At 41.2% G+C, this 272,976-nt stretch overlaps 1 protein-coding gene across 1 annotated transcript; it reads left to right on the plus strand.

The window, feature by feature from the left end:
• Nucleotides 1–16,144: 16,144 nt before the first annotated feature.
• On the plus strand, nucleotides 16,145–201,853 carry LCLAT1 (lysocardiolipin acyltransferase 1). The gene is made up of 6 exons (XM_068982227.1): nucleotides 16,145–16,237; nucleotides 88,933–89,101; nucleotides 96,279–96,477; nucleotides 122,820–122,966; nucleotides 127,214–127,330; nucleotides 200,747–201,853. The coding sequence occupies exons 2-6, from the start codon at nucleotides 88,937–88,939 to the stop codon at nucleotides 201,244–201,246; spliced, it is 1,128 nt and encodes a 375-aa protein (XP_068838328.1). The 5' UTR covers nucleotides 16,145–16,237; nucleotides 88,933–88,936; the 3' UTR covers nucleotides 201,247–201,853.
• Nucleotides 201,854–272,976: the final 71,123 nt, after the last annotated feature.

The following is a 272,976-nucleotide window of genomic DNA, read 5'->3' on the forward strand; positions in this document are numbered from 1 at the left end:
GGGCTTCCACACGCTTGCCTCCTCTTGCTTGTTCATGAGCATCATCTCTCATCACCAGGCAAACAATTGCACCAGCTGAGAGACCCGAATAAAACACTTACGTCAGATCCTGTGTGTTGATTTGCATTGTAGAGTCTGAGATGTTTCTGGCTGAGGGAAGACCTATTTAGTAGCCTGTTAGCTCCATTTGGCATTTTTCTTAGATACCTTTCTCTCTCTCTCATGGAGAATATGGTGATTTTCAAGCTCTGCAGACTAGAATCTATTCCAGGATACTCAGAAATTTCTACTAAAAGGAGAAAGGGAAGGAACTGGCCATTTATGAAGCATCTAACCATGAACTCAACAGCCCTAAGGGGCAAGTATTATCATCCCAAATATGATAAGAGGATAAAGGAAAGGGCACTCTATCACAGGCATAGATTTTCAGCATCAGGTTAACTGACCTGGATGTATATCTTAGTTTCACTATCGCCTAGTTCTGTAAATTTTGCCAAAGTCCTTGAGCCTTAGGGATTTTTCTCATTTAATTTCTTTTTACAGCTTTATTGAGGTATAATTGACATACATCTTACTGCATGTATTTAAAGTTTGCAGTTTGTTCAGTTCAGTTCAGGCGCTCAGTCGTGTCTGACTCTTTGAGATCCCATGAACTGCAGCACATTGGGCCTCCCTGTCCATCACCAACTCCCAGAGTTCACACAAACTCATGTCCATCGAGTTGGTGATGCCATGCAGCCATCTCATCCTCTGTCGTCCCCTTCTCCTCCTGCCCCCAATCCCTCCCAACATCAGGGTCTTTTCCAATGAGTCAACTCTTCGCATGAGGTAGCCAAAGTATTGGAGTTTCAGCTTCAGCATCAGTCCTTCCAATGAACACCCAGGACTCATCTCCTTTAGGATGGACTGGTTGGATCTCCTTGCAGTCCAAGGGACTCTCAAGAGTCTTCTCCAACACCACAGTTCAAAAGCATCAATTCGTCAGCACTCAGCCTTCTTCACAGTCCAACTCTCACATCCATACATGACCACTGGAAAAACCATAGCCTTGACTAGACGGACCTTTGTAGGCAAAGCAATATCTCTGCTTTTTAATATGCTATCTAGGTTGGTCATAACTTTCCTTCCAAGGAGTAAGCATCTTTTAATTTCATGGCTTCAATCACCATCTGCAGTGATTTTGGAGCCCCCCAAAATAAAGTCTGACATGGTTTCCACTGTTTCCCCATCTGTTTGCCATGAAGTGATGGGACCAGATGCAGTGACCTTAGTTTTCTGAATGTTGAGCTTTAAGCCAACCTTTTCACTCTCGTCTTATTTGTTAAGTTTTGATATATGTGTGGTATATACATAAAACCATCATCTAGTCAAAATTATCACACCGATCACCCCCAAGAGTTTTCTCCTGCTGCTCTGCAGGCTCCTCTTCCTACTCCCCTCCACCCTGGTTCCCAGCAACCACTAGACTGCTTTCTGTCTGAGTGGAGTAGACAAAAATAACATTCCCCCTCCCAAAGATGTCCATGTCCTAATCCCCTGAAAGTGAGAATCTATTACATTAAAGGGAAAAGGGAGTTTGCAGGTGAGATTTTCCTGAGCCTAATATAATCACAGGGGAAAGAGGGAAGGAGGCATGAGGGTCAAAGAAGGAGATGTGATGATGGAAGCAGAGTTTGAGTCAGTGAGATATTTGAAGATGATACACGGCTGAGTGTGAAAGTGAAACTGGAAGTAAGAGCCACAGTCAAGGAATTCAGGTGGCCTTTAAAAGCTGGGGCTTCCCTGGTGGCTCAGAGGTTAAAGCGTCTGCTTGCAATGCAGGAGACCTGGGTTCGATCCCTGGGTCAGGAAGATCCCCTGGAGAAGGAAATGGCAACCCACTCCAGTACTCTTGCCTGGAGAATCCCATGGGTAGAGGAGCCTGGTGGGCTACAGTCCATGGGGTCGCAAAGAGTCAGACACAACTGAGTGACTTCACTTTCACTTAAAAACTTGGAAGAGGCAAGGAAATAGGTCCCCTCTTAGACTTTCTAGAAGAATGCAGCATTCAGGAATGCTGACACTACCCAGTGTGTTAGGCTGATTGGTGACCCTCAAAAAAATTCTTGTAACCTAAGAATGTTACCTTATATAGCAAAGGGACTTTGAAATTCTATTGGGAAAGGAATAAACACCTTTATTACGTGAGCTAAGATAGGAGGGAAGAGGATTTAAGATGTTACAGGAAAGCCCAAAGGAATTTTTTGGCCAACCCAATAACTGAATATTCATCGGAAGGACTGATGCTGAAGCTGAAACTCCAATACTTGGCCACCTGTTGTGAAGAGCCGACTCATTGGGAAAGACCCTGATGCTGGGAAAGATTAAAGGTAGGAGGAGACGAGGGAGACTGTTGATGAGATGGTATCACTAACTCAGTGGCATCACTGACTCAATGTTCATGAGTCTGAGCAAACTCCAGGAGATAGTGAAAGACAGGGGAGCCTGGAGTGCTGCAGCCCATGGGGTCACAAAGCGGTGGATACGCCTTAGCGACTGAACAACAACAATACATTAGATTGAGAATTTTGAGAGGAGATTATCCTGGATTATTTGGGTGGGCCGTAAATGTCATCACAAATGTCCTTAAAAGAGGAAGACAGCGGTTTTCTTTTATGGAAAAGAAGGTGATGAGATAGGAAGTAGAGATTGACACGATGTTTATGAAGGAAGGGGCACAAACTAAGAGAGTCACTAGAAGCTGAAAAAGGTAAGGAGATGGATTCTCCCCTCAGAGCCTCCAGAGGGAAACAGCATGGCCAGTAAAATGGATTTTGGTCTCCCGGCCTCTAGGAAGGGAATGAATTTGTGTTATTTGAGGCCACTGAGTTTGTGGAGATTTGCTACAGCAGCAATGGAAATGAATACACTGAGTCTTAGTTTCATATCTGTCAAGTGAGGACAATACCTCTTTTCTGGGGTTATAGTAAAGTTAAATAATTTAACTCCATAAAGATGGGATTCTAGTCCTCCTTTGCCTCTTATTCCTTTTCCCTCAACTCTGAGAGCGTGTGGTCTTTGATGTAAGTTATCCTAACAGAGGTGGCCTTTGTTGTAGGCACTATGGTAGGAAGACTAGGGGGCATATGAGCTGACCGTGGAGAAGGAGAGTAAGACCTGACCAGGTGGAGTCCAGGGGCAATCAATTCACAGAGTTGGCCCCTGAGTAGAGAAGGCAAATAGGTAGAAAACCACCAAAGGAAGTAGGTTATGGGGAAGGGTTTCGTTTTTAAAGGTGGGTTTTGTTATTATTCAGGACCAGCGAGACAACAGATCAGGGGATTGCCATTGAGAAAATAGGTTGTTACCGTTCCCAAGAGGAGGGGCGGCTACATGGGGAAGTACCTGATTCAGTCAGGAGTCGGAGTGGTGGAAGACAAGGTGGGCAAAAGCCCTTATTGTGGTTTCCTTGGGAAGGAATGGGGGAGATAGGATAAGTGGTTTAGGATTGGCTGGTTTGAATAATTTCAGCAGGCTCTGGGGGATTTGGGCTGTCTCAACTAGTCTGGTACCTGGTCTTGGGGGATTAGGGAAGGGAAAATTGCCTAGAGTTGGATGTAAGGGTGTGTGTGTGTGTATGTTTGTGTGTTGAGGCAGGTCAGAGTAAGCCCTGGATGGCTGGTTTACATATAAAAAGTATGTGCGTTCCCCATTCCTTGTGATTCTATGCACTGAAGCCCGCCAGGGTCTGCTGTCCATGGGATTCTCCAGGCAAGAATATTTAAATGGGTTGCCGTGCTCACCTCTAAAGGATCTTCCCAACTCAGGGACAGAACACACAACTTCTGCAATTCCTGCATTGCAGGGGGATCCTTTCCCACTGAGCCACCATGGAATCCCACATAGAAAGCACTCCCAGGCTAGCTGTTCGCTATCTCTAGGAATGAGGCCTCAGATGCCAGCACATCAGGAACGCAGAAGATAAGAAAATGTATTAAGTACAGTTTTCTGGGTGGCCTTCCCAAGCAGATTATGAGGACATCAGGGGTATAATTCAATGAAGGTCATAAATAGATGTTGAAAGAACTTGAATTGGGTCTTAAAGTTGGGTCTTAAACTATTTAGAGAAACAACAGACAAGAGGTAACAGGCATTTCTTTTTGGAAGATAGCATAAGTAATTTCTCAGAGAATGACACTGGGCTGAAAGTTTACCTGCAGCATAGGATGTGACAGACCCTTGGCTGGTTGCTCAATTTCTATTCCCAACCCCACCTTTCTTTTGACAGCTCCCCATACAAAGACTAGGGTGCCAGATACTTGCATACTTTCTTTGTAGAGGTGGCCATGTGACGAAGTTCTGGCTAGTGAGACAATTGGGGACATTTGTTATGAAATTTCTGGAAAGGAGATTTCTTCCAGGAGAAAAAGATAAAGACTCACAAGGAGAACACCTGCTCCTCTGTTTACTATTTCCTGCCCCTGGATGTGACTGTGATGCCTGGAGTTGTGGCAATCATCTTGTGGCTATGAGGCAGCAACCATGAAAATGTAAAGTCAACATACTTTACGCTGGCAAAGCAGAAAGATGGAAAGAACCTGGGTCCTTGCTGCCATCCTTGAGTTACAGAACAAATTAGGAGACTGCTTACCTCTATAGTTCAAATTAAGTAACAATAAATATCCTTGTGGCTTAAGCCATTGCAAATTGAATTTGATGATACTTTTGGCTGAAAGCATTCTCTACAGATATAGAGAGTTTGCTTTAAATAATAGAAAGGTGAGCTTCCCTGGTGGCTTGGTTGGTAAAGAATCCACCTGCAATGCGAGAGACCTGGGTTCAGTTCCTGGGTTTGGAAGATCCCCTGGAGAAGGACATGGCAACCTATTCCAATATTCTTACCTGGGAAATTCCGTGGACAGAGGAAACTGGCAGTGGGGGCGGGGGGGGGGGGTGGCTACAGTTCATGGGGTTACAAGAGTTGAACACAACTTAGTGACTAAACCACCCATCAGGAGAAAGTTCTGTGTTGGATGAGTGGCTAGATTTGCTTTCTTGCATTTTAATTTTTTTAGCCTAAGTGAGATTTCAGTTCATCAATATATCAGTTAGGGTTATAGCAAGAAACAGAAGGAATGACTGGAGAGAGTTAAAGGCATTACTACAAAGGTGTATATTGACTACGCCAAAGCCTTTGACTGTGTGGATCACAATAGACTATGGGAAATTCTGAAAGAGATGGGAATACCAGAACACCTGAGCTGCCTCTTGAGAAACCTGTATGCAGGTCAGGAAGCAACAGTTAGAACTGGACATGGAACAACAGACTGGTTCCAAATAGGAAAAGGAGTGTGTCAAGGCTGTATATTGTCACCCTGGTTATTTAACTTCTATGCAGAGTACATCATGAGAAACCCTGGGCTGGATGAAGCACAAGCTGGAATCAAGATTGTCAGGAGAAATATCAATAACTTCAGATGTGCAGATGACACCACCCTTATGGCAGAAAGTGAAGAGGAATTAAAAAGCCTCTTGATGAAAGTGAAAGAGGAGAGTGAGAAAGTTGGCTTAAAGCTCAACATTCAGAAAACGAAGATCATGGCATCTGGTCCCATCACTTCATGGCAGATAGATGGGGAAACAGTGTCAGACTTTATTTTTTTGGGCTCCAAAATCACTGCAGATGGTGACTGCAGCCATGAAATTAAAAGATGCTTAGTCCTTGGGAGGAAAGTTATGACCAACCTAGATAGCATATTCAAAAGCAGAGATATTACTTTGCCAAGGTCTGCCTAGTCAAGGCTATGGTTTTTCCAATGGTCATGTATGGATGTGAGAATTGGACTGTGAAGAAAGCTGAGTGCCGAAGAATTGATGCTTTTGAACTGTGGTGTTGGAGAAGACTCTTGAAAGTCTCTTGGACTGCAAGGAGATCCAACCAGTCCATCCTAAAGGAGATGAGTCCTGGGTGTTCATTGGAAGGACTGATGTTGAAGCTGAAACTCAATACTTTGGCCACCTCATGCGAAGAGTTGACTCATTGGAAAAGACCCTGATGCTGGGAGGGATTGGGGGCAGGAGGAGAAGGGGACGACAGAGGATGAGATGGCTGCATGGCATCACCAACTCGATGGACATGAATTTGAGTGAACTCCAGGAGTTGGTAATGGATAGGGATGCCTGGCATGCTGCAATTCATGGGGTTGCAAAGAATCAGACATGACTGAGCAACTGAACTGAACTGAACAAAGGTGTAATCAGCCAATGATGAAGCATCCTGGGGCTAGATACAATAAATTAGTTTGCCAAACAGTAAGCCTTGCTCTAGGGAAAAGGAGGGAGTGAGGCCCAGAACTCCTAAAAGCTGAGCTGTAGGAGAGAAGTGAAAATGAAAGTTGCTCAGTCCTGTTTGACTCTTTGCATGGAATTCTCTAGGCCAGAATACTGGAATGGGTAGCCTTTCCCTTCTCCAGGGGATATTCCCAGGGATCGAACCCAGGTCTCCCGCATTGGAGGTGGATTCTTTATCAGCTGAGCCACAGTGGAAGCAAAGGAGAAGAGAGGTGGCCTTCAGTTCAGTTCAGTTGCTCAGTCATGTCTGACTCTTTGCCACCCCATGGACTGTAGCACGCCAGGCCTTAAGTAGTGTATGAAGCCACCTCCACCGTCTAATCCCACAGGGAGGGAGGGAGGGAGTCAAGAGAGCAACTCTCTTCTCTTTCTCAGTCCACCCTGCAGACTCCTTCCAGCCTCACCTTGGCTTAACTCTGCCAGAGACAAAAGACCAGGGAGCCAGGAGATGTAAGCTGGATAAGTCCTTGGCATAATATGTGGGGGTGGGGATAGGGGAAGCAGTTAGAGGAGCAAAAAGAGAATAATCAGAATTCATTTCCACCACTGGTCTGTGTTAATGCAAAATTGTCACTTCTAAGGTACTCCTTTTAGCACCAAGGTTCCTCCCAAACTACCAAAGACTTGGCTGCCTTCTCAGGAAATCAAAACCTTGGATTTCAAATATCTTTTGAATTCCAGAAAATCACTGGGTAACACAGAGGATGCTAAGTCCCAGCCATAGGGAGACTGCGGGTAGAAGCTCTAAGCCTTCAGCTCAGTATCTGTGGCCTCTGCCAGCTCTGGGCTGCCTGTTCCCTCTACTCATTACCACTGAAGAGCCGTCCCAGTGTTATTGGCTGCAGCTCACTTGGCTCTTTTCTGAGGTCTGTTATTGAGCACATGTTTTGCACCTTATTGCTCTCACGTTTTGAAGAGGAGGAAGCCGTTACACAGGCATAGAGAGTACCCCAATAATAATAAAAAAGCAATAGAACGAGGAATTGGGATTCCTTGCTTGTCACAGGGCCTCTCTGAGCACTGCAGAGAGTGCCCTATTTAATCTGATTGTTAAGTCGATGGCTCATAAGGCTGAGAAATCCATCAGTTATGATACTCTGTTGCAGGAGTCAGGGAGGATTCAGAAACCTCTGGTGAAAATGACTTTTCTGGGCAGCAGAGAAGGTTAACCCCATCTCTTAAGCTCATAGGCACCTCAAAGGGGTTTTTCACTTTCTCCTTCCTTAAATTAAAATGGTAACACATACATCTGGCTAAAATGCTGTCCGTATGAAAGGAAATATCATGATGTGTCCATGTGCTGCGTCCAGTTTCTCTTCCCAGAGGCAACTACAGCTGTGGTTCTTGCAGAGCCTTCCCAGATATTCTGGGCATATTTGATCATAGATGTATTCTCTCTCTCTCTTTTTTTTGGCCTCTCCGCATGGCTTGTGGGATCTTAGTTGCCCATCCAGGGATGGAAACCACACTCCCTGCAGTGGCAGTGCTGTTTTAGCCTTTGGAGTGCCAGCGAAGCTCCGAAAAAACTCACATTTACTTAGTATTTATGTTGTATCTAGAGTGGATATTGTTGGTGCTCTACTCAGATGGGGCACTGGTCGCCCAGCTGCTGTGACCACTGGCAGCTGATGGCTCACAGCTGTCCCTGGGCTCCTTGCAGCCAAAACGGAGGTGCCTTACTCAGTTGGTTATGCACCCTACTCTCAGGTGCAGTTGATGCCTGGACCCCTATCTCAAAGTTGAATAACCCTGTGGTATAATTCACGCTCCAGAACTTCTATTAGATCAGGCTGAAGTTAGTCTCCTGGTGAGACTAGATTCTCAATTTTTTCTCCTGCTTCTATTACTCCCCTGCTCTTGAGAGCAATACTTCAAAGAATAATCTGTACAAGGGTACTTGCCTTAGGTCCTGCTTCTAGGAAGTCTTAAGAGAGCTGGTTCTAGAAAACAGACTCTAAAGATGGAATTCTGAAGATAAACCATTTGATGGCAGGGTGGTGATGAGGATCCATCAGTCACTGGTTATAGGTGGAATATTGATTGTTTCTGATGTGCTGTGGTATGGCACATTGCTTCTGGTGAGCCAGAAAAGGACGCAGGTGGAAAAGGATTCACTGGCTGGTGAAAAGTCCCTGGGGTTTGAGAGATATGGAGCAAATTAGTATCTACAAGGACTGTGGAAATGGGTGACTATTGCTAAGCAAGCAATGTGTATGAGTCTGAAGGCTTTTTTAAAAAAAAATTATTTATTTGGCTGTGTGGCATGTGGGATCTTAGTTTCCTAACCAAGGATCAAACCTGCATTCTGTCCATTGGAAGCATGGGATCTTAACCACTGGACAACCAGGGAAAGTTCCCCCAAGGCTTCTTACAGAAGCATTTAAAGAGATTCTCACCATCTACAGCCAGAGGACAGCCAGGGCTGAAGATCAGACATAGAGCGTAGCTGTAAGAGTGACAGAAGTTCAGAGAAGCCTGTCGTCTCTGCTTGGTAAATCACCAATGTCAAGGTCACCACCTTGACAGGAAACAAGTAGAACCCTGAGAAGACAAGAGATAAGTGCTGGCCAAGTTGTGAAGAAAGGGAGGCCTGGTGCCCTGTTGTGGGAATGTAAACTGATGCAGTTGTTATGGAGATTCAGTATGCAGTATGATATGGAGTATGGAGATTCCTCAAAAGATTAAGAATAGAATTACTACATGATCCAACAACCTACTTCTGGTTATACATCCAAAGGAAATGAAACCTCTGTTTCAAAGATATATCTATACCCCCATGTTCATTGCAGCATTATTTATAATAGCCCAGACATGGAAGCAACTTAAGGGTCCACTAACAGATGAATGGATAAAGAAACTGTTATATATATATAAAACATATATATATATATTTTATATATATACACACACACATTAAAAATATTATCTAGCCATAAAAAGAAGGGAATTCTGCCATTTGCAACAACATAAAAGAAGGCATTATGCTAAGTAAAAAAAAGTAAGATAGAGAAAGACAAATACTGTATGATTTCACTTATATGTGAAATCTAAAAATGACTGAACTCATAAAAACAGAGTAGATTGGTGACTGCCAGAGATCAGGGGAGGGATGTGCAGCAAGAGGTGAAGGTGGTAAAAGGGTATAATCTTCCAGTTATAAGATAAATAAGCTCTGGGGGGCTAATATACAGCCTGGTGACTATCATTCACAATACTGTACCTGTATACTTGAAAGTTGCTAAGAGGGTAGATTTTCAAAAAGTTCTTACCACACACACAAGATAACTATGTGAGGTGGGAGATGGGCCAGTTATTTCTGGTGGTCATCATTTCAGCAATATATGTGTATGGCAAACCATCACATTGTATACCTTAAATTGACATAGTGTTATATGTCAATTATATCTGAATAAAGCGAGGGAAAAACCTTGAAATCTGGGAATGGGATATCTGAGTAGATGTACTTGAGAATCCTAAAACTTCAGATTCTCTAAGCTGTCTGGGCCGGCAGAAGTAGGTCTCTCTGCCTTGTTGGAAGAAAGAGGCAACCCTTACTTAAAATGGGTCAGATCTCACCTTGGCCTCACCAGGCAAGTTCTGGAGCTATAAGGAAGAGAAAGGATTCTATGCCACAGGGGCTGTAGGTCCTGACCCACCAGACTACATTCTGCCTACGCATAGAAACTGAGGCGCTGGATTAAGGGCACAGAGCACATAAAGCTAGTTCAGAGGAATTTGCCAATGCGTCCTATTCCCATGACATAGCATTTAAGAACATGGTAGGAGCTCTAGGACTCAGTTCTCATATACTGCTGGCATGGTACTTGGAAGCTGGGAAAAGCAATGACCACATTAAATAAAGCAGAGTTGCCGGAACAGTCATAGCAGAATATGGATGTGGGAATCAAAAAATTCCAGGAAACAAGCATCCTAAAATGCATCTACCAAACAAGACCAGAAAGCTTTCAGTTGAGTCTCTTCTTCAGGAGGGCCTGGATAACTGTCCAGGTGATAGCAAATGCCCTGGAAAGGGGACCAGCATCATTGAGAAGCTCAGCTGTGTTTGTCCTCTGCAGCTCAGGGCTCATGCTTTTACAGAATAAGATCTAGCAGCAGTGGAGAGGACAGGATCCTAGCATAGTAGAGACAACTACGAGAAGCAGTGGTGACCTGATTACCATAGTGGACAGTAAGGATCAGCCTGATTGATGGCAATGTCTAGTAGAATGCAGTATTTCAAGGGACAAGATAGATGGGTAGACAGAAAGGATACTGATTGACACACAATCAGTTCAGTTCAGTCACTCAGTGGTGTCTAACTCTTTGTGACCCCATGGACTGCAGCACGCCAGGCCTCCCTGTCCATCACCAGCTCCTGGAGTTTACTCAAACTCATGTCCATCGAGTCGGTGATGTCATCCAACGATCTCATCCTCTGTCGTCCCCCTCTCCTCCTCCCCTCAATCTTTCCCAGCATCAGGGTCTTTTCAAATGAGTCAGTCCTTTGCATCAGGTGGCCAAAGTATTGGAGTTTCAGCTTCAGCATCAGTCCTTCTAATGAATATTCAGGACTGATTTCCTTAAGAATAGACTGGTAACACACAATAAGAAGAGATTAATAGTAGAAGGCTGGGGTCAACATTATTCCAATGAAAAGTTATAATAACTTGCATGATTTAAAGACCTGAGCCTGTACTCAAACCTAGAATGCATGAACCAAAGGAAAGACTACGTGTCTATGAGAAAGAACATGGAACACTAGGGCAAGTGTGTACAGATTTTTTTTCAGTTCTTCTCCAAAGTGATTTATGGTTATTTTCTTGGATGGGAAAGAGGACTAATCTAATATTTTGAGGGATGTTGGATACAGGGTCTAAGTTGATGAGGATACCCAGGAGTCCGAAGCACCAGTAGGCCCTCCTATTAGAGGAGGGGCATATTGGAATCAGATAATAAATGGAGACTTCACCCAGGTCTGTCTCAGAGTGGGCTCACTGGCTTCTTTTATCAAACTGGTGGTCATGTCCTTGATTCCCAAATGTATGATTGGAATGGATGCACTTAGAAGTTGCCAGGATCCTCACATCGGTACTTAGACCAACAGTCTGTAGAGTGAGAGCTACTGTAGTAGGAAAAGCCAAGTAAAGCCCCTGGAACTGTGTCACCTCTGCCCCAACCAAGTAGTAAACCACAACAACGTTCAGAGGAAGATAACATTCACGTGGGCAAGAACACAATTCTACTTTTATAGTCTTGCTCCAGGGCTATGTTTATTTTCCTGTTTTCTGTCAGAATACATTCCAAAGGGACCCAGGCCATCTGGCCATTCCACAGAACATCACATTAGTCCATCATAGCGAAATAGCATGTTGCTTGGGCCTGACAAGCAAGCAATGCAAGTAATCCGGAATAAGCCCCATAAAAATTCAGAAGCCTGCTACACTGATGAAAATTTTAAATGGCAATTATTACTTTTAACATTTTGAGATAATTTTAGATTGAGAGGAGAGATTGCAAGAAGAACACAGATTTCTGCAAGCATTTTACCCAGCTTGCCTTTATATTAACATCTAATATAAGCATAGAACATATATCAAAACTAAGAAAATAACCTTGTTGCTGGGCCGTGCTTCAGTCATTTCTCATTCTTTGCGATCCTATGGACTCTTGCCCACCAAGATCCTCTGTCCATGAAATTCTCCAGGCAAGAATACTGGAGTGGATTGCCATGCCCTCCAGGGGATCTTTCTGACCCAAGGATCAAACCCGCATCTCTTATATCTCCTGCATTGGCAGGTGGGTTCTTTACCACTAGCACCACTGGGGGAAGCCCAACCTTGGTACAATACTATTCTCTAGAGCACAGACTTTGTGTGGATGGTCAAGAGGTCCAATGGTCAAAGGCATGCCAGAGATTTTTCTCCACAGTAAAGGACAACTTACCTTCTACCACTAAGAAAGAGTGCTTGGTAGATCTCTTCAGGTTAAGGTGGAAGGTTTCTAGTTTTAAGAAGGGCTCAGATCCATAAAGGACTCAGTAGCAGGTCCAGCCTCATTACAAGCAGTCCTGTGATTTGTGCTCTATCACTTGGCACATCTCACGATACTAGAAGTATCTGTGGTAGAGAAAAGGCCAACTGGAGTCTCTGGCAAGACCCAAAAGAAGAGACACAGCGCAGCCCATTACAGTTCTGGAGAATGGCTGAACCAACTGGGGGAGAGAAACATACACATTTGAAAAGCATCTACACTGGTGGTCCAATGATTAGACTTGGTGCTGGATGGGCTGGGACTAGCGGGTGGGGGAGGGCAGAGACCTGTCCAAAGGCCTACTCCCCACTCTGACAATTAGGGGATAACAGTTTTATAGACAGGGAATTCCCTGAGCAGTGGGTAAAGAATCTGCCTGGGTCAGGAAGATCCCCTGGAGAAGAAAATGGCAACCCACTCCAGTATTCTTGCCTGGAAAACCCTAGAGACAGAGGAGCCTGGTGGGCTACAGCCCATGGGGTTGCAAGAGTTGGACATGATTTAGCGACTAAATCACCACCAGTTTTATAGACCTATAGAGAGGGGTGGGTGTGGGGGTGTACATGCAGAAACAGCATAGTCAGCTCTGACAGTTATTTGAACGCGATCACTGGTGGTCTGAAGCATCATCTTGATTAAGTACAATTAATCTTTCATTTCAGGGCTGGTTTGTTCCCATTTCCTTGAAGCCAGTTCTCAGAATTGTGGCAGCTTATGTCATGGCTACAGGCTGGTCACCAGGTAGTTAACTCCTTCCACCTGGTAGGGGTTTCAGTATCTATACAACAGCTCATAGGGTATGGCTCAGAATATTATCTATAGCCCTTAAGAAGGAAATAAACATCCTTGACTGCATAATGACTAGCCTATTATTATTTGGTCTTCTTCGGCTGTTTTTCTTTGTTTCTGCATTTTCCTCACTTTTCTGATTAAACTTATTATTTAAAGTTTTTCCTCAGACAAAAGGCAGGTGAAGGTTATGGTAGGGAAGGACTACAGAGTCCTGCTCCATTTCAAAGGGGTTTATGAGGGTCTTTTGGTATTTATAACAAGCTTCTCTGAGCCTGTGTTTAAGCTAATGAATTGACTCTGGGAGGAGGGAAGCTGATTGCCAGAGGAACAAACTCTGAGATTGGAGGCTTGAAACTTTCAACTCCACCCTTCAACCTCCCGGGCAGGGATTGAGTTAATCATTAGCGGTCAGTGATTTCATCAATTATGCCAAGATTGAAGGCAGGAGAAGGGGATGACAGAGGATGAGATGGTTGGATGGCATCACCGACTGAATGGATATGAATTTGAGAAAACTCCAGGAGTTGGTGATGGACAGGGAGGACTGGTGTGCTGCAGTCTATGGGGTAGCAAAGAGTCAGACACGACTGAGTGACTGAACTGAACTGAATGAAATCTCCATAAAAAAAAACACTGACAACAGTTTCTGAGAGCTTCCTGGTTCTTGTGAACACCGGAGTGCTGGGAGTGCGACACACCCAGAGGGGGAATGGAAGCTGAGTCCCCTTGCCACAGCCCAGACCTTGCCCTATGCCTCTCTTCCATTTGACTGTTCTGAGCTGTATCCTTTAGAATAAGCCAGTAGACAGAAGTAAAGCGTTCTCCTGAGTTCTGTGATCTGTTCTAGCAAACTGGACCCTGAGCAGGGTATTGTGGGATGTCCTGATTTACAGCCAGTTTGTCAGAAGTACCCAAGGTCTAGACTTCCCACTGGCATTTGAAGTAGGGAGCAGAGTTGCAGAACTAAGCCTTGAACCTCTGGGGTCTGCACTACTTTGGAGTTGTGAGTGTCAAAACTGAATTACCTTGCAGAACACTCAGTGCGTGTCCACAGAGCATTGGAGAATAGCTTGGTGTGGAAAAGCCACACACGTGGTAAACAAGAGCTAATGCCTTTGGTCTCTACAGTTTTGACCCTTTTCCTTCAGGTTCCACTGCTCCATTCCTCAAAAACTCCTAAGGCTAGGGAATTGAGATAGAGAAGAAGCCAGGATGATTCATCAAGTCAGTTAATGTTCTGACTTGATGTCAGAAGTCAGTTCTTCATCAGTTGGCACTGTTTATTCTAGGAGTTACAAAGATGCAAAGATAAACTATTATATAATTCCTTTTTTCAAAAATCCATCTCCAAGGCTTTCAGGATTTCCCCCCTGGCCTCTAATAACAACAAATTAAAAAACTTGTCGGGGTGAGCGGAGGAGGTAAGACTTTAGATAACTTTTTTTCCTAGCAATCTTATATTAAAGATTTTTTTAAAAATGAGGCTTAAGGTCACAGGGGTAATTGATAGAGCTGGCTTCTGTCTTGGTGTTTCCCTCTGTTGTTTAATCTTCATTTTCTAACACAATTTCAAATTTCAATATTTCTGAATAAAACTGGAGAGTTTGTGAAGCTGATTTTAGAAAAAGAACATGTAAACTTTTGATTCACAGAGAGTTTGGAGTATAATTTTTTGTTTGTTTGGTGGACCCTGTGGCTTGTGGGATCTTAGTTCTCTGATGAGGGATCAAACCCAGGCCTCAGCAGTGAGAGAACAAAGTCCTGACCACTGGTCCACCAGGGAACTCCAACGGAGTATAATTTAGCTATATTGGAGCTATGCATCCCACACCTAGATGTTCATTATTGTTACACTCCATATTTTGTGAGGACAGGAATTCTGTATTTTGAAAAAAAATTCTTTCCCCTCTGTACTCTGATGAATAAATGAACAAAGTCCATAAACATAGGTAAAGTGGCTAAGTGTGTGATGGGTAGTTAAATTTATTCCTATGCAGGAAATGAAAAAAGGCTTAACTGCAGTCCCCAACATCATGGAGCTTTAGAGTTTAGTAGGTTAAGGAACAGATGTCTCAGGACAGAAAGTGGCAGTGAAAGCCTTCTGTGAGGGATGCTCAAAGGAGGTAAAGTTTCCCTCTGACTGGGAAAACTTCATGCTAGGGAGAGCTTGGTGCTGCGCGTCACGAACCTGAATTCTAGAACTGGTTCTATTACTGATCTGCCTCTGTAGGTTAGGCTTTGTGGACAAACAGTACCACCAGCCATATCAGTAAAGACAGGATGTTGTGGCCATCAGCCACTGCCCACCACCCCCAACGCGCCCAGATAGTTAAGGCGCCTGTCGGAGGAACTATTTCAGTGAGCCCAGACTCTTGCGTCTTTCCATAAGTAGACAAGTGCTAACTTCATTAATTTAAGCTGTCTGGCTTTTAATTAACAGTAATTTTTTTTTTAAATATTCCGACTACCTAGTTTTTGTTGCAAATAAGTTCCTAAATATCCTGGCTCCTCGCTTTTCTCTTCTGAACAGCCCCTCAGAGCGATATGAAAGGCTGCCTCCTGGGCTTAAGTCCTCAGTATGTTCCTCCAGGAAAACTCAGTTCCCAATTTTTAGGTCATACATTTTCCCACAGTACACAGTTTAAGCTCCCCAGATTTCTATTGTCACTCTGAAACTCGAGGGGTTAGAGGGAAAATGACCTTCAGATTTCCTATTTCTTATTGCTAGTCGCCCCTACACCCCCTCGCTCTCTAAGTCTCTCTTCTGGAGGCCAGATGGAGAAATGAAGGTGGTCCCTTTAAGGGAGCCCTCAGTGTCTGGCCTCGGGAAGCCCCAGGCCGGGAGCAGGGGCGGGGCTCCGGGGACCCGGGCTTCCCACGCAGCCGGGGACGCCGCTGCGTCATGGCGCTCACAGCCAATCAGGATGAAGCCTGTCTGGACGCATTACTAGGGCGACGGGCCCGACGCCTCCTGCTTCGGGATGAATTAGCGGCGGGTTCTGCACCCAGGTTGTGACCTCCACGGATTCTGCAGCTCACCCACGCGCTCTCCACTGCGTCGCGCGTAGTCCTCTGCTGGCCACAGGTAAGAAGCTGGAGCCGTCAGGTGGGGGTTCCGGCGCCGGGAAAATGGCGGCGGCGGTCGGGGGATCCCCGGTTGGTGGAGGGGGAGCAGTCCCATGGCTCTTCCCTGGACCGCGGGCCTCCCCGGGATGCGACCGCCTGTAACGGTCACTTGACGGGGAATTGGGGTCCGGATGCGGGTGGCTGTGCCACCGGCTCAGGTGAGAGGAGGCGTGGGGAAGCGATTCCCGGAGGCTGGCGGAGGCGTCGAGGGCCACAGACCCGCTCGGCCGGCTCGATGGGCCGCTTTGCTCGGTGTTTACAGAAAGCGCACCAACACGTCCCTGCTACAGACCTGGGCGAGTCCAGGAGCTGCACCGTTGCGAACACAGTCCAGCCTTTCACTGTTAAATCGGATGTACAAAAGGTCCCAAGTGGCCGCCACGTGCGAGGCTTAGATGTGAACTGGAGAAGGCAGGGGCTGGAACTGGCTTATCTGTATCCTCCAGGCGCCTGCTTGTAGGTGACAGAGGGACAGTGCCACGAAAGGAAGGGTAGGCCCCAACGAGGAGCTGATGTCAAGTCCGATCATTAAGGCGAGTGTCTGAGCTCCTGCTTCTCCATTGGAAGAGAAGAAGTAAAAAGTTTGGGCGCTTAGGTGTTGGGGGAGACAGTCTTCCTCCTTGTACTTTCTGGGTTCAGGTGGGTTCCCCGGGGGCATTGCCCCTGCCTTCGAAGTTCTTTAGCTCTATTCCACGTGCACGTGGCTGCGTGTACAATTGAGGATTTGTTGCCAAAATCTTGGCACTCTGTGCACCAAAACCAGACAGAAATAGAGAGACAGAATTATGGAAGAGAAAGAAAGGGTTAGCTTTATTACTTTGCCAGGAGGCAAAGCAGGAGCTCAGTATAGCAGGAGAGGTTATGTAGTCAGACAGCAGTTTGTGATAAGGATCAAGGCGGTAACAGTCTTGTATTTACATCTTCTGAGAAGTTTCAAAACGGCGGGGGTTGCTAACAAGATGAGGGGTATGTACAGGGTCTCAGCAGGTCTATCTCCTAATCTTGATGAGCCTCTCTGTTCCCTTTAATCTTTGCCTCAGGTGGTTACCCTTGCTGTTCCTCCTGCCCTTTGGAACTCAGAGAAGGTCATGGGGGGCCGGAATCTTGCCTACAGGGAATGGGGAACAAAAGAGGTCTCCATGCCCAGGAGCCCAACAGGGCCCTGCTCAGTATCAGACTGACATTCAGTTTAAGCTCAGGAACGTAACGTGAAAGTGAAGTCGCTCAGTCATGTCCGACACTTTGCGACCCCATGGACTGCAGCCTACCAGGCTCCTCCGTCCATGGGATTCTCCAGGCAAGAACACTGGAGTGCGTTGCCATTTCCTTCTCCAGGGGATCTTCCCGACCCAGGGATTGAACCCAGGTCTCCTGCAATGCAGGCAGACGCTTTAACCTCTGCACCACCAGGGAAGCCCTTATAGAAGGGCTGTAAGGTCTGACAGAAATGAAATTTTGTCCATTTGTGTCAGTCCCTTATTTGAGCAAAGGCTTGTCATGATATATGAGGAAGCACAAATCAATAATTGAAGAAGGTTTTAAGTTTTTATTAAACTCTTCAAAAGAGTACTTTGCCAGATGACTTTTACAACATAATTTATGTTAGATGTTAAGATTTATTGCTTTGATGTATTTTTCTGGTTTCTGTTTATAGAAAAAAGGTAACATTGGTTCTTTCATTGAGCCTTGGTGGAACTGCCCAGCCAAGTCCTTGGGATATAAAGATTAATTGCTGATCCTGAGTGAGACAGAGAAGTTTGATTCACTAATGCAGGTGATAAGGACTCAAGTATAGTTGGGGTGGGTACAGAGAGCCGCAGGAATATGTAGCAGGTAACAGTCGCTGTACTGTGGTCCTGTCTTAGAAAGAAAGGGAGCTGATTGCAAAGTAAAGGGGGAAGGAGCTTTAGGCAAAGGAGAAGGCAGTGCCAAGTTAGGCTGGGTTAGTTTTTTTTAAAACACTGTCTTGATGAAAGTCCTTTTTGCAAAACTGTTGTATCGTTTGAGAATAAAAGAAAAAGATTCATTTAAATTTTTTTCCCCGTTTTAAAAAAGTTCCTATTGTACATTGCATGAAATGTACTTTCATGTGACAGAAAAGCAGGTTAAGTGATTTTTGTTTTCTGTAGCAGTTTTGATTTAGTGGAGTACCTTGTTCTGTTATTAAAAGAGAGCACAGTGGCCCTTTTCACTTGATATTTTTGGAGTGCCTGCTGTGAATCAGGCACTGTGAAAATGAGGTGTCTTCCTTGTTCTAATTTGAGCGAATGATGGTCCATTTCTTCCCCCCAGGTGCTTAGTCAGGCTGTTGCTGAGGGCCAAGGGTAAACAATGGGGAAAAACCCAAAAGAGACTTTCTTGCACACTGCATCTGTGGAGATTTGGTGTTGGGCTGGAGTTAGGTACAGTTTCTATTTCCTACTCTGCCACTGAAAATATCTTAGGGAAATCATTGTTTCTTTATTACCTTATCTTTGACATGGACAAAGCATTTCTCCTCCAAGCAATCTCACTGTTGTTGTGAGGAGAAAACAAAAGTATAGGTAAAAGGACTTTAAAAAGTTAAAAGCACTGTGATGACAGTTGACATTATAGACACTGTTCCAGGAGCCTTATACAGGCTCACTCACCCAGCAACATTGTGAAGTGAGAACTTTATCATCTTTGTTTTACCGATGAGGAAACTGAGACACATTGAACTTTTAAGTTACTTTCCCCAAATTGCGCTACTATGTCATGGTGCCAGGCTGTGTTCTTAGCTACTGGGCATACTATCTTCTGTAACATGCAGATGTTAATGTGTTAGGGGGATATATATGAACAGGCTTTCAATGAAGTAATTTTGTCTGTGGTCTTTTAGTTGTATAAATGATGAACGTGACTCATTCCATTGGCATCCAATAGTGATTTATATAGTGATGACTACAGTTACTTTGGTTAAGTGATATAGTCATCCCACCTTTAATGTCCATTATTTTTAAAAGTATTTTAAAACAGGGTTGTTACTGACTTCTAAGAGGAAGCACAAATCAATAATTGAAGAAGGTTTTAGTTTTTATTAAACTCTTCCAAAGAATACTTTGCCAGATGACTTTTACAACATAATTTGTGTTAGGTGTTAAGATTCATTGCTTTGATGTATTTTGCTCGTCTCTGTTTATTAAAAAAAGGCAACATGAATAAAAGTGGCTGGGACATTCATTCTTTCATTGAGCCTTCATGGAACTGCCCTGCCAAGCCCTTGAGATGTAAAGATTAATTGCTGATCCTGAGGGAGACAAAGAAGTTTAATTCACTAATGCAGGTGGTAAGAACTCAAGTATAGTTGGGGTGGGTATGAAGAGCTGCAGAAACGCATAGGAGGTAACAGTCGCTTCTGCTGTGGTCCTGTGCAAGAAAGAAAGGGAGCTGATTGCAAGGTAAAGGGGGAAGGAGCTTTAGGCAAAGGAGGAGGCCATGTCAGATTGGGTTGAGAGGGCATGAGTGCCCAGTAGTCAGGCCAGAGTTTTGCAAAAGTTGGTGAGAAAGAAGCCAGGAAAGGTCAGGGCCAGATTATGAATTCTCAGTTGAGAGAGTGATTTTATCCTGTGGGCAGTGGGACCTATAGAAGGATGAGTAACATGACCAACTTTGTGCTCTGTAACGGGAACTTTGATGATGGCAGGGTCAAAGACAGAATGTAAGGAAGAAACCAGTTAAGGGCAGGTTCCATACTCCAGACCAGAGATGGTGAGGGAGTGAGGCAGGGCATTCTCTGTGACAGCAAAGTTCAGAGTCCACCACGCACATTTTGAAGGCAGAATGGAAGATGGCTGGGTGTGAAGAATAGTGGGGTGGGGAGGGGAGCACCTGCTGAGGGAGTGCAGGTAAGACTAAGGTGTTATATTTGGGGTGTTTTGGTAACCATATGGTTAGAGATCAGAAATACTGTTAAAAATTTTAAGGAAAAGAATGGAGCAAGGTGTTCTTTGTTACTGGGTTTTGGGAAACCTGTAAACCCTCTGAGGTGCTGGGTTACATAAAGTGTAACAGAACCACGTTTAACAGAAGCCTCTAGGCTTCTGATTGCTGAGACTATAGAACTTTTAATTATATCCTTGAAGACAGTAGGGTCTAGTGTAAAGTGACCCATTGAAGGAAAGCCACTCAAAGGGAATGGGAAGACCAGGTGGTTGAAGTAAAATATTAGAATAACAAGTGTTACAGGGTGTTCCCCCCCCGCCTTTGTTAACATTATGTTTTAATATATTTGTACAGAAGTCATATTACGAATGTAGTCACAAATGAATTCTCTAGTTGTAAAACTGACCACTGCTCAAATTTCCATAATACTAGAGTTGTCTTATCACCAACAACATAACATGAATGCTTTTGAAATCAACCACATGATGAAATTGTAAACCTTGCAGAGATGCAGGAATTCATGAATTCAGAGCAAGGCCAGGAACTGTTCAAACCATAAGCAGAAATCAAAGGACTACTGAGTAGAGTAGGCATAGATTTCTTTAAAAAGAGTTAAGGCAGTGAGTGTAACAATGATTGACAAATTTGACTTCCGACTTCGTTAAAATTGAGAATTTTTCTCCATCTAAAGATAACATTAAGAGAATGAAGGGCAAAATACAGATTGGAAGAAGAAAATGGCAATTCATCCTGCAGATGTATGTATATTATGTAAACTTAGTAAGAAAAAAGTTTTATTTTAAAATGTACAACAGTTTTGAATAGGATCTCTGTATGGCCAGTATGCATATAGAGAAGTGTTCAACATCAGTCAATGGAGAAATGCAAATGAATTAATACAATAATGAAAAAACAACAGTGAGATACTACTGTCTGCCTTCTGGAATGGCTAAAATGAAAGAGTGTCAGTGACTTTCTTGGGAAGGATGTGGAGCCACAGGATCTCTTAAATGTTTTGGTAGGAATGTAAAATGGTACACTCATCTTGGAAAACTGGCTGTATCTAATCCTACCCATGACCCATCATTTTCATTCTTAAGTATATACCCAAGGGAAATAGATGTATATTCTACCCCTCCCCCCAAAAGTAAAAGGATGTTCATAGCACCTTTATTCATGATAACCAAAAATTAGGTGAAACCCAACTGGACATTGGCAATAGAATGGATGAATAAGTTGTGGTTTATTTATATAATGAAAACTTAAAGAAGCAGTGAAAGAGAAGGAGCTACTGCTGATGTACACATCAACACTGATGGGTCTCACGGACTGAATGAGCCAGATAATGCATTGAATGCTATGTGACTCCATTCAAATGAAGTTCAGAAACAGGTAACAGCTGTTTCCAGGTCAGAATAGCGGTTCCTCCAAGGGGTGGTGTTGGTAATGACTAGAAGAGGCATGAAAGAACCTTCTGGGATGTTGGAAATGGTCTGTATCCTGAGATGGCAGGGGTGTATGTATATGAAAAATTCAAGTTGCATACCTAAGATTTGTACAATTTCTCTTATCCTTTAATTTAAAAAGAGGCGCTAGTGAGAATTCGGCAGTGTTAGACTGGTTAACTTTTGATGAGGAAAACCAGCAGGAATGACAATGAGAAAGGTGCTTTAAAGGAATATGAAAGGAGTATGAGAGGCTCCAGGGAAATGATGAAATCAGGATTTTTTAAATTTTTTATTTTGCAAAAATGTCTTTTATATGATTGTCTTGTAAAAGGCAAATGTGAAATTAAGGCTGTTAGGTTGTTTTACAGTTTGGTCTCAAAGTTATGTTCCAAACTCTGTACCAATTGATTAGTTCCTTGTCCTAAGAATTAGTGCATAGTTTCAAGTGTAACCTAGGTTTTGGTAAATACAAGATATGTTATGGGAAATAAATTGATGTGCATTTTGTTTAGTTTTGAGGGGAAAAATTCTAATCAAATCTCTTCATCAATATGAAATGTGGTCCCTGTTTAAGGGAAGTCGCTGTGTGGCTTTTCCACATCCCTGCTGATTACTCTTGGAGAATGAGCCCTGAGTTGTGATTCCTTTGGCTGCAGGGTCTTGAATGTGGTGATGGAGCTAAGAAAAGCCTTTGGTGAGCTACCTGTTGCAGCGAGGTAAAGCTCAAAAAAGGCCTTTGTGAACTACCATCGGATTTGACAGTGTTCATCACACCTCTCCCTGGTGGTGGTGGTGGTTTAGAAGCTAAACCGTTTTCGGCCTTTGCCACCTCATGGAGTATAGCCTGCCAGGCTCCTCTGTCCCTGGGATTCTCCAGACAAGAATACTGGAGTGGATTGCCATTTCCTTCTCCAGGGGATCTTCCCAGCCCAGGGATCGAACCAGGATCTCCTGTATTGCCGATTGAGCTACACCTCTCCCTGGGTCTCTCTAACTGACAGTGGGGACGAGGGGTGGGTGGGGCCTACTGTGATGACCTGGGAGGCAGAAGCCTGAGGGGCAGCCACCAGTGGGAGCTGACTGGAAATGATTAACCACGTTATCAGCTATAACTCTGTTTCAGTTGAGGTTTCTGCACACATACAGTGCTCACTTCCTCCCAGGAAGGAGATTACTATTCTAGGGATGATAAGGAGCACTTATGCTATCCTTAGTTTTCCATCTCAATTGGAGATCACCTTTTTATGTTTGTAAGTGAAAGTTAACCCCCTCCGGAGACCTTGTGGAGCAGGGACATAGCTTATTTCTGTGGTGAACTAGTGTCTACTGGTGTCACAAAGCAAATGATGGATAAGAGACAGGAATAAAGATGCAATGAGGGAAGAGATGTGAGTGGTGGCAGCCATCCTTAGGCTCTATGTGGCCAGTAATGTGGACTGAAAGATTGTTGTTGTTTTTTCTTAACTCTGACAGTGATTCTTTCCACACATGAATGTTAAGTATCTTGGGGAAAACATCTTTGTCTGGGTTCTTATTATTTCTGCCTTCCTTTTCAAATACGAATACTTTTATTAGATTTATTTTTAAAATTATGTAGCCTTTAAATAATAATTTGCCTTTTGAGGGTTATGGAGAAGAATGATGGTAACCAGGAGTGACTTGAATACCGAAATGTTTATTTGTTTAATCTGAACATTTTTGAACCATTACTATGAGCTTGGTGATGGAGACAGAATTGAGTAGGTACAGTTTCTGCCACCTCCAGAGGCTCTAGGGGAGGCCCTGCTCCTGGCCTCTTCTAGCCTCTGGTGGCCGCCTGCATTCCTTGGCTTGTGGCCACATCACTCATTCCTTGTCTCTGTGGTCACTGCCTTCTCCTGTTCTGTCTGTGGTCAGATCTCCTTCTGCCTCTTTTTTGAAAGAATATATGTGATTGTATTTAGGGCCCACCATGATAGTCCAGCTTCCCAGGTGGTGCTAGTGGTAAAGAACTTGCCTGTCAGTGCAGGAGATATGAGACAAGGATTCAGGTTTGATCTCTGGGTCGGGAAGATCCCCCAGAGTCCAGCGTGGCAACCCGCTCCAGTATTCATGCCTGGAGAATTCCATGGATAGAGGAGCCTGGCAGGCTACAGTGTGTGGGGTTGCAAAGAGTCAGAGACGACTGAAGTGACTTAAACAGGCATGATATTCCAGGATAATCCCTCCATCTTAAAAGATTTAAGTTAATCATATCTACAAAGTTTTTTTTTTTTTTTTTTCCCTTTTCTGCTTAGGTAATGTTTACAGGTTCAAAGGATTAATACCTTATGTGGGTATCTTTTGAGAGGGTCATTATATAGCCAAGGTATTTGTTAATCTATGTATTGCACGTGAAGAGATTAATTACTTAAAGTCACAGAGTTAGGATTAACTTCTCTCTCTTTATATATATGTTTCCCATTTGTATGCCTTTTGGAAGAAAGTAATATTCTGTGTTTATGTGGATTTGTGTCAAGTTTAGGGATTCTTTTTTTTTTTTTTCTAAAAGACTTGTTATTTTGAGATAATTGTAGAATTACATGCAATTTTTAAGAAATAATACAAAAAATCCCCCATGTCCCCTTTATACAGTTTTCCCCAATGTACAGTATTACAAACAGAATATTGACATTGATACAGCCAAGATACTGAACAGCTTCCTCACACAGATTCCTTATATGGTCCTTTGATAGTTTCACATCCCCTTCTCTGCCCTCTGGCTATCACTAATGTGTTCTCAATTTCTATAATTCTGTCACTGCAAGAATGTTCAGTTCAGTTCAGTCGCTTAGTCGTGTCCGACTCTTTGCTACCCCATGAATTGCAGCACACCAGGTCTCCCTGTCCATCACCAACTCCCGGAGTTCACTCAGACTCAGTCCATTGAGTCCGTGATGCCATCCAGCCATCTCAACCTCGGTCGTCCCTTTCTCCTCCTGCCCCCAGTCCCTCCCAGCATCGTGGAATTATACAGTGGGTAACCTTTGGAGATTTATCATTTTTTCACATAGCATGCTTCCCTGGACATTCATCCAAGTTGTTTTATGTATCAGTAGTTTATTCTTTTTTCTTGCTTAGTATTTCTTTATAGTCTTCAGTATTTTTGGTATTGTGTGTGCGTGCTCAGTTGTATCTGTCTCTTTGTAACCCTGATGTGAAGAATTGACAGAGTGGAAAAGACCCTGATACTGGGAAGGACTGAAGGTGGGAGGCGGAGGGGACAACAGAGGATGAGATGGTTGGATGGCATCACCGACTCAATGGACTTGAGTTTGAGCAAGCTCCAGGAGTTGGTGATGGACAGGGAAGTCTGGCATGCTGCAGTCCTTGGGGTCGCAAAGAGTCAGACATGACTGAGCAACTGAACTGAACTGAGACTGTACCCCACCAGGCTCCTCTGTCCAGGGGATTTTCCTCCAGGGGATCTTCTGGACCCAGGGATGGAATCCGTGTCTCCTGTGTTGCCAGGCAGATTCTTTACCATAGAGCTACCTGGTAATGTAGCTGAAGGACATCTTGGTTTTTTTCTAGTTTTTGTCTATTTTCACTAAAGCTACAGTGAACATTCATGTACAGATTTTATATGAACATAAGTTTTTATTTCATTGGAATAAATGCCCAAGAATGCAGTTACTACACCGTATGGTAGTTGTATGGGTACATTGAACTCTAAATTCTCTTCCGTCCTGATGCTAATACCGAACTGTCTTAATTATCGTTGCTTTGTGGTAAGTTTTGAAAACGGGAAGTATGTCTCCTCTTTCTTTTTCAAAATTGTGTTGTTTTTTCTGGGTCCCTTGTAAGGCCTGACAAATGTTAGAATCAGCTTGTTGGTTTCAACAAAGACATCAGCTGTGGATCTGTTTGTCAGTAATTTTTAATACTGTTTTCATTGAGTTGTACAGCCATTACCACAATTCATTTTAGAACATTTTCTTCACCTCAGTGAGAAACCCTGTATCCATTAACAGGGACACCTCATCTTCTCTCATCCTTCTCTACCTTTGACCTAGGCAAATACTCATCTACTTTCTGCCTATCCTAGGCATTTCCTTTAAGTAGAACTACACAATATATGGCCTTTTGTAACTGGTTTCCTTCACTTCTTAGCATAATGTTTTAAAGGTTCATCCCTGTTGTAGCATATAACAACACTTAATTCCTTTTTATGTCTGAGTAATACTCCATTGTATGGATACACCACTTTTATTTATCCATTCATCAGTTGATGGACATTGATGTACAAGTTTTTCCATAATGTTTTTTGTGTAATTATGCTGTAATTTTTTGGGGGGGATATGTACCTAGGAGTTGAATTTCTGGGTCATAGAGTAGCTTATGTGTTTAATCTTTTCAGGACTTTTCCAGACTCTCCCATGTTACAATCCCCTTGCAGTGTGTGGGGGTTCCCGTATTTCTCCATCCTCCTCCAACACTTGCTATTATCTTTTTGATTATAACCATTCTAGACAAGTTGTAATAAAACATTCTCTTGTAATAAAACATCTCTTAAAGAATAAAAAAATCTTTTACAATAAAATACAATATTTAAAATATTATAGTTCATAATAATTCAGTCCTAAATTCTTCATCATATATCTTCCAAAAACAAGGTCATACATAACAAGAGTATAATACTACTACTCAACAATTTAATATAATACTGTTGTTTAATATACAATCCATATCTATGTTTCCTCAGTTGTCCTTTATAGATGTTTATTTCTGCAGTAAGAATCCAATCAAAGAAGTGTTTTCACATCTGTTTAGCTTCTTCAGTCTAGACTAGTTGTAAGAAAACATTCTCTTGGATGTGAGGTGATCTCTCATTGCAGCTTTGACTTGCATTTCCCTGATGACAAATGATGTCAGACATATTTTCATGCGGTTATTAGGCATTTGTATATTTTCTTTGGGGAAATATCTATTCGGATCCTTTGCCCACTTTTTCCTCTTTTATTTTTTTTTTAAATTATGAAAATATAATGCATTTGCAAGAGACTTGGAAAATACAGAGTGAATTTACATATAGTTCTACTCTATATTGCAATTTAAGTAGATAAATAAGATTTTTAGTTGGAGTTTCAATATCAAGCTCAAAAATTAATAGAATGACTATACATAGAAGTAGAAGGATATAGTAGACCTAAAAAGCACTGTGAACCAATTCAACATAATTAAGATTTATACAACTTTGCCTGTTTTTAATTGGGTTATTTGCCTTTTTACTACTGAGTTATACAAGTTCTTCATATATTCCAATTAGAAGCCCCTTATACAAGTTTTTCATATATTCCAGTTAGAAGCCCCTTATCCTATGTGTGATTTGTAGAAGTTTTCTTCTGTTCTGTAGGTTGTCTTTTCTGTTGAAATGCAGTTTGCAGTTGGTTTTCTTTCTTTTTTTCAGCTTATTTTTAATTGAAGGATAATTGCTGTAGAGTATTGTGTTGGTTTCTACCAAACATCAACATGAATCGGCCTTTTCTGGTATGTTTATCTTGTATCTGTAGCCTTACTGAATTCACACTTCAGGAGGTTCTACGACGTTTTGGGGCAGATTCTTTGGGATTGTGTATGTCAACCATCATGTCATCTGCAAATAGGGACAGGTTTATTTCTTCTTTCTGTATGGCTTTTATTTCCTTTTCTTGCCTTCTTGCATTGAGTAGAATTTCCAGCACTGTGTTGTACAAGAGTGGTGAGAGTGAGCATCCTTGTTCTCAATAATAGAGGCAATGAATGCAGTGTTCATTTTTTTCATTTATCATTATGTGTAGTAATGTTTGCTTTTTTTTTTAAGATAGATGCTCCTTATCTAGTTGAGGAAGTTCCTTGTATTCCCTTCTTTTTATGAGCGCTTTTCTCTTGAACAGGATTGACTTATTATTATTATAGCTGTTACCAAGTTTTCTGGTCTCTTTTTGTAACTTTTTATTTTATATTGGGGTATAATTGATTAACAGTGTTGTGATAGTTTCAGGTGTGCCGCAAAATGATTCAGTTATACATGTGTATATTCTTTTTCAAATTCTTTCCTATTTAGGTGATTACATAATATTCAGCAGAGTTTCTTGCGCTATATGGTAGGTCCTTGCTGGTTATTCATTTTGTTTGTTTATTACAAAAAAATTATTTTTTCCTTTGTACAGCCAACTCACTAAACTTTTATTTTAAATGAATTGGTGTTTATGGTATGTATGATGTCACAGACAGCGACCATAGAACAGTTTTATTTTTGGGAACAGGCACAGTTGAAAAGTGGCTGACTTGCTACCCGTATACACAGGAGTAGGTCAGTTAGGGAGTTAAAATAATAGTCAACATAAGGCTGTTGTTTTTTTTTTTACTTTTTCTTTTGTATTGGAGTATAGCTGATTAGCAAACAATGTTGTGATAGTTTCAGGTGAAGAACAGAGAAACTTAGCTATATACATATATGTATCCATTCTCCCCCAAACTCCCCTCCCATCCAGGCTGCCACATAACACTGAGCAGAATTCCATGTGCTCTAAGTAGGTCCTTGTTGGTTGTCCATTTTAAATATAGCAGTGTGTACATGTCAGTCCCAAACCCCTTAAGTATCCTTTACAACCAAAACAGGATTTTTATCAGATGATTTTTTTCTGTGTAGACTGGTATGATCGTGTAAATATGTGTTTTTTCAGTTTGTTAGTATGTGGGTTACATTGATTCTTGAATATTGAACTAAGGATTTTTGTGATTATATAAATGTATTGGTCTATAGTTTTTTTTGTAGTAATGTCTTTTCCTGGTTTTTGAGGGCTTTTTTTTTTTTTTTTGAGGGCTTCCCTTGTAGGTCAGTTGGTAAAGAATCTGCCTGCAGTACAGGAGACCCGGGTTTGATCCTTGGGATGGGAAGGTCTCCTGGAGATGGAAATGGTAACCCACTCCAGTATCCTTGCCTGGAAAATCTCATGGACACAGGAGCCTGGTGGGCTGCAGTCCATGGGGTCCCAAAGAGTTAGGTACGACTGAGCGACTACCACACTATACTTCCTGGTTTTTGCATTAGGGAGATACTAGATTCTTAAAGTGATCTTGTGTTTTCCAAAGAGATTGTGTTAATTCTTGAAACATTTGGTAGAATTCTGTAATGAAACGATCTGGGCCAGGAGATTTCTTTTTTGGGAGGTTTTTAATTATGAATTTAATTTCCTTAATAGTTATAGGGGTGTTCAGATTGTTTCATTTTGAGTGAGTTGTGTGTTTCGAGGAACTGGTCTGTTGACATACAGAGCAGGGCTCCTCACTGCTGCTGGGCAGAGGTGGGAGTTTCAGCTCCTCTCTAGGCCTTTACTGATAGACTGCCTTCTTGCTGTTCCCCACATGGCCTAAACTGACACCACTGGGAGGGGATGACCTTCTATGCCTGGAGATAGAGAAAGTCCTGACTCTCTACTAGGCTGTCTCATACTGTTCTGGTGGAGATGAGAAGGGGAGCCTCGTTACTGTCATAGGAGTAGAAGTACAGGCTCTCCAGGTGTTCTTCCTAGATGCTGTGTGGCAGGGGCCGGGGTCCTTAGCAAGGGAAGGAAGTTGGGGGTGGCCTCTTGTAATGCTGAGGCACAGCAGTATATAGCCTGGTGAGAGGGAAAGTTTAGGCTCCTTAATTGGCTTACCTTGCCACAGGGTGAGGGTGAGCGACAGTTTATTCTGTGGTTTTGGCTGGAGTGCCAGTGGTTATTGTCTACAAGTTTTCTGTTTTGCTCTGCTGCTCTTTTCTTGATTCTCTGAAAGAGCAGGGACTTTATTTGTCTGCCTCCATTGGCATTTCTGGATTACCGGCTGGTTCAGCTCTGTGCCCATTGCAGTATTTGAGGCAAAAGGAAAACCCAGAGAATTCACCACCATGTTGTTCCACAGATCCTAGGGTCCCTCCCGAACTAAAGTGCCTTCTCTCCACCTTCAGAGTCTTCTTTTGTTTGTTTCACATACAGTGTCCTGAATATTCATTGGAAGGACTGATGTTGAAGCTGAAGCTCCAATAATTTGGCCACCTGATGAGAAGAACTAGCTCATTAGAAAAGACCCTGATGCTGGGAAAGATTGAAGGCAGGAGAAAAAGGGAATGACAGAGGATAAGTTGGTTGGATGGCATCACTGACTCGATGGACATGAGTTTGAGCAAGTTCTGGAAGTTGGTGATAGACAGGGAAACTTGGCATGCTGCAGTCCGTAGGGTTGCAAAGAGTCGGACATGACTGAGTGAGTGAACCAGTAATGTCCAGGGTTTTTATTTGCTCTTAGCTGGAGCAGCAGGAGCAGTACATTTACTGGATTTTATGGAGCAGTAGTTGGACTGGGATTAATTTTTTTTTATGGAAGAAAACATAGGGTAGAAATTAAGATACATAATTGGCTAGTTAGACACTTAAGTTAGTTTTGGGTCAGTTACTTTGAAGTGACAGTTTAACTATGTCTTCTTTTCCCCTAGAGAGTAATTCTGTTTGTCATTGTTCAGTAAAACCAAACCCTCATTAGTTTAAGATCTCTTTTAAAGAAGCTTGAAAGTCCAATGAACTAATTTATTTCTGCATTTATATATTATAAATGCATTCGTAATTTTTGTCAGACCCACTCCCACAATTTACATTTTAGGATAACAGGGTTAGAGCTTAACAACAGGGAGATCCTGCCAGACCCACTCCCCTAATACATGTTCTAAGGTATCAGGATTAGTCAGGAAGGTTTTCAGGAAGGAGAAACTGCCCTCAGGCAGGATACATTATTGTTATATAATCCCTAGTACAGAGTTTAAACTGAGTTGTTTGTTGTGTGATCATCAGTTTAAAGGACTTAAAGGAAAATACTGTTCTACGTGACTAAGGCTAAGGAATGTAGAGGAAAAAAAAAAAGAAGTTTGTCCTTTCCTGTTCCTTGAGAATTCCAGATCCCTATCTCCTCCTTGAGAACCCCAGGCCCCCTCTCCTCGGGGACCCCCAAACTGCTTATAAACCTGCCTAGGAATTGACTTTCTGAGTAGTATCTCTTGAACCTCCAGAATCTGGATTGATGTCAGCTCAAAATAGTCTTCTCGCAAGAGGGACACATCTTGGGGACGGACGTTCTGAACCTTTCCATGAACAAGGAGTTTATACATTGATGGATGACCATAGTTATAACCGGCTTATACACTGATTCTGATTTAACAAAATTAAGTACTACTATACATGAAAGCAAGAGTCTGCTCAAACATATTTTAAAGTTTTATGCACAGTAAAATAGTCCCTGTAATTTGGCTTTAGACTTGGGGCCCCAGAAGTGGGAAGAGCGTTGTGTCTGCTTGCTTTCTTACAGAAGGTCTTAAGGTTCCTCTTGCCATCATTGGAACCTGAATATCCTGTGTTGGGTGTGGGGAGGGGAGCTGCTGCCTACCCCATTCCTTCTGGAGGTTGAGATCTGAGCTCAGGTTTTGCCTTCACTGTCCAAATTCTGGCTAAGGGTGTTGCGGTGAGGGGAAAGCTGAAGCTTCAAGGACCCGGCTGGTTTTAGCACTCCAGCCTTGGGCTTCCCAGGTGGCGCTAGTGGTGAAGAACCTGATGCAGGTTTGATCCCCAGGTTGGTAAGATCCCCTGGAGGAGGGCACTGCAACCCACTCCAGTATTCTTGCCTGGAGAATCCCGTGGACAGAGGAGCCTGGTGGGCTGCAGTCCCTGGCATTGCAAAGAGTCAGGCACAACTGAAGAGACTTTGCACTCAGCCACTCCAGGTCTTCTCTCTCTGGAGCCTGAGGGCACGGGAACACATATTGGGCTCTCAACTGCTCTCTGGCATTCCTAACACAAGCACAGTCCTGCAGGCTTTCTGAGTTAATAAGCCTGTTCTTCAATCTAGTCAGTACTTGAATGTCTCAGTTCCATGGCCCCTTAGCCCTTTTATACCAGGAACCATATGACTACCAGTGTACTGGCCCAAATTCCACTTTTCCTTTCGTCTCCCGCTTGTCACCTTCACTGGCTGAAAGGGTTGGGACTTTCTTCTGTTAGCAACAAAAGGCTAAGATGATGTGTAAGTTGTAGTGAAGAGTAAATTGTGATGCTTCAAAACGGTGGGCAATTAACAACACAGTTTCTAGTTATTGAATGTGCTTTCTAAAAGCTGGCAGTAAAAGCTCTGAATGTCTGTGTAATGGTTTCCATGCTTGAAATGTTCATCCTGCTTCATGTATCTTTACAGGAAGCTTTCCTAAATTGATCATAGTTGTCCTGTTTATGTTGTGTTGATGAAATGTTCTGTGGTTGTTCCATAAACTTTTCTTCGAAAAATAAACATTCCTGTTAGAGAGATGTAATGTAGGTTTCCTGTTGATAGAAAATAAAATGGTCCTTTTCTATCAAAGAACAAAACCCAGCATTTCTGTTTGGCATTTAATCCTGTGATTCTGTTTGAATCTTTATATTAAAAATGAGGTACACCCTTTTGTTTAGAGTTCAAAATATTAAACCAAATATGTCCTAGAATTCAGCCCTTACATTTTCTGCTGTATGTGGTAACTTGCCTTTTTTTTTTTTTTTTTTTTTGACTTAGATGGTTATGTAACACCATTAGCTGATATCCTCCTTTGAGTAGTGATGGCTTTTGTGTGTTATGTTGTGGGTGGGGGCAGATTTTATCTCCGAGGAAAACTCTGACAGCTGATTCTGGCTGTTATCTCCCCGATCACTGGGCTCACATTCTCCTTCTGTCTAGGTCCATTTGAAATCCCTGGTCATTGCCACCAGACTCAACTTGGCTAACACTAAATTCATTCTCAATCTCCTCTTTGTCTGCCTGGATATGCCTGTTTCTGTCTGTTTAGTCATCCAGGCTTGAATCAATTTGACACCCCCTCCTTTTCCCCCCCTAGTGTTTTGTCTATTGTAATGCTTCTGATTTTTTTCCTTCCTTATCTTTATGCTTATATTATTTTAATAGCCTACTACTTGGTTTCTAAAATAATAGCTTCCATTTATTGTGTATGTGAGATAATAAAGAATATATCTGGTCTCTGTCCCTGGTTCCAGACACAGACCTTCAAAAACCCTTGGAATTTCCTGAGTAATAGGAGTATCCTTTGTTCACAAGTCCTCTTTAACCATACCTGAGTTTATGCTAATAAAGTGACCCAGGATGGGCCCACACATAGTTCTAAGAGAGGGGCTGGTCATACCAGAAAGAGTTTGCTCTTTTTTAAATTTTTTGTGAGGTTGTCATTTTTATTTAATCTGTAACCTGAAGCTGATAATTGGTTTTTGTTTTGTTTCTCTTAAAGATTATACTCCATTTATAGTTCTTATAAAACATGGCTGTATTCCTTGTGTTGTACAGTGTATCCATGTTGCTTATTTTGTATGTAATAGTTTGTATCTCTTAATCACCTATGCCTATCTTGACCCTTTGCTCTCCCCACCGGTAACCACTAGTTTGTTCTCTATATTTGTGACTTTGTTCCTTTTTTATTATATTCACTAGTTCGTTTTACTCTTAGATTCTGCATATAAGGAATATCCTCCAGTATTTGTCTTTTTCTGACTTATTTTACTTACCTTCCAGTCGATCCATATTGCTGCAGGTGGCAAAATTTCATTTTTTTTTCATTGGCTGAGTATTCCATAATCCATTCATCTATTGATGGACATTTAGGTTGCTTCCATATCCTGGCAATTGTAAATAATGCTGCTGTGAACATTGAGGCGCATGTATCTTTTTGAATTAGTGATTTTTTTTTTTCACTTATATATCCAGGCATAGAATTGCTGTTCAGTACAGTTCAGTCACTCAGTTGTGTCTGACTCTTTGCAACCCCATGGACTACAGCACGCCAAACCTCCCCGTCCATCACCAGCTCCTGGAGTTTACTCAAACTCACGTCCATCGAGTTGGTGATGCCATCCAACCATCTCATCCTTTGTCGTCCCCTTCTCCTCCCGCCTTCAATCTTTCCCAGCATCAGGGTCTCTTCCAAAAGTCAGTTCTTTGCACCAGGTGGCCAAAGTATTGGAGTTTCAGCTTCAGCATCAGTCCTTCCAATAACTTTTCAAGACTGATTTCCTTTAGGATGGACTCGTTGGATCTCCTTGCTGTCCAAGGGACTTAAGAGTCTTCTTCAACACCACAGTTCAAAAGCATCAGTTCTTCAGTGTTCAGCTTTCTGAGTCTACTCTCACATCCATACGTGACTACTGGAAAAACCATAGCTTTGACTAGATGGACCTTTGTTGGCAAAGTAATGTCTCTGCTTTTTAATATGCTGTCTAGGTTGGTCATAACTTTTCTTCCAAGGAGTAAGTGTTAATTTCATGGCTGTAGTCACCATCTGCAGTGATTTTGGAGTCCAAGAAAACAGCCTATCACTATTTCCATTGTTTTCCTATCTATTTGCCATGAAGTGGTGGGACCAGATGCCATGATCTTAGTTTTCTGAATGTTGAGTTTTAAGCCATCCTTTTCACTCTTCTCTTTCACTTTCATCAAGAAGCTCTTTAGTTCCTCTTCACTTTCTGCTTTAAGTGTGGTGTCATGTGCATATCTGAGATTATTGATATTTCTCCTGGCAATCTTGATTCCAGCTTGTGCTTCATCCAGCCCAGCATTTCTCTTGATGTACTCTGCATATAAGTTAAATAAGCAGGGTGACAATATACAGCCTTGACGTACTCCTTTTCCTATTTGGAACCAGTCTGTTGTTCTATGTCCAGTTCTAACTGTTGCTTTCTGACCTGCATACAGATTTCTCAAGAGGCAGGTCAGTGGTCTGGTATTCCCATCTCTTTCAGAATTTTCCACAGTTTATTGTGATCCACACAGTCAAAGGCTTTGGCCTAGTTGATGAGGCAGAAGTAGATGTTTTTCTGAAACTCTCTTGCTTTTTGGATGATCCAATGAATGTTGGCAATTTGATCTCTGGTTTCCTCTGCCTTTTCTAAATCCAGCTTGAACATTTGAAAGTTCACATTTCATGTACTGTTGAAGCCTGGCTTGGAGAATTTTGAGCATTACTTTGCTAGCGTGTCAGATGAGGGCAATTGTGCGGTAGTTTGAGCATTCTTTGGCATTGCCTTTCTTTGGGATTGGAATGAAAACTGACCTTTTCCAGTCCTGTGGCCACTGCTGAGTTTTCCAAATTTGCTGGCATATTGAGTGCAGCACTTTCACAGCATCATCTTTCAGGATTTGAAACAGCTCAACTGGAATTCCATCACCTCCACTAGCATTGTTCCTAGTGATGCTTCATAAGACCCACTTGACTTCGCATTCTAGGTGAGTGATCACATCATTGTGATTATCTGGGTTGTGAATATCTTTTTTGTACAGTTTTTCTGTGTATTCTTGCCATCTCTTCTTAATATTATCTGTTTCTGTTAGGTCTCTACCATTTCTGTCCTTTATTGAGCCTATCTTTGCATGAAATGTTTCCTTGGTGTCTCTAATTTTTTGAAGAGATCTCTAGTCCTTCCCATTCTGTTGTTTTCCTCTATTTCTTTGCAGTCATCACTGAGGAAGGCTTTCTTATCTCTCCTTGCTCTTCTTTGGAACTCTGTGTTCAAATGGGTATATCTTTTCTCCTTTGCCTTTCACATCTCTTCTTTTTGCAGCTATTTGTAAGGCCTCCTCAGACTACCATTTTTGCCTTTTGCATTTCTTTTTCTTGGGGGTGGTCTTGATCACTGCCTCCTGTACAGTGTCACAAACCTCCACCCATAGTTCTTCAGGCACTCTTATCAGATCTAATCCCTTGAATCTGTTTGTCACTTCCACTGTATAATCATAAGGGATTTGATTAAGGTCATACCTGAATGGTCTAGTGGTTTTCCCTACTTTCTTAAATTTAAGTCTGAATTTGGCAATAAGGAGTTCATGATCTGAGCCACAGTCATCTCCTGGCCTTTTTTGCTGACTATAGAGCTTCTCCATGTTTGGCTGCAAATAATGTACTCAATCTAATTTCGGTATTGACCATCATCTGGTGATGTCCATGTGTAGAGTCTTCTCTTGTGTTGTTGGAAGAAGGTGTTTGCTATGACCAGTGCATTCTCCTTGGCAAAACTCTTTTAGCCTTTGCCCTGCTTCATTTTGTACTCCAAGGCCTGTTACTCCAGGTATTTCTTGACTTCCGACTTTTGCATTCCAGTCCCCTATACCGAAAAGGACATCTTTTTTGGGTGTTAGTTCTAGAAGGTCCTGTAGGTCTTCATAGAACTGTTCAACTTCAGCTTCTTCAGCGTTACTGGTTGGGGCAAAGATCTGGAATTGCTGGTCATGTCATAATTCTATTTTTTGTTTTTTGAGGAATCTCTGCTATTTTCCATAGTGGCTGCACAAGTTTGCATTCTCACCAGCAGCGTACTGTGTTTCCCTTTTCTCCACATCCTTGCCAACCTTTGTTATTTGTGTTCGTTTTGATGGTAGCTGTTCTGACAAGTGTAACGTGATATCTCCTTGTGGTTTTGATTTGGTGATTTCTGTGATGATTAGTGATTTTGAACATCTTTTCATGTCCCTGTTGGCCATCTTTGTGTCTTTTTTGGAAAAAAAAAGGTCTGTTCAGGTCTTCTGGCCATGTTTTAAATTGGGTTTTGTTGTTGTTGTTGTTGTTTGGAAAGATTTAGCTTTTGATTGGGGGGTGGGAAGTATCACCCCCTAATCTCTGAGCTGGGGAGAGGGACTAGAGATTAAGTCCAGTCACTTGGCCAATGATTTAGTTAACCATGCCTGTATAAGGAAGCCCTTCTTCATATAAACCCTGGGATACTGAAGTTTCTGGGTTGTTGAATGTGCTGGGCAGGTGACACTTATGTCTTAAAGAGAGGGCATGGCATCTCTGAATCTCTGCATCCTCTCTCCCTAGACCTTGCCCTGCACATGCCTTCCACTTGGCTGTTGCTGAGTTGTGTCCTTTGATTACAAACTATAATCATTTAAGTGTAGTTTTTGTTTGTGTTTTTGTTTTTTAGTGAGTTCTGTGACTCATTCTAGCAAATTATTGCACTTGAAGGAGGATCATGGGAGCCCCTAAATTTATAGCTAAGTTAGACATTGGTTCTGATAGCTTGGGGATGTCTGGAGCAAGGGCAGTCTTGTTGGGTGTCTTGCCCTTTCACCTGTGGGATCTGATGCTCACGCTTGGTAATAAGCACCAGAATTGCGTTGTGGGACACCCGGTTGGTGTCGGAGAATTGGTGTCCGAATGCAGTGTGCTTACTGCCTCATCAGGCATTGTGTTGTGTGTTATATTCTGTAATACTCCCTATGGCTAGGTAGGCTCTGGTTTTCTCATCCTTGTTTTATAGATAAGGAAAAGGAAGCCTTTAAGAAGCCATATTACTTGCCCAGAGCTAGAAGGGTTAGAGAACGCAGTGCTTTCTGACTTTAACCCTTTATGCAAAGCTGACTGCCTCCCTTGCTTTCGATGTTATGGCCTTTTCCAAATCTAGATGAAAGAGTGCTTTTTCTGAAATACACTTTTATTACATCATTTTTGAACTTAAGAACTTTATATTCTAGATCATTGCAGGATAAAACCCACACTTCTTAGGCCGCTATCCAAGGCTCACCACGGTCCATCAGGCCCAAACTAGTTAACTGTCGTGATCGCTATTTAGAAGCAAAGAAATCAAACAACTATTGTATTTCTTGGATGGGCCTCTCATCTTGTATTTCCAGTGAATTGCATTAGAGATGGAAGACATATCTTCCAGTTACTTATAAACTATAACTGGGAAGTCGGAATATATTTAAAGATTGTCAGTATAAAAATAGCACATGCTGATCAAGTACAGATACTGAAATGCTTCTGGAGTTCCAAAGAGCAGCAGCTTCATGGAGCAGATGTATTTGGAGCTCAGTCTTAAAGAGATGGTAGGATCATATCTGGGGAGAGGACCCTTGTAGGCAGGATGCTCATGAATGAAAAGGAATGGAGTGGCTTACTGGACATGTATGGAAAGGTGGTGTTGATGGCAGTGAATAAGCTTATCTGGAGGGAACCTTTTTCTGAAGACCAGGGTTCTAGTCCCTGTCTCAAAACATTATTTCAAAAACTGCAGCATAATATTTTAACTAACTGAATTTGTGCTCGGTCTCTGTTCTTTGAAACCAGAGTTGTTTGAAATGACCACAAAACTATTTTAGGACCTCTTTAGGTACAAAGGTGGAGTGATCTTACTGGTTAATTCAATTTTACTTAAAAATAAGGTACAAATATAATTGAGTACAAGTATAATTAAGGTACAGGTGTAATCAAGGTACAAGTATAATCTTTTTATATGTCACCTGAGCTGATCAAAGGACATTTCAAACTATAAAAGTTCGAAAATACTTTCAGTAATGCAACATCACAATAAATGTAGTACTTCAAGTAACCAGTCTGAAGGAGATAGCATTGTTTATATTGGGCAGGTTTTGGTAAATATGTATTTTAAAAGGTATTTTTTGTACCTGAAGTCATTGCATCATTTTATACTTAGTCTCCTATATTCCATAGGGTTTGAATCATTCCTGACTGAAAGAGTTTTTTGGGTTCCCATTTAAAAACAAAGCTATAATTTTTGTTTTGATTTTTTAAATAACATGCATTTTGGAAAATAAATGTATAAAGAACAGATCAAAATCACATTATTACTCAGAGGTAATCACTCACCCTTATTAATACTGCACTGTTTTTGCTTATGTAATTACATACGCAATTTTGTAATCTCTTCTTTTCATTTAATTTTATAAGGATTTTCCCATTTTATAAGATTTTTTTTGAAAATATGGCTTCTATTAATATTACAATATGTATAACTTTGTTATTTTGTTTTTCCCCTTAAGTAAAAACAGAATAATTTACTTATTATATTTCAATTGCTTTTTTCACTTAATGTATCATGGCTGGCTTTCTAAATGACAGCTTGTATTGTTGTGTTGCATTTTTTTACTGGCCACATTGTATTCCATTGTAGATATATGCCATCATTTAGCCATTTCTCCTTTGATGGGCATTTATAACATTTCTTTCACATGCAAATAGAATTTCAGTGAGCATATGCAATATTTATTTATTAAACTGAAGTACAGTTGATTTACAAATATAGTTTCAGATGTACAACATAGTGATTCAGTATTTTTATCGAGTATATGCCATTTAAAGTTATTTTAAAATATTTTCTGTATCCCCTCTGCTGTACAATATATCCTTGTAGCTTATTTATCTTATACACAATAGTTTGTCCCTTAATCCCCTACCCCTATCTTGCCCCACCTCCCTCCTCTGTCCCCACTGGTAATCGATTAGTAGTGTATTGTCTACATCGGGAAGTCTCTTTCTGTTTGGATATATTCTTTTGTTTCATTTTTTATATTCTACACGTAAGTGATAACATATAGTATTTTCTCCGACTTATTTCACTAAGCATAATGCTCTCCAGGAGGTCTGGCTGGGTAATTTTCCAGAGTAGAGAATATGGCTGAGTAGAGAACACACTACTGATTACAAAGGTACTTTTAATGAGTATTTTTGTAAGATAGAAGTTAGAAGTGGAATTTTGGGGTAGAAATCTATTTAACTTTTAAATCTTGCCAGCTATGCAGAACTGCCTTTTAAAAGGTCCCTATCAGTTTATTCAGTTAATACTCAGGTAATAATATGTTTAAGAGTCCCTGTGTCCCCACACCCTCACTTTTGCTAGGCATTATCGTTATCAAATATGGAAGGGTAATAGTTGGAAACATGACATCACATTGCTTTCATTTCTTTCTTTTTATTTTTTAGTGCTTCATGTATGACTATTTTTCTTGCTTATTTTTCTGTTGCTATATTCTAATTCTTAATGCTTTCATACTTTACATGTAACTCTTTAGTTCATCTGGAATTTATTTTGATTTTATGGAATGAAAACTGCTTGATTCTGGAAGAGATTCAAGGGCTAGTGGGCCTTGAAATTATGTATTGGAAAAATTTAGACAATAAAATTTTGGCTGTTTTTGGAAAGTAGTCCATTTCAAATTCATTTAAAAACTTAGTTTATTTTTACCCAATTCTGTAAAGTTTGTTGGAGAAATAAGAAAACCCTGCCAACAAATGGACCTCTCTTTACCAATGTAGAAGGGAGAAAAAATTTATATTATTTATGTAGAAAGTTTAGGAGAGTCTCTAAAATTTGAGTAGAATTTCATTCATTTTACAGTAAATAGAGATTTAATTTTTCTTTTGTATTTTCAAGAGACAAATGGATGTCTCCTGTGATGGTTTCTTATGCACCTGGTGATATATTGCAGAGAGTTCTGAGAATCAGAAGGTTTGTGACCTTGCATTGTAAAAACTGGAGACTTAAGATTACCTACTTCCTGACCAAAAGGTTGCCCTGTATTTTAAAGGAGACACACTGTGGTAGGCTGAAAATGGCTTTCCGAAAGAGTCAAGTGCCAATCTCTTGTAACACCATATGGCCAAAAAGAGTCTTTACAGATGTGATTAAATGGGGGGTCTTGAAGTGGTGCAGTTATCCTGCATTATCTGGTTGAGTCCTAAAGACAGTCACATATACCCTTCTAAGAGGGAGGCGGAAGGAGATTGTACACATACAGAAGAGGAGGAGCGAGATGACCCATCAAGGAGGCAGAGATCGGAGTGCTGAGGCCACAAGTTAGGGAATTCTGACGGCGGTCGGAAGCTGGAGGAAGCAGAGAGTGGATTCTCCCCTGAAGCCTCTGAAGGGAGTGTTGCCTTGAGACTTTGCTAAGTAACAGCCTACTAATAACTGATTTCAGACTTTTCGCTTATAAAACTGTGAAAGGATAACTTTGTGGCGTTCTAAGCCATCAAGTAATTTGTCACAGCAGCCATGGAAGGGAAATATGTCTCCTAAGGAGAGGAGTGCCTTAGCTCGCTCCCCTTTATTAAACTAAGAACATTTCACTTTATTTACCCTTTCATTAATTATTGGTAATAACACTTGGCTCTTGGCTTCCTCTTAGCTAATGAGCATTATATATTTATTTGTTCCTATGGACAGAGGAGCCTAGTGGGCTACAGTCCATGGAGTTGCAGAGAGTGGGACATGACTGAGCACACACACACACATTGTTGAATAACAGAGGTTAAAGTTAAATACGCTTCAAAGTGACTTTAAGATAAAAATGAAAATTTTAACTTCGATGGTATTTGTAAAGTTGATTGTGATAAAATTTGATAATTTTATATCATGAGGTTGTTGTTTTTTTTTTTTGCTTTTGAATTGAGAATAAAGTTTATTGCTCTTATTAGTGAAACTGAGTAATAGTTACTAGATACTTATTAACCAGTTAGAACGTTTGACATTTTTTTTTTTCTGCAGTGGAAAGACTTTAAAGTTCATAGAATTTTGTTAAGATTTTCCTGACTTTACAGGTTCTAATTTTTTTTTAACCAAGCAGCAGATTAGAGGGCTTCCCTGGTGGCTCAGGTGGTAAAGAATCCGCCTGCAATGTTGGAGACCTGGGTTCGATCTCCGGGTTGGGAAGAGCCCCCGGAAGAGGACATGGCATCCCACCCCAGTATTCTTGCCTGGAGAATCCCCATGGACAGAGGAACCTGGGGGGTTACAGTCCATGGGGGTTGCAAAGAGCAGGACATGACTGAGTAAGCACAGCACTGCACAGCAGATTGTAACTAATGTCATGATTGAACTTCTGACTTTTTCATTGACAAAGAATTTCTTATATTTTTGATGAACTAACCATGTAGAGATTTAGTTATTAAAAAGTCTATTTTCCAGAGTTTTCTGAAAAGTTATTTTCTTTATGTTTTATTTTTTTAAAAGATGATGATTAATTTCTCCCCAATTCTATATTTGTCTATTTGAGAATTTATTTTGTTAGAATTTTCAGGACTTTAACCAAACTCATTTTATTTTATTTTATTTTATTTTATTTTATTTTTAATTTTAAAATCTTTAATTCTTACATGTGTTCCCAAACATGAACCCCCCTCCCACCTCCCTCCCCATAACATCTCTGTGGGTCATCCCCATGCATCAGCCCCAAGCATGCTGTATCCTGCGTCAGACATAGACTGGCGATTCAATTCTTACATGATAGTATACATGATAGAATGTCATTCTCCCAAATCATCCCACCCTCTCCCTCTCCCTCTGAGTCCAAAAGTCCGTTATACACCGCTGTGTCTTTTTTCCTGTCTTGCATACAGGGTCGTCATTGCTATCTTTCTAAATTCCATATATATGTGCCAAACTCATTTTAAAGTTTTGCTTTTTTAGTTTCCTAGACATGTAATTTTAGTTTCATTTATGTTTGTTTTCTTTTATAATACCTTTATTTTAAAATTTTAAGTTGACTGCTTAGTTTATGTTCTCTTAAGTTCTATTATTTTAGACAGTATATATGAATACAGCTTTGTGTGAATTCCAAGCTTTTGATACGCAGTGTCTTTAGATTTTTTTCTTAATATTTTGTTATTGTTTTTAAACTTTGCTGGAGGGCTTATTAAAATATGGATGCTCTAACTCCACTCTTGACCTATTAAATGAGAATCTCTGGATGTAGGGCCTAAGCTTCTGTGTTTTAAACAAGCTCCCCAGATAATCTGAGTGTACACCAAAGTTTGAGAACTACATCTTACTTATTTTTTAATTAAAAAAAGTAATTCAGCATTATTTACAAGTTTAAAACTTTCCATTCATTAGGATTCTTTGTTTTGAATTTATTATTAATTCCTGGTTTTATTGTGTTATAATCGGAAAATAATGCCTTGTGAATTCATTAAGATTGCCGTTATGGCTTAAGAGATGACTGATTTTTTTTGTAAATAACCTCCACGATGGATACTTGATAAAGAGATTATGACATTTGGTTTCTACCTATTAATTTTAAAAAGCTGAGATGAAATTCAAAGATCATAAAATTAGCCTTTTTTAAGTGAATGAATCAGTGGTGTTTAGTATATTCACATTGTTGTGCCACTGCTGCCTGTCTGGTTCCATGACACTTCATTACTCCAAAAGGAAGTCTCATTTTTCCCTTTTCTCCTGAGTCCCTGGCAACCATCAGTCGGCTTTCTATCTCTGTGCGTTTACCTATTCTGGATATTTTATATAAATATTATAAATATGTGATCTTTTGTGTCTTGCTTCTTTTGCTTAGTATACTGTTATCAAGGTTCATCCATATTGTAGCATGTATCAGTACTTGATTCCTTTTTAAGGCTGAGTAATATTCCCTGTATGTATATACTGCAGTTTGTTTACCCATTCATCCATTGATGGGCCTTTGGGTTATTTATGCCTTTTGGCTGTGGGTAAATAGTGCTGTTATAAACATCTGTGAACCTGTATTTGAGTATCTAGTTCTAGTTCTTCTAGCTATGTACCGAGGAGTGAAATGCTGGATGATTAAGTAAATCTGTGTTTAACTTTTAGAGAACTGCCAGCTTCTTTTCCCACAGTAGCTGCACCATTTTACATTCTCATCAGCAGTGTATGGGGGCTTCCAGATTTTCTGCATTTTCACCAATACTTGTTATTTTCCATTTTAAAAATTATGGCCATCTTTATTGGGTCTGTAGTGGTACTTCATTGTGATTTTGATTTGTGTTTCCCTAACATTATCATTGAGCATTTTTAAAATGTGCTTATCAACCATCTGTGTATCTTCTTTGGAGAAAAGTCTAATTTAAGTCCTTTGCTCACTTAAAAAAGTTGTTGTTTTGTTGTTGAATTGTAAGAGCTCTTTAATATTCTGGATACTAGGCCTTGACTTGCAAAGGTTTTCCCCCGTTATGTGCATTGTCTTTTCACTTTCTTGATACTATTTTTTGATGCACAAATGTTTTAAATTTTTGATCAAGTCCAATTTTGTTTTCTGTCGCTCATAGTTTCAGTGTCATATCTAAGGATCCATTGCCAAATCTAAGGTTGTGCAGATTTACCCGTATGTTTTATCTAGGAGTTTCATAGTTTCAGCTCTTACATTTAGATTATTGATCCATTTTGAGTTAATTTTTGTCTGTGGTGTAATACCAAAGTCAGTTCATTCTTTTGCATATGGAACTCCAGGTGTTCTTGTATTATTTGCCACAGACTATTCTTTCCCCATTGAGTGGTCTTGGCACCCTTGACAGAAATGTTGGCCACAGACATATGGGTATATTTCTGGACTCTCACTTTTATCCCATTGATCTGCATGTCTTTTCTTATGCTACTACCATACTGTTTTCATTACTGTAAGCTTTGTGGTAAGTTTTGAAATTGAGAAGTGTGAGTCTTTCAACTTTGTTTTCTTTAAAATTACTGTTTGGCTAATTGGGACCCATTGCAATTCCATACGAATTTGAGGATCAGCTTTTCCTTTTCTGCAAAAAAGGCTGTCAGAATTTCAAAAGAGATTGCACTAAATCTGTAGTTTATTTCACTGTTAAGTATGTTAGCCATATTTTTCTTTTAAACCTTAAAATTTTTCGGAATGGAGTTAATTGTAAGACTTTACATAAGCTAATTTAAATATTTTTGCCAGTTTATGGGAAGTAGTCTCAAAATTGAGAACAGAATAAATTTTTGCGTGGTAATAATTTTTGGTTCATAAATGGTCAAGAATATACAAAAAGTATTTATGATAAAGGAGGGAAAAGGAGACAGGACCTTGAGAACTCACTGAATACAGAGTTTTACTCTCTAAACTACTGCCAGATTGAATCTTTTAAAATTAAACATGGGTCTAAAAACATTTTTTTTATCATTTGGCCATGCTGCATGGCATATGGAATCTTTGTTCCCAGACCAGGGATCAAACTGCGCGCATCCCCGACCCCTCCACCCCCCTGCCCAAACTGGCCTTATAGTCTTAAACACTGGACCCTCCCAGGGAAGTCCCGAAAAATGTTTTTTTAGTGTGTTAATTTCTTTGTTGATTTGTAATAAATGTTTGTAAATATCAGTAAGTTTCTTTTTCTGAGGCCTACACAAGAGGAAAGAACCATTGACCAGTAACTAATTGACCAATGACTATATCAGAAGTTGCTCAGAAAAATGGAAATTCATTTTCTTATTAAAATGGAGTGGCTGTAAGAGTCAGAATGCACATTGATCTTGCAAGATATTACTTGACGTCCTTATAGCTATTTTAGTGACATTTAGATAGGCTTTATGCAAAATATTTTTGATGGACAAGGTTTTAGAAATATATTTCAGAGAGATACGAGGTAACTACCTTTCATATTCAGTTATTTTCAGTTTTCCTAACCATTTTTAGGAAAAATAACCAAGAACTTTTTTTGGTATTTGGTATTACGGTATTTCAGCATACCCAATTTTGCTTCTTTGAATCTTGCCAGCCGTCCTCCTCCCAACCCTGCCCTTCGTCTTTTGTGCCGTGTTCAGCTAATGCATTCAAGTGAGACTTTTTAAGTCACAGAGGTAAAGAAGAGAAAAGATTAGCTTAGATCAGTGTGTTTCCAAAAACTTTTTGCATTAGACAAACCATAATTTACAGGTTTGTAAAATGTCCATAGAAGTTGGAATGTGATGAGGTGTAAGGGTGTGCTGTAAATAGTGTGCCTGGTTTTCCACGGTTTTCTCTCTGTGAGTGGGAGTTAGAAGATGTCCTAGGACGGTTCTCCTGGATCCTCTTAGGACCTGATAGACCTCTACAGTTGTACCATCACTCTGTTAATGAATGTGGACATGTTAAAATACTTTGGTTTTGGATCATATAAATAATTGGTAATACACAGATCCAAGTTTGAAGATTTTTTTATAGATGTTGGTAATTTTCTCTCTGGTACTGGGTCTTTTTCTGGAAAGCTGGTGATGGAATATGGCTGCAAGGAGCATTAATAAATCACCCGGTTTTGTATGCTTTTCTCTTATAAATACATAAATTTTGAAATTGCTTAAAATTTTTTGGAGGCCTTATTGTGGGGTTGAAAAGAGCCCAAGGTTTATAATAATCTGAATTACTTATACAAGGATATGTAAATTATGATTTTATAGTCTAACTTCCTTTTAATTCCTTCTGAACATTTTCATGTTTGTTTACACAGAATAATTTTTAAGTTAACATACATGTTTTACACAGTTGGGTGTAGTATTTCTCTATTAGCCAGAATAAATGTTGAGTGATTCTTTTCTTTTCATGGTCTTTTCTGATAGATGATTTTTCCTAATATTGTGATGCCATCTAGTGAATTCAGCCTTTCAGATAAGAAGTTATGAGAGGAAGTAATGAGTACAATGAAATCTTCAAAGGGAACATTCTAGCAATTAGAACTGTTTTTATATGTCTTGTTGAGAAGGCAAGTTTCTGTTCCAGGAAGTGTTTAAGCAAAGATTTGATAATCTCCCACAAGTCTTACTGTTAAGTGAAACTGTTCCAGATGACCTCTAAAATCTCCTTCAGTTTCCAAGTTCTAGATTTCATATGAATTGCTGGTCTTCAGTCATAAATACTGAGCATCCAAAGTGTTTGGCACTGTCCTGAGAGTTGTGCAGATTTCAAAGGTATTGTTATGGCACTAATGTGACTTCAAGTAACTTTTTTCTGCATCAGTTTGGAGAAAACAATAGTGTCTATCCTTTATTGAACACTTACTCTGTTCCTGAAGCTGCTCAGAATAATTTACCTTATGTCACTTAATCCACACAATAATCATGAGGTAGTAACCTCTTTCAGTTCAGTTCAGTCGCTCAGTCGTGTCTGACTCTTCACAACCCCATGAATCGCAGCACGCCAAGCCTCCCTGTCCATCACCAACTCCCGGAGTTCACTCAGACTCACATCCATCAGGTCAGTGATGCCATCCAGCCATCTCATCCTCTGTCGTCCCCTCTTCCTCCTGCCCCCAATCCCTCCCAGCATCAGAGTCTTTTCCAATGAGTCAACTCTTCACGTGAGGAGGCCAAAGTACTGGAGTTTCAGCTTTAGCATCATTCCTTCCAAAGAAATCCCAGGGCTGATCTCCTTCAGAATGGACTGGTTGGATCTCCTTGCAGTCCAGGGGACTCTCAAGAGTCTTCTCCAACACCACAGTTCAAAAGCATCAATTCTTTGGCGCTAAGCCTTCTTCACAGTCCAACTCTCACATCCATACATGACCACAGGAAAAACCATAGCCTTGACTAGACGGACCTTAGTCGGCAAAGTAATGTCTCTGCTTTTGAATATACTGTCTAGGTTGGTCATAACTTTTCTTCCAAGGAGTAAGCGTCTTTTAATTTCATGGCTGCAGTCACCATCCGCAGTGATTTTTGAGCCCCCAAAAATAAAGTCTGACACTGTTTCCACTGTTTCCCCATCTATTTCCCATGAAGTGATGGGACCAGATGCCATGATCTTCGTTTTCTGAATGTTGAGCTTTAGGCCAACTTTTTCACTCTCCACTTTCACTTTCATCAAGAGGCTTTTTAGCTCCTCTTCACTTTCTGCCATAAGGGTGCTGTCATCTGCATATCTGAGGTTACTGATATTTCTCTCGGCAATCTTGATTCCAGCTTGTGTTTCTTCCAGTCCAGCATTTCTCATGATGTACTCTGCATAGAAGTTAAATAAGCAGGGTGACAATATACAGCCTTGACATACTCCTTTTCCTATTTGGAACCAGTCTGTTGTTCCATGTCCAGTTCTACCTGTTGCTTCCTGACCTGCATACAGATTTCTCAAGAGGCAGGTCAGGTGGTCTGGTATTCCCATCTCTTTCAGAATTTTCCACAGTTTATTGTGATCCACACAGTCAAAGGCTTTGGCATAGTCAATAAAGCAGAAATAGATGTTTTTCTGGAACTCTCTCGCTTTTTCCATGATCCAGCGGATGTTGGCAATTTGATCTCTGGTTCCTCTGCCTTTTCTAAAACCAGCTTGAACATCAGGAAGTTCACGGTTCACGTATTGCTGAAGCCTGGCTTGGAGAATTTTGAGCATTACTTTACTAGCATGTGAGATGAGTGCAATTGTGTGGTAGTTTGAGCATTCTTTGGCAGTGCTTTTCTTTGGGATTGGAATGAAAACTGACTTTTTCCAGTCCTGTGGCCACTGCTGAGTTTTCCAAATTTGCTGGCATATTGAGTGCAGCACTTTCACAGCATCATCTTTCAGGATTTGAAATAGCTCAACTGGAATTGCATCACCTCCACTAGCTTTGCTCGTAGCGATGCTTTCTAAGGCCCACTTGACTTCACGATCCAGGATGTTTGGCTCTAGATTAGTGATCACACCATCATGATTATCTGGGTCGTGAAGATCTTTTTTGTATAGTTCTTCTGTGTATTCTTGCCACCTCTTCTTAATATCTTCTGCTTCTGTTAGGTCCAGACCATTTCTGTCCTTTATCAAGCCCATCTTTGCATGAAGTGTTCCCTTGGTATCTCTAATTTTCTTGAAGAGATCTCTAGTCTGTCCCATTCTGTTGTTTTCCTCTATTTCTTTGCATTGATCACTGAAGAAGGCTTTCTTATCTCTTCTTGCTATTCTCTGGAACTCTGCATTCAGATGCTTATATCTTTCCTTTTCTCCTTTGCTTTTCACCTCTCTTCTTTTCACAGCTATTTGTAAGGCCTCCCCAGACCTATTTTAATAGTGCAGAAATCAAGACTCAGAGAGATTAAATAATCTATCCAACTCATACAGTAAGTGATAGAACCAGGATCATCTTATGTAAAGTAATAGTGAATAGGTTAAGGTGATTTTTAATTGTTTATAGGTTTCAGTTCAGTTCAGTCACTCACTCGTGTCTGACTCTTTGCGACCCCATGAACTGCAGCACGCCAGGCCTCCCTGTCTATCACCAACTCCCGGAGTCCACCCAGACCCATGTCCAGTGAGTCGGTGATGCCATTCAACCATCTCATCCTCTGTCGTCCTGTTTTCCTCCTGTGCTCAATCTTTCCCAGCATCAGGGTTTATAGGTTGGTAGCTCTCTGATTGGGTGGTTAGTTCTCTATTTCAAGCTAGTTCAGATTACTTTTGGATACATTATCTTTACATTGCTAAGTATGGTTTCTTATTTCATACAAGAAGTGGTAGTTTAGTGATTTGTATCTAAATTTTTTAGTCTATCGATAATTTTTGGTCCTTTAGATACCTATTTCAAAGACTTATTTGACAGGATGATACAGTCTTACTTTACTAGTTTGCTTTCTGAAAATATCTGTTCTTTAAAGTTTGGAGAATCTACTGCTTATTCCTATGCTTCAGAGTTCTTTGAGGGCATTTATGACTTTTGGCTTTCAGAGTCATTTATCATCTTATTTGAATCTTAAGGCCAGTGTAGCTCTCTCCATTTGGTTTTCATTATTTAGACCAAGTAGAAATTGATTTCTCCATTTGTTGGTAAGTTAATTTCATCAGATCGAGAGTGTTGGCTTTTTGATACCCTGGGTTTTACCTATGCAAAGAGTTGACTCATTGGAAAAGACTCTGATGCTGGGAGGGATTGGGGGCAGTAGGAGAAGGGGACGACCGAGGATGGGATGGCTGGATGGCATCACAGACTCGATGGACATGAGTCTGAGTGAACTCCGGGAGATGGTGATGGACAGGGAGGCCTAGCGTGCTCCAATTCATGGGGTCGCAAAGAGTCGGACACGACTGAGTGACTGAACTGAACTGAGCTGAACTGAACTGAACTGTGGTATACTGTGGTCAGTGTTAGTCATACAGAAACAGTATAGCATTCATTTTTGGTATAATTATTGGAAAGAGAACGTGTGCCCTAGAACAAAAGAATATTGAATTGTGATATATAAGGTAGATTTTTCTTATTTCTGAAAACTTATTTGGTGTTCATTTATGAAACTGTGTCTTTGCTCCAAATCACTTGTGTACAGTTCCTAATTTGTATTTAATAATTTACATTAATTTTGACCTTAAAGGCCTGACTATAATCTCCATTTCTCTCTATTTCAGTTCTGTGTTTATACCTAAAGCCTTGTTGTCAGTGTGCCCTTTTTATTTTTCCATTTAGGGTCTCAGTAAGAAATGAGAGAGAATGTGAGAAGGAACAAAATAGCAGCTTTCTTAATGGAACAGAGATACTCAAAGTGCCCAGCCTAGGATTTTTAAAAGTAGGAGCTTAGAAAAATTGCATGCAACTCCATGTGCCCTTTGGCACGTTTTAAATTTCTTAAGATTTTGTGATCCTGCTTTATTTGTTTTTCCTATTTCTCTTTGTCCTTCTCCCAAAAGTTTTTTATAGCAGTGAAAAATCTTAAGAGTTATTTCAGAGATGAGAATTATTGGATAAGTTGTGGTCTTGAATTCTATGGCCCAGGATCTGGGAAAATAAAATGGAGAGTTTTGGTAAGAATAGGTATAAGCTGGCCACGTTAAAGAGAAAAGACAGAGATAGGAGTGAGGGAAAGGAAAGAATGAAAGATGACTCCTCGGTTTCTTGGTGGAGAATCTGAGTGGTTGCTGATACCATTTACAGAGATGGGGAAGGACAAAGGCTGGTGAGGGAATGGGGGAATGGCATTTATTCTGGATATGTTCTGGATATGCTGTTGGCTTCCCAGGTAGCTCAAATGGTGAATAATCTGCCTGCAATGAAGGAGACCTGGGTTCGATCCCTGGGTTGGGAAGAACTCCTGGAGAAGGGAATGGCAACCCATTCCAGTATTGCCTGGAGAATTCCATGGACAGAGGAGTCTGGCAGGCTCAGTCCATGGGGTCACAAAGAATCGGACACAACTGAACAACTAACACTTTCACTTTCACGCTCAGTTTAATAGAACTGTTAGACCCCCAAGTGTCAGGTAATCAGCGGAATCTGCCAGTCGAGCTTGGAGGAGAGGATCGTGTTGGAGATATATTTTGGAAGGGTCACAATGAGGAGAGTAGAGAAGGAGGGAAGGAGGAAAAGGGCAGAGAGAAGACAATGTCCCAGTGATAGGAAGCCCCAGAATTGAGAGGTCCAGTAGAGGAGGAGGAGCCACAGGAGATCCTGAGAGAGGGAGCAGTGAGGTCACAAGAAACCCGGGAAAGTGGTGTTGCAGAAGCAAAGAGAGGCGAGCCTGTCAGGGAGGAAGTGGCCATTCATGTGGAGTAAAATGAGGACAGAGAAGGGGCCATTGGATTTAACAAGGTGAAAGTGGGCTTTTTTGCTGACGTGGTTACAGTAGACTGGTAGAAGCAACAAGTCAGACTAGTTGATTGAAGAGGGAGTGGAAAGTGTCATCGCGATGCATTCCTCTATGGGCAGACATAAACTGAGGGTACATGAAGAGTCTTCCAAACCCATTCAGTAAGCCTGGAGGTTTGCATCATCCTCAGATGACTGTAGGAAGTTAGCAGTGACCTTTGTCTCCCAGTAATTTTCTTTGGTTAGCAGTTGACTGTTAATTTATAAGGTTCTAAATTTCATAGGTGGCTTCCATTTTAGAGTAAAATCAAATGTTCAATCTGTGTTAACTTCTAGAGTTAATATTATATTAACTTAAAATTTAGAGTATTTACCTTTTCAGGAAGGTAATTACAAGCCTTGAAAGTTACGCCAGGACTGTTTCATCTTGCAACACTTAGAAATTCATTTTGGTTTTTTGTAATTACAGTGTTTTAGTTAGCGACATCTAAACAGGGATTGAGTTTGGCAGTTATGTACATGTTCTAAACTAAGCACTGTTTCTGTGGTTTAGATTTTTCCTTTATAAATAGAATTTTAATCAGTATAGCTTAAATTTTTTTCCAAGCATGTTATAATTAGCATTGGCAACAACTTAATCCTAAATGTGCATAATAAATTTAATAGTATTTTGTAAGTACTGCTATTAAATGAAAGTAAATAGGACTTACGAATATTTAGAAACGTCTCTGGTTTGTATTTTTCTGTTATAGTGTGGGAAGAAAATATGGCTACTTAAAAAGAAGTGGTATTACCTGCTTGGTCATATCACTGGGAATGATGTTATACTTACATTTTGGAGTCAGATTTTATATTAGAGTGACATGGTCTTAAATACCATGACAGCTCATTCATATATTCTTCTGAATATACTATGTATTAATGTAGTTACTGGCAAAAAAAACCCCTATTTATTGTAGGATCTGCTTTCCAAGTGTGATTGATCTGCCAAGTTCAGGCCCACTGCACTGACCAACACATAGGACTTTTAAAAATTCTAAGGACAAGAAATTTGATGTATAGGAAATTGTTTTGCAGAGTTGTTTTTCTGTAAATTTAAACCTGTTCTAAAATAAAAGTTTATTTCGGGGAAAAAAAGAACACGTGGGATAGGAGATATTTTTGTAGCTATTGTTGGGAAATACAATCTGCCATACTTCTTTACTCTGGTTATGTAAGCTTTGTGGATCTGAGTTTCCTTATCTTTAAAATGGAGATATAATGTGCCTTCCTAGTAGAGCTGTTTTGAGGGTTAAATGAGGAAATATAAGTGCCTAGCATACTGTCTCAGAGAAGGCAATGGCATCCCACTCCAGTACTCTTGCCTGGAAAATCCCATGGACGGAGGAGCCTGGTAGGCTGCAGTCCATGGGGTCGCGAAGAGTCGGACACGACTGAGCGACTTTGATTTCACTTTTCACTTTCATGCATTGGAGAAGGCAATGGCAACCCACTCCAGTACTCTTGCCTGGAAAATCCCGAGGAGGGAGGAGCCTGGTGGGCTGCATGTGAGTCGGACATGACTGAAGCGACTTAGCAGCAGCAGCATACTGTCTGGTGTTGTAAATGTTCAATAAATGCTATTAAGCAGTAATGATGCCAACTCATTAAATTTTATTTTTAAAGTCTGCATAAGAAACAAAGCATAGTCATACATTTTGACTGAGCTGTGAGAAGTGTGGCCTTCCCATGCTGGCCCTAGTTTAGGGCCTAACCTCACTGAACCTCTGTCCTTCAGTTGACTTTCTGTAGTCCCTGTCTCCTTTTTCTAGCAGTTAGAATCAACATCTCTAAAATTGCATTTCAAAATCACATTGCATATTATTAGAGAATTTGGGGGATTCTCAGTTGCCTTAACTTTAAAACAAAAACCCTTAATGAATTTTAAAGGCAATTCTACTTTCCTCTTCTCAAGCCTTGAAAACCATAGGCAATATAGTGTATAGGAAAGAATACTGAACAGGAATTAGGAGACTTGATGTTTAGTTCCTAGTTTGGTTGTAAGTATTGATAGTTAGGTGATTTGGGGTAATTTCAAATTCAGTTTTCTTAGAAGTTTCTTAGAAATTCTGTTTTCTTGTTGATAAAAGAGTTGGAATGAATGTCAGTTGTAAAAGTTGATTCACATTGACATCTAAGTGAAAAATGTGCTTGGAACAGGCACTTTGGGATACTTTACTTTTCCAGGGTTGTCTCACAAAAGAAAATTGTCATTGCCTTATTTTATTTCTCTCCCTCTCTCTCTTTTTTTTGGCTGCGCTGCACAGCATGAGAGATCCTTGCAGTGGAAGTGCAGAGTCTTTAACCACTGGACCACCAGGGAATTCCCATACATCTCATTTTGGACCAAAAATATATTACTCTGCTGATGATCTCTATAGCAAACCTGTGTGACTCCTTCATGTTCTCTGTAGCAAACCTGTGTGACTCCTTCATTGGTTTAAAAACTCAAATATGCTAAGTTGGAAGATTCATCAAGGGTACTTAGTAAAATGTGCTAAACGTTCTGCAAAGATTTCCCAAAAATGAATTGTAAAAAAAAATACTATAAGCATCAGCAGCATGTTGGAGTAAGTATTATAGCTTCCTAAGCCAGTTTTTTTTTTTTGTTTAAGCCAGTGTTTTTTGAAGCATACACATCTTGTTTGGAAATAATGACTCTGGTATTTCTTTATAAGTTGATTTGCTTTATGGGACTTACTTCCCATTGGTCTCTGTGACCCTAGATTTGAGACTCTTATTTTAAACTCTTATTTCTAATGATATTTCAATGTCATGTAACTCTTAGCTTTCCCATTGACCAGTATTATTGTAGTGCTGGAGGAGAATTGTAGGCAAGAGCTATGTTGTATAGAATAAAATCCCTAACACAGATCTGGTGTCTGTTTCTTTCCCCCTCGCTTAGGGGGCACTACAGCTTGTCCATACATGTAATAAATCTTAGCTATCAGATTTTAATATTACTAAAACTAGTATAATCAGTGTGTATAACTGTTTGTCCAGGTGTGTAGCATTTAGTAACATATCTGCCAGACATTTTTTAAAAAGTGATTTCATTTTAAAATAATGAAAAATTGAACAGTTTATCAGATACTATTTCATTTTGCCAAGTATGTGGTAAGTTGAGTTTTAGTAAACTGAAACTCTTTTTATTTGTATAAATAACTTTTCAGATTTTTTATCATGGTAATGGTATGTGAGTGTTAAGTTTTTAAAAAGCAGTAACTTAGGGCTTCTCTGGTGTCTCAGAGGTAAAGAATCTGCCTGCCAATGCAGGAGACAAGAGTTTGATCCCTGGTCCCAGAAGATGAAGGAAATGGCAACTGACTCCAGTATTCTTGCTTGGGAAATCCCATGGACAGGGGAGCCTGGTGGGCTGCAGTTCATAGCATTGCGAAAGAATCAGATACGACTTAGCAACTACACAACAGCAAAAGCTCTTCGAAAATTCTTTAGAACCGAACTAAATGATCCAAGCTCTAACAGACTGCTCTGTGGTAGTGCTACGTGCTGTGTGATGAAAGTGAAAGAGGAGAGTGAAAAAGTTTGCTTAAAACTCAACATTCCGAAAACTAAGATCATGGCATATGGCCCTGTCACTTTGTGGCAAATAGATGGGGAAACAATGGAAACAGTGACAGACTTTATTTTTTGGGGGCTCCAAAATCACTGCAGATGGTGACTGCAGCCATGAAATTAAAAGACACTTGCTTCTTGGAAGAAAAGCTATGACAAACCTAGACAGCATGTTAAAAAGCAGAGACATTACTTTGCCAACAAAGGTCCATCTAGTCAAAGCTATGGTTTTTCCAATAGTCATGTATGGATGTGAGAATTGGACCATAAAGAAAGCTGAACAACCACAAAGTTGATGCTTTTGAGCTGTGGTGTTGGAGAAGACTCTTGAGAGTCCATCCCTTGGACTGCAAGGAGATCCAACTAGTCCATCCTAAAGGAAATCAGTCCTGAATATTCATTGGAAGGACTGATGCTAAAGCTGAAATGCCAATACTTTGGCCACCTGATGCGAAGAGCTGACTCATTGGAAAAGACCCTGATGCTGGGAAATATTGAAGGCAGGAGGAGAAGGGGTCGACAGAGGATGAGATGGTTGGATGGCATCACTGACTCAATGGTCATGAGTTTGAGCAAGCTCCGGGAGTTGGTGATGGACAAGGAAGCCTGGGTACTGCAGTCCATGGAGTTGCAAAGAATCGAACACGACTGAGCAACTGAACTGAACTGAACTGATGTGGCAGAAATGGTTTTCGATGATTCCACTTAGACTTATCTTTCACCAGTGAATATTTGAACATTTTTCATGGAAAGCAAGTTCTAAACTGCATAGAAAGATGTGTGACTAACATTTGCATGATGTTTGGAACTTACTGAAGCGTTCTCCAGGCTTCCAATAAGTAGAATTTGCATCGGTTCTACTTCTCTTGAAATAGAGCTTTTTTCTCTCCATTTTAAAGAAAGCATGCTGTGCAGTGTCGTCATTTCAAGCCTTGCCATTAGTGGTATATAGGATAAAAGGTAGAAAAAGTGGTGTTTATGGGCTTTGTTCTTTAAGAGGCTTGGAATTAGCTTTCTGTCTTTGATAAGCACATACTTCCATTGATGATAAGGACTTTCTAAGTGTTCACTTTCTTTAATGTTTAAATTTAAAACTCCTTTATTCCAAATAAAATTCTTATTATTATGTCAGGAGTTGAATGATGACGCTTGAATTTCTCTAGCGAAAAGAGCATTTCACCTGCAGTTTTATTTTGGTTTTTCTAAATAGACAGTCACTTCTGTAAACAATAGGATTATTGTTTCAGCCCCAGTCCCTCATTCTTTACAACTTTTTGGTCTCACGTATTGGCTAGAACTGTCACTGTTGTTTAGTTGCTAAGTCATGTCTGACCCCCATCAGACTTATCTGTCCATGGGATTTCCCAGGCAAGAATACTGGAATGGGTTGCCGTTTCCTTCAGTTCACCATTCCTCCCTTCCCCCCGTTCTTTCATACTTACTGCAGAGAGTTATGTGTCATCAGTCATATCTGACCCTTTGTGACCCCACCAAGGCTATATAGCACACCAGGCCTCTCTGTCCATGGACTTTTCCAGGCAAGATGAGTGGAGTGGATTGCCCTGCATTGGCAAGCAAGTTTTTTACCAGCTAAGTCACTGGGGAAACCTTTTGTTACTTATTAGGTATTTGCTAGTCTTTATAATGGAGAAGGCACTGGCACCCCATTCCCTGGATTATCTGCAATGATGCTAAATTTAGTTAACTTCATTTAATTTTCTCTGGTTACACTTTCATTCTAAAGGAGAAAAATACTAAAAATCCTTTTAATAAAGTAGAACAAAGATCTCACAAGCTAGTAAAATTTGTAATAGTGAAGTCACTTCCTTTTATCTCTTCTCCCTCCCCCTTTCCTTCTACACATGTGAAACATTTACAGCAGGGTCCTGTTCAGGCCCTAGGGGTACAGCAGAAAATAGACAAAAATTGTTCCCCTTTTTGGAGTTTGAAAGTTAAAGTCACTCAGTTGTGTTCAACTCTTTGCAACCCCATGGACCACACTCCATGGAATTCTCCAGGCTAGAATACTGGAGTGGGTAGCCTTTCCCTTCTCCAGGAGATCTTCCCAACCCAGGGATCGAACCCCAGTCTCCCACATTACAGGTGGATTCTTTACCAGCTGAGCCACAAGGGAAGCCCAAGCATACTGGAGTGGGTAGCCTATCCCTTCTCCAGCAGATCTTCCGGACCCAGGAATCGAACCATGGTCTCCTGCGTTGCAGGCAGGTTCTTTATCAACTGAGCTATCAAGGAAGCCCTCATGGAGTATACGGACAGTCAACATTAGAATGCTAGATGTTTTCAATATCTGGGGAAAAAGGAAGTGTATGCATGGGGTAAGGGCAGGGGGAGGCAGGTGATATGACGCTTGATGTGTGTGCTGCATGGGTGGCGTTACAGGTGTTAATTGGGTGGTCAGGGAAGGCCTCTCTGAGAAAGTGACCTTTGGGCTATGACCTGAGCCAGGTGAATAGAAACCATGTGGCTAACTGGAAAAAGAGCTATTAAATAGAGGAGATCACAAGTGCTCTTCAGTCTGAGGTGAGAATAATGAAAATGTTCTAAAATTGATTGTGGTGCTTCCATCTCACTACTCTGTGAATATACTAAAAACCACTGAAAAGTACACTTTAAATGCATGGATTTTCATGTGAATTATATCTCAGTAAAGCTATTAAAAAGAAAACCATCAAGCTTTAGAGATTTTCAGCTTAGACCCAGGGAAAATCCTTCTCTTCCTTACTTCTCGTTAGAAATGGTAGGGTGTGTAGTAGTAGTCATTGCAGTGAATCACACAAATTATGTTCCAGTTAGACCAGATACTGGGAAGCATGATAATCATTATGAATTATTAGTGAATCCATGTCAGCTTACATGGGCTGTTTTAAGTTTTTTAAAATTTCAACACTGAAATCTGGTCATGTATATGCAGTCTTCATAGCTTGCTGCTAAAGTCACAGTAGATGATTATCCATTTTTTATATAACTTGGGAGGAAAAGGTACTGTTGGCTTATGCTCAGTAATGACTGATTTGGGATGGAGACTCGACTAAGTTTGCAGTCGCATCCCTTACCGACATGGCACTCGCCCAAGAGCGTTGCCGGTAGACTCAGGCTTGCTTTTTGTTTCCTTTTAATGATTTATATTCAAAACATCTTGGCTGTCTTAGCTCCTTTAGAAAGATGGTAACAATAACCCTATATGTGAGACACCAAAAGAGATACAGATGGATAGGACAGTCTTTTGGACCCTGTGGGAGAGGGCGAGGGTGGGATGATTTGGGAGAATGACATTGAAACATGTATATTATCATATATGAAAAAAAAATAGCTACACCAAAAAAAAAATAGTTTAGAGCTAGAAGGTGTCTAGTGTTCAGAGTTACATAGTCACTGCAAAGCTTGTATTAGATTCTCAATAATCTTGAATTCCGTCTTCAGTGTCTTTTTCCAGTTCCATCACTGTACTTCCATACGAATAAATAATACTTATAAAGGTAGGTTCCCGTCGACCCTAAGGAGATTATTTAGATTCTGTTACAATGTCTAACGGAGAAGGCAGTGGCAACCCACTCCAGTACTCTTGCCTGGAAAATCCCATGGGCGGAGAAGCCTGGTAGGCTGCAGTCCATGGGGTCACAAAGAGTCGGACACGACTGAGCAACTTTACTTTCACTTTTCACTTTCATGCCTTGGAGAAGGTAATGGCAACCCACTCCAGTGTTCTTGCCTGGAGAATCCCAGAGACAGGGGTGTCTGGTGGGCTGCCGTCTATGGGGTTGCACAGAGTCGGACACGACTGAAGCCACTTAGCAGCAGCAGCTCCGTGTCTAAAAGTACTGATTCCAAATATCTTATATAAAGCATCAGATCATTTTGTCTCAGTCTGTAGTTACTCTTTGTCACAGGACTACTTTCCTCTTGTAGGTAAGGGGAGGCAGGTAGGTGGTCTGTTATTCCCATCTCTTTAAGAATTTTTCACATTTTGTTGTGATCCACACAGTAGAAATCTGTACGCAGGTCAAAAAGCAACAGTTAGAACCCGACATGGAACAGACTGGTTCCAAATTGGGAAAGGAGTACATCAAGGCTGTTTATTGTCACCCTGCCTATTTAACTTATATGCAGAGTACATCATGCGAAATGCCAGGCTGGATGAAGCACAAGCTGGAATAAAGATTGCCAGGAGAAATATCAATAACCTCAGATACACAGATGACACCACCCTTATGGCAGAAGGTGAAGAAGAACCAAAGAGCCTCTTGATGAAAGTGAAAAAGGAGAGTGAAAAAGTTGGCTTAAAACTCAACATTCAGAAAACTAAGATCATGGCATCTGGTCCCATCACTTCATGGCAAATAGATGGGGAAACAATGAAAACAGTGACAGGCTGTTTTCTTGGGCTCCAAAATCACTGCAGATGGTGACTGCAGCCATGAAATTAAAAGACCCTTGCACCTTGGAAGAAAAGCTATGATAAACCTAGACAGCATATTAAAAAGCAGAGACATTACTTTGCCAACAAAGGTCCATCTAGTCAAAGCTATGGTTTTTTCAGTAGTCATGTATGGATGTGAGAGTTGGACCATAAAGCTGAGTGCCGAAGAATTGATGCTTTCGAGCTGTGGTGTTGGAGAAGACTCTTGAGAGTCCCTTGGATGGCAAGGAGATCCAACCAGTCCATCCTAAAGGAAATCAGTCCTGAATATTCATTGGAAGGACTGATGCTAAAGCTGAAACGCCAATACTTTGGCCACCTGATGCGAAGAACTGACTCATTTGAAAAGACCCTGATGCTGGGAAATATTGAAGGCAGGAGGATAAGTGGATGACAGAGGATGAGATGGTTGGATGGCATCATTGACTCGATGGATATGAGTTTGAGCAAGCTCTGGGAGTTGGTGCTGGACAGGGAATCCTGGCATAGTGCAGTCCATGAGGTCATAAAGAGTTGGAAATGACTGAGCAACTTAACTGAGTTTCCTCTTGTACTGATTAAGTTATCAAATGATTTTTATTGCAGTTTGAACTGTTTACCTCCACAATGATTCTAGGCCTGGCTCTGCCACTGACTTACTCTATGACTTTGTCAAGTAGTTTTCTGATTAAAGACAAATTTTGTATTTTAGAGGTAGGTTTTATAAGCAGGATTTCCCCACCCCGACTCCCCACCAAGAGAATGGATTTTATGTTGATATTACAGCTGAAAAGGTATAAGAGAAAAGCAAATGTAACATAAGTTTAGTAGACCTCCGGAAGGAAAGGAAGGGATTTTTCACTCTATAAAGAGCTTCACAGCTTATTCTTTTTTTTTTTTGCATGGAAGTGATTATTATTATTAATTTATTTATTGTAATTGGAGGCTAATTATTTTACAATATTGTGGTGGTTTTTGCCATACATTCACACGCATCAGCCATGGGTGTACATGTGTTCCCCATCCTGAATCTCCCTCCCACCTCCCTCCCCATCCCATCCCTCCCCTCAGGGTCATCCCAGTGAACCAGCCCTGAGGACCCTGTCTCATGCATCGAACTTGGACTGGCGATCTATTTCACTTATGATAATATACATGTTTGAATGCTATTCTCTCAAATCATCCCACCCTCACCTTCTCCCACAGAGTCCAAAAGTCTGTTCTTTACATCTGTGTCTCTTTCACTGTCTTGCATATAGGGTCATCATTACCGTCTTTCTAAATTCCATATATGTGCATTAATATACTGTATTGGTGTTTTTCTTTCTGACTTACTTTGCTCTGTATAATAGGCTCCAGTTTCATCCACCTCATTAGAACTGATTCAAATGCATTCTTATTAACAGCTGAGTAATACTCCATTGTGTATATGTTCCACAGCTTTCTTATCCATTCATCTGCTGATGGACATCTAGGTTGCTTCCATGTCCTGGCTATTATAAACAGTGCTGCGATGAACATTGGGGTACATGTGTCTCTTGCAATTCTGCTTTCCTTGATGTTTATGCCCAGCAGTGGCATTGCTGGGTTGTATGGCAGTTCTATTTCCAGTTGTTTAAGGAATCTCCACACTTTTCTCCTTAGTGGCTGTACTACTTTGCATTCCCACCAACAGTGTAAGAGGGTTCCTTTTTCTCTGCACCATCTCCAGCATTTATTGTTTGTAGACTTTTTGATAGCAGCCATGCTTCACAGCTTCTTACCACACAGGCAAGATGCAGTGGGGAAGGAACCCAGCTCTCTGTCATGTGGTCAAGGAAGAAGGGCTAATTTCACCTGTAGGGCTTTGTAAGACAGGAGTTGGGGAGTGCGCTGTGGATTTGGCCTGGCCCAAGAGAGCTCTTAACTTTCATATGAAGCATTTGTATCTTGATTCAAACAAGAACATCTTAATCTAGAGCCTGCTGTTAGTAACAATGATAAAAACAAATATTTACTCAGTATGTACTATGCACCAATTGCTGCTCCAACCGCTTTCCATGTATTAACTCATCAGATTTTTCACAACTCTATCTGCTATTGACCTGACTTGGTACTGCTATTACCCCTATTTTTGAAATTGAGGAAGTTACAAGTTGGCAGTTCACAATTAAGTGGTGGAGCTGGGATTTAAACCCACAGCCTGTCTGACCACAGGTTTTGGTTTAAATAGGGACAAGCCTGCTATCAAGGACGAGTGAGTTTCATTGTAGAGGCCTAGGACTCCCTGAGAGCCTCTACTCATAGCACTGAATTATTTCTCTGAGTTTGTCTCTAAAATAGTTTTAAGAAATTAGGCCTTCAAAGTGCTTGCTGTTGGAGAAGTCTTAGGATTTTGAATCCACAGATAAAATGCCTAAGTACCTCTTTTCAATAAATTTGAAGCATGAAGATTTTATCATAATCTTACCTATAGTCATCAGTATGCAGTATATACTACATGCGTTGCCCTGTGTCTAGTTGCAATGTGCCATAGGGTTAAAATACGGAGCAGATTTTACAAACTTATTGTGAAAAAATGAATGTAGAGTATCTTATTAGTAATCTGTTTAAATTTGATCGTGTTTTGAGGTGATATTTATTTATATTAGGTTAACTGTTAAAATTAATTATATCTTATTTTTCTTTATTTCTTAATGTGTTTGCCAGAAGATTTCAAATGACAAATGTGGCTCACCGTGTATTTCTGTTGGACAGTACTATTAAACGGAGTCTTAAGTGAGAGAAAGAAGGTATTTTTCCTATGGGTAGGAAACTAGTGAAGTAGACGGAAAAAATATGCATATCTGGTAAATCTGAGTGCATCAATGTTGTCTCCTACTTGGGTGAATAATATATGTTATAATAACTTGAAAATGTTTGAAGAAATAAATTAGTTGAAAGAATAGATATATTTATGCCATATATAAGTCAGTAGTATATTTATTGAACTGTTACTATATACCAGGCACTCGTCTAAGCACTTTACATATATTAACTCTCTTAATACTAATGGTAACACTGTTAGGTGTAGGTACTGAAGAGGGTGCAGTAAGGTTAAGCTAAGGCCTCTTAGTATAGTGAGTAACAAGAGTTACTTCAGGTCTATACAGTTTAGCTTCAGAGTCAATACTCTTAACCATTCTTTTTATTACCTCTTCAAACCGTTAGGTTCCCCAAAAAGTTTGTTTGGGTTTTTCCATAAGATGGAGTGAAAGTCCCGAATGAACTTCTTGGCCAGCCCAGTACTTGACCTTGTGATTTGTTGTGTTTTTGAATCTTATGATTTAGTATGGTAATATGTGCGTGAGTATAACCCGTAGAATTTTTTATTAAGTTTGGCAGTAATATTTTGTTTATAAATTTAAAGTTCCTAAGAGTGAATAATTTTTGTTTAGCTTCCTCTTAAAAGGCTGGTTGTTAAAGCTGAAACTCCAGTACTTTGGCCACCTCATGCGAAGAGTTGACTCATTGGAAAAGACTCTGATGCTGGGAGGGATTGGGGGCAGGAGGAGAAGGGGATGACAGAGGATGAGATGGCTGGATGGCATCACGGACTCGATGGACGTGAGTCTGAGTGAACGCCGGGATAGACGTGATGGATGGACAGGGACGTGGTGATGGACAGGGAGGCCTGGCGTGCTGCGATTCATGGGGTTGCAAAGAGTCAGACACGACTGAGCAACTGAACTGAACTGAACTGAATGCCTTAATTTTAGCCTATTAACTGTATTTGTGATAATATTCCGTAAATTTTGTATATTATAAAAGTTCTACCTCGACTTTCAGGGAGAAATGTATATGACTAAATGATAATCAATAACCTTTTTATAATTTAAATGAGTGGGATCAAAAGAAAATACAGGAATTTTGCCTTGGGTTTTCTCTTTCTGAGAGCTACCATTTAGGCATTAGCCTTAGTAAAGATAATACATGTTTTAAATGTGTTTATGCTGAAGGGGAAACAATAATACTTTGTCTAGGTGGAGCGTACATTAGATACTTATACCACATGTATTACATAAATATTTAAGTACAATTCTAAATTAGTTGTTACCTAAAATTAAAAATATTTTTCTGCCTACCAAAAGGTGTGATATGCTGTAGATGATACAAGAATAGATGTCACAGATCCCTGTCCTATAGAATTAAGACACACAGGAAAAAATGAAATACCAGTTCAGTTCAGTAACACTGTGTACATCATGAAGGGACAAATAGGTGTTATAGGAATTCTGAGAAAAGGAGGAAGCTTTTGAACTAGTAGCTTGGGAAGGGTTGTAGAAGAGGAAAGAATTGAGCTGGTCTTAGAGGACATGTTGGATTTCCTTACGTGGAGTAAGAGGGCATGTGAACAAAACTTTAGACACAGGGAGGGACATGTAGAGCTTAAGAAACAGGAAGAATTCAGCCATGGTTAAAATAGAGTGTTAGGAAGATAAAGGCTTGGGCCAGACTTGTAGAAGACCTTAAATTCCAGTAGTGGGAATTTGGATTCCTTAAGAAGTTTGGAGTTGAGGGGAGGAAAAAAAGCTTTGGATATATGATACTTTATCCTTGATTTACTGCTTGTGTGATGGACATCACCTAATAAGTTATATTCTTGACCTAAAATGCTAGATATCTTTAGTTGTTGGTAACAAGAAACACTGAAGGGCTTGTTTTCTTGATTTCTAGTTAAGTCTAATGCTTAAAATTAGCTTTTGTTAGCATTATCTTACTTCCTGATTGGAAGAATTTTATATCGCTAGCAAATACTTGACTGTTTTTAGAGATGACAAATCAGTATTTTGCACTTATGGTTAATTTTGTTTATAAATTTCTACATTTGTATTATAAATTTCCACAGTTAATGTATACCCTTATTACCAGGCAAATGAAAACTTGCACATATTTTAAAGCTCTGGCTTATCTTGGCCCTGCTGTCTCATTAATCCAGCAACTGTGGGCTGCATTGTTTAACCTGCTGAACTCCATGTTCTTTCTTTGTAAAACTGGAGAATTATCTCTCTCCCATCGGTGGGAGATTGTTTAATGAGATAAGACTGTTTGAAAGAGAATGCAGTAATGATGTTTGGCCCATTTTGGAAGTATATATTGAGTAAATTTTCTCTCCTTCCTTTCTGACTTTGAAATGGTTGTGAGACTAATTATTTCTTAATTTAAATAGACTCACGTAACAGAACTTAAAAGAAATTTGGAAGTCAGTTACTTTTGCAAAGTCTGACTTTGTTGTATAATAACTTGAATTTTTAAAATGTCGATATGCTGAGAGAACTTATCGACAGTTAAAGATAAATTTGCAGTGGTTTAATTAGAATCTCCGTAAAAACATCTGAACTGTTAAAGGACTAAAGTGTTTCTACCAGGTTATTTCATGAGCTGAAAGCAAAATTGGGCCGTGGCTTTGAAAGGAAATGAAATCCAGGAGATATATTCTGTATCAGCCATTTTCTATATCATGTTGTTACGGAAATGCATTTAAACTTTTTTCTAAATGGATTTTTTTTTTTTTTTTTTTGGTGTTCATCTATCACTGTTAATGTATGTGTGGATTTGTGTAACTCCCACCATAGTCGGGAGCAGAATAGTTCCACCAGCCCCAAAAGTCCTGTGTGCTATCTGTCCCTTGTACTCAACACCCTCACCTGGCTATCACTAGTCTGTTTTTTATTTCTTCCTTTATGGATATATTAATGAAGGCTCTCAAATGATAAATATCTTATCAAATATGACAAAATATGAGGAATATCAAGTAAGAACGTATACAAAAGTGCTTGGCACATGTAAGACTTAATGAAAATTAGTTTCATATATAATATTAGGTCAATAGGTGAAGCTTAACTGTACTCTTCTTTTAGGGTCAACTTTGCATAATGTCTAACAGCTCTCTTCTCCTTGCTCAGAGGCTTTTAGGCATATTTTGGAAAGACTTTTTGTTCTACATGGCCTCGACTGTTGGAAGTCTCTGTGTTAAATGTCTTTTAACTTCCTGTCCCCTGGAGAAGGAAATGGTAACCCATTCCAGTTTTCTTGCCTGGGAAATCCCATGGACAGAGGAGCCTAGTGGGCTCTAGTCCATGGGACTGCAAAGAATTGGACATGACTGAGCAACCTCATGTTCCTCATAAGAAAGAGTTGAAAATAGTGTCTACCTTGAGAGTTGTTACAGTAATTAAATGTGATGATATATACATATAAAAGCATACATATATTTGAAAAAATGAATCTATGAATATAAATACATGTTTACACATAGACACAGGTGTGTATGTTCACATCTGTGTAAGTGCCCTGACCCATAGTAGGCATTCTACCAATTAAAAAAAATCGTAAATAATACAGTTTACAGTAACTTTGGAATAGCTTGTTAAAAGAATATCATGTCCTCTTGTTATCTGGGTTCTCACCCACCCCTCCATCCTTCCAAAAGCTTCTGGAATGGGAAGGTTGATCCTCAAAATACCAACTTTCTGTTTTAATAATTTTTTCAGAAGTTTTTTTTTTCCCAGAAATTTTATCACCAATAAATTTCTGTTTTGGGTTGGAGGGGAGAATACCAAGTCTGTTTAACTTTAGCTTAATATTTCAGAGTTCATATCATAGTATACCCATTTCACAAAAGGTGATTTTTTTTTGAAAATTGATGATTCGGACATATGGGCTGAATTTTTGCCAACCTCATGGCTGCCTTTTGAACATGTATCCCTAAGCTTCTACTTATAATAATGACTTTTCTGGCCATTTAAAACTTTTCCTTAAAAGTAAAGCACACAGTATTCTGATACATAACACTAGGCAGTGGGATATGATTGTTTTTCAACAAATTTAATTATTTAATCAAGTACAGAAGCAGATTTAGAGTTTTTTTCCTTACCCACAGATCATCTACATTCTTTATCAGTGTGTTTTGTCACATTATTAGCATTGGACATAGTGATAGAATCAGTAAATTACAAGACTAGAAAGAACCTTTGAAATCTTCTAGTCAAATACTCTTAATTCTGTCTAACCCAAACCCCCTTTTTATAATAAATATTTTGCAGTACTCTTTAGTGTCCAGAAGTGAATTTCAGTTAATGAAAAATTTTAACCACTTAATTAAAATAAATCAATTTAATTCTTTAAGTGTAATATAAAGGAAAAATAAAAGGAAAATTATTGGAAATATAATATGAGGTATGCTGAAGAAGGAAATGGAAAACCACTCCAGTATTCTTGCCTGGAGAATCTCATGGACAGAGGAGCCTGGTGGGCTACAGTCCATGGGGTCACAAGAGTCGGACATGACTTGGCAACTAAATCGCCACCACCACCATGCTAGAAAACAAAACCTCAAAAGACAAAGAGCAACCCAACAGATTTCTAAAATGCTCCTTGTGGGGTGGGCTGCTCCATAGAGAACATGAGTTTTCTCATTTCATAGGTAAAGAAAGTAAGGGGTGGGTGTAAGAGAGCAGAAGGGGGGTATTGGATGGGCCTTGGTATCCTTCTCAGAATTACACAAGTGGTATTAGCAGTAGAGCTTGGATAGGAACTCTGGGTTTGAGGATCTGCCTTGCTGCCCTTGTTATTTAGTGCTTCTGAAGCTGCCCTGGCTTTGGATGGAATCCAGTGGGCCACAAGTCCAGGGTGCCACTTAGGTAGTCAGTAGGTGCCAGACTTTGCTTCCTGGTTTTTCTGAATACCTACCTTTAGGATGTCACACCTTTTGTCCTCTCCCCAGCAACTATCTTCACCAGCTCAGTCCTCACCTCCTCCTCTTCCATCCTTCAGTAAGCACACAAACAAAACACTTTAAGCAAAATTTTTCTCTTTTAGCTCCACTACTTGTATGTCAGGGAAGCCTTCTAGAAGAACACAGAGCCTTTGGTTAGATGCTTGCAGAGCTTTTTTTTACATTATCACTCTTTACTGATTTGAATTTTTATTTCCTTGCTCAATTGTAGGTTCCATGATAATTTTCTAGTCTACCCTATGTGCTTGTGTTGAAGGTAAAAGCATTATTTCCAAAATATTGACTCTCAGCAGAGAAGTGCTCTGTTTATATTCCAGTCTCAATCCTGTGTGATACTCTGGTGTTTCCAGAAGTGCTTGGAGTAGAGCCCAATATAAAGCACCACCAGCACACAAGTTTGGGTTCCTTTTTATTTTCATCCCATTTATTTTTTTATTTTTTTTTTCTCTTTTTTTTTTTTTATTAAATTTTAAAATCTTTAATTCTTACATGTGTTCCCAAACATGAAACCCCCTCCCATTTTCATCCCATTTAATTTCTTGGAGGAAGCATCATCCCCTATTACTTTCAGACTGTTGCTCCTGAATTTTACCAGTTATGCAGAATTCTCTTGTAGCTTAATTTTGATACTTTTGACGTTAGCCTTATACATTGAATTTTTTAATAAAATAGATTCCAAGTAATCAGGATCAGAGATCAGTTAATGAAGAACTAATACCTTTGTGGTATTCTATTAAACATCTGAAAGACATTTTACTCTTTTGTAAATAGTTTTGTTTTAGGTAGACTGTAACTTACTGTTCTACAGTAGCTATCTGACTTTGTATTTTAGACTTCATGTTTTTTTCCTCTTGTATTTTGGAATATCTTCATGTTTTTGCTTAAGTACAGTAATTTCACTTCTCATTGTTGATTTACTGAGTAGGCGTTGGTGATGCTTTCTTTACATTCCTAGCAGCTATGCCTCATTAATTTAAACCTGGCTTTGCTTTGTCTTACTGTGTTGTCAGCTATACTTCTCACAACCCCATTTCAGTGCTGCTAACTTAGGGTGTTCATGTCAGTAAATACCTTGATACTATTTTGGAGACTCTCTGGATGTTTTTCCTGGCTTGGACCATGGATTCCTCTTTCTTTTCTTCTGGCATTTGTGCTTTACAGCTGTAACACAGTTCATTGGAAAGAGCACAGGCTTATGAGTTAAATGGATGCAAGTTTAAATCCTAGGTTTGTGACCTGTCAACTATATAGTCTGAGAATATTTGGATGCTTTTGAGGTCACTTTCTCCAACTGTAGAATGGGTATACTTGTACCCATTTTTCAGAGTTGTGAGATAAGGAATATAAAGTAAAGTACTTTGTCTTTTTCTCTCTTCCATGTCTGTTAACTGTCTCTGAAAGAGAAGCAGAGTAGACTTGAGGGGGATACACTGAGAGTGGAAGTCCTGGATAGCCCTACCCTTCTGTCTCAGAAATTACGTGTGTTTGTGACTGACCCAGAATTCTGTATTTATGAATAAAAGCAGTTAATGGACTTCAGTCAGAAAAACCTCAAATTAAAAAATATTTGATTTTATTCATCTTATGAGGTATTAAATAATAGCGATATTTCAGATATTTTTAAGACAAGGCTTACTGCAAATAAATACAAATAAGTGATCTGTATTATTTCTACCCTTTCCACCACACTTTGTTGGTTTTTTGACTTCTTAATGAGAATAGTGGCTATATATGATTTATCCTTGGTTCTGTTTCCTTTTCCAGATACTTGTGTCTCATGGAAGAAAATTACATAGCATACTTTCTTGAGAGTTAATGTCTCCAGAATTCCTGGTAACAGGAGACCATTTTAGGCTGTGGTTCAAGTATTTCCCTAAAGCAGTAGAGCCCTGAACACATTCTGTGAAATACCTATAGGTAGACTACCCTTTGCTCTATGGAGAATAGATTGTGAATATTTTCTTCATTTCCTTTTATCTATTAAAAGAAAAAAAAATATTATCAATGATTTTTTTGTTGTTGTTTAGTCATTAAGTGATGTCTGACTCTTTGGTGACCCCGTGGACAGTAGCCCACCAGGGTTCTCTGTCCATGGGATTTTTCCTTGCAAAAATACTGGAGAGTGGCTTGCCATTTCCTTCTCCAGGGGATCTTCCTGACCCAGGGATCAAACCCACATTTCCTGCATTACAGGTGGATTCTTTACCAGCTGAGCCATTGGAGAAGCCCCACATCCATAACTTTGAAGTCTTTTATTAAAGCTATATAACTACAGCTTTTAGAAATAATGTGATCAACTTGTTTTGTAATAATAAATAGGAAGAAAAACATTTTATTGCTTGTCCAGTCAAATCACTTGTTAGACGTTTCCCTGTAACAGTGGTATTTTATGACTTCCAGTGAATACCAGTAATTGGGGGGTGGGGAACTGTTGATATCAGAATATCAGCTCTGTCATGTATGGAGAACAGGGGGCCAGTGTCTTTAATATCGGATGGTTCACACTTTATATCTCTTGGTGGTTAACTCTACCCTCAGTATTTTCTTTGTGATGCACCTTGTCCAGTCTCTTAATGTAAGAGATTCTGGCACTTGCTTTTTCCCTTTGAAATAAATGTTGTTGAGACTTTCAAAAAGTTCTTTAAAAATAATACTGTTTGTCCCACAATTTGGGAAAAAAATCAAGCATAGTTTCACTCTACAGGGACAGTCCTTGTTAACATTTTGATGTCTTTCTGTGGTCTTTTTTCTGTTCTGTGATTTCATTCTGTCCATGTTTTGGTCCCCTTTGTTCTCTGGCTCCATTTGTATATGCTTGTTTCTAATTTCTTTTTTTGTCTGCTTGATAGGTAAGAAGTAGATTTGTTTAGAGAGAAACACACTCCACAGACCAAGTGTGAGTCATTTCAGAAGGCAAGAGCATCCTTTTGTTTCTAATTTCTGAGATGTCAGTTATCATATCTCTTTTCCTTCACCATTCATGATTTCCAGGGTAGAGTTGATTATAGAGTTATTCATGTCTTGGTGATCTCCCAGCTAATTAACTTTTATTTTGAGATATAATTCACCTGCCATACAATTCAGCCATTTAAAATATACAAGCAGCAGCTTTTAGACCACCACTATTTGATGTTAGAAGACTGTTTTTTTACCCTCAAACAAACTTTATACTCATTAGTAGTCACCTCTTAGTCCACTTGCCTTGAGCCCTAGTCACTAGTGCTAAGTTGCATCAGTTGTGTCCAACTCTGTGATCCTGTGGACCATAGTCCACCAGGTTCCTTTTTCATGGAATTCTTCAAGCAAGAATCCTGGAGTGGGTTGCCATTTCCTTCTTCAAGATATCTTCCCGACTCAGGGATCGAACCTGCATCCCTAGAGAACCACTAATCTCCTTTCTGTCTCTGTAGATCTGCCTATTCTGGATATACATAAATGAAATCATAGAATATGTGGACTTCTGTGACTGGCTTCTTTCACCTAGCATGACTTTTCAAAGTCCATCTGCGTTGTAGCATGTATCAAGTACTTTGTTCCTTTTTTTGTTGAATGATAGCTGATATCTATACCAGTAATCAAATGAAGAAGTTTGGCTTGTTTCTACTCTGACTATTATGAATTGTCCTGCTATGAGCATTCCTGTATATGTTTTTGTCTGGACATAGAATTGCTGGGATATATAGTACCCTATAGTTAACATTTTGAGAATTATGTAAGTAATTTCAACGGGGAGAAAACTCTTATGAATAACAGATAAGAAATATAATAGCGTTATACCAACCTGTCTTTCATGATTTTATCTAGTAATGTTCCACTTAGTGTGGGGGTGTGTGGTTTAAACTTTTACATCTTAAAAGGAAACCTCGTGTAATAACAGGAAATTGTTAAAATATAGTGAGTGTGCATGCCATTTACGCAGAAAAAAATTGGTGACATTTTCATTAAAAAAAAAAAAACAAACTTGTTCTTAATAATTCATATTGTTTGAAACAATTTCAAAGAAACAAAACCCAACAGAAATCCTGAGACTTTGGAAAAACTTCCTTATGACTAAGTAGCCCCCGTGCAGTGTGCATCATAAAGAATAATGTCAAGAAGTTGGCCTCTTGCCGAGCTTTTGTGTCCTAGCTTGACAGGGTACTGTTCTTCCTCCAGGCCCAGGCCTTGTTTGCATCCTGATTCATTCAGCATGTTTTAGTTGATTGCCTTAGACCTTAAGGATCCCTTTCCAAGAAAAGCACCCTGAGCTGCTGACTGGAGATGGGAGGTCTTCACCTAGTTCCATCATCACTGGTTTTGCCGTTGTGAGCACAGTCAGGTCCCTAAACGTTTCTGCTTTTCACTTTCTTCATTGGTGTGATTAGAGAATCATCTGTGAAACCAAAAGAGGTTTGAAGCTTGGTGATCTTTGTTTTTTTTAATCTACCATTTTCTTTTTTGGCCATCCCATGTGGCTTGTGGGAGCTTAGCTCCCTGACCAGGGACTGAACCTGGGTCCATGGCAGTGAAAGGACCAAGTCCTAATCACTGGACTACCAGGGAGCTCCGAAACCTCGGTGGTCTTAATTCTAGTTCTGGACTTCTAAATCTTACACACTGATTGTCACACATACTGGTTTTTCATGAATTTGGCATTTAATATATACTTTGTTGTGTTGCCGTCTTCCCATCTTTTTCAGATTTGTTCCTCCCTCACCACCTAGATGATCTGCCCTAGAAGGGCAAAGAGTTTTGTTAGCAGTAACAAAAATAGTCTTTAATACCTTGCCTGAGGCGGGTTAGTGTTTGATAGTGCAAGTATCATGAGTTTTCAGTGACTGTAGAATGACTCTAATTGGTCATATTCTCTGTGTAAATGAAATGATGGAAAATAACTTGATAAATTTAGATAGATATTTTAACTTTTTCCTGTTTTCTTTTGAAGAGTATGCTTTGACTACAGTAGACATGGTATAGTCAGAAATGAACATTCTGTTTTTGATAACTTCTTTAAATTAATTGATTTATTTTAATTAGAGGCTAATTACTTTACAGTAGTTAAAGACTCGCAGAGTCAGACACGACTGAGTGACTGAACTGAACCTTACCGTATTGTGGTGGTTTTAGCCACACACTGACATGAATCAGCCACAGGCATACATGTCTCCCCACATCCTGAGCCCCCCAAACCCCCTCTCACCTCCCTCCCCACCCCATCCCTCTGGGTTGTCCAGAGCACCAGCTTTGAGTGCCCCGCTTCACGCATGGAACTTGCACTGGTCATCTGTTTTGCATATGATAATTTACATGTTTTAGTGCTATCCTCTCAAATTGTCCCACCCTCGCCTTCTCTCACATAGTCCAAAAGTCTGTTCTTTACGTCTGTGTCTCTTTTGCATATAGGGCCGTTGTTTTCCGGGTTTCTAAATTCTATATATATGCGTTAGTATACTATATTGATGTTTCTCTTCATGACTGACTTTAGTCTGTATATTTAGGCTCCAGTTTCATCCACTTCATTAGAACTGACTCAAATGCATTCCTTTTTTTATAGCTGAGTAATATGCCAATACTTCGGCCACCTCATGTGAAGAGTTGACTTATTGGAAAAGACCCTGATGCTGGGAGGGATTGGGGACAGGAAGAGAAGGGGACAACAGAGGATGAGATGGCTGGATGGCATAACTGACTTGATGGACATGAGTCTGAGTGAACTCCAGGAGTTGGTGATGGATAAGGAGGCCTGGCGTGCTGCGATTCACGGGGTCGCAAAGAGTTGGACACGACTGAGTGACTGAACTGAATATTCCATTGTGTATATGTACCACAACTTCCTTATCCATTCCTCTGCTGATGGACATCTAGGTTGCTTCCATGTCCTGGCTATTGTAAACAGTGCTGCAGTGAACATTGGGGTACATATGTCTCTCACATCTGGTTTCCTCAGTGTGTATGCCCAGCAGTGGGATTGCTGGATTGTATGACAGTTCTCTTTCCATTTTTTAAAGGAAGCCACACTGTTCTCCATAGTGGCTGTACTAGTTTGCATTCCCACCAACAGTGTAAGAGGGTTCCCTTTTCTCCACACCCTCTCCAGCATTTATTGTTTGTAGACTTTTTGATGGCAGCCATTCTGACTGGCTTGAGAGCACTTCATTGTGGTTTTGATTTGCATTTCTCTGATGAGTGATGTTGAGCATCTTTTCATGTATTTGTTAGCCATCTGTATGTCTTCTTTGGAGAAATGTCTGTTTAGTTCTTTGGTCCACTGTTTGACTGGGTCGTTTATTTTTCTGGTATTGAGCTGCATGAGCTGCTTGTATATTTTGGATTAATTCTTTGTCAGTTGCTTCGTCTGCTATTATTTTCTCCCATTCTGAAGGCTACCTTTTCACCTTGCTTATAGTTTTCTTCGTTATACAAGTTTTTAGTTTAATTTGGTCCCATTTGTTTATTTTTAATTTCCATTCCATTCTGTTTTTGGTAACTTTAATAACTGTTTTCTGCTAGAACTTTATCCTTATGACACTCATATGTGTATATATTCATGGGCTTATATTTTGTGTATAAGAAAAGATTCAGTTAACTTGCTTGCTTTCTGACAGTCTGTGTACCTCCATTACTTAGTACTTTAATTATATATTTTACTGGCTAGCTCTGTGGCCCATGAGGAAAGAAGCAAAACATGAGTTTAAACTTCAGGTTGATGGAAATCTAGTGCTATAAAGTAAACTGAATGATGGTTTTGAGTGACCTTTGTTACGACAAGGATCCTTGAGGGTGCCCATGTAGTTTTAGTTTACCTAGGATGCTTTAATCGTTCGTGTCTCAGTGTATGTTTTGAGTGGTTTTTAATTTGTCTGTAAAAATTAAAGTTTGGCAAATAGTAATTTGTCTAAGAGGTATGGGTTATTTCTTCCTCCTGATTTTTACTTTGATTATGGCATCACGGAAAAACTGGCATTACCAGCAAGCTGATTTTTTTTTGACTGTGCCTAAGCTGCTGCTTTTTTCCTTTCTCTTTTCCTCCCTCCCTTTGTTCCTTCCTTTTTTCCCTTTTACTATGTAAGTGGAAATGTTCTCTTTTTAAAACATTATAGAAAGCTCTATTCCTTTTTGACCACCCTTAGTCACAACCTCATCCATCTCCACCAAAGCAACCACGGTGACATTGGCATGTATCCTTCTGAACTGATTTATATGTATTTACATTTATTTATATAAGCCAGATAGCATAGAGTTTTGTGTGGGTGAGGGGAGGAAATGTGGTTCCCCCCTTCCAAAAATGGTACCATATTCTTTTCCACTTAGCAATACCTCTTGGAGAGCTGTTTATCTTAGAAAAGACAGCTTACCCTCTGTTTCTTTACAGCCGCTGGTAGCATTTCATGTACCACAGTTTATTTAGCCCTTCTCTCATCAGTGGGCAGTTATATTTCCAGTTTTTACTGTTGTTATAGAAAATGCTACAATGAAAATCTTTGTACCTAAAACTAAAGTATTTCTCAAGGGTAGATACTGAGAAAGCATTATGATGGTAGGCACTCAAAATTCTAATAACTGCTTATCTATTTTCCCTCTAAAGTTTATATTCCTCTCCAACTGTGAGGGCAAAGATCCTACCAAATGAGTTTCAGAATATCGAAGTTAAGACATAGACATTTTTATCAATCTTTGAGAAGGAATGGTGTTTCTTATTTTAACTTTTGCATTTTCTAAAAATAGGATGAACTTTGTTAACTTGACCATTTGTATTTTTTTTCCTATAAATTGCATATGTTGAATTGGATTCATTTCAGTTCAGTCACTCAGTTGTGTCTGACTCTTTGCGACCCCATGGACTGCAGCACGCCAGGCCTCCCTGTCCATCGCCAATTCCTAGAGTTTACTCAAATTCATTATCCAGTTTAAATGATAACTTTGAGGGTAAGTATTATTAAAATATACATAAAGAAAGGTGTATAAACCACAAGTATATAGCTCAGTGAATTTTCAGAAAGTAAATACACTATGTGTAACCAGCACCCAAATAAGAAACAGCATTGCCAAAGCCCTTGAAGCCTCCTGGTGCCCCTTTCCGTAATTAACCCTGCTCTGCACTTCCAGGATAACTGCTATCCTTACTTTTAATATTATAAGTTAGTTTCTATGCTTTTCATTGTCAGGTAAATAGAATCATACAGTATATACTCTTTGCTTCTTTCTTAGTATTAGCTTTTGAATATATTTTTAGTAAAAAATTGTATCAGTGTAGAGCTCTTTGTACAGATAATTTCTTCTCTCACTAAACTTCAAGAGATAACTTGTGTCATTTTATATAACCCCCAATGTCCTTGCACAGGTGTAAGAACTCAAGAGTGGACTCCCCTAACCAGGGTGTTAACAGACTTGTTTACTCAACTCCAGTTGATAGCTGAAAGTTCTTGCTTCGTTTTGGCTTAGTTATGGTTTGATCCTATTCTGCTCATTAGCTGTCTTTTTGTGTTTTGTCAGAATTTGCAAACCAGTTTTATTTCTTCTTAGTGCTCTGTAACGAGACTGCTGCTTAACCTTTTATCTTCTTTTTATATCTGGGAAAGTATTATTCTCTTGTGCTGCTTCAGGAAGAATGAAACTATAGTTTGTTCCTTTCCTGTTATCATTGTTTTCCCAAACAGGTGAAGGGACCTGCTGCAACTTCAAACATTATCCTTTCCAGCTTCCCCTGGTTGCCTTATAAGCATTTAATTGATAAGCAACGGTTTTAACTTCTTTTAACTAGTAAAATATGTAAAACTGAGTAAGGTTCTTTATAGGTGACACTGTTTAAATTTATTTTTAATTGATAGTCTGCTTCCTAAAAGAATTTAAAGTGATTTACAGTAAAAGACACATGAAGTAATGCCAATAAGAATAAAAATATAAGATTGTAAGAGGAGAAAAAGATAATAATTACCATAATTTTTGCTTCCAGAATTGGGTGTTAAATTTAGCTTTGAGCCTCTGTCTTTTGAGACTTGAAAACAAATATAATTATCACTTGGGAATAAGGAAGCTCATTATTTCATCAGGCAAGGCAGATGTGTTTGTTACTAAATTCCAAAAAATGAATAAATGCTGCTTAGAATCAGGTCATGCAATGTATCTAGGGATTTTAGCACGTATCTAGGGATTTTAAAACGTATTGATGGGTTTAAAAGAAATCAGTCAGCTCATAAACATTTCACTTAACGTTTGTGAAAAAACTGTCAGTGTGATGGTATTTGGTTGTGAAGTATTCATCTAGCTTACAGGAGTAGAGCATAAAGAGGATGTGCTTAAATTATTTAAATAATGAACAGTGTTAACTTCTTTCAGGTTGTGGGATAATTTCAATCATCAGGCTATGATTGTTGTAGTTGTCTGTTAAAACTATTTTCATTGCAAAGTGATCATAACTCTTATTGTATATTGTATATATGCAGTGATTGATATTAGTGTTTATGCCCTCACTTTATGTATTTGATTTTGTCATGTGAATCAGGATCGGCATGTTGCTTATTTATTTTGGAGTAGTCTTAAAAAAATTATAAACACTTTTATAATTAAAATATCTTTAACTGTAAATTGATATGTTTATTCTTTATAAAATTAGAGTAATATAGAAATACATGAATAAACTAGTGAAAGCTGTGTTCTTTCCTTGTTTCCACCAAAGATGGTAGTCACTAAAAGTTTTTGTTACTCTTGCTAATGTACTGTACAATTAGAATACTATATGATATATGGAGTGTGTGCAGACTGGCAAAAATTGCCCTTGATACTATATTCTAAAAGTCATTGTTGGTGGACATATAAATAGCCACCATACTTAAGAAAGCTATTATCCTTTTCTGTTAGTTGTTCTTTTACTTTAAAAGTTTACCTGAGTTTGTATCCCTGGAGTGTGTATATATATATATATATTTTTTTTTTTTTTTCTTTTTTTGAGAATTTGAGAGGTCGGCATAATCTGTTGAACACTGCCATCAAACACTGCCACAGTTAGATGAAGGCTTCTAGAGGTACAGAGTCACTGGGTGATAGTCAGACCTCAGCTTCCCAGAAGGCTCAACAGATAGATCCTTTTTAAGGGGAAGACAGTAGGCAAGTTCCTGCATAAATAAGTCCTAGAAAACTACAGTGGGAGGGCTCACCACAGTCAGGACTCTGCAAGTGTTAACTATCCGGCGGGAATATATTTTGTGCTTCTAAATTCACCATGCCCTCCCTCCATCTCTCAGGAGTAGATCAGAGCAGAGTACTTATGATAGATAAAATGAATATCATCAGCTGATCTGGCAGAGAACAGGAATTTTACCAGCACCTGTTCAAGAAGCCAAGTACAGATTAGAACCTGTGCTGGGTTTACCTGGGCATTCTGTTCTGTTTCGCAGCAAGGATTTTGGTGATACAGCATTCAAAGTCTTTTTCTTGAGTCACCCCCACCACCCCTGGTTTGTTTAGATTGGATATCTTCTCTGTCTTCTGCATGACTGTTATCCTGGGATCTCCCTTCATGATTCTCTTAGAAGTTCTCACCTAAGTTGGATCTCATTTCCTGTGCTTCAGGTCTTCCTCAGTCTTGTTTACTCTCTTGTTTTAGCAGAGCCCATTTTTCCAATAGCTTCTTGAAAAAAAGATTTTATGGGAGGTAACTTTGAGACCTTGTGGTAGTGTTTTTACTGTCCTTATACTTGATTGATAGAGAGACTGAATGGAAAAATTTTGTTGAGAATTTTGTAGGGGTGGTTCTGTTTTCATCTTGCTTTTGGTATTGCTGCTGAGTCCAAAGCCAATCTAATTTTTGATCCTTTTTGACCTGTTTTCATCCCCTCCAGAGATTTTGTAGAATGTCCATTGTCTCCTCTAATCTGAAAGCTGCAGCCATGTGCGGAAGCGAGCGTTTGTTCTCTTCCATAATCCTAGCTTTCAGTAGGCTCTGTGGAATGTCATGCTGTCCCGTTCTGGGGAGGTTTTTGTTACTTTGTTGCTGATTTTCCTCCAATTTCTCACTGCTTGCTTTTTGGAGTTTATATAATTTGCCTATGGCCCTTGTCTTGGTCCTCTAATATTCTTTCTACTTTCCATTTCTCTGTCGTCTGCTTGACTTTTGGGAGGATTTCTTCAGGTTTATTTTCTAACTCTTCTGTTGAGTTTTCATTTTTGCTGATGTTTTTACTAAACATTTGCCATGTTTTAAACTTCCAATTGCTCTATTTTCTGACTGTTTCTCTTTTTCATTTTACATAAATTCTTTCCCCACAAGAACATATTATTGTTGTCTACCGGACACAGTATTTCTTGTCTTTTTGAAAATGTTAAAGATTGTTTTTTTTTCCTTCCTAAATAGTTTGTTTCTTTCAAGTATACTTTATTCTTGTTTTCGTATCTAATGTCATGTTAAAGTCTTTCCCCAGATGTCTCATAATCTACTCAGAATAAAAACTAAGGGACTTACAAAGCCAACTAGAAGCTTGCACATCGGTGTGGGTTATCTGAACTTTGGGCTTCACAGTGGAGTTAATAGGTCAACTTTTTTTTAGGGAACCACCAGTGTTTCTATAGTTTCATCTTGCCTCGTGGTCTGGTAAGATTCCTCAGAGAAGTTTGTTCCTGTAAGTCTGCATAGAGCTGTGAGACTCATAGTCAATACAGTAGCCACATGTGCCTGTTTAAATGTAAATACCATTGAATTAATAATTCAATTTCCCTATTGTTCAGTTCAATCGCTCAGTCATGTCCAACTCTTTGTGACCCCATGAACCGCAGCACGCCAGGCCTCCCTGTCCATCACCAACTCCTGGAGTCCACCCAAACCCATGTCCATGGAGTCAGTGATGCCATCCAAACATCTCATCATCTGTTGTCCCCTTCTCCTCCTGCCCTCAGTCTTTCCCAGCATCAGGGTCTTTTCCAGTGAGTCAGCTCTTCGCATCAGGTGGCCAAAGTATTGGAGTTTCAGCTTCAACATCAGTCCTCTACCAATGAACACCCAGGACTGATCTCCTTTAGGATGGACTGGTTGGATCTCCTTGCAGTCCAAGGGACTCTCAAGAGTCTTCTCCAACACCACAGTTCAAAAGCATCAATTCTTCGGTGCTCAGCTTTCTTACATAGTCCAACTCTCACATCCATACATGACCACTGGAAAAAACCATAGCCTTGACTAGACGGACCTTTGTTTCCCTTTTGAGCTAATCACGTTTCAAGTACTCAGTAGCCACATATAGCTAATGGCTGCCATGTTGGACAGCACAGCTACTGAACACTTCCATCACTGCAGAAAGTTTATTGGAGTGCACTGGACTAGAACTAAAATCTTGTTGCAGTCATCTGAGAGCTCAGTGAGGGAAGACTCTGTGGGGTCTCAATATTCGCAATTCAGTAGGTATATGGTTACCTAATCCCACTGTTCTTAGAGCAGTGACTGCCCTTAGCTATGTATCCCCCAGCCCAGAAACTCTTGTTTTATCTTCTCCAGAGAAGACAAAGGCTTAAACAATATGCCTAACTCTTCATTTTACTTTAAATACTCAGTATGTACCTTTTGGCCTTGCAATCCTACTGGTCCCTGTTCTGAATTCTCCACTACATTTTGCAGGTATGCCCCTGGTAATAGATCCTCTCTCAGTATAAATAGTGTTAGGGACTTTTCATTAAGAGAACAAAGTCTCATATTTCTTCCCCTGTAAATAACCACTGATATAAATAATATCTTGTTTTGAAGTATTTGAATTGGATGAGAATGTTTTGTAAACTGCCTATTTCAGGACACATTGGGCATTATCAAGTTTTATAGCAAAGTCTTTGTAAGTGAAAGTGAAAGTGGCCCAGTCGTGTCCGACTCTTTGTGACCCCATGGACTGCAGTACACTAGGCCTCCCTGTCCATCGCCAACTCCTGGAGTTTACTCAAACTCATGTCCATTGAGTCGGTGATGCCATCCAACCATCTCATCCTTTGTTGTCCCCTTCTCCTCCTGCCTTCAATCCCTCCCTGCATCAGGGTCTTTTCCAATGAGTCAGTTCTGGCATCAGGTGGCCAGAGTATCAGAGTTTCAGCTTCAGCATCAGTCCTTCCAGTTAATGTTCAGGACTGATTTTTAGGATGGACTGGTTGGATCTCCTTGCGATCCAAGGGACTCTCAAGAGTGTTCTCCAGCACCACAGTTCAAAAGCATCAATTCTTCCATGCTCAGCTTTCTTTATAGTCCAACTCTTACTTCCATACATAACTACTGGAAAATCCATAGCTTTGACTAGATGGACCTTTGTTGGCAAAGTAATGTCTCTGCTTTTTAATATGCTGTCTAGGTTTGTCATAACTTTTCTTCCAGGGAGCTAGTGTCTTTTAATTTTATGGCTGCAGTCACCAACTGCAGTGATTTTGGAGCCCAAGAAAATAAAGTCTGCCACTGTTTCCTCTGTTTTTCCATCTATTTGCCATGAAGTGATGGGACTAGATGCCATGATCTTAGTTTTCTGAATGTTGAACTTTAAGCCAACTTTTCACTTTCCTTTCTCACTTTCATCAAAAGGCTCTTTAGTTCTTCACTTTCTGCCATAAGAGTGGTGTCATCTGCATATCTGAGGTTATTGATATTTCTCCTGGCAATCTTGATTCCAGCTTATGCTTCATCCAGCCCAGCATTTCACATGATGTACTCTGCATAGAAGTTAAATAAGCAGGGTAACAATATACAGCCTTGACATACTCCTTTCCCTACTTTGAACCAGTCTGTTGTTCCATGTCCAGTTATAACTGTTGCTTCCTGACCTGCATACCGATTTCTCAAGAGGCAGGTCAGGTGGTCTGGTATTCCCATCTCTTTCAGAATTTTCCACAGTTTGTTGTGGTCCACACAGTCAAAGGCTTTGGCATAGTCAATAAAGCAGAAGTAGATATTTTTCTGGAACTCTCTTGCTATTTTGATGATCCAACGAATGTTGGCAATTTGATCTCTGGTTCCTCTGCCTTTTCTAAATCCAGATTAAACATGAAAGCTCATGGTTCATGAACTGTTGAAGCCAGGCTTGGAAAATTTTGAGCATTACTTTACTGGCGTGTGAGATGAGTGCAATTGTGCGGTAGTTTGAGCCTTCTTTGGCATTGCCTTTCTTTGGGAATGGAATGAAAACTTACCTTTTTCAGTCCTTCCTGGTTTAGTAGGTGGTCATGATTATCAGGCTGTTGAGAGGTGGAACTGGATCAGGTGCTCCTGGCTCACATACCTCTCTGTTACCACCATCTATGAATGCTGCATTTTCGCTGTCAGTCCCATGCACTGTTTTAGAGAGCAGAGAAGCCCTTTGCTCTTAATAACTTTTAATCAGAGTGGAAATTAATTTTATTTATTGAGTCCAGGCTTACCTGCTCCATGTCACTTTTAATATTTATCCTAAAACACACCTTAGGTTTTTTTCCCCACCCACAGTGACATGCTCAGGGTGGTATTCTTGGCTGTTCGGGCCTGGTTTTGTGCCCTTTGTTTCTAGGAACTATGTTTTCTTGATTTCTTGCAACTCTCCAATGTATACGCTGTATCTCATTGATATCTAATGAGTTACAGTTCCTTATTTAGGGCATGCTGTTTCAAATTTCTGTGACTCTACATGTTCTGTTTTACACTGTGAAATAATCTCTCCCCTCCCCAAGTCTCTCGTCCTCTAAGAGCCTAATGCATTCTTTAACCCCTTTTAGCAGAGTTCATGTTTCCTTACTTTGATCTAGCCGTAACACCCATTGCATATCTCACACCAAACTGTAATCATTTCTTAACACACATAGTTTCCCTCCTAGACTGTGAAAGCAATGCTTGTTAATCCTTGAATTGTTAATGGGAATTTAAAAACTAAACAAATTTCATGAAGTAAAGCATCTTTCTTTCCTGAGTAAGGAAGTATAAGTATCCCTAATAGAGTCCACTAATCCTTGTCAGGGAGTGTCCTTCCACATCATCATACTCCAGGAATAATATATGTAACCAAATAAGAAGTCCAGGTGGGCTGTGTTTTGGTTCCTGCCTTTGCTTGGCATTGCAGTCATTGGAACCACAAATGATTAGACAAGGACAAGGATTAAAATTAGTTTATGAGCTACGAAGTTAGTGGAGTAAGAGATCTTATTAACTCTTGAAAGGACAGTGGTCTTAAGGGGAAAAGCTTCTGGATTACACTAATGTGTGGGCATAGCTTTTCTAGACGATCTTCAGTTTAGTTCTGTATATCTATATTTGGCAATAAAATGGGTATGCCATTTTAAAACTATGATTATTTCTTTTCCAAATGGCTTTTTGAGATATGATAGCATTTTGAGAATGCTATCAGTATTATACAAAGAATGCACAGAAAAACAGTAAATTATGGTGTTTGTGGTGGCTTTTCAGTAATGTGGGCTTTATTTTGAAGGATTTTAAAAGATTAGGTGATTCATTTATCAGTTAAAAACCAGATTTTCTTCCAGCAGAAGCTGGCAACACCCATATTCAACTCTCCCCAAGTTCTTGTATGCTATATGTTAAGTACTAGGGAATGTTAAAGTAAGAAAGGCATTAAATTTTGTTGACTAAGTTCCTGTTAATTTCTCTAACTTTCAGAATAATTTTTGCATGATACATTAAAAATTTGGTTTAGATTTGTGACATCTTGATTTTATATACAGAATAAAGTCTGTGTGTGTTAAATTACAAAAGTAGTATCTGCTTGAAAAGAGCAACGTGTTTATTAGGCTGAGCATGGACTCTGACCCCAAATTACCCAGATTCAAATCCCAGCTCTGCCATTTACTAGTTGTATAATCTTGAGCATGTTATTTAACCACTCTGTGCCTCAGTATAATATGTAAAGTGTGGGGTAATGAAAATATCTATACCATGGGATCACTATATTAAATAGGTTCACACATTTGAAATACATGAAACAATGCCTGGCATATTCTAAAAGCTTGGCATAGTTCAGATGTGATTATAATTGAAATAATCCAAACATATAGAATTCTCTAGATCATAAAAGCTTAATGAATATTCTATCAGATTTTATTTTACATAGTACATTCCTTTTAACTTAGTTTTTATTCTTTTTAACTTAGTTCTTACTCTACATACAATAAAGATCAGTAAAAATATGTTCTGTGAGCTTATGTAGTCTTGTAACCATCACTGCAGTCAGGAAATAGAAGTTTCCTCAACCCCTAAAAATTCCCTTGTGCTGTGCCTTCACAAACTCACTCCCTATCCCTGACCTTGACCACCATTGATCTGTTTCCTTGCTTATAGTTTTGCCTTTTCCAGAGTATCCTATAAATGAAATCATATAGTTAAAAACAAGTCATTCCTTTTGAGCCTGGCTTCCTTCACTCAACATAATGCGTTTGAGGTTAACCCCAGATGTTGCATGTATCAGTCTTATCATTGCTGAGTAGTATTCTTTTCTATGGATGTATTAAGTGTGTGCATCCACATATTCCCAGGCTGACATGAGGGTTGTGTCTGCCTCTGCTGCTGCTAAGTCACTTCAGCCGTGTCCAACTCTGTGTGACCCCATAGACGGCAGCCCACAAGGCTCCGCCATCCCTGGTATTCTCCAGGCAAGAACACTGGAGTGGGTCGCCGTTTCCTTCTCCAATGCATGAAAGTGAAAAGTAAAAGTGAAGTCGCTCAGTCGTGTCCGACTCTTCACGACCCCATGGACTGCAGCCTACCAGGCTCCTCTGTCCAGGGTTGTATCTGGTCTTCTGCAATTATGAAGAATGCTGTTATAAAAAACTGTGTACAGGTTTGTGTATCAATGAGTTTTCAGTCTGTCCTGTATATTCAGTAGTGGGATTGCTGGGCTATATGGTAAATGTACATTTAATATTTTAAGAAACTGAGCTATTTTCCACTCTGGAAAATAGCTTCTCATGCCATTTTGCATTCCCACCTGCAATGTGAGTTCTGATTGCTCTGCATCCTTACTAGCACTTGGTTTTGCCAAAAAAAAAAACCCCAAATTTAGTTGCTTTAAATAGATGTGTAGCTAGCATAATTCTTAACCAAGTTTTCTAGCAGAGCCTTGAGACTTGGAAAAAGAGATAAAATAGGGCTTGATCAAATGCAGGTATCATAAGGAGGAGTTGGAAAGACTGTTCGATTTGTGAGAGCTTGGTTTATCTGTGGTGTTCACTGTTGTATCCCCAAATGACTGATACAGTGCCTGACACACTGTAGGAATCTCTTTGCATGTTTATCCAATCATTGAACAAATGATTGAGAGGTTAGGGAAGAAGCAGAGGTTAGGAGTAGAATGGAAAAGTAAATTTAGGTTAGACTTGGTCTGACTAATAGTCATATTGACACATCTCTTAACTCTTCTGGTCCTCAACTTCATTGCTGTACATTGAAAAGATTCTCTTAGATGATATCTAAGCTCTTTTAATGAATTTTTTTTCTTTTTATGACATCAAATGAAAAATAATTCAGTAAGTGAAGAAGAAGCATGTCAGATCCTTTGATGTGGACGTGTGGATGTAATGGGAAGTATAACCCTTCAGGGAGTTTAGGGGGTGAGTGTCTGAACAGAAGCTAGCTAGCTAATGGCAGAAACAGATTAAAAAGTAGTTACAAGAGACTTTTCAAATCAAGTAGCAACATTGCAGTGATATATTTGGGACAGGGGCTATGAAAGGAAGTAGGGGTTGAAAGTAACTGAATTTAGAAGCTCATTTTTATTGATACTATTAGTTTTAAATGCTTTAAGTTAGACTAGAGAAAAGCAGCCTATGGTTAATGCAAAGAGGAGGAGCTGAGCCACAGTAAAAGCAAATCCAAGGGTGTGTAGGACTTTTCAGAGCATCCTGGGCCCTGTGTGAGCAAATGTTTGGCTGCTGTTTTCCAGTGTTCTTTTTCTCTGCCCTCATTCCCTAAGCCTTGTTCTTAGAAGTTCTGATCTGGAATTTAGCAGAAAGCCAGTTCTTAGCAGATATTTGTTTTATTTGTACTTTGAAGGATTTTGTGTATAACACTGTCAGGTATTGGTAGAGATTTTTAAAATATACCAAGTATACAGAAGGCTTCCCTGGTGGCTCAGAGGTTAAAGTGTCTGCCTGCAATGCGGGAGACCCGGGTTCGATCCCTGGGTCGGGAAGATCCTCGGGAGAAGGAAATGGCAGCCCACTCCAGTATTTTTGCCTGGAGAATCCCATGGATGGAGGAGCCTGGTAGGCTACAGTCCATGGGGTCACGAAAAGTCGGACACGACTGAGCGACTTCACTTTCAAGTATACAGATAAACTTGATTCTGTATTAAGGGATTTGACCTGTTTTGTCTGATTGCCATTTTTTAAAGCATCATGACATTTGAAAATTTTTTTCCTGTTGCAGTTCTTTTCAAATATTCAAAGGTCTTGATTGCTGAAATAGTTTTTTTAATGTATAGATTTTAAGGCCATTATTGTTTTCATGGGTTTAATATTTCCAACAGTTTTATTATTCTGAAGCAAACCATATTTTTGCTCAACAGAGTTTAGGTCGTAAAATCAAACGTTTGATTATTCATTTTAGATTGCTTGCAACACTTCATTTTAAAACATCAATATTATATTCATCTGGTTATGAGGACCCTCAAAAGTAATCCTCTGGCAAATAATTGAGGCAAGTGATTGAGGAATCTGACTTCTACCTAACCTTTCAGCTCATAAAGACCAATTGCCCAAAGATACTACTTTTAGGTTCTAATGTAAAGAATTAATATTTCTAGACTAAAAAAAAAATTCAGTGCACTCTGTAAAACTGCCATCACTTTTAAGCATAGTCACCCTTAGGAAGCTGTTCTGCAGTTCTTAGTCCATGAAGTGTACTTTTTATAATAAGGGATTAAGAAAAAAAAAAAAAACCTGTGGAATATTTTAAGATTTAGTGTTGGATAACATCTTGGAAAAGAAAATAATGTAGTTTTATTTTAAGACTAATAGCCGGGGGGGTGGGGGAACCTAAGACTTTTAAAACAGCTTTTTTAGGTGGGGGGAGTGGTGGCAGTCAGACATTTACTCTTTAAGCATATCTATTTCCTTTTTTAATCAAAGTATAGTTGATACACAATGTTGTGTTAGTTTCTGCTGTACAACAAAGTGATTCAGTTATGCACACATATATATATACACACATACACCTTTTTCCATAGTCTTTTCCTTTATTGCCGGGAGCCAGCGTGAGAAATTCCACCCATGACAAGGTCATACGGCAGAGCTCTGATGGCAAGGCTAATCAGACCTCAGGTTTTCCCCCTGGAATTTCCTGAGCATCCACTCCCCCCAAAATAAGAATCTGCCTGCTTTTCCACTCTTCTAATATTCTCTGGAAAAAGTCAAATCAGGGCTTTAGCCTTCTGCATTTGAAAGGGATGTTTCAGTTAAACCCCCTCTGATAACTCTCTAGCTTGCCTAACAGGTTCCCCCGATCTTTTACAGCTTGTGAATTGCTTACAGCCCCCCAACTGCGAGAGGCACAAAGCTTAAAAGCATCTTAAAGATACAGAGCCTTTTCTAAAGAGTTAAAAATTATATTGGTAGAGGGTTTTCACTGTTGACTCAATGACTGCTGCCAGGCCTCCATATTCTTTATCTTTTAGGCACCTGGGAGGATGTTAATCAATGTAAATGGAATATGGAAAAAGATATATAGTAGTTTTGATGTTAGCAACACTAGACTTTTGAGTTAATTATTTCTTTTGTTATATATCACTGCACTCCTCTTGTGTCCTTGCTATGTAAGAATGTAACTTTATTTAGTGCTTCCTGAGAGTGGCACCAGACTTTGGGAAGATCAACACAAATAAGTCTTCTGGTTGACAAACCCTTATCAGAAAAGAGGCTGTAAAATGTTAATTGGCCCTTTTGGCCGGAAGATGATGTAAATCACCTAAGACTTGTGTATACAATTAGGTATGCAGAGAGAAAAGCCTGGTTTTGATAAGAGTCTGGACTGCTAACACTGCATAATTTTGTATTACCCATTGATCTCCATGTTTTATCAGAAGTATAAAAGGCCTTCTGAACAATAGCAGATGGGGCCAGTCACTGGACTGGTTTCCCCTGTGTCTCCTCTTTACTCTAATTTCTGGCTGAATTCCCATCTGGAGCGGGGCGGCTCACCATGTCTACTTACTTGTCCCGGCTTTTAAGATCCACGTGAGGGGGAGCCCAAGGCGGGGCACCCCCCGATATTCAAGTGGGTGCCGGTGGCCCACCGTAGATGGTGCAAGCTGCTTGTCTGGAACTTTATTGGCCTTCCCCGTAAGCCAAGTTATTCAGCCTTCTTTCTCCACTTAATTTTCCTGCTACACTATTTCTTCCTAATCTAATCTTATATTTCTATATTAATAAATAAGTTCTCCTCGCCGACGCCGTCCCCGCTTCGAATTCCCTGGATCCACTGGGGCCGGACCCTGGCACTTTATGGCTTATATAGAATATAAACAGGATGGAATGTAATTCCCTGTGCTCTACAGTTGGTCTTCGCTGATAGCTCAGTTGGTCAAGGATCCACTGGACTCTGTTATTTACCTTGTGGCACTGCTGACCTCAAACTCCTACCATTTCCCTCCTTCACCTCCTTTCCCCTTTGGTAACCATGTTTGTTTTCTATGACTTAAGTCTGTTTCTGTTTCAAAGTTCATTTGTATCATATTTTAGATCCCATATGCAAGTGATAGCTCACCAGTGTTTGTCTTTCTCTTTCTGATTTACTTAGTATTATAATCTCTGCTGCTGCTGCTGCTGCTAAGTTGCTTCAGTCGTGTCCGACTCGGTGCGACTCCATAGACGGCAGCCCACCAGGCTCCCCCGTGCCTGGGATTTGCCAGGCAAGAGTACTGGAGTGGGGTGCCATTTCCTTCTCCAATGCATGAAAGTAAAAAGTGAAAGTGAAGTCGCTCAGTTGTCTCTGACTCCTAGCGACCCCATGGACTGCAGCCTACCAGGCTCCTCTATCCATGGGATTTGCCAGGCAAGAGTACTGGAGTGGGGCGCCATTGCCTTCTCCAGAATTACAATCTCTAGTTGCATCCATTTTGCTGCAAATGGCCTTTTCGTTTTTTCAGAGCCGAATAGCAGTCCATTGTGTATATATAGCACATCTTTTATCTATCAGTGGACATTTAAGTTGCTTCCGTGTCTTGGCTATTGCTAATAGCCACTAATAGTGTCTTTTTGGACTATGGATATATGCCCAAGAGTGGGATTCCTGGATCATATGGTAGTGCTTTTGTTTTTTAAGGAACTGCCAGGGACTTCCTTGGTGGTCCAGTAGTCAAGACTCTGCTCACAGTGTTGATCTTTGGTTGGGCGCTAAGATCCCATATACTGAGCAGTGCGACCTGACAGAAAAGGGCGCAGGGGGGCTTCATACTGTTTTCTATAATACCTGCACCAATTTACATTCCCACCAACTCTGTAGGAAGGTTCCCTTTCCTCTATACCCTCTCCAGCATCTGTTACTTGTAGACGTTTTGATGATGGCCATTCTGACTGGTGTGAGGCAGTTCCTCATTGTAGTTTTGATTTGTGTTTCTCTAATAATTAGCAGTGCTGAGTATCTTTTCATGTGCCTTTTGAGCATCTGAAAGTCTTCTTTGAAGAAATGTTTATTTAAGTCTTCAGCCCAATTTTTAAATTGGGTTGTGTTTTTGTTACTGAGTTGTATGAGCTGTTTGTCCAATTTGGTAATGAAGGCTTTGTTGGTCACATTGTTGGCAAATATTTTCTCCCATTTCATAGGTTTTTTCCACTTTGTTTGTGCTTTCCTTTGTGGTGCAAAAACTTGTGAGTTTGATTGGTTCCTATTGCTTTTGCCATGGGCGATTGATTGACCTAAGAAAACATTGCTAAGTCATCAAATGTATTGCCTGTGTTCTCTTTTAGGAGTTTTATGGTCTCATGTCTTAATATGTAAGTCATTTTGAGTTTATTTTTGTGTATGGTGTTGAGGGTATGTTCTAAATTCATCAGTTAACATGTGGCTGTCTAGTTCTCACGATACTGCTTGCTGAAGAGACTGGCTTTTCTCCATTATATATACCCTCGCCTCCTTTGTCAAAGGCTTTTTTTTGTTTCCCGCTTTGGCCTTGCCACACAGTATGCGGGATCTTTGTTCTCCAACTAGGGACCCACCTGTGCCCCTGAAGTAGAGGTATGGCGTTCTAACCACTGGAGCACTAGGGAATTCCTACAAAAGATTAATTGGCCGTAGGTGTGTGGGTTTATTTCTGCTCTTTATTCATTGACCCATAGGTCTGTTTTTCTGGAGTGCATCCATTCCTAATGTACTGACAACTTGTTAGACCTGTAGGACAGGTAAGAGGGCGTTCAAACTCATATTCTTTGTCAGAGCCTATTCTTTAGCCCTATAAATTAAAGATCATTAAATGTATCATTCTGAAATTGAATTTGGGCAGTTGCAGTAATAAAATATATTGATTTTTTTTTGTGTGTCTTTCAGAATCATGGTGTCATGGAAAGGGATATACTTTATACTCACTCTGTTTTGGGGAAGCTTTTTTGGAAGCATTTTCATGATTGGTCCCTTTTTACCTTTAATGTTTATAAGCCCATCTTGGTATCGCTGGATCAACAACCGGATTGTGGCAACCTGGCTCACGCTACCTGTGGTAAGTTAGACACACAACAGAGAAAGAGATCGTACCAAAGTAGCCTATCCTATTGATTTGTATTTTGTGAGTCAGATTTAGTCAGATATTATGAAAAACATATTCCTATTACATAAGAGGCACATTAGTTTTTGTATATTCATCTTTAAATGATAGGGAATGAAATAATTAATGTGTTTGAAATAGAATATTTTATCTATTTAATAGAATATCTTCCATATTCCTCATGAATTTATTTTCCTTTAGTGAGGTATGCTTTAGTAAAATGCACAAATCTAAAGATGCAGACTGAAGAATTTTTACATTGTTAGTTTTATGTTGCATTTTAGTTTTTATTTCTCTTGTTTGTCTTATTTATTATACATACATGTATCCTTTTTCAAATTTTTTTTCCCATTTAAGTTATTACAGAATATTGAACAGAGTTCCCTGTGCTATACAGTGGGTCCTTATTGGTTATCTGTTTTAAATATAGTAATGTGTATCTGTCAATCCAAAACTCCCATTTTATCCATCCCCTCAACTTCCCCCTTTAGTAATGACAAGTTTGTTTTCTAGTTGGTGAGTGTGTTTCTGGGTAAGTTCATTTGTATCTTTTTTTTTTTTAAAGATTCTGCATATAAGCAATGTCATACGATCTATGTCTGACTTTCTTCACATAGTATGGTGATTTCCAGGTCCATCTGTGTTGTTGCAGATGGCGTTGTTTTATCACTTGTGATCGGTCAGTTCGTATTTTCTTTTTCTTACTGTTTCAGTTTTGGGAGATGGGAGAATTTGTCCATTTTATTGGCATATAGTTGCTTATAGCAGTCTCTTATGATGCTTTGATTTCTGTGGTGTCCATTGTAACTTCTTTTTCATTTCTGATTTTAGTGGTTTAAATTCTCTCCTCCATTCTTCTTCATGGACTGGCTAAAGGTTTATCAGTTTTGCTTATCTTTTCAAAGAACCAGTTTTTAGTTTCATTGATCTGTTTTCTTCATCTCTATTTCATTTATTTTTGCTCTGCTCTTTATGATTCCTTTCCTTCCGCTGATTTTTCTTTGTTCTCCTTTCTCTAGTTGCTTCAGGTGTGACATTAGGTTGGGATTTTTCTTTCCTGAGGTGAGATTGTACTGCTGTAAACGTCCCTCATAAACCTGCTTTTGCTGCATCCCATAGGTCTTAGATCATCATGGTTGTTTCATTGGTCAGTCTTTTTGATTTGCTCTTTGATTTCTTCCATAACCCATTTGTTGTTGAGTTAGCCTATTGTTAGGTCTCTACATCTTTGTGTTTTTTACAGTTTTTTTTTTCCCCTTATAGTTGATTTCTATTCTTATAGTGTTGTGGTTGGAAAGATGTTTAATATGATTTCAGTTTTCTTAAATTTACTGAGGCTTGTTAGGGACCAAACAACGGGCTCTAGGACCTGAGTCATGTTTACCAAAAAGAGACAGGACATGCGCTCATCCTGCCTGGCCAATCATGTAACGCCAGCTACTCCTGTAACTGAGACAAAGAACTGCCTGTATATAAGCCGCCATACTCCTTTGTTCAGGGCTCTTGTTGGATTCCGCTGTGCCGCATGAGACTTGGGCCCTAGCACGCTAGAAATAAACTCCCTTCTTGCCTTTGCATTACTGTGGTGGACTTGCTCTCTCTTGGTCGGTTCGGAGATACGGGCTCGGTGCATAACAAGGCTCACTTTGTGGCCCAGCATGTGATCAGTCCTGGAGAACATTCCATGTATACTTAAGAAGAATGTATATTCTGCTATTTTTGGATGGAATGTTCAAGAAATATCAGTTGAGTCCATTTCATTTAATGTGTCATCTAAGGCCTGTGATTCCTTATTGAGTATAAAGCAAACATTTAGAGGTAATTTTTTTAAAACATCATATGTTGCCACTATACTTCATTTTCTTTAATGTCATAAATTTTCCATAGTGTATGATCTTTTGATTGTAAATCACATGTTTTTGGCTGAATCTCTCTACCAAAACCTTAAGAGTTCAAAGATTTCCATAAGTTAATACATCGGTAACTCATTATAACTGTTATGCTTCCCAGTGTCTGATCAATCTAATTTCTTTGGAGAGCTAATGTAGGCAGAGTGCTTATTCAGATATTAGAGACAGACAGTTGGTTTCACTATTGGCCTTCCCACTTCCTAGTAGTTCGAACTTGGCTATTTGGTGTCTCTAAATTTCTCTTCTATCATCAGTTAAGGACAGTTAATAGCACCTATCACAGAGTGTTATTGTGATGACTAGATGAGATACTCAATATAGGCTTTGCAAAGTAAGCAGTGAATGTTTTCTGCTTTACCAGCTTTAGGGGATAGGCTAAACTGCATTATCAAGGAGAATTCAGAGTTGCTCGAATAAGGCAAAACCTTTACCTTCAAGTCCTGGGTGCCAGGTTAGCTCTGCTCCCTGATATTATGCAAGGACTCAGATTCCTTCCACCCAGCCTGGCATAGCATCTTCTTCTGTATGGTTAAGACTGTTCACTACCCCTTCTTTGCCCTACTCAGCAGGAAGTGAGGAGGGAAGGAAGTCCAGAGCAATAGCTTTGCATTTATACCTGTGAATTACAAGTTGTATATAATCTCTCTTGCTCACCACATATGTAAGAACAGCTAAAAGCTCTTATAGAATCTGGGAAGTGTTGGAAATGTAGTGTTTTGTTTTCTGGATGGCCATGTACACAATTAAAATCTATTACTTTGGAAGAAATGCTGGATTTTATTGGACAAATTAATGGACAGATTTTGCCATAGCTGCTACTACTGCTATTACAACCAATAGCAACCAATACTGTTACAGCAGAATTATGTCATATCTATTTATCTTTGACAACTTCAATTCTGTACCCTAGAATGGATGAGGGGAGAGATAAAAGTAAATGAATGAAATCGGAGTGGTCTGGTGCTAAATATGATTCTTGTGTTTAAAACCGCATGCAAATCAATAGTTTCATCTGATGGTGGGTTGGAGAAATCTGGTCCAACATTTAGAAAAACTGGCTAAGCTGTTCTTACTGATGTGTGCTAGTCTCTTGTAGGTACATTTGTTTGAAATTTTCAAGGGTAATTTCAGCTATTCCTGACTGTTGCCTTATTACCTGTCTTGAGAACTTATCATAGAGACAAGATTCAACCACCATTGTAGTGTCAAATTGGTATATATTTGTAAAAACTTCTGTTACCCAACTCTTTCACTCACTGACTTGCTTGCTGGTAATGATATATCGAGCAGAGTCTTTCAGTTAGAAATCTATAGAAGTTGAATCCGTTGTAGCCAGGTTACAGGAAATCATGTTCTGATTTTGAGAAAGTGAATGTCTCTGTTAAAAAGAAATGAAGAAAAACTGTCATGGTGTCTTGATGATTTTTTATTTCATACTTTTGCAAAGTGCTAATGGAATTTCTCCTTTGAAGCAAATAGTACAATAGATCACTTTTTATTCAGAAGGAATTTTAGTTTTGTCTCCCCTATAGGTATACTTTATTTGAAATACTCTCAGTTAAAAATCATTTTTCACCAAAACTAGGGTAAATGCATTCAGACTAATTATTGCTTCATAGAAATAATCACAAATTATTCTTTTGTATAATCTTTTGTAAGTTTTGCTTGTTCATTAAAATGATTTCATTGGCAAGATTTTTCTTATCTTACTATTTTTAACTGGTACATTTTCTGTTAAATGAGGTTCCACAGTAAAATTGTCTAGAATTTTAGAATTAGATGAGACCTAGAGGTCACCTAGTCTAACTTACCTGTGTGTCCAAGAATCCTTTCCCAAAGTCTGCAAAGTACTTGTAGTCTGCAAAGTAACCATTCATTCTCCTTTGAAACGTTTTTGTAATGAGAAGTACATGTCTTTGTTCATTTCATTTTTGGATGCTTCTGTTCAACATAATCAATACTGTCAGGTCAAACTTTGTTTGTGCCCAGAGAAATTTTTGCTTCTCAAAATTCTGAGTCTTTCCAACTGTCTGATTGTTAGCTAATTAATTACCAAGATTATGAGAACTACTTGGAGTTCTGTCCTTTCACCATAAATCATGTCCTAGGAATTTAGTGGTCATTTTCTAATTTGCCATCTAGGACACATCTCTTCCTATAGCTTGCTGATTCCATTTGCGTTGTAGAACACAACAAGTATTCAACAAACATAGATGACTGAATATAATTTTTGTCTAGACTGCTGCTCTTAAAAAAGAGGGTCTTGGTCTTTGAGTGACTTGGGATTGTGCATCCTTCAATACCTAAGGATTTGAGGACCTGGGTCTACAGAGCCAAGGCAGACTTGATGATGAGGAATGTCACAGATCTTTCTTACATCAGACTAAGTAAAGATCCACTGGAATGATAAATAGGAGCATGGGCATCATGGCAAAACTGATTCTCTTTGATCACGAGGGTAATCTTTGTTTTCGTATACAGTGGAACACTTGGAGGTAGTAAACAGTGGTATATAAAAGATTCTCAGAAATTCCTCATATATTTCTAATTCTAGGTGAGATCTTTGATCAATTAAATGAAAGTCCTGAGAATTATTACCACTCTTGGTTCAGACACAAAGCATTATAAAATTTTATAAGATTAGTTTCTTACTGCTGAAACTTATCTTCTATACTAGAAAGAGAACAGATATAAGAAGAACAGTGTCTTTTTTTTTTAACAGTTTTTGATCTGTATTAGTTGAATTCTGAAATTCTTTATAAGCATTAGAACTTTGTCTCTGTACAGTGTATTTGTTAGTCTGCTTTTGCAGGAGCTGTAAATAATGTTGACTAGATATGTCTTTTCTGGCATTAAAAATGATTAATGTGAACTAGAGCTCTAGGTTGTCCAGAAGGTTATGTATTATAACTCTCAAGCACATTCTGATAGAGTTCTGGATGGCAGGAAAGAGAATACTTTATGATATGCTCCTCAACAAACAGTCTGGGATTTTTTACTTTTGACATTTACTATAATGAAAAGCTAAAGATTGTTTTGGGATCCATAGGAAACACATATTAGAAATTTTACATGTAAGGCTAGAGTTGATGTTTGGGATTTATAGACTTAAGATTTTCATCTCTTTTCTATAGTACAACATGGGCTGTCCCAGGTGGCACAGCTGTAAAGAATCCGCCTGCCTATGTGAAAAACGTGGATTCTCCATGGGGGTCCCAAAGAGTTGGGCATGACTGAGTGACTGAGCATACAAACTACACAATTAGTAATCACCTTCCTCTTTTGACTCTTAAAGGAAGTGTTCCTGTAGTTTAGTTATCTGCACACTCTGAAAATTATATATTGTATTTGGAATGCAGAGTGGAGCCAATCCAAATTAACCTTGGATGGTGACTTCATACACATCACCTGGGCCAAGACATATAATTCAGTGATTTCATTTTGGTAGTTGACAGCCCTTTACGCCTGTAAGTGGAACATGGATATTTCTTGCTGTGGGTCCAAGTCTAGAGGACTCCTCCCTGATCTTCTCCATCCTGAAGTCTCTTCTACATTGGAATTTAGCTTTCCAAACTTTTGGGGGAGGGGTTATAATTATTTGAGTGGTTATGGACGCTTTAGAAAATTTAACAAGAAACACAGGCATTTTTTAGCTACTTTAGCCTAAATGATCATGTTTTACATCTTAACACTCTGACTCTGTAATACTTTGGATATAATAACAAACGTATCTAATCTTTTAGTTTTTAGCTTATATTCCTTTTAACCTGTTTTTTTTCTTGGTCCTATTTGAAGTCCTATTGTTCTTTTGTATGTTTTTTAAAAAGCTCTTTTTGGAAATATAATGAAAAATTAATAAAACATGAAAGCACTTTAATTATTTTATTAAAGTATAAATATCAACCGGGTCAGGAAATAGAAAATTGTCAGCAAACCACCTAGCTTCTCAGTCACAAAACCCTTTTCAACAGAGGGAATATCCTGACTTTTAGTTATTTCGTTGCTCTTCTTTTTAATTTTGCCACCTGTATATTTACCCCTGGGCTTCCCTGGTGGCTCAGTGGTAAAGAATCTGCCTACCATTGCAGCAGACACGGGTTCAATCCCTGGGTCAGGAAGATCCCCTAGAGAAGGAAATGACAGCCGCACTCCAGTATCTTGCCTGGAAAATCCCAGGGACAGAGAAGCCCGGTGGGCTGCGGTCCATGGGGTCACAAAGAGCTGGATGCAACTGAGCATGAACTGAGCACGCAAGCATATTTACCCCTGGAATTTTGTTTTAGAAAGTTTTACGTATGGACAATTATTATGTTCTTGTTTTGTTTCTCAATATTATGCTTGTGTGTTGTCCATGTTGCTACTGATACCCATAGTTCATTTATTTTCACTGTTGTATTATATCCCGTTGTATGACTATACCATAGTTTGCTTATTTGCTACATTTTGATCAAAGTTTTCTTAATATTGCCAAAGAAAACTTTTTATTTTCTTTTATCTGCCATGGACCAGTTTTCTTTCCCTAAGTTTATTCTTGGAAATTATTCAGAAATTTAAATGGGCATTGCAGTCAGTAATCAGGGCTTCTTAATATCTGTTATTGTTCTTTCAAGAACCTCAGTTTATAACTTATTCTAAATATTTCATATATAATTTATGTCTCTCCATCAGTAAAGTAAATTCAGCAAATATTTGAGCATCTCCTGTGTGTCAAGCACTGTGGCTGCAGTACTTTAGTAAACATACATTGCTTATATATTTAAAAAATAAACAAATACATGTATTTGTTTAAAAGAAACCATAATACAAAGAGGTATAAAATGAAAAATTTGACTGTTCCCTCAGTCATACATCCAGCATTGAATTTCTTGACTATTCTTTTATTTAAAAATGTAATAATCTTATATATCTGTAGACTTAAAAAATTACACAGTGGAGATCTTGTTGTATGCCTTTTGTACTTTTCATCTGAATAATTTATCTTGAAGATTTCATTGAAAGTTAGTATTTTTAAGTTAGGGAACTGCTGGAAGCTTAAATTAATAGAACTGAAAATACAAACAGTACTTTGTTCCAGATTAATTTATTATAGAAGCAAGAATAATGGGGGGAAATATGCTTTTGACTTAATAGAAATCAGATTTATTTATAGGACATGATAAACTTTTACCTATGGGAAATCATAACTTTAAATTGTTAAATATCTATGTGGTTTTTTTCTGTAGGCGTTGCTGGAGACCATGCTTGGTGTGAAAGTGGTTATAACAGGTGATGCATTTGTTCCTGGAGAAAGAAGTGTCATTATCATGAATCATCGGACAAGAATGGACTGGATGTTCCTATGGAATTGTCTGATGAGATATAGCTACCTCAGATTACAGAAAATTTGTCTCAAAGCCAGTCTCAAAAGTGTTCCTGGATTTGGTAGGTTTACATAAATTCTTTTAAGTTGTTCATTTATTTTATATGTGATGTACTCAAAAACTACAGAATAACTTACTAAATTCCACTTAAGTACTAAAGCCATTTCCATTTTTTTCCCCTCCCTAGCCAAAAACAGATCACCAGTTTTTCTTTTTCCTTAGGGGATAATAGATTGTTTTCATCTCTTTTTTTGAAAAGTCTTATGTTGAAAGAGAATAAACTATTCTTAAGGAAGTATATATGGTCCCAGAAGGACAAAAATTTGAAGGATATGAATTAATAGTTCAGTAACTTATTTCATGCCATACTTATGGTAATTTAGACCAGAAACTGGTCTGTGCTGATAAGATACTTGAAAGGACCTGATTCCCTCACATTAATCTAATATAATAGTAATGAATACCCTTTGGTTCCAAGAAGCATACCAGGTGCCATTGTTTTCTGAACTTACCTAATCTATCATTTTTAAATTCCTAGAAATGTTTACTTTCCATAGTAAGAAATGCAATGTGTTCATTGAGTAGTGGATAAGTATGGATTTTTCAGCATTGCTTAATTGCCCTTCTCTCCTTAATGTGAAGAAGGGGTAAGGAACAGACGAAAATGTATTCAAACCTATTGTTCACATATGAGTGAATGAAGCACCCACTAAATTCCCTGACAGCCTCATCCATTACATCTGTACTTCTTTGGTTTTCTATGTAATATTTCTTATTTGAATTCTTTGCTCTCTAAACCATGTCCCTATCAATAGTGTACTGAAACTGTGTAGGATTTTGACAGCAAAGGGCAGGCATTGTCCTCGGGACAGACTGGTAAGAAATATTGCCTGTTTGTGTTTTACTTGTCTTCATGCTTATAGTTTTGTCTTTGTCACATAACAGTATTATAGTGTCAGTATAGTCAGACTATTTAACTCATTATTGACCCAGGAGATTTTCACAGAAACTAAATGCCCATGGCTGGCAATTTGTTACGTAAATAAATATTGAAACATCTCCAATCAATAACATTCGGTAACAAAAGACATATTAATACATCTCTGTTCAATAATACATTAAATGTCAACTTTCCCTCGAGCAAAGATCTCCATAGAACCAGCAGAAAGCTGCAACATTTTACAACATAGCGCCAAAATTCGTATAACAGCCTATCCATAGTACCTTACTGGTGGAAGCTGTCACTGTTCTTAAAGAGACTAGGGGAGGAAGCATACACATCACCTCTTGATGGCAGAAATGTCAAAGATTTTTCAGTGTTTTAAAAACTGCCACATTCATCAAGAATGATAATGTCTTGTTTATCATTCCTTATTCTACATAAATATATTAACAGAATATTAATATTACGTGAATGAGCTTGAAAATGTATGTGAAATTAACAAGTGACATTGAGAAAAATACAAATGACAAAGAAAAAATTAAAACAGCTTTGTGTTTAATAGATTGAATCCATAATAAAAAGCATTCCCAGAATAGTTTTTGGAGGACAGTAGCAGCTGCCTGAATTTCCTTATCCTTAAAAAAAAAAAAAAATTCATCCAGTCAACAAACAGGAAATACAACCACATATCACTCATCTCTTCAGCATGATCAGGAGACAAAGAAGGCATTTAGAAGGTATGGTATTAAGTAGAGAAATAAAAAGTCTAATAGGAGTTCTCCCATCCATCACTGCAAACCTTTGGGTTCTAAGAGTGAAGAAAGGCTTAAGAGTAAAGGCATTGACAACTTAGAAGAAGCACAGACAAAACCATCCCCAGAAAGATTCCAGTCTAATGCTGAATGCCCAAATACCAACTGAACACAGGTCAGGACATAGTAGCTCATAGCACAAAATATAGGAAAGTGATTAGAAGGAGAGTGAGACCTGAAGATGCCTCAGAGAAGCATTGCTTCTGAGGGGGAATCAGATATATAGAGATGGGGTAAACTTCCCTTGGAAGTGTGGCAGTGAAGGAAAAGGAAATTGAAGATCTGGCAGGAATAAAAAAAAAAACATGAAATAAAAACCTTTGCTCACCCCATGCAAATTATGCACCCAAACTCCATAACCATAAAAAAAAGTAGAGGGGAGACCTGAAAAACCAAAAAGTCAAAAAATGTACACCATAACACAGCACTCTAAATTGAATGAATTATTAAATAAGCATTTGACGATTTTGGTTTTTTTTTAAAATTTTTGAGAAATACAATGAATAGTAATGGACAAGAAAATTAGAAATATGTCAACTGAATTCAAGCAAAAAGAAAAAATTAAAAAGCAAAATCAGAAATAGTGAATTATGAAATACCCAAGAGGAAACAGAGTAAAATGACTCAGTGGTGAAAAGCTGGAAGCATGTCCTCTAAGATCAGGAACAAAACAAGGATGTCCACTCTCACCTCTTTCTTTTGGCCATGCCAGGCAGCTTGCGGGATCTTGATTCCCTGTCCAGGGATTTGAACCTGGCAGTGAAAATGCTGAATCCTAACCACTGGACCTCCATGGAATTCCCATACTCTTGCCACTTCTATTCAACATAGTTTTGAACGTCCTAGCCATGACAGTCAAACAAGTAAATAAAAGGAGTCAGAACTGGAAAAGAAGTAGTAAAACTGTCACTCTTTGCAGATGATATGATACTACATAAAGAAAAAAATCCTAAAGATGCTACCAGAAAACCACTAGAGCTCATCAGTGAATTTGGTAAGGTTGCAGGTTACAAAGTTAATACACAGAAGTCTCTTGAATTTCTACATATAACAACAAAAGATCAGAAAGAAAAATTAACGAAACAATTCCATTTATCATCATATGAGAATACTCAGTACCTAGAGGTAAGCCTATTTAATGAGGCAAAGGATTTGTACTCTGAAAAGCGCAAGATGCTGATGAAAGGAAGCAAAGATGACACAAACAGATGGAAAGATTCGTCCATGTTCTTGAACTGGAAGAATCAATATTGTCAAAATGACTGTTCTACCCAAGGTAATCTACAGATTCAATGCAGTTACAATGGCATTTACCGCAGAACTAGAACAAAAAAGTTTTATATTTGTATGGACATACACAGGACCTCAAACAGCCAAAGCAGTCTGAGGAAGAAAAACAGATGGAGGAGTCAGGCTCCCTTACCTCAGAATATACCGCAAAGCTACAAAAACAGAAGTATAGATCAGTGGAACAGGATAGAAAGCCTAGAAATAATCCCACACAGCTATGGTCAATTAATCAATGGCAGAGGAGATAAGACTACACAATGAAGAAAAGACAGTCTCTTTAATAATCAGTGCTGAGGAAACTGAACAGCTACATGTAAAAGAATGAAATTAGAACATTCTCTTAACACCATACACAAAACTAAACAAGATGGATCGAAGACCTAAATGTAAGGCCAGACACTAAAATTCTTATAGGAAAATATAGAAAGAACACTCTTTGACATAACTTGCAGCAGTATCTTTTTCAGTCCATCTCCTATTACTGAAAATTTTAAAAGCTAAATGAAACCTCATTAAACTTTTTTTGCATAGCAAAGAAACCCATAAACAAAAAGACAGCCCATAGAATGGGAGAGAATATTTGCAAAGGAAGACACCAACAAGATTAACCTCAAAAATATACAGTTTATGTAGCTCCATGTCAAAATAAAACAACCCAATCAAAAAAAAAAGGCAGAAGATCTAAACAGACATTTCTCCAAAGAAGACATGTAGATGGTGAAGAGGCACATGAAAAGATGTTCAACATCACTAGTTATTAGAGAAATGCAAATCAAAACTGCAATGAGGTATTACTTGACACCTGTCAAAATGGCCATCATCAAAAACTCTACAAACAATAAATGCTGAAGAGACTAGAGAAAAGGGAACCCTTCTATACTGTTGGTGGGAATGTGAATTGGTACAACCACTATGGAGAACAGTATAGAGGTGCTTAAAGAACTTAAAATAGAACTTCTATGTGATCCAGCAGTTCCACTCTTTGGCATGTATCTAGAGAAGACCATAATCCAAAAAGATACATGCACCCCACTGTTCAATGCAGCACTATATGTAATAGCTAAGACATGGAAGCAACTTAAGTGTCCATCAACAGAAGAATGAATGAAGAAGTGGTGCATATATAAAATGGAGTATTACTCAGACATAAAAAATAATGAAATAATGCCATTTGCAGCAACATGGGTGGACCCAGAGATTATCATACTCTGAATTACTTCAGAGAAATACAAATATCATATCACTTATATGTGGAATCTAATATTTTTTTAAAAGATAAAATGAACTTATTTACATAACAGAAACAGACTTACAGATATCAAAAACAAACTTATGGTTACCAAAGGGGAAATGTGGGAGGCAGGGCAGAATAAATCAGGAGCTTTGGATTAACATATCCAAACTATATAAGACAACCACAAGGACCTCCTTTAGCACAGAGAACTCTGTTTAATATTTTGTGATAACCTACATGAGACAAGAATCTGAAAAAGAATGAACGTGGATATAACTGAATCACTTTGCTGCACACCTGAAACTAATAACAACATTGTAAATAAACTATACTACAACAAAATTTTTTAAAAAGAATGAAAAGGAGGAATAAGAAAAATGTCAGAGGAAGTAGTTGAAATGAAAGATAGTCATAGTTATTCTAACATCTATTTAACTGGAGCCTCTAAAGAGCCAATCAAAACAGTGTAACTTAAGTATTACAAAGGTTATATTTAAAAGTATTACCAAGAGAAATCTTGGGCATAAAAGATGATTGGAGAGGCACTTCCAGCATGACAGTGTGAGGAGCTCTCCATACCCACTTCCCAGTGAAACTGGAAAATCTAAAGTAGCAGTCATTTAAAGTCTCTGGAAATGGTCTGAAAGGCATACAGAAAATGAAAATACATTTATTCAAGAAAATTTAAACCACGATTTGTCAAGAACAACGAGAATCTGTGTTTTTTAAAACAAGACACACTCATTTTCTCCCACCTCCCAGTTCAGCCTGACAGAAACTCTGTCCCATACTGGTGCAGCCAAGAACACAGGGTGACCCACAATCAGGAGAAATCAGAGCTTCTCCCTCAGGAGTATAGGATTTGAACCTCACATTTAGCTCCCCAATTTTAACACTGACACCTGAGAGAGGAGTCTTCAAAACATCTAACTTTGAAAACCAATAGTTTTACATCTGTGAGTCTCATATAGGATAAATAGGAAACTAAACCTATATAAAATAGGATAGTGAAATAATTTTTAAAGGGCTCTTGCATACTTGTGTTCCTGTACTCCCGGATCCAGTGCAAAGGCAGCTGAATAGAAAGCACCCAGTCTTGCTGTGAAAGAGGGCCTATCTGTGAAAGATTTGCTTGTCTTCCTTGCTGTAGCCAGAGGGGCAGGGTTCTAATAAAACACACATCTAAGGGCACTGTAATCCTCTCCAGAGACCTTGGAGGGTGGTCACCAGTGTCTCTGAGAAGGGAGCTTATATACTTGTCTGGCACTCTGACTTTATGGCTGTTACCCAGAGAATACATCCCTTGGGAGTCTGGCTCTTGTAACCAGAGGTTTGTGTTCAGGGGTGGGGGTGGGGACAATGGGATGGTAGCAACCAAAGAAGAAACAATTCTTAGCTAACCATTGCTCTAGGGCTCAGTGTGGAGGGAACAGGCAGAAAAGCCCATCTCCAAGTCTTCTTCTAAAAGAAGAGAAGTATATTTGCATAATTTTAAAGCTGCTGTCTGAGGGTGTGACTTCCAGTTGGCCTGAATCAAGGTGTTGACATCCTCTCTATTGGCACATCTGTCCTCAACTACTGGGAGCCACTAAGAATAGAGTAGGTAGGCTGCTTGGACAATCACAGAAGGTGAGACAACCAAGACCTAGAGTATGGTTGAATGGTTCATCTCCTACACGAGGACCCTCCTTCAAGACTGAGAGGGGTAGGTGTTTTATCTAATGCATAAAAATGAACACAGTCAAGGAAAATGAAGAGACAGAGGAATATATTCCAAATGACAGAACAAAATAAAACCTTAGAAAAAGACCTAAATGAACTGGAGAGGAGTGATTTACCTGGTGGTAAAAAGTTCAAAACAGTAGTCCTAGAGATGCTCACTGAGCTCAGGAGAACAATACATGAGAAGTTTAACAGAGATAGAAGACATAAGAAAGAACTCACAGTGCTGGAGAACTCAATAACTGAACTGAAAACATAGGAGTGTAACAGTTTAGATAAAGCAGTAGAAAAGGTCAGTGAACTTGAAGATGGAGCCATACAATTTTCCAATCAAGGCAGCAAACAGAAAAAATGAAAGAGTGAAGATAACTTAAGGGAACTATCCCTGGAGATTCCCATGGACAGCCCTAGCAGGCTACAGTTCATGCAGTTGCAAAGAGTCAAGACACAACTGAGCAACCAACACTACTGCTTCTACTAAGGGAATTATGGGAAATATCAAGAGGCCTTGCATTTGCAATACAGGGGCCCCAGAAGGAGAAGAGAAAAGGGAAAGGGCAGAAAACTTATTTGAAGAAACAGTGGCTAAAAACTGCCCCAACCTGGGGAAGGAAACAGTTCTAAAGAAGATGAACTTAACGTCAAGAAGATGACTCATGTCAAGACACATAATTAAAGTGTTGAAATCCAAAGACATGGAGAGAATTTTAAAAGCATCAAGTGCAAAACATGTTATGTACAAGGGAATTCCCATAAGATCTTCAGCTTATTTTTCAGAAGCACCTTGGCACACCAGAAGGGAGTGACATGCTATATTCAAAGTGCTGAAATTTTAAAACTGCCAAACAAGAAGACTGTATCTGACAAAGTATCTCCTTCAGAATTGAAGGAGAGATACAGATAAGCAAAAGCTCAAGGAGTCCGTCACCTCTAGACTGGCCTTACAAAGAAATGTTAAAGTGACTTCTTTAGGCTGAAAAGAAAAGGTGCTAATTAGTACTGGGAAACAATAAATATCCTTGGTAAATACAAATATATAGTAAAATTTAGAATAATCTAATGTTGTAAGGTTTGTGAGTTAACTACTTCTAAAGCTAAAATAAATTTTAAGACAGAAGTATTAACAATAATTGTAACTATAGTAATTAAGGGATACAGAAGATAAAATGATGTAAATTGTGACCTCAAACAAAATATGGAGTAGTAAAAATGTATAGCCTTAGAATGTGTTCCAAATTAAGTTGTTATTAACTTAAAACAATATTATTTTATGTCTCATAGTAACCATAAAGCAAAAATCTATAGTGGATGCACAAATGATCAAGAATAAGGAATCTAAGCCCACCACTACTGAAAATCACAAAGGAATAAAGCAAGAGGGAGGTGGGAGTGGGGTTCAGAATGGGGAACATGTATACACCTGTGGCGGATTCATGTTGATGTATGGCAAAACCAATACAATATTGTAAAGTAATTAGCCTCCAATTTAAATAAATAAATTTAAATTTTAAAAAAAAAGGAATGAAGCAAGAGAGAAAGAAAGGAACAAAAGAATTCTAAAACAGCCACAAAGCAACCAAATGGCAGTAAGAACATAGCTATCAGTAATTAAAAGATAATCCATGCAGCAGAAATAAAAAGAAAGCTGAGTTAGCTGTATTTCATATCAGACAAAACAGACTTTAAGACAGTCTTTGATAAAAGACAGGGTCATTACATAATGATGAAGGGGTCAGTCCAACGACAGGATGTAACATATGTAAATATTTATGGATCCAACATAGGAACACCTAAATGTATAAAAAAAATAACAGACCTAAGTGAGAAATAGCAGTAATTAATAGTAGATGACTTTCATCAATGGGTGGTCATCCAGACAGAAAATTAATAAGGAAACATTGGCCGTAAGTCCAGTTGGTCTAATATAGTTTATAATAGACATATAAAACATTCCAAATTCCATGGACTGTGCAGTCCATGGGTTACAAAGAGTCGGACACGACTGAGCGACTTTCACACACACACACACCATTCAAAAGCAATAAAATACACACTTCTCTCATTTTCCCATGGAATATTCTCCACAATAGATCATATGTTAGGCTGCAAAACAAGTTTTATTACATTGAAGAAGATTGAAATCACGTCAAAACAAGTTTTATTACATTGAAGAAGATTGAAATCATGTCAAGGAAACTCTTTCAATCATAGTGTTATGAAACTAGAAATAAATTACTTGAATTTTTCCAGTTATTTTCTTATATGTGGAAATTAAATAACGTGCTGCTGAATAACCTATGGGTCAAAGAAGAAATCAAAAGAGAAATTTAAAAATACCTTGAAACAAATGGAAATACAACACACCAAAACTTATGGGATGCATTAAAAAGTAACTCTAAGAGGGGAATTCAATAAACAACCTATCTTTACACCTCAGGGGATTAGGAAAAAAAGAAAGACCAAATGAAGCCCAAAGTTAGAAGGAAGGAAATAAGTTAGAAGGCAGGAAAGAAAGAAATGGAAGAAGGACTAAAAAGACAACAAAAAAGATCAGTAAAATTAAGTTGGTCTTTTGAAAAGACAAAATTGACAAAGCTTTAGCTAGACTCACCAAGAAAAAGAGGACACAAATAAATCAGAAATGAAAGTGAATAGGTACACCTGATACCACAGAAATACAAGAAATCATGAGAGACTGCTATAAATAATTATTATATGTCAATAAGTTGGACAAGCTAAAAGAAATGGATGAACTCCTAGAAACATATGACTTAGTGAGACTGAATCAAAGAAACAGAAAGACTGAACAGAGACACTACTAGTAAGGAGATTGAATCAGTGATCATAAACCCCCCAACAAACAGAAGTCTAAATGACTTCAGTGGTGAATTCCTACCTAATATTTTTTAAAAAATAATGCTAATCCTTCTCAATCTCTTCCAAAAAATTAGAAGAGAAGGGAACACGTCTAAAGTTATTTTATGAGGCCAGCGTTACCTCAATACCAAAACCAAAGATGCCACAAAAGAAAATTATAGGCCAGTATCCCCAATGAACATAGATGTAAAATTCCTGGACAAAATATTAGCAAACAAAATTCAGCAATACACTAAAAGGATAATGCATTATGATCAAGTGAAATTTATCCTAGGGATGCAAAAATGATTTGACATCTGTAAATCAGTCAGTGAGATATACCACACTGGCAAAAGGAAGGATAAAAATTATCTTATCATCTCAATACATGCAGTAGAGGCAATAACAAGAAAAATATTTGTCAAAATTTAACATACATCAGTGACTAAAACTCCCAATATGACGGGTATAGAAGAAATGTATTTCAGTGTATTAAAGGCCATCGATGACAAGCCCATAGTTAACATCAGACTTAGTAGTAATGAAAACTTCTAAGTTCAGGAATAAGACAAGGATGCCCATACTATCCATTTTTATTCAACATTATATCGGAAGTTCTAGCCAGAGCAATTAGGCAAAATTAGCATCCAGAATGGAAAAAAGTAAAACCATCACTATTTGCAAATATCATATTACATATAGAAAACTCTTAAGACTCCCACAAAAACTGTTAGGATATGTGAATTCAGTGGGGTTGCACAATACAGAATTAATACACAAAAATCTGTTACATCGCTATGTGCTAATAAGCTAATCAGAAAGAGAAACTAAGAATATAACCCCATTTACAATTCCATCAAAGGGTAAAGTAGGAATAAATTTAACCAAGAAGGTGAAATACTGAAAATTATACAATATTGATGGAAGAAGTTGAAGAAGACAAATGAGTGTAAGGATATTTTATGCTGTGGATTGAAAGCATGGTTTTCAATTTGAAATTGTTTCAAAAACAGTTTCATAGTTTTCATAGCTGGCATTTTTTGACAGAAATATAACAGTCCTAAAGTTTGTATGAAACTGCAAAGGCTCAGAATAGCCAAAGCAATCTTGAGAAAGAAGAACAAAGCTACAGGTATAATACTCCCTGATTTTAGGCTATACTATAGAACTAGAGGAATCAGAACAGTATGGCATTGGCATATAAACAGACAGATAGATCAATACAACAGAATACTGCCCAGAAATAAACCCACACATATATGGTCAATTAATTTATGACAGAAGAACCAAGAGTATACAGTAAAGAAGGGATAGTCTTTTCAATAAAAAGTATTGTGAAAACTGGACTACTATCTACACCATATACAAAAACTAACTCAAAATGGAATAAAGACTTGAACATAAGGCCTGAAACCTTAAAGGTCCTGGAATAAAAAATAGGTGGCAAGCTCCTAGACATTAGTCTTGGTGATGATTTTTTGGATTTGGTACCAAAAGCAAAGAAACAAAAGCAAAAATAAGTTGTACTACCTCAGACTGAAAATCTTCAGCACAAGAAAGGAAACCGTCAACAAAATAAATAGGCAGCCTCTGGAATGGGAGAAAAATATTTGCAAATCATATCACCTGACAAAGGGTCAATATTCAAAATATATGAAGAACTCACAGAACTCAATAACAAAATAACAGTTCAGTTAAGAAATGGGCACAGAACATAAATGGACATTTTCCCAAAGAGATGTACAGATGGCCAACAGGTACATGAAAATGTGTTCAACAGCACTAATCATCTGGGAGATGCAAATCAAAAGCCATGAGATACCACATCACACCTGTTACAAGGGCTGCAGTCGAAAAACAGAAATAAGAAGTGTTGGGAGGATGTAGAGAAAAAGGAACCCTGGTGCACTGTGGATAGGAATGTACATTGACACATACATGGTGGAAAACCATACAGATTAAAAATGGCACTACCATATAATCCAGCAATTCTACTTCTGGATATTTATTGGAAGAAATCAAACACACTAACTTGAAAAGATATCTGCATCCCATGATTATTGCAATGTTATTTACAATAACCAAGAGACGGAAACAACTTGTGTCCATTGGTAGATGAATGGATAAAGAAAATGGTAAATATAGACAGTGGCATATATTATTCAGATATAAAAAAGGATATTCTGTAATTTGTATCACCTGGATAGACTTTGAGGGCATCATGCTAAGTACAAAGTAAGATAGAAGAGAATTCCATGTGATCTCACTTACATGTGCAGTCCCCCCAAATAAAACAACGCAAACCCAAAAGAACCTGAACTGAATATAGAGAATGGATGGTGGTTGTTAGAGGCTAGGATTTGGGGATGGGCAAAATGGGTGAGCTTGGTAAGAAGGCACAAACTTCCAGTCATAACATAAATAAGTTATGAGGATGTAATGTATAGCATGGTGACTGTAGTTAATAATATTCTACTGTATGTTTGAAAGTTTCTGAGAATAGATGTTAAAAATTCTGGTCTTAAGAAAAAAATCTGTAACTACATGCGGTTATAGATATTAACTTAGACCTACTGTGTCATCATTCTGTGAGTATACGTATATGGAATCATTTTGTTGAACACCTAAAACTGCCTTATGCCTAATGTTATTTGTCTCTTATATCTCAGTTTAACAAAGAAGTAATACAGCTTTATTGGGTGATTGTAAATATTAAATTAAATGGCAGTACAGTATTGCTGCTGCCTTTTATTTCTGTAGTTCCTTTTGGGACATCTACACTCTCACCTTTTGCATTACAGAGATCTATATCAGACCTCTGATTTTTCCAGTGTCTCACAGACCCACATTCTCTTTTCCTGACCACCTAATTTTTACTTCCTCCTGCTCTACAGTGGTATAGTCATTTTTAACATTGTTAAACTGTCTCTTCTCATTTTGAGCTCTTATGTATTTTGTTCTTAGCTGTCCCATTTTCTTATCCCCAAAGTTACAAGCTTCTTATAGAGTGTCTTTCATATTGTGGGCCCATAAAGTGTATGTAGACTTGATAGGATTTCCTGAAAAGGCAAACCATTAATGAGAACAGATTTTGGATTGAAGAAAACCCAATTTTAGAATCTTTAAAGTGAATAAGTGCAAAGTAAATTAAGCAAGGCAAAAGTGTAAGCAGGAAAAATAAAACAGAGTGTGTCTGCAAATGGAGTATGAAGGTTGGACTTTGCAGGAGAAAATGAAAAAAAAGAAAAAGAATGGATGTGTCTTACTGGTGAGCTCCATCCTGCTTCAGACTTTGCTAGACTTAGCTTGTTGACAATTGCCATGACCTTAGAGTGTATTTAATGTTGCTATTTATAATCATTTCTAAATAAATGTTTGCTTACCAGAGTTTGGAATATAATGATCTGGTTCTTTTAGTTCATTTACAAATGACTAAAGGGAAGTGAAAATATCTGTAGTATCCATTTGGAGAAGGGATGAGAATTTAGAATTTGGAAATTTTTTCTTAAAGTATGTAAGTAACAGACGTTATGTAAGAAATCATTAAGACTGTTTAGATTCCAGTTCAAGTAGTGAAGAGTTTTGGTAAGCTAAGTAAACAGTTTAGAGTCTCCTAACTTACGTGAAATTAGATTTCGAAGAAAAATGTCAGATAGTTAGATTTCAACTGTCTGTAATGGTGATTTAGACCTAGATTTTCACTTTTAGATAACTTCATAACTACTTAGTAACAGTGAGGGAAATACTAAACCCAAAGGTGTCATAAAAAGTCCATTTGCCTGGTGTTTTTGTACCAAGAAATTCATGTGCCTTTTGGCCCACCTAGCTCACGGCTCCTTGGGTTTTTCTGGATTGCTTACTAATCACACTTGACTGGCAAAGAGAGTTTGGGGCTTTTAGAAAGCACAAAAAGAGGAGTAACATTAAAGAGATAGTGATTTAAAAAGTGTCCAGGTCATGGATTCAACTAAAAATCTACCTCACATACCTCATGGTTTCAACGTAGATTGTCATAGAATCCTGCTGTTGTCAAACTGCAACATAAGAATTGTGGCAAAAACTTGGAACCACCACAAATTGTGAAATTTATCTAGATTGTTCAGGATGAGACCAAGAAGAAGTGAGAAGTAACCACATGGCTTCTGATGAATGCTTTTATCCATTCTCAGGGTGTTCAAGGCATGCAAAGTCTGAATGAAGCCTCAGAGGCTCCTGTGGGTCCTGCTTTAGCAAGACATTTGAAACTGGGTCAGACACCACTTCTCCTAAGTCTGACCTCCCTGAATATAACCTGTCTGACAAAATATTAAGCATTTTTTGGTCAAATCTGATTTACAAAAATAACTGGAATTTTTAAAAATTGCCCTTGGTGTTATATATGCATTCTCCTTTTTTCAAAGATCATGAATAGAAACTACTTGGTTAAAAGCTGTTGTCCACCTTGCCCCAAACACTGGCGAAACAGTGATTATAGTGCACACTGCTGTTGCACATGAACATGCAACAAAACAGGGATCATACATGAGTTGGGAAGGTAATCCATTTTATGGTGTCAAGTTTTCAGTTTTCACTGTATTTCATTAACTATTTTTGTTAGGTATAAATTCACTTAAAGATGTTTTTCACACATTACTGAAGTCACCTAAATTTTATTATCTGTTGTATATTAACACCTAGGGCTTCCCAGGTGATGCTAGTGGTGAAGAACCTCCCTGCCAGTGTAGGAGATTTGAATGAGATGTGGGTTTGATCCCTGGTAAAATCCCCTGAAGGAGGAAATGGCAGCTCACTCCAATATTCTTGCCTGGAGAATCCCATGGACAGAGGAGCCTGTGGGCTACAGTCCATAGGGTCACAAAGAATTGGATACAACTGAAGCGACTTAGCATGCATGTATATTAAGTACAAAGAATGGATAATTTTCTATTTGAAATATTGTGTTTATAATACTGGGCACCAAACTTAACTCCAGGGAGAAGGGAAACTCTCCACTTCCTACCCAGCTTCGTCCTGATTAAAATGGACATTCACAAAGACTAGAACCATCTTTAAGCCATAAATATCTTTGATATCATCCAAATTGGTGGACGCCCCTAAGATGGGGATATTATATTATCCCCCTGGAGGAGGAAATGGCAACCTACTCCAGTGTTCTTGTCTGAAAAATCCCATGAACAGAGGGGCCTGGCAGGCTACAGTCCATGGAGTCACAGAGAATCGGACACAACCGTGTGAATGAGCACACATATCATTTTTACTACAGGTGGTTTTTTTTAGCACACTGTCAATGTTATAAACAGGCTATATATCATGCATCTCATACTTATATAAATTCAGTAGTTTGACATGAATTGACAGAGTTCTCTATCAACTGACCAACTCCCTGTCATTCATGTTTTGGCTGAAATGTCTCAGCCTTTTATGTCATCCACAGCACTAATAAGCTCCCACCCCTCAGTACCAGGTTAATATCTGAAGTTTTCAGTAACCCTCCATTTTCTTTTTTCTGCTATCAATAGAAAGTGTCACTTTTTATAAACTTCAAGATTAATTCAACTCATCTTAAAAACGCATTGATTGCCTCTGACCCCTTCACTGTTTCACTTTGTTATGTTTCCCAGGATCAAAGAGAATACACAGCTTGCTGGGCACATTAACATAAGTTTCAGAGGCAACTATTAGAGCAAATAAAACATTTTTATGCAATTCTTTCTCAAAATTTCCTCCCAATTATGAAAAACAACACACCCGAATCCTCTTTTCAAATTATAGAAAGACATAAACATAGAATTACCCACCAGGACCGCTGTTCTTGGTATAGTGTGGACCCTTTCTAAATTTAACATTTCATGCCTTTCTTCTGTTTTACAACTCAAGAGAAAAGATGAATACATTCCTAGATTGAAGACTCTCCACAAGAGTCAATAACAGCCCACTCCTGCCAGTTTCTTTGGTACACCTGAGACATCAGTTTTATTACCTTCGTTAAGTGAGCCTAGTCCCCCTGAGTTAACAGCTGCTGAGGATCTCTACAGCAAATATATTTGAAGCTCCCTCTGTGACCCTTTTTTCAAAGGGCACTTCTAGTCAAGGATTCCTGAACATTTAATGACTAAACGGTAGATTGATTATCTTATTGCTTCCTACTGTATCTAAATCATGGAAGGTCTCATAGCAGCTTTCTTTCCTGTGTTGTTGCATCTATTACAAAATATCTAAGGCCAGAGAAGATGTTTCACTGTTTTTAACAATGTATTTCTATGATAAGCACATCCCATGAAAGCACATGAAAATACCCCATATTGCCTTTCTCAGCCTTCTATCAGCCAGTTCCACCAAAGGCATGTAATAGGGAGACTTCTTGTTAGGAGGCCCTGGGAAGGATTTTCTTCCTTAATAAAATAGGTTCATGAAGGGACAATGCCATTCCTTTCCTACTTTGGGACATTATTGTGAGAACACATCATACTTGGAGCTGCTGCAACCATCTTGCATACAAGAGGATGGCCAAATAGAAATGTGAGACTAGTTTCTGAACCAGCCTTGGGGCCAGACTTTACTTTATGTGAGACACATACACCTAGGGTGTAAGATTTCTGTTGGTATTCTGTTATTTAACATAGCCCGGAGCATCCTGATACAACTTCTTTCCCACATTTCACCAATGTATACAGAAAAGTATCCAACAATTGATTTACTCATTCAGTAAATTTTATAAAGAGGTTATAATGAATTAAAATTTATATGAAAACTGTCGGAAGAAATAGGTATATTAAAATATTTTACTTCTATGGCTGGATATCATATACAACTGTATTTTCAGATACATAACACAGACCCCTTTCATCTTAGCTGTTCTACTACTAGTTGAAAAATAAGTTTTTGTAGTTTCAGTTGCCAGACTTCCTTGGCTGAGACTGAGTTTTGATGTGGGTTTTTTTTTTTTTTCCCCCTGTCAAAGAGGCAGGGAAACCCACTTGTAACAAAGGTTTAATAAATTTAGTTAAGTCATCTGCCAGGCAGTATACCAGGATTATACTTTTTTCTAGAATTACATTGAGAACTAAGTAATTTTTTTAGGGTTGCCTTGAGATGCGTGCATGCATGTGTGTGTGTATTTGTGGCCCCGTGGGTTGCAGCCCACCAGGCTTCTCTGTCAATGATATTATCCGGACAAGAATACTGTAGTGGGGTGTCATTTCTTACTCCAGGGGATCTTCATAGCCCAGGAATCGAACACCATGCAGGTCACTTGAGTCTCCTGCATTGGCAGGGAGATTCTTAACCACTCACACCACCTGGGAAGTTAAATGAAGCTCTTGTTTTGACTGTGTTCACTGACTTCTTAATAAAGCTCAAGCTCTGAGCTGTGTGGAAGTTGACAGATTCTTTGGTTGGGAGAAATGGTTTGGGGCTTTTAAGATTATTCAGTCAGTCACTTACTGGTGTTACTATGGTAAAAGTGCAAGAAAAAGTAAAAGTTGCTCAGTTGTGTCTGACTCTTTGTGACCCCATGGACTACACAGCCCGTGAAATTCTCCAGGCCAGAATACTGGAGTAGGTAGCCTTTCCCTTCTCCAGGGGATCTTTCCAACCCAGGGTTCGAACCCAGGTCTCCCGCATTGCAGGCGGATTCTTTACCAGCTGAGCCACAAGGGAAGCCCTTACTACAGTTCAGTTCAGTCGCTCAGTCGTGTCCGACTCTTTGCGACCCCATGAATCACAGCATGCCAGGTCTCCCTGTCCATCACCAACTCCCCAAGTCCACCCAAACCCATGTCCATCGAGTCAGTGATGCCATCCAGCCATCTCATCCTCTGTCATCCCTTTCTCCTGCCCCCAATCCCTCCCAGCATCAGGGTCTTTTCCAGTGAGTCAACTCTTTGCATGAGGTGCCCCAAGTATTGGAGTTTCAGCCTCAGCATCAGTCTTTTCAATGAACACCCAGGGCTGATCTCCTTTAGGATGGACTGGTTGGATCTCCTTGCAATCCAGGGGACTCTCAAGAGTCTTCTCCAACACCACAGTTCAAAAGCATCAATTCTTCGGCGCTCAGCTTTCTTATATAGTCCAACTCTCACATCCATACATGACTACTGGAAAGACCATAGCCTTGACTAGACGGACCTTTGTTGGCAAAGTAATGTCTCTGCTTTTGAATATGCTATCTAGGTTGGTCATAACTTTCCTTCCAAGGAGTAAGCGTCTTTTAATTTCATGGCTGCAATCACCATCTGCAGTGATTTTGGAGCCCCCAAAAATAAAGTCTGACACTGTTTCCACTGTTTCCCCATTTATTTCCCATGAAGTGATGGGACCAGATGCCATGATCTTTGTTTTCTGAATGTTGAGCTTTAAGCCAACTTTTTCACTGTCCTCCTTCACTTCCATTGAGAGGCTTTTTAGTTTCTCTTCACTTTCTGCCATAAGGGTGGTGTCATATGCATATCTGAGGTTATTGATATTTCTCCCGGCAATCTTGATTCCAGCTTGTGCTTCTTCCAGCCCAGCGTTTCTCATGATGTACTCTGCACAGAAGTTAAATAAGCAGGGTGATGCACTCCTTTTCCTATTTGGAACCAGTCTGTTGTTCCATGTCCAGTTGTAACTTGCTTCCTGACCTGCATACAGGTTTCTCAAGAGACAGGTCAGATGGTCTGGTATTCCCATCTCTTTCAGAATTTTCCACAGTTTGCTGTGATCCACACAGTCAAAGGCTTTGGCATAGTCAATAGAGCAGAAACAGTTACTACAGTTGGTCACCTACATTGGCTTGCCCATTAATGGGTACCTTCTCTAACACCTGAGTCACCTGCATTGCTTCAGAATGCAAGGTTTCCCACAGGCAAGGTATGAAGCATATTTTGACTGTAGGCCTTTCCATGCCCTTAGTTCTACTGAAAAGTGAGGATTTTTTTTTTTTTTTGGCCTAAATTAATAAGCAGTTCTAAAAACTGTCCAAAATGCATAGTATTTTAACAGGACAATTTTAGGAGAAAGCAGTAAGAGTTTGGGGGAGGAGCTTTGCAGTTTTTTGTCTGCTTTGCACTTAGTAGAGGAGCACAAATAAAGTTAATCTTACGATGACCGAGTTGAACCAACTTTGAAAAGGGTGTTTTACAATAATAGTAAAAAGATAGGAGAGACGCACTCAGTGTGCTTTATATATAGTTTGTTTGTCAACCTTAATTTCAGTAGGTAATGGGATTCCAGTGCCTTGACTGGTCCTTTCAGTTGTGACTAAGTAAGGATCTATAAACTGTAGTGGTAGTTTTAAAGAGAAAGGTAATACTGGGGATCAAGTGAATTAGCTGTTGTTCACATATGTCTTTGATAGGGGGGTTTACAAAAGCCGATGTGGCTTTTTATTTCCTTTTTATTTTTCTAAATCTTACGGCAAATACTCAAGTCTGATGTTTCTGAGAGTTATACCATTGTGTAATGACTACCAGGCAGGGACCTATCATGTGACCAAGATTCAACATGTCCTTCCACAATAAAAGGCCTGAACTGTATCTTAGTATTGTTGGTACTGATAATCTTCAACTATTAAAGTCAGTTAAATGAATCCCAACTAAGAACACTTAGGTATTTAATTTTACACTGCAAACTAGCTGTTATTCATGTATTTAATTAAACAGAAGTTTGCATTAATGTTACATATTCTTAAGTTCCTTTTTATGCAGAATAATTTTAGATTTATTGAACATTTGCAAAGAAAATAGAGAAAAATTTCCTATTTTTACCCATTTTCCCCTGATGTTAACCTCCTACACAACTGTGTGACATTTGTCAAAACAAAGAGATTAACATGGGTATAATACTGCTGATATTAACTAAAGCACAAACTTTATTCAGATTTCACCAGTGTTTTCCCAGTGTCCTTTTTTTTGTTCTGGGATCCAATAGAGGATCTTGGTTTTTTGTTTTTAAATTTATTTATTTTTTTAATTGAAGGATAATTCCTTTACAGAAGCAATTGTTGCTTCTGTTGTTTTTTATTTTCTGTCTAACCTCAACAATTGTTGAGGTTAACCAAAACAATTGTTGTTTTCTGTCTAACCTCAACATGAATCAGCCATAGGATCCTGTAATTTTTTTTTTTCATCACCATATTCCCTTAGTCTTCCTCCATTCTGTGGCATTCCTTTATTTTAGTGCTTTTGAAGAGAACTGGTTGGATATTTTGTAGAATGTCTCTTGTTTTGAATTTGTTTTGCATTTGCTTTCTCATGACATTTTCTCAGGATTAGTTGAGGGTTATGGGTTTTGGGGGAAAAGCCTCACAAATGTGAACTGACTCATTTCATGGGGAAGGTTCTTTATATCAACCTAGCTTATCACAGTGATATTAATTATAATCATATGATTAAGGTGGTGTCTGCCAGGATTCTGCACCACAAAATTAATGTTTTCTCCTCTATTTTATTCAGTAAGAGCAGTCTACATACAAGTGCTGGTTGTGGATAGCGGAATTAAACTTCACCTCCTAGAGTGGGGAGTATCCTTTGTAATAGTGTGAAGGAGATTTGTCCCTTCTCCTCAGTTGTTTAATTATCCAGTATGAACTTATCAATATTTTATTCTTTGGGTTATAATCTAATAGTACTGTTATTTATTTTGTAAATTCTGAGAAATAGAACTTACTTGTCCTGGATTTATTTGTATAACCATTGTTATGCACATCCACAGTCAGTAAATATAGTATTTGCTCATGATTGTTGTGATATGAGTTGATATAAAATTTGCATCTGTTCATATTATCACTCATTCTTATTTAAGAGAGGCCTGTGGGTAACATTTCCTTGGTGCATCCACACCCTGTATTCAGGATTAAAAATTTGTGGAAGAGAACAGTTTGTCGTCTCTCTTGCACATTGCTTTTTTGTTTCTGGCATTGCATTCATGGTCTCATGATTCAGTACAGTAGATACTATAATGAATTAAAAACTTGGACGATAGTGATAAATTAATCTATCTTTGAAGTTCAGTTTTTAGCACATTATGTGAGTAGTATAGATATTTCTGTGGTTCTCGTAACTATAATTAATCCTTGAACACCACTGGTTTGAACTGCATGTGGATTTAATCCACTTAAGGTATTTTTTTTCCTAATAAATATGTACTGTAGTACTATACAATGTGTGGTTGTTTGAATCCATGGATGTGTAACTGTGGATATGGAGGGAATAACAGTAATGTTATAAGTGGATTTTTGACTGTGCTTGAGGGCAGGAACCCCTAACCCCCAGGCTGATCAAGGGTTAACTGTATATTTATCTGCACTAGAAAGGAAAAATAAAATGCTGTGGAGGGCTTACTTTTTATGGAAAAAGAATGCATAATGTTAAAAATACACTCAAATAGTTTTTTTTTCCCCCTAGCCAACTCTAAAACTTGATTAAAGAAAATTTAAGCCAAGGAAAACCAGGTTCTAAACTTATGGAATATCTTTAGACTATAGAGTATGCTCAGAGATTATGCCTGTCTGTTTTGAGAAGGCAGTGCTAATAATGTATATGGGGTTTTTGAAAAAAAGATGGTGGTAGCAGTGCCATGCCAGCACCCACAGGATCTATCTTTATACAACCTGCTAGACCCTCCATCTTTGTCTGAGAAATTCAGGTGATAAGACAAAATGTCCTCCAATGGAAAAAGTATGAAACAGGCAGGTTATATAGACTAATTCCAAATTACATGATCAGTTGCACTGTTATTTATCAGTCCATAAAATTAGAAATAAATATATGATGACCTCAAGACTATTAAGAAAACTGTTAAGAAAAATCTGGATATTGCTTTTTAAGAAAAATAGGGATATTGCTTTAAATATGAATAACATGTAGCATTGGCAATGAAATGGGGAGAAAAAGACTCACAAGGCTTTGTGATTTTTATGAAAGAGAGAAGAACATTTAAGTTGAAGAGAATAGAAAAGATTGAAAAGCATTAGTGATGTATAAATGGAACATGAGAAGGCAAAGCACAAGAATCATCATATCTTCAGAGGAGAGTTCTAAGAAGCTGACGATGCAGTCATTTTCCTTGCCTTTCTGGGATTTCTGAAACATATATAAAATATTAGAAAGTTTTATGACAATTTCATGGGTCTTCCTATTGCTCCCTTCCCCCAAGGGAGCAACAGCTGTCTCACTTGGAATGGAGAAGTACACTCAACCTGTCAGTGTGTTCAGTCCAGAACAACTGTGCAGACAATGCAAAATTCACATTTGAGGAAAGTATACAGCTTTAAAGAAAGTCTAAGAAGAGACTCTGAAGAACAGGTATTTCTCTGAGGAGAACATCAACTGTGTTTAAGTAATACCCTTAGAGAGATTCAAGTACATATTGCAAACAGGCTGTTAAGTACAGTGGTTAAAAACATCAGCTTTGGAGCCCGACTGCTTGCATTTGAAACCTGGTTTTACCACATACTAGTTCTTTGAGTCTCAGTGTACCTTAGTTTCCTCATCCATAAAATCAGAATAATTTTACCTAATTTAAATAGTTGTCTTGATAATTAAATGAATTAACTAATGAAAAATGCCTCAAAGAGTACTAGGCACATAGTAACCATTCAGTCAACATTTTTATTAAAACTACTCCTGTCTGTATGTGTCATAGCTTATTATAGTTTTTGCTCTTTGTCCGTAAAAAATTGGCTTCTGTGATAAAGAACCAGTTGTGAAGTTTGAAAATTAAAGAGTTGCTTGCTGAAATGATCAATTAGTAAACCAGACACCACAGAAGAACAAATTAATGAGTCAAATGACCAAGCTAAAAGATTTTCCTTAAACAAATGATAGGAGATAAAAATTATGAGAGGAAAAATCCAGAAGTTTTAACACCTAAGAGACGTTCCAAATAGAAAGTCTGAAGGAATGAAGAAGAGAAAAAAAATAGTATTTTCTTAAATAAGGGAAGGAATATTCCTAGTTTTAAAGAAATTCATATTAGAAGAGTATCCTCACTGCTGAGCCGAATTAGTGAAAAAGTTGCATACCTATATTCATACTAGTAAAGTTTCACAAAACCAGGGATACAGAGAAAGTCAATAAAGCTTTCAGAGGGGGAAAATTAGGTTATCTACAGAAATCAGATTGATATCAGACTTCTTATTAGCTATATCAAGTTACAGAAGACTAGTGGGCAAAACAGCTTTGAAATTTTGAGGGGAAAATTACTTGGAAGTCTCAAGTTCTGTTTTAAGCAAAACTAGCCTCCAAAATTGAGAACAACAACAACAAAAATTACATTTCAGAGATATGAAGACTCAAACAGTTTTTTGAGAGAAATTCCTTGAGGAGGACTACCAGAAGGATGTGGGATATAAGAAACAAATGATACAAGAAGCCAAGACAGGCTTACCGAGTCAAGTCTAAATATTCAGAAATATTTCTGTGACATGTAAGGAATAGGAGTAGTAATAATGATGGCAGTTTGGGAGAACTGTTGGATGATTTGTTCACATCTTGGAAGAGGGACAAGAGGAAAGCATAATTCTTTGTTTAGGGGAAGATTGTTTATTAACTCAACGTTGACAGTTATTTAAATGTTTGTTAGAAATAGAAAAGTGAAGTTATTTAAATCTTTGTTAGAAATAAAAAAGTAAAGTAAAACATGACCTTTAAAATAATAGAGTTTATAATTTCCAAGTTACTAGAAGCGGGGTGAGCAATTGTGAATGGGAAATTTTTTGTTACATTTTTATGTTCCTTGACACAATATCCTTGGTATTATTGTAACTTAATCATAATAATGATAATAGTGATTACTTATTGAATACTTTGTGCTAAATAATCTTATTTATTTCTTACAATTCCTATCAGGTAAAATGCTATTGTGGCATAAGGCTTATTATTACATTTGGGATCGATGAGGGACAATGGCTTAAGGCTGACCAGCTGGTTTGTGGTGGCTCCCTGATTCTGACCCACACAGTCTCACTCCAGAGTTACACAAAGCCTACAGACTGCACTGTGGGTGTGCGTGTCCTCAGGTGAAAGAGGAGAGATGTAGGTGTCTATCAGGTGGCTCTCACTGACAATACATACAGTGGGTGGGCAGCAGTTGAACACGTGACCTTATTTATATTTGTAGAATATAGTATTCTGGTTTGAACTTGCTTGTGCTTAGTCACTCAGTCATGTCCAACTCTTTGAGACCCCATGGAATGGAGCCCACCAGGGTCCTCTGTGCATGGGGATTCTCCAGGCAAGAAAACTAGAGTTGGTTGCCATGCCCTCCTCCAGGGGATCTTCCCAACCCAGGGATCCCACATTGCAGGTAGATTCTTTACCATCTGAGACACCAGAGGAAGCCTAAGAATACTGGAGTTGGTAGTCTATCCCCTCTCTGAGGGAACTTCCTGACCCAGGAATCAAACTGGGTTCTCCTGCATTGCAAGCAATTCTTTACCAGCTGAGCTACCAGGGAAGTCCCAGTTTGTACTTACTCAAACCAAATAATATGGTCAAAATCCTTCAAGCTAGGCTTTAGCAGTATGTGAACCAAGAACTTCCGAATATACAAGCTGGATTTAGACAAGATAGAGGAACCAGAGATCAAATGGCCAACATTCGTTGGATCATAAGAAAAGCAGGAGAGTTCCAGAAAAACATCTGCTTCTGCTTCATTGACTACAGTAATGCCTTTGACTGTGTGGATCACAGCAAACTGTAGAAAATTCTTGAGGACACCACCATACCTGTCTCCTGAGAAACCTGTATGCAGGTCAAGAAGCAACAGTTGGAACCAGACATGGAACAGGAGACTGGTTCCAAGTTGGGAAAGGCGTATGTATGCTGTCCCTCTGCATATTTAAGTCATATGCAGAGTGCATCATGTGAAATGTGGGGCTGGATGACTCACAAGCTGAAAATTAAGAAATATCTTCAACTTCAGATATACAGATGGTGCCATTCTAATGGCAGAAAGTAAAGAGGAACTTATGAGCCTCTTGATGAGGGTGAAAGAGGAGAGTGAAAAAGCTGGCTTAAAACTTAACATTCAAAAAACTAAGATCATGACGTCTGGCCCCATCACTTCACAGCAAATAGATGGGGAAACAATGGAAACAGTGACAGAGTTTATTTCCTTGGGCTCCAAAATCACTGTGGACAGTGACTTCAGCCATGAAATAACCAAAAAAAAAAAAGTCCAAATAAAGTCCTACAACTTTACTAAATAACCAAGTAAAGTAAAAAAAAAAAACAACCCTACAGTCTTTAAAATCATTGATTAAATGATGTAATGATAGTTCTATATATTTTCAGGGTCCTATAGTATCTACCTAATGACAGTAACTATTGTTTTAGTTGTGTTTGATTGCAAGAAACTACCACTCATCCCCTCTAGCCGAAATAAGAAAAGCATATTGTAAAGATACACATGGCAGTAAGGGAGATGGAGTCTTGTGGATATTCAAGAGGTGAAACCAAGGACTGACCAGCCCTTTTGGAGAACTGCCTGCTCTGGATCGCAGTCAGCTTTAGGGGCCTCAATAGCAGAAGTTGTTTAGGCCTTCACTACAGTGGGCCCACTTTATTTTGCCCCGGGTACTACTGTCTCTATTATCTGCTTTCTTGTCCTCCGTTTGTCTTATATACCAACTTGCTTTCTCCATGGTCCCAGGTAAAATTTCTGAGAGAAAACATTTGATTGGCCAGATAGTTACTGTGCATGGCCCGGGGTTTTTTTGCTTCATGGACTGTCGGATAAGACTATTGATTATCTGCCTTAAGTCAGGTATATTTACCACAGTTCAGTACAGTTCAGTCACTCAGTTGTGTCCGACTCTTTGCAACCCCATGGACTACACCACGCCAGGCTTCCCTGTCCATCACCAACTCCTGGAGTTTACCCAAACTCAATGTCCATTGAGTCGGTGATGCCATCCAGCCATCTCATCCTCTGTCATCCACTTTTCCTCCTGACCTCAATCCTTCCCAGCATCAGGGTCTTTTCAAATGAGTCAGCCCTTCGCAAAAGGTGGCCTAAGTATTGGAGTTTCAACTTCAACACCAGTCCTTCCAATGAATATTCAGAACTGATTTCCTTTAGATTGGGCTGGTTGGATCTCCTTGCAGTCCAAGGGACTCTCAAAAGAGTCTTCTCCAGCACTACACACAGTTCAAAAGTGCTCATAAATTCTTCAGTGCTCAGCTTTCTTTATAGTCCAGCTCTCACGTCCGTACATGACTACTGGAAAAACCATAGCCTTGATTAGATGGACCTTTGTTGGCAAAGTAATATCTCTGCTTTCTAATATGCTGTCTAAGTTGGTCATAACTTTCCTTCCAAGGAGTAAGCGTCTTTTAATTTCATGGCTGCAATCACCATCTGCAGTGATTTTGGAGCCCCAAAAAATAGTCTGACACTGTTTCCCCATTTATTTCCCATAAAGTGATGGGACCAGATGCCATGATCTTAGTTTTCTGAATGTTGAGTTTTAGGCCAGCTTTTTCACTCTCCTCTTTCACTTTCATCAAGAGGCTCTTTAGTTCCTCGCTTTCTGCCATAAGGGTGGTGTCATCTGCATATCTGAGGTTATTGATATTTCTCCCAGCAATCTTGATTCCAGCTTGTGCTTCATCCAGCCCAGCGTTTCTCATGATGTGCTTTCCATATAAGTTAAATAAGCAGGGTGACAATATACAGCCTTGACGTACTCCTTTCCCTACTTGGAACCAGTATGTTGTTCCATGTCCAGTTTTAATTGTTGCTTCCTGACCTGTATACAGATTTCTCAAGAGGCAGGTCAGGTGGTATGGTATTCCCATTTCTTTCATAATTTTCCACAGTTTGTTGCTTCCTGACCTGCATACAGATTTCTCAAGAGGCAGGTCAGGTGCTCTGGTATTCCCATTTCTTTCATAATTTTCCGCAGTTTGTTGTGATCCACACGGTCAAAGGCTTTGGCATTTACCATTGTAATTCTAGTCATTTCTGACCAAGGAGGGATTCCAGCTGGGAAAAACCTGGCTTGTCTAGGACTGCCTCTTCAGTAACAACGTTGAATTTGCCTTAGAGAAAGGGAATGTAAGCAATGTGTTTAGTGGCCATTGCATTTTTACAAAACAGAAGTCACACTGAAAATAGCAGTGAGATTTAGAGATTGAGTAGTACAGAAAGGGAAATACTAAAGACTTTGTACACATGGCCTGAGAACAGATCCTTTGCTTACTGCTTTTGTAAGCCTGATAACACATAGTAACTTGGTTAAAATTTCTGTTTAATTTGGGATTTTAACTTTGGATGAGTTACTAATATATATTAAGGCAGTTTTTCTTTGTATTTCAATAGCTAGGTTTGGCTTGAAAAGAGGCTTTGGAGAATTTTGAAAATCTTAGAATTTAGCTAACTCCTTTAAGAATATCCTCTGGTGTAACCGTTATTTAATCCAAGGTCAGTGCTGAATTTAAGGTATGTCATGAGATGCTCATTATGAAAGTAATTTATAGTAAAACCCCAAAACTCCAGAATATATATTTTAAATGTGGATATTGGTTAAAATTATATGTAAATACTTGTTAAATTGATTCTAGGTTGGGCTATGCAGGCTGCTGCCTATATCTTCATTCATAGGAAATGGAAGGATGACAAGAGCCATTTTGAAGACATGATTGATTATTTTTGTGATATCCATGAACCACTTCAACTCCTCCTATTCCCTGAGGGGACTGATCTCACAGGTAAGGTGGCCTGGGCTTGGATCACAGGACTTCATAACATGAAAGGAAAGGAAAGTGAAGTCCGACTCTGCAAACCCATGGACTGTAGCCTACCAGGCTCCTCTGTCCATGGGATTTTCCAGGCAGTAGTACTGGAGTGGATTGCCATTTCCTTCTCCAACATGAAGGCACTCTGAAATCAGCTATCTAGTGTAAACTTCTCAGTCCTCAGGCAACTGAACACTAGTGACATTAATGGCCCATCCCTGGAGTCATTCAGTTAATCAGTGGCACATCAGAACCCAGAACTCCTGATGTTCAGCCCATAGAATTTATAATTGGCAACTCCAAGAAATAGTGTTTTTATATATTAGTGTTATATACTAAATTATATACTTAGTATGTTTATATAACTAATATATATTATATCTTTATATTATATAACTAATTATATATTAGTATGTTTGATTTTTATAGTTAAAATTCTAGTAGTAGTTAGATCACAGAGGGTAATACTGAGCATAATATTGGCTGCATATTGTTTAACCTTGAAATTATATTGTAAGTTGTAAGTTTATTGATTCCCAGAGCTGAATTATCATTGGGAAATTTTAATGGGCAGACTGTCATATTTACATTTTTTAATATTTAGAATGTGTAATAGTTAAATTTGGGTATTGAAATCAGCTGTGTTAGAGTATAGAACGTCATTTTCGGAAGTGATAGATTTATATTTGTGAATGCCAAAATGTACACCAAAGAGTGGCAACTTTGGAAATTATTTAGTTATTAAAAGATAATTGGATAAAAGCTCATGGGTTGCTGTTACTTTGGTATATCAGTATAAAAATGTTCATACATTAGATATTCAGAAGTTATAAGGTATTTTAAACTTTTTTCACTCTATTTTTTCTCAAGTATCGTTTTTAAGTGATGAAGTTAACATCTATTTGAGTATTTTCAGGGTCCAGAATACTCATTATTCCATGATGTAGTTGCATGTTTTTAAACTTAAAACAGTATTTGCCAGATTGAGGAAACAGACTGATCTTAAAGCTTAAAAAAATAAAATTCAAACAGTATTTTACAAATAGTTTTGACTTGGGATATGATTTTTTTTTTTTTCTAAGTGAGCTAGCAAATTACCTTTGGTGTGAAAAAATAGTTGTTAAAGGTGTTTTTTACCTTCCATGATTAACTTTAAACTTGGGTTTTTAAGCCCAAAGAGAATGTTATATGAGCCTCCTTTAGGTTCTGAATCCAAATTGTTTGCACATTTTTAAATTAGTTCATTTAAATGTAACTTTAAATATATTCTATTTTCATATGTTATCATTGTTTATAAACCTTTTTTTTTTTTGCTTATGCAAGTAATATACACAATACTCCACAAGTTAATTTGGAGAAATTTATACCTTTTGTACTTAATGTTATATTGTAATATCACACTTTGTTAGTCATGGTTCTTCAGAAAAATAGAACCACCTCTGTGTATGTGTGTAGAAAGAGAGGGAAAGAGAGAGAAGGGGTAGGTCAAATTAGGAATTGGCTCACATGATTGTGGAGGGTGGTAAATTAAAAATAGATAGGGTATGTCCACAGGTGGAGACTAGGGGAGAGTTACAGTTTGAGTCCAAAGGCAGTCTGCTGGCAGAACTCTTTTTTTGGTTTGAGGAGTGAAAGTGAAAGCTGCTGAGTCGTGTCTGACTCTTTGTGACCCCACAGACTATACATTTTCTCCAGGCCAGAATAAGTGAGTAGCTGTTCTCCTCTCTAGGGGGATCTTCCCAACCCAGGGATCAAACCCAGGTCTCCCATATTTCAGACGGATTCTTTACCAGCTGAGCCGCCCAAGAATACTGAAGTTGGTAGCCTTTCCCTCCTCCAGTGGGTCTTCCCAATCCAGGAGTTGAACTAGGGTCTCCTGCATTGCAGGCAGATTTTTTACCCAGCTGAGTTTCCAGGGAAGCCCTTGTTTAAGGAGATTAGTCCTTTTCTCTTAGGGCCTTCAACTGATTGGATGAAGCCCACTCACATAATGCAAAGTCTATTGGTTTAAATATTAATCTCATAAAAAACACCTTCACAGACACAGCTCAAATAATGTTTGACCAATATCTGGGTACTTTGTCCTAGCCGATTTGCCACACAAAATTAACCATCACAGTTGGTATACTATGATTTTGTGTTTTGTTTTCCTGATTTGGAAAGGAAAGCTTTTCTTGGTATTTAACAACTATAATATTACATGCAATTCAACACCCTTGTATATTTAGTAAACTTCTCATTTAATAAATATATGAGTGCCTAGAGCCTCATATTCCAAAAAATCTCTACTTTCATGAAACTTACATTCTAAGAGGAAAGACAGATAAAAAAATAATAAAAATATGCCAGGTATTCATGCATGCCTTACAGGAAAAGCAAGATAAGGAGAGAGTAATAAAAGATGGGGGCGTAGGGTGCTGTTTAAGTAAGGTGGCTTGAGAGGGCCCCTTGAGTGATAGTTTCTCAGTCATGCCTGACTCTTTGCAACCTCATGGACTGTAGCCTGCTGGGCCCCTCTGTCCATGAAATTCTCCAGGCAAGATTACTGGAATGGGTTGTCATTTCCTTCTCCAGAAAAGACCCCTTAACTTTTCATTTAAGTAGAGACTAAATGAACAAAGTAGAAGATCATGCAGATGTCTGAGTAGAAGGCATTCTGGTGAGAAGGAAGAATCTGAGGTGGAACATGACTGGCTGGTTTGAGAACATCTGAGCAGCCAGTATCACTGGAGTGGCAGGCATGCTGGTGATAGAGTGTTAGAGGGAGCCAGCTAACGAGACAGGAGGCTGTGGTGAGAAAGTGAGATGCTAGTCCATTAGTCCTAATAATCACAGAGTCTGGGGGTAGGCAGATGAAGTGGGCAAGGAGGAGAAAATCTGCATCTCTGATCTGTGTCTGATTATTTCTGTCTTCCCACATCGTGCCCATGCTTTTTAGAACTACTTCCACCTGTATTCACATTCTACATCAGAGTTCAGTTTTGGTCTTCAGATCCCCCAAGTCTGCGACCAGCTAGCTGCAAGAGAGAACTGAAGAGTAGTTACCTACTCATCTTTGTGGTGACTCTGGGATTCCCCATCCCATGTGAGATCCTGCCAGCTGTCTATAAAATACTGTTCTGTAGTCCCATGCCCAGAATACCCCCAGAATGAGAGAGAAGCTTATTCCTTTTCTTGTTTAGGGCTTTTACTTTTGACCTGCTAGAGATCTGTTTAATCTTTTGACTCAGTTTACAGGAGTGTTCTTTTAGTGTTATAGTGTTGTGGAATCCATCTATACTTTTTTGAGATTTTGAGAACTCCATGGTCTTAAATTTACTCCTCAGAAATTAGTATTTATTTTTATAGTTTTTTTTTTTCACCCCCTGGTGATTTGGAATGGTCTAAATTTCAGGGATGCAGCTGAGAATTGCAGGTTCTAACATCTGTTGTCATCAGAAAGTATTTCATGATCTCCACCAGCAGCTGAGGCCAAATTTCTAAACACTTTACTTTTTCCAAATATAATTGCCGAATAATGGGCTTGGTTCTTCTTGGAACTTATAAAGTTACCTCATGGAATGGAAAAAGTTTTTGCCAACAGTTGGAACATACACTTGACTCCGTAACTATATCCAGCCAAACCATGTTCAGATGTTTGCGCATGATGTGCTAATCATGTGCCCGTTCTGTTGTGGAGTGGTTTTAGTTAGTGGTATTAGGGTGCTGTGTGCCTGGGCAACGCAGATACTTCACTTTGCACTGAAGCCCTAAATTACTGGGTTAAAACAGTGTTGATCTATTCGGCAAACTGTTGGTAATTTCTTCTGGATATCCAGATCCTTATGTTTTATTACTATTTTAGTTTTATTTCATCTTTATATTCTAGTATTTCAGTTTTTTATTATGTTATGAAAATTTTAGTTATAAATAAATATTTTATTTATATTTCAGTTTTCATTGTGTATTGACTATTTTATAAAATCTCTTAGAGAATTTTAAGGATTTGAATATGTTATAAAACATCTTTAATACCTTATTATAAGAATTTTCAAAATTCCAGTAAGTAGGTAACTCTAGGATTATTGTTAGGGATTTAATAAAGTGTTTCTGTCGTTTGATTCAGCATGTTAGATTGAATAATTACAGAAAAGTTAATTGCCATTTTTATTAAAAATTCTGTACCATTTCCTTTCTTTACTTATCATTCTTTATTTTATGACTTCTGTTGTTTTGTTTAGAAAATAGCATGACTCGAAGTAATGAATTTGCTGAAAATAATGGACTTCAGAAATACAAATATGTCTTACATCCAAGAACTACAGGCTTTACTTTTGTAGTTGACCGTCTAAGAAAAGGTAAGCACCCGTCTCAAAATGCCCTTTTTTTATGTAAGTGGCAAAAATTGGTGAACTTCACATATAGCTCTTTTGAATTCACAAAGCACTTTTTTATACTTTATTTCAAGAAATAAGAATAGTACTGTATTTTTATACTGACTTGACTCCATGCACTAAAATGTTTTAAAACAATCAAAAGCTTTTTTTTTTCTTTTTTTGGAATAGAAAATAATAAAATAATACATACAGTTAGACTATCATTCCATTTTTAAATGTTTCTTAAAAGTCATAAAACTGTCTTGAGAGTATCTTATCACCTATAGTTATTTATAGCTTTAAAAATATTTTTATATTCATTATTCCACTAAGTACAACAGATGATTCTGGTTGGTAGAAAGGAAATACTGCTACCTCCATCTTATTGTTAAATAGAAGTGGCATCCAAGGTGGTTAGTAAATTTCCATAGACCATGGATAGAACCTCATTCTTATGCTTCCTACTCTGTGGCTCATACTACCCTCTGCCCCTCATGTCTTCTAGAACCATGTCTATCAAAGGGCATCTAGAGATGAGTTTGATTCCATTGACCATGTCACACTCATTTAAATGTTTACATTTTGATATTTTTATGGGAAAAAAACAACTGTACATTTTGTTCTAGCTGCATATTTAAGTATTTATATCTTCATACACACATGTACATACAAATAATAGACACATATGGATATATATGAAAAAGGAACTATCCAGAATCACCCTAATTGGCATCACTGTTGTTCCTTTAGGGTTTAATGTACTTTAAGATGTGGCTCAGACAGTTAAGCATCTGTCTACAATGCGGGAGACCCCAGTTCAATCCCTGGGTTGGGAAGATCCCCTGGAGAAGGTAATGGCAATCCACTCCAGTACTGTTGCCTGGAAAATCCCATGGACAGAGGAGCCTGGTAGGCTACATGTGGTCCATGGGGTCACAAAGAGTCAGACACGACTGAGCGACTTCACCTCACTTCAAGATGTAATGTATAACCTCATTTAGTGAACCCTGTCAAAAGAAGTATCTTTTACAACTAAGTACTCATGAGTTAAAAGAAATGTATAAAAAGTCCAAAATCACATTGGTATAGTAAACTAAAGATGTTGTCCCTATTAGTTTGGCTTGCTTTTGGAATTCAGTGGTTATAACTAAAATGAAATGGAAACATGGGCTTGATGGTCATATTGTATATGACCATCACCCATAGTAACTCATGGAGAACACAGTTCTTTATGCCCATGGAATAGGACAGGGAGCCCCAAGACATTAAAGCAATGATTCTGCTATTTTTTTTTTTCTTCCCCAAAACATGGTACCACTTACTGTGGCATTCAGTTTAGGCTCACCCTTCTCATTCCATAATATGTTTTTTATTTTCTAATTGTCTGCTATTTTATAGTATTTAATGATTACTTTTAAAGTATTTCTGACATCATGGAACATTCTGTTGGAACACATCTTTTGCTAATAAAGACCTTTTTAATTGTAGGCAGGATAATGGAGAAATTATTTTACAGTGGATAAGGATATATCTGTAGAACTATCTGTTCTGAAATCTGGAAAATATTTTAGTAGCAAACTGATTTATAACTTTGGGGAACATGTATTACCTAGTCATCACTCAGAGTACTAGTTAACAACCACAGTATATAATTTTTCCTGCCCAAACTGGCAACTGATCTTCCCCCTTCAATATACCAGTCCAGAAAAAAAAAAAAAGGTAATACAGATGGCTCCATTTGCTTCAGTTAAAAAATGTTGATGAGTCTCTTCAGTTAGAAAAGTAGAATGGTCTACTAATAATAGAAATAAGAAATGTGATGGCTGTAATTATAATAGTACTCTAACTAGAACAGTAGCTAACATTTATTGAACATTTACTAAGTACCAGGCAGTATGCTAAGTGCTTTGTATGCATAAAGTCAGTTAACCCTCACAATAACCAATATTTAACTTGTAGAGCAGAAATTTGGCACCCCACTCCAGTACTCTTGCCTGGAAAATCCCATGGACAGAAGAGCCTGGGGGGCTGCAGTCCATGGAGTCGCTATGAGTCGGACACAACTGAGTGACTTCACTTTCACTTTTTACTTTCCTGCATTGGAGAAGGAAATGGCAACCCACTCCAGTGTTCTTGCCTGGAGAATCCCAGGGACGGGGGAGCCTGGTGGGCTGCTGTCCCTGGGATCGCACAGAGTCGGATACGACTGAAGTGACTTAGCAGCAGAGCAGAAATGGAGGCGAAGAATCAGTTCGGAGTTATTGGAATATAGTTTGTCTGACTGAGTAGGCTGCGCTCCTTCCACTGTAACATGGTGCCTCTTGTATTTATAGTGTGATTTCAGTTAAAGCACCTCTGTAATAATAGTGAGCTGGCTGGTTTCTTCAAGGAAAGCATTTAAAAGAAAAAAGAGGCTAAATGGCCAGATAATGGAGGGATGGTAGTTAGAAGTTGAAGTGGTTATGATGCTGCCTGAGATGACAAGGGGAGCAGGCACAGTCTGGTGGGGGTGAGGAGGTGTCAAGTGAACAGAAAGAGAATAGGTTTCATCAAGAATCAGAGGTAAAGTGGTTCTTAGACCACCATCTAGTCAGAGTGTCCTTTTAGGAAAGCAGTCTACTACTCAAAAAGGGCCCAACACAACTGTCTTATCTTTTTGAGATATGCTTTTAGTAGTCAATTAAGTGAAAAAGCAGCTTGTGTTAAACAAATGACCATCATAAATAAATATTGCAGTGGAAGCCCGGAGACCACATATTAAAACCAATTACTGAAGAAATCTGTGAAGACAAGATGGCAGAGAAGAAGGACTCAAACTTACCTCCTCTCACTAAAACACCAAAATCACAACTGCTGAATAACCATCAACAAAAGACTCAAACCTACCAAAAAAGATAATATACCCACAAAGAGAAAGCAGAAGCCACAGAAAGTTGGTAGGAGGAGCACTTTCATGATATGATGAAATCCCATCCCTCTGAGTGGGCGACCCACAAACTAGAAAACAATTATATTACAGAGGTTCTCGCACAGGACTGTGAACTGAGAGCCCTATGTCAGACTCCCCAGCCTGCAGGTCTGGCATCAGGAGGAGGAGCCCCCAGAGCAATTTGGCTTTGAAGGCCAGTGGAGCTTGAGTAGAGGGGCTCCACAGGACTGGGGGAAACAGATTCCACTCTAGGAGGACACAAACAAGGTTTCATGTGCACAGGGACCAAGGGCAGAGCAATGACTCCATAAGAACGTGGGCCAGACCTACCTGTGGGTCTTGGAGGGCCTCCTGAGGGAGACAGAGGTAGTCTGTGGCTCACTCTGGGGACAAGGACACTGATGGTTGACACCCAGGGGATTCTCTTCAGTGTGAGCTTTCCTGGAGGTTGCCATTTTGGCACCAAGAGCTTGCCCCACCCAACAGCCTGCAGGTTCCAGTGATGGAACACTTCAGGCCAAACAACCAACAGGGTGAGAACACAGCCCCACCAGTCATGGAACAGGCTGCCTAAAGTTGTCCTGAGCCAACAGCCGTCTATAAACCCACCGTTTGACACAGCCCTGCCCTCCAGAGGGATGGAACCCAGCTCTACCCACCAGAAAGCATGCACAAGCCTCATTGGGCCAGCCTTACTTACTGGGGGACAGAAACCAGAACCAAGAAGAATTATAATCCTACAGCCTAAGAAACAGAGACCATGAACATAGAAAGTTAGGCAAAATGAGATAGCAGAAAAATATGTTCCAGAGAAAGGAATGAGATAAAGCTCCAGAAGAACAGGGAAGCAAACTAGAGATAGGTAATGTATCTGACAAAGAATTCAGAGTTTTGATGGTAAAGATGATCTAAGATCTCAGAAAAAGAATGGAGGCGTAGACCTAAAGGATACAAAAATGTTTAATAAAGAGCTGGAAGCTCTGAAGAACAAACCGATGAACAATACATTAACTGAAAAAGTACACTGGACAGAATCAATATCAGAATAAACGAGGCAGAAGAATGAGTGAGCTGGAAGACAGATTGGTGGAAACCTCTGCTGCAGTACGGAATAAAGAATAAAAGAATGAAAAGAAATGAGGATAGTATCAGTGACCTCTGGGACAACATTAAACACACCTTGCATTCCAGGGGTCCCAGAAGAGAGAAAGGGCCTGGAAAAATATTTGAAGAGATATTAACTGAAAAATTCCCTAACCTGGGAAAGGAAACAGTCACCTGAGTTGAGAAATACAGAGAGTCCCATACAGGAGAAACCTAATGATGAACACACCAAGACAAACACTAATCAAATTGACCAAAATTAAAGACAAAGAGGAAATATTAAAAGCAACAAGGCAAAAGCAACAAATCGCATAAAGGGAACTCCCATAAGGTTATCAGGTGATTGCTGAGCAGAAACTCTGAAGGCCAGAAAGGAGTGGCATGATATATTAAAGTGATGGAAGGGCAAAAGCTACAACCAAGAATGCTATAACCCGGAAGACTCTTATTCAGGTTCAGAATAAGAGAAAGATCAAAAGATCTTTTTTTGAAAGATCAAAAGCTTTACAGACCAGCAAAATCTGAGAATTCAGCACCACCAAAACAGCTTCACAGCAAATGCTAAAGGAACTCCTCTAGATGGAAAAGAAAAGGCCACAACTACAAACAAAATTACGAATGAGAAAACTTTGCCAGTAAAGGCAAACACACAGTAAAGCTAGGAAGTCATCCACTCACAAATGCAGTATCAAAATGAGCAACTCTGACAAGAGGAAATTACAAATGAAAGATGTTGGAAATGCATTTGAAATTAAGAGTCCAGCAGCTTAATTTGTGTGTGGATACATGCACACACACATATGTATAGACTGCTATATCAAGTCCTCAAGGCAACAGCAAACCAAAATTCTACAGTAGACACAAACACACAATAAGCAACACAAAACACTAAAGATAGCCGTCAAATCACATGAGAGGAAAACAAAACAGGAAGGGAAGAAAAACAACCCCCCAAAAAGCAAAAAACACACCCCAAACAATGAACAGGATGGCAATAAGAACATAAATATTGATAATTATTTTAAATGTCAACCAAAAGACACAGACTGGGTGAACTGACACAGAAATCAAACCTGTATGTATGCTGTCCACAAGAGACCCACTAAATCTAGGACATATACAGACTGAAAGTAAAGGAAGGGAAAAGGTATTCCATGCAAGTGGCATTCAGAAGAAAGCTGGAGTAGTAGTCCTCATATTAGAAAAAATAGACATCAAAAAAGACTACTACAAGACACAAAGTAGGATGCTACATAATGAGCAAGTGATCGAGAAGATAAAACAACCATTAATATATATGCACCCAACATAAGGGCACCTCAGTATATAAGGCAAAGACTAACAGCCATAGAAGGAGAAACTGACACGGTAATAGTGGGGGACTTCCAACACCACACTTAGACCAATGGACAGAATCATCTGGAAAGAAAATCAATCAGGAAACATTGGCCTTAAATGGCAAATTACATCAGAGTTAATCGATACAAATTAACTTATTTACAAAATAGAAATAAAACTGAGACTCTGAAAACAAACTTACAATTACCAAAGGGCAAATGTGGGAGGAGGGATAAATTATGAGTTTGGCAGTAATATCTACATACTACTGTATATAAAATAGGTAATCAACAAGGACCTAACGTATAGCATAGGGGACCCTACTGAGTAATCTGTAACAACCTATAGAGGAGAAGAATGGATATATGTATAACTAAATTATTTTGCTGTACACCTGAAGTTAACACAACATTGTAAATCAACTTTACTCCACATGAAATAAAAATTAAATTAAAAGAACAATTATCATGAGGTAGCATATTAAAAAGCAGAGACATTACTTTGCCAAAAAAGGTCCGTCTAGTCAAGGCTATGGTTTTTCCAGTGGTCATGTATAGATGTGAGAGTTGGACTGTGAAGAAAGCTGAGCATCGAAGAATTGATGCTTTTGAACTGTGGTGTTGGAGAAGACTCTTGAGAGTCCCTTGGACTGCAAGGAGATCCAACCAGTCTATTCTAAAGGAGTTCAGTCCTGGTTGTTCATTGGAAGGACTGATGCTAAAGCTGAAACTCCAGTACTTTGGCCACCTCATGCGAAGAGTTGACTCGTTGGAAAAGACTCTGATGCTGGGAGGGATTGGGGGCAAGAGGAGAAGGGAGCAACAGAGGATGAGCTGGCTGGATGGCATCACCGACGTGATGGACATGAGTTTGTGTGAACTCCGGGAGTTGGTGATGGACAGGGAGGCCTGGCGTGCTGCAATTCATGGGGCTGCAAAGAGTTGGACACGACTGAGTGACTGAACTGAACTGAACATCTTTACTGCTAACTCACGCATGTAACTGAATTCAGTTTCTGACACCTAATAGCTAACACAAGGCAGGTGAGAAGTTTAAGACATAAAGAAGTTATGGTTAAGAAGTCTTAGCAGGAAATACTGAAGAAGAGAAAATGCATAACAAAGAAAGTTGTTTCTGAGCCTGTGTTTACAATATACTTCACCAAGACTATTTAGAAATACACACTTAACCTGAATACAGCACCCATTATATAACATGATACAGATGTGTTGTTCTTGTAATAATAATGGTGAAAAGTTTTTCCTGAGTACCTTGATCTCCATCATTTTTGTACTTGATTTTATATTTTTACTAGATTATAACCTTCTTAAGGATATGTATTGTCTTTCACATAATAAAGGCTAAATCAGTATTAGATGAGTTGAATGTTTTCTTTTGTCTGAATAGATAAGCACAGTATACTACCATCTTAGCGCTATGTGTGTTACACTGATCAGTATCTATCACGGATAATTTATTTTATATGTACCTCTAATCACAGGACAGTTCAGTAAGTGATTATGTAACTCTTTTTGGTACTAGATTAACCCAGATCCAAAAGAAGTTGCTCACTTAGAAAAGAGCTTTTCCACGAGAAAGTTTTTGGTTTTGATTTTCAGTTACACACTTAATAAATTTATCACACAATTTAAAAATGTTAATGCACCAAAATATAGTTATATTTACTAGTCTCACTGCTGCTATATTATTTTTAACAACAGTAGCTTTATTCTTTGATTTTAAACAATTAAGGATTTCCTCCAACCTTTGGTTTTGTTACGTGTTTGGAAGCTGTCACTGAGTTTTAACCATGCAGTAATTGTCTTCATCATTAGGTGGCACAGGTGTGCACATTTGAGGCAACTTAAAATCAAGTTAAAGTAGTTGGGAGTGAGAAGTCAAACACTCCATTGAACAAAACCCTGCCTTCAAGAAGTTTATAATCTTCCTGGATAGATAAGAATAGAGTTCATGGAAATACAAAAAAAAATAGTATGACTGTTTAATTATGTGTTGGGTTGTGTGGTATATAGTATAAACTATTATGCTGAATTACACAATCACTTCATGGCAAATAGTTGGGGAAACAATAGAAACAGTGACAGACGTTATTTTCTTGGGCTCCAAAATCACTTCAGATGGTGACTGTAGCCATGAAATTAAAAGACACTTGCTCCTTGGAAGAAAAGCTGTGACCAACCTAGACAGCATTTTAAAAAAGCAGAGACATTACTTTGCCAACAAGGGTCCATCTAGTCAAAGCTATGGTTTTCCTGTAGTCATGTATGGATGTGAGAGGTGGACTATAAAGAAAGCTGAGCACCAAAGAATTGATGCTTTTGAGCTGTGACGTTGCAGAAGACTCTTGAGAATCCCTTGGACAGCAAGGAGATCCAACCAGTCAATCCTAAAAGAAATCAGTCTTGAATACTCAGTGGAAGGACTGATGCTGAAGCTGAAACTCCAATTCTTTGGCCACCAGATGTGAAGAACTGACTCACTGGAAAAGACCCTGATGCTGGGAAAGATTGAAGGCAGGAGGAGATGGGGACGACAGAGGATGAAATGGTTGGATGGCATCGCTAACTCAATGGACATGAGTTTGAACAAGCTCCAGGAGTTGATGATGGACAGGGAAGCCTGGTGTGCTGCAGTTCATGGGGTCACAAAGAATGGGACACGACTGAGCGACTGGACTGACTGACTGACTGACACAATTACAGATGTGTTCAGTGAAGAGAGCTCATGTTGAAATACTCAGGAAAGGCTTGTTCAAGAAGCTGCATTTCCCTTGGAGCTTAGAGACCTTATGTAATTAGGATAGGCATAAAAAAAATAAGGATGGCTGAGGACAGGAAAGGGAGAGTACAAGAACGGGCACTGAGTTTGGGCCAGGTGGAGCTGAGTGGTCAGCTAGGGGAAAACCAATCTGATTGAATTGAAGACCTGTGCCGTAAACTAACAGATGGTACTTAAGAAGGTTATGTGGAGCCATTATTGTTGAAAAACTTAATTCCTGCTCCCAAAGAGTCATGTTTTTATTTTTTTCCATTTCTAGATCAAGTCACTCAAGCAAACAGCTCATGTGTTAAGATGCTAAAACATATGGATATATTTTAAGTTTCAGATGTGAAATGTTTTTTAAGTCAAAGTAAAACAATCCGTATTTTAGTTCGTATTTAGTTCATATGCCTAAATTCTGAATATGAAGAAATGAAGAATCCTGTCTTGCCACTAATCTAGGGGATATACACTTGACGGGTAAAGATTAAGTAAATTCCCACTAGGCGTTTTGGATCAGCACACCTGACCAAAATTCCTCAGTTTATATTCAGGGAGAGAGAAGCATTAACTGAACACCCAGATTACACTTAAGAGTATCTGATAGTCCTGTGTTGGGCTCCCTCATTTTGGTCTTTATTTGTTCTGAGAAAGCTGGTGGTTTTCTAGGAACTAATACCAGTATATTGATCATAGAGAGCTCAGTCTTCAGTGGCCTTTTTAGACCACTTTTATGTCTTGGGCTTTTTGCTACCTAGTGATAACCCAGTCGTTTCTTGTCCGTAGTGGCTGTGCAAATGGGGGACGAACAGTGGCCAGCAGGAGTTATAACACTGCATTTATCTTAATTGGTGACCCTCCCCCAGGACTGCATTTCGATGACCCTTCCTACCAAACTGCGTGTTTGAGGAGCCCAGGAAGAAAAGGCAGACAAACTATTGGAATATTCTGTGCATTAAGTGTCATTGCACTCTGACTTGTTTATGTGACATTTTATTGCTGGAAACTATTTATAAAATACAATAAGACCTTTCCCTTATGTTAAAAAAAAATGTGGAAGTAGATCTCTGAGATTTATTATAATATTTCCTGAGACCTAAATTTTCATCTTTCCCCAAATTTGTAGATATCTTTGTAGACTCTCATTTGAGGCCATGTTTTAAAGAACAAAGCTTTTATCTATGGTGATGAATAAAATAGAACAAAACCTAGAGGAAATTTGGATGTTGATCAGTGGGAAGTCACACAGATCAACTAAGTAACTTGGTCTTAATACATCATGAAGCAGAAATGATCCACAGTCGCCTGGGCAAAATTATATATGACCATATGTTAAAGACCTTTGGAGTCACTCATTTCAAATCTTTGAATGCCATGGTACTGCTTTAGATCATAAATGGCATTTCTATTGTTCATTTTCATTTTTTCTCTCTTTGTCATAGCAAAACATCTGAGATGCTCACTTCAGAGAGAACTTGCCATTGTGTTCAGTGAAGAAAGTCATGACAGTCTTAATTTAAAATGATAGAAACCCTATTAGGTCCATAAAAACAACCAGGTCACATTTATCAAGTACTTGCCAGGTTCCATGCACTGAACTGTTCACATGTTGCTGTCATGCAGTAGAACTGCCCAGGGAGCTTTCTAAAACATACATGCTTGGGTTTAGGCTCAGATCTGCTGAGTCAGAGTCTGGTGGTACACTCCTGGGCTCAGCTACCTCACTAGCTGCTTTCTTACGGATCACTTAGTTTTCAAAACTGTGCTTCCTGGTGGTTGGCCTCGTGCTACACCAAAGGAGATGGGCTCAGTTAGCAGCGTGCCTACGTCTCAATGGCTGCTGAGTGGAGTGCCATGAACTCAGGTCTCTTTGATGGCAAAGCCTATGTTTCTTCCTACTATGTAATAAGTTAACAGTTTTTCTATTCCAGACGCTACAAAAACACCATCATCATTGTGTAGAGGTTTTTTCTCTGTTACCCAGATTGCGCTCTGATATCCTTGGCTATACTGAGTTTTGTTTAAATGGAAAAATACATCAAGGATTTCCTTTTTGTAAGCACTTTTTTTTTCTGGTTCCTTTATTTGCCAGCTCTTCCTTTATTTTTCTGATCCTTAAAGCTTAAACTATCTTTCCTTTCAAATTGTGGTTCTTTTTCTTTTTGCCACCAACTCTCAAATAGCTTGATGAGTTGATAATATTAGCTCTTTACATATATATGTGTGTGTACACACACACACACACACACATACACACACACATAAGATGTGTATGTGTGTGCTAAGTTGCTTTAGTCATGTCCAACTCTTTGCGACCTTATGGACCATAGTCCACAGGCTTCTCTGTCCATGGGATTCTCCCAGGCAAGAATATTGGAGTGGGTTGCCATTTCCTTCTCCAGGGGATTTTCCCAAACCAGGGATCCAACCACCATCTCTTATGTTTCCCGCATTGGCAGAAGGGTTCTTTACCACTAGTGCCACCTGGGAAGCTCCATATATAATGATATGTATCTTTTTATTTATTGTAAAAAAAAAAAAAAGTAGTTGGAAAATTAATTCCGAAAAAGAAAATGGCACCCATAGTCTTGGCAGGCACTTCTCAGAAACATCCAGTGCCTTATGACATACAGTCTTCTTGTGTTTCTCCACGTTTTATTTTTTAAATCTGGGTATATTCTATTTTGTTTGTAAAGTTTTTTCTTTTTTTATTTACTATAATGTGCACATTTTCACCATTCTTACATAATTTTTTATAAGTATGCTATGTTAATATATGCATGGGGCTTCATCAGATAGAAGTACCATTTTATTTAATGAGGCCTCTATTATTCAGTTAAATGGTTTCCAGTTTTCCACTCGTATAGATAATGCCACAGTGTGTGTACATCTCTAATTATTAGGGTATATTTCCAAATCTAATTACTGAGTCCAGGGTATGTTTTTTTTAAGTTAAAAAAATATATTTGTCTTATGTTCTGCTCCATTTCATTCAGTCACCACATTCTATGATATTGCCTTGGAAGCATCTCTTAGAGAAACCTCCTACATTTCCAACAGTGGCCCCATTCAGTGGGTTCCTATTACCTCTTTTCACTCTTCCTGGCTTTCTCACTGGTCTACCTCTGGTATCTTCTTTGCTAATCCATATTGCACACAGCTAACACTTGGTCTTCATAAAGTACCACTCTAATGTAATTGTGTGTGTTTTCGTTTGTTCAGAAAATATTTCTTGGGCACATATGTTACATGAGTTGCTGAGATACCAAGACATCAGGTTAGGAAACATTAAAATGCATTATCATTCAAGAGCTATGAATAAAAAGTAACTTAAGCACATACAGAAAAGTTAGTCTTTTTTGATATGGAATAGGTGGCATGTGAGCCGAGAAAGAATAATGAGGCATTTTCCAGGGAGAAAAAACATTTAAATATTTGCATTACTTCCATATTCCTTAGTCAGGACTTTTTATAATGTGGTTCCAATCTTTTTTTTAATTTTATGCAGTGTGAGCCAACCTATTTGAATTAATGGACTATTCCTGACTGTGCCTTATGCTTTGTGACTTTTGCCTCTGGTTATATCTGTCCAGGCTAAGACCTTCCCGGTTTTGCTCTTATCTTTAACCTCCAAATGCTATTCTTCCTTTAATGATCTTCACCTAAGGGTCCATTCTCATTTCCCCTGCCTGGCAGACATCTGGACTGAATATCCTTTTCCTCTCTAATAGGACTTAGCACTTCCCTTAATAGCCACTTTAATACATTTTACCTCTTACCTTCCTAAAAGGAAAGCAACGGCCATGTCACCTAAACCATTAAGGGCAAAGATTTTATTTCTAAATCTAATGAATACCTTCATGCTTTTATATTACTTTCCTCTTAGCAGCATTTGGCACTGTTAATTCTTCTTGATATATGCTCTCCCTTTGGCTTTTCATTTTTTCTCCTACTTCTCTGGCCTCCTCTCAAGACTTTTGCATGTTCTTCATTCCTTTCTGTGTTCCTCATAAGGGTCTCCCAGACCCCTTTGTTCTATGCCACACATTCTCCCTGGGACGTGTCATTCAAGGTGGTGGCTCAGATAATCATCCATGTGCTCGTGACTCCTAATTCTGAATCTTTAGTTCAGAACCACTCTTAGTTCAGAGCCATATGTGTGACCTTTGCCACATGGAGTTTCTGCAGGCGTTTCAATATGCTCATAATTGAGTTTATCATTCACCCTAAACTGCATTTCCTCCTCTAGTCCTCACCCTGTGGAATCATCATCATCATTGTCAATCAGGCCACTTCTAGATGAAGGTGACAGCACACTGCATTAGGCACTTGGGGCCTAGAGTCAAAAGACCTGGCTTCGAATCCTGGTTTCCTTGGGACTAGGAAGTATGTGACTGGTCAGATCGGTTTCTCTCATTAAGCTTCATTTTCATCTTCTGTAACATAGGTTTAATAACAGTGCTAGCTTTCTGTGATTTTATAGGACTCTTGAGGGTTCAGTAAAGTCAGGCATGTAAAGCATTTAGCCTGCGCATGTGTTTGTGTGTGTGCACTTAGTTGCTCAGTTGTGTTTGACTCTGCAAACCCATGGACTGCAGCCCACCAGGCTCCTCTGTCCATGGGATTCTCCAGGCAATAATACTGGGCCTGGGTTGCTCTTTCCTCCTCTAGGGGATCCTCCAAACCCAAAAATCGAACCCACGTCTCTTGCATTGGTAAGTGGATTCTTTACAACAGTGCCACCTGAAGCAGCCAAGAGCACTTAGCACAGTGCCTGAAAAATAGCAAGCACTCAATAAATGTTACAGTGCAAATTGGATTCTGTCAGCTCCCTGTAAATGGTTTTGGGTTTCACCGTGTTCCCAGGTTAAATCTACTCCTTTGACTGATTCCAGGCCCCATGTGACCTAGTCCTTGCTTGCCTTTCCGGCCAACTGCCATCTCTGATTGTCCCACTGTCCTAGCCATGCTGACCTCCTCTCCTCCCCCAGGGTGCACAACACTCTGAGCCTTCCCCTAGAGCAGAGCTGCTCCTCCTCAGCCTGGAGGTTGCAGCCTAGATGACAGTTCATTTGGGAAGCCTTCCCAGCTATTGTAAGACTTCTTTGTTCTCTATGTGAATGCTTTTCCTACTATATTTGCCCTATATAAACCTTTTTTTCCTGTGATATTGTCACTTATTTAATTATCCATTTTATCCATTAACTCTCAGTTTCCTGACCGTAAGGATCAGGTCAGGTCCCTTGACAGCTTTTATCCTAGACTTCAGCACAGGCCTGGCGTATTAAAGGTGCTCTTCAGATTTTTTGAACCAATCGCTATTTGGTTGAGGTAATTTATACCCTACCATGGTTCAATACTGATTTAAAGTGGCAACATAAATATGTGTATTATGATAACAGCAGCAGCACAACATAAAAATATTTAAGGTAAAGGGACAATAAAGGTATGAATTTAATAGACAAAGTATTTCTTACAAGGTTATTGTATATGTAAGATATATTATAAGCTCTGTATTCCTATAAAATATGGGTCTATAAATTGGCCCTGTGCTTTCTGGCATCTTCTATAAATAAAGGAACGGAATGGTATCATTGACAAGGGGCCATAAGATTACAGCAAACCATATGCCTCAGAAGCAGAAAGACACGTAGAGAGAAGATGGTAGGGTAGCAAAGGCCAAGAAACAGCAGAGGTCATGAGCTGGTAGAAGACATAATTAAAAGCTGTAGAGGAACCAGAAGATATTAGAAGGCAGAAGTCATTAAAGAAGGAAAAGGAACTTCTCTGCTGGGAAGGAGTGGTTGGGAGTCTGTCTGCCTGTTCAGGGGGACATGAGTTCGGTCCCTGGTCCAGGAGGATCCCACATCCTATGAAGCAGCTAAGCCCATGTGCCACGACAACTAGGACTGCACTTGGAACCCACAAGCCACAACTACTGAAGCCTGTGTGCCCCAGAGCCTATGCTCTGCAAAAAGAGGAAGCCACCACAATGACAAACCTGTGCATCGCAGTAAAGAGTGGCTCCTGCTCGTCATCACATCTAGAGAAAGCCCGCACCCAGCAACAAAGACTTAGTGTAGCCAATAAACAAACAAATAAAAAAAGTAAACCTATTTTAAAAAAGAAGAAAAAGGAGGACACGGTGGTGGTGGGGAGGAAGAAGAGAAGATGACGAGAACAAGAACTAAAAGGACCCTTGAGTAAAAGAAGCTAAAGGATATTAACATTGAAGAGGAAGATGATTGTTTGGAGGATAAATATCAAAGAGCTGAGCCCCTCCAGTTGCAGAGGACCTCAGTTGGGACTGTCAGCTCCAGCGGCTTGGGGGATGTCCAGGTGACCCAGCCATTGGACCCCAATGATCTCCTTGTTCACCAACCCTGTTCCTTCCTCTCCTTCTGAGGCCTGAGTGAGCAACTATTCCTGAGTTCCCATGAGGCTTGGCCTTGGGGCTAATGGTCCATTCTACTTATGCCCAAGGGTATCCTCATGATAAATCTTTTTTTTTTGGAAAAAATAAAGCAAACCACGTGCTCAGAAAAAGCATGCCCATTTATGAAACTAAAGCTCTTTGGTTCCTCACCAAGGACGTTGTGCACTGTGGTGACCAGCAGCCTCACAGCATCTTTATGTTCAGTGTTTCACATAGCCTCAGAGTGCTTGCCCACATTGGCTAATGGCAAAATGAGAAGGAGCAGTTCAGTAAAAGGTGTTGACCTCGTAAGAGATCAAGACATTGTTTTAACTAAAGGTATGGAGAGGCTGCATGTCCTTTAAACCCTTCTCCACAATTGGTATTTCACTCATGAGCTTTGGATGAGAATTGCTTTGTACAGATTTGGGTGACTTTTCATAAGGCATATTTTGTATCATAAGTTAAGTACTAGTCCAAAGGCTTTAGTTGTAGGTGGAGCTGGAAGTAGGCTTCTCTACTGAGGTTTTACGCAGAACTGAAGGTGGCCAGTGTGGTCTGCAGAAAACAATTGCGATTTATGTGATATTGCTGGCAATGTTTAACAGAATGGTGCCTTGCCCAGAGAGAAGACCATTGCCCAAAGCTCAGTCCCTGTCTGTGTGGCCTTTCTGGTCTTGTTTCTTGCTCTAACAGCATGCCCTGTCTTCATTTCAGACAGGTGGAACATGCTTTTCTCATGCTACTCCTTTTCCTGAACTGTTCCCAGTGATCTGGGTAGCTCTCCTTGGTCCTTCAAAACAGTTCAAACGTCTTTTCCATTTCAGACTCTCCTGATCGGGTTCTCTCCTCTTAACTCTCATCATACTCTATGCATTTGTCTTAATCATTTTTTTTATCAGTGATTTTTTTTTTTTTAATCTCTCTTGGGCCGTCTATAGGGTCGCACAGAGTCGTTCATGACTGAAGCAACTTAGCAGCAGCAGTGGCAGCTTGGACCCTGAGCTCCTTTAGGGTAGATGCTGTCTTGTTGTTTTTATATCTGAGGTCCTAGTGTCATGAATATTACCGGTACTCAGTATAGATTTGTACAGCCTCTTGTAGATACTGTTTTCAGCATCTCACAGATACACAAATGCACCTCACATGCTTGTTAATGCACTTGCAATTAGTAATGCCTTCTACCACATTCAGTCTAGAGATCAGACACTCCACATAGACCCCTTCATTTTAGCGGAGATGAGGTTTATGGCAGTGCTACATGGCCACATAAGGCAGGTGCACTGTTGATTTTTTTTTTTTAAGCCATCTTAAGACAGTTGCCTGCTTTGTTTTGTTTTGTTTTAAACTAGTGCAGGATACATATAAGGCTGATTTTTTCCAGATTATTTATACTATTAGAAGGGACATACAGAAGATTATTATTTGTAACTTAGATGACCAGCTCTTTGCATTTGATCATGTAAAAATCAGTATAGAATTGTAGTTCTTAAATGTTTCCCTGGATTATTAGTATTTCTACTCAACCACTTTCAGCTTCTGAGATAGCCCTCACAAGACAGTCACTGCAGACTTTTGCCTCTCTGTACCACTTGAATTCAGTAGGAGAGAAATCTTTTTCTTGAGTTATGTACTATTTCTCTAACACTGGCCAGCTATGATAAATGTCAAGGTAGTTATTTATCATAGTGTGAAAGGTAGGCCTGGGTGATGAGTTCATGTCTTATGACACCATTATTTAAAATTTTCAAAATACATATTTTCCTGTTGGTTAGATGATTATCATTTGCATAAATGAGTGAAAATTATATGCAAGTATTGGTACTCTGTGTAATGTTTATTATCTTAAAAGTAGTACACTGAAAATTGCTGATAACTGACACTTATAAAATATGTTTATTTTAAAATTTAGAATTGTGGAAGAAGCTTTGTAAGTAAAATTTGTGGAACTTCCTTTGAGTGATAATTTTCTGTAGGCTGTATCTGATTGTAAAAAATACTGTTACATACATTAAAATCTTTCAGTTTTTCACTCTGAACGTGTTACGGAGAGAGATGAATCAAGAGCAGAGAATGCTGGCAGCTCTGCCCTCACGGTGTTATCTCACCGACTGGCAGCTAAACACTCAATCTTCATGTCCTTATAATGAAGCAAAACAAGAGTTTCAGTGCATATGCACAATGTATGTAACAATATAATTTATCTTCCTGTTCATCTGAAAATCAAAGTTAATTCTCAACGTGGAGTTGTTGGCCTGAATCTAACTGCTGTAGACCTTTTCATACAGAAATTGTTTTGAACAGGAAATTATGTCTGCCTTTTGGTTTTATATAGTGTATAATTTCATTGTGGATGTATGATTTTTCTTTTCTGGGCCTGTCCTTTTTTCTGAGCACATGTCCATTTCAGTACTTTTAAAGGTACCTTTCTCTTTTAGCTTTGTAGATTTGCTTTATAAGTTTTTTCCTTCCTTATTTAAAATAATTAAATATAATTAAAAATAATTTTTTTCTATATTTTGTAGTTGCTAGGACCTCTTCTCATTTTGTTTTTTTTTTGTTTTTAAATGAACTGATGCTCGTTTTGAGTGTTGCAAAGTTATTTTTAAAATAATACTGACCTTTGTTGGTGTGTGTGTGTGTGTGTGTGTGTGTGCACATGTAAGCCAAGTTCATGTGCCTCCACTTTTTAAACATAGATTCCAACCAGAACTCAGTTCCACGAGAACATGAAACTAAGTATAGAAATTATTTGCTTATTAATGTTGAAAATTACCTGAATGGCTTTCTAAATGAAAGAATTATTTTTTCCATTTTATTTCACATAATTATATTCCATACAAAATAAAATTATTACATTTATATGTGCTATTATATGTTTTACTGTATAGGCATCCCTCTGCTTATCATCTGATTGCTAAGAGCACCTAAATGCACTTTGTCGTAGATAGACTGGGCAAAACAAGTCCTGGTGCAGTTATCCCAAGCTGGCCCTTCTGCACTTATGAAATGTAAGATGTGAAAAGTGTGTTTGTAACTTTCTAATTCACCTGCTTTCTCATAATAGAGTTATATAGGAGGGGAAAGCACATGTGTCTCAATGGCTTGAATTATTAAGAAAACTAATATTGGAACCAACATATTAATGATATTTTTACAAATAAGAGAGTATATTATTAATAGTTTCTTTAACAAAAATTAATTCATTAACTATTTGGAAACTTTGTTTAGATTACTGATATGAACCTATTGTCGTTGTTAAATGTCGTTAAAATTCTGTTCTGGATGAAAGCAACTAAGTCTTCTGACCCAGAAAAGCATGTTCAAAGTATAATTTCCATGTACTCACACCAATAGTGCGAAGTCCCTCTCCTGACTAGAAGCATATCAGGGCCAAATGGTAGATCTTTTATAATAATGACATCTAAGTGCAGTCTGCAAAAACAGGAATAATTTGTTGTTCGGCTTTGAGGAGTGCTAGTTAACCAAATTCAGTCAGGTCTGCTCCCTAAGAGCAGTGGTAACTGTGCCCAGAAAAGACACTGACTGACACTTCCTTCTCTGCTATAAGCTAGCTCATCACCATTGTAAATCACCAAAAGCTTAATGCAGTGAGCAGAATCTAGGAAGACTATGCCTTGCCTTCTGAGAAGGTCATTGTTAAGGTTTATGTTTGACTAGAGCAGTTTTTCTTAGCTTGGATAATAATATGCCTTTCCTGCAAGCCCTGTGCACACACATATTTTAATACCTGACTTTGGCACTGTGAGCCATGTTTTTCTTATTTTATCTTCTGTTAAAGGCCATTTTAAATCTATGGGGAGATGGGGAAGATGTAAATCATAGATAAACTATGAATACAGGATTTTAAAACTTTCGTACCACAGTCTCAAAAGTTCTATCAAAGTCTCCCACGTGGAACCCCAAACTGTGTTCTTTAAAAGACATAATCCCATAATCCCATATGATCAAGGCATGCTGCTGACAGCATGAGAATAAAAATTTATGATGAGCGTCTTCCTGTGCTCACTTTCGGAAAGTTAGTGTATGATCAGCTACCATGGAGACATACACCAGGCAGAAGAGAAGGGCCGATAAGAACTGGCAGATCAAGGGGAGAGTTTAGGGAACCAGACTTTGACTTAGATCCTGAGGAACAATTTGCATTTGATTTGGTAAAGATACTGGGAGAGTACAGTCCGGGTTGGAGATCCAGTCATGGAGAATGGCCTAACTGGAATCCAGAGTTCATCTTTTTAAGTGATAAGAGTTAGAGAGATAGTCTTAGTTGTTGTGAAATCTCACTTTAACAAAGTGAAAAACAAAAGGAGTCAGAAATGGTGGAAGTTGTGAAGGTAGTTTTTGTTATTTTGTAAAAATTCTCTGCTTTTTGAGAAATTGTTCCCTTCTTAGTATTCTTAGAGTTGATTATCTTCCTAAGCAATTTACTACTTGTTCTCAGATAAAATAAGATCTCTTGGCTTTCCATCATCATAGTCATCCCAAAATAGTCTTTTATTTTGAGATTTCTGCCTTAATTATGTTCAGCCTAAAGGAAGACTCAGTAAAAGTGATTGCATCTCATGTTTTTTGTTTGTTTTTTTTTAAAAAAACATCTTTTTTGATCTATGAGAGAGGTATTTGCAGACTGCATGATGGCATATAGTAGGGAAAAAAGCATGATTCATCCTAATTACGAAACTATTCCCTAAGAAAGAATCATTGGAGAAATGTCTTGTGTTTTTACAAATAGTTTTGAGACTTACAGAAAATTTTTTTGGCTTTTTCTGTATATGGCTGTAAATGGCCATGATTTTATATTGCAATTTTTTTTGTGTGTGGGACCATTTACTTAGTGACTGCCACTCTAGTGACCTACAGAGTTAGCCATAAAACCTAATCCCTACCCCTTAATACCCCAATTCATACTTTTTAATAACTATGCCTTAAAGTGGGTTTTTGAAGTTGGAAACCCAGATAGGGAGTCCCGTAATAAATATCAGTAAATATTGATTTCATCTAAATCAATCTTCTTCAGCAATAGTTGGCTGATTCACAAGGCTCAATATTCATTGACTTTGAGGGATTCATTTTCTAAAATATTATCAGCTTATCTGAAATTCTAGATAGAATTTTTGAATGTAAAGTCAAAGAAGAACCCTTTGGGTGCAGCATTAAAATGCATTTGTTGACCTTAGAGTAGTTTCATGGGAGTTGGGGCTGCCAGAAACCAGATGTATGTAGAGTGAGTCAAGACAGCAAGCTTAGGTGCTTCCTACAGGGAGTTTGCTGGAGTAATCAGCAGAAGAGGAAGCCATATCAAGTATTACTGATGGAGTTGAGTGTTTTTAAAGGCTGAGGAAATTTAATAGTGGAAATGCTGAAAGAGAAATAGATTGATGATGGAGCAAGTTTTCTGAGAAATCAGGAGTGATCAGGAACAGAAAATTAAAGGGATTCCTCATTTTCTAAGACAGGAAGCATGGCCGAGCTTGAATATATATTTTGGTTTGGGGAGTAAGGGGTAAGAGAGGTGCTTTGATGAAAGACTGTTCTGTCAGGTCAAGGGTCAGGTGGTAACCTGATGCTTATGATGGAGAGAAATGGGGGCAGAGGTGAATGATGAGAGTTTGAAATAGTTGCTGTAGAAAATGAGAAAAGGAAGCTGATAAAAACAAGTAAAAGCATTGTTGAGCTCTCTGATCTCATGCTCCAGGCCCAGTCTGGCTTCCCACAATAACTGAGGTAAGGTAAAGTCGCCCAGTCGTGTCCGACTCTTTGTGACCCCATGGGCTGTAGCCTACCAGGCTCCTCTGTCCATGGGATTTTCCAGGCAGTAGTACTGGAGTGGATTGCCATTTCCTTCTCCAGGGGATCTTCCCAACCCAGGGATCGAACCCTGGTCTCCCACATTGTAGACAGACGCTTAACCGTCTGAGCCACCAGGGAAGTCCTGAGCTTCAGCCAAAGTGGAGACTCACTTTGCCTGCACCGGTCTCTCTCCTTCCTTCCCGTCACCTTTTACAACTGTCTTGTCTCTTCAGCCTTTCTTCAAAACTACTGTTCTTTTTCACCCCACTCAGGTAGATCATTTCTTGAATTCTTCAGCTGGCACCCTGTAGTCTTCTACAGTAGCTGAACCACTCTTAAGAATCATGTAATTTGCAAGTATGTTTTATCTTCTTTCCTAGATTGTAGGGTTTGGGGGGGTTAAGAATCACAGGTTTGCCAGTTGTCTTTGTTTCCATTTCTCTGCCTACGGCAGTGCTCTTCTATCAGTCAGTAAAAGTGAATGAATAAATTAGTGAATGAAGCAGATCCACCAAATTGTGTGAGAGTGGTGGATGTATCTCTTTATGAACCAGTTAATTTCATTTTGTACTTTAATTAGCTCCTCTTGAGGAGGGGGGTGTTTTTAAAGTGTTGGCATACACAAATTTAAGATATAGCTAAGATAGCTAAGAGATACAACTAGTCATTTATTGGGTATCAATTCAGAGGATATTATTGTGGCTTATTGATAAAATAAAACTGGGTTTAGATCTTAATTTGCATTACAGAATTTCACTTGGCATTATTCATTTGAGGAGCTAAAACAGAAGTTTCTCAGATGCTTCTAATTGCCTCTTTTGCCATATGGACATAGAGGTACAAATAGCAATCATAATTCAACTCCAAGATCATAGGCTTCATTATTTTCATTGAAATGCAGTAAAATGTTGACTTCTGCATCACCATAGCAATAGAATTGTTCCCCATCACCATTACCCATACCCAAAGCCCAGAGAATATACGCTTGATTTTTTTCCTTATTTCCGTGATACTGGTCCATCCATTTGTATCCAGGTTTTCCCATCTCAACCCCACCACAGTATCTGGTAAGATACTGTTAAAATGTTGTACTCTCACCTTGAGAATAAATGGTCACAACAGATAAAACCCTCAAATTCTAGGTCTGTCTGCTGACACTTCCAGAGTAGGCCAGTGTGAAGTGAATAAAATGCAGGGGAAAGAAGAAAAGAAATTTTGCCAAAACTGCCATCAATTCTATGCTAGTTTCTGCCTATAATGTTAAATTTCCACTCATTGGATTTTTCAGGTTCCTATGTATTGGTGTGTGTATCGTATAGGGTATTTTCTTTGGATAGTCACTCAGTATTTTAGCTTTGTTTTTCCTGCTGAAATTATTAAATAGAGATACTTGATATGGTCAAGAAACAAGCTAAAGAGGATCATTATTAGTTGTGGCCACCTCATCCATGCACCTTCCAGATTCTATCACCTAGAAGTAATCTTTTTTCCCTAAATTTCTATAGCCATTTAACTGTATTCATATTGAGACCAACTCAGTTTTAACCAGATATGGATACAGTCTATTAGCAGATGAGTGGATAAATATGTAGTATATATAAATATATATACACATACACATTTATACACACAGTGGAATATTACTCAGCCAGAAAATGAATTTTTGCTATTTGGATATCTATACAAAAAGATATGTGAATCACCATGTTCACAGCAGCACCATTCACAATAGCAAAGACATGAAACAACCTAAATATCCATTGACAGATGCAAAGATAAAGAAGATGTGTATATATATACAGTGGAATGCTGCTCAGTCATTTAAAAGCAGAGACATCACTTTGCCAATAAATGTCTATATGGTCACAGCTATGGTTTTTCCAGTAGTCATGTATGGATATGAGAGTTGGACCATAAAGAAGAATGAGTGCCAAAAAATTGATGCTTTCAAATTGTGGTGCAGATGACTCTTGAGAGTCTCTTGGACAGCAGGGAGGTAAACCAGTCAATTCTAAAGGAAATCAACCCTGAATAGTAATTGGAAGGACTGATGCTGAAGCTCCAGTACTTTGGCCACCTGATGCAAAGAGCTGACTCACTGAAAAAGACCCTGATGCTGGGAAAAATTGGGGGCAAGAGAAGGGGGCCACAGAGGATGAGATGGTTGGATGGAATCACTGACTGAGTAGACATGAGTTTGAGCAAACTCTTGGAGATAGTGAAGGACAGGGAAGCCTGGTTTGCTGCAGTTCCTGGGGTCTCAAACAGTCAGACATGACTTAGCAACTGAGTAACAGCAACAACTACTCATTCATATAAAAGAATGAAATAATGGCATTTGCGGCAACATGAGTGCAACTAGAGATTATCATACTAAGTCAGAGAAAGATGAATACATATGATATTCATCTACATATGATACCACTTATATGCAGAATCTAAAGTATGACACAAATGATACAGAAACAAAAACAGAATCTCAGATATAGAGAACAGACTGGTGGTTGCCCAGGGGGAGAGGGTTGGAGGAGGGATAGAGGAGAGGTTGGGGTTAGCAGATGTAAGCTTTTATATATAAAATAGATATATACAAGGTCCTACTGTATAGCACAGGGAACTATAGGCAATATCCTATGAGAAACCATAATGGGAAAGAGTATATAAAAAGTGTATATGCATGTATAAGTAAATCAGTTTGCTATATAGCAGTAATTTACACAAAAGTCAGACAAAGAAAGACAAATACTGTGTGTTTTCACTTATATGTAGAACCTAAAAAATAAAATGAATGAATATAACAAAACAGAAACAGACTCATAGATACAGAGAAGAAACTAGTGGTTACCTGTGGGGAATGGGTAGAGGAAGGGAATGATAGAGGAAGGTGATTAAGAGACGTAACATAGGTATAAAATAAGTAAGATAACATGGTGCACAATACAGGGAATATGGCCAAAATTCTATAATAATTTTAAATGAGTAAATCCATAAAAAGTATTGAATAACTATGTTGTATACCTGAAACTAATGTAACGTTGTAAATCAACTATACTTAAAAATTTTTTTTAATTTTTAAAAAAGACACCAAGTTTGTGTTGTAGTTGCATGCATGAACCTCACTTTTCTACACTACTAACCTGTTGATTACCCTGCTCTTGCTCCGTTTTTGCAGTCCTCAATACATATAGCCAAGAATAGCTTCATTGTTTCAGTTGGGTTTTTTTTTTTTATTGTTAATTATTCTGGTGATCTGATTCATGTCTAGAATGGCTTTAGTTTTCACCAGGGCGAGGGGGGCGCTTCTTGGTGACTTGAATGAATACATTCAAGATATGTTTTGTAGGTACAGATGCCAGTCTTAAAGAAGGTTAAAGAAGATCATTGTTTTGTATAGTGTAGAGATTGATGGCATATGGCCACACTCTGACAGTATTCTGGAAGGTTCTTTGGATGTCTTCTTATAATTATCTAAAATTGATCACAGTTGATGATGCAGCTTATAGAAAAAAATCTTTCTGTGATGACAATTAGTGTGACTTCTTTTCTACTTTTAGGTTACTAGACTTCCTCAATGATTAGAATCCATAAGAACTGGCTAAGCTATTCTAGACTGATATAAATTCTTAGGTCTTCAGTGATGTCCTTTGCTGCTCAAGCACACCATAAAGTATTAATGATCTTTCTTTCCAATGATGTTCTTTGATGCCCATGGAAAAAGGAGAGCAAGTCAATAAGCTACCAATATCACTGTGTTTAAAAACTCTAGGCTTCCTTAAAGGACATGAATAAAGGTAAAGTGTCAGATATTAGAGTGGCTTTGTACTAGCCAAGTCACAGTCTCTGTAAGAGAAATAGGAGGTAGATAAGAAAAATTCTCTCAGTCAGCAGCAGGGTAGGTACTTTCCTGTTGTCCTTTCAAGGGAAAACTAGTCATTGTCACACCTTACTACCTTATGATTTTAATTCAACTCTAATGTAATGCACCTTGGAGTTTAAAAAAAAAAAAGCTTGACTCTTTTCTGAGCCTTCTATGTCCAAATATGGCAACTTTTACCCTTCTCAGATATCAGTCAAACCCCTCCATCCTCTGCCTCAGCCCTCATTTCACTGGAGAGAAGAAACTTAGCACCTCTCTTAGCCTTCCACTCCACCCTGGTGCAGACATCCTCATACTTCATCTACACAATAACACCTTTAGCTCAGTTTCTTCCTTCCATACACAAGCTTCTTAGAAGAGCTGTGGACACTGTCGCCAGATCCTTACCCCTAGCAGCTTTACAAGCTTTGCAGTCAGTCTCCCACCCCCAAATTCAACTGAACCGGGACAGTCTCCCCAGTTTCATAAAACCGCGACCTTGTCCCTTCTTGCCCTCCCCACCAACACTTGACTGTGGTAGATATTCCCTTTTAGAAACAGCCCCTGCCCTGAGAACTAGGGGAGAGGATAAAATAGAACTAGAAGACGTCTGCGATCTCTCCCAGCTCTCAGTAAGGCTTGATGATTTTCTGAGATTTCAAGAATCTTCAGCTCTTTTTGTTTATAAAAATTCTCAGCAATTTTTGGCTATTTAAACATGGTAGTGCTTAAAAAAAATAATGTTGAGACTACAGAATGCAGCATCTTTCTCATGCAGTTACTGTAATTTCAAAGAGATTATTTTTAGTAACTGAATTTGTTATTATACAATTTCTCAGAAATAGAAAACACATTAGGGGAACTTTAAATAGAAACTGACTGTACTGAATTTAAAATTATGTGATTCAGAGATACAGATTTTGATGCATCAACTTATCGTCTGAAGTTCTGAAGCCTGAAAAGTTCTCTTGTAATATAAGGTTTTTACATCTATTAGAATAGGCTTTTTATCTAATTTATTTTTTTCAGAGAGTAGGATGACAAATAATCTAAGAGAAAATGAAAACTAAATGGTATAAAAGAGTTAAGACTGAATAGTTTATAATTTCCTCCCTTTCCTAACAATATCTATAGTATGAAGAACTCAGTTGTTTAAGGCAAATTTTTTGAACAGTTCTCCCTTTAGACAAATAATTTGTCTCTATTAGAAGAGAAGCAACTTGATTAAAAAAAAAATATTATTTATTTATTTGGCTGTGTCGGTTCTTAGTTGCTGCATGTGGGATCTAGTTCCCTGACCAGGGATTGAACTCAGGCCTCCTGCATTGGGATCTCAGAGTCTTAGCCACTGGACCACCAGGGAAATCTCTGACTTTTTTTTTTTCTTTAAGCAACAGAAATTTATTTTCTCCTAGAAATCTAAAATCAGGGTGTTAACAGAGCTGTGGAGCAACTTGGTTTTAATTCAAGAACAATGTTTAAAAAGTATGTCGCCAAGTCTTCCTGGCCTAAAGGTGCAGATGAGCTTGGACTAATGTCAGAAAGTCCTATGTTGGAGCCCCCTCCAACCTGGCTGCTGAACCTTGTCATTTCTCTCCAAGTGTCCATCAAGAATTTCCAAGTATTGCGGTCTCATGGGCTCTGACCTGCTGGGAGAAGTCTGCTCTGCAGTCCCCGCAGGGAAGACACTGTGACCAGGTCATCCCATGGCTGGCATGAGCGTGAGACGCTGTCGCTGCCTAAGGCATGGCTCCGTGTCTCTGCCGGGGCCAGGCAGCCCTGTGTTCCCTCATCCTGGCAGAAGTCCCTCCGGGAAAGAGCTCCTTGAGCTTTTAGTCAGAATTTTCTCTTTCCCCAGGACTCAGTCCTTGGGGAAGAGCACCTTGCCTCCTTTTCACCAGTTTCTGCCCTGTGTCTAGGCCCCAGACATCCTCTTCAGAGGGTCTCTTTTCTCTGTCAGACCATACATTCACATAAGTGGCGGTAGAGAGGGGGCAGAAGAGTGGAAGCAAAGTCCCATCAGAGAGGCCGGCACAGCCGCTGGAACCAAAGACCCACGATCCTGAGGCTTCAGACTCTCCCCTTACCTTTCAGTCTCTGCCCCTTCCCTCCCAGTTTTGTCCAGCTGTAGCAAATTAATAAGATAGCCAATGAGAGCCAATCAAAACCTCAGAAGTCGTCAAAAGTTAAAAAAAAAAGTTTTTTCCTTTCCAATTTGAATTGCTACAAACTGGGTAGTTTAACAAGATTTTGGTAAAGAGTACATTTTGTAAATTCTACAAATTGGTTATTTGGCAAATCAAACCTCTAGCAAATTGGCCTGCTTTCCAGTTCATCAGATAGTAAATCTCAGGTTCCCTTGAGACTTTCTACTGCCATAGCTCTTTCATGACAGTGTGCTTCAGAACATTTAAATATTATGCCTTCAAATTCCACATTTAGTTTTATTGAGAACAAAATGTTGTCATCTCTCTGGGGTTTTTGCGTGCAGCACAATAACACGAGTTCTAGGATATCATGTTAGAGTCCTCTGCAACAGAACTGGATAGTGACCTTGCTTCTATTTATTTTTAATTGGTTGAATTTAGGAAGGAGTGGTACTGGAATGTGTGTTTATTCTGAGCCTGGAGAAGTACTACGAGGGGTGCCATGTTGAGAAAAAAGCAGAGAAAGGGGATAGTGTATTGCCATCTACTAAAGACTTAAATTAGACATACAGCTGAGTAAGAATGTGTTTTTCTCCTATTCCCCTAATTCCAAAATTATGAAACTATTGAAATTGGATGTTCCTTAAGCACTAGTATTATCAGAGTGAATCGAGTTTATATATTACACTAGAAATCAAAGCAGCAACACAAACCCAAGGTTTGTATACCTGTAGATAGATAAAACTCTAAATAAAAGCTATTTTATACTTGCTGTATCAGAGTATCCTGCTATAAAGGGATGAACTTTCACCCACTAGATTTGTATCAATAGTGCCCTTTGGGTCTTCTGTTGCTCTTACAAGCGTCTGTGGCTCTTCTGCTGTCTGACGAATATTTAGCAACAGGGTAGGATTCTTTCTTGCTGTTTGTCCAGCATTTGAGAAAGATCCCTTGTAACCAGCTTCTCTAATATATGGCATTTTCAACTTTATCTTATTGAATTGTTTGTTTTGAAACAGGGGTGATATTAAATATGCTACCTCATGGTTGAGAGTTCAAGGACATCTGCCTTCAGCTCTGCCCTTCAGGTGTATTTGATTTCACTCATAGAATCATTCAATTCGTAGACAGATAGCTAGACAAGATTTCTTGGAACCTCCTGTGTAAGTTCTGGATCCTTCTGCTTGAAAAGGGCTTTCCTCCAAACTGCTCCTAATTCTAGAATATTTATGGGTAAAGATGTGGCTTAAAACACCACTTAAAATAGTTTTTGTCAGATATTCACTTTGAACCTCTCCCACTGATCTTAAAATACTCAAGGGGGCTTTTGAGAGACTGCCTTTTAGAGAAGAAAAAAGGCAGTTGCTTAGCTATCCATTAGCTGAAACAGCTTTATAGGGGGCAAGGAAATCACTTGATTTTTTTAAGAAGTGAAGAATGCATTAGAAAGGAGATTTGATTTGTTCTATCACGAGGTAATACGCCCATTTGTTAGCCACTCTTAATGTGATGGTGGGTCCTCATATATATTCTGGGAGTGATGAAGCATGGCTCCCGCATAGCAGAGAGAAATTAATAGGCAAATTACAAACTTGGAATGGAAACTTGACATTAAAACAGATCATCGTATGTGTTCACTGCTTGAAACTCAGGAAGAGTTTCAAGAACTGATTATCTAGCAGCAGGTAGTAACATGGAAATAATATTAAACATACATAAAACACTCAGATCCTTGAGCATGCAAAAGGGTCAGGTCAATTTATTTTTACATAAATAAGTTTAAGGTTGCCAAAATCATATTAAAGCCAGAAAAAACAGTAAGGACCTGTAAACCAGCAAGAATATGCCTAGCCAAGGCTAATTAATGTGCCAGACATTACTTGTCCAGATACCAATAATGAAATATACTAATGTAACATCAAAGCATGCTGTGATGATACAGGTTTAATGTTCTAAATGTTCCCTTCTTTTCAGTCCTTTAACTTAGAGGCAAAATTGGGTAGCTGATATTCAGTTTTCTTTGCATTTGTCCATTAGCAGGTAAAAGAGTGCTATTTCCACAGATTAGTGCATTGTACAAATAATTTGAATATCTAAAATGTATATATTACAACTACAGAAGAAAAAAAAGTTACTTTCCACCTGCTAAACTACCCTCATCAGATCTGTAAAATGAGATACTCACCTTTTAGGATTATTGTTGGGAACATAAATGACAGTCTGTGTAAAGAATTTAGCTCATTACCTGGGCCACACTGAAGTGTTCCATAAACACATCGTAAGTATTACTAGTTAACTGTTCAGGTACAGATTGTAGCACCTGAGCTTTGAGTTTAGCATTGAATTAAGAACTAGAATATTTATACTGGACCCTTTAAGGGCAAAAAATGAAAGTCCTTTTGGCACTATTTTTATTGCATTAAATAAAATAATATATTTAGTTTTTAAATGTAGGTTATCAGTGTGTACAACTGTTAAAAACAAGTATATTATATTCTTGTGTTATTTTTGAAGTGTTATGGTAACAGAGGAAATAATCCTGCAAAAGTTTTAAAGAAATAGAGTAAGTATTTACCTGCCTCACCCCTTCCATTATACTTCTTTCTTTCTTTGAATGTCTCTGTATCTATTACATTCTTATACTGGTAGTATCAGTTCAGTCCAGTCACTCAGTCGTGTCCGACTCTTTGCGACCCCATGAACTGAACCGCAGCACGCCAGGCGTCCCTGTCCATCACCAACTCCCGGAATCCACCCAAACCCATATCCATCGAGTCGGTGATGCCATCCAACCATCTCATCCTCTGTTGTTCCCTTCTCCTCCTGCCCTCAGTCTTTCCCAGCATCAGGGTCTTTTCCAATGAGTCAGCTCTTCGCATCAGGTGGCCAAAGTATTGGAGTTCCAGCTTCAACATCAGTCCTACCAAGGAACATCCAGGATTGATCTCCTTTAGGGTGGACTGGTTGGATCTCCTTGCAGTCCAGGTGACTCTCAAGAGTCTTCTCTAACACCACAGTTCAAAAGCATCAGTTCTTCGGCACTCAGGTTTCTTTATATAGTGATGTGTTTATTTACATGCCTGTCTCTCCTACCAGACTGTTAATATCATAAGAGTTATCGTTCATCGTTGTGATTTCAGCTCTCAGCACAGGGCTTAGCACCTACCAAGCACTCCATACATGTGGATGGATGGATACTGTCTACTCTTCCCTCTCCAATCCCTTTCTCATTTTCTATCACGCACCTTGAAAAGAAGTGATGGAGCATCTCAGAAATGAACCAGAACTCTTTAATAGAAGGGAATATTAAATATTTTGACAGATAAGAAAACATTTTTCCTAGCTTAATCATTAGTCATGTATAGTGAAACTTTATGAATGTGACTTTCTCAATTCAGAATGAATTATATTGTTTATAGAACAGGACTGAATACATCATTTCATGTATAAGGAAGGGGGTTGCAAAGCAGAAAACGGTATGAATAAAACTGCTGGAGGATTGTTTAATCTGTTTCAGTTTAATAGCACCCATTTACATCCATTCAGTTACTGGACTGATTACAAATGTTAACAATAGTCACTTATTTATTAAGGTATGTCCATTAGGAACTGTTATTTGCCAAAGTGCTACTGGTTATTTCCTTTTACAAAATATACGTAAAACAATCAAAAGGCCATTCTTAAAGCAATCTGAACTGGGAAATAGCTCTTCCCAGTTAATTCAAATTAAAGAGCTCCTGAATTCCCTATCCTCAATGTTGAAAGACTGGACAATAAAGGCTTAGTTGAAAAACTTTTATAATTTCAAATCAAATCCAATAGATAAGTGTATTGTGGCATATGGATCATACTAATAATCACTGTTTATGACAGAGCATTCACTGGTGGTTAATTTTAATCAAGGATTTTAGTAGATGTATCTCAAAGCAGTTATTCAAAAATTGTTCTCAGCACTTGAAAATCCACTTTTTGTGAAATGAAATGATCTAAACCTAAGACTCCAATAGGAAAAAGAATTATATTTATTACTTAGGCTGATTTTTGTTTCAGTGTTGCCCTGACTTGACCCTTTTATGATTCTGTACAACAAAAGTAAATATTGTAGGATAATGTTCTAGTTCTTTGTTTCTTGTCAACCATATTTGTTATTTGAAAACTAAGGCATTTAGTTTTACATTTATATTAAAATGAAATTTGTTTTGTATGACCAAGTTGGACTTAGACAAAAACTTAATAGAGCTGGAATTGATTTTGTATCTCCTGGACTTCCATGAGTGTTATTTAACTGCGTAGCAGTCTACCTGCCTGCCCCTCACCTCTGCATTCACCTTTATATCTTTTCGATTTTCAGTTCATGTAAGTTAACACTCAAGAAATCCAATGCTATTTTCAGTTATCCAGTTACTTAAGGCAAAATGAAATAAGTCCTAAACTTAAAAAATTATTGAGACTATTATACTTAAATAATACAATTCAATATTAAACATCAGCAAAGTATCAGATTGATTATATTTTGTCTTTCCAAAGAAAGTCATATTCAAGAAAATACTTTTTCTGTGTTTGGTAAATTGTTCATTTAAATTATTGTTGAGATTATTTAATTAGAATTTATCATCGCCTTTAAAAAATAGTATCACTAGCCAGTTAATCTGGCTGGTCGATTAAATCTTAATATGTCTGCAAGCTCCATATGAAAATATTAAAAGTCTGGCAGATGGCATATTTCCCTTATAGATTTTACCTGAGATTGATCCTAGGATCTGTCTAGTTAGAGACTAATACAAAGTTTTTTCTGAATCACTTTTCAAGGAAGTATAATCCAGTCCTCTCATATAATATTTACTCAGGCTGGGGTTTTAATCAATGGATTGGACGATGATACACATTTTCAGGTCTCAGTGATTATTATTTTGTTTTCTTAGTCAGCTAAGCTTTCTCCTTTTTCTCTTGCCTCAAAGCACCACTAAGAAACTGCTGCTGTACTAGGCTCCCTGTGTTTTAGAAAACAACTTCCTTATCATTCCATGACTGTCCATTTTATTCCCCCCACACATTCAAAGATATGGTAGGGGCGTGCCATTTTTCATCATAAGCCTTATTGTGCTTATTTGAATTTTTACTCTATGTGTCTGTGTTATTCTAAAATTAAGTAAAAATAATCAAAAGTTTCAGAAACTCGTTTATGCCAGAATACATGTTTTCTCTGTATTCAAAGAGTCCTGTCAATTCACCTAGTTGGTTTTTATACAATATTTCTTTATGAAAAGTTTAAAATATACAGCACAATTCAAAGGAATTAACAGTGAACACCCATGTACCCACCATCTAGATTCTGCCCCCAAAATTTTACTCTATTTGATCAAAAATCTGTTAGATAACTGATTGTTAGGTAATCTTAGACTGCTGTTGCTGCTAAGTCGCTTCAGTCATGTCTGACTCTGTGCGACCCCATAGATAGCAGCCCACCAGGGATTCTCCAGGCAAGAGTACTGGAGTGGGTGGCCATTGCCTTCTCCAAATCTTAGACTAGAGCTCTTTTATGAATTCCTTTTTTGGCTTACTAGTTTTATTAATTGGCATCAAGTTGTACTGCTATTTCATTTAGCCTCATTTACTGAGATTCCTTTAATAACGTGTGTGAGGATCTGTATACATTTTCAAAATCACAATTTCCAGGTATTTATACCAAAGTGGCCAGTTTTTTTCTATTGTATTAACTATTATTTGGGAAGGTCTCTTTGCATAATGTGTAAGATTTTGATCTCCCATCTTTCTACGCTTGTCTCAGGAATTCCATTTTAATTGAAATGTAACAGTACATAATTAATACTTCTCTAGGAATAAACAATGAAAAAAGTATTGGACATTTTTAAAGGTATCTACAACGTTCATGCCATACTGGAATCTTGTTATCTAATCCTCTTATTTTAATGAAACATAAAATGAGCATTATATACACATATATTTCCCCCATAAATCATGAACTTAAAGGCTATCTCCTTGATTATGCTAGTTTTCAGAAATGCTGCCTGTAAATTTTATTGGTTTGTCTTTGACCTTTTTTCCTTCTCTTTGTGTTCTCTAAAGATCAGTTTTAATCCTAGCTTTTTTGTGAATAAGTTTCTTATGTATCTTTTATTCTCTGAAACTTAAAGAGAATCAGTTTTCACTTTTCTGGTATACACCCATTTCTTAGTATGGAATTTCTCCCATCTTATATCTGTTTTCTTTCTAGGTGCTGTTCTATGATAAATTATTAACCAGGGTACAGCAGCTCCTGACTTATTTCCTTCTTACTTGGTTTCCCATTCCTTGTCTCTTTCTCTTCCTGATTTTTATAGGAGACCTAGAAGCTTTCTTAAGTTTTCATCTTTCATTCCAGTCACTAATGAACTGAGTACAGTTATGTGCAAGCTCTAACTTGAACTATCCTGATACCTCCACCTTATCTTCATTCTGCTAAAGTGGAATTCTCACTGCTTCCTGAACACACTGTGCTCATTCTCAACTGGAATATTTGACCTTGTTGGCCAGCGCTGTTCTCATCCATCCATCAAGACTCAGCTATGCTGAGCTTTTGCTGACCTTAATTAGGTATATTTTAAAATAATACCTTAAAAGGCTTATTCATATCAAGGTATATTTATACCAAGGCCTTCAAATAATAGGTCTGCATAGTTTTGCAGGAGAGAGCCTGAATTTTGGGATTCTAAGTCTGAATATGGTATGCTATCACTTTTCAAATATTTTTGCTACATGCCAAGAACTGTTGTCATATTTCTGGGCGATTTTTCAACACTAAAGTTCCTCTGTGAGTGAAGATAATTATTCAAGTGGTAAAACAACCAACGCAGAACACTTACTTTACTTTAGTATATTTATTATTTATTTTGGTTAAAGACCAATAAGACCAAGATTGTGGGTTTAATTGCATCTGGGCTGTTAACTTCCCACCCCAAAATATTTTTCATTATTCACATGCATATGACTGGTTTAGCACAAACCCATTTATCATGGTCAGTGGTGCAAACTTCATATTCCAAAGTTAACAGATGCAGAAAATAATACATTTTAATGAAAGCATTTAAGTTATTTGGCAAGGTTTTTGTTTGTGTTTTATTTCCAGTGCAGTGCCAGAGACATACCAACAAAGTGACATAGATATTGCATGTAATTTCTTTGTAAATAGTATAATTTGGTTGGTGTAGCATATAAATATCTTTCCTTTTCTCCTTTGCCTTTTGCTTTCAGCTATTTGTAAGCCCTCCTCAGACAACCATTTTGCCTTTTTGCATTTCTTTTTCTTGGGGATGGTTTTGATCACAGCCTCCTGTACAATGGTAACGAACCTCCATCCATAGTTCTTCAGGCACTCTATCATATCTAGTCTCTTGAATCTATTTGTAACTTCCACTGTATAATCCTAAGGGATTTGATTTAGGTCATACCTGAATGGTCTAGTGGTTTTCTCTACTTTCTTCAATTTAAGTCTGAATTGGGCAATAAGGAGTTCATGATCTGAGCCACAGTCAGCTCCTGGTCTTGTTTTTGCGGACTGTATAGAACTTCTCCATCTTTGGCTGCAAAGAATATAATCAATCTGATTTCGGTATTGACCATCTGGTGATGTCCATGTGTAAAGTCTTCTCTTGTGTTGTTGGAAGATGGTGTTTACTATGACCAGTGTGTTCTTAGAAAAACTGGTAGCCTTTGCCCTGCTTCATTTTGTTCTCCAAGGCTAAACTTGCCTGTGATTTCAGGTATCTCTTGACATCCTACTTTTGCATTCCAGTCCCCTATGATGAAAAGGACATCTCTTTTTCGGTGTTAGTGCTAGAAGGTCGTGTAGATCTTCATAGAACCAACTGTTCAACTTCTTCGGCATTACTCGTGGGGCATAGACTTGAATTACTGTGATATTGAATGGTTTGCCTTGGAAACAGAGATCATTCTGTCATTCTTGAGACTGCACCCAAGTACTGCGTTTTGGACTCTTGTTGACTGTGAGGGCTACTCCAATTCTTCTAAGGGATTCTTGCCCATAGTAGTAGATATAAATGGTCATCTGAATTAAATTCACCCATTCTAGTCCATTTTAGTTCACTGATTCCTGAAATGTCCATGTTCAATCTTGCCATCTCCTGTTTGACCACCTCCAGTTTGCCTTGATTCATGGACCTAAAATTCCAGGTTCCTATGCAGTATTGTTCTTTACAGCATCAGACTTTACTTCCATCACCAGTCACATCCACAACTGGGTGCTGTTTTTGCTTTGGCTCAGCCTCTTCATTCTTTTGGGAGCTATTTCTTCACTCTTCTCCAGTAGCGTTTTGGGCATCTACCAAGTTGGGGACTCTCATATCTTTTGCCTTTTCATACTGTTCATGGGGTTCTCAAGGCAAGAATACTGAAGTGGTTTGCCATTCCCTTCTTGAGTGGACCACGTTTTGTCAGAACTCTCCGCCATGACCCATCCATCTTGGGTAGCCCTACAAGGCACGGGTCATAGTTTCACTGAGTTAGACAAGGCTGTGATCCATGTGATCAGTTTGGTTAGTTTTCTGTGATTGTGGTTTTCAGTCTGTCTGCCATTACTTTGCCGACAAAGATCCATCCAGTCAAAGCTATGGGTTTTCCAGTAGTCATATATGGATGTGAAAATTGAACCATAACCAAAGCTGAGTGCCAAAGAATTGAAGCTTTTGAACTGTGGTGTTGGAAAAGACTCGTGAGAGTCACTTGGACTCCAAGGAGATCAAACCAGTCAATCCTAAAGAAAATCAGTCCTGAATATTCATTGGAAGGACTGATGCTGAAGCTCCAATACTTTGGGCACCTGATGCGAAGAACTGACTCATTGGAAAAGGCCCTGATGCTGGGAAAGATTGAAGGTGGGAGGAGAAGGGGACGACAGAGGATGAGAGGGTTGGATGTCAATGGAAATGAGTTTGAGCAAGCTCCGGGAGAGGGTGACGGACAGGGAAGCTTGGTGTGCTGCAGTTCACACAGCTTGGGGCCACAAAGAGTCGGACACAACTGAGCAACTGAACTAAACTGATCATATAAATAAAAAACTAAAAATACAAAAGAAAGGAATAGCATACATTTGGGAACAAGAGAGATTTGGGGCCAACTCCAACAGTAGTCTATTAGTGCGAAAACTCTATTAGGGGACTGGTTGGTTGCTACCCAGTTTCTTTCTCAAAAGGATTTCCAGCCTTAGGCTACAGTAGTTTTAGTCAGATAGAGAAATAGAAAACTCACTGGGTTTTTACCAGGAAATAATGGGCTGATAAATGTGTGTGAGAGATTATCCTTGCAGCTGTGTTAACAGTACAGCAGTGTAGATTACTGAGCTTTTAAAATCACAGACACTTTCTACTATGGTGGATCTTATTGAATCTTACTAGCAGCTTGGAAAATGCCCCCTCCAGAAGAGTGTTTATTTCATTCCTTCTGCACTATACAACCAGGTCAAGTATTTGAACCCCAAGAGTTAGAGAGCCTTTGGAAGTTCTTTCATGAAGCCAGTCTTTAGTAAAATGGTTAAAGAGATAAGGTTTGTGTTAGAGGTAACTTGTTATCCTTTCTGTACTCCTCATCCTGGACTGAGATTCTGCTCATCTTTGGCCATCTTAGGTTTCTACTTGGACACACATGCACTGGGGATTGTTCTAAACTCTGAACTTGTCCAAAATCGTTGGTTCTGTGTCTGATTTAAGAGACTGGTTTGACAACCAGTTAATCTAATCATTTCTCCCGAATGCCTTTCTCTTTCTTCCTTTCTATGTATTATACACATGTAGTAACCAAAAGCTTTTGCTTTAATGCTCTGAAATACAGGAGTGATCCTAAGCAAGCACCTTGGCCATCTACTTGGAAGGCTTTGCCCATACATCGATCCCTGAATGGTGTGCTCCTTCAATCGACTGAGCCCCTGTTCCCACCACTTGTCTTTAGATGAAGCACATATAAATCTAGAGAAAGATGACATCTCTAGAAATGGAGACTGTACAGCTTTTCTTTCAGAGACAGTAAAACAATAACTTACAAGATTTCAACTAGGAAAGGGAATCTCCAGCACGATGATGAGAGAGATCCAGGATGGCAGCTGCACGTTCAGGACTTGGGACCATAGTCCTGATCAGAGCAAGAGCATGGAGAGTTCCACAAGGAACTTCTCCAAGGGGATGAACCTGATAGACTGTCTGGTGTGTGTGACTGTACTGGAAGGAGATTTGTACTTCTGGCCAAGTTGGGAGATGAACTAGTGGCAGGTTTCTAGAAAATGAAGCAAACAAAAACAAGACCATTATTAACTCCAGGGAAAATGATTAGTACCACAAGAAAAAGGTGTAATAGCTACTAGAAAACTACACTGTGAATAGCTGCCTTGTTTTTTAATGTAAACACTATAAGTGTTAACTTTACCAAGATTATGATACAGCTTTATTTAGGGCCATGGAGGAAGGAAGGAACTGGAATAAATGTTACAAAATCCTCATTTTTCATAGTAGAAAATAGATAACAGGAAGAGTGCAAAAAAAAAAAAGGGAAATATCAGCATAGGCATTTTACATAGCTGCATGGAGGTAAACATGAGAATAAACAGCTTAAAGTCTTGGAAATGGTTATCTTTGGGGAGTGACAGTACAGGTTAGGGAGGAATTGGGCAGGTGATTACTTTGTATATTGATTAGAAGCCATGGTGGTTACTAATGCTCATCCATATTGGTCTTCTCTTATTCCTGAGGGAACAGAAACATACGTGCCCAAATACCCTTCCAGCTAGTCTGAACCATAGGACTAGCTCTGGCCCACACAGAGGTGAAGGGATGTGTGTCATTTATGGACTACAACTGTGTGACCCTTCAACTCCTTCTTCCCAGACCTCCGCAACCTGCAAGGGACAAGGACAGACTGGAATCCATCCAGTAGTGTGGAAATCTTTCCTGCCTTCTTTGGAACTCTGACTTCTTAGAGAGGACTTTTCTGGAGAGGTCCAGATAGTAAATATTCTCGGCTCTGCAGGCCATATGGTTTCTTTCGCAACTACTTGACTCTGCTATTGTGGTGCAAGTGAATAAGGGTCTGTGTTCCATTAAAACTTTATTTATGGACACTGCAATTTGAATTTCATGACTTTCACATGTCATAAAATATACTCTTTTAATTTTTTTTTTCCCAGCCATTTAAAAAAGGAGGGAAAAAATTTTTTTTTTAGCTCATAGGCTGCACAAATAGAGGTGGAACTGGCCTGCAGTTGGCCTACCCCTGCCCTAAATATTCAAAAAATCTTTACACACAAAAGCTAATAGCATCATACGTTTGCTTTTAGAGAATAAAACTAGAACAAAGGAGTGAGAGTCCCAAGGGGATCAATTTCAGCCTCAAATTTCCTCCCATAATGAGAGCATTACTATAAAATAAAAGCTGCCTGCAATGAAAAAGACTGCCCCAAGGTGTCCCTGTGCTTGAAACGTTCACCCTAAGGTGGGAGGGGGCACTTGGTGTCCAGGTGCCCCTTTTATCCGTACATTTCATGGCCCTGTAACATGATTAAGATGAATCATTCTGATGAAGCTGTTTATTGTTTTTCAAAGTACAGTCATTTCCCCACTGGTTTTAGGACAGTGCTTAGAAAAAGTTAGGCTAGAATGTGTGCTTGAGGGCTGAGGGTGAGGAGAGGCATAAATGCTTTCTATTAAGCATTTATGGTGCCAAGGTTTACAAAGACCACTTGCTAGCTTAAACATGTTTGCACACAGCAGTATCTTCTAATTTAAATTCAGTCATAATCTCCAAACAGCCCTAGCCTAGACTAGCTGAAGATATAAACTTCATTTTCATCTCATTAGGCCACCTGGAAGCTGCAATCAGTGAGTAGTCCTGACGTCAATAGTCTGTCTGCTTCATTAAAATGTTAATTTCATGGCTTTAATTCTCTTTGTAAAATGTACCAGTGAGGGACACTATATGCAGATTTATTCTAAAGCAGACCAATTTGCATGTCGCATTTTAGTATATTTATTTCTCCAGATTTCTCTATGTGTTGCTTTTCTTAGGAATTGCTTTCATGTTTAAAGAAGTGTTTAAATATCTAATATATTTAGATATTTAAAGCAATTTTAGCCTTGCAAAATTAGTGACATTAGTGACATACATAAATCCCCCTTCTTAGAGTGAAATACACATGGTTTTTTCCCCTGTAGCACTGAATCTTCACCTTAAAGAAAGATTGAGTAACCGTTTTCATGAACAATCAGAATGAATCTAGATAGTGCCAGGTAGAAAAATGGATGAGCAAAATCTTTTGTCATATGAAGTCCTCTAAATTATCGTTTATGTTTTGAAAGTATCCGTTTAAATTCCAAGTTCATATTTTTACTCTTAAAAATCTTGAGTTTTGACTGATTTCCCACAAGGAAACATTAATCAGGAGATAACCAAGAGGCTGCTGCTACACTGACAAAACTAAGATTCCCTCCCAGTCTGTGCCTCAAACTGGTAATCAGAATGACTGCACTACACAAATGCAGGTGCCAGTGCTTAGGGCCTACTAGATCCTCGTTGGTATCTTGGACTCTTCCTTATACTCTTGTACCAGGACCTTTGCATCTTGCCGATTTTCCCCACGATTATTTTCTCCTTTTAGGTGTCCTTTGCTGGCTTCCTTTCCTCCTTTCTGATCTCCAGCAGAAAGACCATTCCCCAGAGTTCTGTCCTCTGCTACTGGCTCATTTCTCAGTATAGTCTCTCCTTTGGAATATGCCTCCATTCTGTGACTACCACTGCCATCTGTTTGCTAATAATTCTCAAATGTATGCTTCAAACTAACCTGTGTCCTGAGGTCTGACCTACCGGGATCTCCAATAAGTAGAGACATTTTATTTATAGATATGTCTCTATCACCCCAAATATAATATTTCTAATACCAAAGTACTTACTTTCTTCTCAACTTCTCCATTCTGTTCATCAGTGCCACCATTTCTATATATTCATCAAGCTAGGAGTATTCTGGGAGGAGGCCCACAAAGATTTAATGTAGAAAATCAAAGAATAGTTCACCTCTTCCTTTTCATGAACGCTCAAAATTTATCTTGCGCTAGACCCACTGCATAGAGTCAAGTCCTTCTTCGCCCAGGCGTACACATGAGAGCCCCATCCCGTTAATGACCTAGTGAGATCATGGTTCTCCCTCATTCGTGTGCCTTCAGTTTCCACCATACAGATGGCCACCATACAGAGATTTATATTATTCCTTCTTAGGAATGGAGGATGGGGGTTTAACTTTATCAACAGTTTCAAATCATCTGAAGTTTTTATTGAACGTATTTCCCAGTCAGTCCTAAAATTACTCTGTTCTCAAGCTTCATGAGTGAAAGGTAGCTCAAGGTACCACCCTAGGGCTACGGGTTGCTTATGGGCTATAAATGTAGACCTGCCTTAGTGACATTCTAAAATAGTTTAGCAAGTGGCATTCCACTCTGTGTTTCTTGGATGAGTAGCTCATGCAGCTTTTTTTCAGCTTCATCACTAAGGATCAGAGACAGCTGGGTTTCAGATCCAATAAGAAAAGCAAGCACCCAATTTTCTGGCCAGTGTGATACCATTATCATTAATTATCCCAGGCAACTGGGTATATGAGTCATGAGTTTAGAGTTTAGCCACATAAGTCACTGTTTTAATCATTGATTAAAGGATTAAATAATCATTTTATCTTAAAGTGTCTCTTATTGTTACTTTAATGGAAATGATTGTTAGCAAGGCTAAGGCATTCTTATTAAGCCAGTTACAATAGTTATAACTCACAGCAGATATTTATTCAATGTCCTTAGTGAGACTGCATCAAACTGTAAGTGCTATATGACATACAAAGACACTGCAATACTCAGACATTACTCTTGAGGAACCTGTACAATCTAGTATAATTTCTGACTGAGTTGGTGAGTTACAAACAAAGCAATTACAAAAACTATAAGATTAAAAGCATTCTGTTTCCATATGAGTTGATGAATTTCTAAGGTCAGTTTTGGGACGTCTAAGTATTAATGCTTATGTAGGTATTCAGAGGGCTCTAGACCTGATCCTATGACTCCTTTAAACCATTCTAGACACGAGTAGGATCAAGAATGATGGGGGCACTCTAAGCCCCCTTCTCCATGTCTCCCACAAGCAAGGACAGCTTAGTTTGACTTTGAAACCAACTTTGACCTTGGAACTTGGGGCAGGATAACACACACACATACACACAAAAGTGATCTCAAAAGAAGCTGCATCGAGGAGAATATGAGAAAATGAGAAAAACAGAGGTCAGTCAGTCTTAGAATGACTGAGCTTTTTTCCTAGATGGAAAGATGCACCAAAATGTAAATTCAGCTTTCATTTTAACTGAGCAAGCTGCTGTCTCCGAGTGAGTCTTATTGAATGTATGTTACTATCAATTTGCCTTTCCTAACTTTCTCCATGTAGGCAATAGTTTTGTTGCCTATGGTTAAGAAAGGTGGTTTTGGGACCTTTCTTAACCATAGACTTACAGAGAGTCATGTCAGACTCAAAGTAATGCTATAACTCCAGCTGAGCCAGGTAGAACAGAGTGTTTGTTTCTTTAGAGAGAAAGGGAAATATTGCCCCAAGAGTCATTGATGGGTTTTCATGAAAATGATGGATAGTAGCAGCACCATAGAGATAAAACTGTAGACAGAGATGAATGAACCACGGGAGAATATTCATTTATATGGTCATCCTGCTTACTTAGTAATGTTTAGTTTTCTGTCAGGCTGGATATAATAGATACTTTACTAAAATGAGGTGTATTCATATTAAGTAGCAAATTTACTCTAAAACAGTGTTCATTCACTGGAATAAAAAATAACCTAGTTTGCCCTAGAAGGGTGATACCATTTCTCACTTTATTACAGGTCAATTAAAGACCATTTAAAAGTTCACATGTGAGCTGCTGATTCTTTCGGGTAGAATTAGGTATTCATAATCGTACCTAGAAGAGTAATGGAAAACTTTTCAATTTCAGAAAAACATGCAAGAAAATATACCATAGCCCAGGCCTTTTCCACTGGACACGTTCTCAATTAAAATAGTGTGGTTCTTCTGCTGTGGGTAAATGTTGATTAATTGATGTTTTGTTTGTAATGTTTCAGAAACAGAAAGAATTTCACTTACATTTGCAGTGAAGTAAAATTAAGATATTAAGTCGTCTAAAAGGGTTTTGGTGCCAAACTTAACTTTTTGAGAGACTTTTTAAAAGATAACGTGAAGACCAGTTATATTCTTCTAGATCTTAACTTTTAAAAATTGTGCTTATTGACAATACTAAAGTACAGTTTAGGGGCCTGCACTCCAGTCCTTTTACGCAATGGAAAGCACTAACTAGAGCTGGGAGGCAGGAAACCGGACTTCTAAATTTAGTTCTTTTAATTCAGCTAACTCTAAGCCTCTTTGAAAAATTACTTAATCTCTCTGATCTTCAGTTTACCAAACTGAAAATGAGAAATCCTGAACTGTCTCCCTGCATTGAATTCTTGATCCTATCCCCAGGGCTTTAGAATCAGATTGCCCTAGGTTAAAATCATCACCTTGTCCCTTACTGGCTTTGTAACCTTGCATAAATTACTTAACCTGGGATTCAGTACCCACTTCATAGGTTTATTTTGAATATCGAATAAAAATAGTGTGAGGAAGTACATAGCATACTGTTTGGTTTAGTGTGTTTCTTTTTTCTTCGTCTTCATAATACAGAGGAATCATTTCTCTAACAGGTTTTGTATAAGTAGTATGTCCAAAGCAATGTAGAGAATATGAAGAGAAAGACATGCAACCTGCCCTTGAATATATAATCTAATCCAAGAAATATAAGTGACAAAAACTCCTGGTATAAACTAGAAAAATGTTAAGTGCTGTAAGAGAAGTTCACAGAAAGAGCTATAGAATTTAGAGAAGTGATAATATATATATATTATCATTGAATCCCAGAGTTCAGATAACTGGGAAAAAACATAACCTTTGAATGTTATCATCATTTTCATAAACCACAGCAATGTGTACATTGAAAGTGAATGTTGCCCATCCACGTTGCATCAGTTTGTATTAAAAGTCAAAATGGCTGTCATCAAAAAACTCCACAAACAATAAATACTGGAGAGGGTGTGGAGAGAAGGGAACCCTCCTACACTGTTGGTGGGAATGTAAATTGGTACAGCCATTATGGAGAACAGTATGGAGGTTCCTTGAAAAACTAAAAACAGAGCTGCCATATGACCCTGCAATCCCACTCCTAAGCATGTACCCAGAGAAAAACAAGATCTGAAAGGATACATGCACCCATACAGTCACTGCAGCACTGTTTACAATAGCCAAGACATGGAAGCAGCCTCGATGTCAATTGACAGAGGAATGGATAAAGCAGATGTGGTGCATATATACAATGGAATATTACTCAGCCCTTAAAAGAGTGCAGTAATGCCATTTGCAGCAACATGGATGGACCTAGAGATTGTCGCACTGAGTGAAGCAAGTCAGACAGTAGGGGAAATATTGTATGACATCTCTTATATGCATAATCTAAAAAGAAATTATACAAATGAACTTATTTACAAAAAAGAGACGGAGAATGAAAGAATGGGGAGAAGGGATAGTTAGGGAGTTTGGGATCAAAATGTACACACTGCTGTATTTAAATGTGTAACCAGCAAGGCCCTGCTGTATAGCATATGGAACTTGCTCACTGTTATGTGGCAGCCTGGAGAGAGGATACATGTATATGTATGGCTACATCCCTTTGCTGTCCACCTGAAACTGTCACACATTGTTAATTGGCTATACTGCAACATAATATAAAAAGTTTTTAAAGAGAAAGATAGTGGATGGTGATATGCCTCACTGAGAAGGGTGCATCATCACTTCTAAAGTTTTCATGCCAAAATGCATAACTTGGATTTAATCATAAGGAAACATCAGACAAACGAAATTGAGAGAAAATAATTGTCAACATTGGTTCCTGGATTGGATCCTGAATCAGAAAAAAGGATAATAGTGGAACAAATCAGCAAAGTTTGGGTAAAATTTGATCAATAGTAAAATCTACTATTAGCTAATATAGTAAAGTGTCAATGTTAATCTCTTGGTTTTATTTAACTGTATTATAGTTGTATAATATGTTAATCTTTGGGGATGGTAGGTGAAGTTCACTCTGAGTCATTTTAGTACTTACTTTGCAACATTTTATAAACCTGAAATCATTTTTAAAGTAGAATTTAAAATAAAAAGAATAGATCCTCATATAAATCCTTTGCAGATGAAGATAGTTCAAGTAAAGATCTGTCTTAGATTCACATGTGAGAATTAAAGGGGACTGAGCTGAGCAGTCACAGCAAAGCTGTTTCTAAATTTAAAAATATTTTGACAGGTTTCATTTGACTCACAACCCAAAACTAAAATGTTGCACATTAAAACCAGATATCTAAATAATCTCATCCTCAGAATTTGTAGTACTCCAGTTTAGAATAGGTTCTACTGGCCAAGACAAACCTCCCCCATCCCATGATGTGTATTAAAATTATAGTGTTCCATGGCAGTGGGGATTGAGCTTTAAATCTTGCTTCAAAAATTTTGCTAAATCTTCCCTTCTAAACATGTTATTTATTTAACATGTATCTTTTTGCTTCTATCGTTCCTATAAAATTTTTGTTTCGTATTCCTGTATTTTTAAGTTTACACAAATCAGACACCTAGATATCTATTTCTTGCATTTTCACTTGGCCTTTTGCTTTTGAAATATCAATACATTTGTGTTTGTTAACCAAAATTTTAGACTTGATTGAAATAAGGTGTTTATGTGGGGTTTATTAGGACAGCACCCAGGAGCTACAGATTCAAGAAGTGCTTAAATTGTGTTCCACTAGACCACGAAATTGGGAAGGTTTATAAAGGCAAAAACCACAAGGTTAGGGGTACATGAGCTGTTTGTCAAGAATTATAATTGGAGCTGGCAAGCAGTAAGTTAAGAGTGCTCCTTAAATAAGGATTGGTTGGGGTCCGAAATGGTTGCATAGTAACAGGGAGAGACCTTGAGACCATAATGGTGCAGGTGTCATTCTGAATGTGCTGATGGGTCTCGTACAGTTCAAAGAAAGTTCAGGTTCTCAGTAGTGCAGAGACATGTCTGAGACCAGATCCTTAATGGCTGCCCAATTCCATTTTTTTACATGCCTCAACTATGATTACTCCATTATAGTTTCAGCTTGTCATCATACTGTTTTCCATGTGTCGCTAATCTTTGGCTTCTGACTACTGTCTTCTGCATCTCAGAAGAGATGCCCTCCCTTCCCCATCTCAAGTTATTGAGGGCCCCAAAGACAGACATACAGGATAGCTTCTAACTCTCCCCAGCACAAAAGCACTGCAGTTAATATTTTTTGGTATCTCCTGTACACATGTGAAATTTTCTCTAGGATATATATCTAAGAGTTCAGTTCAGTTCAGTCCCTCTGTCGTGTCCGGCTCTTTGTGACCCCATGGACTGCAGCACCCCAGGCTTCCCTGTCCATCACCAACTCCCAGAGCTTGCTCAAACTCATGTCCATAGAGCTGGTGATCCCATCCAACCATCTCATCCTCTGTTGTCCCTTTCTCCTCCTGCCTTCAGTCTTTCCCAGCATCAGGGTCTTTTCCAGTGAGACAGTTCTTCACATCAGGTGGCTGAAGTATTAGAGTTTCAGCTTCAGCATCAGTCCTTCCAATGAATATTCAGGACTGATTTCCTTTAGGATGAACTGGTTGGATCTCCTTGCAGTCCAAGGGACTCTCAAGAGTCCTCTCCACCACAGTTCAAAAGCATCCATTATTTGGCGCTCAGCTTTGTTTATAGTCCAACTCTCACATCTCATGGCTGTGTTAAGTAAAAGACCAGGACACCAAAAGAGTATCTAACAGGTTTTTTTTAATGGCGAAGCGCTCCCGGGCGGGGTTCCCCGGACCCGAACGAGGCAGGTGGAGGAAGTCCGTGCCCAGACCATGTTGGGGGTGGTTTTTGTATGTTCGTTGCGAGGGATGGTCAGGCTAGATGGACTGGGGGTTCGGATAGGTCGCCAGGCCGAGGCGTCGCGGGCTGACAGGTCCTTCTACGTGGCTGGGGTGGGGCGGCTTTAGCTGGTGAAGTGTGCTGTCATTGGTCCCTGGGATCTGGGAGGCGCCTTCCGTTAGGGACTTCCCCCGCCGGCGGGATGGAGAGGAGGGGCAGCCTGTCAATGGCTCCGGGGTCCAGCCTTACAGGCAGCAGTCACCATCTGCAGTGATTTTGGAGTCCAAAAAAATAGACTCTCACTGTTTCCCCAGCCATGAAACAGTGGGACCAGATGCCATGATCTTAATTTTCTTAATGTTGAGCTTTAAGCCAACTTTTTCACACTTCTCTTTCATCAAGAGGGTCTTTAGTTCTTCTTTGCTTTCTGCCATAAGGTGGTGTCATCTCCATATCTGAGGTTATTGATATTTCTCCCGCCAATCTTTTTGATTCCAGCTTGTGCTTCATCCAGCCCCGGCGTTTCTCATGATGTACGCTGCATGTAAGTTAAATAAGCAGGGTGACAATATACAGCCTTGACGTACTCCTTTTCCTTTTTGGAACCAGTCTGTTGTTCCATGTCCAGTTCTAACTTGCTTCTTGACCTGCATACAGGTTTCTCAGGAGGCAGGTCAGGTGATCTGGTATTCCCATCTCTTGAAGTATTTTCGAGTTTGTTGTGTTCCACATAGTCAAAGGCTTTGGCGTAGCCAATAAAGCAGAAGTGGATGTTTTTCTGGAACTGTCTTGCTTTTTTGATGATCCAACAGATGTTGGCAATTTGATCTCTGACTCCTCTGGCTTTTCTAAATCCAGCTTGAACATCTGGAAGTTCACGGCTCACGAACTGTTGAAGCCTGGCTTGGAGAATTGTGAGCATTACTTTGCTAGCGTGTCAGATGAGTGCAATTGTGCGGTAGTTTGAGAATTCTTTGGCATTGCCTTTCTTTGGGATTGGAATGAAAACTGACCTTTTCCAGTTCTGTGGCCACTGCTGAGTTTTCCAAATTTGCTGGCATATTGAGTGCAGCACTTTTACAGCAAGGCCTAAGAGAGAACTGCTGAAACACTGCAGGCCTGCCTTGGAGATACTGCAGGTTTGGTTCCAGACCACAGCAATAAAGCAAATATTTAACAACAACAAAAAGTAGAAGTCAGGAGGATTAATTGGGTAGTCCCAATTTGACTAGCTCCCAGTTGCTCTCCAAAATGATTACTCCCCTCTTAATTCCCTCTGGCAGTGCATCACCCTCTCACTGCCACCAGCATTTGGCATTATCCAGCATTCTACTTTGTATAAAGAAGTTCCTTATTGGTATTTGTTTGCTGTTGTCTGATTTCAAAGGATTTTCATCTGCCAGTTAGGTTTCTGCATTTCTTTTTCTATATCTTCTATTTTTCTCTTGAGATTACTTTAGTGACATTGATTTGTACTGGTTCTTTTTGCGTTATAGATTTTAATCCCTTGTTCATTTTAGATATTGCAAATATTTTATTCTATGACATAATAGACTGAACAGAAATGTTCAATATAATCATTAAGATTTATGCTTTTAAAAATATTGTAATAAAACCTTTCTTGCTACTTGATTAGAAAAATAGTCTTCTGTTAAGTGTATAACTGCATCTTACATTTAAATTTTTATCATCTCAAGTCCGCCTTTAAATATGTTGTTGGTGAGAAGATGCAGTTTTATTTTTCTCCAAGACTATATATTACACAACTGTCATTCCCCTGTTGATCTGTGATGTTATCTTTGTTGTACATTAAATTCCCATGTATCCATGAGAATGGCTTTGAACTCTATTCTCTATTAGTCATTTTTTTTTTGAGACATCTGATTTTGTTTTTTATAACTACTTAATTCTTTTAGACTGTATTTTCCATATTGAAAATGCTATTTCTTCTAAATCTCAAGGAACTAGTTCTTGCATGTGTTAAACCGGAATATCCTTCTTGTTTTTAGAACTGTTTAGGCCTTTCAGCCCCGCGATCTTGTCCTTCTCTGAACTCACCCATAGTATTTATTTCCCATTGCACTTAGTTCTTTTAAAAGTTTGTGTTAACTTTGATTTCCCTTGTTACTCCTTTTCACATGATTTTATCTTGTATTTCCATGACTTTGAGTCTACCATAGTAGCTGTAGCTAGCACGGGATCTGCAATTGTCATTGTAGCCATGATTTACTAGACTTTCTGGGGATTCCCAGGTGGTGCTAGTGGTAAAGAACCTGTCTGCCAGTGCAGGAAATGTGGGTTCAATCCCTGGGTCAGGGAGGTCCTCTGGAGCGGGGGACAGCAACCCACTCCAATATTCTTGCCTAGAGAATCCCATGGACAGAGGAGCCGGGTGTGGGGCTACAGTTCATAGGGCAGCAAAGAGCCAAACACAACTGAAACAGCTTCGCACTCATGCACGAGACTTTACATCAGTGCCTTTGATTTGATGGATGTATGTCGTCTTAACTGAATTGTAAGCACATAAGGGCAATGACTAACTTAAAGCAGTGGTCTCCAGCCTTTTTGTCACCAGGGACCGGTTTCATGGAAGACTGTTTTTCCATGGACCAGAATTGGGTAGGGAGGAATGGTTTCACGATGGTTCAAGTGCCTTACATTTATTGTACACTTTATTTCTGTTATCACATTTTTAGCTCCACCTCAGATCATCAGGGGTCAGATCCCTGATCATTAAAGAATGTTGGACAGACATCCAGTTTCTAGATATAGTAACTGAACACAGCTCTGTCTAATGCAGCAGGACTTCCCCCGACCCTCACATCATTAAACTTTTTGTTACATCTGAATTTCTTCATACTTAAAAAACAAAGTTTTAATTTACCTATTTTTCGCTCCCTTTTTATTTTTAGTAATTGCATTTTACTTAGTTTTCTTCAGGGAACCAAGTGAAAAGCAGTTGTAAATAAATCATGTGCAGGGGAAAGCAATATATTATAATTAGGATTCATTATCATTTAATTAGGCCTTCCATTATTGAATTGGTATCTCTGGTTTCCCCTGGTCTCTGACTAATCTTGAAAAAAATTCTTCTCTGTGGACAAATATTAGCCTGTAATAATTAAGAGGATTCATCTATGCCAAGGCTTTTCATTAAATCTCTTTCTGATTAAGTACAGGCTGATTTAATTTAATATGATTTATCCACTTGTATATCAAGGTCTGGTGGAAATTGTTTTTAACACCAGAGTATTAGGAATATTAAGATCATCTTTACAGTCACAGATCTCTCAGGTTTTTAAGACCTTGCTGTTTGAATCGTTCTGTACACCTAGGTGTGATGTCACTGTTAAATTCAGGAGTGTGACATGTACTGAAATAGCCCATCATTGAAAACAGAAGACTCATTCTGTTTTATATTAAAATACTGACCTTAAAGTTACATATTCTTATGTTCCTTTGGTTTGGGAGTCAGTTTTCATCCCAATTAGTTGGTTCACCACATTTAAATATGCCTTTTCAGTTTTACCAGAAGTTCAGTTTTAATAGAAACAAGCTTTATAGATGGATATTCTGAAATGGGGGCCTCCGTGGACATGAGTGTAACTGTTTGTTTAACTCCTTGAATTTGACCATTACTGCTTCCTCACCCTTTACCTTCCTTCTGTTTTCCCTGTTTTTCATTGATGGACCTTTAATAGATATTGAATTTAATTGTTTGGTGTCTTTTTCTTCTTCCTTAATCATCATTCCCCAACATTCCTCCTAGTTTATCCAAGTCTGGCCCCACCACTTGCTCTTATAACTTTTCCTAACCCTTTTGTCCAGTTTTTCATTTTTTGGTTCTTTTAGCCCCACTTTGTGTGCAAGAGAAAGTTTACATTGCTCTCTGCATGTGAATTGATTAAAGCTACATCAGTTAACTATATGAAGCCAAAACATATTCTAATTTGCTGCAGCCAAGAAAAAAAAACCCTGAAAATATGTTTTTGTGTGTGTGTGATACCCATGAAGCCTATTATGAAGCCAACTAAATGATGCCTTCTGATCACAATTTAGCTCTAGTTTCAGGAAACTCCGGGGAGGGGAGAGGTGAATGTGTTTGTGCCCACGCATGGTCTCAGCGGAGCCCTCGGCCGAGGGCAGGCGGGCCATGGGGCAGGAAGGAAAGGCAGTCCAGCATCCCGAGCTGCCATCTGCTGCCAGGCCCTCTGCTTCCACCTTCCTGAGAGTGGCTGACTGCCTCCTCTGCCCGCATGTGAACTACTTCTCGTGTGGAAGCTGATTTGGTAGGGGCCTGAGTCAGTAGGGTGAAAGCTAAATAGAAGGTGCTTTGGAGTCCAAACTAGCAGCAGAGGAATCTCAGACCAGGTCAGGCTGAGATCCCTCACAGGTCTGGGGTGGATTGAGGAGGCTCTGAGCGGCTTGTCTGGTCAGCAGGGGAGGTGGTTGATGAACCCATTAGCAGGCCACGTGAAATAACAGCATGGAATACTGTGGTCATTTGCAGAAGAGACCCCTTTGGGCAGCGGTCAGAGTAGACATGGCATGTCATGTAAGGCAGCAATTACTGGTTTCAGAGTAATGGAAATGCCAGCTCTGCGAGAATTTTTTTCAAGCTAGTGAGAACCCTGTGTCTCTCATGGATAGCAAGAAAAAAATAGCGCGGTAGAGAAATTACAAGGCTTTGAGGAGATTGGTGATTCTCTTTAAAGACATATTTTTGGAATTGATTAGGAAACAAATGCCTCTGCTGTAATACGTCAATTAATGAAGGGGCAACATACCAGTCAGGCTTAATGATGTACTTTTTGTTGTTGGAGAGTAATGATACAGAAAGCTCTCAGTATTCCATTCCAGAATTTCAGGAACGAATTTTACTTTAAAAATAGCGTAAAGTATTTAACGTTGTCGAATATGCCATAAGCTAGAAAATATTCATCTGGGGATTTGAAGGGAGTGAGGGGGAATGTCAGCCTCACTCAGCTCTCTACACCTGGAAGAGGCGCCTATGCAAAAGCTCCCTGGCCTTCTGACAGCCTGGAGATGTCCTCACGTTCCTAGGTCTGCATCCTCGACCTACTGCCCCATGCACATGATCTTGATGCCCAGTATATCACTGAAATCTATTATTATCTCAAGTTGCCCAGTAACCTGTGAAGAATACCGGTGCTTTCAAAAATATATATAGCACTGTTTGCACAAATGGAGATGGAGAACAGCCGAAGCACAGTGTGTCTGGGACTTAGCAAGGAGTGTCTGATGCTCACAGCACAGAATCATAAATCTCCGTCTGCCTTCTCTCCTCTGGTCTGGAGGATCATTCATCACAGTTACTGTCCAGCAGCAAGCCCCAGCCACCACCTCCTCCCTCCCCGTGCCGTGCCCCTTCCTCCTGCAGGCTGTTAGCAAAGGCTCTATTCCTGGGTGCTCTTCCTGCCAGAAGTGCTCCAGAGAGGGAAGCTTTGCTCAGTTTCCCTCTTCTGCTCACTCAGCATATTCACTAAATAGCTATTTTACCGAGCATATTGAAGAAGCACTGGGGATAAGCCAGTGAGTAAAAGCGACAAAAATACTACTCTCTGGTGCTTTCATTTTAGCAGCAGAAAAACAGGCAATAAACAAGTAAAAAATATATATAGGTCGTCCAATAGTAAGCCTACAGAGGAAAAATAAATCCGAGAAGAGGAAAGCCTGCCATCTTAAGTAGGGTCCTTGGGGCCCCCTGAAAAGGTGAATTTGGGGGAAGAACATCTCAGGTAGAGGAACAGCTCGGGTCCCGGAATGGGACTGTGACTGGTGTGTTCAAAGGAGAGCACAGAGCTCAGTGTGGCGGGAGCAGTGAGTCTGGTGGGCAGCAGAATAAAACGAGTGCCAAAGAGTAACGGGCTGTTGGGTGAGTGTAGGCTTTGGGCGTTTTCTCTGAGTGAAACAGGGTGAGGAAACCAAGGTGGGTTCTAATGATTAACATTCTGAAAGGATGACTCTGATTGCTGTGCTGCAAAGAATCTGTAGGAGGGAAGGTGGTCAAACAGAGAAACCAATTAGGTGTTTGCAGTAATCGGGTGGGAGGTGGTAGCTTGAGAGAAGGTTTGGGGAGGTGGCCAGAATTGGCTGGACTCTGGATTTATTTTAGGTGGAGCCAATAGGACCTTATGATGGAACGCCTGTGGAGTATGAGAGAGGAAGCAAGGATGACTCATGGTTCTTCCTCCTGGAGGCAGAAATGGTGGGAAGCAAGACTGTGTTAAACTTGACATTCTAATTAGGCATCCAAAGAGAGATGTGAAGTTAGTAGTCAGATACGTGAGTCTGAAGGGAGAGAGGCAGGCTGGAGGTACAGATTTGGGGGGCATCAGCACATAAGCTTTAAGACTGAAAGAGATCGCCTAGGGAATGAGTGCCGATAAGCTAAAATAAGACTTGGCGCTGGTCAGTGAGTCTGGAAAAGCAGCGAGAGAGCCATAAGGGCAGGGAACAAGGTGAAATAGTTTTTCAGGGAGGGAGGGAATCACTGGAGTTGGTTTTGTTGAAGGTCACTGATGACTCTGGAGAGCCGTTTTGGCAAAGCTTAATGGGCACGGGTTCAAGAGAAAGATGAGAAGACTGAAGATGGTGAGTGTAGACAACTCAAGACGTTTAGCTGCATGGGTGAGGACAGAAGTGAACGGTAGCCAGAGGACGTGTGTTAATAAAGGATGATGGGAAGAATTACATGCATGTTGATCTGCAAGACAGGAGTGATTGATTATCGCTGGAGAAATGTCATCAGAATCACTAGATTAGACAGGATGATAGAGCACACAGGTGGAGGGACAGGCCCTAAGTAGGAGTGTCGGCAGGTCATCTGTATAAAGAAGAGAAAGCAAAGCATATGTATGGACTTACCTGCAAGTAAGTGGGTAGATGCGGTGGTAAGAGCTTGTAGAAGATTCTCAGGAGTCATTTTCTTAGAGAAACGGATGAGACTGAGGGATGACGAAGTGTAGTGGAGGTTTGAAAGAAAGAGGCATGGAATACTCAAATCCGGGTGGCTGGGACACAGAACAGACCACAGAAACCTGTGGGGTTACCGAGCAGTGCTGAGGGCCAACTCTCAGCTAATCATCATGAATTTACCAAGGACCCCCACTAGCCTCCAATCCCAGTAAACAAACAAAAATCAAATACTCCTGTCAAAGCAGGTACCCATCCAACAGGCTCAAGTGAGTGTCTGGGCAAGGAGGAGGGAGCAGACAAAAAACCTCCTGCAGGCAGAGGGTTATGTAAACGAGTGAAGTGAAAGGAGGTTTAAAATCTTAGGAACCGAGCCCACAGATTCCATTTCACTTATTTGCTTTATGAAGCTATGGAGGAAAAGGAAAACGTAAGTCATATACATCAGGAGGACTAAATCAGATTTCTTCCTGGTTTTATGTCTCAAAACTGGTTGAATGGTTAAGAAATCTATTCATATCATATAATCAGTCAATAGGTCAGCCTGTGTAAAGTGCTGTAATGAGACCCTTCCCCATTGAGTAAAGGTGGGGAGGGCACTAGATCCCAGGGCAGGAGCCTCTGGACACAGAGTGACCACCTCCCCATCAGCCTGGCCTGGCCCTGTCAGTGGCCACCGTGCGTCAATGTCCACTGTGTCCACCATGTGTGAATAATTCAGAGCTAAGCAAAGTAATCTTGATGCCAAGGTCACATATTCTGTGGCACTGACAGAGTGCTGCTGTTGAGTTGCTGTGGTATGTGAGGAGATTGGTGCTCCGTTTTGGATGGTGGTAGAGCAAGTATTTGGCGGAGAGCCATGGGGGTGGCTGTAGGGAGAGGGAGGTTACAATGCGTATGTTAAACCAGTTCTATGTCATAATGTTGGTTAAAAGCAGAAATATATCCTCCAAATCTGAACTATTAGAATAGATGATATACTGTCTCAGTATTGAAGGGTGCAGTGGGGTGTGTGTGTGTGTGTGTGTACATGTGCGCACACAAGCTTTGTTTGATAATCCTGAAGCCCTGCCCTGCTACCACTGTGGTTATCTAATTAGAGAGCTCTGCTTCTAAAATATTGATCACAAGACACATTGTCTCCCACTTTATTGTTATCTTTATTCTTTGTCAGTCTTAATTGAATCATTTGCAACTGCTTCAAAAGTATGTTGATTCAATCCTTTTCCTTTCTACATGGTTAAGCAAGAAAACATTTGGGCATTATTTGTGACCCTGAAAGAAATTAGGGTGGTAGAAGTTTTAAAATGTCATGTTGCACTTAGCATAATTTTTTAATTTGGTAATTATATTAGCCAAGAAAGGAAAAACTTGTGCAAAACAATAATGCAAAACTTATGGATATGTCAGTGTTTATTTGAGTGAATAGGAAAATGTTCTGTTTCCAATAAAATGCTAAAACCAAAAAAAATCATTAAAAATTAGTGCATGTGAATAAATTTTGGACTTGTTTCAAACTTTATATTCTGTTTTCTGACATTTTAGTTTGATGAGAATCCAACCAGTGTAAATAATGTTATGTTTGTATTATACCAGATACTACAAATTTTTTATTTTGTGTCTCTTAAATATTAGAGTACATATTTGAGAAGCTTTCAAAAATAACAACTTTTAGAGGAACAATTTACTTGCTTTAAAGTGCAAATACATTTTAAATGTACGGTTAGATGCATTTTGAGAAATGCAGTCGTATAACTACTGCTATAGTCAAAATACAGAGTATTTCATTATACCTAAAAGTTCTCTTAGGACCCCCATTTGCCATGAAACCTCTTCCTTGAACCCACAGCCTCTACAAACTGCTGATCTGCTTTCTGTCACTGTAACTTTGCCTTTTGTAGATTTTTATATAAATGGAATTAAGCAGTATGTAGTTGACTTTACCTCGCTTCTTTCACTTAGCATAAGGCTTTTTAAATTTCATCCATATTGTTTTACATTATCAGTTTATCCTTTTTTATGGCTGAGTGGTTTTCTGCTGTGTGGAATATGACACAGTTTTCCTGTTCATGTACTGATAGCTGTTTGGGTTGCTTACTGTTTAAGAATATTATGTATAACATTGCCATGAACATTTCCATACAGGGATTGACATAAGCTAATGTTTTCCTGGGTAAATACCTAAAAGTGTGATTGCTGGGCCATTGCCAAACTATCTTTTCCAGAGTGGCTGTACTAAGTTATATTCCCATCATCAGTGCTGGAGAATTGTTAGGCATCATCATCAAGACTTGTTATTGTCAGCTTTTTCAATTCTAGCCATTCTGTTAGGTATGCAGTGGTAACTTACTGTCCTTTCAGTTTGTATTCCCCTAATAACAAAGACGTTAAGCATCTTTTCCTGGATTTACTCGCCTTTCATATACGTTCTTTGGTGATGCCAATTCCATTCTTTTACGTATTCTTGAAAACCGGGCCGTCTTTTTATTACAGAGTTTTAAGAGTTCTTAATATTGGGTTGGCCAAAACGTTCGTGAGGTTGTAAGTAATTTTTTTTTTCATTTTCATCAAGAATTTTATTGAACAATCTTATTCACTAATGAAATCAACTTTTGGCCAGCCCAATATATTAGATTCAAGTCCTTTATCATATATATGGTTTGCAGTTATTTTCTTCCAATCTGTAGCTTGCCTTTTCATTTTCTTAAAATTGTTTTATGGAGAGTCAAGGTGTTTAATTTTGATGAAGTACAATTTCTCCACTGTTTCCTTTCTTATTTTTGCTCTCTGTGACCTAAGAAATTATTGCCTGATCAGGGTCACAAAGATTTTCTCCTGTGTTTCACTATAGAAATGTTACAGTTTTAGCATTTACATTTACTCCTCTGCTTAGAGTCATCCTTACGTTTTCCAAAGTGTGGCCCTCCAACCCTCTACATCAGATCAGAATCTCCTGCAGTGCCTATTAAATCATGGATTCCTTGATTTCACCCATACATATTAAATGAGCATCTTGGGAATGAGGTCCAGGACTTCTCATATTCAGCTAGTTTCCCAGGTGACTTAGGCCACTGAAGGCTGATAACCACTGGCACAGCCTCTCCTTCTCAACTAAGGAACAAGTCTCAGCAGTTTGTAGGAATTGCCATAAAATGGTAGCTCTGCATTCTCCATCAGAACCTGTAGCTACTTTCCTCAGATAAATTTAGGAAACAAAGTGTTCATTTTCCATACAGCTGTCTTTGACAGTTAGATGACCTGGCTCTTTATTCTCAAAATGCCACTTTATAACTCGAAAGTACAATAAATCTCTAGAAGAATTGTCCTTCCCCAAAATAAAGCCTCAAAAAAGAAGCAATCCTTGACATTCAATATTGCTTAATATGTATTGTGTCAGTTTCCTAGGCTGCCATTAAAAAAATCACTACATATTTGATGCCTTAAAAATAAAAGGAAATCTAGGTACTGGCAGGGGCCATACCCTCGCCCGAAGCTCTAAGGGAGCATCTTTCCTAGCCTGTGCTAGCTTGTTGGTTCCTGGCATTCCTTAGCTTGGCTACGTAACTTTAGTCCTCCCAGCATCTTTACACAATCCCCTGTTCTGTCTTAAAAGGACATCTTTTAAGGTGCATTTAAAGTCCACCTTAATCCACTGTGATCTCATCTCAGTCCTTAACCTCAGTTACATCTGTGAGAACCTATTTCCAAATAAAGTCATATTCTGAAGTTTTGCTGGACAGTAAATTTTGGGGGAGAGAAAACTCAACCCACTGTGCTTGTGTTTAGTTGCTCAGTGGTGTCCGACTCTTTGAGATCCCATGGACTGTAGCCTGCCTGGCTTCTCTGCCCACAGGGTTTCTCCAGGCAAGAATACTAGAGTGGGTAGCCTATCCCTTCTCCAGGGGAGCTTCCTGACCCAGGAATTGAACAGGGGTCTCCTGAATTGCTGGCATATTGTTTACTAGCTGAGCTACCAGAGAAAGACCATTCAACCCACTACATACACTGATTTACTTCCCTAATTTTTTGTTATTCTTACAGCTCAAGTTTCATAGTAGCTATTCATCCAGATGTTAACTCTCCTTACATTTCTGAATTTAAACAGAAAGTCCAGTTATTACCCAAATGACTTTTTATGCCGATTCATAGGAGTTGATCCCTGGATGGAAACACTTTTTGCTACTTCCTGTCTTCTAATGAATATCTTCAAAGAAAGCATCTGCTCTTTAATGCTTTACTCACTGCAGTGTTCCCATCCTGATTCCCCCTCTCTGGCTCACATGAAGCAGCTGTTGAGTCAACAGTTGGGCTAGATCATCAGCACTGACCTCTGCTGGAGGCCTGACTGAGGAAACTTGACAGAGTTAACTAGAAGGTGAATTTGCCTTAATATCTTCCCCCACCACCCAGTCTCCATTGATGCTTTGGGGAGTATTGTTTTGAGGAGTCTGTCAGCACTGAGGAATTTCTGGTTGATGGTTGAGAAATGTTTAGAAGAATCCTTGATCCTGTCTCATCTTAGGAATAAAATATGCTGAAAAAAACAAGTGTTATACAGAACATTCCCTCCCCTGTATCAGCAGCAGTTGACTCCTCAGGATGCAAGAAAATGAGTTTTCTGCCTGGAAGAAGATACAGCAGGCCACAGCTATTGAAAACTAGGGATTTTAAGTCTATAAATGTAGATAACTACCTGTATGGATTCTGCTCATTTACAAAGATATAGAGTACTTGTATTCATTTTCAGTTTGGTGTAATGTTGGCATGTGTCTTTGAACTTTATCCACAAGAAAAAAGAAAGAGAGGGAGGGAAGGTACAAAAAGGAAAAAAAAGTACTAAAAGAAAAAGAGGAAACTGTCACCTCTTTTGGTCAGAAGTATCAAAATTGTATATGATATTATCGATATGTCTGCTCTGTTCTTTGAAACACATCTTTCTGAGCTGCACAAAGTCCATTTTCTTTTTCTCATTTTAAACTTCAGAAGATACTCTATAAATGCTGTAAGAACAGAGTCTATTTTTCCTTTGTCACATTGGAAGAACCTGAGACTTTTGTCCTTCAGTTGGGCTGCACACTGTCTGGTTCTTTATCATGTTATTGGAAAAGAAGTCCCAGTCCCATTAAATGGTCCTTTCTTCCCAGTAGTGGCACCTTTTGCATAAGTGACTTCACCATTTGAAAGTTTGGATATTTCCTGTGTTGACCTATTTCTTTACTACCACCACTGCACTTTACAGGCTCATTAAAACAAAGTAAAAAGAATGAATGAATGATGACTATTCCTACTAAAAGAGTACAAAAGCCATAATGTACGTTCCCTAGTAGAGTATTGAATTTAGTCATTTAGGAGAACAGAATATTAGTGGGTTGTGAGGAGGGAAGAAGTGGGAAACCTAGCCTTCAGAATAACCTTGTTCAGAAATATCACCTCACACACACACACCTTCCATCAACCAAAAGGACTCAGGGATTACTAAGCCCTGCTCTAGAAGGTGGGCAGCCATGGTTGGATCTGTCCTGGTTGATGGGAAACAAAAACAAAATAACAGCAAAACCATGTAGTAAGATCCTCAATCCCCAGTCAGGCAGAGGTCAAGTTTACTGATTGGGAATTTTGGTTTCCGAGTGACTGAAAGCAGGTAACTTAATTTTGGGTCATCTAAGTAGAAGACTAGGCAGGAAATGTAGCATAAACCCAACCTTGGGACCGATCAGTGTGGCTTCCAATGCAGAACTCAGGGCCACAGAAAGGATGAAATGTGTCACCTGCAATCAGAGACCTTCACTTCTGCTCTACCTTCTACCTATTTTTGAAGAAACCAACTTGGTCTCTACCCATTAATAAGATTACATCCCCAACCAAATTAACTTTCCCTCTCAAAGGAGAAAAGGGTGAGACTGCACCAGACTCTGTGTTATATTCAAAATCACATACATATTAAAGCTATAGAGAGAGCACTGGGGTTAGGCTTTGATTTGGGGCCGTACTTTTTACTAGTTTAAACTATATTGTTACTATTAATTTTTTAGATTTATAAGGTTATAATTTACACACTCCACTGTGGTTTAGGTAACTGCTACAAAGTGGATGGTAGGGTCTAGTTTGTGGTTTGGTGAACCAGTCAATTAAGTTTCTCCTACAGTGGCACCCCACTCCAGTACTCTTGCCTGGAAAATCCCATGGACGGAGGAGCCTGGTAGGCTGTAGTCCATGGGGTCACCAAGAGTTGGACACTTACTGAGCAACTTCACTTTCAGTTCTCACTTTCATGCATTGGAGAAGGAAATGGCAACCCACTCCAGTGTTCTTGCCTGAAGAATCCCAGGATGGTGGAGCCTGGTGGGCTGCCATTGGTGGGGTCGCACAGAGTCGGACACGACTGAGGTGACTTAGCAGTAGCAGCAGGAGTATATAGTTAGAACTGGACATGGAACAACAGACTGGTTCCAAATAGGAGAAGGAATACGTCAAGGCTGTATATTGTCGCCCTGCTTATTTAACTTATATACAGAGTACATCATGAGAAACGCTGGGCTGGAAGAAGCACAAGCTGGAATCAAGATTGCTGGGAGAAATATCAATAACCTCAGATATGCAGATGACACCACCCTTATGGCAGAAAGTGAAGAGGAACTAAAGAGCCTCTTGATGAAAGTGAAAGAGGAGAGTGAAAAAGTTGGCTTAAAGCTCAACATTCAGAAAACGAAGATCATAGCATCTGGTCCTATCCCTTCATGGGAAATAGATGGGGAAACAGTGGAAACAGTGTCAGACTTTATTTTTGGGGGGCTCCAAAATCACTGCAGATGGTGATTGCAGCCATGAAATTAAAAGACGCTTACTCCTTGGAAGAAAAGTTATGACCAACCTAGATAGCATATTCAAAAGCAGAGACATTACTTTGCCAACAAAGGTCCGTCTAGTCAAGGCTGTAGTTTTTCCAGTGGTCATGTATGGATATTAGAGTTGGACTGTGAAGAAAGCTGAGCATCGAAGAATTGATGCTTTTGAACTATGGTGTTGGAGAAGACTCTTGAGAGTCCCTTGGACTGCAAGGAGATCCAACCAGTCCATTCTGAAGGAGATCAGCCCTGGGTGTTCTTTGGAAGGAATGATGCTAAAGCTGAAACTCCAGTACTTTGGCCACCTCATGCGAAGAGTTGACTCATTGTGAAAGACTCTGATGCTAGGAGGGATTAGGGGCAGGAGGAGAAGGGGACAGCAGAGGATGAGGTGGCTGGATGGCATCACCGACTCAATGGACATGAGTTTGAATGAACTCCGGGAGTTGGTGATGGACAGGGAGGCCTGGTGTGCTGCACTTCATGGGGTCGCAAAGAGTTGGACACGACTGAGCGACCGAACTGAACTGAAGAGTGTATCAGAAATGTATACAAGATCTAATCATTTATACTTTGTATAAAACTATAGCAAGACTCTGTTAATCAGAATATGTGAATGATATAGTTGAAAATAATATAGTGCAAGACTGAAAGAAAAACACCAAGATCTTTCATTTTTGATGCCCTTACTAAGTACTGCCTTTACAGACTGGCTGAAAGATATGTTTTGTTTCTTCTAGCCCTCCAAGGGAAGCATTATTACCAGATTGCAGGTGAGGAGCCTGAGGCCCAGGGAGGTTAAGTAACTTGTTCAAGGTCACATGGCTAATAAGACTGCCTGGGTACAAACCAGGTCAGTCTGATTCTGCACCTACTGTTCTTAATGTGCAGTTCATAGAAGGTAGAACGGCATAGTGGAAAGGCTTTGTAATCAGCCACAGTGATTTCTACAAACTGATCTTCAGCAAGTGACACTTCTTTGTGCCTCAGTTTCCACAACTGTTAAAGAGGGATACCACCACAAAAGTGTTGTCCTGATAAACGCCACAAGGGAGGGGTCTTCCTTTTGTCCGCCAGTGTACCCCAAATGCCTACAGCTTTTGGTCCTACTCTTGAATCAGTTATGCCTGGAACTTAGTAAGCACTCAATACATGGATAAAAGAGCCTGGTGGTCTACAGTCCATGGAGTCACAAAGAGTCGGACACAACTGAGCAACTTAAGCACATACACACATAATACATGGTAATGTCCAAGTGCATCATTAGTCATCTTCAATCCTAACCTCAGACCACAGAGACTATAATAATGTTCTGTCTCTGATCTCATTTAATTCAAACACTAGCAAATTAGTACAGTATGCATATGCTGACATTTCTGATCTTTTAATCCAGTATTGATTCATGTCCATGGGCTTTGGAACATCTAAACAAATTTGTTGAATCCAACAATATGACAAATTTTTTTTGTTATTGCTTTTTTTTTTTTGCATTGAATTTTGAACGCCTTCTCTAAACATTCTAGCACATGTTTTTTCTTTTAAAGAATAATGAAAACAAAGAGGATGAAGTTTTGAAAGAATAGGCAAAATAAGTCTGTGTCATCAAAAACACAATCTACAGATGCACCAGTGTAAGTAGCAGTTATGCTTAGTAGATCCTGGGAGTGAAAACAGTTTGAAACTAGAACTTTTGTCCTTTTCCCATCATAGCACTGTGTTATTTTATCCCTCACTGTCTATGTTTGTTCTGTAAATTCTACACTAAAATCCTGGGGGCTAAGGAGACCCAGCACATGAGCTACATTGGCCTGCCTATAAAATTAGCACCCATGCTCTTTGTCCTTAGTACACAGCAAGAAGAACTTGCCTTCTGTTGAAAATAGACTAATGATATTTTACAATTTTTGAACCAAACACAAATTTTCACCAATCAGATCTGAAGCACAATGTATAGTATATATGTACATGGATCCTCTACTGTGGTTTTATTAATATATTATCTCATGTGTAGACTGACATTCTCACAATTGTTTTAATCTCTTCTGTATTTGTGATTTTCCCTCATTTGCTATCTGTGATCTTAAATATGTATGCTCTCTCTTCCCCTTAATTGCCTTCATAGAGTTTAATCTTTAATTCATCAAATACCTAGCTTTTGCATTTGTTTATTCTTCGACTATTTATTTTTGGTGAATTTTGCTAGAATGCTAGAATGTTTAGGGAAGGCATTCAACATTTAACTATATCCCATTGATTCTCTTTTTCATTCCTTTTAAGTAGTTTGCAATTTTTCTTTTGATTTCATCTTTCATCACAGAATTAATTAAACATATTCTTTTAGAGGGGGTTATTATATTTTGTTTTTTATTTCTATTTTTATAGAATCTTGATTTGAGAATGTGACTTTTATAATAATATTTTAAAATCTTTTTGCCACCAAGTAAATGATCAGCCATCAGTGTGTTTAAGATATTTTTGAGGGACATACAGATCTATATGTGGAGAAGGAAATGGCAACCCACTCCAGTATTCTTGCCTGGAGAATGCCATGGACAGAGGAGCCTGGCGGGCTACAGTGCATGGGATCACAAAGAGTCGGACACAACTGAGCAGCTGACACATACACATGGGTCTATGTGAGTCTCTTAAATCAAATTTATCAGTATTTATTCAGTTCCTTTATTTTTTTATCTACTGAGTTCTATTATGAAAGATACTGAAGCCTTCACTATAATTACTTATCAGTTTCTCTTTGCATTTTTTATCTTTTTCCTTTTAATATAATAGTTTGGTTCATACAGATGTTCATATAGACCAATATTTTCATTTTTAACAAAATATGTATTTGATCCTTTCCATAGTTGCAGAAAAAATTTTTGATAAACTTAAGGCATTCATAATAAAAATTATAACAAAATAGAATTTAGTTAAATGTAGTACTGTGTTGCCAAAACTCAACAGTATCTGATATGCTAAAGCATTTAAAGCCACATTTTAAAGTCAGATCTATGCCTTTTATTATTAAGCAAATGCTAATGAAAGCACTGAGAAAAGACCATAAAGATGAGAAAATTGAACATAAAGCTGTGTTTTTGCTGCTGATAGAAAATCTAGAAAGTCAGAAAGTCTAGTAGAAAAAAAATCAACTAGACTTAATTTTATGATGTTAACATGGCTACAAATAAGATAAATATACACTAACAATTGACTTTCTGTATTCTAAACAGAGAAAAACAAATAGAAAGGTAAAGACTAGAAATCTCTTCAAAAAAATTAGAAATATCAAGGGAACATTACATACAAGGATGGGCACAATAAAGGACAGAAATGGCAAGGACCTAACAGAAGCAGAAGAGATTTAAGAAGAGGTGGCAAGAATACACAGAAGAACTATACAAAAAAACATCCCAGTAACCCAGATAACCATGATGGTGTGGTCACTCACCTAGAGCCAGACATCCTGAAATGTGAAATCAAGTGGGCCTTAGGAAGCATTACTATAAGCAATGTAAGTAGAGGTGATGGAATTCCAGCTGAGCTATTTCAAATCCTAAAAGATGATGCTGTTAAACTGCAGTACTCAATATGCCAGCAAATTTGAAAAACTCAGCAGTGGCCACAGGACTGGAAAAGATCAGTTTTCATTCCGATTCCAAAGAAAGGCAATGCCAAAGAAGTACATGAACCGAGAACTTCTTGATGTACAAGCTGGATTTAGAAAAGGCAGAGGAACCAGAGATCAAATTGCCAGCATCCGTTGGATCATAAAAAAAGCAAGAGAGTTCGAGAAAAACATCTGCTTCATTGACTACGCTAAAGCCTTGAACTGTGTGGAACACAACAATCTGCGGAAAATTCTGAAAGAGATGGGAATACCAGACCATCTCACCTGCTTCCTGAGGAACCTGTATGCAGGTCAAGAAGCAACAGTTAGAACCAGACATGGAAACAAAAAACTGATTAAAAGTTGGAAAAGAAGTATGACAAGGCTGTTTGTTGTCACCCTGCTTATTTAACTTCTGTGGAGAGTACATCATGTGACAATGTCCGGCTGGAAGTATCACAGGCTGGAGTCAAGACTGCCAGGAGAAATAGCAACAATCTCAGATATGCAGATGATACCACTCTGATAGCAGAAAGTGAAGAGGAACTTAAGAGCCTCTTGATGAGAGTTAAAGAGGAGAGTGAAAAAGCTGGCTTAAAACTCAGCATTCAAAAACCTTAAGATCATGGCATTCGGTCCCACCACATAGAAGGAGAAAAAGTGGAAACAGTGACAGATTTTATTTTCTTGAGCTCTAAAACCACTGCAGACTATGACGGCTGCCATGAAATTAAAAGATGCTTGTTCCTTGGAAAGTAAGCTATGACAAACCTAGACAACGTATTAAAAAGCAGAGACATCACTCTGCTGACAAGGTCCATAATAGTCAGAGCTATGGTTTTTCCAGTAGTCATGTATGGATGTGAGAGATGGACTATAAAGAAAGCTGAGTACTGAAGAATTGATGCTTTTGAACCATGGTTCTGGAAAAGATCTTGAGAGTCCCCTGGACTGCAAGGAGATCCAACCAGTCAATCCTAAAGGAAGTCAACCCTGAATATTCTTTGGAAGGACTGATGCTGAAACTGAAACTCCAATACTTTGGCCACCTGATGTGAAGAGCCAACTCATTGGACAAGACCCTGATGCTGGGAAAGACTGAGGGCAGGAGAAGGGGGTGGTAGAGGATGAGATGGTTAGAGAGAGTCACCGACTCAATGGACATGAGCAAACTCCGGGAGATAGTGAAGGACACAGAAGTTCAGCATGCTACAGTCCTTGGGGTCACAAAGAGTCAGACAGGACTTAATGACTGAACAACAAGCAGTGGTTGCCTAAAAGCATTAAGTAGGACCATATATCCCATCCACAATAGTCCAAAGAATTATGAAATTATTTAGGAATAAATTTTTAAGTCACAAAAGTTTTGTGAAGAAACCTGAAGTCTTGTTGGAGGATAAACTAAGATTTGAGCAAATGGAAACACATTTTTCTTGAGAAAACAATATAAAAGTGTCAGTTCTTTCAAAGTTCAGTTCAGTTCAGTTGCTCAGTCATGTTCAACTCTTTGCAACCCCATGGACTGCAGCACACCAGGCTTCCCTGTCCTTCACCAACTCCCAGAGCTTGCTCAAACTCATGTCCATTGAGTCGGTGATACCATCCAATCATCCCATCCTCTGTTGTCCCCTTCTCCTCCTGCCTTCAATCTTTCTCAGCATCAGGGTCTTTTTCAGTGAGTCAGTTCTTTACATCAGGTGGCCAGAGTACTGTGGTTTCAGTTTCAGCATCAGTCCTTCCCATGAATATTCAGGACTGATTTCCTTTAGGATGGACTGATTGGATCTCCTTGCAGTCCAAGGGACTCTCAAGAGTCTTCTCCAACACCACAGCTCAAAAGCATCAATTCTGCAGCACTCAGCTTTCTTTATAGTCCAACACTCACTTTTAAAAGAAAGACGAGTTCTTTCAAAAGTATAATGTAAATATAATGCAAATACAATTTCAGGATAAGTTGAGAGGGGGGTGGTTTTTTGTGTTAGAATTGTGCATGTTAATTTGCCTCAGTTGTGTCCAACCCTTTGAGACCCTATGGACTGTAGCCCACCAGACTCCTCTGTCTATGGGGATTCTCCAGGCAAGAATACTGGAGTTGGTTGTCGTGCCCTCCTCCAGGGGATCTTCCCAACCCAGGGATTGCACTACTGTCTCTTAAGTCCCCTTAATTGGCAGGGTTATTTTCCTGGCTGCTCTTAAATTTATATTGCTAAATAGGTGCCAGCAGGAGCCCAGTACAGTGTGAAAAAGAAAGATTTGCTTTATTAGATATTAAGTAACTAAGGAAAGGAATAAACACAGCTCAGTGGAGCAGAAGAGAGAAAGGAGACTGGATAACTGTATATTTGAGAATCTAATATATGACCAGGTGGTATTTCAAAATAGCAGAAAAAAGAGTTACTTAATAAAGGATGCTAGAAAAACAGATGTCTTGAAAGAAAGTAAAGGTGGGTTATAAAATTAAATGAAAAATGTTTTTTCATCTTGTAGAAAACTACAAAGTGTACAAACAGTCTAGTTGCTGGAAAGACCAAGTAGGAATCTAAAAGCTATAACAGAAAAAATGATGAATTTGTATAGACACAGACACCCACACATATTGGAAGTATGCCATAAATAATGGCAACAGATATCGGATTTATAAAACTATTTGCAACAATACAGAATATTAATAATCCATGGTAAAGAACAAGTTTTGCAAATTGACTAGACAGACAGCCCATAGGAACTGGATAAAAGACGTAAAGCTACATTTCATAGACAGCAACAAAATAAACCCATCAGTGATCAGGGAAACACTAGTGTTAGATGACCAAAACTGGTATAAAAGATTTAAAGCATGTATAAAGAGGTCTTACAAATCCGTAAGATGACAAATCACTGAATTACAAAACCTATAGGGATAACCCTAGTGGATATACCCAGTGATATGTTGTTATATCTAACCAAAGACATACAAATTAAAACAAAAATGACATATTTTGGCAACTGTCTAAAAGTAGCAATTCCAAGCATTAGTAAAAGTGTGAAAAAGAAAGCACCATCATACATTTCTTGTGTGTTTTTATTAAACTGACCTTTCTGGGGGTCAGTTTCCCATATGCAGCAAAAGCCTATTCATATTCTTTGATCCAGCAATTTAACTTACTGAAATTTACCCTATAAAATCCTTATTATTAGTTACAAAGATATCTATTTAAATATTGATATTTAATACTATGTGAAAACAAATATCTGATAAAGTAATTTTTAATGTTGTTTACACATCTATAAAGTGATATTTTAGAAAATTATAATGGCATGAATGGGAAGTATATGTAACAGTTATAAAACAGTATATACAGTATGATCTCATTTTTGAAAGTTTACGTATCTGTTTTTGAGGCACATGTTTTATATACATGTGTGCATATGAGTGTATGTGTCTGTCTGTCCTCAGCAAGTGCTATATGTTATTCACATCTCGCCTTGATGATCTAATGCACCAGTATTGTTGAATTGTGGAAAATGTCAACAGGTTCCCACTGTACCTAGAAAATAAAACTTGTTTTGAAGTTCCATCAAAAGAGAGAGATTTATAATTGAAAAGGTTCATGCATATACACAGAAAACAAAAAGTTCAACAGATTTAGGATAGGAAAGCGAAAATATGTCTCCCTAAAATTGTAGGTAAGAGCTGAATTCCTGGATAAGCATGATTATTCACAGGGATACTGTTTTTAGTGTCATCTTTCAGCTGAAGGATGCTTTTTAAGTGCGGAATGTTTCTTTCTTAGAAAAAGAGTAGACACTAACTTCAACTTATCAAAAACAGTAACAGCAACATGGGACAAGAGACCAGTGATCCTAGAGCACAAGTCATCAGCTTCTAATTCTAAATGCCATCAGAGGATTCAATTTCTATGCTGAGCTTAAAATGTCCAAGAGATGAGTTATTAGGGTTGGAAAAGAAAGTGCATTAGGAGATAAATTGGGGCCTTGATGTACTTGCTTGATATGCTTGGACTTACTAAATGACTTGAATTCTCTACCGGGGAGAGGAGTGGACGGAATATTAGACAGTAGACCTCAGTGTCACTACAAGAGACTTGTCTGTCCCCCAAAGAAAGAGGAAATCTAGAGAAAAATGGAAGGTAAAGGATAGCACCCTAAACCAAACAGGTGCTGTCGGTGACCTTCCCCTGTGAGGAATAACAGAGTTTGAGCACACACCTGCCAAGCCTTGTTCCCAACTGATCTTCACAAAGCCCTATGAGGGTCGCTGCTGTTTTCATTTGCATTTACAGATGAGGCTTCTTGTGAACTTGCCAAGTCATAGAGCTGGTAAGAGGCAGGGCTAGAAGCCTCCTGACACCACCTTTTTTTCCATATGCATCCAATTTGTACAGAAGGAAAAATGAACAGTGTTCCTAGGAGGGAACAGTAATGTTTTCTCTAACAAAGAAAATGGTACTGTTTGAACCTTAATACTAGTTGGTTTTAAGTGATTCATGCATGCCCCATTATTTTGACGCTGAAAGATTTCTTCTTTATTGGTATTTCTTGTCTAAATGTATCCAAATCTGTCCATTGAAAGCTGTTCTTCAAAGTGTACTGACTAGTGTCAGTCGGTCATGCTTATTTTTAGACATGTACTATTCAGTATCAAAGTGGCACAGTGAATGACTGCTTAGTTACTAACTCCCACTTTTATCCTGTTTTTTTTTTTTCAATCTAATAAAGTAGTGCACAAAACCAGTGACCTCAGCATTTTAACACAAACACATCTTAGATGCCAAGCTGCTTTATTGAAAACTCTCCAATACATACAGGTAGATTTATAGATCTAGATCTGCCAGAAAGTGTGTGTATAATTTTTTAAAAGCAGGCATTAAAATGAACTTCTAAATTTTTGTATATTTTGCATACATTTGATTATGGTATCAGGAAAGAAAAAAACACTTCAGTTGTTATCAACTTCATTAAAGTTGTCCAACTCTTTGCCACCCCATGACTGTCCAGTCCATGGCATTCTCCAGGCCAGAAAACTAGGATAGGTAGCCTTTCCCTTCTCCAGGGGATCTTCCCAACCCAGGGATCGAACCCAGGTCTCCCGCATTGCTGGCAGATTCTTTACCACCTGAGCCACCAGGGAAGCCCAAGAATACTGGAGTGGGTAGCCTATCCCTTCTCCAGTGGCTCTTCCTGACCCAGGAATTGAACCGGGGTCATCTGCTTTGCAGGCAGATTCTTTACCAGCTGAGCTACAGGAGAAGCCCCATTAAAGATCACTTTGGATTAAAAAGAAAGAAATAACATTTCTATTGTTCTGCTACTCAACTATATAATTGAATCTGGGCAAACTGGGATTTCTTTTCTTGGTTCTTTTCATTTTAAACATACAGATGTGTAAAGACTTGGCCCTCCCCCATTCCTGGTGAGTAGAGCTCTGCTGATAATCATTGGCCCCCTTACTATTTGGGGAGAACTGCTCTTCTGCATAGGACATTCATGAAGTCTAGTAATGCCTTTTAAACTTCTATTGGTTAAACACAACTGAAGTATTAAGAATTCCCCCAGTCTCAGTCTGAGACTAAAAATTAAGACTTGGAATATTAAGCAAGTGCTTTTTCTGTTCTAGAGAACAAACATCTCTGGACCCAGCTGAGTGTTGTTCTTCTAACAGAATGGTTGCTTTTCAAAATAATACTTAAGTATGAAACTGTCCAGTAGACACAGTATCAGAAACAGCAGATCCATTTTCTAAGCCCCATGTAGGCAGACAGCATCTAGATTTTTAATTTAAACTATCTAAAAAGCAATACAATCTTCTAAGAATGGCTTTTACTAATGGCAACCATCATGATTCACATACTAAAACGTCTCTTGTTCTTGTACCAGAAAATGTAAAGGTAGTGTAACTTCTTTGTCATTGCAGGAGCTTATCTGAATCTATTATGCATTGTGTTAGCTATTATAAATTGGTAAATGAAATAAAGGCACATCTCAACTTTTGACTATCCATTTCATTATTGTCACTTACATATGAACCAAGCTCTGCAAGCCTGCCTACCCCTGGGAGGAAGATACCTTGTCTGGTAGTAAGGACTCCCCTGGGCTAGAGGCCCCAGGGCAGGAGGTCTTGAAGAGAAGGTGTGAAAAGTAACCTCTTAGCAATTCTTATGTTGATTAAACTCAACATAATTAAAATAGTATTACAATAGTATTTAAATGCTATTTATATTTAATAGTATTTAAAATACTATTAAGATAATTATGTTGAGTTCTATCATTCCACAGCTCTAAATGCCAAACAAGCAACTTATAGAAATTTCTGGAATATTGCCTTTTTGTAAAGTGATCTCCCAACACCCTCACCCAAGATTGTTGTAATTATTTCAGAACCAAGAATTCACAGAACCAAGTTGCAAAAAGATCCAGTGGAGCAAGTCAGTCTCATTAACTGAATATAGAAGTTGTAGTGGATGCTAACATTTAAGAACTTCCCATGTGCCAGTCCTATGCAAAGAGCCTTGTGTATAAAAGTTCACTAAATTGTTTTAACAGCCTCATGCAGAAGGCATGAGAATTCCCTCCTGTATCTTTAGATGAGAAGATAAACTATAGATATTGGTAAAATATGTGTTTCTCTAAGTTTAGGGCAGTATGTTAGTTATTAAGGTTCTAAGCAGTCAGAGACATGGTCCTGCCCTTAAGATTCTTGTTTTCCTGGGACACTGGGTTCTCGTGAGCTTCTCATACTGTCCTGCAGGATGGCAAGTGAATGCCCAAATGAGCACATCAAAACATATGTCTTAAGCAGTCACTGCAGGCAAGACCACTTGGCCTGAATACATAAGGAAACTCTTCTTAGAGCCCTTAGAATTTGAGCTGGTCATTGAATAAAGCTGAGATAAAATATTTCAGGGAAAGAGTCTGAAATATTTGAGGCAGAGCAGTGTCCTTGGCCACTTTGTGAAATAATAGTTTGAACATTTGTCTTATGTGGAAGACATGTGGTAATTATAATTGGTGTCTTAAGGGCCCAGAAGAGCAGTGCCCTGGACAGTGGTTTAAAGAAGATGCTTGAATGCAGTATTTTCCCCACTATCCATGCTGGCATCTGTGGACTCAGTTCAGTTCAGTCCCTTAGTCGTGTCCAACTCTTTGTGACCCCATGAACCACAGCACACCAGGCCTCCCTGTCCATCACCAATTCCCAGAGCTTGCTCAAACTCATGTCCATTGAGTCGGTGATGCCATCCAACCATCTCATCCTCTGTCGTCCCCTTTTCCTGCCCTCAATCTTCCCCAGCATCAGAGTCTTTTCAAATGAGTCAGCTCTTCGCATCAGGTGGCCAGAGTATTGGAGTTTCAGCTTCAACATCAGTCCTTCCAATGAACACCCAGAACTGATTTCCTTTAGGATGGACTGGTTGGATCTCCTCGCAGTCCAAGGGACTCTCAAGAATCTTCTCCAGCACCACAGTTCAAAAGCATCAATTCTTGAGCGCTCAGCTTTCTTTATAGTCCAACTCTGACATCCATACATGACCACTGGAAAAACCATAGCCTTGACTAGACGGACCTTTGTTGACAAAATAACGTCTCTGCTTTTTACTCAAAGCTAAATTCACGTTAGAGCCCAACATGCTAATGTTATGATTCAGTAACAGCCACAGCAGCTAACATTTGTTGAGCGCTTACTACGTATCAGATCCTTTTTTGTGTTTTTACTTAGCTCATTTTTCCCTCACAACAACCCTATGAGGTAATTTATAGATCTGCTGCTGCTGCTAAGTCACTTCAGTCGTGTCCGACTCTGTGCGACCCCGGAGACAGCAGCCCACCAGCCTCCCCCGTCCCTGGGATTCTCCAGGCAAGAACACTGGAGTGGGTTGCCGTTTCCTTCTCCAATTTATAGATCTAGGAACTAATAATTAAGCCACAGAGATTAATTCATTCACTTACTAAGAAGCAGAGCTAGGGTTTGAACCCAAGCAGTCTGCCTCCACAGCCCTCATGCTCTGTACTACAATACATCTAGAGTTTTTCTTCACAGAACATTTCTGTAAGTGGTACCATCTCTGTCCCCAAACTCACTGTATGTATTTTGAGCAGACACTCGTCTGCGTGTACACACACACCTCCTACCCTACAGGTTGCTAAGAGGAATGCAGAAAGGACATCTTCAGATTCTGACACTATATAGTATGTATTCTATATACTTTGCTACAAATTTGTGATAATACGAGGATTATGGTTCTGGTTGGTGGGCATCGATGAACAGGCTCTGAGTTCTGCAGGTAGAGGGGGCACTAAAACATCAAACTCATTTGTCAAGGAAAGTTTGATCAATACAGAGCAGGGTAATCATGATTAATGTTGAACTGACAAAAGGTTGATCAATTTGTAATGCAGGTGAGGTTAACAGGTAAGACATATTATATTACCATCTTAGTGGATGTATCGTGCTGTGTACCAGTGAGAACTGGTCTTTGGATGCCTGACCAGACAGCCTTCCTTCCCGTGGGTAGGTTCCTGCTACAGCCCACCAGGTGGGAGTAAGCCAGCCTTTTCTCAAACAGTGGACACATCACCTCTTGACAGCTGTTAAACATTTTCCTGTGGTCTCTTCACCACAGGACCCATTTCCCTCCTCTGAAGCCGAACAGGCCAGGCCTTGTTTTCCCCCCAGGCCGTCAGGCACGAGTGCCCTGGAGTCACCTCCACCAGCCTTTCATTGCCTCCTCTGCCACCAGGTAAACAGCGCACAGCGACCTGAAAGGACTTCCTCCAGTTTTGAGTCTAAACCATGTTGATAACGGGTACTCTCATTTCTTATGACATAGCTCTTAAGGGCTGAGTATTTTATAAGACAGTTCTGAAACCAGATTGAAACCTAGTCCTTTCCCTAAAGTAAATCACAAGAGGAGAGGAGGCTGACTGCCAACATTTACAGAGAAATTGAGCACAAGCTAATGGTTCAGGAGGAAGGGGAAACATGGTGATATAAGGTGGGAAAGTTGCTTCATATCTTTGTTGTTAAGATTGAGGTAAAATTTGGAGAGAGTGAAACTGTACAGGTCTTAAATGTACCATTTCATGGAATCCAAACTCAAGATACAGAATGTCTCTGCGCCCCACCCCACACCCCACCCCCGCCGAAAATTTCCTCATTCTCCCTTCCCACCAGTCCCCACCCCCACATGCAACTACTGATTTCCACCACAGGTTAATTTTGCCTACATCATAGAGTTCTGTGATGAATCAAGATTTCACATCAAAAGTCTCTCACCGAAGATAACTTGGTATGGAAGAAAGCAACATTCAGAGATTATGCATCAACACGCTGTGTGTCCTTGGGGCAAAAACTTAGCCTCCCTGGGCCTCTTACAGGATTCCATGGGTGATCCTCTTGATTCTTTAAAGATGGCACTCTAGTCACATTTCTGATCTCAGAGATCCCCTCTTCCCCCAGTCCGTTCGAGAACCCCAAACAGAAATAAACCTGGGCTCATTCCACCCCCTCCAGTTGAGCACTCTGTCAGGTCAGTCCTTCCTTGTGATGTTTTTTGAACACCTCACTTCCTTTAGGCCCTGCCTCCTCTTCACTTCTTGCCTTGTAATGATCAAACTACTCTTCCAACCTCTTTGCCCCTGGTCCTCTCCAGACTATTCTTGTTACTGCTCTCAAGCTAACCCCTGCTCAAATGAAACAAATTCTGGTTCCTTGTCTATTTAAAATCCTTAAGAGTTTCTCTATCACCTGCAGACTTGAGTTCCCGTTCTCAAGGCTGACAGTGAGGGTCCTCACTGGATGCCTCCAGCCCAGTCAGTGCCTTCAGCCCTGCAGTGCTCTCTGCTGGGAGGTTCACCTGCTATGGCTCCCCTTTAGGACACTGCTTGCCTGCCTCCCTGATGCTGCTGGGAGCTCTGGAGTGAAGTTAGGGATTGGCGTTTTTCGGTTCACTTCTCCATCTCCAGCACCTGGCATATGATTTTGCTGAAAACACTTGACCCCACAGTAACTAAACAATGAAATTTTTAAGGATGATGGCATACTAAGTCAGGGTCTCATTCAGTCTCTGAATTTGACTTCACACTGATGTTTCTAGAAATTAAAAAGTCATATGGAAGTTTTCAGGCGTGTCTCTGACCACTGTATCAACTCTGACACGGGGTTTTTCTTTCCAGTAGCCTTCATAGTGATATTGAGTCAAAAGAAAGAAAGTTTTTTATTTGGAGAGAGAGTGTCTATTGATAGGAGATCTCTAAACAGTGAATCCTGTTGGTGGAGAAGAGCTGCGTTCTTTTAATTCCTATCTCAAATCTAATTTAAGGTGCTTATCTATTTAATTCTTGAATGGAAGATTCTTATTTCTAGGAACAAAGATAATTTCTTTCTAAAGGTCTTTGTGGTAATTAGCAAGCAGATAAAAAACTAAGTGACGGCTAAATATTGACGCAAGAGCCCAGGAACACAGGTATTTATAGCCCTTGTTTGTTTGTCTTGATTCACTCTGTCCTGATTTTTTTCCCCTGCCTTCAGTGTGAATCAGCATTGCTGTCCAAATGGATCTTTACTCTGTCTGTATTTTTATCTTTTCCAAAACCTAGGTAAGAACCTTGACGCCGTCCATGACATCACGGTGGCGTACCCTCACAACATTCCCCAGACGGAGAAGCACCTCCTCCTCGGGGACTTTCCCAAGGAGATCCACTTCCACGTCCACCGGTACCCTGTGAACACCCTCCCCGAGTCCAAGGAGGACCTCCAGCTCTGGTGCCACAAGCGGTGGGAGGAGAAAGAAGAGAGGCTGCGCTCCTTCTATCAAGGGGAGAATTTTTCCTTCACAGGGCAGACGGTCGTTCCTCCTTGCAAGTCAGATCTCAGGGTCCTGGTGGTCAAATTTCTCTCCATCCTCTACTGGACCCTGTTCAGCCCCACAATGTGCCTGTTCATCTACCTGTACAGTCTTGTCCGGTGGTATTTTATCAGCATCATTGTCATCCTCGTGCTGCAGGAGAGAATATTTGGTGGACTGGAGATCCTCGAACTTGCATGTTACCGCCTCTTACACAAACAGCCACATTTAAACGCAAAGAAAAACGAGTAAGATGGTTAAGGTTCACGGTGGAAAAGCCTAGGGCATATTTCGGAAATGTTCTAAGCCTTTGTAAATGGAGATGCATTTTTGCATGACTGTGTCAAATATTTCTTACAACTGTCATTATTTGTTAAAGATATTTTGCACTTAGTTTTGTGGAACAATATTGCTACACACATGATTTTTTTTTTCTTTTTAAATCTCTGAATGTAATTTCAACACTGTGTAGCAGGGAGCGATGGCGGCAAAATTAACGCGGGCCGGAGTTAAACAATCATCAGGCTGTTAGCAGTCAAGGTACACAGATATCTTACAGGTCCAGTCCTGCTTCCTGACAAATTCCCCAGATGGGAGGCAGAGCTGAAGCTCCTGAGCACCAGCCCAGGTCAGGTGCTGGCACTTGACTGTGGAGGTGAGAGACCTTCCTCCCAGCTCCCTCTCGGCGCTGTCCCTGCACCCCTTTCCATGCCAATCAGACTCTTGCATCCTTCCTTAAGACCAGAAGACAAAAACCCCTTCTCCTTAAGCCGAACAAACATTTTGATAGGAAGCCCTTCATTATTCATGAAACCTTGGCATTTAGCCTTGCACTGACCGAGACATCAGAAAACCACCGGTGCCCTTTTCTCACGCAGAAAATAAGACCTAGACGAGTCTCAGGGAGCAACCACAGGCTCTCCACTCAGAAACCTTAGTTTTAATTTTTAAAGCTCGGAGTTCAAACAGTTCAGTTCTTCACTTCTGTGTACCTTTGCATATTTAGCACTTTTTTCATTATGGAGTGTTGGCAGGTGTCGCTTTTCTGCATTAACAATGGTATACATCAAAGTCACTTACCTTTTAGAGAACATTCTGGTATTGCCGTCAGAAACTCACTTTTGAAGTTGTGTCTTAGTTGAAATATTTCTTTAAAACCTGCCACAAAAAGGAAGGTTATTGTATTTTCTACATGTGCACGTGTGTCTAGCCTCTGCCACTAAATCAACAACAAAAACACTTGCAGACAGGGCCATGACGGTTTAATCTAAATTATTCAACCCTTGTAGCCGTGACAAATTTGATTAAAATCAAAATGGTGACAAAAATGAATCCTTTCTTAATGATAGGGATCTCTCTCTTTTTTAGTCTCAGGCTTCCTCTCACTAGTAAAATTTAAGCCCACTTTTGACCAATTGTTCTCCTAAATATTCCTGTCGTTTGGAGTCAGTGGAAAATCCAGCAAGCCAATAGTACCAATTCTCCTTCTGAGGCAAAAAAGAAAAAAAGAAACATGTGGTCGAGGTTTCTACTCCACTGGAGCCTTGCAATTACTTTTTAAATTTATTTATTTATTTTGTCCGAATGGGAATGCTGGTCAGAGTAGCAGAAAAGGTGGGGCAATTAAAAGTCTTGTGCTGTAAAGCAGACCTGCCTGCTTATTCCTGCCTTGAACCAGCCTCAAACACTCTTTCTAGCTTGGTATACTCTTGGCGCAAGTGCTTTCTCAGTGATGTCTTATTTTTGCTGGATGGTGATTTCCATCCAGTGAACAGTAGACACAGGCATCGCCAGGAAAGGCAAGCACTCTGTGAGCTGGATTTACCAGGCAGACTCTTCCGGAAGGTCCTGGTTGCAGCAGCCCTCTGTCAGCACACCACCTTCACTTGGAGAGTTCTGACTAGTGCCTCTACTGAAGGCCCAGCCTATTTAACTCCTCCCCCAAGGCTGTTTTCAGTACTGCTGGGGCTTCTGATTCGTTACTACCCACATCTGCTCCAGACCCAGCTCTTCAGTGGTTTTAAAGGTGGTTATTTTTTTTAAACCTTCTCTCCCCTGCCCCAACCCCCAATAAAAGAAGTTTTTAATTTAGGTCTTTCTCAGACTTCTGCTTATATTTGGAAGCAAGAAATAGTTTAGCAATCAGGATTGCCCTTGTCCTGGGTGAGAGAGAGGCCGCACTTTCTACCCTACAGGTGTTAGTGATGTAGGCAGCCAACCCTTTCTCCAAGCTTCCGATGGCTCCTCTGGCTTTAACGGCAGGTCCTCTTTAACCCTCTGAAACCTGTAAAGGGGGAACGCTTCCTTTTTAAAACATGATTTCTTTTGGTCTTTAAAAAAAACAAACATTTTATGATAAAACGCAAGCCCCTTTTTTAGTGCCCAGAACTCATAAGCCCAGAAACTGAGATATTGTACTTGCTCTAAGACTCAGAAGTGGTAACTTTAAAAAGAAAAAGGTTGCCTTTTGGGGGTGTTTTGTGTGTGTGTTTGGGGGTGTGTTTTGTGTTTTTGTCTTTTAGAGGGGGTTGCAATAAGGCTTCTTTTAAAATTGTAACTATTTGTTTTCCTACCCATCTTTTTATTCCCTTTAAAGAAATATATGGTCCATGATTTGGGCTCTAAAACGGATAGCAAGTAGAGATTAGTAGTAGTGTCAAGTAAAGGTTAATGCAGCTTCAGTCCTGCCTGGCCCCAGGAAGGACCCCCTCCCCACCTCCCACCCTCCCCCTGGACTCAGCAGCCCCTTGTCTGGCTGCATATGGGCCCTCGCCTCCATCTTAGAGCCCTTTCAGTCCATCAAAAGTAAACTCAGTGGAGTTTGAAATGTTTACAGTGCTCTGTGTCCACTTGTCACATCGTTGCCATTTGGAAACGTTTTCAATAAAGCGAGTGTGGTTTATAGGGGACGTGAAAGATCACACTTAAAATAGGAACCTGCAAGGAAGGGCGCTGATGAGGCCACAAGTTTTCCCACCAGGCCTCTCTGATGAAACAAGCCAAAGGAATTGTAAAATTCAGGGGAAGAACGTGGTGGAAGACTGAAAGAAAAATAAATGTCAGAGCCCATAATTTAAAGCCCTTCGTAAAATCCTTTTCCTTGTTTGTCATGCTACTAAAACACAGCTTCCTCTTGAGTCACTTTGAAATGAGTTACGTCCACAGCCCCAGGTCAGACGTTGTCGACCGTCGGCGGCCAAGACTCCAGGGAGACGTTCCCATCTCACCCGGACTTCACGCGCCTGACTGTGCTGCCCTTGTGCACTTTTATAACAGAGACTAATGGAGGGAGCCTGTTGGTATTAAATTGTTTACATTTCTTTATATAAATAATGTGCTTTCAGTGCCTTAGTTACAGGTCCCTTTCTTTTTCTTGTTCCAAGAATCCTGCAGTGTGTCTCTTAGGTAAAAGTCTCTTTGCTATTCACTGGGAGAAATATGGTTTATAGAACACTGGTCACTGTGGTCAATACTACTTTATGATGACATCTGGAAAAGAGAACTTGATGCTGAGGGTAGTGGTTACCTCAGGGCTGTGATTTATATTGTCGAAAACAAAGATGCTCTTGTCACATGATGAACTTCAGATTAGATACGGCCCTAAAGCTGTCTTGTGCCGACCTTATATTCTTATCTCAGAAGAGAAATCTTGGTTTTGGTAATTCAATTTTTAAAAAAGATCATTATGTGCAAAACACTAGGTTTTAAAAATAACTCACAGAATGGCCTTAGTTTTCAGTGTCCACTGGTATGTTTGTGAGTTGTGGTCTCTAGTATCCATCCCAGAATAAAGTGGAATGAATTGAATAGAGTTTACATGTGTGTTGGACTTCTGTTCGTGCAGGGATGACTGGGTGCCATATCATTACAGTCTCACCATCTGTCCTGTTGGGGAAGAGCTGATCAGTTAGGACTCTCTTTCACAGATGCTTGAAACAAAATGCCAGAGTAAAAAGGGGATATAATACCTTCATCCTTGAAAAAGCCCAGGGGCCACAGCCGAATTCAGGGCTCAGTGAACGTCCTCAGAACATTCTCTTCCTCCATCTCTCAGTTCAGCCTGAGGGGAATGTGGTCATTCCACAAAAAGGGGGGTCAACGGGAAATATCCACATCAGCAGCTCTAAGAGGCAAGTGGGACTCTACTCATTGCTCCTCCACTGTCAGGGAAGCTGGAGCTAGGAAGGCAAACCTTTTACCAAAGCCTGACAAGTGCATAAAAACATACTTAGCCAACAGACACAAAAGTCGTGGGACTTAAGGGTAGCAGAATATGCCCACCCCAATATATGCATATAGGCACTCAGGGCATGCCACCCCAAATAGACCACGTTGGTATGTTGATTATTTTCAGTTGTAGGAACTCGAAAAATAACAAATACAGGGAAGGGCTATCTCTGAACTCCCCTTTTCTACCTGAAGAGATCCTCCAAAAGGAACTCAGTCTCCATAAATCCCCTCCCTGGCGGTTTCATCAAACGGACTGACTCTCGTCACAGGAGAGGAGAGAACACACCCACACACTTTGTCACAAACGGCCATACTCCCCACACCCCCCCCCCCCATCTATTCCAAGGTCCCATTCATCTTTCCTGATCACCATTCACTCTCCCCTAAGAAGGTTACTTTCTCCCTCCCCTTCCCATTAAGGGGTATTTCAGCCTGGACTCTAAGCCACCTCGGGGAGTTACTCAGTTTTCCCTGGGTATCTCCATGAATACAGGAGGGATGATACTTGCTAATCAATTTTTTATTATTCTCCTCTTGTTAATCTGTCTGATATTTCAAGAACCCAGAAGGGTAGAAGGAAAATGATTTTCTTTCCCTGCAGAACCTGAGCTTTGCAGCGCCCCACTCTGTCTTCGGATCTTCCAATGAGCATCTTCTTGAAAGATTCACTCTGAGGGGAGCGCCCATCGCCATTTCTGTGGGAAAGGGGTGTGCAGGACCCGAAGAGCCAGGTTGCCAGGATGGGGGTCATCAGGCTGCTGGGATGTCTATAATGTGATCAGACGGGGGGAGAGGAGAGCAGGGTCTTTCTGGTCACCTGTGTCCTTCCACATCACTCATTTCACTGATAAACTATATATAGGGCTTCAGCAGCCCCCTGTGAAGGGCAGGTAGGATGCCAGCTAGTAGGCCGTAGGATGTCACAGAATCTAACCTGCATGCAGGCATGCACTCTCCATGCCAAACAGTTTTAAAAAGACAACCGGTGCTCTCTTGGTGGTGGTGACTTGATTCCCAGGAGCCACATGGTGACTTGATGCCCACAGTCACCTCAGCCTTACATCCTCTCAGGTTCAAATCCAGTGGGAAAGAGCCAGAGAGACCCCTTCCCCAGTGGAACAACACAAATTCTAAATTGGGTTGCAATGGTCATTCCTGAACCACACACTTGCCTGGAAATAGTAGGTGGGTTGCATCCCTGGGTTACTTACCACCTCCTATAGCCAGGTCTGGAGGGTGTCCCCTTGGACCACAGGGACAAGGTGTTGGGGAGGGATGAACTTTAAGAGGATTGCTAATGAGAACAGGATAAAAATGATGCTGGATGGCCAGATGTCCACCTCGACTCTGCAACTTCGAAAACCTCCCAGTGGAGTCGGGAGGAAATTGGCACGGCTTCCAGCAAAAGTCCTAGACCCTGCACTGTGAGAGACACAGAGGAGCTCGGCCACCTTCTCCCTCACCCCAGGGGACATTGGGGAGCCCACGCATTCTCCAGAGTTGCACACAGACAACCTCATCAACAACTGGCCCTTCTGAGGACTTCAGTCATGACCTCCACCCAGATCACTCAGTCTTAAGACAGTATGGACAGCATTTCCATGCGAAACTGGTGAAAGTATAGCTCTCTCCCTACTGGCCAATGCAGTCCTCTTTCCCCCAGCCCTGCAGACACAGAACCTCACCATGTCACTCATCCCTCCCTCACCTGCCGTGACAGTCAGGTCATCACCCCCACGTGTGCCTTCCTCCTCAGGGGCAGCTCTTCAGTCCTGTTACATTAAATCTGGCAAGTCTGCACCATCTACCAGCTCCCCCTGCTCCAGGAGATGATGCCTTTGTCTGTCCCCAGGACCCAGCTGATATCCCCACAGTGCTAGTTTAATCATGGAACCCCACTTCTCATTGCCCTCGGTGACTTTCTAATGATGTCAGGCAGCCCAGATTCAACCTCTCTCCCTGTTCCTCCCAACCCAGCCTAACCTTGGGCCCAGGATTGTCCCCAGATGTGGCCCTTCGCCTAAAACTCACATGCCCCCTGCCTTTTCCCACCTTCGCTCATAAAGGTGCTTCCTTCACAGCCCAAATTCAGTCAAATCCCACTTTTTCTCTGAACCATTTCCTGATCAAGCTAGCTTGAAATGTCCTCCTCTCGTGGTGATATTTCTCTGCAAATCTTGCTTAGCTGTATTACATACTATCTTATGTTATAATTATTTTTCAGTCCTATCACCTCAGCTGGATTATAAGCTTCTGGAAAGCCAAGATAAGAATGTCTCATATTTCTCTTATCCTGACCAGTGTTTAGCCCAGCATCTCACCAATTCCTTTTGCACAGTAAATTCTAAACAATGATTTCTTGGAAGTCGTTCAGAAAGGATCCTGAACTAAACTCAAGCTGGGTGCAAAATTTTATAAATTTAACATAACAGAAACAAAAATTTGAAATGCAAACCCATCTACTTCTGGGAAATAATTAGCTTTTTTTTTTTACATGAATCAGATCATTTTTGACTGATGGTATGATTTACCAAAATATATTAGCATCCAAATTCTTAAAAGCAGAAACTTGACTCAAAATGTGCATCCTGAGGACATCCCTGGTGGCTCAGTGGATAGGACCCTTCTGCCAATACAGGAGACTTGGGTTCAATCCCCGGTCCAGGAAGATCCCGCACGCCATGGGGCAACTAAGCCCCTGCACTACAACTGTTGAGTCTGTGCTTTAGAGCCTGGGAACCCCAACTACTGAGCCCACGTGCTACAGCTACTGAAGCCCAAGTGCCCTAGGGCCCATGAGAAGCCACCGCAATGAGAAGCGCAAGCATTGCAACAAAGAGTAGCCCCTGCTTGCCTCAACTAGTGAAAAGTCCACGCAGCAACAAAGACCCAGTACAGCCAAAAATAAATAAATAAATTATCTTTTTAAATGTGCATTCTTAAGAGTCTTGTCCAACTAATCTCACCTCCACCCAGCTACACCTGTAGAGGAGAATTTTCCAATCAGTTCAGTTCAGTCGCTCAGTCATATCCAACTCTTAGCGATGCCATGGACTACAGCATGCCAGGCTTCCCTGTCTATCACCAACTCCCAGAGCTTGCTCAAGCTCATGTCCATTGAATTGGTGATGCCATCCAACCATCTCATATTCTGTTGTCCCCTTCTCCTCCTGCCTTCAATCTTTCCCAGCAGCAGGGTCTTTTCAAATGAGTCAGTTCTTTGGCCACCATCAGGTGGCCAAAGTATTGGAGCTTCAGCTTCAGCATCAGTCCTTCCAATGAATATTCAGGACGGATCTCCTTTAGGATGGACTGGTTGGATCTCCTTGCAGTCCAAGGGACTCTCAAGAGTCTTTTCCAACACCACAGTTCAAAAGCAGCAATTCTTCCGTGCTCAGCCTTCTTTATGATCCAACTCTTACACCCATACATGACTACTGGAAAAACCATAGCTTTGACTAGATGGACCTTTGTCAGCAAAGTAATGTCTCTGCTTTTTAATATGCTATCTAGGTTTGTCATAGATTTCCTTCCACGGAGCAAGCGTCTTTTAATTTCATGGCTGCAGTCATCATCTGCAGTGATTTTGGAGCCCAAGAAAATAAAGAATTTTCCAATATCTAACATAATTCTTATGCATTGATCTATCCCCAAAAATGCACTGACCAAAAAAAAAAAAAAGTAAGATGCATGCACAAAACTCTCCATTGCAGCTCTATTAGTAAGAATAAAACACTACCAACAAGCTAAATGTCCGAGGTAGGGAATGATTGAATACACCATGGTAATATTCTATGATTGAGTTCTGTACAGAGGCATGATGCACAGCTCCATACACTGATATGAAACATTTCTCCAAAATACTATGTTAAGTGAAAAAAGAAAGATAGATAACAAGGTATATAGTTATGCTATCTTTTATCAAAAAAGGTGAGGCCATACACATACACACACACATGCTTAATTTCAAAGCTAATTTATTCAAAATAATATAACGTAGAAATTATAAAAGTAAAATGGTAATACATGGGGGGAGGGAAGGAGCTTGATGGATGGGACTAGGAAAGGAACTAGATTTCCTTTATGTACCTTATTTTATGCTATATGCTTGACTTTGGAACCAAGTTAATGTTTTACATAATTATAAAACTAAATGAGAGTTTTGTAAAACTAACCACGACTCAGCACTTTCACTGTGGTGGCCCAGGTTTAATCTTTGTTTGGAGAACTAATATCCTGCACACTGTGTATCATGGCCAAAAAAATTTTTTTAATGTTTTTAAATAAAATTAAATGAAAAATGTAAAAAGCAATTTCTAAAAATAAAAAGGAAAATTAAACAAATGATCCTAACATATCAATTTTGTGGAATAACTACACACAGAAGAATGGTTTCAGTTAATTATAATATACTTAACAGTATATAGTTTAAGGCAAAAAGAATTTTTTTAAAAAACTTGTTTTTATCGTTATTTTGTTAGTAATGATACCAGTTTATTTTCTGAAATTATTGCATTTATTGTTAAATTTAGGCATATGAGTGATTATGATAATGTTGCTGGAACCAAGATCTTCAGTGTAAAAGATATATAAGTATAGAATTTTAAAAGTTTCAATAAAATCCCCATAATCCTAAATTTGGACTGAAAATAATCAGTATAAATTTATGATGTATTTGGTCTTGAAAATGAAACAAAAACAGAAGAGAGCTACTTGATTGTCCTGTCCATTGAAAATGCCATAAATAATGGCTAACCATTGAGTAGCCTAGTTTCCAGATAATGGAAAATCATTTTCCATTCAAAAGAACCAGAGATTCTTGGACAAATGGTCCAGGACTGTAGAAGGTAAACCTGGACATCCTGAGATACTATTTCAAAAGCAAGGAAGTTTTCAAAGACTCTTGAGGTCAGTGATTAGGACTTAATCTCCAAAATATACAAACAATTCATATAGCTCAAAAATAAACAACCCAGTAGCAAAATGAACAGAAGAGCTAAATAGACATTTCTCCAAAGAGGATATGCAGATGACCCAACAGGCACATAAGAAAGTGCTCATCACTAATTATTAGAGAAACTAAAGACCTATATATAGAAAACTATAAAACACTGATGAAAGAAATCAAAGAAGACACTAATAGATGGAGAAATATACCATGTTCATGGATTGGAATAATCAATATAGTGAAAATGAGTATACTACCCAAAGCAATTTACAAATTCAGTGCAATCCCTATCAAGCTACCAGTGATATTTTTCACAGAACTAGAACAAATAATTTCAAGGTTTGTATGGAAATACAAAAAACCTCGAATAGCCAAAGCAATCTTGAGAAAGAAGAATGGAACTGGAGGAATCAACTTGCCTGACTTCACGCTCTACTACAAAGCCACAGTCATCGAGACAGTATGGTACTGGCACAAAGACAGAAATATAGATCAATGGAACAAAATAGAAAGCCCAGAGATAAATCCACACACATATGGACACCTTATCTTTGACAAAGGAGGCAAGAATATACAATGGAGTAAAGACAATCTCTTTAACAAGTGGTGCTGGGAAAACTGGTCAACCACTTGTAAAAGAATGAAACTAGATCACTTTCTAACACCGCACATGAAAATAAACTCAAAATGGATTAAAGATCTAAATGTAAGACCAGAAACTATAAAACTCCTAGAGGACAACATAGGCCAAACACTCTCCGACATAAATCACAGCAGGATCCTCTATGATCCACCTCCCAGAATACTGGAAATAAAAGCAAAAATAAACAAATGGGATCTAATTAAAATTAAAAGCTTCTGCACAACAAAGGAAACTATAAGCAAGGTGAAAAGACAGCCTTCTGAATGGGAGAAAATAATAGCAAATGAAACAACTGACAAACAACTAATCTCAAAAATATACAAGCAACTTGTACAACTCAATTCCAGAAAAATAAATGACCCAATCAAAAAATGGGCCAAAGAACTAAATAGACATTTCTCCAAAGAAGACATACAGATGGCTAACAAACACATGAAGAGATGCTCAACATCACTCATTATTAGAGAAATGCAAATCAAAACCACAATGAAGTACCACTTCACACCAGTCAGAATGGCTGTGATCCAAAAATCTGCAAGCAATAAATGCTGGAGAGGGTGTGGAGAAAAGGGAACCCCCCTACACTGTTGGTGGGAATGCAAACTAGTACAACCACTATGGAGAACAGTGTGGAGATTCCTTAAAAAACTGCAAATTGAACTGCCATATGACCCAGCAATCCCACTGCTGGGCATACACACCGAGGAAACCAGAATTGAAAGAGACACATGTACCCCAACGTTCATCGCAGCACTGTTTATAATAGCCAGGACATGGAAACAACCTAGATGCCCATCAGCAGATGAATGGATAAGAAAGCTGTGGTACATATACACAATGGAGTATTACTCAGCCGTTAAAAAGAATACATTTGAATCAGTTCTGATGAGATGGATGAAACTGGAGCCAATTATACAGAGTGAAGTAAGCCAGAAAGAAAAACACCAATACAGTATACTAACACATATATATGGAATTTAGAAAGATGGCAATGATGACCCTATATGCAAGACAGCAAAAAAGACACAGATGTGTATAGTGGACTTTTGGACTCAGAGGGAGAGGGAGAGGGTGGGATGATTTGGGAGAATGGCATTGAAACATGTATACTATCATGTAAGAATCGAATCACCAGTCTATGTCCGATGCAGGATACAGCATGCTTGGGGCTGGTGCATGGGGATGACCCAGAGGGATGTTGTGGGGAGGGAGGTGGGAGGGGGGTGCATGTTTGGGATCGCATGTACACCCGTGGTGGATTCATGTCAGTGTAAGGCAAAACCAATACAGTATTGTAAAGTAAAATAAAGTAAAAATAAAAATTAAAAAAATTAATTAATTAAAGTACATTAAAAAAAAAAGAGAAATTCAAATCAAAACTAAAATGAGGTACCATCTCACACCAGTCAGAATGATCATTATCAAAAAGTCTAGGACTTTCCTAGTGGTCCAGTGGTTAGAAGCCTTCCTGCCAATGCAGGGGACACAGGTTTGATCCCTGATCTAGGAAGATTCCACATACCACAGGGCAGCTAAGCCCATGCACCACAACAACTGGATCTATATGGTCTCCAGAGCCCCTGAGCTGCAACTACTAAAGCCCGTGCACCCTAAAGCATGTGTTCTGCAACAGCCAAGTCCACCGCAACAAGAAACCCACACATCACAACTAGAGAGTAGCCCATGCTAGCAACAAAGACCCAGTGCCGTCAAAAATAAACAACAAAATAAAATTTTAAGAGTCTATAAGTAACATGCTGGAGAATATGTTACTTAAAGGGAACCCTCCTACATTGTTGATGGTACTATAAATTTGTTACAGCCACTACAGAAAACAGTATGGAGATTCCTCATAAAAACTGAAAGCAGAGCTACTGTATGATCCAGCAATTCCACTCCTGGGCATATATCCTGAGAAAGTCATAATTCAAAAAGAGTCATACACCCAATGTTCATGGCAGCATTATTTAAAATAGCCAAGACAAGGAAGCAACCTAAATGTCCATTGACAGATGACTGGATAAAGAAGATGTGGTGCACACATACAATGGAATATTACTCAGCCACAAAAAGGAATGAAATAATGCCATTTGAAGCAATATGCATTGACCTAGAGATTATCATACTAAGCAAAGTAAGAAAGAGAAAGACAAATACCATATGATATCAAATAATATTATATGTGGCCTCTAAAATATGGCACAAACGACCAAATCTATGGAACAGAAACACACTCGGAGATACTATATAGAGAACAGATTTGTGGTTGCCAAAGGGTGATGGGAGAGGAAAGGATTGGGAGGTTGGAATTAGCAGATGCAAACTACTCTCTATACGATGGTGAACAACAAGGTCCTACTGTATAATACCGGAAACTATATTCAGTATTCTATGATAAGCCATAATGGAAAAGAATAGGAAAAGGAATATATATAGGTGTAACTGAATCACTTTGCTGTATAGCAGAAATTAACACAACATTGTAAATCAACTATATTTCAATAAAATTTAGAAAACAACAACAAAACCCAAAAAACCTTTGATGTCAGGACCGAAAGACTCAGGAGCCAACTTAAGCTCCCACCGCTCAAAGAGGGACAGTTTGAATATCAGTAAGAGAAATAATTGAAATACAGAGAAAGATGTCAAGTGTGGTAAAAGCCCAGTGTTAATGATGCTCAAAATAAATAAATAAATAAAAACACACATTAATACATTTGGAGGATGCTGGATAACTAATTATTTACTCTGAAGAGTGGTATCTAGAGGAAAAGAACTTAGCATTTAACCTTCCTTTCCAACATAATGGTATCTCAAGCTAAGTATTTGATGAAGAAAAGTTTCTCTCAATGGAAGTAATCCAGCTTATAACTGATAAAAAAACTATAGACTAAAATTGACTTCAGAGTCACATTAATCAAATGCAGTGGGTAAATCTTATTGGGTCCTCTTTTGAGTAAATAAACCATAAAAATAAACTATGAGATAGTCAGTTACACTAACTGGATATTTAATGATCTTAAGGAATTATTTTTAGGTGTGAAATGGTGTGTGATTATTTTTAAGAAGTCTTATCTTTTGCAGAACCCAATGCAGTGCTGTGCAGTCTGGGGCAGAAAACCACTGTGCAGACCCCGAGTGGGTGGCCCTGTGTCTCCTGATGGTAGGCGAGCCTGCATCATTCCGGTCTCTCTAAAGTGTGCCCTTGGAGTAAGAAAATGGTAAACAAAATTGCTGCCTTGAGAGATTTTAGGATCCATACTTGTTTTAGCTCTCTTGCTGATGACAAGAAGGCACAGACGTCTGGAGAAAGCTGGGCGTGGAGGGCTGGGGTCCTGTCTTGTCCCTCAGGATAGCGGGACTCTGAGTTTGGCCCTTTCTCTCTAGTCTGGGCTCGGGACCACCTTGGGATGCCTTGCTGCCCCTTAGCCTGTCCTGGGTCATCCAACCGCAGTGCAGGTTTCTCAGCAGGGCCAGGAGACACAAGATGCGCATGTGTTGAAATGCCCAGTGCTCTCTCCATCCACTCAGCTCACCAAAGATACCACTCCTTGGTGAGGGTCGGCAGGGGCACGGACGGCACCCTCTCTGGTCTGGTCTCCACATATAGGCCCTGCCTTCACCTCCCCCTGAGGCCAGGGCCTGCCAACCAAATCACCTGGATCACCTGCAGAGCTTTCACACCTGCACCTGGTCCCACCCCGGAATTCTGACTTAATCGTTCAGGATGCCAGCTGAGCATCAGGCACCTTCAAGTTTCCCAGACAGTACTAGCAAGCGTCCAGTGTGTCCACGCTTCTCAGGCCCCACACAGAGGGCGTCCCCTCCCCAGGTCCCCACACCCTCATCTGTAAAATGAGCCCTTGGTCTGAGATGCTCTGGATGAAGTTTGAGCTAATTTAATTCAGTAAATATTTATTATCTCCTCACTGCCTGTGGGGCCCTGCACAAAGGAGGGAGCAAAGATGAGAGAGCTTTACTCTCTGTCCCTCCTGCCCACACACAAGCTTTCCTTCTCTGCAAAACAAAAACAAACCACTTTATGAGGTGTGAAGCCAACCAGACCGAAATGAAGAGGGTCAACAAGAGAGGGCATCTTGCCCAAAGCACAAACTGTTACTGGTGCCAAAGTCTGGGCCCAGGCAGGGCTGGAGGGGCCCCGCACGTGGTAGGTGAGCAGGGGCACCCACCCTCAGTCCACTGCCCGGGGAAAGAGGTGTTGCAGACAAAAGGTCATAGCCTACAAGGGGTATTTTCCATCTCACAAGCAGGCTGAAGGGAGGGTCCGTCTTTCTTCACCTCTTTATTCTGCAAGACCTCTGCTGGAACCGGGAGATTACCATGAGTGACCCATACTTGCAGGGGACCGAGCGGCAGATTCAGTTTCCCCGTTGGGCCCTGTCAGAGCGGCGAGTGATGAGGAAGGGACAGGCTGCCTGGAGGGTGCACTCACAGTGATAGGTGAGTTTGGGCCTGCAGCTAGATGCCAGCCACACGGGGCTTTGAGGAGCCAGGAGGTCATTCCAAGGAGAGAGGCCTGCAGAGGCCAGCTCTGCCCTGCCCACCCCTGCTGTGGCGGTGCCCCCACTGGTCCTGAGGAGCCGTGGGACTGGCTGCCTTGAGGCCACCCGTGACTCTACTCATGGTGCTAAATACAGACGGGGACCCCAGACTGGATCCTGGCAGGTTTGCCTGTGTTCTGTAAGTTAGTCAGCACTCCTGTAGGAACGTTCAGTTCCTGGGTTGGATGACCGTCCTCTGGCTGTGTAAGGGTGTCAGATCTGGGGAGCTGGAGGAACTATGCTCATCAAAATTCTTTCCCTGCGGTCCCTGCTGCCAAGACGCTGTTTCCCAGAGAACACGTGGCTTGTTCATTCAGTCCCTTCCCGGCTTTATTCGGACACCTCGAGGCCTGAGGAGTCATCAACTTTTCCACTGCAGGCGTCTGTCATTCAACCAAGCCACGTGCTCCCCATTCACTCTTTGGGAAACATCCCCACAGTCTTCCTATTGAGATGAGAAGACAAATATCAAATGTGGGAGCGGCCAAGCCAGTGCGTCACCTTTTCTGGCTGGATGAAAAGAAGGTCAGGGGGTAGGAGTGTGAGGGGGGCTGCGCACATCCAAATGGGGGTGCTGTCAGGCAGAACAAAGGGCAGCTTCTGCTCACCACTTCTCTCTCACAGGCTGGGGGCTAGAAGCAGGCTGGTCAGTGATGAGGCCCGTGACACCCTTCCCCGATCAGCAGTGGGGGCCTCTGAGTAGGAGTCTACTGCAGAGCGGTACCTACTGCTCTCCCTGATTTACAGTCAAGGAAACTGAGGTTTAGAGAGTTAAGTGACTTAGCCAAGGTCCTGAAATCAGAGCGAGATTGGAAAACTCAGCAGGTTTGACTCTGGGGCCCCTGCATTCATCCCTCCTGTGTGGACTGTAAAAAGCGATGCTACCCGCACACTTTTGCTACGTTGCTGCACCTCCTTTCCTCACCCCGGGTCCCTCCTTCCATTAACTGTGAAATCTTCCTTCTGGGAGCATCTTCCTCTCCCACCTCACAGTGAACTTAGACGCCTCCTCTATCTTCCTCCTTGGCTTCCCTCTTGTTCTTAGAACAGGGAGGCCATCCTTTTGGGGCTGACTCAAGATGTTCTCAGAGGTCCTGGAGGCAGCAGGGGCTCAGGTTCAGCCAAGAGGCTGTTGTGGAGTGACCAGGGCACACAGATGCTGGACTGCTTCCCATTCTGGGTCACAGCCTATTGGGGTCCAGAGGAATGCTGAGGCCACTGGCTCCATCTAGGGGTCCTCCATGGTGCGAGTCCCGGAGTTTTCTTCCCGACTTTGGAGCCCAGGCCCTGCCCTGCCTCTCCCTAACCTTGGCCCAGTCACTTCCCCTCTACAGGGCTCCCACGATCACTGCATCAGGATGTATGTTTGGCTGAACAAGTCCCTTTAAGAACTTCTATTAAGAGATGCTGGGAGGAGTGAGTGGGAATTTGGTCAAATCTAGTCAGAGGAAAGTGGAAAACTGACTTTCTCCAAAGTGAGGTCCTTACGCTCAGAAAAAGGGGATTGGAAAAGATAAAGAGGCTTCTGCACAGCAAAAGAAACAATCAGCAAAATAAAAGGACAACCTACAGAATAGGAGGAAATAGATGAAAATCATCTGCCTGGTGAGTTAATATATAAAATACATAAGGAACTCATATAATAGCAAAAAACCTGATTAAAAAATGGGCAAAGACTTAAATGGACATATTTCTAGAGAAGACATACAAATAGCCAACAGGTAACATGAAAAGATGCTCAGCATCATTGATCACTAGGAGAAAGGCAAATTAAAACCATGAGATATCACCTCATATCTGTTAGAATGGTCACCATGGAGAAAATAAGTGTGGGCGAGGGTGGAGAAGAGGAACCCAGGTATATTGCTGGTGGGAATATAAATTTGTTACAGCCATTATGGAAAACAGTATGGAAGTTCTTCAAAAAAATTAAAAATATGACTACTATGAAGTGAAGTCGCTCAGTCGTGTCCGACTCTTTGCAACCCCATGGACTGTAGCCTACCAAGCTCCTCTGTACATGGGATTTTCCAGGCAATAGTACTGGAGTGGATTGCCATTTCCTTCTCCAGAGGATCTTCCCGACCTAGGGATCGAACCCGGGTTTCCCGCATTGTAGACAGACGCTTTACCATCTGGATCCAGCAATTTCATTCCTGGGTATTTCTCTGAAGGAAATGAAAACACTATCTTAAATATCTGCATTCCATATTCATTGATAAATCCTTTACAACAGCCAAGACATGGAAACAACCTAAGTGTTCATCAATGACCTGAATGAATAAAGAAAATGTGATGCATACATACAACAGAATATTATTCAACCAGAAACAAGAAGGAACTCTTGCCATTTGCAACAATATGGATAGACTTTGAGGGCATTCCCTGGTGGCTCAGACAGTAAATAATCTGCCTTCAGTGCAGGAGACCAGAGTTTGATCCCTGGGTCAGGAAGATCCCCTGGAGAAGAGAATGGCTACCCACTCCACTATTCTTGCCTGGAGAATTCCATGAACAGAGGAGCCTACATGGCTGCAGTCCATGGTGTCATAAAGAGTCAGACATGGCTGAGTGACTAACACTAACACTTTGAGGGCATTATGCTAAGTAAAATAAGTTGAACAGAGAAAGACAAATACTGTATGTTCTCACATGCAGAACCTAAAAGAGCTGAACTCATGGAAAGTAGAATGATGGTTGCCAGGGGCTGGGTGGTAATAGGAAGATGTTGGTTCAAAGGGCACAAACCTCCAGATGTATGCAAATAGGATCTGGGGTCTACTGCACAGCATGCTGACTGTAATTAACAACTGTGTTCTATATTAGAAAGTTTTTAAGAGAGTAGATTTTAAATGCTATCACCACACACATAAAATCATAATTATGTGAATGGATAGAGGTATTAAGTAAACTTACTGTGGTAGTAATTTTGTAGTGTGATATACACCTAAAACTTACATATGTTGCAGGTCAATAATATCTCAGTAAAGCTGGAAAAAAAAGATCAAGGGGCAGATGCAATCTGATCAGTAGCTCAGGTCTGCTGGCCTACTTACTAAGTCATTCAGCATTTACTGAGTCTACACTGGCTGAGGTGTGCATGGGGAGTATTTGCTCAGTTTCTACAGCAAATAAACTGAGGTGCAGAGTGGTAGGAGGTGGGTGGAAGCTGGGTCTTGCGAGCCACAGTGTAAGATGTACATTGCATATTGCTTGTCTACTGGAGAACTGTCACATTGTCTGAGTTACATGGTGAATAAAGAGATCACACTAGGACCGTGTGAAGGATGGACTGTGGAACCAGAGTGGAACCAGAGTGATGAGCTTGTCAGGTCAGGGCAGGCCACCAGATGAAGGCATCTGTTTGCCCTACAAAAGGGAGCGCCAGCATCTCACATTCCCGTCTTCTGCCAAACCTGCTCTGGAATCTCTCCTAGATTTTCCTGCAGCCTAGTGACTTTGCCCACCCTTCTAGCCACTCAATCAACGTCCTGCTGCTGCTACTAAGTCGCTTTGGTTGTGTCCAATTCTGTACGACCCCATGGACGGCAGCCCACCAGGCTCCCCTGTCCCTGGGATTCTCCAGGCAAGAACACTGGAGTGGGTTGCCATTTCCTTCTCCAATGCATGAAAGTGAAAAGTGAAAGTGAAGTCACTCAGTCGTGTCCGACTCTTCACGACCCCATGGACTGCAGCCTACCAGGCTCCTCTGTCCATGGGATTTTCCAGGCAAGAGTACTGGAGTGGGGTGCCATTGCCTTCTCCACAATCAACGTCCTGCTATGTGTCAAATATCTGCTTAGTGCAGATCCAGGCAAAGACATGTGCTCTCAGGCCCCAGATCCTGTCCTAGCTCCCACAGCTGGTTTCGGCCCACCCACCGTTGGCAGATATCTTGGAGACACACACTATGGCTAGTATCTCTGAAATTCTGGGCAGCCTTAGAGAATTAAAGGGGAGGAAATGTCTGCATTTGCAAAACTTCCCATGATAGAGCAAAGCCTTCATGGGGCACCACAGGTCCAGTTTCAATGCTGGCTTCTTTCCCCCTCTCCTTTCTCGAACTAAAGATAGAAGACCAAGAACCCTCTGCTTCCCTCGGAGCCCTAATACTGGTGTTCATGAATTAGCTAAAACCATATGATGAGTGATGGAGAAGGCAATGGCAACCCACTCCAGTACTCTTGCCTGGAAAACCCCATGGACGGAGGGGCCTGGTGGGCTGTGGTCCACAGAGTCACTAGGAGCCGGACACCACTGAGCGACTTCACTTTCACTTTTCACTTTCATGCATTGGAGAAGGAAATGGCAACCCACTCCAGTGTTCTTGCCTTGGAGAATCGCAGGGACAGGGCAGCCTGGTGGGCTGCTGTCTATGGGGTCACACAGAGTCGGTCACACAGAATTGGACACGACTGAAGCGACTTAGCAGCAGCAGCATATGCTGAGTGAAGCCTGGCTTGGCATCCCTGCCCTCATTTGTACCCTTGACATTCACCATGACTTGACCTCTGGTGCCAACAGCTCTTTTTCCTACCTGCCTTGTCAGTAAAGCTCCAGCTTGAGTTGTCTGTCTTCAGCAGAGACTGAAAGTCATTCCATTCTGAGGGTGGAACGTTGGACTTTCCCAAAGGGAAGTTTCTGCTGTGAAATGAGCACAGGCTCTGAGAACAACCCAATCTGAGTTCAACCTCAAAGTCATCATGGAGCCACTGCTTAAACCTGGGCAGAGCTCAGGGCTGCTCAAACTTTCTGAGCTTCTATTTCTTCAACTGGAAATTAGGGATGATGACGCGCGGCTCAGCGTCACCATAAGGATGATGACGCGCGGCTCAGCGTCACCATAAGGATGATAAAATGATGAGTGTTAAACACATGATACACTGTAGGTGGTAAAAATACATTACTTCCTGTGCCCCCCCCCCCGACGCTGGTAGCTAATATGGGCTGGCTCTGCATCTACCACCATGCATTTCCGATTTATCCCGATAATTATAATTTGGAATGCATGCATTATAGAGGTTAATGTGAGTTGCACATATGCAGTGGTCTCATTTTCACTGTGAGGTGAAATAGTTGACCCTTCTAGAGTGGCCTGCAGTTTTCTGAACTGAATGTCACCTCCATTCAGTGGTCCCTGTGGAAGGAAAGCACAGAAAGACCCTCTGATCATCTGGTCCAGCTGTTTCATGCACAGATGGGAAGACAGAGCCCAACAGCAGATGAAGGGTTTACCTAAGTTTATAGAGTAAATAGTGGCAGAGTTGGACTAGGACTCAGGATTTCTGATACTTGGACACCCTGGTCTCCAGGGCAGCCTTTGTCTGGGCTTGGAAGAGCTGAAGTGATGGATTGATATGAAATGGAACTGAACTCACAGTACTGGTTTCTTGATTCTTAATGCCAGTTGGCGCAGATGATGTCTAACAGACATTTTCTAGATTTATTCTGGCCTCAAGCGTCCCACAAGAGGTCCACAGTCTTCCAGCTTGGCCCTGAACTTCTAAGGCATGACTTATTTCCTGCCCCCTTTATGCCTTGCCAAAGAGTTTCAATTCATTCATCTAACAAACATGAATAGGCTTCTTCTAATACAAAGAACACAGCTAGCACGCATTGAGAATTTAGAATATGACAACTATGCATGTATTTCTCATTGAATATTTCCAGTAATCTGAGTTTAGTAAGTATTACTATCTCTATTTTACTAATGAGGAACCAAGGCTCAGAGAAAAGTAATTTGCTACAGGCCAAAAGCTGCATGGTGCTGTCAGTCCAGTTTAGATGGGAGCTACACTTCCCAGATTCGCTTCCCCATCTGGCTATGGGTTATAGGAGATTTGGAAGGTGGAAGTGGAGCAGTGGCCATTATTCTCTGAAGGTTACCATGGTTGCATATGGTGTTGGACGGATGCAGAGACATCTAGCAGGTCACAGCTTGTCCTCACGCTCCTCTGTTTCATATCTAGCTTGTCACTCTGACTGCTGATCCTCCAGAACAACAGAGGCCCCCCACTCCCAACCGGAAGGTTGACAGTGAGTCCGCAGAGGCGGTAGGTAGACAGGGGGCAGTTTTCACTGGACCTTGCTATGCATCCCCTGTCCATCTACTCTAGGGGCTGGGCATGTTTGGTATCATCATTTCCCAGAAAGCTCTGACTTGTCCACTTCAGACAGACAGAGTAGACACTCTGAACCTCTGACTCCCCTTCTAGACCTCCATCCTCCCAGCTCTTGCCATATTTTCTTAAGGTCCAATTCCTGGAATAAGTCTCTTAGGCTTAGAACACTCTTAGTAGCTCTTCTGCCCTAACTGAAGCCTGACTGATACAGCCACACAACTGGTGTGGAGTAGAGATCAACTCCAGGCCCCTTGAAAACAAATTCTGAGTTCTTAACCGCTGAGCTAGCCCACTGCACTAGGCACTGGGTACATGAATACGACCAAGACACTGGCGCCTGTCCTCCAGAAGTTTACAGTCTGGCAGGGCATACAAACAAATTGTTTCAGTTTTCCATCGCTTATAACAAATCACCCAACACTTAGTGACTACAAATAACTCTTTTATTATCTCATGATTGTGTTGGTTGCCTGGGTTCAGCATAGTGGTTCCTCTGTTCCACATGATGTTGGCCAGGGATGCAGTCCTCTGGAGGCCCAGACATCCAAGGTGGCTTGCTCACATGGCAGCAGCAGAGAGTGGGGCAGAGGCTGCCGCTGGAGGGACTACAGGTGGCCTAGCTCTGCCGTATGGCCTTCTCAATGCTTCATGGCTGGATTCCAAGGAGCGTCCCAGGAAAAGTATCCCAAGAGGAAAGAGGCAGAAGGTGCCAGTCCTGGCACAGGTCATTTCCTCAAAGCAGCCCCAGGCCCAGCCAAAATTCAAGCAGAGAAGACATAGGTTCTGATTCTGGATGGGGCAGAAGAAAGCACATACAGGAAGAGGCAGAATTGTTTGGGGGTCATCTTTTGAGCTCAGCACCCCCAAGTCCATTGATGTGGTAAGGACTCTCAGAGAAGGTAGGCACTAGCTGGGTGGGATCACAGAAAGACAGACGTGGCTTGTGCCCACAGTGGTTCTAAAGGTGAAAAGAGACACGGTGACAGGTTCTAGCTGTGTCCTAATTGAGGAAGCGTTCTCCAGGTAGAGATGTAGCTTGAGTGGGGGAGTGGGGGGTGAAGCAGAAGAGGATGGAGACAGGATTCAGGCAATGGGAAGAGCAAGTCTTCAGAGACTTGAATATTATTTCAAAGGGCTGTTGTGAGGCTCAGATACAGTAGAGAACTTGAAGTGTCTTAATAACCAAAGCCACAGGAGAGAGGCAAAGGGGCAAGTTATGATCATTATATTGTGATATGCAATTATCTTTGCAAGAAACTTAGGCTTCATAAAGACCTAAATTTGGAGTGTGGGGAGAGGGAGGCTTAAGAGTCTTGGCACTTGAGAGCCACAGCTCCAGGGTCTTCAAGTCACATAGCCCATGGGATCTCCATCCTAGATGAGAAAACCCCTCTGCTGAAGCCCAGACCTCTGGGCACCCAATTCAAAAGTCCCTGGGTCAGCAGGGAAATGGATTTCCCTAGGCTGGGACAGGCAGAGAAGGCGATGGCACCCCACTCTAGTACTCTTGCCTGGAAAATCCCATGGATGGAGGAGCCTGGTGGGCTGCAGTCCATGGGGTCACAAAGAGTCGGACACGACTAAGCGACTTCACTTTGACTTTCACTTTCATGCGTTGGAGAAGGAAATGGCAACCCACTCCAGTGTTCTTGCCTGGAGAATCCCAAGGATGGGGGAGCCTGGTGGGTTGCCGTCTATGGGGTTGCACAGAGTCAGATACGACTGAAGCAACTTAGCAGGCTGGGGCAGGACAGAGGCTGGATGGAAGTCAGGCACACTAAGTGTTGACTGAGCTCACAAGGATTCCCAAAATTCATAGCCTTGGACACATCCTGCTGCCCCAAGGTCAGACTAGTGTGAACACGGAGCTCTGGGTTCCTCCATAATCCTCCAGGCAGGAATAAGAAGGCAGCAGCAGAGCCAGAAGACAGCAGCCAATGTCTCCTCAGAGCTGGAGGATTTCTAGGAACCTAGAAAGAATCAGTCAGTCCTTGAAGACAGGAAGGCATCGATCTCACCACGCCATAGAAACAAGACCTGATTTAGCCACTTGGAGCTCAGCAGGCCCTGGAGACTGCCAAGTCGGTCATGGAGAAGTGGTCAACTATGTGCTAAGCAGGCAAGACAGGAAGACCTGTGCAGGCAGAATTTAAGACGTGAGCAAGCCAGTCAGTCCCACTGAGTTCTGATGTTCTCAACTGCAAAGTGGGGTGAATCTCATTTTTTCCCATTTCCCAGGGTAGATCAGTGAAAATGGTCAATGTGGGCACAGCTTGGAAGCCCTCTCCAAATGGAACAGATGATCACAAGTCCTTCATGGACTGAACGGATGTAGAGACCAATTCCTGAGTGAATCTCCACGTACATTTCATTTGAGGTCCTCAAGTTGTTTGACAATCATCCTCTGGTATCATTCCAGAAAAAGGTCCTTCCCAGGTTTGCAGTTGTAGTTTTTAGTCTAGGTCCCATGGAACTATAGTGCAGCTCCAGACCTGGAAAAGGGCACCTGGCAAAGACTGTGACTGGCAGGAAGGTGGGGAGGGCTGGCTGATGATGCCCACAGCTCCTTTGGCTCGTGCGCTGATCACGGCGGCATGCTAATTCTCCCCAAATCTCCATCACACACAACTCTACTGGGGGACAGACTCGTGTCACTCACTTCTCTGAGGGTACCGGGGGTTGTTCTGAAAAGCATATGGTCTCCCTCTGATGTGAATGTTCCACGGGGTTAATCATTCCAACTGACGGGTTGTGCAAAAGTATGCAGTTGATCACTGAAGCAGCTAATAAGATCTAGATCATTCTTAGCTAAAATTAAGAAATCTCTGTAGAACATAGGCCTCCTGTGGCCTGACAGCTGTTGTGCTGGATGAGTGAGCTCAGGACACATGTGGCTTCTCTTTGAGTAGAGCTTTTATTAGCAGAGCTGGGAGGTTTATTAAATAGAAGAACATGGATGCTGTTTGAATCATGAAGATGTTCCTCATTAGCTGTGTGGCCCTGGGTCAAAGTTCTGCCTGTTCTGCCAACCTGCCCAAGTACTCTGGTACAGGTGATGGGTAGGGAAGTGGAGGGGAGCTAAATCTGCATAAACCTCCTAGGCCTTATGGGAACTCTTGGGAAGGAGTCTTTGAAGCAAAAATTAAGCCCTCCAATACCAGGATGAAGGGTCCCTCCCCACCTCCAACAAAAGTCAGCCCTTTAACCTGTGGAGAAGGAGTACTCTGGAGGAGACAGGAATTCATCACCAGGGGATGAGAGGGGAAGGGAAGACTTGTGCCTCACTTTGTTCAAGGTAGTAATTCCAAATATGAAGGAGGAATTGTAGAAGCTCTTGTTGTGTAGAGCATTGACCTTGAGTAGAGGGATATTGTGTGTGGTTGTGCATAGTCGCTCAGTCACATCTGATTTGTTGAGATCCCATGGACTATAGCCCCCCAGACCCCTCTGTCCATGGAATTTTCCAGCCAAGAATATTGAAGCGGGTTGCCATTTCCTTCTCCAGGGGATCTTCCCGACCCAGGGATTGAACCCGTGACTTCTGCATCTCCTGCACTGGCAAGTGGATTCTTTACCACTGAACCAACTGGGAAGCCCCAGAGGGATATTGTACTAAAACAATCCAGGCAGATGCTTGGCTCCATATAGAAATGGTGTGATTTTTGGCAAGGCTGTGGAGGCTCTGAGGAGACCAGATGGTTATTTACTTGGAGGGAAAGGGAGCAGAGGAACTGGCAATGTCAAGGCCAGGGTCAGGGAGGAGGCGCCTGGCAGCCACCTCCTGAAAGAGGAAGCTGCAGGGCCTTGCCTTGACCTTGGGGTCAGTACCCTATCCCAAGGGGCTGGCAGTGCTGGATTTCCCAAAGCAGGTGCTGCAGATGAGATCTGAGTCCTTCATTAGTCCATGTCTGGTAGTGATTCCATGTCAGCACTGAAACAGTCTCTTGACCCAAAAGGTGGAGACCCCATTTGCATCAGCCAACTCCTCTGTTCACCACCAGCTCCTGTCTGTGACTGTTGAGGGAATCCCTAAAGCAAAAGCAAGACTTCCACCAGCTCCCAAAGACTGAAAAGCCATCAGTGAGTGCGCTCGATGAGGCGGCCTTCTCCCACCTTACTCATGTGCCCCAATTCTGCTATCGTCCCCACCGCCACCCCACCCCACTCCCCCCACACCCCGCCATTGTGGATGCCCTTCCCCATATCTGCACAAACGTAGGTGCTGCCCTCCTGGGGGTTCCCCCTCCCCCTTTTCTTACGGTCTGTAGCACTTGAAGACATGTGTATGTTTTACTTCCCCTAATGGATTGTGAAGCCTTCTGAAAAGGACTTCTGGCTTGTGCCTTGTCTCCTGCAGAGCTTAGTAACACGCTGTGCAAACAGGAGGAGCTTAAAAGGAGCTTGTTGAACGAGAGATCTGAACACAGACTAAGGAGCCCTTGCCAGTGGGGTTTGTCTCTTAGCAGCCTGTGAGTCTCTCGGCCCAAGGATACGATCACCAAGCATGAACAGCGCCCTCCAGTGACAACTCTCATCTAAATGTGAACCCAACGCAGGGGTACCAGGGGCGCCTGCAGTGGAGCTGACCTGGTTGGGGAACGGGGGAACGTGCTGGGCCAAGGGGCTGCGCACGTGGGAGAGACCACGAGGCCAGGCCTGTGAGCAGGGAGGCAGACGAAGCCGCCTCTTGTCCAGGGCGCTCTGCTTCCCCACAGCGCTGCTTCAAACTTTGGGGGCCTCTGGGACCCACATCTGGAGGCCACCTCGCCCCGCCCCACTCACCCCTCCCGGCCAAGCAGCCAGCAGTTTATTGCGCTCCCGGTCCTCCCGGCGCTGCTCCGGCCCAGGTTGCCCGCTGGCTCCTCCTCGGGGTCAGAATGGGAAACAGGCCCTCGGCTCCATCGTGAACAGTGCTTTCCCACTAGCTCCCTCGGGGCGCTCCGCAAGCCGTTTCCACAGCAAACAGTCGTAAATGGGCGGAAGGGGACAGGATTTCAGGTGCCGGAGGAGGAGGGGTGCGCGCTCTGGCAGGGCCCATTTTCCTCCAGATGTTTTTAGCCATAAACTGAGGGGAATGCGAAACAAGAAGCGGGCCAGATTACTAAGGACAAGGCCTGCGGAGCCCATTAGGCCGCAGCTCAGATGGTGACTCAGAGCATCCTCAGGTGCGGCTCTCCACGCATGATCAGCTGGGCTGGGTGCAAAGGGGTTGGGACACAGAACTCCCCCAACTCCCCAGTACACAATTAGGGGGGTCCACTTTCTTCACTTCTAATTAGTACGATTTCTGAAACATCTCAGGCGTCTACTATATGCAGGTTCTGTGAAGAAGACGATGTCTGCATCTAAGGGTCTCCAGTCACGCAGGGACGATGGGAGTGCACACAGCTGGTGACGCAGGTCGGACTGTATCTTGAACCAGGACAGAGGGGCAGCATGCAGGGGAAGCACGGAAGTGGAGGGAGACAGAGTAATCAGACTTGGGGCCAAGGGATGGCAGCAAGGTGACCCTTTGTAGGTGGGTGGGGTTTGGAGAGATGTGGAAAGGAAAGCACAGGGCGATAGGGGACCAGCGTCCATGTGATGAGCCAAAACGTGTCCTGGGAATGGTGAGCAGCCAAGTGTCACAGCGTGGGCTTCCCTTGTGGCTCAGATGGTAGAATCTGCAATGTGGGAGACCTGGGTTGGATCCCTGGGTTGGGAAGATCCCGTGGAGAAGGAAACAGCTACCTACTCTGGTATTCTTGCTTGGAGAATCCCATGGACTGAGGAGCCTAGCAGGCTACAGTCCATGGGGTTGCAAAGAGTCGGACACGACTGAGTGACTGAGCAGACAGCACAGCCTGGTACAGCTCTGGCCGTCAGCAGGGCGGTCAGCTGTCAGGAGATGGCGCTGGGATCACATGTGGGATCCAGACCAAGAATGGACCACAATGCAGGAACAAGGACTTTAGTCAGTGTTTCATTTGTGGATTAGTTACCAACTTCTATAAATTAAGAGATTTTTGTAAGCAAAGCTGGGTTCTCATGAAAGTCTGAAAGGTCTGGCATGTTGGGATCTTGGCTCCCTTAAGCCGCACTTGGCTCTTGCTGAGTGATAGCGGCCCCTAACAGGACAAGCATTCTCCATTCAGCCCCAGTTCTCACCCCTCTGTCCTATGGCCCTTCATCAAGTCCCCTCAGCCTTGTTGTACAGTCACTAAGCCATGTCCAACTCTTTGCAACCCCATGAACGGCAGCGCACCAAGCTTCCCTGTCCTTCACTATCTCCCTGAGCCTGCTTCCTTCCTATTTGTCATCTGTTTGCCCTCCATGGGCCTATGAGTTCATGGCTTTCCTGTAGACCCCAAGGAGATGACAGTGGAGGGCAGGGGGCTGCCACCAAGACATGTTTAGGGAAATATACCACCTGGAGGGTGGGGAGAAATCTGCAGCTCGGAGTCAGCAAGACCAGGGAGGGGTGTCCTGAAAGAGCTCTTGTGGAAGAAAGGGCACAAAAGGAGGCAGAAGCAGGAGGATGGAAGAAAGGGGCAGACGTGCTGGGTTAGATGATGGGGTTGATGGAAAGGGGTGAGCTGATGTGAACTCTGGAATTTCAGGACCAACCAGGATTCAGGGCGAAGGTGGAGTCAACCAAGGAGGCAGATGCTTTGCCTTCTTGGTGACACTTGGTGAGCTTTGCCTGGGTGTTTGGGGCAGGGCAGCCCTGTGCAAACACGTGGGTATGCCAGCCTGGACTTGGCATGCCAGAGGACCAGAGACCCCTTGGGAGTCTCTGCAGATAGGTATGCTCAGGGAGGGCCCTGCAGAGGCAGGAGGAACTGAGCCATGCCTCCTCACTCTCCTCTGATGAGCTCAGCTCCTGCTCTGAGAACTTAATCACAACCTGTGCTCTGAGGACCCCTGCCAGGAGGGGACCATCCCTCCATTAGCACATCCCCGAAAAGACGTGTCACTCAGAGGCCAGGGCAGTGCCCACCGTTGTCTCTCAGGCAGGAGGGGAGCAGTGGGCATGAACAGACCAGGCTGTGTCTCTCTCTGCCTGAGTCACATGAAATAATTTTGTCTGTAGTTCCTCAGAAGCACTCCTGGGGGGCAGGGAGGGGCAGGGGCCCTGAGTCATGTGAGTCCTGTGCAGCAGATGGTGGAGGACAGTGAGTCATAGTCTTAATCGGAAGCATACTGACGACTCAGAATGTATCCATGCCAGGGTGCCCAGCTTGCTAGTGACTGTCCCTCAAATGTTGACAGACGGGGATGTCACCTGCGAGACTTAGTTCAGATGTTCACACTTATTTTCTCCCTGAATCTGTTTCTAAACATACTTCATTTGTGTGGTGTTTTTGGTGACTATCTGTACCCTACGCAGGACTCTGAGAACAAGGACCAGGCCCTTAGCACTGAGCCCATTTAAAATGAACAAATGAATGAATGGTTCCAACTGGTATTAAAATTTAATATGCAAGTGTGTCTGTGTAATCTACTACATACATATATATGCTATTTTATGTATAGAATGTTTTTGGAAGAATACGATCTCACAGACAGTAATAACAGAGCTTGCTTCCTAGACACAGAGGCTGGGGATAGGAGTCTGAAATTTTATTTTCACTTGATATTTTTACTTTCCTTTTTTTCTCTTTCTCCGCTCTGCTCTTACAACAAGCAAAAAGACTTTACAAAGGGGTGCACACCACTCACATTGCTTCCCACTGCTCTCTTCCGCTGTGTGCACACGGCGGACATCTTTTGTGAGTGTCTGCATGGATTTTGTACCCTTGGGGGCTGCCGTGCCACATCCCAGCCCTCTTGGAGTCTGCTGTCTATTAGGTGGACTCCACACTTGGGTTCGGGGATGCTGGTGTGACCCCTTGTCCCTAGGGTGCTGTGATGGGTTCTTGAGGAAACAAAGGGCCTGCCTAGTGACTGGCTGAGATCTCGCTCTTGGATATGGAAGCATAGGGAAGGAGCAGAAGCCAGCATTATGGCTCACTGAGGACCCCAGGCAGAAGGAGGATGCAGTCAGGGCTGAGAGAGGGGGCAGGTTTCATGCAAACCGCCGCATATGTAAGGCCTTCTGCCTTCTCTATCTTTCTTGAAAGCACGTGGTGGAGGATCATGGTAAAGAGGGTCTTGAGTGCTTCAAGGTTCAGCAAGAGAAGCTATCCAACATTAAATAGGCGAGAGAAAGGACTCTACTTTTCAAATGTGCTGAAACCATTGAATATCCATATGCAGAAAACAAATAAACACACAAAATTAAATGTATATCTTGTACCATATCCACAAATAAACTCAAAGCAGATGATAGATCTACATGTAAAACCTAACACTGTGATGTTTCTAAAAGGAAACGTAGAATATCTTTGTAAATTTGGATTAGGCAAAGATCGCTAAAAATGCAACACTAAAAAAAAACAACCCATGAAAAAGTGAACTGATGAACTTGACTTTATCAAAATTAAAAATCTCTGCTTTTGGGCTTCCCTGGTGCTGCAGTGGTAAAAAATCGGCCAGCCAATGATGCTGGAGGCATGGGTTTGATCCCTGGTGTGGGAGAACCCCACATGCCTTGGAGCAACTAAGCCCACGGGCCACAGCTCCTGAGCCTGTGCTCTAGAGACCAGAAGCCACAACACTGAGCCCACCTGCTGCAACTACTGGAGCCCAAAAGCTTGAGAGCCTGTGCTCCAAAGGGAGCAGCCCCCACTTGCCACAACTAGAGAAAGGCCATGCAGTGGCGGAGACCCAGCACAGGCAAATAAATAAATAAATAAGCCTGGGCTCTTCTTAAAAGAAAATCTGCTCTTCAAAAGATTTTGTTAACAGACTAAAGAAAACCACAGGCTGGAAAAAATTTTGCAAAGCATAGATCCAATAAGGGACTTGTATGCAGATTATATAAAGGATGCTAAAAGCCAATAATAAGAAAAGACCTAATTTAAAAATGGGCCAAAGTCTTGAACAGATGTGTTACCAAAGAAGATACATAGATAGTAAATAAGCATGTGAAAAAGTGATTAGCCACACAAATCACCAAGTAAATGCAAATTAAAACAACTATACTGAGATACCACAATGCATTTAATAGAATGGCTAAAATTAAAAAGACTGACCATATCAGCTTTTGGTGAAGTATGGAAAACATACACTACTGATGGGAATATAAAATAGTACAAGCATTTTGGAAAACAGTTTGACAATTTCTTAAAATGTTAAACATGTATCCTCTACATGATTCAACCATTTCCCTCTTGGGTGTTTTCCAAGAGAAGTGAAAACATATGTCCATAATGAAGACTTCCACAGCAGCTTTTTGTAACAAATATCCATCAATAGGTAAAAGGATAAACAAATTAAACTATGTCCAAACAATGGAATACTATTGTGCAGCAAAAAATAATGAACATAGATGAATCTCAAAATAATTATATTGAATGAGGGAAACTAAACAATATGGAGTATATAACTTGTGATATAAGTGGAGAGAAAAAAACATGCTCATAGATGTGAAAAGCCAATATCCTAACAAGGTTGCTGCTGCTGCTAAGTCACATCAGTCATGTCTGACTCTGTGCAACCCCATTATCTCCAAATTAATTTATGTTTTCAATACAATCTTAATAAAAATCCACTTCTGTCTTTTTTGTAATGGAACCTGATAACCAACCATAGAATCTAAGTGAAGGAACCAAACGTTGCAAAAGTACTTGGAAGCCAGGGATCAAGACACGAAGTTACAGTAATTACTACAGCATGGTATTACCACTCAGATAGACCCATAGTCAGGTTGGAACCGGAGATATTTCAGAAGAATCATTACAAATACTTGGCAAAATGATGAAAACATTTGGTTATCTGAATGGAAAAAAAATAGTATTTTTTGCTACACCAAATATTTCTGCTACACCAAAAAATATTTTCCAGATGGATTAAAAATCCAAATGTGAAAAGCAGAACTAAAAAAGTGTTATAAATTTATATCAAATTAAACGAGACAGCACAAAATTGAGAGAAAAGTTGACAACTTTGATTACATTAAAATCAGACATGTCTGTTGTTCAAAAAACACCAAAACCAAAACAAACATGTTACATATTGGGAGAGGATAACTACCACCCATAAAACTAAGAAAGAATTAATATCCAGAATATATAAAGAATATCCACAAATCAATAAGAAAAATATACCCCCCAAGTGAGCAAAAGAGGAAACCCAAATTGCCATAAACATATAAAAATCACACAAGGTCTGTGTGTGCTTAGCCTCGCTGTGTCTAGACAAAGGCAAATTAGAGCCAGGAGATACTCTTTCTCATCATCAGATTAGCAAAAATTAAAAATTCCACCAACATCAAGCATGTGAGAGGATGTGAAGAAAGATAACCCCAAAACACTTAAGTGTGGAGGCATAAAATGACACAACATTTTTAGAGTGATTTGGCACTATTTTATAAAAATTGAAGCCACCCACATGTCCTGATAGACTTCCCTTGTGGACCCCTGGGTCAGGAAGATCTCCTGGAGGAGGAAATGGCAACCTACTCCTGTATTCTCACCTGGGAAATTCCATGGACAGAGGAGCCTGGTGGGCTACAGTCCATGGGGTCACAAAGAGTCGGACACGACTGAGTGACTATGCATGCCTGCACGCCAATGCGGGAGACACGGGTTCAATTCCTGGGTCAGGAAGATCCCCTGGAGAAGGAAATGACAACCCATTCCAGTATTCTTGCCTGAGAAATCCCATGGACAGAGGAGCCTGGTGGGCTGCAGTCCATGGGGTTGCGAAAGAGTCGGACATGACTTAGCAAATCAACAACAACGTGTTCTGACCCAGCAAGTCTGAGCATAGATCCCAAAGAAACTTTGCACATGAACACAAGGAGACGTGAACATCTCCAGAAGCAGAATAGCAAAAATCTGAAAGCAACCTAAATGCTCATCACTAAGAGAACAGATGAACTAACTGCAATGATGAGTTTACTGCAGTGAAAATGAATCACTACCCCACTCTTTAACATGGATGAGGCTTAAAACCACAATGTTGAATGAGAGAAGCAAATGGCAGAGGATTCATATAGAATTTAAAATACGAAAGTTTCACTTTTTTAAATACTGCACTCCCCTCCCCAGTTAGGTTACACATAGGGTCAGCAAATCTTTTCTGTAAAAGGCAGATGTAAATATTAGCGGGGCAAACCACATACAGTCTATATCTCCCCTTCTGCCTGCAATCCTTTAAAATGTCAAAACCCTGAGGGCTGTAGTTTGCCGACCCCTGGGCCACATTAATCCCCCCTTTAATGGTTGGGTAGCTGGTGTCATTTGGTGATAACTTGGTCAGATGTCATTTTTTTTTCTGGCTCTCTGATGACCAGAGCAGTTTTATTTCAGTATTTTAGACTCAATTGGATTTATTTTACAGCTTCAAATCAGGTTTAACTCAGACTCAGCTCCGCACTGCTGTGTTGGGTGACAGTGCCTGCAGCTTCGCTGGTTGCAGAGTAGGGAAGGGTCTGCTCCTCACACACTCCGCCTTCTATTCTCCCTTTGAACATCCCTCTCTATATCCCTCTTCAGACTCTAAACCCCCCAGTTCTTACTCTCTAGCCCCTCCTTGTACAGGGCCCCCTGGGAAGGCGAGGAGGTTCTGGACACACGATTGGCCCATCCTCAGTGGTGGGGAAGAGGTGTCCCATTTCATTCAGGTTCTGAGTGGTTCTGGCCAGTGCCGGTGGTGCTAATGAGGTTGGTGGGCTCTGCAGAGGTGGCCCTCGAGGCTTTCTGGGACTCGTGGTTGGCTCCCACAGTCCATTCTGTAGCTAGGGTCTGAACCCCTCCTGAGGGGTGGTGTCTACCTTCATCCCTGACGGCAATGCACCCCTGCAAACCCCCACTCAGAGTCGGGGCTCCATCATTCCAGCGGCCTCCACTGCTCCTGCTGTCTGCTCACCCCAGTGCTCCAGCATCTACATAGACCCCAGGCACCTCCAGCTTGTCCATCTGGGCTCTCCCAGGGGCAGAAGACCTGGATGGGGTGGACTGCCCTATCTTCCTTGCAGACATATAGCCTCTGTTGCCCGGAGCCCTCCTGGCAAGGTTTCTGCCTTCGGAGATCTCTAGAACAGAATTAAACAGGAACCTGGGGGTCACAGGAACCTGCCAGACACCCTCTTCTTCCCACAATGGGGGGAGGGGGGACTTGCATCAGACACTTGTTCCCAGGGTGCCCCAGGGCTCCTCTTGCTGTACCTCCAGCAGCAGCAGCAGCCTCAGGGCTGGCTTTGGGTCTGTGGCTCTGAACATCTGCCCAGCCTGGGCCAAGCCACCAGCCTCCCCAAGCTGTGGATAGTCCCCCACTTAGGCTGCAGGAGAGGAGGCCCCCTCCTCCCACCTCCCCACCGCCCTGGCCTCTGGCACCTTCCGGCACCACCAGTGGGTAGGGGGACAGAGCACCTGGCATTTGGTGGGAGGCAGTCCCTTCCTGAGTCTGTGAGGAGGGGCTGGCACCCCCAGGTAGATTTCTGAGCTCAGACCAGAGGCCCTCAGTCCTTGGTATCCTCAGCTTTGGTCCATGGCTGCAATTCTGGGACAGCAGGAAAAATCGCTGTCAGCCTCCAGTTTCAACAGCCCATCCTTCGGCCCTCATTCCTATGTGCCTGCCCCCTACCTTCCTGAGGGGTTCTCCCCAGCATGAGAGCAGAGTCAGGTGGGCAGTAGGAAGGCACTCCAGGCCTCAGTGCTGGCTCTGCCATGTGTTAACTGATGGAGAACGATACCCTCTCAGAGATGCAGTTCGAAGATGAAATGAATTAGTACTTGTGAAGAGTTTAAAATGATGCCTGGCACCAAGTAAGGAATTCTGGAAGTTTGTTGTTCATCTCATCACATGGAATAAGCTACCTCACCTCTCTGAACCACAATTTCTGGCCTGTACAATGAGGCTGTAAGACGGGATTTGAGGGTTAGCTGAGACAGCGTGATGTCCGGCACAGAGCCAGCACCCAATAACTGCTAATTCCCTTCCACTCCCCTCCGCTTCTCCTCTTGTCATTTCAGAAAGCCAGGCCTCAGAGCAACAAGGTTTGTTCGGGTGAGCGGGAGCCGCTGGCCTTGGAATGCATTGTGCTAGGTGGGCCAAAGCAAGGCAGGGAGCACAAGGGCCAAGATTCATCGCTGCTTGACTGGAAGCAACAGGAGACCATTGAAAAAGTGAAAGCGTGAGTCACTCAGTTGCTTCTATCCATGGAATTCTACAGGAAGAATACTGGATTGCCATTCCCTTCTCCAGGGGATCTTCCTGACCCAGAAACATGTGTCTCCCGCGTTGCAAGCAGATCCATTACTGTCTGAGCCACCAGGGCTCAGAAAAGCATCATTGTGCCTTACTGCCTTCCATCCACTGGGATGGGTCCTGGGAAAGGGGCACTAGGCTTGGGTTCCATGGACCGCTGGGCAATATTTAGCAGGAGTCTGAGGCCTTTCTGGGCTTCCCTGTGTATAAAGAGAGGCAGATGATGTGCACTCCCATCTGATTCTGACCAGTTAGTCCCCCAGGCCCCACCCAGTGGCCATTCTCTCTCTCTCTCTCTCACTTTAATGCCCTCTCTCATCAATCTTTCACCTTGATTTTAGTTTATTTTGCTCACAGCACCAGATTTTGTTATTCTCTGGCACAGCCCAGCATATTCATTCCTCCCAGATGCACTTCTCTGCTCTGCCTGGAGAATGGTGATGAAGTGATGTCTCCATGGAAACAGATGTTGATCTCACAGTTGCTTAGCGGGTGTGCTGCAGGATGATGTAAGCCACTCTCTGGCTTCTCAAGGGGCTTGGTATCCTTTGATGTGTCTGTACTACTGGGGCTGGGGTGAGTAAAAGCTTTCTTCCCTTGTTTCTACCCTTCTCATGTAAAAGTAGAAAAGCAAAAAGAATGGGAAATGTACCTTCTTTGGGAGGAATGCTTTTGTAAGAAGAGTAAAGTGTTGGAAGTCAGAGCTGGATCTGAATCAGAGGTAAGATAATGAAGGTGACATGTTCCTTTGGAGAAACTGGCTGGGGGAACCTTGGAAACTGTCCAGAGGGGGCTGCTGCTGGGCAGGGAATACTCAACAACCCCACTCACTACAAGGCTTGCAGACGCTTCACCTGGGACAATCACTGCTCACACCAGAGCAGCCCTAATATTTGCGGGCTGGGGCAAGAGCACAAAGGCCACACACCATGCCTCAAAATACAATTATAAACCAAGTCAACAGAGTGTTAAATAAAATATATTCTATCCTCTGATTTTGGCAACTGTAGTAGGCAGAATAAAAATCCCCCTCCCCCAATGTCCATATCCTAGTCCCTGAAACCTATAAATATGTAATGTGGCATTAAGGTTATAAATGGGATTAAAGCTGCCAGTCAACTGGCTTTATGATTATACACTATAGTCTAGATTATCTGTAGGGGCCCAGTGCAATCCCCAGAGTCCTTAAAAGTGAAAAAGGAGATACCTCCCTGGTTGTCCAGTGGTTCAAGCTCCACGCTCCCAATGCAGGGGGGCACAGGTTCAATTCCTGGTCAGGGAACTAGATCCTGCATGCTGCAATTAAAGAGTCTACATGCAGCAACGAAGGGCCCACATTTCACAACTAAGACCCAGTGCAGTCAAAGATACATATATATTTTAAAAAGCGAAAGAGGAGCAGGAGAGAAGGTCAGAGTGATGAGGTGTGAGAAATACTGGATCAGTCATTATTGGCTTTGGAGATGGAAGAGGCCACAAGTCCAGGAATGCTGGTGCCCTCTAGAAGCTGGAAAAGGCAAGAAGAGAGATCCTCTCCTTAGAGCCTCCAGAAGGAATGCAGCCCCGCTGATATTCAGTGAGACTTCTGACCGACAAACTCTAATAAACTGTGTGGATTCAAACCTCAAAGGTTGTCGTAACTTGCTACATCAGAAATAGGAAACTAACAGTCATGGCATGATGGCTGTGAGGAGGGGTGCAGACAGAGGAGGGCCAAAGGGGTCCTGCTAACTGCTGTGGCCCAGAGAGGGGCCTTCTTGCCTGCCTGCATCTAAGGGCAGAACTGGTACTGTCACAGGAGAAAGAAGAAAATCATTTCCTCTTCTTTCCCTTCTTCAGTAGCCATTTCAAAACAAGACAAAACAAAGAAAAAGCCGCCCAGCCAAGCCAAACCAGCCAAAACCTCCACCATAAAGCCAAAGCCTGCTTTGCAGCTGGCAGCGGGGGAGGAGGGCAGCTGTCTGGTGTCAGAAAAGACGAGGGAGCCTTGGCCCTGTTGGACGTCCTCACTCATCTGACTTTGCCATGAACTAGCTCTGGCCTGGTCGTGCCTCGGGGTTCCAACCCCCAACTGTTAGCTGGACTTCCAAGAGTACACCAGGCAAGGATAACTTCTCCGTTCCTTCCCTCACCTCTCCTGCAGTTTAGCAACCTGTCTTGCTTAGCTCTGAGGGGTGTGTTCTGAGCAGTCAGGAATCACAAAGCAGTCAATGGTAAATGTTCTCCCCTCTCTCTTCTGATGTCCTATATCCTGCAGGTCCAGGGTCCTCCCCCTCCTCCAGGAAGCTCTCCCTGACCTCTGCTGCCCGTGCAGCACTTTCTGGCTGTAGCCCTTTCACATCTGTGTTTTCTTCTCTGTAAATAGTGACACATTATGCATGTGTAGTAGAAACACATCTGTTCGATGACTGTTTCATGCCTCTAACTCCTAACAGGTGGTGCACAATGCTAGGCACATTGCAGGCCTCGCAGAATCGTTACCAGCCAGTTGATTATCATGAACACCTGGTTGCAAAATTCCAACCAAAGCCTGAAATAGTGTGTAACACGCAGGCTTACCTCCTCTGCTGGCAGCCATGGCCCGTGTGACTTCATGCTTTCACAGCGTCTTAGACATCTTCCCTGGGTCTCCTTGAATATCTTCACGTAGGCTCCTCTCTTCTGCAGTCTCTGGGTAGACCCTTTCCTAAGATGGGGAAATTTTAAGTTCAGTGGCTCGGGGGATTTGTCCCTGAGCCAGGCTGGCTAGTCCTTCTCTGACCTTGATCTCAGGTCTACTAACAGGCCTTATTTGGTGGCCACGTCCTGCCTTCAGCTCCTGTTCTAGTGGCCTCTGGACCCCCTGGGCCTTGACACCTGCCCGCTCCAGGTCCATCCCTTCAAACCTCACCTTACCTAGTGCTGGTAGAGCCTTGAGGTGCAGACTCTTCCTAGCTTGACTCTGACTTAGATCTTTGTTCATTTATTCATCCACTTAGGCACTCACTCATCCAGCAAATACTTGCGGAAACCCTGCTCCATGGCAGGCAGTGAGCTGGAGCGGTTCTTGGAGCTCTGTGCACCAAGAACTCACTGAACTCTGAGCCCAAGGCTTCACCCAAGGCCCCGCCCTGAGGCTTCATGTGGGGGAGGTACCTTGAATGCTGAATCTGATTGTGGCCACCTGTAGCACTGTTTGTAACAATTACATGGATACCACAGGGCAGAACAAGACAGACTATAGTTCTAATCCTGATAGAATTCTTTGGTATAATAAGCACTCATAAAAATAAACAAATTAAACCATATGAGCTACATTTAATTTTTAGTTATTTAACACGTGACATGAGTCTTTCAAAGCAAAATAAAGTAAAAATTAAAATTAAAAAAGAAAAAAATATAAAAAATTTAAAATAAAAAGAGATTACAAAAGAAAAAAAAAAAAAAAGAAGTCCTGGTTGAGATTTCTTACAGCCAGGAGTCCAATAGTCAGTTACAGTTCAAGATCGCTCGGCGACATCACCATTATGAGCAGCTTGTACTGGCGGAAGAATGTGTGGCTAGTGAGTGCTTACTGTCCGTGTGAGTGACAGTGAGGTGGCTGGAGCCATTTGACAGTGGACAGTGCTAAGACGTTGTTGCCCCTCCTCTATACGATCAAACTAGAAATCTGAACATTGAACATTTTACTAACAAAAATGTAGCACAAATTCCATACTTAAAGTCTTATATTTCTGATCGTATCCTAAAGGGTGTCTATAATAGCAATATTTGGCTTCAGCTCAATGTTTAACACTTGGCCATTTTTCCACTTTGGGTGAGTGTTCACTAAAGCTCTAAAAGGACCCCAATGAGCCTTCTGTGTTTCCTTCCTCCACAGATATCTCAGTTAAAAGTAGCACCTCCACCAGAGCTGAAAACCGGTTTCTTCTCTCACCTCTTCCTCCTGCTGAGTCTCAACCTTCTCCTGAATCATGGTTGTGGAGCCAGTTCACTGAGATCTCGTGGAGACACAAGCTGAGAAACCCCACACGTCCTCTGGGGAAACTGTGTCAGCCGGCACCTATCCCACTGGTACTGAGCCTGCCCAAGTCGACTGCCATTAACCCAGATGGTGCTGCCTCTTTCGGAATACCCCTCCTAGTCTTTCTCCAGCAAAGAGGAAGGACCCCAGTTTTTGTCCAGGTTGCAGTTGCTCTCTGGTCTCTAGCCATGCCTGTTAACACCTATTAACACAGAACAGATCAGAGCCCCCACCTACTCCATGCTCTGGGTGGAGTTCTGAAAATGAAAGTCGCTCAGTCATGTCCAACTCTTTGCGACCCCATGGACTATACAGTCCATGGAATTCTCCAGGCCAGGATACTGGAGTGGGTAGCCTTTCTCTCCTCTAGGGGATCTTCCCAACCCAGGGATCGAACTCAGGTCTCCCGCATTGCAGGCGGATTCTTTACCAGCTGAGCCACAAGGAAAGCGGGAGTTCCGTACTGTCACGGAGTGGTCCACATGGTGTGCAAAAGGAGGCAGAGAAGCGTGCAGCAACAACACCCCACACTGATGGCAAATACCTGCAACTGGAATAGCCCAGCATCGCCACAGAATCACAGTGGATGGTGATTCACGTTTGCAAGTCAGCCTGGATTTCAAACATCGTGTCAGTTGCCTGATAAGTTCATGGCATTCCCATGAGCCAGACCCCTTCTCCACCTGGGGATCAGAAAAAGTCACAACAGCCAGCAGAGTCACCTTGGTGAGTGAGGGCACAGGTTGCACACACCAGCCACACACACACTCCCTGCCTTCCCTGTACCTTCCATCTTGTCACGTTTTAGAGAACAGTTTGCTGTGTCACTCTGCCCAATGGGCTGCATAGGTTACAGGTTAAAAATTCTTTCCAGAATTTCAAAGCTTCCTTTAGGATTACATTTTGTATTTTCCATGCAATTTGCCTTTCTGGGAGCATGTTGTTGGGGATGAGTAACTTTGGTTTGCCCAGATGGTCTTCCTTTCAACCACTTTCCATATTTTTAAGGATTCCTTATTCTTCTATCTTTTCAAAGTGGTGTGTTTGAGATTTTAGGCTGAGACATTGCTTTTCACTGCAAATTCCTGCCCATATGCCATTGTTCAATCTTTTGAGGAAGACTGAGTGAGAGTCCCTTGGACTACAAGAAGATCCAACCAATCCATTCTGAAGGAGATCAGCCCTGGGATTTCTTTGGAAGGAATGATGCTAAAGCTGAAACTCCAGTACTTTGGCCACCTCATGCAAAGAGTTGACTCATTGGAAAAGACTCTGATGCTGAGAGGGATTGGGGGCAGGAGGAGAAGGGGACGACAGAGGATGAGATGGCTGGATGGCATCACGGACTCGATGGACGTGAGTCTGAGTGAACTCCGGGAGTTGGTGATGGACAGGGAGGCCTGGCGTGCTGCGATTCATGGGGTCACAAAGAGTCAGACACGACTGAGTGAGTGAACTGAACTGAACTGAACTGAGTGAACTCTACTGTTAACTGAGATCATCAGGGCACTGTTTCTCAAAGGAAGATCTTTGTCCACAGTCAGCATGCTCCCTAAAAATGCAGGCTGCTGGGTCTGGTTTCAAACACATTGACTTAAAATGTGGGTAGGGCAGGAGAAGGCCCTGGAATCTGCATTGCTAACAATTGCAGCAGGTGGTACTTGCACACTGTGGAGTGTGAGAACAACCATTCCAGATGAAGGAACAGGAGGAGTGAGCTTCCCAGGTGCCCTTGGGGGCTGTTCTCCTTTGCACATCTCCTCAATCCATGGCACCCAAGCTGTAAGAAGGACCCCTGTACCGGCTCTCCCTGCCCGTCCTTGTAGGTTTCAGCAACTTTCCCATCTTGCAGAATCCTAATGGCCATTCTGACGGCAAGCTGCACCGAGTTGGACTCCGTGGAAATAAACCTGGCCACCTTGCCTGGGTTTGGGGCCATGTGGACAGAAGAGTACAATTGAGAGATGGGTGCTTCCTCGCACTTCCCACATGGAAGCAATGTAAAAAATGATGACATTCGAATTCACACTGAGATTAGCAGGTGAGCCTTCTTGAGGCTGGTCTAGAGGCTCCAGCCTCCACAAGCCTGGTCTGACCACCCAGAGCGCTGAACGCTCAGCACACCTATGGCCTGCTTGTCTGCAGTGCCGCATAGATGTCTGCTGCTCTTGTCCAGATAAGAAATGGATGCTGGCCTGCAGGAACAGAGACGCGAGGATGAAGCAGCAGATGCTGAGGGTGGGAATGTTAGCCTTAACAACCGAGTAGATGGGGGGAAGACGGAAGGAAAGGTATCAGGGCCGTGGGATCTGAGCTCAGCTGGGATGAGGGACCATGGACAGAGCAACGACAGAGCCTGGTCTTCTTGCTGTGGGTGCTGTTCCTTTACTTCTTACCTGTCTCCTCCGTGTCCTGGCTGAAACCACATGCTTTTCCCTGGTCATCTGTTCCAGGGGCTTCTAAGAGAAACTGGAGGACAGCAATGCTCCAGGTGTTGGAGCAGATGGTTGCTTTCTCCTCCCCAGCCCCTTTGCTCCCACTAGTGATGGGTGGGGAGTGTTTTCATTTCCCATTTTATTTCTTAGTCAAAGAAATAGCTCACACAAGCTATGTAACTTGTTCCATGACTTGCCAGGGGCTGAGACAGGGACTTTATCTCTGGCCTTTTCCATCCCTAAATCAATGTTTTCTGTGCTTTTTCAATCACCACTGACACCACCATCTCTGTCACATTGACAGATGACCCATTTGCTCTTTGTATCAGTCTCAAAAGTGGAAGTGAAGTTGCTCAGTCGTGTCCAGCTCTTTGCGACCTCATGGACTGTAGCCTAGCAGGCTCCTCCATCCATGGAATTTTCCAGGCAAGAGTACTGGAGTGGGTTGCCATTTCCTTCTCCAATCTCAAGCTGTGGGCAGTTTGGGCTCCGAGGCTCCTAGGCTGCACCCAAGGCACCCAGCCAGTAGGTGGCGAGCAGAGCCCTCTGACTCCCTAAATACTGAAGTCCCGGGATCCTTTGTGCTCCAGCGAGTCATCAAGTTCGTGAGTTCAGTATAACCCCTTCTTGACCTGTACCTCCTAATCCGCTCTCTGGCCCTTCGTGGAAATGAGATGCAGGGTCAGTTTCCAGACAGGGCAGACCCAAGAGACAACTTTGCTTTAAACCCAGGGGTGGATTACATGTTGTTGAGTCTGAAGTTTATACAATTTTGGAGAGAGTCTTTAGGAAAAAAGAAACGTATACTACTTATGCAAAATTCATAGAAAATACAGGACTGTGCAGTTGAGGGGCCCTAAAGATTATACTCTGTTACCTCCCCAGCTATCTATCTGCCTCTGCTCAGGGCTGTTGAGGGCAGGCAAAACCTCGATCACATTTCCCTTCTGCTCCCCTCTTGCCCTGCACAAGTGAAAAATCACAGTATCCTTGCATCTGAAAAAGGCAGTGTCATCCCAAGGCCCTGGAGGCCCCTTTATAAATGTCAAGCTAATTATTAGATGATTAGATAATAGCTACAGTGTGTGCCTTCTGGGTCAGCTGCTGCTAACAAAATACCTCGAGGATACAAAGGGATGTGTTTGCAAATACGGCAAGGACTAAGTGCTTTAGGGCTTGATGGTGAAAACAAGCTCCCAGGGACCCTCTGTTAGGGTCCCAGGGATGCCTCCAAGGCAGAGGATGGGGGTGGGGAGTGGGAGGAGGCTGTGCCAGGCACAGATATCTTCCCTGCGGAAAGAGCTCCCATGTTCAGTCTTGTCCAAATCTGTGTGACCCCATGGACTGTCACCCGCCAGGCTCCTCTGTCCCTGGGATTCTCCAGGCAAGAATACAGCAGTGGGTTGCCACACCCTCCTCCAGGGGATCTTCCTTATCCAGGGATCTTACTGTTAGGTGTCCTGCATTGGCGGGCGGATTCTTTCTCGCTGAGCCCTCAGGGAAGCCATCTGGGAAGCCCTGGGGAAACGGTAGCAGCAGTTTCCTGGGCCAGCTAAGCTCTTTCAGTTCAGTTCAGTTCAGTTCAGTTCAGTTCAGTCGCTCAGTCGTGTCTGACTTTGTGACACCATGAATCGCAGCACGCCAGGCCTTCCTGTCCATCACCAACTCCCAGAGTTCACCCAAACTCATGTCCATCGAGTCGGTGATGCCATGCAGCCATCTCATCCTCTGTTGTCCCCTTCTCCTCCTGCCCCCAATCCCTCCCAGCATCAGAGTCTTTTCCAATGAGACAACTCTTCACATGAGGTGGCCGTACTGGAGTTTCAGCTTTAGCATCAGTCCTTCCAAAGAAATCCCAGGGCTGATCTCCTTCAGAATGGACTGGTTGGATCTCCTTACAGTCCAAGGGACTCTCAAGAGTCTTCTCGAACACCACAGTTCAAAAGCATCAATTCTTCGGTGCTCAGCTTTCTTCACAGTCCAATTCTCACATCCATACATGACCACAGGAAAAACCATAGCCTTGACTAGATGGACCTTTGTTGGCAAAGTAATATCTCTGCTTTTCAATATACTGTCTAGGTTGGTCATAACTTTCCTTCCAAGGAGTAAGCGTCTTTTAATTTCATGGCTGAAATCACCATCTGCAGTGATTTTGGAGCCCCCCAAAAATAAAGTCTGACACTGTTTCCACTGTTTCCCCATCTGTTTCCCATGAAGTGATGGGACCACATGCCATGATCTTCGTTTTCTGAATGTTGAGCTTTAAGCCAGCTTTTTCACTCTCCTCTTTCACTTGCATCAAGAGGCTCTTTAGTTCCTCTCACTTTCTGCCATAAGGGTGGTGTCATCTGCATATCTGAGGTAATTGATATTTCTCCCAGCAATCTTGATTCCAGCTTGTGCATCTTCCAGTCCAGCATTTCTCATGATGTACTCTGCATAGGAGTTAAATAAGCAGGGTGACAATATACAGCCTTGACGTACTCCTTTTCCTATTTGGAACCAGTCTGTTGTTCCATGTCCAGTTCTAACTGCTGCTTCCTGACCTGCATATAGGTTTCTCAAGAGGCAGGCCAGGTGGTCTGGTATTCCCATCTCTTTCAGAATTTTCCACAGTTTATTGTGATCCACACAGTCAAAGGCTTTGGCATAGTCAATAAAGCAGAAATAGATGTTTTTCTGGAACTCTCTTGGTTTTTCCATGATCCAGCGGATGTTGGCAATTTGATTTCTGGTTCCTCTGCCTTTCTAAAACCAGCTTGAACATCTGGAAGTTCACGGTTCACATATTGCTGAAGCCTGGCTTGGAGAATTTTGACCATTACTTTACTAGTGTGTGAGATGAGTGCAATTGTGTGGTAGTTTGAGCATTCTTTGACATTGCCTTTCTTAGGGATTGGAATGAAAACTGACCTTTTCCAGTCCTGTGGCCAATGCTGAGTTTTCCAAATTTGCTGGCATATTGAGTGCAGCACTTTCACAGCATCATATTTTAGGATTTGAAATAGCTCAACTGGAATTCCATCACCTCCACTAGCTTTGTTCATAGTGATGCTTTCTAAGGCCCACTTGACTTTACATTCCAGGATGTCTGGCTCTAGATGAGTTTAAGGTAGAAGCTTTTATTACTACTAAACAGATGAACTGAGACCACATGGTTAAGTAAGTGGTGGAACCAGTATTTCAATCCAGAGCTTAGCCCAGGGTGAAGAGCACCCTGGGCTAAGCTCCCTTCTCTTCCCGTTTTTTTCCTAGATACACTGGACACTTGGATTGCAAATGACACCCCCCTTCCCAGTCCCCTAGACCTGCCCACTTTCAGGACTTCCCACACACAGGACAGTTGAAGAATTTAGGCCACGAACAATGTGAAGCCGTAGCATGGCTTCTCTGGTTCCCGGAGAGGGGTTAACTGGGCTGATGATTTGTAGGTGCACTCGGTGGAAACGTGGGCACTCCATGGAGATTGCCGGAAGGGGGGAAGGGAGGAGGGCATCTGATGGGAAGGGGTGAGGAGGGGTCAGGCAGCTGCAAGAAACCCCCACTTTGGAATCCAGCCAGAGCAGCACCACCTTCACCTCATGAGCTGGGCCGGGCTTCCTGGTAAATTTCACGTTTAAGCAAAGGGATCTGCATCCCCAACATGTTACAGAACCACATGAGTCCCCCAGCCCTGCACCCCCCACACTGGCTGGCTGGGTGGGAGAGTTACACCAGGATCTGCAGGGAAAGCAGATCCTGACCTTCCCTGTTAGGGCGATTTGGCGAACCATATGAACCTCTCCAAGCAGTATTTTCCAATGCATTAGACAAAATACATAAGATTACAAAGGAAACCAATTACATTGAACTACAGTTATCAAAATATTTTCTAAAACCTCAAATTTGCCATCTAGTACCACATGCACTTCTTTGTTCACACATTCAGCAAGACCTAGTGACCAGCCTAACAAGCCCCCTAATTCTCAAGCTGTGAGGAGCTTAAGCAGTAATTTAAGATATCTGCAACCAGTCCAGTCTGGTAGGAAGAGTCTCTGAGATTTCTACTGGTGGCAAGTCATAGACTCAGCTAAAACACCTGAGTTCCTTTTGCCTACACTCCTAACAGCAAGAAATGCTAAATTTTGGCTGAAATATAAAGGTATAAAAGATTTTTCCCATCCAAGTGTCTGAACCCTTTGAACTCTGTCCGTGGGCCCCACAGCCCCCAAAGGAAATCTGTCAGCCCAGTGTATGCCAGCTCTCTAAGTTCTTATCCCTAATTATCAGTGTTGGTATGTTTTGCTGGAGCAGTTGGCACAATGCCCTGGCTTGACCGAGCTCCTTAGTGCTCATTCTTTGCTCTAAGTCCTGGTGACTGTGGGGGCAGTGCTGGTGGGGTGGAGGGGGGGTGTCTACACATCTTTTCTCCTGGATTGTGATCAGGTGCCTCTGGCCCCAAGATGACCTGTAACTATTCCCTCCACCAAGGAAAGCTGCAAATGGAGGTCTGCAGCATCCCACCCTGGGTCTGAGGGCATTATCCATCACCCCAAGACCAGAACACTCACTCCTGACCCAGCTTGTCCTCATGCATGTGCTGCAGACTCATTCCCAAGAGGGAGAGTCCGCAAGGACCCATCGGGTGACTCGCTCTGCCTGGTCAAAATAACAGACCAGCTCTGCTGCAAAGGCATGGGATTAGGCAGCCTTCAGAGAGCTATTTTGGGATGGGTGGTTTCTTTTCTCTCCCTCTGATGGTTTGTTTTCAGACTCATTCAGAGAATGCCACAGAGGTCATGGGAGCCGAGGAAATGGTGGCACTTTCTCCCCAGCGCCTATGGTGGGGTGGGTAGGGGGGTCCAGGGCTCAGCATGCCTCCACCACTTCTCAGGAAAGAACTGCTGGTTGTTTGCAACTTCTCAGAAAGCCCACAGTGGCCCAGTCACCGCTCTGGTGGACCAGTGCTCGGGGGGCTCAGGCTGAAAGATGGAAAAGGGCAGGGTGGGGCCTGGACAGAATCAAGAAAGCCGGAAGGGACCCCAGAGGGTGTGCAGCCACCCTCCCTATTGCCCAGATAAGGAACCCAATGCTAGGTCCCAGGGGTCAGTTAGTTCAGTTCAGTTGCTCAGTCATGTCTGACTCTTTGTGACCCCATGGACTTCAGTATGCCAGGCCTCCCTGTCCATCACCAACTCCCGGAGTTCACTCAAACTCATCTCCATTGTGTTAGTGATGCCATCCAACCATCTCATCCTCTGTCATCCCCTTCTCCTCCCACCTTCAATCTTTCCCAGCATCAGGGTCTTTTCCAGTGAGTCAGTTTTTCGCTTCAGGTGGCCAAAGTATTGGAGTTTCAGCTTCAGCATCAATCCTTCCAAAGAGTATTCAGGACTGATTTCCTTTAGGACTGACAGGTTGGATCTCCTTGCATTCCAAGGGACTCTCAAGAGTCTTCTCCAACACCACAGTTCAAAAGCATCAATTCTTCAGCGCTCAGCTTTCTTTAGAGTCCAACTCTCACATCCTTACATGACTACTGGAAAAACCATAGCTTTGACTTAGACGGACCTTTGTTGGTAAAGTAATGTCTCTACTTTTTAATATGCTGTCTAGGTTGATCATAGCTTTTCTTCCAAGGAGCAACTGTCTTTTAATTTCATGGCTGCAGTCACCATCTGCAGTGATTTCAGAGCCCAGGAGTCAGGGGCTGAGACAAGAGCAGCTCTCATCCTCTTTCCTCGGGCCCTACCTGGTCTGAGCCTCATGTGGATCTTGCCTTGAGGTCTCAGGGATCCCCCCACCCAGGTGTGCAGTAGCTCCTGTCACAGATTCTCTAAGCATAGGGGCCAGAGACCTCCCTCCTGCAGGCTCCACTGCTGAGCTAGAGTGATGCTGCTTCCTGCCTTGGTGCTGGAGGTGCGCCCCTGTTAACACCTATTAACACAGAACCATTCCTGCCCCAGCACCACCCAGAGCTGGTGCCACGTCCGATGGTGAGTTTGCCCTGGGGCTCTATGGGTTGGCGTGTGCTGAATGGACAAGCACAGGCCTCTCCAGCTTGTGTTTTCCATACTTGCACAGGTCATACAGATCGTTGCTTCAGTCTCTTATGAGACGACCCCTTCAACCCTCTGCTGTGGGCCACCTGCAAATGTCTGCTTCTTCCTTGAGTAAGTGAGTCAGTGAATGAGTGAGTGAAAGCTCAGTTGTGTCTGATGCTTTGCAACCCCATGGACTATACAGTCCATGGAATTCTCCAGGCCAGAATACTGGAGTAGATAGACTTTCCCTTCTCCAGGGGATCCTCCCAACCCAGGGATCAAACCCAGGTTTCCCACATTGCAGGTGGATTCTTTACCAGCTGAGCCACAAGAGAAGCCCACTTCTTCCTTGAAAACACAGACAAACTGCTCATCCTGACTCAGCCTAGCAGGTACCTCCTCCTCCCCGGCCCTTTCCAGGCTCCTTCAGATTCTGCATGTTCTTGTTGACCTGGGATAAACAGTAAGCAAAATTTCTCTCAATTTCCCCTAGCTTCTAGGGCAAAGCCAGCTCTGATGTCCAGTGCCAGCGCACACCCTCCCACGGTGAGGCCTAAAACCTCCAGCCTGGGCCCAGGCACAGGGCCACACGCACAAGTTCTGCAGGCCCCTGGCCACGCGGTGCACAACGGGGGATGGTGTGGGGGTTCTTGGCTCCCTCTCTGTGGCAGCCCCAAACCCCACCTCCAGGGCTTCAGAGCCTTCACACCTTTCCTCCCCTGGCCTGTGAGATTCTTTCTCATGAAAGGATCGAAGCTCCTTCATCCTACATTCAAGGCAGACATGACGAGCTCAGCTGGAGCCCTCACTCCTCCGGAAGATGCTCAGGGATCTGAACCTGAAGCTGAAAGATCCCAGCCCCCACTTCAAGGAGTAGGGAGGAAGTTCAGAGCCACAGACTTGCTGGATGGTGGGGGCGGGGTGCTGGCCCTCAAAGCTAGGCCTCCATGCTGAGCCATGAGGGCAGCCAGTTGGTGCCCCATACTCAAGCCTCATGAAGCCCCTTGTTCAAACCAGGAGCCCCAGTGGCTTCACAGGGCAGTTATGGAGGATTTGTGGGGCGATGGGACAATGGGTGAATGAAACCTGGATGACCAGACCCTCTGACTGTGGCCCGGGCCTACTGCTTCCTTCACCCTGGAGAAGAGAGCCCCTCTGTTTCTATGCAGTTTGGGGTGCCTCCTTCCCAGCCCTCTGTCCCTTTTGTCCCCTTGTGCTGAAGATGCAGGGGGCAAAGAGCATTCCAAGTGGGCCTGAGGATGGGAGAGCCACGCAGACAGGGCTGTCCACACACTCTCCCCACCTGAAATCATCATCACCCTCCTCCTGCCCAGCGCCCACCTTCTCTCTCACCATTCCTTTTCATCCCCTCCTGAGTTCCTGCCAGAACCGCCCAGTGACCCCATCTGATCATGCCAGGCTCCTTCAGGCCTCACATACATGGCCTAGCCACCCCAGGCCCACGTGAGACACCTGGTCTACAGAGCTCCCTCCGTGAGGGCGGGACTATGTCTTGGTCTTTGAACCGCCTCAGTGCCGGCCACAAAGTTCTCGGTTCAGAGTACGTGTTCACAAAATACTGAACAACTTTATTAGCACCAGCTGTGTAACCCGCAGTCTGCACTGTCCAAAGCACAATGATCTTAGCCTTTGGCAACTTAACAAGCCAGGAGGAGAAACCGAGAGACCAACCCCGCCTGACAAGAGAGGAGCTCACTGAATAGGACACACAAATAAACAAGATTCAAGAAAACACAAGAGCAACAAAATGCAACTAGAGTTTCTACTACCTCCAAAGCGAGGCATGCCCACCGATTCATTTGTCTGAATGCAGGATCAAAATGTTCTGTTTAATATATTTTTAGCTTTTAACTATGCCATGCTTATAGTTCTGAAAGTTCTAATGAGCATGATATATTTGGGTAGCAATTCATGCCATATAATTTAAAATAAACGTGTATTTATTGGAGGGTGTGCTGAAAGACATTTTACTAGTCAGAATATTGGATTAAAATGGGCTTAAACTGTGTTGGGTGAGAGCCTGCTGGTGGAGGGAGGATTGGGAGGGCTTTCTAGGGGTCTGGACCCCCCATCGCCTGCTCTCCATAAAGGACACAACCCCATAGGGCTCTCATTCCTTCCCAGAAGCGGGGGGCTGCCTGTCTGTGCTCTGACTAGCCACCTGCTGCTCCAGCTCCTGTGATCTGAAGCCATGACCCCCCGGGCCTGGGCAGTGAGCATGGACCTGGCTCTCAGAGTGTCCTGCCCCCTTTGCTGAGGGCTTCACCCCTGATTCTAGGAAGATGTGCTCCATTACTGGAACGGGCCTCAGCCCCGCCCACCTGGAAGAGTAGTTCCAATGTAGGGAATGCAGATGGAATGGTTTTCTGTTCTGCTTTCCTAACAAAAACCCCTTGGAATTTATGTCCCTGCACATACCGTTCCACGTTTCTGCTCACATTCTTCCTCCTGCTGCCTAGAAACCTTTAAATTTGCAAACAGCCCTGCCTCGGCATTTGGGAGGTCAGAGTCATTCATCACCCCCATGTTTTATTTCCACAGGGATTCTTGAAGTCCCCACGGACAGTCAGCCTGGGGACAGGCACCTTAGATTCCAGAGGAAGATGACGGGGGTGAGGGCAAAGAGTGCTTTTTCAGGACCTCATTTTAAACTTTGTGCCAGGTACAAGGCAGAGAATTTTGTAATATAACTGGTCCTCCCAGCAGACTTGGGAGGTACAAATTAGCATCCTCAGTTTACAAATGAGGAAAGTGAGGTGTGGTAGGCTGAGTAATGTTCCCCACCCCTGCCTGAGATGGCCATGCCCTAATCCACAAAACCTGTGGCTAGGTCCCATAAAGGGCAAAGGGGCTTGGCATGTGATTAAGGATTCGGGGATGGGGAGACTGTCCTGGATTATCTAGAGGCACACTATGTTATCACAAGGATCCTTATAAGAGTGAAGGAGGAGAGTTAAGAGTCAGAGAACAATGTAGTGATGGACGCAATGGTCCAAGTGATGCAGGGCAATGAGCCAAGGAATGCAGGAAGCTTCTAGAAGCTGGAAAAGGCAAGGGATTGGATTCTCCTTGGAGCCAGAAGGAGCACAGCCCTGCAGACACCTTGAGTTTAACCCAGTGAGACCGATTTTGGCACCTTTCCTCAGAACTGTAAGATTGTTTAAGGCACTAAGTTTGTGGACTTTTGTCTCGGCAGCAATAAGAAACTAATAAATAAGACGTTACTTTTCCCAAGGCCACAGAGCTGGGAGTGGCAGAGCGGGCATTTGAATCCAGGTTGGTCTCACTCCACAGGTCCAAAAGATGTTAAGAAACTTTTTTATTGGAGCTCAGAGCTGGCCTAAGGTGCTGTTTCTTGGCCAGGTAAGAGAGGTGTCCCAGGCCTATGGCAGAGGTGGCCCGACAGATACTTGAGGCACTGGACAGTGAGGGGTCCAGGCTGAGGCAGGAGGTGAGGAGAGTATTAGCAAGAAGCTCACAACTGCAAAATGGCTCTATCCTTCCTCCTCAAAGACCCACAACAACCCTCTGTTCCCGCAGGGCTTAGGATGCTGGTAGCCCCTTCAGTGACCCAGCTGCGGAGGCTCCTGCTGATGGGCCAGGCTGGACTGGGGGCCAGTAGACCTTCTACCCTTCTGTACATGGTGGCAGGGTGGCCTCCCTGACACTCTCAGAAGAGCCAGTGCCCAGCTCTGCCATGACCTGCCACAGGACCCTGGATCAATCACTGAATCACTCCTGTCCTCAGTCTCCCCATCTGGAAAATGGGATGATGATGCCTCCTTCATAGGCTGCTGGAAGGACTGACTGCATGTGCCTCTAAGGGGGGCTGAGTCTCAGCTGGCATGCAGTGCTAGGATGACTGCACCTTTCCTCTGGCAATGTCCATTCTGGCTGGTAGGTGTCTCTGCTGTGCTGGTGGCCAAATGGTTTTAATGGTGCCCTTGAGTCCAAGTCACAGGTCCTTAGTTCCAGCCACTACGCTTGGTATATACGTCTCTGTGGGGCTGCCCTCCTGTTCTGTCACAGAGAGAAGTGGTCTCTCAAACTCTTCCCCGTGGTGGTGAGGGGACACTGGCGATTGAGCTCCTCTGACCAGCAACCCCTGAAGGAGCATCATTGCTCCTGCCACCCCTCCCCTTGGCCAGAATGCTGGGGGAAAATGGCAGACCTCCCTCCTCGCTCTCCCTCCTGGTTGCTGCGGGGAGCGTGGGGTCAGGAGATGGGGGACAGAGGAACTGCAGGACAGAGCCAGCAGTGGCAGCCTCTTCAAGTGATTCTTCCCGGATTTGTTTTGAGAGTTTTATTCGGTGGCATGTCTACCCATGTCGCTATATTTATCTGTGAGAGAGGCAGGATATTTTTGAACGGATATAATTTCTGGCTCTTTCCCTGCAGGGAAAAAAAAAGAGTTTCTCATTCCTATTCATTTCTTCCTCTTCCACACTTCTGTATAAACACACCCATGCAGATACACACAAACATCCACACACGTGCACACACACAGAAAGGCAGACCCTTGGTTCAACAGCTACAATTCTGAGACTCTGTGTTTAACTCAGGCCTAGTTAACATGATGGATAAATAGGCAGACAGACAGAAGGAATAAACAAAACTGAATAAATGACCAAACCCACAGTGAAGAAATTGTGGGTTTGGGCATTTATTTTTTTTCTCTTCCAACTTCACTAGCACATACTGAGTAGGAAGAAAATTGACTGAAGGCAGGAGAGAAGGCCCAAGGGGCACCTGCCAGGGTGAGGGGCTGGAATGAACAGCTTGCTCTCTGGCTTCAGTGGAGTTGGCAAACCAGGCTCACAACTGACCCAAAGCTGAGAGGGCGGTGAGAAAGCTGAAGCCAGGTTCAGGATGGCAGGGCAAGTTAGAGGAACAGTGAGACAAACTGTCCCAAGGATGAACACCCACCTTCAGTTCGGCATTTACTTGGAAGTAACCAACAACCTGCAAACGTCTCTAGGAAGTAAATGTCGCCAGGAGGATCAGGAAGGTAGGAGATGGGGAAACACAACTCAGGCCTCTGCAGCTGTGTCTTGCACAGCTTCCAGGTGTGAGGTCCAGGTGGCTGAAGTCACAGAGTTCTCCTTCTACGTTCCTTCCAGAAGTTTTACAATCTTAGGTACTACATTTACGTACATTTAGATACACTTTGAGGACTTCCCAGGTGGTGCAGTGGTAAAGAATCCACCTGCCAATGCAGGAGACAAGAGATGTGGGTTCGATCCCTGGGTCAGGAAGATCCCCTGGAGGAGGAAATGACAACCCATCCCAGTATTCTCATCTGGGAAATTCCATCGACACAGGAGCCTGGTGGGCTACAGTCCTTGGGGTCGCCAGGAGTCCAGCCGACTGAGCACATGCACAGATTCACTTTGAGGTAATTTTCATATAGGCTGGGACGTATGACTTAAAGTTTGTTTCTTCATTTTTTGTGTGTTTTGGATATTCTTTTCTCATCATTTATTAAAAAGAGCATCCTTTCTCCAGTGAATTGTCTTTGTACTTTTGCAAAAAATCAGTTGACTAAATATGTGGATCTATTTTTGGGTTGTTTCTTCTGTACCATTGATGGAGATATCTATATATTATACATATAAAATATATTGTCATATTATATAAATATACATTACATAAAATACATTTCTACAGAAGTAAACATATATATAAAATATATACCATGTATTTATTTGCATGTATTTTACACATATATACATATATACATTAATATAAATATATTATTATACAGTAGTATTATTAATATTTGTTTGTTTATATTTCCCTCCAAAACCATACTACCCTGATGACTGTAGCTTTATAGAAAGTCTAGTAAGTCTTGAAGTCAGATAATGTGGCTCCTCCAATTTTGCTCTTCTTTGAAACTGGTTTGGCTCTTCAAGTTCCTTTGTATATAAATGTTGGCTTTAGTGCGTCAATTTCTATGAGCAAATTTTGCCTAGAGATTTATTGGAATGGCACTAAACAGACAGATCAACATGGGGTGAATTGTTAAGCCCTCCCTCTAGGGCTTCCCTTTGCACCTCTTAGGGAAAATTTCTCTTCACCCTCTCGACTCTCCCCCAGCAATGTACTGCTGCTGTTACTCAATATGTGTTGGGATGGGGAGGGGGTCGGGGGGCAGCCTCTGCTGTTCTCCTTTGGTTTCAGCTGGGCAGGTGCTGTGTCTGGGAGGCGGGACAGTTCAGTGAGTCTGCCCCGCCCCCATCGGCAGGGGACTTCTGGTCTGCATGTAGTTTTACCCCTCTCCCCCAGGACTGAGCATTTGACTCTTCTCCCGGCTGCCATGGATCCTGTGCCCTAAGGACCATGCAGTTTGCTCTCCTTTCCCCAGTGGTGAGATATGTATTTTTCCATAAAGGATATGGGGAGAAGGATCTGCACGAAACTTTGTGCTTCTCTGAAAGCACTGCTCCCTTTACCCAGACATGAACCAAGAGATAGGTCTGCCCAGGTTGCCCACCCTCACCCCATCTTTCTTGTGAGCATCCAGTGTGTCCCATGGAGAAGGGCCTGTAAGCCGGTGTGGATTTCCCTAAAGTCTGAAGCTCTCAAGGGGGCTATACATCCACACAGGGCCCACATGTGGCTTTTAACATCTCATTAAAAAGTTTGGTTGGATTCTTCCTTCCAGCTTATATGGTGTACAATTCCATAACAGGTAGTTGAGGACTTGTGTCCCATCTCTCCTGGTGGTGCCTGCTTTTCCTTAGATTTCAGCTTAGTTTATTGCCTTCCATCACAGTTCTCTGATGAGTTCACCGAAAGTTGTCATTTTGTACATTATTTGGCACTTTTTGGGGTAAGGGTGAGAGCAATGCACTTTGCAGAGCTCTGCACTCTAAGTGGGAGCTGGAGATCTGACCGATCTTTTGCATTTAAAAGTTCAGATGCTTACTTTATTGAGCAATGTTAGAAAATCTTTAAAAATAGAATTTGTATTTTCACTTTGGAATCTTTGAGAGTACAAATCACTCTATGCATAGCTAAAGTAAGAGACTAATATGTCTTTGTTTCTGCCTCCTGCAACTGGTTTCTTTTTGTTCTTTTTCTTATGTGTATTTTTATTTTTTTATTTTATTTTTTTTTAGTAACAAAAAATTGAAGATAATTTATTCTTCTTTTAATTTTTATTTTTACTTTATTTTACTTTACAATACTGTATTGGTTTTGCCTTACATTGACATGAATCCACCACGGGTGTACATGTGTTCCCAAACATGAACCCCACTCCCACCTCCCTCCCCATAACATCTCTCTGGGTCATCACCGTGCACCAGCCCCAAGCTTGCTGTATCCTGCGTCGGACATAGACTGGTGATTCGATTCTTACATGATAGTATACATGTTACAATGCCATTCTCCCAAATCATCCCACCCTCTCCCTCTCCCTCTGAGTCCAAAAGTCTGTTATACACATCTGTGTCTTTTTTGCTGTCTTGCATACAGGGTCATCATTGCCATCTTTCTAAATTCCATATATATGTGTTAGTATACTGTATTGGTGTTTTTCTTTCTGGCTTACTTCACTCTGTATAATTGGCTCCAGTTTCATCCATCTCATCAGAACTGATTCAAATGTATTCTTTTTAACGGCTGAGTAATACTCCATTGTGTATATGTACCACAGCTTTCTTATCCATTCATCTGCTGATGGACATCTAGGTTGTTTTCATGTCCTGGCTATTATAAACAGTGCTGCGATGAACATTGGGGTACATGTGTCTCTTTCAATTCTGGTTTCCTCGGTGTGTATGCCCAGCAGTGGGATTGCTGGGTCATAAGGTAGTTCTATTTGAAATTTTTTAAGGAATCTCCACACTCTTCTCCAAAGTGGCTGTACTAGTTTGCATTCCCACCAACAGTGTAGGAGGGTCCCCTTTTCTCCACACCCTCTCCAGCATTTATTGCTTGCAGATTTTTGGATTGCAGACATTCTGACTGGTGTGAAGTGGTACCTCATTGTGGTTTTGATTTGCATTTCTCTAATAATGAGTGATGTTGAGCATCTTTTCATGTGTTTGTTAGCCATCCGTATGTCTTCTTTGGAGAAATGTCTATTTAGTTCTTTGGCCCATTTTTTGATTGGGTCGTTTATTTTTCTGGAATTGAGCTGCATAAGTTGCTTGTATATAGGAATCAACTTGCCTGACTTCAAGCTCTACTACAAAGCCACAGTCATCAAGACAGTATGGTACTGGCACAAAGACAGAAATATAGATCAATGGAACAAAATAGAAAGCCCAGAGATAAATCCACACACATATGGACACCTTATCTTTGACAAAGGAGGCAAGAATATACAATGGAGTAAAGACAATCTCTTTAACAAGTGGTGCTGGGAAAACTGGTCAACCACTTGTAAAAGAATGAAACTAGATCACTTTCTAACACCGCACATGAAAATAAACTCAAAATGGATTAAAGATCTAAATGTAAGACCAGAAACTATAAAACTCCTAGAGGAGAATATAGGCAAAACACTCTCTGACATAAATCACAGCGGGATCCTCTATGATCCACCTCCCAGAATATTGGAAATAAAAGCAAAAATAAACAAATGGAATCTAATTAAAGTTAAAAGCTTCTGCACAACAAAGGAAAATATAAGCAAGGTGAAAGACAGCCTTCTGAATGGGAGAAAATAATAGCAAATGAAGCAACTGACAAACAACTAATCTCAAAAATATACAAGCAACTTATGCAGCTCAATTCTTATGTGTATTTTTAAATGTAAGTTTTGCTACAGAGAGGTACCACCACACACCAGTCAGAATGGCCATCGTTAAAAACTCTACAAATAACAAATGCCAGAGAGGGTGTGGAGAAAAGGGAACCCTCCTACACCGTTAGTGGGAGTGTAAATTGGTACAACAACTATGGGGAACAGTAGGGAGTTTCCTTAGAAAACTAAAAATAGAATTACCATATGATCCAGCAATCCCACTCCTGGGAATATATCCAGACAAAACTAGTCCAAAAAGATACATGCACTCCTATGTTCATAGCAGCAACATTTACAATAGCCAAGACATGGAAACACATAAATGTCCCTTGACAGATGAATGGATAAAGAAGATATGGTATTTATACACAATGGATTACTACTCAGCAATAAAAAGAATGAAATAATGCCATTTGCAGCAACATGGATGCAACTAGAGGTTATCATACTAAGCGAAGTAAGTCAGAAAGAGAAAGACAAATACCATATGATATCACTTATATGTGGAATTTAAAACTTGACACAAAGGATCCTATCTATGAATCAGAAACAGACTCACGGATGTAGAGAACAGACTTATGGTTGCCAAGGGGGAAGGAGTTGGGGGAGGGATGGAGCGGGAGGTTGAGGTTAGCAGATGTAGGCTATTATATACAGAATGGATAAGGACGGAGATCCTACTGTATAGCACAGGAAACTATATTCAGTATCCTATGATACGCCATAATGGAAAAGACTATAGGAAGAGAGAATGTATATACATGTATAACTGAGTCACTTTGCTGTACAGCAGAAATTAGCACAATGTTGTAAATCAAGTATACTTCAATTGAAACAATTGTAAGTTTTGGCTAGGATGTATTTCACATGGTTCAAAATTCAAAAGACTGTACAATAAGAAAACCTGCCTCCCATTTCTATTTCCCTACCACCTTGGTCTGGTTACAGAAAGCCAGTGAGATAAGTTTCTTGTTATCTTATTAGAAATATTATATGCAATTATAAGAAAATACTTCTATCCTTTTCCACTTATGTGGACACAAATGGTAGTGTACTTTGTGGGGCTTTCCCGGTGGCTCAGTGGTGAAGGATCCACCTGCAATGCAAGAGAAAAGGCAGGAGTTGCCACTTTGACCCCCGGGTCAGGAAGATCCCTTGGAGCAGGAAATGGCAACTCACTCCAGTATCCTTGCCTGGGAAATCCCATGGACAGAGGAGCCTGGCGGGCTATGGTCCATGGGGTCGCAAAGAGTCAGGCATGACAGCACACACGCAGTCGCAGTCATTGTATTCCTTGCCTGCTTATGTGCCAGGCTCCTTGGAGGAACTCAGGTGAACAGAAGTGAGGACTTCTAGGCTGAGAGAGTAGTGAGATTTCAGACACTGTCAGTAAGACACACTCCTAGGAACATGTATCTAACACATGGGCTGTCAGGATGTAGGGCTCCGCCTCTGGGCCACGGAGGAAGCTAACATTGCAAGTAGCTGGACTAGGGTGGGCAGGGGTCTCCCTGGCAGGAGGTGGCTCCTGGCTGGCCAAGGGCAAGCTTCTATGCTTTGGACCCCCAGGCAGGACCCCAGGAAAGGTCTGGAACTCTCTATCCTGAAGAGTGTGAGAGAGCTGTTTTTATTTTTGTTTTTCAGTAGAGTATGGACAGAGGGCAGAGAAGGCAATGGCACCCCACTCCAGTACTCTTGCCTGGAAAATCCCACGGACAGAGGAGCCTGGTGGGCTGCAGTCCATGGGGTCGCAAAGAGTTGGACACGACTGAGCAACTTCACTTTCACTTTTCTCTTTCATGCATTGGAGAAGGAAATGGCAACCCACTCCAGTGTTCTTGCCTGGAGAATCCCAGGGATGGTTGAGCCTGTGGGCTGCCGTCTATGGGGCTGCACAGAGTTGGACACGACTGAAGCAACTTAGCAGCAGCAGCAGCAGCATGGACTGAAGGAAGGGAAACAGGATTACGTGATGAGGCCCACACTTGGGAGAGACAAGGACATAACTATGAGCCCGGAGTGGTGGTGGAAAGTGCAGAGATGGGGGTCAGGACAGAGCTAGCATCTCCAGGACGGAGCTAAACCGTCACAGAGAGTCTGAGCCAATCTTATCTCCTTCTTAGGGGCAGGGCCACCTGCTGACTTGCTGGTTATGAAGCACTGCAGCTGCATCTCAAAGATTCAGTCATTTAGGGACTTCCCTGGAAGCCCAGTGATTAAGACTTTGCCTTCCAGTGAGGAGGGGGTGCAGGTTCCACCTCTAGTTGGAGAGCTAAGTTCTCACATGCTATGTGGCCAAAAAACAAACAAACAAAAACAGAAACAATGTCATAACAAATTGAACAAAGATTTTAAAAAATGGATCGCATTTTTTAAAAATCTAAAAAAAAAAAGATTAATTTATCCAGTTCGTGGAGCTGCCGCTGAAGCATCCCTCCGCCTGTGCAGTGTCTGGGACCATCCTGTCTGTCCAATGAGGTGGTCCACCCCTGCCAGGGATGCCCGGCTGCCCCACTGAAGCCTGCTGGCCTCCCCGGCCCTGGGCTCCTTCATCTCGCAAGAGCTTGAGTCCCCGAGCCTGGCCGTGGCTGCACCGGGCAACTCTCCTGCACTGGGTGCCCCTTCTCAGAGCTGCAGGTCCTTGGTCTCCCCCAGCACCAAAACTGTGGCCATTCCTGGAGCCCTCAGACCCCACACAGCCCACAGTGGCTCTCCCACCACTGCACTGCTAACCCTGTGTGAGGAGCTGATGTTCTGGGGTCCACGTCTCTAGAGGTGGGAGACAGGGGAGAGCCGTGGCTGTCACTGAGGGGTGGGGGTGGCAGGGAGACACTGTAGGTTAACTACAGCTAGCCAGCTCTGATGGCCTATTAGTTTCCAGGCTCTGCATTAAGGTCATTAAATATGTTACCTTCATAGATCCTCATCCCTGTGAGGCAAGACTAATTTTATCCCCATTTACGAGAGGAAGAAACTGAGGCCCTGACTTCAGACAAGAACAGCCCTCTGAGAATCACTCGGTGTGGAGACTGGGGACCCAGCTCCTTGGCTGCTAGCCAGCTGCCCTATCCAAGAACTGCTGCACACAGATCCAGACTTTTCCCTGACCTCCTGCCCAGTGAGACTCGAAGGAGGGAGAAACAGAGGCTGACTCAGGGACAAGCTGGTGCTCCCAGGTGTGTCCAGCTCAGATCCCCTGGCTGCTGGGCCCCAGCAGGACACAGGGCTGCCCATGTGCCTTCCCAGGAATATTTGGTGCCCAAGGGATTAGAGGCCACCAGCCCAAATGCAGTCACTAAAGGGTTCAGTCTAGGGAGGACTAGCCAAGGGAGGTTTGGAGGAAGTTATCCACAGATCACTAGGGCTCCGGGAGACAAAGATTACTTGGGGATCAGAAGAGGTCCTGTTGGATGAGCAGAAGCCGACAGCAGGACGTCAGGTGCTTGCTTTCCTGGGGTTCCCAGCTCCCCCTCAGAGAGCCCAGGCTGAGTCTCAGAGCAGTGGGGTCCCTGGCCAATGGGACCCTCCCTGGAGACTGGGCCCTGCAGGAAAGGGTGCCTGCCTGGGGTCAGGCCTCTGGCTTTGGGTCACTCCATCCCTCCTGGGGGCCCACTGTCCTCATCCACCACGTGAGGCTCCTGCAACCTACCAGGAGGCCACCAACCACAATGGGCAAGTGCCCCAGCTGCCAGCAGGGGATTATTTGATTCTAGGCTCTGCACCCTTATGGATCCTGCCTGCCAGAGTCCATCATCCCTCCCCTATACAAGGCAGGTAACTGAACCTCCCCCCAATATGAACCCACCCTGGTTAAAGGAAGGGTTTGTGACATGCGCCCAGCATGGTAAGAGCTCCATAAACAATCAGTGGCTATTGTCAACCAAGGGGCCTTGCCAGCACTCCCATTCTGGGAGTGAGAAAGAGGGCTCCATATACGGCCCCATGCTGCCACCTGGCAGTCACAGGGAGGGAAATGAAACTGAAGAGTGTGACGGAAAGAAGGCCCTGAGTTCTTACCAAGCAAAAAACACTTTACATGAGTTATCTCATGCAAGTTACCTAATAACTCATATTATATAGAGTGGTATTGCTATTTATGTGGCCAGAAACATTACTTGTGTCATTTGACTTAATCTTACAACGCCCGTTTGGGTGGAGATTTATTTTCTCCATTAAATAGACAGAGGGCAGCAAGGTTCAGAGAAGTTAAGTAACTTTCCAAGATCACACAGCAAGTAAAATCAGAGCGAGAATTGGAATCCGATCTGTTTGGAAGCTGAGCTCCTAATTGTCTGAGCATCGTGTGCCTCCCCCAGAGATGCTCTGGATCCTCTTGCAGGGGAGAGGGTTTGGCAGGGAGGACAGGTGTGAACATGGAGGGGGACTCAAAGAGAATCAAGCACTTTGGTGAGGAAGCATCCACTTGCATCTTGGATCAGATACTGAGGGCAAGGTCACAGCCCAGCAGTCTTCAAAGTTATCTGAGCACTTTGCAAACATGTGTTCCATTCCCTCAAATGTGGGCACAGAAATGAAGATTCAAAAGGCAGAGCCTAGGAAGAAATACCGTAAGTAAGGGAACCTCTTCATTTTCACCTTTCTCCTCTGCGTGTTTTATATTTCTCCCAGTGCATTTGAACCACACTGAAAAAAACATACCATCACAACAGGGAGGACCTTAGAGATTGTCGTGCTTATAGCGGGCACTCAATAGTGTATTTGGTGAAGGAAAGAAGAGAGGAATCCAGCCTGGGGAAGCTGAAGCACAGAGTCGGCAAGAGATGCTCCCAAGGTCACACAGCTACACAGATCTGGGGCTAAACTTTGGGCCTCTGGTCCCCTGTTTTCTTTCTACTGCACTAACAGTCCCCAGAGTGGCAGTCCCACGGAGGAAGCAGACGGAAGGCCTGCGTGCCAGGTGCAGGTGCTGGGGAGCAAGCAAGAGCTTCAGAGCCAGGGGAGTGGCCTGCCAGGCTCATGATTTTTACCAAGCAACTAGTCTCTTCTAGTTCCTTCCACTGGCTATGAGAAGGTTCATCTGGAGAGAGGGAGGGACCGATCTTACAAATCCTAGACCAGGGCCTGATATCATATCCAGTCCTGGGCCAAAATTGCTGTTCTGTCTTCTGACTGATTAACACTTGGCCCAGACTGGTCCTTAATTCTTACACCTCCAGCCCCTCCATCCCCCACCCCTGAGGGCTCCTTGAGGGAGACAAGTATCACCCTTCCTCCACTGTCAGGGTCCTCCTGGGCCTGCACTGAGCTTACAGGGTGATATCTCCCCTCATTCAGCTACCAGAGACCCTGAAGCATGCCAAAGCCTGGGTTAGGCCCTTTCACAATGTTATTTTATTTCATAGTTCTCACAACCACATGAAGAGGTAGTAATTTTTTCTCTTTTCACTATACTTATTTTAGGTTCACAGAAAAACTGAGCAGAAGGTATAGAGTTCCCACATACCCCCCGCCCCACCACCTCCCCCGCTATCAACATCTCCCACCAGAGCGCTAGACGCTACAGTCAATGAACGTACGCTGACCTGTCCTTATCAAAGCCCACGGTTTATCCTAGGGCTCACTCTTGGCTATAGTTCGATGGGTTTGTGTAACGGAACAGAACCCTATGAGGCCTTCCCAGGACAGACCCCTCCCCCATATCCTCTGCTTTAGCTCCTCTCTGAAGGACCAAGATATCAGCACGCGATGCCCATTTCCTGAGTTGTATTATACATGCTAAAACCCCCACAAATGAAAGACATTAACTTCTTGATGACCATGAGCACATAACCCCCAGCCTAGTAGGGTTTGGCTGCCCCCAAGCAGGGGCTCTGAGGCAGGAGCCAGTTCCTCTCCCAAGCCATGCACACAGCTTTGGAGTAAGTCTCATGCATGCCTGAATTTCAGCTCCACCCCATGAGGCCTTGGGCAGACCCCCAGTTTCCTTGTTGTGGTGTTAATCCTTGCCAGCAGGTTCCAGGGTTGGAGCCAAGAGGGGCACAGCTCCTAGCACACGATGGCTGGCTCTTATTCTTGACCCAGTGGGATTGCCCGGCCGGCTCTAGCTTGGAAATACCTCCTGTCCAGAAAATGTGTCTAAAGGGGGCCAGGGGTCCTGGAGCCCACCTTCCAATTTTCCAGCTGACAAACAGGAATTAATTAGACCTCCATTAGAGCCATTGCAACTTTATCACCCATGAAACAGATCCATGTGCCCCATCTGATTTTCATTTCCAAAGTCAGGTAGCACCACTGACCTTTCTGCCGGGCGCTGGGGCTGAGAGGAGCTTGTTAGTGTGAAGTCCCTTCCCCTCCTCCCCAACCAGCGAAGGCCAGGAAGCTTCTCACTTGCTCTTCTAGTGCAGTGGAGCAGCTGGTGCTCCTTTACGGGCACATCAAGATTTCTGGGGAGTTTGTTAAGTGCAGACTCCAGCCCTACTCCTGTTCCCAACTATTAAATTGGGGTCTGCAGAGAAGGCCAGGAGCCTCTATTTGCACCAAGCTGTTCCCGGTGATTTTGGTTTAGAAACCACTGCCTTAGGGCACCCCAAGGCATCTGCCTCACCACTGGCCTCTCCAAGGAGGAGAGTCCAAGAAGCAATGCTGAGAAGGTTCGTGTGAGTTCATGGAGGAGGATGGGGGAGGAAGGATCTCACTGACCTTCATCCTTCAGAGAGAGAGGCACTGTTAGCTTGGGGTAGGAACCCGGACTCTAGACGCACAAGCACAGCACTTTAAGCACCAGCTCAGCCATGTATATTGGCTGTGTATCCTCGGATTACTTCTAACTTTCAGAATCTACTTAACATTAAAATGGGAATTCTAGTAACTATTTCAAAGAGTTGTGCTTCTTGAGATTATATGAGATTCATTAGGGAAATGCATAACACCAGGCCCAGCAGGTGGACCTATTATCAATTTGTTGCCTTTCAACTCCAAATTCACCCTTCTTTGCTCTGCTTTGTAATATTGCAATTGGACCCTGGTTTCTTCTCTTCCAGCTGGTGTTCAGTTCAGTTCAGTTCATTTGCTCAGTCGTGTCGAACTCTTTGTGACCGCATGGACTGCAGCACGCCAAGCTTCCCTGTCCATCATCAACTCCTGGAGCTTACTCAAACTCATGTCCATCGAGTCAATAATGCCATCCACCCATCTCATCCTCTGTTGTCCCCTTCTCCTCTTGCCTTCAATCTTTCCCAGCATCAGGGTCTTCTCAAATGAGTCAGTTCTTCACATCAGGTGGCCAAAGTATTGGAGTTTCAGCTTCAGCATCAGTCCTTCCAATGAGTATTCAGCACTGATTTCCTTTAGGATGGACTGGTTGGATCTCCTTGCAGTCCAAGGGACTCTCGAGTCTTCTCCAACACTACAGTTCAAAAGCATCAATTCTTTGGCACTCAGCTTTCTTTATAGTCCAACTCTCACATCCATACATGACTACTGGAAAAACAATAGCCTTGACTAGACAGACCTTTGTCAGCAAAGTAATATCTCTGCTTTTTAATATGCTGTCTAGGTTTGTCATAGATTTCCTTCCAAGGACCAAGCGTCTTTTGATTTCATGGCTGCAGTCACCATCTGCAGTGATTTTGGAGCCCGACAAAGTACAGCCAGCTGGTGTACTGTTAGGCTTTGTCAGCAGAGGGAGCTAGAGAGACACTGTAAGGCCCACAGAGGTAGCGAGCCCCTGCTGGCTCCAGGATGCCTTTTTCTTCCTACAAGGTGACAGTCAGGGGCGTCCGGGCTCTCTCACCCAGCGAGGCCCCCCGCAGGTGTCCTCCAGTCGGCATGGATCTCACTCAAGTTATTTCTTTCATTGTTGGGTAATTTTCATCCTTAGAAGCATCAGATGCTTCCTGCATTTTCTATTCCTCTATTCCCTGGAGTCTTCTATTGCCCCTTTTAATAGTTAATTACCTTTCACTAGTTAATAATTCTTTGTATTAAAATTTCCCTATTGAAACAGCTGGTATGATTTTTGTCTCCTGAATGGACCCTGGCGAATATAGAGTAGGTATTTAAAAATGACAGCTCGTGTGCTCTCTGTGTGTGTAAAAGTATTTTTACATACACTATTTAACAGGCAGGGGAAAATGACCACATACCACCAGAAGCTGTGGTGACTCTGGAAATCGCATCCCCAACCTGAAGAACTCACTTCCTTCTTCGAGGGGTTCTTGAGTGTTACCACTGTACACTTCTCAGGGACAATCTAGGGGAAGCTGTAGGGAGTGATGGTGACATGAACACAGGCATAAAGAAAAGTATCACAGTCCTCTGCAGAAATCATGTAGCTCTCAAAGATTACACTAGGAGAAAGACTCATAGACAAGGACAGAAACTAGTGAGAGGGGCGTGGCTCAAGGGGCAGGGAGCACAGTTCTTCTAGGGTAGGAAGAATGTGTGACTCAGGAAAGACCCTGAAAGCTCAGCCTGTGTGTCCTCAGCCGTGCCGAAAGACTGAGTGACTATGGGGGCGTTGGAAGCTTCAGCACACAGCCCTCTTTCTCCTCTTTGCAGCTTGTGCAGGTGTCAGTAAAGGGAGGAATGTGTTAAACAGAACCCATTTATGTTGTTCTTTAGGTATCATGAACCCCACAGATCCCATCAATAGGGCAAGATTCTGGTACCCAAATTGGAGAATAGCAGGTGATGTTCCCCTCCCCACCCAACCTCAATGAGGCTTCCTTCTGACTGGTTCCATTACTTTTTCCCACCTCAGCAGCTGGTAGGCAGGATGGAGGCAAGCCTTGGATGGAGTATCTGTGGTCAACGGTCTGGCCATGTGCTCTTGTCTCAAGGCTGTGTTGGAGGTAGGTGTGGAAGGACCGTGCGTGATCACATTGGTGGGACCCCAGGGTCCCAGTGGTGAGCTTTGGGCCGTGCCTTCCCAGTATGGACATCCTGCCCTCTGCATGGACCTAAGATCCCTGACTACATGCCCTAAGTCGTGGCAGTCCAGGGAGCAAGGCAGTTGGAAGGGAAGCACGTAAGGGCCAAAATCCCATTTGAAGAAACTGAAGGTGGTCAGACAGAGAGATATTTGCAAGACTGAGATTACAACTCAGGGCCCTGCATTACTTGCATTCACTGAGAGTTAATGCAGCCCTTTCATCCACGGAAAGGATGGGACTTTCGCAACTACAGAGGAGCTGAGCTGGGCTGTGATTAGTAGAAATGGCCACTAGGTGTCACTGCACCACCACCTGCCCTGGCTGCACTGTGGCCCGGATTCCACCTTTCCAGAGCAAGGTCAAAACTAAAGACCAACTCTGGCTGAAGGGAGGAGCACTGTTTTTTCATCCCATGCATACAGTTTAAAAAACTTTTAAAAAATTGAAGTATAGTTGATGTTCAATATTTTATTATTTTCAGGCGAGCTACAAAATGATTTGACATTTGCATACATTATGAAATGATCACAGTAAGTCTAGTAACCATCTGTCCCCATACAAAATTATTACAATATTATTAATCATATTCCTTATGCTATAATATACAGTGAAGGGGGTTTTGAACTTCTGTCATTGAAAACATCGTAAAAGGAACAGCAACTCCCAGGTTAAAGGAAAGGAGTCCTGTTTATTTCCCTAGAGAGTGGGTCTCTCTCTACAGACAGGTCAGCTTAGATGGCAGCAGTGGGCAGGCTGGCTGGAGACTCCCACTGAGCCCACACTGGAGAGCTGTTGCTGCCACTTTGCTAGGGGCTTGTTTTTCCTGACTAATTGCTTCCCCTTGATGATGACTGTGACTTAGAATCCTTAGGCTTTGGCTCCCCGAGTGTGTGCCATGGAAGGGACCTTAGACATCTCCAAGTTCAGCCCCTTCATTTTAAAGCAGGAAGTCCAGAGAGGGAAGTCCTCAGAGCACACACGGCGGGATGGTGGCAGCACCAAGACTTGAGCCTGAGACTCCAGAGGACTTGCCCCGTGCCCTGTCCACTCTGCCATGCTCCCTGTGTTCACACGACACAAGCTCAGCCATTCATTCTCTCAACACTACTGGCACTCACTCTACACTATTTCCTCTTCTTTGTGCCTGAACAGAACTGGAAACATCTAAAGACATGGGATGACATGGCATGTCAGTGATCCCGTCAGAGCTGCACAGCTAGGGGGTGAGGAGATCAGTGCCCTTCCCCTTGGTCAAGAGTATTTACCAATGTTAGCCAGTCGTTATGCAAAAAGCGGGGGGCAGAAATGAGATGGAGTCTGGCAGGTGATAGGGCAGTTGTGCACACAGGGCAGCCGAGATGGCAGCTATGGCCAGGCTGGCTGGAGACTGCCACTGAGCCCACACAGGAGACGAGTTCGAAGGAACCTTTGGGAGGATGCTTTGAAGCTGTAACAACTGTGACCTCCAGGAGGCAGTGTTTTGCCACATCCTGCTCGGTCTAAGGCACTTCCAAGCACAGAAGCAAGCAAATCTTTTAAGGGAACAGAGGGGTGTTTAAAACAAGAGTCTAACTGTGGGGAGAAAAAGAAAGACATAACAGTCTGGACTTGAAATTGATCTCAGGAAGGCAGTCATTTTTATTGTTTTGTCTGTCTCTTCTCTTACTCAGGCAATTAGATAGTTAGCAGAGCTGTAAGGTTGGGGAATTATGTCTCTGTGTCCAGCCCCTTTCAAGTGGTCCTTCTCCTGTCTGTTGTCCAGAGTTTTTCATATCCTTATATACCCTCTGGGGGCATTCAGTGGTCTCAGAAAGAATGGCCTAGAATCTGGATAAAAGGGTCTAGAACCTGCTGCAGCCTGGGCAGCCTGGAGATCGTCCACCTTCCTCTCCACTGACCTCCACCAGGCTGCAAAGTTGGCTCAACTGCCCATCCCGCATCCATCTGCTCAGAACCAGGCCAGCGCTGCTGCTCGACTCATTACTGACCATCCGCCGGGATATTAAGCACTTTAGGCTTGGCTGGGGGATGGTTAATCAACAACCTTGTCAGAGTGATGGATTCTTCTAGGATTATTGCTTAATGAGCTTGTTTAGAGGTAAAAATCAACTAGGACATCAGTTCTCGGGCAGCAGGAAGGAGGGGAGCAGTGAGCTGGGAGGTGGTGGGAGGGATCTCAGATATTCTGGGCAGCAGCGAGGGGCTGGGGTTGGGGAAGCGTGGCGAGAGGCCTCTGACCAGAGCAGAACTTAAGCTTGGATTCATCAGGCATTTCATAGCCGCCCTGGTTGCTGCAGCCCAGAGCATTTCACCGCTCAGTCACTGCAAAAGCAGTGATTCCTAGGTGATTCCTTAGTGATTCCTAAGTCATCCAAGGACCAAAGTCATCACTTGCTGCGTTTAGTCACTTAGTTGTCTCCAACTCTTTGTGACCCCGTGGACTGCAGCCCACCAGGCTCCTCTGTCCATGGGGATTCTCCAGGCAAGAATACTAGAGTGGGTTGCCATACTCTCCTCCAGGGAATCTTTCCAATCCAGGGACTGAACCTAGGTCTTCCACATTGCAGGTGGATTCTTTACCGTCAGAGCCACAAGGGAAGCCCCTAGCATCAGACTTTTTGGATCAGAATTTCTAAAGCTTGTTATAAGTTATTCCAGGTGACTTTTATGCACAATGAAGTCTGAGAGCCACAACCTGATTGGCATCGTAAGTCAACATTTCCACCGGCAACAGATTTTGAATGATTGGGCTCTATGGCCTCCACTCCCATCAACACCCATAGACCTCAGCCTTCCTCCTTCTGTTTTAATCTCTCGTCACTGGTCTCTCCCATCTTATTTATCTGTATTGCTCCCTGCATGCCTCATCTGTCCTCCCCCTGTCTGTCTGAATCATCCTCCCCCCACCGCCCCAGCTCTCCATCTCCATCTGCTTGTCATTCCCTCTCCCCACATTTTTCTCTTTCCTCTGCACTTATGATTTGGAAGGCAGCAGAGAGGCAGAAGCCCTATTCTGCCTCTGGGCAGGGTGGGCAGACACGTGGGCTTCAGAAGTTGTGAAATATTGTCCGGAAATTCACCCGCTTAGGGCTACAGGCAGCCGTGACCATTTCTGGCCACTCCCTATAATGTCTGATGAGGCTGGCGGCGGCAGTTTCATCGTTCTCTCTTGGTGGTGAACCTGGGACTTAGTGGTGATCTTCTCTGGCCTAGGGCTTCCCTGCTGGCTCAGACAGTAAAGCATCTGCCTGCAGTGCGCGATACCCGGGTTCGATCCCTGGGTCAGGAAGATCCCCTGGAGAAGGAAATGGCAACAAACTCTGGTACTCTTGCCTGGAAAATTCCATGGATAGAGGAGCCTGGCGGACTACAGTCGTGGGGTCTCAAAGAGTCGGTTACGACTGAGCGACTTGACTTTCTTTCTTTCTCTGGCCTGTGCTCCTCCAGCTGATCCAACAGATTTGTGAGCAACTCGCTCCCTGTGCTAAACTCCTTCGTAAGATAGCTTGAGCAGCTCCTGTTTAACTTGCCTGATGCTGCTTGTTGCGCTCTCTGCTCCTCCCTCCCCCCTAACCTTTACTTCCATTCCATAGTCTCTCCCCTTTCCCTGTTCCCAGCCCCACCTCCTAATGGGCTATTATATGAAACTTCAGGCTTTAAATGTTTACACTGGATAAGTTATAGTATCCCCATTCTTAATTTAAAACACAAGTGAATTGAATGTGAGGTTCATGTTCTTGAGATTGGAAAACCCATCACTGGACTGAGTTGGTTATCATCTAAGGCCCTTGTGGACTCTGTCCCGGGGGTCAGGGCCCTGACGGGGCACAGGGGTTAGGGAGGGGAGATGCATACATGAGCTGTGCTGCTCCAGGGCAGTCCTGCCTCTGCCTGGAGGTGGTGAGGAGCAATTGCTCAAAGGAAACTGTTTCTGTTCTAGGGAGAAGCAAGACTGATGTCCTCCCTGATCAGTGGGCTTGCATGTGGAACTGTTCTCTGGAGCTGGGCTTCCCTGGGTTGGGGGGGTGGTGTGTGTCTGTGTGTGTGTCTTTGTGACTGTGTCTGTGCACATGCACTTTCAGATATCCGCCCTCACTAGGGTCACCCCCGGCTCTGGGGAAGCAAGACGGTTCTTCCTGCTCCTCCACTGAGGGCTCCCCAGGCCAAGCTGGGTTTTAGTCCAGGTGTTTGGTTCAGCAAAGTGTGCAGGCGTGTTGGACTTTCTACCTGAAAGTACAGGTAGGTGAAGGTCATCTCTGAGTCCTTCCAAAATAGCTCATTCATTTTTTTCTGAACTTTCTCCTTTTATTTTAAAACAGTCTGTCTTGATTGGTCAGGACTCATTGTTTTGCACAGCAGCCTAGGACGTGGGTCTTCAGGCATTAGCTCTGTCTACCTCTGAAGCCCACGCTGCTAACCATGGCCATCTGTCCTGGTTAGCCAAGCACAGGGCAAGGACGCACAATGATGTGGCTCAGGCTATGCTGCATGTCTCACTGCTGTGCTACTGAAATGACTGCAAACCCTTAGCAGCAGCCCCTGTGAGAGGCAGTTAGCTGGCTGTGTGTTTGTTCCTTGACCAGGAAATCTGCCTCCAAATGCTAACCTAGTTCCTGAGCGTGGGTATTTGCATGATGGCATACCCTTGCCCATGCCACCAACATTTTGATTGTTTCTTCTCAGAAAAGTCACACTTTGGAAGGTTCCTGCCCTCCTATTCTTGACACACACATTTCCAAGTGTTCCCTCACTGGAGAGATGCATCCAGGAATGAGCTCTCAAATGCCAGTTCTCCCGAGTGAGGTCTGGCCTGGTCACTCTGGAATCTCTTCTGCACTCTAGTGGGCCGTGATCTTTTGGAACTGTCTGATGACGTTACAGATTGGGAGGGAAGGAGGTGCTTGCCTTGCTGGTTGGATTTCCCCTTCCCCAAAGGAATTTTTCATCCAGAACTAAGATCTTACTTGTCATGAAGCTGAAGACCTTTATGGGAACCATGTTTTATTTTGCCATCTGGCTGTGAAACAGTCAGGATTCAGATATCGGAGAGTATGATTAATTCTGCAAACACCCAGTGAACCACTCCCACGTCACGCACAGCATCCTGTGGGTGGACAGACTGAGAAATGACTAGTTGGTGGGAGAGGACTGAGATGTGGCTTTTCCCCTGCTTTCCCACAAGGGAACGTCTTCTGCTTCTTTCTCCTGGGATTCCAGGTTGGTGTCCCGAAATATTCAGATCACCTGTTTTACGACCTTGGGCAAACCAGAGCTTGACCCAGCTGAGGACCCGGCCCAGGCTCCCCGAAGGCAGCTTTGACTACATCCAGGCAGGGCAGGCTTTGATGTATATCACCCATGGGGGCAGCACAGCTCAATGGAACAAGAGCCAGATTCTCGAGTGATCACTGAGAACTCATCCTAGGGAAAGACACAGACACTCAAATACAGAAGGCCCAGGGTGGGTAAAGAAGCTTTTCCTCTCTCTGAGTGACTGCAGAGGCCCAGGGTGGGTAAAGAAGCTTTTCCTCTCTCTGAGTGACTGCAGAGGCCCAGGGTGGGTAAAGAAGCTTTCCTCTCTCTGAGTGACTGCAGAGGCCCAGGGTGGGTAAAGAAGCTTTTCCTCTCTCTGAGTGACTGCAGAGGCAGGCCCCCTCCCCACAGATGCTACTCTCAGGTCACCAGGCAACACAGTGTGCCACGCGCTAGCGAGGCTGGCCAAGCTCCATCACACCCGCGGCTCCAGCGGACGGGAGTGACTCTACTTCATTCTCCAAAATTCTCCAGATGCACCCTACCCACCCTACTCTGCCCTGTCTGAGTGCAAACCACTGTCCCTTTAGCTCCAGAGTACCTGCAGCAGAGTGGAGGGAAAGCTGGGGAGCAGATGTTCCTATGACTCCATGGACAGGACCGAAGGGCTGAGAACAGGGACTCTGTCCTCTGTCCAGAGGACTCCCAGGGAAGAGTGGCTTTCCTCAAGGGCTTATCTTCTGGATTCAAGTGATGTTCCTGCATGGACATTTTTCCTACAACTCTAACAACCTACTTTCCTGTCCACGTGGTAAAGAAACAGTCTCAACTCTGCTCTCCATCTCCCTCCTCTTCTCTTGAGTCTTAAACTCTGTTTCTCAGATTATTTGCTAGTTTTCTTATTTACTTTCATAGAAGTCCAGCCCAAGATACATTTAAAAATTCAAGACATTAATACAAAGCATGAAGAAAGAACAGCAGTCCCCTGCCCCACTCCTATATGGAATTCCTCTCTCCTAACTCTTTCTTCTGAACTCCTTACTTCTAAATAATATTTTATATGGTTATCCCCTTGACTTACCAATTTTAAATGCCTATTGACATCTCGTAATGGAAGATGAAACTGGGGTGTTCTTAACCCACTTTTGTGCCTGTATCTTCTCTCCTTCCTTTCTCTAATATATTTGTGTCACATATTTTATTAAATCAATACTCCATTTTTATTTTATTACAATTATCTATGTACAGTTCTCTGCTGAGTGAAGAAAAACTCCATTTGCTTTCTTCTAGAAGTTTTTGTTCTTCTAGGAATTAATAATTACCTCGTTTTAAAAATCTGTTTGGTCTATATCATTATCCTAATAATTTTTCCAAAACCCTCCAGCAGAAATTCAAAATCCTTCTGAACACTATTTTACCCATGATTAAGTGATTAGATTGGGGCTTCCCTGGTGTCTCAGATGGTAGAGAATCCGCCTGCAATGCAGGAGACCTAGGTTTGATCCCTGGGTTGGGAAGATCCCCTGAAGGGGGGCATGGCAATCCACTCCAGTATTCTTGCCTGGAGAATCCCCATGGACAGAAGAGCCTGGCAGGCTACCCTCCATAAGGTTGCAAAGAGTCAGATTAGATAAAACTTCCCTTTTCTAGGCTGAAACCTCCCTTTTCAATCCTGACTCAGAGATTGAACCTGGGTTTCCTGCACTGCAGACGGATCCTTTTTCTGCAAAGATGGCTCTTCCTGATTTCTGCTGGGTTTCTGGCTCTCCCATTTAGCTGTACAGCCCTGGACTCGAGTTCCCTAGCCAGTGATGGGTCTGGGGTTGAGCCTCCTGTTTCCTGAATTCCAGCTCTTTCTCCTGCTTGGTTTATGCTCTTGGAGTGTTCATGTTATCATCCCAGTTTGATACATTTCTCTTTAAAGGTCAGCTCTGGAAAGGTGGACACCCTAGGTGTGAAAGGTGCCTGATAATCACCGGGTGCATGTTTGCTAAAGGAAGTGGGGGGATTTCCTATCAGTGGAGGCAAATGCAAATTCCTACCTCTCAAAAAGAATTTCTCTGGTCTGAAGGCTGGAGAGATGGGATTTATTAGGATGGAAGTAGACCCACTCTTGTGAAAACGGCTGTTGGTAAATCAGCAGGACCTGGGCCTCTGCTGCTCATATTTCACCCTCATGCAGAGTAGGAGGAGGTGGCCCATCCCTCGAGACACGTTATTTATGTGTAGTGGGAAGCTGTTCTAAATACTAACTTTGTTAGAGTAAGGCACTTTACTGCCATATTGACTGTAGATCAACATGAATGTAGATGACATCAGTTAGACAGACTGTTAGCGGGTGTGACTAGCATGTACGAACCCTCTAGACTCTGCAATCAGTTAAGATCAACATAGCCTCAGATATCCAAGGACCATATACCAAAGCATGAGTATTTAAAGCATTATTTAAAGTAAGAATTCAATATTTTGGAGGACTTCTCTGGTGGTCCAGTGGCAGATTCCATGCTTCCAAAGTAGGGGGCCCAGGTTTGATCCCTGGTCAGGGAACTAGATTCTACATGCTGCAACTAAGACCCAGCAGAGCCAAATATTTAACATTAAAAAAAAAAGAATTCAATATTTCAAACAACTTTAAACATTGCCCCCAGTGTGACAACGGAAGTGTGTGCTTTGTTCAAAAGAAACAGATGTGACAGGAGGGAAGGAAGGGGAGTTGTCTGGTTGGTTTTAATATTGCAGTTTACTGAGTCAGAGGAGGGCAGATGGGTTGAAGACGAGTGAGAGGAACAGA

The sequence above is a fragment of the Capricornis sumatraensis genome, chromosome 1 (assembly GCF_032405125.1).
Source record: "Capricornis sumatraensis isolate serow.1 chromosome 1, serow.2, whole genome shotgun sequence".
Lineage (NCBI taxonomy): Eukaryota > Metazoa > Chordata > Mammalia > Artiodactyla > Bovidae > Capricornis > Capricornis sumatraensis.

Excerpts from the sequence above, each read along its gene's own strand:
- LCLAT1 (XM_068982227.1), top strand. The coding sequence starts at position 88,937 with ATGGTGTCATGGAAAGGGATATACTTTATACTCACTCTGTTTTGGGGA. Across the intron at positions 96,478-122,819 it reads CAAAAGTGTTCCTGGATTTG|GTTGGGCTATGCAGGCTGCT; the intron begins GTAGGTTTACAT and ends AATTGATTCTAG. Across the intron at positions 127,331-200,746 it reads AGTTGACCGTCTAAGAAAAG|GTAAGAACCTTGACGCCGTC; the intron begins GTAAGCACCCGT and ends TCCAAAACCTAG.